Consider the following 229,303-nt stretch of genomic DNA (forward strand, 5'->3'; position numbering starts at 1 on the left):
CCTTTCCTCCTTCCTGCCTCCACCAGCACATAGTATCCACAGAGGAGCATGGGAGGGGGTAAAGTGGTATGTGTGCAGCTCTCCCTCACCACCTTCCAGGTGTAATGGGCGAGATCTACATGCAGAGGGGCCCTGTCATATGGGGATTCCTGGGGAATGCTCTTACCTTCAGTTCTCACCCAGGTAAAATTCCATTGACTTCAAAGGAAGTTTTCCATTGGTAAAGACTTTTTTCAATTGACAACATTTAGCACACTTCCCTTGTACTTTTTCCTTATTAAAAATGCAAATCAATTTCACACATTATCATCCTGAGACAAACAATTCACAAGATTCACAGAGGTCAGTCATTAGTCGAGAACTGTGTGTGCTGAGCACAGAACTAATTTGTTTTTTGTTTTTCAGACACTGCAAATGGATGTAAACAAGCTGAATATCACATTGCTTCGGATATTCCGCCAAGGAGTGGCTGCAGCTTTAGGTCTCTTACCACAGCAAGTTCATATCAACCGACTCGTTGTAAGTACAAAGAATTTTGTATAACAAAGTTACTTGGTTAATTTCAGTTTAATTAAATTAGCTTTCCTGCCTTCATGGAAAAGTCCAATAGACTCTGATTGATTGAAAAATAAATCCCCCTTTCTATAGTGTTTTTTTTTAACCATTTTATAGAGCATAATAAAAATTATATCCCTGTTATCGAATAGTTTGAAAATGTATGTAAAGGATATAATTCCCTATTAAATTCGAACATAATTCTAGAATTATTCCTGGAGTAAATTCTATAGAACTCTCTTGGTTTCATTTAAGAGTTTTAAAAGAACTGACCAAATACTTATCTTTACGGGAAATGTTGATTTTCATTAAATCTTGGAACACCGGGGACCGTTGCAAAGGTGGAAGAAAGCTAATGTTGCACCAATATTTTAAAAGGGTAAACTGGATGACCCAGGTAACTATAGGCCTATCAGCCTGACATTGATCCATGGTAAAATAATGGAATGGCTGATATGGGACTCCATTAATAATGTAAGGAGGGTAATAGATTTCATGCCAGTCAGCAAGGAAAATAAATCCTATCAAACTAACTTGATATTTTTATAAGATTACAGATTTGATTGACAAAGGTAATAGTTTTGATGTAATATACTTAGACTTCTATAAGGCATTAGATTTGATACCCCACAAAATCTTGATCAATGAACTAGAATGGAACAAAATCAACATGGCACACATTAAATGAAATAAGTTCTGGTTAAACGAGAGATCTCAGAATGTAATTACAAATGGGGAGTCATCATTGAGATGCTGTGTTTCTATGGGGTCCCACAGGGATAGGTTCTTGGCCCTATGCTATTTAACATTTTAATCAGTGACTTGGGTGAGGGGAAGAGAGACATAAAATATCACTGATAAAAGTTTGCAGATGCCACAAAGATTGAGGGAGTGGTAAATAATGAAGAGAACAGGTCACTGAAACAGAGATATCTGGATGGGTTGATAAGCTGGGCATGGGCATATAATGCATTTCAGTGTAAGGTCATATATCTAGGAGCAAAGAATGAAACCCATAGTTACAGGATGGGGAACTCTATCCTGGGAATCAGTGGCTCTCTGGAAAAGACTTGAGGATTATAGTGGACAATCAGTTTACTATGAGCTCACAGTGTCAAGCTGTTGACTAACAGGCCTAATGCAATCTCCAGATGTAAAACCACTGGAATATCAAGTAGTAGGGAGGGTATAGTACCTCTGTATTTAGCACTGGTGTGACTACTACTGCAATATTGTCGTATCAAGTTCTGATGTCCATAATCTAAGAAGGATTTTGAAAAATTGGAGAGGGTGAAGAGCCACAGGAATGATTAAAGGATTGGAAAACATGCCTTAATGTGAGCGACTCCAGGAGCTCCATATATTCAGTTTGACAAAGATAAAGTTAAGGGGTGACTTGATCACAGTCTTTAAGTACCTATATGGGCAATAGAAATTTGACAGTAGAGGGCTCTTCAGTCTAGCAGACAAAGATAAAATAATATCCAGTGGCTGGAAGTTGAAGCTAGACAAATACAGACTAGAAATAAAGTGCAAATTTTTATCAGTGAGAGTTATAAACCATTGGAACAATTTCCTATGGGTTGTGGTCCATTCTGCATCACTGGTAATTTTTAAATCAAGATTGGATGTCTGTCTAAATGATATTCTCTAGTTCAAGCAGCTATAGCACTTGACAGAGGAATTAATACAGGGAGGTCTATAGTGTGTATTGAATGGTTCCTTCTGGCCTTAAAATCTATCAATCTGTTAATCTCTAGTCAATTCTATGATACATTTCCATAAGGAAGTTTATTCTTATTTTCTTTATACTCCATCCCTTCATTCAAATATACCTGTGATTCTTGCTCAGAATATATGTTAATCTGTCTCTGTTTGTTTATCTCTGATACATTTCTAAGTCACCATCACCATAATGTCTGAGTTTTGAGGTAGTAATTTAAGTGCCTTAGTATGACATTAATATTCCTCCTTTGATATTGGGCTTTAGCAGCATGTGTTCAGGAATGGTCTTGTAGATCTTAAGAGACCATGTTAACATTGTGTTTCTAAGAAGGGAGAATAAGTCATTTAAAAATAATTTTCAAAATCTGTGTTTTTTCATTTAAAATGAGCAAAGAATATTAATATCTGATCAATGTGTAGTATGTAAAGAACTACACTATACTATACTATGTAAAGTATTTAAAAGTTAATGTTAATGGCACACAGTATGAATCTATCACTGCTGTTATTTTCCATAGGGCATTTCTGCCATTAAACATAAAAGCCTTACAATCTGTGTGTTGTTAGCATTCCATTAATGCTCCAAGTGATGGTGGCTTTTTTCAGGTGAGGTGTGGGCTGAATACAAGTGAAGAGGATTGACAGGTTCAATATAAATGTATTTGCTCGTATGATAAGACTTTATATGCCAAAAGGGATCAAAAATGCCTTCAAATAATGGCTTTGTGAGAGGCTCACACAAGCCTGTACAAAAGGAAAGATCAATAGCAATGCAATGAAGTTCTTTTCATTTTCTTTAGGCACGTCATTCAGTGCTCAATCTTCTTGTCCCCCACATTAACTAAAATGTTAAAGTTATAAGGCATTCACAGAGAAAAGTGCAATTAAAAGAGGAACTTTCCTTATGGGTCCTAAAATACTTTAGCATAACGTGTCACGTAGCAGCTTTCTTCATATGCTCTGAGGAGCCTGGGTAATTGAGCGCATGTAGCACACTGTGTTTTCCTATTGACTCTGTGGTTTCTTACTTTCTCTTTTAATTTGTGGTTTGAGGGGAGACATATTAACATTTTGCCCTTACAACTAGCCCAAACTACATTAGAAACATGAATTAATATTAGTTTGTTCAACACCCCCTATGAGGAAGATATTAATCTAGCCATTTTCTATATGGATAAAATGGGGCACAAAGAGGTTATGTGATTTGGCCAAGATCACACAGTGAGTCAGTAGCAACAAGCGTTAAAAGCGTAACTGAAATGTCCTTACTCCCATTCCTCTTGCTCTTACCACTAGACAGCAGTTCCCTCTGTAAAACACTACTTGTGAGCAAAGCCCTAAATTAAAAGATATAAAGTCCTTTCTGTAAGCAAAGGAGAGCCTATCTAACAAAGGCAAAAAAGTGGGAAACCACCTCCTCTGCAAGCTCCCCCTTTACAGAAACCCCACAGAAACCCCTCCATAGGGCTATAGGGCTCTGGCTCTGGGAAAAAGGAAAAGGAAAAAGGGGGGATCTCCGTTGGAGAGATCTCCATTGGAATCTCTTGCCCCCCAAAACCACAGTGAGTAATAATCTGTGGTAGATTACACTGGTTCCCCTTCTGCAGTCTGGAAACACCCCTGCTCCAGGGACATCTGTGGTAGTCAGCCTGGCTCCTGCAAGAGCTATAGGGTCTGGGGGCTAGTAGAAAATGGGGAAGAACACATGGCAATATGGAGGCAAGGAATCGCCAGGATTATCCTCCTTCCTCTGGTGGATCCACAAGATTTATGGGTTTGTGGGGACTGAACTTCTGTCACGTCTCTGTTTTGGGGGAATGGTGAATTCTGCTTCCAATAAGAAATCAATGGAAACTATAAAAGTTTATTCTAAGTAGGAACACAAACCTGTAGGAGAAAATGGCAGCCTCTGTGTGCTATGGTTGTTATGGGTGTCAAATGTAAACTAATCATCCTTGAAAGTGTGCCATTAAATCTGATCTCTGTGAAGTTATACTTCTGAATGTAAAAACTAGATACTTTATATATAGCAAGGCTATATTTGTTTCTTCAGAACAATGAAGGTAGTGAAGCAGGATGGGTGTACTTCCTGAAAAAAACATGATTATTTCTGTTTTAATTAATTTATCCCATCCTGTAACAATAAATTGCAAGATTTATCGAAACCCAAAAACTCAAGCAAGTTTTTCTGTGCAGTCAACACAGCTCCCAGGCAGACTTTTAGGGTCCTGTCACATTGTTGTGACATCTAATAACATGACATTGCATATGAGAATGTTGCACCTCCTTATGACATAAAGTTGTGATGTGTTGACATTGGATTGCAAAGTAACATCAAAACACCAACAGGTCATTATGCAAAGCAGTTTCGCTGAAGGACATACATCTAGAGATGGTGACCTTAAGGTGAGGATAATCTAATAGTCAGGGAGCAAGAGAGAAAAAACACAGCGCATACTATATTTTTTTATCATCCATCCTATGAAGTTTTCATTTCTTGAAATGGAGTGTGACTAGAAAAAGAGAGCATGTGAGCAGTTGCAATCCTTATACTATATTTTTCATTTTTAAAAATCTGATTAAAATTGTGGCTGGCAGAAATGATTCAGAATCAAACATTTTTATATGATTTGTTTTATCTAGGGGAAGAAGAACTGTGTTGAGCTGTTCGTGTCTCCAATAAGTAGAAAACCAGGAATTTCTGATGCGCTTCCATCCGAAGAGGTGTTGCATTCCCTTAATATCAATGTTCTGCATCAGAGTTTATCCCAGTTTGGAATTACAGAGGTTTCCCCAGAGGTAGGTTATCATGTATATAACATATTAGAGTTTGCTGTAAATTAGTCAACTCTAAATATAATTATTAAGGCCTGTGTTAGTTCTAGGCTAAGGTACTGATGCTGAGGAGAATGTATAGCTAATTAAAGTTGGCTTTATTATTATTACAAGTCAATAATAAAAATAATCCTATTAAATTATTTAAATAAAGCTTGAATGGGTCATATAATCACTAAGAAACTTTGCTCTTTTATTTCTGAGTTGGCTGGTTTGAAGTCTTCTGTGAAGAGACAAATAGAATTCGGATTTCATGATAATTCTCCACTTCAAGTTTGTCCAACCTCCTGCTTGGTCCATCCAAGGTTAAACTGTGCCTTGAATGGCTTTGGGAGCATTGTATTTGTGTATTTTATCTATTACTGACTTTGTTTTCTGGGAGAGTGAGAGATTTGAAAGTTTGCCCACTTTACATTTTTTACCTAGCCCCAAAAGAGAGAGCCATTAAAACGTCTTGCTATTTTTTATTACTACTTTTATTTTTGAAAGATAATCTATTTGAAAGCAGAACTAGCACTACCACATCCGCAATGCTCCAGACATTGCATTTGGACATACACTTGACTTAGAGTTTACCCCTTGACACAAAAGGAAATAATTATTAAAGAATAAAGGAAAGGAAATCACTGAATTCACACGCACATCAGGCAATAATCAAGTCACTTTGGATTATGTTTGGTGCTTGGAAACCCATAATACACGTAAAGCCCCTTGGACTTGTGGGAGGTCAATTTCATGAGCTATCTCAAAAGAATTAATCACAAACAGATTTTCCTGTTTTCCTGCAAATTTCCGTTTTCATGAGAGAGCAGTTTTTGGTCAAATAGACATTTTGAACAAAAAACTTTGACCAGCTCTGCCCCCCACCCCCAGTTCCATTGATTTCTATGCCAAACAAAGGATCAGGGCCCTTATGTCTAAGCCGAGGTGTGAGCCATTGCTGAGATCATAATGGCTGCTACACTTACGTACCAAATTGCTGCACTGCCATTTTTCTACCTCCTTTTAAAGTTCTCATTCAGTGTAAAGTGCTGCGAGATATTTTCTGTGTGAAAAGAGAAATATAAAAAACAAGTTATAATAAGTAAAGCTACATGTGTTTCCTACAGCAGATTAACTCTGAAAATGAAAGGTTTAAAACGCTGCAGATACTGAGGTTAAGGGACCCTGGGTTATAGTACCACAAAGTGAAGCTAAGCAGTCCTATCCTAATGTCAATCTGTTCACTACAACTCCGATCAACCACCAGGGCTGCAGCTCTAAAACCCTTTTTTTAAATGAGAATTTTCTTTAGTGCCGAAGTGTATGAATTTGACAGTTATGATAGATATGATTATCAGTTCCAAATACTTCAATTGTAAATAACACTCCAAATAGTCATGGGAAGAATGCATATATGAATAACTCCAAATGGTATTTGAATTCTCTTTCTGTCAGTCAGATACATGTAGCCAATACAAAGGTAAAGATTTCATTACATTCTCTCTAGAATTCTTCAGATTACACAAATAAGGCCCTGATCCTGCAAAAATTTGTGCACGTGCTTACTTTATATGTATAACTAGTCCCACAGATTTCAGTGCAACTACTCATATCTGTAAGTCTTTGTAGAAATCAAGGCCTAAAAGACAGTTACATTTAATCCTCACCCTCAGCCATGTCAACTAACCAATTTTTCACATATCCCTAAATCTACCCAAAGAATGGTTACAGGGCAGAGGCAATAAGGGGCTGTAACCCAAAAGTCCCACCAATTTGTGTGGTCACCAGGATTTACTTATGCTGCTTATTGACTACAGCCAGTGTCTTGGCAGCATCTTTTGAGAATGGGCCACTTTCTGTCCCATGCCTTGCATAGAGTGCTACTGGTCAGGCGCGTCTCCTCTCCTTGTCCTTGAGAATGATCCACAGGAGATGCCTTAATAGCAGCTTAGGTCCAAAAGTATGTTACTGAAAAGAATGTTTATAAGAAAACTGAGGGCTTGTCTGCACAATAATTTGCACCAGTTTAGATAAACCAGAGCAGATCTCTATGGAAACATTCTTAAATTCATTTAGAAATAGTTTATATCAATTTAGCTTAAATTGATTCCACACTGATTTAAGCTATATTGATGCAAACCATTTGTAAACAGACTTAAGAGTGTCCACCCAGGAGATTGTACCAGCTTAACTAAATTGTTGCAAGCTTGTGTGTAGACAAGCCCTATGAGAAAATCAAAGGTAAATAGTGTTACATTATATCTACTCTAAGGCCAGGGGAACTGCCACTTAGCTAGAGTAATATGTGATATTTCCAATTAATTTAATCAGCACACCCTTGCATCTTCAAGTTTCAGTCTCTGTTGTGCTGATAGGCTTTTTTTTTATTTTTCCTTACCATCTCTGCCTTTCTGCCCTCAACAAGGAGGACTATATGGGCACAGCTTTTGTCTTTAGGAGCTTAACAACCAAACTGTTTTAGATTAATTTACGGTTTATAGCCCAGTTTTATCAGTTTTCCTGGATCTTGGAACAAACAGTCCTGAGCTATTAGCACTGTCTCACAAATTATTTTCTTATCATAGACATGAAGTGACTCAGCTACAATAGTCCAGAGCCCCTGCTATCATAATTACAGAAGAGTGTTAAGTGAGGGTTTTGCGGTCCTTCCTACTCTATATTAGGATCAAGGGAATAGACTTGTTTTGTTAGGTTAAGATAGTATTTTGGTGTTTCAAAATGGCATGTCAATCAGTATTAGAGCTGTGCTGTGTAATTTTTGCCTTTTTATAGGCAATTACCTAATGTTTCAAAACGGTTAGATCTGACTTTCACAAAAACAAGATCAGGAAAAAATGTGTCTTGCATATGTGCACTATTAGACTGATGGAATAGAAAAGAATTACAGTAGGTTCAACTACTTACATAAGAAGTTCTACTATAAAAAAACAAAACCTCTCTGCTGTTCCACTAATGCATTACAAATAAAATAATTAAAGTCCATCAGCCAATTGTTCAAAAGTTAGCTATTCAACTCTTTAACTCCAGTTTATTTAGTCTTTAGATGGGGAGGTACAGGACAGCATTTATTTACTTTTGAAAGGTCAGCTCAGCTGATGCTCAGTGAGTTGCTGCTTTTTGTCCAGTTTTCCACTTGGAATGTCTGAAACACAGGAAGGTCGTCAGGTAACCTCCCCAAGGTCAAACAGTTAGTTTATAGCTAATGGGCCAATGCTGCAGCTGCTCTGTATGTGGAAATCCCAGGGCAGTCAGTGCGAGTTCAGAATGCAGGGCAGCTGCAATGTTGGGCCTTAAGCCAGCGTTAAGACCCAGGCCTATCCTGTAAAAACACAAAATGAAATAACCTCCTCACTGCACTGTGGTAGCTGAATTGTACGGAACGCTTCAAAACAAATAGTGAAAGCAGTGAAATTATTGTTTAAATACTATGGTTAAGAACAATTTCAGCAGAAATAATCAGCCAGTATGACAGCTGACCCTTGAAAAATCTTCAACTTTTTGAGTGGTTCACTGCAAAAAAGGTCATTTACAATTCATTTTCAACCTGTGGACACACACAGACCACTTAGGGCCAGGCTGTGAAACTCAAGGCTCACATTGGTGAGCAGTAACCCACCGAAGATTTGTCACTGATTTTAGTGGGAGTACTGAGTGAATTATTGCTTACCAATATGTGGAAGCAGTTTCCCCATCTGGCCTCCCAGTGCTGTGACAGGCTGGCATCTCAACAAAAGAATATACTTGTTTATGGAGGTTTTTAGTTTTAATACTGCTTTTATGCCTTCTGCTAATTATAAGGCAATAGATAGTCATTAAAAAAATAAGCACTCCCAAATTAAGCATCCTATCAAATACTTATGAATGTGTGCTGCAGTCTGTGAAGCTACATTCTGTGACTTACACACTCTGGGCACGGAATGCTTCTGTCCCTTTCTGCAGCTAGAGGAAAGCAAATCTGTGTTAAGCTGAGACGAGGAGCAGCAGTTTTCTGTTATGTTTCCCTCTATACCTGGAGTCCATGTTCCCTTCAGTGCGTACAAACTCTACATGGTCAGGACTTTCCCTGTTTGGGGAGGCCTCTGGAGTCAAAGGGGTTTGTGATGTTATGTAGCATTACTCAGTATGGCAAGGTCCCAGGAGACCTGACAGATTTCAGAGCATGAGTTACTGCTATTCTACTGCTAGCCTATCCCAATGATAACATAGCTCCAAATCATGCCCAGGAGTCCACATGGAGCAGGAGGCCTTGTTGAGTTTGCAGACCACATACCCACCACCTCTATTTTCCCTCTGTAGCGATCTGGTTATTCCAATGCCACTAAGTCAAGCTCTTGGAATATTTGATATAGAGCTCCTTGTGTCTTCACTAGGGATACGTCTATCCTTGCGGTGGTGTGTAGAGTACACACACTGCATGCACAGCTGGCATGGATATAAATAGCAATGTAGACAGTGAGGAACTGAGTGAGTAGAGAAGGGACACACCTGAGCCCCCAGGTGTATGTCTGTGTGTATGTCTACATTGCAGTTAAACACCTGTGTCTGGCCCTTGTCAGGTGACTAAGGCTGCTGGGGCTTGGGCTCAGGGGTTGTATAACTGCAGTGTACATATTCAGGCTCGGGCTCAGGCTGGAGCCCTGAAAATCTACACCACAGCTAAACAGCTGCTTAGCCTGAGCCCTGGGAGCCTGAGTCAGCTGACCCAGACCAGCTGCGCAGTGCCTCCCAGGACTAAACTGCTATTTTTAGCAATGTAATGTCCCCCTGCCTCCCCACTGCTGGTGCCTTTCCCTGCCACAGCGAAAGATCCGCCAGTGAGGAAAGGCTCTGACAAGAGGAAGGCGGCAGGGAAATGCTCCGGAAGCTCCCTGCTGCTAGAGCTGTTCCCCACTATCTTCACCCTGCTGGAGCCTTTCACGGCCACATACAGCTACTCACCACAGTGAGTGTGGATGGCGCGTGCCTTTCACTTCGGTGTGTGGCTACTCATACTCTACATGCTGCACAAGTGTAGAAAATTTGTTCCTAACTCAAGTTGGTTCAATTGAGGTAAATCCTAGGAAGACAGAGCAGTTAGTAGTTTTCACATGAGTTAGCAGGTTGAGTTAAAGACTAGGCACCCCTACTGGGCTTTTCTGTGAAATGGGACCATTGAGGCTTTGGAAATTCATGTCGAAGACCTGATTTAAATACCTTCTTCTCTCTTAACTTGACAATTTTATTCAAGAAATACAATAAACAGATGAGATTAGGGGTGTGGCTTTCCATATTAACATGTGCCATTTAATTTCTTTCAAGTCTATTTGTATGTAATAATTTTGCCCTTTGAAACACACACGTGAAGATTGCTTTTGCTGCAAGTATATACATCATATTCTGATCAATGTATTACAGTTGGACTGTAGATTCTATTAGAAACAAGTTTCAATTAGGCTTTTTTCCATTTGAAAATGTAGCCAAAATCTTATTATTTCATATTCCAACCATTTCTCAGTGCAATAAAAACAGAATAAACATTATTTGTTTTTTATTGTATATTTCCCAATAGCTCAGTAATTTTCAGCATACAGAGCTGCTTTAGAAATGTAAGGTCATCGAGAGTCCCTAAACTTAAGAGACTTCTTTAAGTATAATCAGAATTTAATATATGGATGGGTTGGTTTTGTATTTTTTTAAAGTTAGAATGCCAGGGCTTCTCAACTTCTTAATGCATCATGAGATTCTGTTTGCACCTGTTTTCACTTCTGTATAAGGTGTAGACTGTACGTAGGCTAGTGTGTAGGTGTTGTGGGAGGAGACGCAGCAGAATGAGACAGCATGAGCAATTTCCTCAGCATGCATGAGTACTACTTTCTTACCCGATGTGCCAGGTAGTTTCCGAGAAAGAACGAGTCTTGTTTACTTAGCTTAAGACCAGTCCATTGCATGTGTGGGAAGATAACTTCAACAGTTACTAAGAAGATCTTAAATCAACTTTGCGTGTGTTAAGATTTTATTGTGGCAAATACATATAGTTCAGCTGGTTTGCTTATTTTAGGTTGATATGGAACTGGAAGCAGTCAATGTAAGAACCATATACTGTAAAATGTATACTGTAACAAATCTGAAATAATGCACAATGCCTGATTAAAAACTCTTTAATCGGCACGTGCTACTGTAGAACTTCAACCTCTTTTTTCTTTTTTTTTTCTTTTTTTTAATAAAGAAAAATGTTTTGCAAGGCCAGCATGAAGCGGACAAAATCTGGAGCAAAGAAGGATTTTATGCAGTTGTTATATTTCTCAGCATCTTTGTCATTGTAGTAACATGTTTAATGGTAAGTTTGTTGCTTTTCTTTCTTTCTTTCTTTCTATTTTCATTTATCATCAGTCTGAAAGACAGAGTCCTGCATCCTTTATTCCAAAAGCTTCTTAGTAATAATAAGTAACTCTGATAGTGTCGGGAGGCCAAAGCCTGATGAGTAATAGAAATACTTATTATGTTTAGAATGGTTTATGGTCTGATATAAAATAACACTAATAGTAAGCTTCAGAAATAATGGACACTTAACCATGCATAATAACCACGCAGTAATTTAATTGAGGGCTTCTAGTAACATGATAAACCATGAGAGTGAAGCCTAAGTGAGCGGTTTACTGAGGTCACAGAAGTCCTGAATGTCACTACAGACTTATAGTGTATTTTATTTCTTATATTATGTGGTAATAAAAAACTAGACATTGACATGATATGGTTTATACACAGTAATATGGGATTTGCACCATGTAACAATATAATTACTATAAAGTACGAATTTGCCATTGAAAATATTGATATTATCACTGTTCAAAAAAGTAATTAGGGACAAGTGTGTTATTTAACGGCTCTTTTAACATGACATCTGAAATGTCATGCAGTATATGTCTGGTGGCCAGGTGTCCAATGAACATCCTTGCCACTCTACTGCAGTGAATGAAACTCAAAAAAGAAATTGAAATGGCCCTGAGTGCACATTGATACTGGAGGTATTAACACGCTGAAATCTTTTTCAATTTGCTTTTTTTTAAAGAAAACTGTCAGTTATAGCTTCAGAATCGGAATCCTTCCCCTACTGTCAGTCATCTGTTAAGGCACGAACTAGGCTCCACCATCCCAGTGTATTCTGAGTCATTATTTGCATGTCCTTAATGTTGTTAAACTCCATAAGTTTTCTGTCTCTGAGTTGTGTTTGATGGAGGGATTCTTTTGGTTTGTCCTCTTTCACGTTCCTCCAGCTGCCTAGTCACAAGCTCTGGCTTCATTCATAACATATGTCCCAAACAGTTCCATCTTCTTTTCTGGATAACTTTAGAGATAAGGGATTGTTGAACTCTGACAAATCTTGGAACTTTTGTCATAAATACATTCCACTTAATACCTAGTCCTTTTCAAACATACTTGCTTTCAAGGGCATTTAGATGTCTGTTTATACCTTTAGTGGATTTGCAGCTTTTACATCCATATGTTAAGATGGAAATAACATTTGAGATGAAGATCTATAGATTGGTCTGTAAGTTGTAGATTTTTTATGACAAAATCTTATTTAACCTGGTAAAACCTCTTTGAAGTTTGGGCCAGCAGAATTCTTATGGTTTTTTTTCCATGTGACAAATATTAATCCTCCTTCTTCCCCACATCATCATCAAAGATGTCATTGTAACTCTGGAAACAGCATATGATAACTTTTTCTCTCTCTGCTGACTAGCTGGTCACTTTATGGAAGCAGAGTAAAAAACACCTTGGACATCTATTCAGTCTTCCTTCTTTTATCTACATAATTTCTGAGTGCACAAGCATAAGTTTAACACACATAAAATGGATGCACTCGCAAATTCTGCAGGCTACTCATGCTAGCAGGTCTCTTGGGTCTTTAAGTTTTATATAAATAGTAAATATTTTGAGTGGGGTACCAAAAATAGCAATATTGGAATTATACTGTAAGTGCATATTTATCTCTAAATGCTTATTCCTGGGCGTGTCAAAAGTGCTGTTGGCCAAATCTAGAACTAGATTACTTGGAAGTGTCTCTTAAAATGTGAACTGGAAACTAATTAGACGGCTGCGCAACAGTGGTTGGTGCAAGCTAGTTGAATTGTTTATGTTTATAGAATTATTAAGGAAATTATAAATCAATGCAGCCTTTTCTTTTAATTGGGTTTTACAAATCATGATATTTAACTGCACAATTTTACACTGACAGAAGACTGTGTATTAGAAGTCTTTACATATTTTATTTTTAATTTCTCTGGAATTTAGTAATGAATTGCAATAAGAAAATAAATATCAGGCCTATATTTTATTATGTAGTGTATTGCTATATACTATAATACAGTACTACATGAGCTAAATTCAGACCAGTAAATTGTTCCTCCTAGGCCACCTATCTATTTCTATGCCCCCCATCACCAGAATATCTGAGCCCGTTGTGTCTCAGGAGGGATTCACCACCAGTGGTCCTTTGCAGTCCTGACTATGGACTAATTTCTTCTGGGAGCTCCATACATCATTTATAACCTGTTAAGCAACAGACTCATTAGGTGTTACTGTTTAACAATTCTGTTCTAAGGAGAAGAGGTCTCTCTGTGATTTTTATTTTTAATATATAGTGTAATAGCAAATTATTAACAATTGTAATAAATAATACAATACTTGACAGAGCAGGTTGAACTATTCATTTTGAATATTTCTTATGAATTCAGCCCTTTTTTGTTTGTTTCCAAATATTTTGAAAATGATCCAGTTTTCTTAAAGTGTTATCTTTATTCATAATTATGTATGAGATAGGTAATTATTAGACTACGGGATATTTGTAGATCTGGTTGACAAATAGGAAAAAATTTTATTTAAAAAAATGTGTCCCTTTTTCTTGTCAAAGGTTTTAAATTCTGAAATATGAAAGACAGGATGACTTTTTCTCACACACAAAAATTGACCCCTCTTTTTTTCTTCTGTGTTGTGAAATTCAATATTTTTGACTGGCTCTAGTTATTTATAAAATGTACTTTGTTGTTCATTATTTTTGGAGGTTGGTACTTACCAAAATCATGTGGTATTTTTTTCTGCCCCTTGGTTGAATGATAGAAACACTTTAATAGGGAGAATACTGAATAACAGAAAAAGCACTTCTCCAGTAAAAATTTTCACATGACTGATCATTTGTTCTAAAGTTTGTGCAGCTTTCAGGCTTCACAAACTTTTCAGGATTTTCACAAACACTCTGATTGCAGGAATATACACAAATAATTAATATGACCCCATAAATCATAAAAAACCATACTTGGATTTTTTATTCTTGAAAACATGAGATTAAATTTAAAAATACTGGATCAGCTCTTCTGTTCAATGCAGTGTTAGTAGAATTGCTGAGAGAATAGTAGGAGATTAACCAGGGATTTCTAGCGAATCCAAGAGTTAGTTTCTCTTTCCAGGAGTCCTCGTTCAATTTTGCTTAAGTAAACTATTGTAACCCTTTTGTCAGACAGAGCCAGCAGCAGCAAAGGGCCAGGTTCTATATCTACAGGTTCCTGTCAATGATACAACACCAAACCGGCTCGAGGCCCGACCCAGTCACCTGGGAAATCACACACTATCCCCTGGCTGCCCCCAAAAGGTGATACTTCCCCTCTTGCAAGCACAGAGTCTGAGTGTAGAAAGTAAACCTTTTAATCAAAAGAAGGAAGTAACACAGCACTGGTTTGGGAAAAGAGTGCAACCAGAATTAATGAACACAATGAGCCAAACCCATCCCACCCCACCTCAGATTGCGTGGGGCGTGTCCTTCGCCTCTCCCTTCTTGCTTTGCCCTGCCCTGCTGACTGTCGTAGTTGCACTGTCCACCTCTCGGTTGTGGGGCTCCGCCAGTCCCCTCTGCTGGTTCCTGCTGCCTGCCAGACACCGGCTTGACTGGTCCCCTCGGCTGCGTCTGCTGCTGCAGGCCCCCCGCTGCTGCTGGCTCCCACCATCTCCTGGCCTCACGGAGTCCCCTCTGCTGGCTCCCAGCCTTTTGAGGTTTCCCAGTTCCTTTAGTGATTTCAGCTCTTAGTGCGTTTCAGCTGTCAGCTTTCATTCATGGGAAAGCCTTCTACTGACACAGGAGCAATGTCCCTGCTTTTAACAAAAGACTCCAAAAGGAATCATTTTAACAGGGGAGGAGATAGTCAATCCATGCCTGAGGGTAGCCTTTTGTCAGGGCTGGAGCAATCTCAGCAGGAGACCCCTCAACTCCTTCTTCTTACAATGCTCTAGCATTCGTTCGCCACCTTTGTTGAGTTCTGTTTAGATGAGAGGGAATTTTTCATCAGAACAGACTAAACACAGTTCTCCTGCCATTTGTCCATACAATAGAACAACCCCTGCAGTTAACACTAAAGTGATTTGTAACCCAATGCCAGCCAGACTGACCATTTGCCATCCTGCTGAGCACCTAGCTGTATTCATGCAAGTACCGAGCCCCATGTAAATAAAGTGCCCCCCCTTTCAGCTGCTGAGCAAGGGAAGACCACTCAGAGCTTGCTTACACTATGTTTAGTGATTTAAGCAAAATCAAAATAATATACTTTTCTTCTGAAGTAAGAGTGTCCACGCACTCTCATGCACTGAAATAACAAAAGATGTGAGTCAAAACCAATTTTCCTGAGAGAGTTAGGCTTTCTTTTGAGGTATTCTGGGCAGAAACAGAAGGTGCAAACTTCAGCGTAGACTAGGCCTATTCATCCCTCCATGTTGACCCAAGCCACGAGGCAACAAAAAGAGGAGTTGCATTCCCACTGAGCTGTGAGTATGGACTGCTGTACGGACCTGGACTGCTGTATATGCAAAATTTAAAAATGTCCCACTGTGTCCTGGAAAGTAGCTTTTTAATTAGTGACTTTTCTTCGTATTTTTCAGTCACCCGGTATCACTGTGTTAGTATATACCATTTATCCTAGTGTGCTGAGGTGTCTGTAGAGACCTGCCTTTCTTTAGCTCTTGTGTTCTATAACAGGCTCAAACACCATGAAGACCCTGCACACTCAGTCATGAGCTGTGTCTAAGATCACTTTAAACATGGCTGTAACTAAACTGGTACATGAATAGTTTTGTTGCCTTTTGTTGTTGGGGCTAAACTATTTTTAAAATCATTTTTAAAAACCCAGAATGCTTTTTTAATATGGTTTGACATGACTTTTCCCCATCCACACTGTTCAGGCAAGCTACATTAGCTGAAACCATGTTTAAATGAAGATCAAACATGGTTCCTTAACTCATTTCACAGCCTGTTATAGATGGGAATTAAATTTACTGTTTTTTTCCTAGGCTCATACAGCAGAGTGTTGGAGAGAGGTAGGAAATGATGCTAGTCTAGATGGACCCCAAAGACCTAACTGACTGTGCCCCCTAATGGGACATCACGTTGAAAGAAAGCAATGTAAATATGTGATTTAAAATGTTGTGCCTTGAATGGCAGAGTGATATTCCCATAATCAAGTATCACGGAGTTATCTGAAAGCAGATGAGCCCACAATGATTAGGAGGAGGAAAGAGGTTTAGAATATCTCAAAGACCTGTATTAATTTTTCCAATATACCTGTTGGGCTTTGTATTGTAACCATAGCCTCATAGGAGTGGAAGGGACCTCAAGAAGTCATTAAGCTATTTTCCTCCAAACTGAAAACCAAATCTTGCTCACTTTACTCATGTGATTTATTGCCTAACTCAATTCAATGAATATAGTGTTTACATATGCTACTGAGACCTGCCTAATGAGTGAATTGCTCATTACTGGGACAATTCCCAGCTCACACTGAAATATTAATCACTGAATATTAATTGTTGAATATTACCATGAAAAATGAATGCACAAGATATATCCAGTCACACCCACCAGGCTAAGTAGTGACAGTCCCTTACACAGGGTCCTGAGTGAGAGTGGAAAAGTTCCTGGATTTGTGACAAAGGGAAGTAGAAGCAACAAACTATGTTCCTCAGTTTCTCAGGAGCTTGTGGAATCCCTGCTGGACACTGCAAGCCAGATCCTCCCAGGTCTCTTAAGGTTTGGGAGGATGAAAGAGACACTGAGTTGAGGCGCGCAAAAATATACTTATTTTGTCTGTTGATAATGGGACTCACCTTATGTTATTTATAGCACCTGGAAAAGAAATATAGTGTGGTTGTTACAGAAACATGATAGTGCCTCCCTCAGTGTTAGTTTCATGTTACAGAAACATGATAGTGCCTCCCTCAGTGTTAGTTTCACTGATTTAAAAAAAAAAAAAAAGCCAGAAGGGATCATTATGATCATCCAAAGTGGCACAACCACAGCTTGGCACAACTCTTCCAAAAGCAGTAACTCCATAGCTGCTAAAGAGATACAGTGTTAGGGTTCTTTGCAATGAGGCCCCCAAAATGGGGCCCTTGTTACCTTCATAGTCACTGCCAAGCCAGTGTATCTTTGACATGGAACTCCACTGAGGTCGGTAGAGCTGAATCCAGAATTAAAACAACATCATGAAAAGCAGTTGCTACAGAGAGCTGATACCCAAGCTTAGGAGGTAATAAGTGGATAGTGGAATCCAGGTTAGATGGAGTTTTTAGATGTTAAAGTTTTGGCTATTGTAAAAACATATGTTTTAAATTTTGAAATGGCACCAGTCCATAATCAGCTGAACATATTGTGCACATTTCTTTGGTAGAGAAGATTTAAAAAACATCTCAAGCTACAAGAAATCTACTGTCTACCTTCCCCAAGGAAGCAAACAAAACCAGTTGACATTTCTGAAACATTTAGAGCCAGAATTAATCCTGGAGTGATTTTTCTGAAGTATTATAAACTTGAAGTTCTGAAATAATAGCACAATAATGTTGAAGGTGACCCTGCTAATTATGCTATTCTGGTAACAGCTGTTTGGCCAATGAATAAACAAGTTTGCTGAGACTCTTAAAACAAATTTAGGGCATTATTTAGAGAGAGATGAGGTTGGATATATGAAATGGTATACTGCACCATTGTATTTTTGGTATTCATATTTTGTAAAACTTTTCTATAATTACTTTGTTTACCAGTATTTCTTTCCTTACAATGATTTTGTGACAACCATCTCCCATTACCTTTTATTTATCTCTTTAATAATGCAACTGCAATAACTGTTTGTATTAAAAGTAATTATTAGTTCCCTATGAGAACTTCTAAAACCTCCTACTACCTGTGCGCCAGTCATGGTTATATAATAGAAATATTTGCCCTTTTTGTTGGAAACACTTCATCCCACATGTTGTGGAATTCTTCTAGAAATCATTGCTATTATATAAATATATCCAAGGCATTTTTAATTCTTCTTTTACTTTGTTTTACAGTGGTTGGGATAAAAATTGATACTCTTTCCTTTATGTGTCTACAGGTTCTGTACAGATTAAAGGAAAAAGTTCAGTTCTCACTGCGACAAGATAAGGAGAAAAAACAGGAGATCCACCTTTCACCCATTCCCGTGCAGTCAACTCAGTCGGAGTATAAGACACCAAACAGAATGGTCCAACCTGAACAGGCTCCTAAAGTTGTAAATGTCATAGTGGACCCTCAAGGCCAATGTGTTGCTGAGATCAAACCTCCACTCTCTGCCAGTCCATCGCCTTTCAAAATGAAACCTGTGGGCCTTCAAGAAAGGTAGGATCATGCCCCAGCATATTCAATATTTACTGTCTCCTTCTAAGATTTTGAAGCATAGTTTGATATGCATCTCCTCCGTCAGTGAAGCACTAAATGGTGCCCATCCAACACAATGAGTGCCCTTGACATACATTTTAAAACACAGGAAAGTTGGAGAATACCAAGTAATAATCAACCGAAGCAACAACACTTTTTTCTCCTCACACATCATTTGATCATAAGTCACATGAACTGTTTAAGCCCTACCTCATCATACTTCCCCATCAGACAGAAATCACACCCTCAGTTGCCTCAGGATATGTCCACTCTGCACTTAAACACCTGCGGCTGGCCTCTGTCAGCTGACTCAGGTTCAGGCTATGGGGCTGTTTATTTGCAGGGCAGATGTTCAGGTGCAGGCTGGAGTCTGGGCTCTGGGACCCTTCCTCATCATGAGATCCCAAACCTTGGGTTCCAGCTCAAGCTCAAACCATCTACACCCCAGTTAAACAGCCCTGTAGCCCGAGCCCGAGTCAGCTGACATAAGCCACTTGCGGGTGATTAATTGCAATGAAGACATACCCTCAGACTCCAGTGCCCACTGAGGCTTTGCATGATGCAAAGGAAAGCTTGGAGTTGTGACCTGAGGGTAATTAATGCCTTTGAGTCTGCAAACAGGCTAAAACAATAACTCAGAAGGATGAGAACTGCCCTATCAACTCTGAAAACTCTTTACCCCAAATAGGCCACAGTGTGGGGGCAGGGCCCTGGCATAGGGACGGCAACATAGAGGTACCATGTAGAGCATGAGCAGCACCTTGGCTTTCCTTAATTTGGCCTTGCACCACTCTCTGCCATTACCTTGTTCTCTCTCTTTTTTGTCATTGATTCACTTGCTGTGTGTTATTCAAATCCCAGTTTGTGAACTATCTAGGGCAGGGACCACTTTTATGGTGTATGAGCAGGCCCTAATTCCTGTCTGGGTTCCTTAGGCATGACTGCAGTATAACTAATCAGCATCATCCAACCAGGGGGACTTGTACTGCCCTCCTAAGCAGGAATGTCAGGGGTACAACGCCCTCTCTCTTGATGTCGCTCATCAGATGGGTGACCCCACTGCCATATTTGGCAGTAAGAGGGGGAATCTGTGACTCCACCACTTGACGAGGGGATAAAGGTTGGGAATTGGTAGGGAAGAAGTGTGACTGCTGCCTGAAGGGCTCCCAGACATGTGTATGTATGTATCTATGTAAAGCAGCTAGGGAATTTTTTGACAAATTGGTTTTTTTGCCAGAAAATGCCAATTCATCAAAATCAAAACTCCTCATGAAATAGGGTTGGTTTTGACAAATCTCCAAATGGGAGAGGGAGCTTTGAAATTGGTAAATAGGACATTTTGACATTTGCAAACTAAGAAGATGCAGTTTTTTGAGTCAAAATGACTTTTTGTTTCAAACTTTTAGTAAATTTAAACTAAAAAAGGGTTCTCAAAGAAAGAAAGAAAAAGAGAAAGAAAGAAAAAGAAATTCTGAAGTTATTGCAATGTACAGTTTCCATTAATCAGAACCATTTATTTATTTATTTGGTGGATTGTCGGTTTGTGAAAATTTTCAAGATTTTGACTTCGTCAAGATCTGGGACAAGCAAAATTTTAGAATTCTCAAAAAGTCTTACTAGATGGAAAAACCTTTTCCTACCCAGCCCTAACTCGGTATCCCAGCTGGACTGCAGAGCTGTGCCTGCTTAGAATGCCAGGTCAGGATTTGGATCTCTAAATCTCTGCTTTCCTAAGAAGAAGCATATACTGTTCCCAGTTACTCAATCACTACTAATGTGTTGCTGAAATAATTCTGTGAATTTGTCCAGCTTCTTAAAATATATTTTGCTTATGAATAATACAGTGGATTCTTTGCACGTCTTTTGCTGTCTATCTCTTCAGCAAGAATCTTACTTAGTATTTTATACAATAAGGGTTTTCCCAGTAGGCTATACTGTTAACATTTGCAGATGTATTTAATGTCTCTAATAAAAAAATATGCAGCACATACTCTGGGACTGTAATACCATGATATAAGCAATTGAGAAGAAGCGCGATTACCTTCCTGATGTCATCATGAGCCCAAATCATTGGTTCTTCTGTAGCAGTGGTGGTAAAATAGGGAAGAGATAGGAAATACTTGCATGCCTTTAATTTTTGGGGGGAAAAGAATTAGGGCTTTATTTCCTGCTAACAGAATTTATCAAAATCACACCAAACCTCAGACTTCATTACCAGCCATATATCTTGAAACTATCACTGTTTATTAGGAATCCTTTGTAATCCTCTGAGCTCACTTTATAGAAAGATCAAAAACTTGTGTGACATGAGTTACTTACATCTGAACTATATGCTTTGTGCTGCAGTAATCACTCAGTGTGGCAGTCATGTTGTTGGATGATGGGAGAGTGACCTCTAGAGGAAAGAGAAAAAATTGCAACGTATCTGGGATTTCATTCCTGAGCAGGAAAAGGAAAGATTTGTTCCATTAAAAAGATGGGGCACATTTCTTCCTGCAGCTCTTTCAGTTGCCCGGCTTTGTGTTCTTGTCCTGCATCACTTTTAGCTGCAGGTTTCAAGTGTCCTTTGAGCAGTTCCTTATTCCACTGAAGTGGATCTTGAAATACTGATTCAATGGAATGTTAGCTAAAGCATTCCATTTTACTTTTTTGTTCTGGTTTTGAGGCAAGACAGCATGACAATAACATGCACTGTAACTCATTAGGTGAATTCTTTTCTCTAGTCTTAATAAAAAGATGTCTTTCCATATTTGGCACATAGTAAATGATTGCCCCATGGAAGAGATGGTGGTTAAAGATATACATGAAAGGCATAGTTAGGATAGACTGGCTATGTATAAGCTATATTTCTTGATCCATTTTAATTCTGGTTGATTAGTGATTCTTGGATAGGAAAGGTGAAGGGCCTTCTTCAAGGCCTTCTGGCATCTTGTAAATTATTGAGCAGAGGGTGCTTAAAAATTGCTATTTGCTGGCACTTTCGTTCTTCTGTCTCCTTAAGTGACAAAGACCAATTATACTGGCAACATGCCTGGTCTCATTACTGACCCAACAAGCAGGAGAACTAATGTCTGTATACAATATATGTCTCCTGTAAGGCACGGCAATAGTCCCTTGGGGCTTACACTTTCTTTTCTGTGAATATTGCATGCTGCATGATCATTTATATTTCTATATGAACTCTTAGGAGTTGGTCTTCAAATCAGTATTTTTCCAACAAAAGGGTCAAGCCTAATTTTGATCTCAGCTGGTCCAGGGTTAATCTTGATTTACACCACTGTAACCAAAATCAGAAACTGGTGCAAAGAGATCTGGTATTTTAAATTTGTAGTCTGACTAGGAAAGCTCTTCTTCTTCTCGTGTCCTTGTCACAAACTAGATGTTTTTCCAGAACCATGCACAAGCAATGGCTCTTTCTGTCACTGCAGCAAGGTCCTCCTTTGTACAGGAGTCAGCAAACGAGCAGGTCTGCACTTCCCCATACTCATATGCATCCATGCATTCAGTAAAACACTGAAAACGTTATTAGAACTATTGACAAGTTAAAACACAGAAGTGCTGAGTGTCCATTACAAAAGGAATAAAGGAGATAAGTTGCCACCCCAGCAAATCATTCATATGGTTTACCCTCCTTTAGCCATCTATTATTAGAACATAAGAATAGCCATACTGGGTCAGACCAATGGTCCATTTCATCCAGTATCCTGTCTTCCGACAGTGGTCAATGCCAGGTGCTTCAGAGGGGAAAGAACAGAATTAGGGCAATCGCTCTCCCTATAGTTCTCTGAAAACATCTGCTCAATGTGCAGTGGCAGTCAAAAAAGCTAACAGAATGTTAGGAACCCATTAGGAAAGATATAGATAATAATACAGTAAATGTCACAATGCCACTATATAAATCCATGGAACGCCCACACCTTGAATACTGCATGCAGTTCTGGTCACCCCACCTCAAAAGAGATATATTAGAATTGGAAAACAGAGAAAGGCCTCAAAAATGATTAATGGTATGGAACAGATTCCCTATGAGGAGAGGTTAAAAAGATTGGGACTTCTCAGCTTGGGAAAGAGACAACTAAGTGGGGATATGACAGAGGTCTATAAAACTATGAATGGTATGGAAAAAGTGAATAAAGAAGTGTTATTTACTCCTTCACATAACACAAGAACCCAGGGGTCACCCAATGAAATGTATAGGCAGAAGGTTTAAACACACAAAAGGAAGCACTTTTATACACGACCCCAGAGTCAACCTGTGCAATACGTTGCCAGGGGATGTTGTGAAGGCCACAACTGTAAATGAATTAAAAAACCAAATAAATAAGTTCATGGAGGATAGGTCCATCAATGGCTATTAGACAAGATGGCCAGAGATGCACCCCATGCTCTGGGAGTCCCTAGCCTCTGACTGCCAGACGCTGGGAGTGGACGACAGGTGATGGATCACTTGATATTGCCCTGTTCACCACCCCTTCCTGTGGCAGGTTTCAATTTTTATGCTCCTCCACCTCCAGGGTGAACAAGCCTTGCAGGTGTGCCTCGTTAGTGCTGAACAGGCCCAGAAAAGCTTGTTTGTCTCCTCCACCCCAGAGTGAGGACTTGCCCCTTCACATGCTGTAACTAGAGGTGGGCAAAAAAAATTGGACAAATAGTTTATTTGCTGAAAAATGCAATTTTGGTTGACTCAAATAGTTTCAGCCAGAAAATAAATTTGAGGCTAGATTCACAAAATGGCTGTCTTAGGAGGAGGAGGATCTGACCTTGTAACTTTTGGCCCCGTGGTTAGGGCACTCACCTGGGTTGTGGCAGGCCTAATATGAATCCTCGCTCTGGTGCAGGGATTTAAACTCAGGTCTCTGCCTTCCCAGGAGAATTCTCCAAGCAATGGGTTATAGGGTCTGCTGGGGTAGGCCTCACTCCATCTCTCCTATTGAAGCTGTTCCACATTGTACTTGAATAGTCATTGGGCCAGCGAGAGTGTGTGAGAATGACTCTATAGCCTGGTAAGTAGGACATTCACCTGGGAGGGGGACACCCAAATTCAAGTCCCTGCTTCAATGAACATCTAATTATTTATATAAAGTGGAACAGCTTCAACAGGAGAGATTGAGAGAGACCCCCATGCCAAAATAGCCTAAAGCCTTGGATGGGGGACATCGGGGTTCAGATGCCAGCATCAGAGTGAGGATTCAAACCTGGATGTCCTGCATCCCAGTTAAGTGTCCTCGCCACTGGGCTAAAAGTTATAAAGTGGATGGCACCACCATCTCCTCTTCCTTTGGCCATTTTGTGAATCTAGCCCTTTAAAAGTGCCTGGAAACAAAATGTTTCAGGTCAAATGACATGTTTTGTTCAAATCTAAATGTACTTTTTTGATTTGCTGAAATTTTTTTGGGGGGGAGGGGGAATTTTTGGATTCAGTTCAACCCAAATTAGTTTTTCTTTCCAATTTTTTGGAACTGCCAGTGAGTTGAAAAATTGGTAATTAACTCTAACTGTAACTTTGAGGAATCATTTCTGGGGAGCAAACACATGCTAAATTAAAGACAAGCCAGTCAGAATCCACTGCAAGGGAATCTGGAGAAGGAGGACTTCTAATGGTCTTTATATGCTGAGCCCTGCACTGTGCAAAATCTCTGATCAAAGAGCCACTGGGCTCTACAAAGAAGCCCATGCAATATCTCAGTCTGTCATCTCCAGTGAAAATCACAGCAGGCACCAGAATGGTGAGTACTATAAGAAAAAGTAAAGGAGAAGAGATAAGAGGAGGAAAAATGACATCTAAATCAAGGTCAGATAGAACCCCATATAACATAACATGTGAGTATAGTGGACTTGAGCAGAATGCTGGGCTAACTGCTGATTATGGAGGAAAAACCTTGCATGATGTTAATCTTCTGCCAAGAATCAGAGCAATACGATAAAACAGCATAACATGAGTGAGAGGCTTTGAACCATTAAGGAATTCTCATGTCTGTCATTATGATTATGACAGTCCCTGTTACTTAATAGGTGAACTGTTTTCCGCAGTTCGAACAAATACATATATTTCTATATTTGGCATAAAGTCAGTGAGGAAATCGGTGGTTACATATTTAAATGGTGATTAAAATAATAAGTGGTATGAAGAACAGGGTGGGCACTTCTATTCACCTTTTCTCATAATACAGAAACAAAGGGATACTGCGATGGAATTGAAAGGCTGCACGTTTAAAGAAAACTGCTTTTTCATACAATTTATAATTAACCCATGGAAGAACTTACTGTCAACAAGATAAAATTGTGGGCAAGAGAACAGTAAGATACAGAAGAGGACGTGTGGATAATGAGAACAACCACAGTTATATTAGAAAGGATTCTATTGGTGGGGATAAATATATAATATAAAGGATATACACCCGTGATGATTTGGGGAATCTATGTACAACTTATGAATTCTGGTTGACCTTATGAAATGTCTCTATCATTGATTGTCTCAGTGTATGTGGAGTCAGCCAGGTGCTGTCAGGGCTGTGTCACATATCCCCCACACCAGGGACAATGGAGGTCATTAAACATTGATGGTTCCCATTCAAGTGGGAACACCTTGATACAATGAGATGGCTGAGGTCTGGGAAAACTAGTTCAAGTTTCACTGGAGGGCTGGGTTTGGAGAGTGGAAAATCCCCACATGGGAGAACAAAGAAAGCAGTTGTTAACTCTGGGTCTTAAAAGCCCATGGTTCCTTGTGCTGAGATGCTCAAGGATTCTTATCCAGTCAGTTGTGTCCCTTATGGAAGAACTTGTCTGTCCTTTGGGGGGATTTGTGAGAAGACTATCAGCACTCAAGTGTTTTATCACTGCAAAAAGGGTGGGTTCTAGCCCAAGTTCAAACTGGAGCTTGGGTTCTCAGCCACATCTCCAGCTGGGTAAGCTCACCCAGGAAACAGGTAAAAGTTTTTCTGTGTGAATAGTAAGGTGGTTTGGGCTAAAACTCCGGTAAGAGCTCGCGTTAACTGTACAGTGAAAACATACCCTGAGAGGGAATTCAGGAGGACTCATTAACACACAGGAAGTTTGGGCAGGAGAGAGGAAGAGAGTTGCCAACCATTTGTAGAAGGGAGGATTGTTGACCTTTTAACTGTGTGAGCAGGTGAGGAAGAAGGAAACTGGCTGCACGAGAGAGACACACACACAGATACACGAACACACACACTAGTGATTTGGAAGAGAAGCAAGAGAGATGGATTGTGGACATCTTAGAGGAATCTGACCTAAGCCCAAAGAAAGCTCAAGAGAAGTGAAGAAACTGAGGCAGGGAAATATGTACAGGTGTTTTTATTGTTTTTATCTAGATCTGTATATTTCCTGTGCTAGCTAAAGTAAAGAGTAATTAAGTATACAAACCCTCTAGACAGCCTGTGTGTCTGTTTGCTTCACTAGCAGGTATCCCTGAAGAGATAACTGTAAACCTAGTAAACATAGAGTTCCCACAAGGCTGGAGCTCTGGGAAAGGGTGTGCTTAAGCCATTGGGAAGTCTGAGGGTCCATTTCCATGAAGAGGTAACAGATAGTGTTCCTGTGCCCAGGAAATGTGCCAGAGAGGCCCAGGGGAGAGACAGAACTGCAGCCTATTCAGACTAATGGAAACTTAAGAGCTCATGGGCCCAGGGTCTGAGTCTGAAACACAGCACTGTGGTGAGCGTCCAGCCAAGGAGAGCTCTACTAGAGCTGTGTGTGACAGCCTTCATGCTGTGTAGAGCATAAACTGGTGGGCCGAGTAAGAAACTTTCCCTGGGGACAAGTTATTCCATGACTGCCTGCAGCAGGGTTTTTTTGCACCTTCCTCTGAAATATCTGGTACTCATTGCTGTCAGAGACAGGCTACTGGACTAGACGGACCACTCATCAGATCTGCTATGGCAATTCCTGTGTTAATTTTGACAGATCTGCTCCTTTTCAGTTATTTTACATTAATACAAAAATGAAATTACCGTATCTGACCATCCTTATTCATTATCTCCCCTTTGTCAGCTGTCCTGTGAGTGATAAACATTAGCTGTACAATCTGGAACTTGTTTTACATATAGTCTTGGCAGGTGTTCTGGAACTTGAAGACCAGTCTCCTTTAAAGTAAATCAATGCATTAACGATACAGTATACCAAATTGACCATATATATTAACTAGTAACTATTGTGACCCAGTAGTTAGAAACACATAAGAGAGGCTTAAAAATGATGCTGTGGTTTGATACATTAATATATCAAAAGTCACGTAATAGAGTATCACTATTTAAGAAAGTCTCCCTTTAATAAGACAAGAAATGTTATCCAGCAGTTCTCTCTGGTCCGGTTCTGATTTGTAAATTAGAACTCAATTGGTGCTATAGATATAATTATTCTATTACATAATCTTATTATGAGTAAAGGTGTTGCTGAGATTTTCTGCCCTTAGATGAAATATTCTGTTGTGAGTAATCACTTAAAGCAATACTTTGTGGGTAGCACCTTGCAGTTGGAATATTGTAAATATGCCAATGTTGTAGTTTCTGACCTAAGTATGAGAACTTAATATATTTACAGGAAGGGACCTTGAATTTCCTGGACAAATATATTTGCTTTGCATAGTTCTGGAGGATAAATTTACTCTATTGTGTTGAGCTGAATGTGCTTTTGGCATTCTTAATTTAACTCTTAATGATGTTTCCAGGAAAATGTTGATGTAAACACAGAACTATGTGACAACCCATAAGTATTGCCTGCAGAACATGTTTGAAGAGATATAGAAATGACACCTTACCCTATCAAAAAGAATTAGAGAAGTAGCAGGGACTAGTAAAGTGAGTTTGATATGGGAACCAGAAAATCCTGAATTCCAATCCCATCTCTGCCACTGACTCAATGTGTAGCCTTGGTCAAGCCATATAAACTCTGTATTTCAATATTCCTATCTGTAGGCAAACGTACCTCACAGGAGTATCACAAAGATTAAAATATGAATGTTTTTAAAGCATAATAAAAGTGCTAAGCATTATTATTACATACATGCATAACAATGGCTCGATATGTAGTTGGCAGCCGGTAACAAGCGGAGTGCCCTAGGGGTTGGTACTGGGGCCGGTTTTGTTCAACATCTTCATTAATGATCTGGAGGATGTGGTAGATTGCACCCTCAGTAAGTTTGCAGATGACACTAAGCTGGGGGGAGTGATAGTTACACTGTAGGGTAGCGATAGGATACAGAGTGACCTAGACAAATTGGAGGATTGGGCCAAAAGAAATCTGATGAGGTTCAACAAGAACAAGTGCAGAGTCCTGCACTTAGGACAGAAGAATCCCATGCACTGCTACAGACTGGGGACTGACTGGCTAGGCAGCAGATCTGCAGAAAAGGACCTGGGGGTTACAGTGGACAAGAAGCTGGATATAAGTCAACAGTATGCCCTTATTGCCAAGAAGGCTAATATTGGGCTTGCTAGATTGGTCCAAACTCAGCTAGAGTAGATGGTGCACTTTTTCTCCCTAACTCTGGCGTTCCTCAGGCAGATGGTGCTATCCCAGATTTCATCTATCTTACCTGCAAAGTAGGAAATTTTCATAGCTGGTGACATTTATATCCAGGACCAGACAACCCAGGCAAATTAGCCCACCTAACATTCAGAACAGTTTCACTGATTGCAACTTTACATTCACTTGAAAGAAAAGAAGTATGGGTTCAGTCTAGTTGCAAGACACACATGCCTGTGCTAGAATTTATATTTGCCTTTTTATGCTTTTTTAGCCAGGAATTTTTAACATACTTTTATTGTATTGCCAGGTCTCTTATCTTTCGTTTATTCTTGTTACTCCAGTTGCTACTGGTTTTAGCTTGTACACAGGAAGCTGCAGTGCCAATCAATTTAGTTCCCAAGGTGACAGGAAACCCTATTTGGTCGGACGTTGATTGTGCTTGTCTTTACTGCTCCACCCATCACATTTTCTTCCTTTTTGGCTGAAGTTAAGACAGATTAATCATTGGCCACCATCTGGCAGACAGTTTTGGTGGTTTGTCAGTTAATTGTCCAGTTGACCTGTTAAAAAGCAATAAGCAGTATAATAAACTGAGGGAAGTATCAGTGGTAGGACTAAAACCTTTCTAGAGGCCTAGAATCATACACTGACTTTCTGATGTAATGAGTGGTATGGGTAATTATGAGTAATCTATTGTCTTGTCTATAGTAGAGAAATTTGGCTTTTTAACCACTATTTGGTTCCAGTAGCATGCTTGCAACACACCTCATACCCACAGAGGAAAGTGCTTTCCGTGGGACACAGGTGTTCACATTATCATTTGGGAAAGACTTTCTTCGAGTAAGACTAACTACATGGTGATCCTTCACCATGCAATTCTCCACTGGTGCAGCACCAGGGCTAATGGGATCACTGGCAATACAGCTCCAAATGTGCATAAAGTGCTCCCATTACAGTTCCACAGAGCACTGGTCTCTATTTAGATGTTCTATTTGCTTTACTTTTTAAACATCACTCCACTGCCTGAGGATCAAGATGACAAAGCCGTTTACCTGTACAAATAGTACTGCACACACCACAGAGCTCAGCCGTATGCTATCCAGCAATCAGTTTCTTCAGAAATGTCTTCCAGTTTGTTTTGCTTGTATTGATAGAAAGTCTCAGGTTGGGCTTCCTATGAGTGTGCTGCCAGCTGGCCTGAGGTCATTTTGTAGGCATTGGTTCCACCAGGGAAGATGCAAAGATCCAGGACTAGCTGAACTTGGGTCTACAAATGTGTGTCCAATAAGAGCCTATTCAAAATAAGCATCACTTAACACATCAAGCAATATCTTGGAAAGAGAAGACCACGAAGTCTAATATAACAAGTCCTGGAGCAATAACAGTAAATCCAGCTCAAGGCAGAATGTCACTCTGTGAGAAATTGGACCAAATCTCACCTTGCCTTTCCATGCATCCTAATATGCAACTGGGTAACATGGAGCCTCCCTGAAGTGGAGTGGTGAGGGACAAAAAGAATGAAAAGAACTCCAGCTTCATCAACTGGGAAGGCCAGAGGATTGAGGAGCATATAGCATCATAGAAGATTAGGGTTGGAAGGGACTGCAGGAGGTCATCTAGTCCCACTCTGCTCAGAGCAGGAACAACCCCAACTAAACCATCCCAGCCAGGGCTTTGTCAAGCCTCAGCTTAAAAACCTCTAAGGATAGAGATTCCACCCCTTCCCTAGGTAACCCATTCCAGTGCTTCACCACCCTCCTAGTGAAAAACGTTTTCCTAATATCCAACCTAGACCTCCCCCACTGCAACTTGAGACCATTGCTCCTTGTTCTGTCATCTGCCACCACTGAGAACAACCTAGCTCCATCCTCCCTGGAACCCCCTTTCAGGTAGTTAAAGGCTGCTATCAAATCCCCCCTCATTCTTCTCTTCTGCAGACTAAATAAGCCTAGTTCCCTCAGCTTCGCTTCATAAGTCATGTGCTCCAGCCCCCTAATCATTTTTGTTGCCCTCCCTTGAACTCTCTTCAATTTGTCCACATCCTTTCTGTAGTCGGGGCATCCAAAACTGGACACAATGCTCCAAATGTGGCCTCACCAGTGCAGAATAAAGAGAAATAATCACTTCCCTTGATCTGCTGGCAATGCTCCTACTAATGCAGCCCAATATGCTATTAGCCTTCTTGGCAATAAGGGCACACAGTTGACTCATATCCAACTTCTTGTCCACTGTAACCCACATGTCTTTTTCTGCAGAACTGCTGCCTAGCCAGTCAGTCCCCAGTCTGTAGCAGTGCATGGGATTCTTCTGTCCTAAGTGCAGGACTCTGCACTGTTCTTGTTGAACCTCATCAGATTTCTTTTGGCCCAATCCTCTAATTTGTCTAGGTCACTCTGTATCCTATCCCTTCCTTACAGTGTATCTACCAACCCGCCCCCCATCTTAGTATCATCTGCAAAAACTGAGGGTGCAATCCACTACATCCTCCAGATCATTAATGAAGATGTTGAAGAAAACAGGCCGCAGCATCCACCCCTGAGGCACTCCGCTTGTTAACAGCTGCTAACTACATATCGAGCCATTGTTCACTACCCGTTGAGCCCAATGATCTAGCCAGCTTTCTATCCACCTTATAGTCCATTCATCCAAACCATACTTTTTCAATTTGCTGATAAGAATACTGTGGGAGACCATATCAAAAGCTTTGCTAAAGTCAAGGTATATCACGTCCACTGCTTTCCCCACATGCACAGAGCCAGTCATCTCATCATAAAAGGCAATCAGGTTGGTCAGGCATGACTTGCCCTTGGTGAATCCATGCTGACTTCCTGATCACCTTCCAAGTGCCTCAAAATGGATTCCTTGAGGATCTGCTCCATGATTTTTCCAGGGACTGAAGTGAGGCTGACTGGTCTGTTTAGGGTAATCCCAAAATGTTGCCAGGATCTCTTTACTGGGACACAAGAACTATAACCAGCAACCGAGCAGGTTCAGGAGGAGGAAGAATCTGTGTTTGAGGGGGTGTCCACCTCAGGTACTCAGCTTTTTCTTGTACTATTTACTAATGGTGTCAGATTTTGTAGGCTTGTGGAAGAGTTTCCCAGATTCTTATGAATGCTACCCTTAGTGTGTTTAGAAAGGCAGATATAGCCTTGCTATAAAACAGAGGTGTCCACCATTCCTCTTGCTCTGGTATTCCATCTCATACTGCCTCCACTATTCCTCCTACCCAAACACTTCAGCAGCACAAGCGGCCTCTGCCAAGTTCTTCCTCAGTCTGTCCAGTTCAGTTCCCATTAATTCCCTGTTCTCACCATCCCATTTAGACCCAACACTTGGCTGAATGAGCCACAACTCCTGGAACAGGTGGAAGAGCCCAGCTCAGCAAGCAGAGCAGCTGGCTGAGCCATACCACGGGGGCAGAAACCAAAAGGCAGGCAAACAAAGAAAATAAAAATCAAAATGGCACAGAAACTGCTGTGTAAAAAGTTAAAAATAAGATCCCTTTATTGCGAGAAACATGTATTGGACAATGTGGACAAAGTATTTACATTATGTTGTATCTACCAGCCAATATGCTAGCCTCAGGCATCCAATGTGTGTGCTTCTCTTATCTAAGTTAAATCCCAATTAATTCTTTCATTATATTTAATGTGTGAAAAAAGTCATGGGCATAAAATGCTAGTGAAGTGAGAGAGACTATGAGAGCAGTATGAATAATTACACTGCCTCTCATCAAACAACACAAGGGTATGACATTACCCAGGGTACAATCTGGACTGATGAATAGCCATGTCCCTCCAGTTCTGTACCTGGGGTGTCTTTTACACTATTTGCTATGAGAGTTACCACTCCTGGTCTCCTCACACACAGCCTCCAGCATGTAAATGGCTCCCAATTATATTGTATGAGTGCTATAGCCAGCCACTCATGAATTACACTGCAGAGCAACATCAGCAATTCCCAGTCCCAGACTTTCCCTCGAAATGTACATCTGCTACAGCCCAGTTCTCTCCTGGACATCACAAGCTCATATAAGGTCCATCATTTTATTAAAAGAAAATGATATGCACAAATCCTGTTGTCCCAATTATCCAAATGGAGTTTCCCAAACACTTCAATCCAAGCACACTGGTTTAGATAAAACAATTAAACAAGTTTATTAACGATGTGACAGGGTGCTAGGCAACAGAAAGCTGAGACAGCCCTCTGTCACATGAGCCCTAATTAAGGGAGAATGGGAGCCAGCTGAGTAAGCTTGCACTTAGTGGGCCAATAGGGAGCAGCTGCTGGATTCCTTAGCTAGGAGCTACAAAAGGCTCACAGGACAGATGGGCAGGGAAGGAGCAGGGGGTGAGAAGCCATAGAATAGGGTGAGTGCCTCTTGGTTGGTGGCTGAGACTGTGAGTAAATAAATCACACTGGGGGGGAGCACAAAGCTGAAGTCTCCGAGTGGTTTGTGAGTGCAGAGGATCTGAGAAACAGGAGGGCCGTGTGTGAACTTGCTAAATGTCTGGGCTTGTTCAGGACCTAGAGCCAGCAAACAAGGCTGGTGGCCCAGCGATGGAAAAGACCCTGCAATGGTTTGTGAAGCAGCAGGAGCAGATGCAGCAGGTGATGCAGAACTTGCAGCAAGCCCATCAGGCAGAGAGACAGGCCTTGCTCGCCTGGCAGGCAGAACAGTGGAAAAGCCTGCAGGACTTCATAAGGGAACAGACCAGCAGCAGCAGCAGTAGCAGCAACAACACCTGCAACATATGGTGAGCCCTGCAGTGGGAAATGGCAGCCAACCTCCAGGTTTGGGACTGTGTAAAATGGGCCCTGCAGACAATGCAGATGCCTTCCTTAGTACATTCAAGCAGGTAGCGCTGGGCCCTGTTTGGGATAGGGCAACCTGAGCTTTATGGCTGGCACCATACCTGGCCAGCAAAACCAAGGTGGCCTATATGGCCTTGAGTGACAAGCAGGCCAGGGACAATAAGGCAGTAAGGGCAGCCGTCCTCGATGGGATGGGCTTGTCAGCGGAGAAATCTTCGGGTAGCCCAATGGAGGGGCAATATACGGCCCTTGAAGTTTGCCCAGAGGTTAATGGACTGGGTCACCTGCTGGCTGAGGCCTGATACCCAAACAGTAGGGGAAGTAATGGATGTGCTAGTCCTAGAACAGTTTTTACGAGGCCTCCCCGAGAACATACAGGTTTGGGTCAGGAGGCATCAGCCGAGAACGGAGAATGCAGCAGTAAAGCTGAGTAAAGGGTATGCAGAGGCAGACTTCCCCTGGAGAGAAGGTGGCTATATAAGGAACTGGAGTTGGGGAAAAGAACCCAGGGAACCTCCCTCTCCCAGGAAGGGCCCAGGGAGGAAGAAGGAGGCACCTTGAGGAACTTCCAGTAGAACTGGACAGATCATCTGCTGGCAGTGCAGGCAGCTAGGACATAAAATGGGGGACTACCTGCATATGGAATGTGACTTTGCCAAATTTTGCAGCTGGACTAATGCTGGAGGGTGGGGAAAGAGGCAGAAGTTGCCCACCATCCTGGTGAGGGTGGAGCAGAAACTGAAGAGGGGCCTAGTGAATACTGCCTCTGTCTGCTCACCTGTCCAAGGAGGGCTGATAAAGCCACACTGGATAATCCCGGATGAGAGGAGGAAACTAGAGTGCATCCATGAGAATAGGAAATACTGCCCAGAGGCCCAAGTGCCCCTTGAAATGTGGGGCATGTTTGGTTGGAAATGGGTCGGGGTAGTAGATGGGCTACCCATACCCAGTGGTCTTGGGCATGGATTGAGACTCCTTCCCTAGGGGGAAGAGAAACAGGGAACGGGGCCCTGCATAAAAAAAAAAAAAAAAGGGGGGGTGGGAGGATATAGGAAGTCCTCAGAAGGAGCAGGTGTAGCCTCTGGAGCTAAGAGACCCCAATAAGGAGAAGAACCAAGGCCCTCGGGGGGGGAGGGGCGTGAAGGAAGATCCAACACAACAGAGCTCAGGCAGAAAAAAGGGTAGGGAGGAAGGAACGGGAGAGATGGCCAGTCCAGTCCCCTTAGCGGGGCAGGGAAGGACCAGTGGACCCCCCTCCCCCAGATGCAACCCCTGAGAGAGGAGGCCCAGGCCCCACTTGATGGGTTGAAGGAACCCGAGGCCCTGGCGGTCCTGGGGAAGGTCAGGACGGATCACGGTCTCCTGCCAAAAGAAAAGGGCAAAATGAAGGGGACAATCCTGGGGGTTGTGATGGGTATGAGGATCAGTGGGTGGCAATGAAGCTGTGGGGGCATCCACCCCCTGCCCAGTGTACTTTCTGCAGGTGGAAGATGAACGAACCCCACTAGAGTAACCCTGGGGATCACCCAATGGAAGGGAAGAAACTTCCCTGATTGGATCCTCACGGTAGAGGAAGGAGGGGGCGGGGAAGGATGAACCTGGCGGCTCATAAGGGAGGAGGTGAGTGGCAGGATGCTGGGCAACAGAAAGCTGAGCCATCCCTGTCACATGACCCCTAATTAAGGGACAGTTGGAGCTGGCTGAATAAGCCTGCCCTTAATGAACCAATATGAAGCAGCAGCTGGCCTTGTTAGCCAGGGGCTACAATAGGCTCACAGGAAGGATGGGTGCCCCTCAGTTGGTGGCTGAGACTGCGAGGCCCCTGAGGCTGTTAAGCTGGACTGTTTGTACATAGAAGGTGGTGGGCAAGGAACCTGTAAATCTCACTGGTGGGACCACGAAGCTGAAGTCTGAGTGGTTCGTGGGCGTAGAGGACCTGAGCAACAGAAGCACCCTATGCGAACCTACTACAAAAAGATAGATGCTTAAGTGACTACAAGTAATGAGGTATCAAAGTCAGAATTGGTTACAAGAAAATAAAAGTAAAATGCAACGAATACCTAACTTAACAAGCTAAGTGAATTCAAAGCAAAAGTCTCTCTCATCACATGTTACAGCAGTTTTACTGGCTGAATTTCTTTCAGTCAGGATCCCTCGCCCAGTCCAAACCTGTTTCTTGTTCTTCAGGTGTTGTGGATGCCATTGGAAGAAAGAAAGGGAGGAATAATTTGGGGCACCACCTCTCTCCTCTTGTAGTTTTCTCTTCTTCGAGAATCATCTCCAGCTCAGGTGCCGGAGACAGAAAACCTATGTCATGTGGATGGGAATCCCCAAGTGGGTTTCCTCCTTCCCCCCCCCCCCCCAAGATACAGATTTTTACCCACTTCCTCTTTCCTGTCAAAAAATAGCCACTTAACCAGGTGATGGGCCATTTGATTTTGATGTCACCTGGCTGAGGTGTTGGCTAGCTTTTTGTCCCTAGGGAACTGGTTTGTAGCTGCTTCCCCCCCCCCCCCCGACCCGACTTGGAACATGTCTAGCAATACCATAGAGAGGAATCCTATAACTTTACACGTAATGTGGCCCCACATATTTTATCAGGACAATAATGATCAACCAATTATGAGTTTTCAAATGACACCTCACAAGGCATACTTTGTAGAAAATTTATCATAGTCCTTTAAAAAGGGGTGAATATAGGGGTACAGACTGTCACAGTGAGGTAATACCTTTTATTGAACCAACTTCTGGGGGTGAGAGAAATAAGTTTTCGAGCCATGCATAACTTTTCTTGAGACCTGAAGAAGAGCTCTGTGTGGCTCAAAAGCTTGTCTCGCTCGCCTACAAAAGTTAGTCCAATAAAATAAATTACCTCACCCACCTTGTCTCTCTACTATCCTGGGATGACACAGCTACAGCTACACTGCCTACATCAAACAAAACCTACATTTTTAGAAATTCAGTGGAGATACTAATTCATAGATCTCCTTGAGTAAGGGAAGAACAATTTAATGGGGGGAAAAAAAAACACAGAGTAATGCATACTTCCCACAGAAGAATCTCACAGTGCCTCCGTATTTAAGGAGTTGGTCCTCTGATAGCATCTATAAAAATTACTCTCATGGAAACTTTGTCCTTATTCTCTGGAAAATTGCTTGTTTTTTTTTTTTTTTTTTTTCTGGGATCCTCTAAAAAGGGATGGTTCTAAAGCTACTGTCTGCCTACTATAAATAACTTTTGTTAGTCCAGTTACACTAACCACCAACATCCTCTATGTACCTCTCCATTAACTGATCCCAGTCTTACAATAAACAGCAACCCCATAGACCCTTATTAGAAATTGTGTGCTAATTCTAATTGTGTCCTTACCATCTCTAGCCCAGGAGAAGACACTTTGCAAGAGACATTGTTCAAATCTGAAGTGAAGTTGTTACTTTTATTGCATTCCCTGGCATGCCAAGGATTGGAGATTTTGATAATTAACATGTCGTTTTCCATGGTAGTGCCTACTGTACCCCTGTAGATGTTCCTGAGCAAGCATAAGGGCAATTGCTTGTGATCCCCAGATATAGAATGGCTGACAAACTTGAGACTCTGGGAAAGAAAAGCAGGGAAACATGGACATGTGCAGAACATGAATAACTACTCAAATAAAACTTACTGGTTCAGGGAGCACAAAATGAGGCCTGCTTTTGGAAGACAGTACAAGTTCAGGAAAAAGGGAAGAGGTGGATGCAGGTCAATTTCCAGAATGAGAGGGAATAAGAGTGGAGGACAGACAGCACCAGTGTGAAATCGATGATCAATGAGTTAGTGGCACAAGAAAAGATGACTAGAACGCTGACTCAACAACTAGCCCTAATGCCAGAAAACCCAGGCACACCATAAATCAGGGCCATGCTACTTATTGGAATGCCTCCTAACTCTCTAGCTCCCTCTCATCTCTAGGGAGCTGTCCCAGGAACTGTGAGATAAGAACTCAGAGGGCAGTATTACTGCAACTGCCTAGTACAGCGTAAGTGTGACCACAAGGCGAAGTGTACCCATAACACTATAGTTAGTATGGGTAGCATTAAGCCCAGATTCCTTAAAGGCCACTTCTCCATTTGATAACACAATGCAGGGGTAGCATTAGCAGCAACTGTGCAGATTCTGTTTTATTTGCTGTAGTTATCTTTGCATTTCAGAATGTTTTGGCTTTTAGCTTTGTATCTTGCAGTTAATCTGTAAACATCCAGGCTAGGGTTCCTTTCTCTCTAGTCCAGTTGTAGTGAACCCTGTATCTGTGCCTTTGTGATGTAATGGTTGTGCGAGTATGAATTAAAGACATCACTCCCATCACTTGGGAGGCAGCTAATTAGTCAAAGAGAGAGCTAAGCCCACCTCCTTTAAAAGGTGATCCGACGCTATGACAATCTATTTCCCAGCTCTAGTTGTGATGGGGTCAAAATCTTGTGAGAATGGCTCATCTCATGAAATTCCAGCCTGATATGGCAGCTGATTTGTCATAATTTTGCCACGTGGAACCAAATTCAACAAAAACATTTTGTATGATTTTAATGCCATCAAAGCCAAAGCTGAACTCTAGCCCTGATTTGACCTTCAACCTGAACCAAACGTGAACACCACCTCCTCAACCAATTTGTAATTATCTCCATTTTATATAATCTGGGGAAAACTGAGAAAATGAAGTGATTAAGTGGCCAGCCCCAGATGACATAGAAGTTGCTGTCAGAGCTAGGTACAGAACCTAGGTCTCCGGGTTCTGTGCTTTAACCACTAGACCATGCTGTGTCTATGAGCAATAAAGAGAGAGGAACATTACATGTTTCTCTGAGGTTAGAGTACACTGACTGGGATCATCTCTGAGATGCTATATAATTTGTTCATATTATATAATTACACTTTCTCCCTGGGATATGGAATGTCTTTATTTGCCTTGAGCAATACGTTGTTGGGGCTTAAATAGTAATATTATTATACATTACTTAATGGTAGTTTTAATGTTATCACTATTAGCTCTTAAGATAACAGCACAACTTGACATTAGTGGCAAAACAGGAGACAAATCTGAAGCAATTTAAAATGGCCCCCAAACGTGGGGCTACCTATCAAAAGGGGAAGTATTGTATGTAATTGCCACACCCCACAATGCCATTGACTTCAAGATTTCTCAAGCCAACTTCCTCAAAGGAATGCTGTCTGGCTAATGACTGCTCCTTAGAGAGCTGTGCTGCCCTCTGGAATTGGCTCAGAGAGACCACACTGCCTCAGGAGTGGAGCTCTCTATTCCCACCACTCTGAACTGGGATCTGTGGGCGTGGAGGCTGCATCTCCTGCCTCCACTAAGACCCCACAAGCCCCTCCTGCACTTGTAGCAAATTTCACAAAGTGAATAATAAATAGTTTCCTGGGCTTTCTGTTCCTCTCCCTGGGAGTTGACAATGGGACACAACAATGTAGCCTTAGGCATGTAGGAAAAAAGAACACCAGTAGAGCTACAATATTTCACACAAGGGCTAATAAACATATGATGTTGTCATAATCTCCTCTCACTGTAGACCTATGCATCCCTACTGACTTCAGAGGATTTGTACAGCTAACTGAGAGCAGAATTTAGCCTATTGGCCACATACTGATGAACAGGACTGAAGTAAACAGTGACGGGATAAACAGAGGATTTAAAGATACTGTGAAAAAACAAAAAGCTGGGATTGAAATTATCCCCTAAATGACTCTCCAATATATGCATTTCATTTGAATTGTGCTGACAGGTTGGAACCGCACAGCATTTTCTGTTCCATTAGCAGCACTCTATTGCCATCACCTCTTTCTGCAACACTTATTGAAGTTAGCTTGCAGTGCTAGCTGAAGCATGGAGACTTACACTTTGCTGGGGCTTTGTGTGAGGGTGAGGGGCTGCTGTTAATTTTGTTTGCTTTTTGGAATTAGCTGTTTCTCCCCCTCCCAATATGTTTTTGTTCACTGAAAATTTAGAATCTCACACCTTTTGTAAGATCCCGTTCCTGCTATTTTTTTTGTCTGTAGCTTCATGTAATTGAATAATTTATTTAAGCTTTTTAATGTTGATATTTTTTACTAAAGTAACAAACGCTCTTCATTGTAATTATTCCAGTCTAAGATTTCCATAAAACTTGAAAAGAAGTTTGTACTATTTGAAACCTGGGAAGTGGGCGGCCCACTGCTAAAGGCCCCTCCCCCAGCCTAAGGGGAGGAGTCACTGAGCCTGGGACAGAACTGATTACGGGGGACAACTAATGAAGAAATCCAGGAAGAGGTGTGGGGGTCACAGATTTAAATGAAGGGAACCAGAAGGGGACACAGAGCAGAGAACCCCGGATTGTGCCCACTGCCCCCGAAAGGTGTCAAGCGAGCCAGCGGATGCTGCCCAGAGGAACTCTGCCCGGATGCGAGAGTGCACAAGGGAACAGAAGTAGTCGCAGGGCACTCCTCCTGCCAGTCTCCTCTCCCTGATCTTGTAGATGGCCATTTTGGCCAGGGCGAGGAGGAGGTTGACGAGGAGGTCCCGCAACTTTGTGGGGCCACGGATGGGGTGTGCGTAGATGAACAGGTGCGGTGGGAAGTGCAGCCAGAACCTCAGCAGGAGAGTCTGGAGGAGCTGGAAGAGGGGCTGAAGTTTGTGCTAGGCAGTTGGGGGAGTGTGCCAGGCACAGGCAGAGCGCAATAAAGCTTCAGTCTACCCCATGCCCCCTACAGGGGCCAACCAGAAGTGCAGTCCCTCAGCAAGACTTTGGAGCCCAAGTACCCAGAAAGGCCCAATTTTGAAAGTGAGACTTAGATGTTTAACGCTTAGTCATTTGCAACACTGAGTGGAGTAATTCCTAAATACATTTGCAAATCTGAGCCTTAGTCTGTAGATGGCACAGCTTTTTTTAAACAATGGCCTGGGTTTGAAGGCTTTTTATACTTCAGGAACCGCTATCTTTCAGTAATTTGTCAAAGGGTGCTAACAATTGATTTGTCTGTGTTTAGAAATCCTCTGTGTGACATCTGCAGTGATTTAAAGATATGAAGACCAAGTCAAATAAACAAGGAAGGAATGTGCTTTTTTATTATCTTAAGGTTGACAGGGTGTAGTAAGCACCTCCTTTCCAAGATGTTCCTTCCTGTCTTTTCCTTATGGCAACCCTATCAGGAAAGAACTCATTATACTGATTACTCTTCAAGCAACAATAAAATATAATATTCTCTTACTAATACTGCATGCACAGTACTAGCTTCCCACTAAAATACACAATGCTTCTGACAGTGCCTTTTTCAAGTCTGCTGGTTCTGGCTGAACTTCAGAGGGACATTAGTGCCTGACTAGATTATATTTCTTTGCCTGGGTTGGAAGGATATAGATTCTACACTACAGCTGAGCAATATGGGCATGTCCAATTATCCATTACCTAGTGCCATTTGAAGGTAGAGATTGTGCTTTAAGGTGCTGTCCTTTAGCTTAGGCATTAATGTTAAACACTGGAAGTCAAATTTGTCTCTGGTGTAACGCCAATGAAATAAAGGCTCACTTCTGCTGAGATGCCTACATGAAAGCAGGTGTTTTGTACCAAGGTCTGAATAGCTGATAAAATGTATTTGTTTACTTTAGAGCTGGTTGAAAACTGGTTTTCTATGGAAAACTGGGTTTTCAATTAAATAACATTTTTCATTAGAAGTGTCTGCTTTCCATGGAAAATTCTGACTTTTCAACAAAAAGCCAAATACTCAAAAACTGTAAAATTTCAATTCAGCAATGCTGCTGTAGTGCCTTTTGGGAGTTATACGTCAGGTGGTTCATGGTCCCATTGTCCCCTGTGGTCCCCGTACACTCAGCTGGACTACGTCTCTCTTTATGCCCTATGGCCAGGAAGTACCATGATGCACCATAGTCCTCAGCAAGACAGGAGAGAGTGGTGCATTGTGGGAGATGTAGTCTGCCTGGAGAGTGGAGCCCAAAGAAAAGGACAGGGCATAAGGCACCTGAACTACAACTCTTATGAGGCACCACAGAGGCATTTCTTAATCAAAAGCTTTTGGGTTTTGATTTTTCACCAAAAAAAAAAAAACTATGAAAAATTTAGAGGAAACTGAAATTTTCCATTTTCAGCAAAAAATTTCCACAGGGAGGAGGGCGGGCAGAAATAGTTTTGCAACCAGCTCTTGTTTATTTAAAAAAATATTTGCAATAATGAAATTGTGTATATAGCTTATCTATATAACCCACGTCTTATTACTAACCTCACCTTCCCTCCCCTTTCCCTACCTTTACCCTCCCCTTTGTTATACTCATTGCATCCTGTTTCAAATTAGATTTGTGAGCTCTTTGGGGCAGGGACTCTTTCTTTTTGTGTCGTTGTGCAATGGGTCTTCTGTCTTCAGTCTTCAGCTGACTGCTATTGCCATACAAATAATAATTAATAATTCACTTGACTGTTTGCACTTAGTATCAAACCATAACTGTATTTACCATAAATTTATTTAGTATTTACCATAAATTAGTAAATATTGACACAGCACTTTGAAACACCTCCAAATAAATAACTGAAAGAAATATTATATTGGTTTTAATACTGAATATAGAAACAAACTTTCATCTGTATTTAAACACCATATATAGGCATGAATAGCACTTAGATCTTTGAGGTACTATTAAAATTTCATTTTAGAATGAGGTTTGCGTGATAAAATGCAATTTGATTGTAGAAATAATCTGCAGGAAAAGATGGGAGGCTGCCTAAGTTTGCATTTCGAAAAGTCAGTTCCCGTAGCTGTACCATGCTGTCTTATCGAGGGCAGAACAGGAGTGAATTGGCAGTACATTAGAAAGCATGATTAAAGGAGGGAAAGCTGAAACTGCTCTCGTGTCAGATGTTTTCCTCCACAGGATATTGAGTGATTCCTGTCCTAATCTGATACTGATTGCTTAAAACTTGATCCAGAAGTACTTGTCAAAACTGTTTCCTCTGTTCGTTTTGACATGCTGAGGTTGGAGTACATTTTACAATGGTTTTGTGCTGCAATTATTGGCCTGCTGTCACTCACACCACTGGAAGCAAGATCAGGCCCTGTGGTTAGGACATAGGATGCATTTACTGAACACTCATTTAACACTTATACCTTAGGTATGAGTTAGTTTCTAAAGACTAAGTGGAAGTTGCTGGGGCGGGTGGGGAGGGTCTGCTGTGGGAGGCCTGAGAGTTTCTAGTCACTAGGAAGTTGAAGTGGGTTGGAAATCTTGCTTAGAAAGAGTCAGACTTCCCCTCTTCTGGGATCCCCCTTCTTCTTTTGTCATGGGTCACAGCCTTCTCTTGTTGCTATTTCCTGACCCCTTCCTCAAGCTGGGAGGCAGGAAGTATAAAGTATTCAGGCGAAAGATGTGAAAGAACCCGCAGTGGAACACGTGGAGCTGGGAGGAGCTTCATCTAACAGAGGAAGGAGGAATAGGAACAGCAGAATTCCTGTGAGGAGGAACAAAAGCAGAATATTCTCATCTCCAGTGCCTCAGTTCAGAACCTTCAGGACAAATACACTCCTCCAGAGGATTCCCAGGGTAATAGATTAGCTTCAGTGTTGTCTCCAACACCCCCACTCTGTACTGTAAACAGGGCCCCAGGATTAATGAGGTTATGCGTCACACAAATGGGTACATAATTCATCTCACTTGGTGTTGACTCTGGAGCATAATAACACTAAAATATCAATGTAATTAATTATTTCACTCCTACTTATGTCAGAAACATCAAGCTGATACCTGTTTGTCTTTCTTGGAAGAGCCACAGCAGAGATGTGAGTTTGTGCCTGGAAGGGGGCTTTGGGGAATGTGATTGGGGGCACAAAAAGGTAAAGACAGTCTCATGTTTTAAGCAGCATGCGTGTGTAAAAAGATGGCAAGATCAGGCAGGCAGATGGCTCTCTGACTGTATACAGCTTATTCCCCACACCACATTGCTGAGAAGAAGCCTCTCTTTGATCTCTCCATGGTCCCCTGGTCTTTATGGACTTAAAGTGGGAGTGAACCAGAGACAGAGCAACAGACCAGTACAGGCGCTGAGTAGAATATGTCTTTAGGATACAGTGATTTGTAAATCAGAAGACTCTTCCTATTAGGTCTGATGTTCAACATAGTGCACAGGATCTTGATCAAGAGGTAAATCATTCATTGAATAGCCATATTTACTTCTGTACCTTTCAAACCTACTCTTATTCCACTGTTTGTTACTACAAGTTACTGACATAAAAAACGCTGATTCTTGAAATTAGCCACTTTCTTTATAGCCTCATGAGTCAGTCAGGGCCACTTACAATGACTGACCTAAAACTGATGGAAACCAACCTGCCTGACCTCACAAATCAGGAGACCTGAGTTCTGTTCCTGTTTCTGACTGTGGTTTTTAGGTAAGCGGCATGTGGGCTCTGATTTTTGAGTGCTCCAGTGTTGGGATGCCTAACTTCAAACAATTCAGGCCTGTCTTTCAAAAATGCTGAGCACCCACAATTCCACATGCAATTCACAGCAGCTGAAACACCAGTGAAAATAAAGCCCAAAATATCTTAAGTTGGGGCCCCACAATTTAGGCAACCGAACTCAGAAATCTTTTGGAAAATGTGGGCTTTCATCTCTGTGTGCCTCAACTTCCCCTTCTATAAAAAATAAGATTAATGATGCTTTGTGAAGTGCTTTGAGAGCTAAAGATGAAAAACACTGTATACAATGAATGTTAAGCATTATTTGTATTCGTTATTAGCACAGTAGTTTTATTCATTATTTCCTCAGGTCAAACAATATCCTCTGGTGATATTGTTTGACCTCTCGTGGGAGCCTTGAATAAGAGGAGGCTTATATTAATGAGTATTGCATATTATCAAGGTGTATTTTTTTCTGACCTATGGAATACCATCTAATATGTTCTAATCTATAGCATATCTGAAAAATAAAAATCAATAGCTATGTCCTTAAAATAGAAAATGTGAACCTGTGAAAGAAATGAATCTGCATCATTTCAGGCTGGTGGTTGCCCTTCATTCTGGGCCTTCGTCACACATTTTAAGAACCAGTTACTCAACCTGAAGTCAGTGAGAGTTTTGCCATTGACTTTAGTGGAAGCAGAATGGAGCTCTTTATCCTGAAGAAAGGAAACTTTGTTAAAATGCTGGACTTGTTATGGAATGATGTGTGTTAACATTCAGAGAAATCTTTGTTAGGTTTGAAATCACATCTCACCTGAAGTGCAATTTTCACACAGTAGACAATGAGCACCACCCACAGTGGATAACACAATTTTAATCATTCGTAGATAAGGTGGCAAGATTGTCTCAAAGGCATGTAGGCTAGATGCCCATAAACATTTCAGGCTGTATCATAGAGAAGAGGCACAATACTGAGGCATCTGTGACTATTAAACATATCAAAAGTTATTCTCATGTTGACTAGAAGTGATCACTGATTGAATGATGATTTTTAATCATATTTCCGAAAACCATCAAATATGTTTCAAAAGAAAGTTGTCTTTTGGCCCTGCTGATAATAATGTATGTTATGAATGTGAGTGTGAAAGGAAACATATCTAAATAACATATTAGAAGACACTATTTTAACACTTGTCTAGGGCTGAAAGAAAATGGTGGCACATTAGACACTTTTCAGTGATTCCTTACACCTCAACAATTTGCCACTCTTTAAAAAAAAATACCATGGACTGGTTTTTCAGAAATGCTGGGTTTCCACAACTCCAGATGAAGTCAATGGGAGCAAAAAATCAGACCCTATTTTTATTTTATTTTTGCACCAAAATATGGAACTTATTTGTGAACACTATAACTTTGTTTTTTAACCCTTCCCTCCTCTTTAACTATTATGTTTTGTCATCCACTTAAACATATTTCTTCTAGCAATTTTTTAATCTTTGGGAAAACAAAATCTACATTTTCTCAGTTGTCCTTTTTTTATAAAACTGTGATGTATACTACTAAAATGGGGAAATAGTTAAAGAGTAGGTTTTTTAAAGTAATTTCTTAATCTGACACTGGAAATCAAATTCTAGGCTGACCAGTAATAATTTAAACAGAAGAATCCATGGACCTGATTCTGCTCTCTCATTTATGCAGGTTTTACAGTGCTGTAATTCAATTTAATTTAAGGTAGTTGTTTTTGATTTATGCTAATCTGAGAAGACTCAGGCACCATCTCTAATACTAGTTCTCATGCAGTCTGGAGTGGCTCACGACCATGAGTGCCACCCTCAGGGCAGACTGTCAAAAAGCAAGGCAGACACCCCAAATTGGTGGTATTTTCTATAATTAGATTTCACCTATTCTGTAACAAATGTGAGTTCCTAAAGTGCTATAACAATCCTACCACAGAGTCACAGACAGACCCTTTGAGCGCTCCAGTCTACCTTGCCACACAGGCAAGTTGGATTAGTAATAATGGTCACTTACACCAAAGATCACAAAATATTCAGGTTGCTCCCAGTCCGAAAAGACTTACCCCAGATCTGACCCCAAAGATTACACTTGTAGCCAATCCTCCAGTAAACTAACTAAGGATTTATTAACTAGGAAAAAGAAATGAGAGAGTTATTTACAGATTAAAGCAGGCAACATATGTACACAAATGAGTTACAGTCTATAGTTCCAAAAGGCAACAGAGTTGAGCAATCTGTCAGCACTGAATGTCTTTTAAGGCTAACCAAGGTTGACCCTGGGGATCTCTGCTTTTGTTTCCTAGCTTCAGGCCTGTAAGAGTCCAAACAGCAACAGAGATGAAAAATTTTCATGTCAGCTAGTTTTATTTCCCTTTTCCAGAATTCAAATTGATAGGACGAGCTTTCTTGCACGTAGCACCTTCATAGGTGTGAGAGGGACATTAACCCGGTCTTTGTGTGGTGATGTCCCACAATGGCCCATTTAGTTTTGATAATCTTTCTTGATGGGTGGGGGAACTTCTCCTCCTGCCTGGGTTCACAAGTTCAGAGCAAGCATTTTTACAGTTATAAAGCAAAACTTACATATAACCTTAAAGACTGGGATGCAGACATTACAAATGAAATAAGATTAATATATGCAGCAATGTAAAAGCATTTTATAGAGATTAACCACATCTTTACAAATCTAACACCTATCTTGAACAATACTAACATACAGGTGAGCTGGTATGGTTTCCAGCTATGAATTTGTTAGTGCTCAGCTGACTTATACAGCCTTGGCAAGAGCTGGCATCTGGTTTACCAGCATCACACTAATAATACCAGTAGTGTGAATTAACAAAAATAAAAATCAAATGTTTGTAAGCTATTGCAAGTTCTTTTTTCTCATGTCCCTGCAGGACAATAGCATTGTTGAGTGTGCACTGCTATGAATCTGCACTTAGAACTCAAACCAAGCTCCCTTTTCTGCAGTCACAGACAACAGTGCTTTTCCAGCTAATTAATGTCTTCCTTCCACCTGGACAGTTCCACAGCTACCCCTCCGCAACAGAGAAATTCAGCAAAGGGATGGGGCACTGAGATCACAAAGGAAGCAACTCCCTTGTCTGAAATTCCAAGGTCAAAGGGCAATGACTTTTGGAGGGCAGCAACCAGCCTCAGATAATTCCCAAACCATTAAAGAGAATAAAAAGCTGAGGACTGGGACTCTGGGCGTTGCATTTTTAAAGAGTGCTGAATAAACATTCGAGCATATATTTAAAGAAATTACCAAGTTTAAATAAACAATTGGGAAAACATGTTGGGTAATTGGATTTTCATAATCATGAATGGTAGATTAATTTTAGGGTACAGGTAGACCTAGAAATGACCTAGCTAATGATTTATCGCCTTTGCTAACCTGGGGTTGGATGGGGGGGTGGGGAGGCATTGAGATGGACAGGTGGAGTTTCCTTTAGGGGCTTTTCAAGCAAACATTGCATTATCATTTTTTCCCATCACAGTTACTGTTACAGTTTTTCTATAAATGTAATTTATTAAAAGATACTAACATGGGTCGACTCAGGGGCTTTACAATTATTACACCTTCTATAGAAAGGCCCTGGGTATGTACTATATACCCAGACAAGAGTAAGTTCCTGGTGTAACTTACTTCACATCCTCAATACTGAGGTGCCAGTCACACGTCCAAAGAATTAGACCCAGACTTACTTGCAGTGAACATGTACATGCTAATGTAACAAATGTTTAAATTCCACAGATTCCTCACATAATGATAATTCACATCAAGAGAAAATCTTAGGGGAATTACAAAAGGAGTGATTTTGGCCACAGAGAACCAAATCCCACTTAACTTTCTTAAGCAAAGAACTCATTTACCTCAACATTTGGCCCAGCATGTATAATAGATAAACAGAATATTAACCTTATTCCCTAGGACTGAAAGGTTCATAGTTATTCAGAAGTGGTAGAAATGAGATTTACAGAACTGTTTCACTCTAGCCAGGATTCATGTGTATTTGTATACATTATGGGTTATGTGACTCCTGAAATGGTGGGAGTGTGGTGGCAGTGTACCCCAAAAGCAGGGACTCCAGGATAAATTGTACATCACTGAGTGCATATGCCTCCCAGAATTCCCTGACATGCAGAGGGAGTTTAGCCAGTCAAAGACAGGTCACTGGACTAAGCCACTGGTCTTATCTATTATGGCAATTTCTATGGACTTGATCCAAAATCTATTGAAATCAATGGAAAGATTTCCCAGTGGTTTCAATGGGCTTTGGATCAGGCTCCATATTCCTTCTTATGCTAGCCTTCCTATTTATTGTCCTTGCACTGCCAGCCTCATTCAGTCCCTGCATTCAAGTGAGTTCAGTGACTGGTCTTCTGCTCTGCCCTTGTGTGAGGGTTCAAGATGAGGAACCCGGCGTGATCCCTATACCCTTTGCAGACCCACCCAAAGAAAGAGCACAATCTAGCCTGATGTATGGAGCAGTAAGTAAGCCCAGGTGTTTGATGTTTGTGTCGACAAGTTAATCAATATCTCTAACTTTAGCATAATGCTTATCTTACCTCATTTATTAAATGTCCTACCTCATTTCTTCAAAGTGTATTTTCAGATAACTGTTTTAATGGAATTATTATCCTTTAAAGTGATCATCTGCCTTACCGTGCTCTTTTAAAAAAGCTTCCTTGGCTCAGTTATCAACTGGCCACTTATATCTTTGCTCTATTATATAACTTTAAGTGACTTAAATGAAGGCTTAAGATAATAATTCTACACTTCATAATAAGTAATTTGGTTCTCAACGCCAATTTTCTTGAAAGAGCCCCTGAAATGGAAAAAGCTATACATTCAAAGTTATAATTAGATCAGGCACATTTCTTTTTGTTAGAAAGGAAGTAGCTCTTTCTCCGAGACTGCCAGATATAACAATGTAAAAGCCAAAGAAAATATTAACATTTTAGCTGCACTTTGTTACAAAACAATATGAATATTTTCTTTCTTTCTTTTTTTTTTTTTTTTACCAGCAAAAATCAGTAGGGCCTTTCAGAGGGTTATGATTGGACCCAACTTAGTGCATATTTTCTCACCCAAGAACAGTGCAGATAAGGTTAAGCAGGCTCATTGCACACCTCTTCTTGTACTTTTGATCTCCACATTGATTTAAGAGGTTGTTTTTGGCCTATAAAGGCCTAAATAGCCTGAAACCTGCCCATCTAAGACACTGTCTCTCTCCTCATGATATACTATCACTGCTGTGGTCAGGATAGGTGCGTAGCTGAAGCTCCTTTGTTATAAGAAAGGAGGAGTTTGGTAGAGTGTTCTGAACTCACTTCCTCCACAGGTCTACAGCAGCCTGGGTTTGTCAACCTACAGGGCATGCTGCAAGGCTGCTGAGGAAATGGATGTTGGGAAGGGCTGGGTATGGAATACGGGATTGTGTGGGGTCAGTTAATTTCAGTCTTTTCTGTTGTTGCTGTGTATTTGAGTTGATCTGGGGAGACTGACAGCTCTGTTTAGTGTATCTTTAAAATATTATCAGTGGCACCTCTTGCATTGGATGGGCTCTTTTTTATTACACGCCGTATTAATCTAAATAAATAGAATAGCTTGACTGAGTGGAGTCAAAGGCACTGCCCATTCACAGACTAGTTATTCAGCCTTCTCTGAGCCTTTTATTTGCAAGAAGAAGGTGGAGCTGGGCCTAGACAGAAACAAGGCATGTCCTCTCTCTAACCATTCACACCTCCTTTTTTACACAGCAATCACTGTGCCTCTGAGCTGGAGTAACATTAAAATGCTCATGCACAGACCTGGCAAAAAGTGTCCTTGGTACAAAACGAATAAAAGATGTTTCACACCTAGTCTCACCACAAACTGCACCATCCAGGGCTTGTGAGCAATGACCACGGACAGTATTGTATCTGCTTGTAGCTGCACCATTTCCTGTCTTGGAACCACGCATCACAAGGTATATTGGAGCACTGCAAATTGTCATCCTGTGCAAATGGCTGAATGCATGTGATCTCATTTACTGATGGTCCAGACTGTGGCAGTATCAGGAGCAGTCACAGGAGGGAGATGATCTGTCCAGTGGTTCTCAACCTTTCCAGACTACTGTACCCTTTTCAGGAGTCTGAAGCCTGAGACCCACTGCCTGGGGCTGAAACATGTAATTTAGCTTCGTGGGGCTCCCTGTGGCATAGTGCCCCGGGCAAGTGTCCTGCTTGCCACCTCCTAATGCCAGCCCTTGTACTTGCAACCCCCCAAACCCATCCTGCAAACCCCTGATCTAAATGAGCTGACGTATTCCCTGGAAGACCCCCTGGTTGAGAACCATTGATCTATGACTAGCAGTACACTATTTTGTGTGCAATGTGCCTTTTGATTGTCAACTACGTGCTTGGTTATATAGTTTAAATTTCCCTAATCAAATGTCGCTGTGGTTGTAGCTAGTAATTTATCTACATTCCACCCGTGTACTATTCCCTATGTCGGCTCTGAGGAGCAGGAGAGGCCACTGCCTTGGAGATGGTTGATTTTTGCATCTCAGTGACATATGACAGTCAGCTGCTGAGTGAAGTGCCTACCTGTCATTGCACTTCTACACTGCATTTCTGTTGCTCTATATCTGAGCCGTAGTGCTCCATTGATGGGGACTCTAGCTTAACTAAGGAGTATTGTAGCAACTGTCATCACACATATTGCTTACTTATGTATTTGTACAGCAGTATGAAGCTTATGGAAATAAATCAGTAGTAATACATTGCTTATTAAGAGGCCTTATTGATACAGTTTCACATTATGAGCAATGGGGTGTCACCATGCCAGTGGAAGTTCCAGCTGGCAAGGGAAACATTCCCATCAGAAACTGATAAGAAATGTATAAAATTATTTATAATCCTAGAGAGCAGGGAATGGGTGGAGCCATTGGTGAATGGAGAGAGGGGTGAGGCCAGCAGGTAGAAAGAACTGCCATTAAATATTAAATAACGGGGTGTGTGGGGAGTTGTTCATTGATATGGCAGAGTGGCTGTTACAAGAGCTTCCTGATATGAGGTTTTATAGTACGCGCTTATATAGGGCAATGTGAAGGAACTTATAGAACTCTACTTGCAGGAAGTGTGCGATGAGAGAGGGCAGTATATGTGGTGTAAGGAATAAGCCTGAATATTGCATTGTCACTGCTCTCTCTCTCTCTCTTTTTATAACTGAATATTGAACAGTGGCTTTGCGGAATTTAGAAATATGTAAAAGTCAGGCAGGGCACCTGGTAACACAATTCTCTAGATAGTTGGCTAGCTTATCTAATTTTTTAGTCTTCACAGTGTTCAACTCACTAGGTGATTGTTTCTCATTCTAACTGTAGCAAATGTGAAAGCTGTTAGTTACTCCTGCAAATGCGTGCTTAGTCATTATGTGCAAGCTGTTCGTTACTCCTGCAGATGCGTGGTTAGTCATTGTTTAGTCATTAGTGTGACTCAACATTCCCAAAGTTGAAGGAAGTGGTAGGTAATGAGTGATAGAATGGTTTGAAGTTATGAAAAAGACAATTCTTTTTCAGTTAGATGTTGCTGAGATAGTATGATAGAAAGGATTAGTCTCATCTCAACATGATTGATTGCCTGCAATATTCTGGACAAAGGGGTTGGAAGGACTCGGTCCAGTCTGTGTTCTTGTTCTGAGTAACTGGTAACCCCAGGAAAAACCCTGGGTGGGCTCTGAAGGACCGTTCAGCGGCCAGAGTCTTTGTTGGAGTCACAGGGTGACTTCTGGTAAGCTTATTAGCATGTGTGTAGGTTCTTTTATTTTTAATATGTTTTCTCTATAATGCTTTTAATTTAAGAATAAATGTGCTTGCTTAGAATGAGCTGGGGGTAACTTAAAACTGTAGCAATTATATTGTTTACCATCTCTGAGGAGACAAGTAAAAGCAGGCCTGCTTAGGCACTTTACTTAGCTGGGGAATTCACAGTGAAGGCAGGAAACAGTTTAGCCTGGAAATAGCTCTGCTATTTGGTTGTCTCCACCCAAGAGAGGTAATGGCTGAGGAGTTGGGAGCCTAGAGTGGATGCTCTTGCTGAACCACAGAGGGGGAATACAGGTGCTGTTGCCATGAAGAATGACTCCTGCTTTCTTCATACTTTTCAAGATCAAATCTGCCATGGAATTAAACTTTCCTTTAGCAGAAAACAAAACATTGATGAGTTTGATGTCCTTCAAGGAGACATTTTTGGTAGCTGTGCACAATCCTTTCTAAGTCTGCTGACCATTTCTTTGCCTCTGATTTACCTCATTTATTATGGTAATGTCTCTCCTCTGAGGAACTGTATTCCTATTATCTGCACATCTACTACACTTACACATCTTTGTGTCTGCTTCTGCTGATATTATAATCTCCCACTTCCTGTGTGCTATATATTAAAGACATCTTTCACGTCTGAGGAGATTGCTAAAGTTACAGGCAGTCTACGGTATATTTGATTTCCATAAGCTGTAAATGAGGTTACTTTTACATAATTTAGGTAACCATTACTTTTTACTTATCTGGAACATCCACCCTTATTGATATCACTGACTGGTTGCTTTTAGCATTTCAGAGTCATGAGAATTTAATGGATGATTCAGAGTAGGTTATGTTTTAGAATATAATTTAGAATCATTTTGGTGGTTTCATAGTTTTTCCCATCCACACTTTTCTTTCAGAGGTCCCTACTGTTTTAGTGCTTACCATCGAACTTAGTTACTGTAGTCCTGATTTGTTAAAACACTTTGAATGACAGAATTCAAAGAATCCCTAAATAACTTATTTGGTCAAAAAGTGTTGAGGGGGTGTGGTAATGGATTCAGAGGGGTTCACGTGTAGGTCATCAGCTCAGATGTAGCCAGTTGGGAGTTAACCTTGATGTCTGAGGTCAATCTAAAGTGAGTTAATGGTTTCAGACCAGTTCCAAGTGGGCAAGCTTCTATATTACAGCAAAACACCATCACAATTGGCACTAACTGGCATCCCTTTTGAAAATTTTAGACGAGAAACCATCAATTGAATGGGAATTGAAAGTAAACATCCCCTTCAGAGTTGAGGCACATTGTCAAGAGGCAAAGTGAGGTGCCATGCTTTTCACAACCAGTGCCCATGCTGTACCTGATTTGTTATTGTATTCTAATCTAGAGGTATCACTTTGCACATTTTACAAGCACTAAATTCACATTTTTGAGATATTGAATAAGTTGCCAGATGGGGATATTTCTTGTTGCTTTTTGCTTTGAATGATGTCTCTACTTGGTGGGGAGTTTTTAATTAATTTACATGATTAACATTGCATTTTAATTTGGGACATTTTTATACATAATATTTTTGTTAAACAGAGTATTCAGCCTAACACTGCTTTTTATTATAGGCCTGATCCAAAGCCCATTAAACTCAGTGGAAAGACTTCCATTGATTTCAGTGGACTTTGAACAAACTTTATATGCACAGCTAATCTTTACTGCATAACATCTTACATGTTCAGCTGACCATGCAAGTTAAGTCAGCATATTACAATATTAATATGTCAAAAGATAATATGTCAGAGGAATTTTACATTGATGACAACAGCAGATAAGTTCCCAATATTCAGTTTCTTACAAAGTAATTTTCAGCTCTACAGATACAGAATGTAACATTGGATACAGTGAGCTTCTTCAGAATAGGTTAAAAATTATCTGTTTTTGCTAAGTTGTCACTTGTTTTTCTGTTTTCCCTTATTTTCACAAATTGTAATTAAAGTTGGGCATAAGCCATGAAGTTCAGAAGTTTGGAATTCAGAAAGTTCTCCAAAGTTCAGGTGTCTTCTAACCCAGGATTTTGTTTTGGGCCTAGCTCTAGTCATGATTGGGCATGAAAATGTCAGAAATATTCATTATTTTTCAAAATCTGTAAACTTTAGTAAATAAGGTTTAGATTTTGATTATCCCCCCTCTCCCTCCATAAGGAATATTCTAATGTTTGTCTTTCCCTTAAACACACTTCTCTTCCTCCGTGCCTAAATGATTCATTTACTATTAAGTATCTGACTTGTGCAGTTAGATGTGCCCACCATGTAGACATGGTTACTTAATGCTGTTCTCTTTGTATATCCTTCCAGTCAAATGTACCACAAACACAGGCCCTGATCTTGTAAATACTTACGTGTATGATTTACAAAAAGTGAGTAGTTCCATTCAGTGGGATCACTCACATGTATGAGTGATTGAAAGATCAGGGCCAGAATTATCTGCAGTACTGGCTTCTTGGCATACCCAAAACTCCCACTAAAGCCAACACTGCATTCTGTGCACACCTAAAACTCCCAATGGCTACAATGGAAGTTTAAAGTGCGTAAGTGACTCAGGATCAGGTGCATAGTTATAAAGTTGTATAACAACTCATAAGATAGGGAGCTAAAATAAATGTTTTGTTATTTTCCAATGTAGGCGAGGATCCAATGTCTCCCTGACTTTGGACATGAGCAGTTTGGGAAATGTCGAACCTTTTGCTGCTGTGCCTACCCCAAGAGAAAAAGTAGCAATGGAATATCTACAGTCAGCTAGTCGGGTCCTGACAAGACAGCAGCTGCGAGATACAGTCGCGTGTTCTCCTTTGCTTCAAACAGAGTTCATGGTGAGCCCATTCTTCATTAGAAAAAAAGCAAAAGCAAACAAACCTTGCAAGGCAATTTTAATAGTGCTAGTCTAATAAATGCAAGAAATGTGCGTACTGACAGGGCAAATGGGAATGAGAAGATGTATACAACTCTCCTGAGTACGTCTGAGGTATAACAAAGGAATATGAACAATCTCATTTTTATTAAACATGCTAGGGCATATGGTTCCTTGTGGTTTTGTTGTTTTGAATTCTGTACATGTATGTCAATAGAACAGATGATGTTATCTTGGACCCAAAATAGTTTTCGTTATGAATGATCTCATATCAGTAAAATCTTTTTATTTCATCTTTAAAGAGACACTGTTTAAGGGGCAGGTGATCTACTTCAAAACAATCCCTTGCTTGTTTTACCAGTAGTGTGCCAGATTGTTTAAATGGAAAGAATTTTAATACCTGCAGTGGCCGTAGAGGAACCCAGAACCACCCTCTGCTCTGAGTTCCAGTCCAGGGCCCTAAAGTGAACAGTCAAGGTCTGCATCTCCATCAGCCTTAGTGTTCTCACTCCTGGACTCCTTCCTACCAGGCTTCTTCTCGCTTACCTCAGGGAGAGGGACTGCAGACTTTCTCTTTGCTGGCCCCCTACTGTTGCCAGCCTCCTGGCTTTATAGAAGCCCAGCCTGTTCCATCACAGGTCCCACCACACAGAATAAACTATACACTAAACCTAATCAGGTCCCACCACACAGCCTAAATCTCCCCATTTGCGGGTTAATTGGCTGATTGGGCCCACTTGGCCTAATTCAGCTATTTCAGGACTGGTTTGGGGAGTACACCCTATCACACAGGGCCTACGGAAACCCCTGGTCCAATTGAGAGAGCTTGGTTGTTTTGGTGGAGGAGCCTCAAATATGGGCAGAGACTCAATAGCCCAAGAAAACCCTGTATAAGGCAGATCCTAGATTTGAGCTCCTTCTATCTAGGTGGGTGGAGGAATTCTATTCCACATCTGCTTTCACTGCTGTTATCCCAGGGGGAGGAAATGAATGAATGCAGAGTGAATAAATTCTGTGTGTAAAGTATGTTTGTGGTAGGGTTGGTGTGAGTTCAGCATATAGATACAGGAGGATGAGGTCAGGGTGGGCACGTTGGGTGCGTGGGATTAAACGTGTGGCTGGGCGCAGGTGGAATACAGGTGACGTGTGAAGTCTGCAGACAATGAATTTGAATATGGGCAAGAGCAGAGTGAATGTGAATGAGTGAAATGAGTTAAATAGAAACAAGAGCAACTAAAAAAGTTTTCATAGATTTATTTTCTGGTAGCAAATGTAAGAAAACACAGAAGTGTGCACATGTATGCAAATTAATGCTAATTTGAATCTGCTTTATTTGGGTTGCACAGGTTAGCAGGTATATTATCCCCACATAATCTCTTACTTGAACTCTTGTCCTTTGTCTTCTCTTGCCTTTTATAGATTATAAGCACATAGGGTAAGTGCCATGTCTATATTTGTAAATCACTGTCTAAATTTAGAGTATTGTTTATGGTCTTGGCCCTACATACAAACACTTACTGCTGGGAGTAGTCCCACTGAGTAAACAACACAACCAGTAGTAAGTATTTACAGGGCGCAAGTGATTAATATTAACTGGGCCAGAATAGCAAGTCTCTACCCTCAAGTTGTTGGCATTTCTCTGGCTGTCTCAAATGTGGTAACTTCTGAACACTGCATCCGACCAATTCCAAAATTTCAGGAGATGTTCTAGGCATTAGTGGGCAGAATCCTATTGGTTTTGTTGAGAATTGGAAACGCCTGATTGCCACTACTCAGGTCACAGAGCCTACTTGGTGCTGTTGGCTGAGGACTCTATCTGGTGCCCCGTGCTGCCTACACAAATCTATTTGACTTGACCTGAATAAGCAATGAAGAGTTTTCAGTTCTCAGAGTGCCAGAGGTGTTAGTACCAATAGGGAAGAACTGCATCAGTCCCTGCCCCAAGCAGCTCACCCTCCAGTCCAGACCCAGTCAGAACAGTTCAGGCCTACAGAGTACACCAGAGGCTGTACGCAGGAATCTCATCACAAGGTCACTGTTAGGAGGAGTGAGTTCTCAGGAGAGATGTGAAGGAGAAGCAGGAGGTTACGTGACATTTGGGGAGCGGGAGAAACTGTTCCATGCAGAAGGGGCATGGAAGGCAGCATAAAGGTGATGGGTTGGTGAGGAGGCTGGGGATGTGGAAAGAGAGGAGAAGTAGGTGGGAGTGAAGCTGGGTATGGCCTTGCAGGTGAAGATAAGTCTGCCCTTAATGCAGGAGGCACTGGGAGGGCAGTGCAGGGATCCAAAGTGAGTGACACGAGCAGAGCATCAGAGGAGGGATGAGATTTTAGCCACTGCATTTTGGGCTGAGCAGGAACAAGGGGAGAGGCAGCGATGTCAGACAGGAGGAGACTGCAAGAGCCAAAGGGAGAGATGACCACGGCGGGGAGCAGGGCTTAGTGGTATGGGTGGGGAAGAGGCAGGGATGGAGAACAGAAAGGATTCAATGGCAGTCTGGGTATGGGGGAGTAAAAGTCAGCATGGAGGTTAGAAAGCTTGGCTGGTGGTCAGAAACAGAGCAGGGAACAGCTGGGAATCAAGGCAGCAGAAAATGCTTGTAATTCATCTTATTTTCCTTTGCTCCTGTTGGCCCAGCAGGGCAAGCAAATTCCCTCAGGCATGTAAAGCGCTTTGAGAGCCTCAGATAAGGAAGGCAGGGCACTCAGGTTCAGGGACAGAGACTGTGTTCCTGCCCCTCCCACTACTCTGCCTGTGACAGACAATTCTGCTGCCTTCTTAGCACTCACCTAAGCTTTGACCTGAAGAGTTGTGGCTTGGGGCACCGAAGCAAATTCCAGAATTTTAGAGCATGTGCTGGGCATCAGTGGGCTGAACGCTACTGTTGGTGGTGAAAATCGGAAAAGCCTGATTTGCAGCTTTGGAAGCGACGCAGCAGGCAGAGGAATCTCTCTGGCACCCCCTGCTGCTGCCTATACATATCACAGACAGCAGTTTAATATTCTGCTCTCTTTCATTGGCTGTACAGCTTCACCTACATAAGCAAAGAAGTGCGAGACCCTCTAGTAAAACTAATGATTTCACATAGAAATAATTTGAATTTTCTGAAGATCAAATTCCAGCCTCTAGAAGGAGGTTTTAAAGGAGGTTGCATGGGTCAGAGGCTTGGGCACCAGACTTGGAGGCAGGAGATTTGGGTTAATTTTTTGACTGTGCCCCTGACACTGCATGTCATTGGGTAAGTCGCTTAATTCTATGCCTTGGCTTCCTTGTTTGTAAAATGGGGATAAGGTGCTTACCCACCTCTATTAAGGGATTTGTAATCTACATGTCAAACATTTTATGTGAATGCTAAGCATTAATATGTAGGAATTTTGAGGGCGTTCTCACACAAGGCAGCTTTTAGCTACAGTGCTCTTTTCCACTGTAGCAAATTTTCAACCCCCTTGTTCTTAAACTGTTGTGCACTTTAACCTATTTTATAACCTCATAAAAATCTTTGCTTTTAATAATTCATCAGAACCGTTTCTTGGAAGTCAACCCTTCAATGTGCCGCTCTTGTGTTTATTAAAGGAAGGGTGTTGACAGGCTGGAGGTGGGAACCAGTTTTTTTTGTTTATACCTTGATGTCAACAGATAGTTGTGAAGCAACAGATGGCCTTCTAGTGATAATTTCCTGCATGACATCTTTAGAAACACCAATCTGATCTAATTTATTTCTATAGGAAATACCAATGAATTTTGTGGATCCCAAAGAAATTGCCATTCCAAGTCACGGAACTAAAAACCGCTATAAAACAATTTTGCCAAGTAAGTGTATTTAAACAATGCTTTTTAGTGTGAAATTTAGTCCCATTTTATTAATGTAACTATGCTTGTAGATTTGTAGGAAGCCTGCTTGTAATTTTTTTTTTGGGGGGTGGACATTTTATATATATTTAACTATCTTATCTGTATTCTATATATCAGAACAGCAAGGGACCAATCCTGCAAGCCTTACACATGCAGAACTGTGGCTCTGCGGAGTCTTTGGGTACTGGTGCACCTTGGTCCCTCCTGTTCTCTGCCTGTGGCACATAATAGTCTAGTCTCCTGGGGGCTGTAATACTTTGGTCTCATTTCATTTGTTGGGGTTAGTGTGTGGGTGCTGGTTGGTGTTGGTGGCTTGTGATATACAGGAGACCAGACTAGATGGTCTACTGATCCCTTCTGGCCTTTAACTCAAGAACTCCCAATGAATTCTGTCTAATAAAGTCCTGCAAGACTGGGCCCTAAATTAATAAAATAACCTTACTGCAGAACCTTTACTATCTAACACTGAGTAGTTCAGACTAAATGAACCAATGTGCCCTCAAACCTTCTTTAGTAGACATTCATTTACACTGCTTCTCTTTCTCTTGTTCCTTTTCTTCTCCTACTGATTAGTGGGATTGTTGGAATCCATCTCTTTTAGCCAGATACCTACCCTTATACTGCTACCCAAGAATTGCTATTGACATTATTGTTGTTAATTTCTTATATTGCTTCTGTGTTTTCATTGGTCTAATGATGTATTCCCCATAATAGTAAGAATTACTTCATTATAATTTGAGCTGGTCATCATTTTTTTTGGTGGAACAGTTGTCCATCTTAAATACAGTTCCACTGACATTGAAGAATTTTGTGGGAACATATTAATTTTGCTGAAATTTTTGCTGGAAGAAAAAATGATTTGTTTTGACTTTCTAATTTCATTTCAGTGATGTTGGAATATTTTATTTTTTATCTTATTTCATTTCGATTTTTTTTATTATACTACATTAATTGTATTATACTTTTAAAGTATAATGTTTTCACATTATTGAAATGAAATGTTTCTACGGTTCTGAAACAGAGTCTGTCAGAATTTCTGTTCCAGGGGAAATGTCTAAATTTCAGTTTTTTGTTATGATTCCAAATGAAAACAAAATTCAACATGTTGACATTTCCCATGGAACAGAAATTGTTTTCCGACCAGCTCTAGTGATAATGTCCTTGCAGTCATGTGTGGTCATATACTTTGCTCAGTGTAGTAATACTGAGCAAAGTATATTCTATGCATTTCATGCATTCTAAATGGTAAGAATGTTCTTTGTGAACCTAACTGCATTATAGTTTGATCACACTGTAAAGAGGATTTGCAGGCAAATTAATGAAAGAGGTTGGCCATCAAGACTATTATTCTGTCAGGGATCTGATATATTATTGGAAAAGAAACAAATTGGGTGAAATTCTGGGCCCCCTGAAGTCAGTGGCAAAACTTTCATTAACTTCAGGAGGACCAGAATTTCACCAATTATGGTCAGTGGGCCAGATACAGAGGTGATGTGTACAAGGATGTAAGTCACACACTGGTAATTGAGTCTAAGGGCTAGTCTACACTAGAAGCACTACAGTGGCGCTGCTGCACTCATACAGCAGTGCTGCTGTAGCACATCTGGTGAAGATGCTTTATGCTGATGGGAGGGAGAGCTCTCTCACTGGCAAAATTAAACCACCTCTGCGAGAAGCAGTAGCTATGTTGGTGGGAGAAGCTTTCCCACTGACATAATGTTAACCATACCAGCGCTTAGGTCAGTGTAACTTATGTCACTCTGGGGGGTGGCTTATTCACACCCCAAGCAACATAAATTATACCGACATAACATGTAATGTAGACAATCCCTAAGTTGGTGTAACTTACGTACTGAAAAGTCAGAAGACTACCCTTTGAATGTAGCCCAATTTAACCAGGATATACACTAAACTTCCATTGACTGCAGTTGGGCCATAGTTTCATCCAATGCCTCCAATCTGTTGACATGCCCTTAACAAAATAATGAGTTCTTTCTTCATATAATTACTAGTTTTAAATCTCCTGCTCTACCATTACACATGCACTCACAGAATGTAACCTGTGGATACAGTGAATTAAATTACACTGTAGTATGTTTATATTTGAATTGGGTAGCTGCAGTGTAGCCATAGTCAATGACTCTTAAGAATCAGAATGTCTTTGTATTTTTACTTTCATTGTAATTGGAAAAGGTATCATTAACTTCTGGTTGCACCATTAGTGGATGGTACATTGTGCAACAGCTAAAGTCTCAGAGAGATATTTTGTAACTGCCTTTTACAGAAATCAAGAGAAAATTAGCATAAAAGATTAGTAATGCATGAATTCAAAAGACATGCCTTGTGCTCTTCCATAGAAGATATTCTGGGGACCTAGGCACATTCTGATAAATACACACATGCCCCACTCCCAGACCCAAAGGGTTTAGAAATTATTTGAATGATTTAATAGAACAGCCTTCCCAGTTTCCTGCTCAGATGATATCAGCCTACTGTTTAGTACTCTTGTGTCAGCTTTTCCATTCCAAGCATTGGGTGCGTCTCTTGAACTAGGGCACCTGTAGTGACAAGCGATGTTTGAAATGATTCGTTTTCTCCTGAAAATGTCCATATTCTGGCTGCTCCACCCTTTGAGCTGCTGAAAAGGTTCTTATTTTCTAGGAGATAATATTGTCAAACTGTTAAGTGCCAGACTATTGGGGCAGGTTGGCGTGAATAGACATTATTTTGTCCTATTCTTTAATATAAACTGTAATGAATACCTAATGAAATTTATTTCTCAATGGAAAATAGTAATAGTAGCTGATCCAAAAATACCTTTAAGAAAAGATTTTTCTATTGAAGAATAAAATTTTCAATGCTCATAGGCAAACACTAGAATTTCTCTGTAAGATTCCTAGAAAGTGCTAAGAGTTTTACAGTGACATGGTAAAATATCCCCCAGTTTAAAGAAAAGACATTTTTTTAAACCTAAATTTAAATCAAACGAACAAAGTGTTTTGTTGTGCCAATTTATAAACAGATTCCATGACACAATTCTTTTGAAGCTGAGAATTCTCAGTCTCCCTTGAGCTTTTACACTTCTGACTTTGATTGTGTTCTATCATTATTGCTCTGATCCTGCTTCCTTTTAAAGTCAATAAGATCATGAGCAGGCTCTAAAAGATTCATTATTTTGTAGTGGGAGGAAAAAATATTTCAGCACAGATGCATCAAGACAGTTTTTTTATGTTCACCTGAATGAATAAATTAATCTGGATACAGTCAGCCATACCCTGATACTTAAGCAGTGTTCAGTTTAGGATTGCCAACCCTCCACGATTGTCCTGGAGTTTCCAGAAATGAAAGTTTAATGTTTAATTAAAGATTGTCATGTGATGAAACCTCCACGAATACGTCCAACCAAAATTATATAAATAAATGAATAAAGATCCACCACTCATACAATATTTTCAAATTCCAGCTTGTAATATTAACAAAAGAACAGCCATACTGGGTCAGACCAATGGTCTCCTTAGCCTAGTATCCTGTCTTCCGACAGTGGCCAATGCCAGGTGCTTCAGAGGGAATGAACAGAACAGGTAATCATCCAGTGACCCATCCCGTCTGCCATTCCCAGCCTCTGGCAAACAGCAAACCCTGCCTATCCTGGCTAATAGCCATTGATGGACTTATCCTTCATGAACTTATCTAGTTCTTTTTTTAACCCTGTTATAGTCTTGGCCTTCACAATATCCTCTGGCAAGGAGTTCCACAGGTTGATTGTGCATTGTGTGAAGAAATACTTCCTGTTGTTCATTTTAAACCTCCTAATAAAAACATATTAGCCAAATAATGTCAGCTACTCACAAAACTTATCAATTCCACAACCAAACAGAGGCAAAATAATTAGGGATAGATGACTCTCAAAAAGTCAGATGCTTATCCAAAGTGTTGTGAGACTTCTGAGTCTGCAGAATTAAGCTGCAAATATTATTTGAAGCAAATTTCAAACCCTTCTATTCTGGCTCCTAAAGAGCAATATCATGAAAACAGCTTTTCTCACATTTCAGTACATCTGTTGAGTAAGGTAGTCGGGACTGGGGACAATATTAATGAATGATTTATTATTAATAATCATGTGTAGCATGTTGCAAATGATAATATACCCTTGTCCCCAGAGGGCTCACAATCTAAAGGCTCCTCTAAAGAGGAGGGGGGGGAAACATACAAGCCAGGACATATATAGAGTGGGATGCATGCTTCATGTCAAAAATAGGATATTAGCACTTTGGAGAAAGTAGGAGCTTCCCACATATTACTAGGGAACATGAAAGAAGCCAATGGTAATTTTGCCTCAGTAAAGAGTAGAAGATGGGGTTCTTTGTTTAAATGCCATTTCCACCTGCAGGCATTCGTAATTATAATATTCAGCACTTTCATAGCATCTTCTGTATCTCAAAGTGTTTTACAAACCCTCTAAGATATGTCCCCTGTTCTGACACCAGATCCTGAGTCTTGTCCAAAAGATCATTGACACATGGAAAACACTGCCCATGAGTAATTTAACTACTCCCACTTGTGAATGATAACAGAGTAATGCCCACTGCTCCTTGAGCAATGTTTTCTCTTTCCACAGTGGCACAGGTAACATTTATCCATTTTATAAACAAAGTCAATAGTTGTGAGTGATTGCTAATGTATGCAACATTATGATTTTCAAATAGTGGTCACTTAGTTGATTGGAATCATAAAGAGGATCTTAATAAAATATTTAGTGATCCATTAATATCTGGGGAAATTCAGCATGAAAAAAATTAAACAGGCTGGAGGTTGAGTCTGCTTCTAAGAGCATTTTTAGGGTAGAGGTCAGGCTACATCAGGATCATAGGCATTGTGAAAGCTAAAGGAAGTGGGTGTTTTTCCAAGGCCATGTAGCCTAAGGCGTTTGTGGAAATGGCTAATAATCACTCTGTACTGAAAAGGAATGAGAGGTTTCCTGTTCTTATATTGTTACGGGAAAGGGGAAAAAATCTATACATGAACAGTTTGGGAAGGCAAACAGACATTTTTTACCAGGCTAACTAGGATTCATTTTCTCTCTGAACACACAAAAGAAGAAAGCCTTCCTGTCCACAAAAGAAGAAAGCCTTGTACTGTCACCTGAACTGCAGTGGCATACCGTGGGTCTCTGGCGCCTGGGGTCCATACTTACATTGGCGCTCCCACCCCCCACCCGACTGCAGGTCCATTTTCCACTCTCCCCCACTCTTCTCCCCCATCGGTGGCAGCAGCAACGGTGTGTCCCGCTCTCGCCCACACACCGCCATTGGTGGCAGCAGCAGCAGTAGCAGCGCCCCACGGGGGGGAGGGTCTGTGGGCCCGTTTCTGTTCTCCCCCGCTGTGGGGGTGGCGGGGGCTGCCCAGCAGCGGGAGGGAGGGAGGGTGTGACGGGCTCTGGTCTCTGTGGCTCCCTCCTGGCACCCAGTGCAGTGGTGGAGGGGCCGGGAGTATGCCCTGGCTGCCTGCAACAGGGAGCAGCTCTGAGGAGGAGGGCCTGGCCGGCAGCCTCCCCCCAGGCTGGCTGCCGGGGGCATGGCCCCCACCCCTCCCCTCAGTACGCCACTGCTGAACTGAAGGACATAAACGCAATCACATATTCTGAGAAGCATGTTTTATAAAACATGGGCCTGAACCCTGTTATGGCTCCATTCAGCGGACTCCCATTGACTTCGGTGGGAGTAAGGCATACAGCATATAACGGATCAGGATTTATATGAAGTACCACAAAGATATAGACTAGAACTCCCGATGCAATGCTGTGAGAATACTAGATTTTACCAACAGAAAAAATAACATCTATATGCTGGTTATAGCTCTCTGATAAATAGCATTTAGCACATGGTTCCCGCAATTCAACATCTTTTTTTACACCTCACTTGGACTCCACCCTCTAATCATCTCTCCAGAGACTATTTTCAACAGAGTAGATATGATAATTTCAAACAGCTGCTACTTTTATTTTATTTGTCTAAGCAATCTGCCAGAGAAAGGTTTCCTTTTTTCACCCCAGATGTGAGAGAACTCTGTTGCTGTTTGATTGTTTTGAAGGGATTATATTTTTGCAGAAAATGAGTGGATAAGGGTAAAGTAATAGCTTCCAGGCAGTTATGGTGTAGGCTCCTATGCACCCTCCTCCCTGTGTCTTTTCATGGTGAAGACTGTTGAGTAGATCTGTATAACTGAGAAACTTCTGGCCCAATTCAAACCCCCTAGGGTGAAGGGATTCCCCATGAGCACAGCTTCATGATGTGCAAGAGATTAAAAATCCCCTGTATAAAGATTTAGCATCCGGCCAGCCCTGAGCTCAACAGAACAGCTTCTGTCCCAGTGCAGCCAGGACCCTCAAAAAGGCCAAGGAGGAGGCTGGGAATAGGATTTGCCCATAAAAGAATAGGAAGTTGAAGGAAAATGTTCATATAGTTTGACTATACATTGCTCCAGATACCAGGTTTGTGTGTTGAGCTACAGTGAATGTTACTTCCATACAAAAACACAATTCATTGTGTGCAGAAGGATCAACACAAGGCCTTTGCCTGATTTAAGGCCCACTTAAGCCCTCAGAACACAGGTGCAAATGGGACTTAACATGATGTTGATTAGGCCTTTTGTTAACCCTCTGTCTAGGAGTGAATTTCACACAAAATGCATAATTTTTTATGTTTGGCAGCACCCAGATAATGTAAGATTATTTTTCTCCAACAGTCTTTGATTCACTTCTGTGATTCTCAATAGAAATCTTCTGTTTATGATTTCCATTTTTCTGTCCTCTTAGACCCAGTAAGCAGAGTGTGTTTGAAACCAAAGAATCCAGCAGACTCCTTGAGCACCTATATAAATGCCAACTACATTAGGGTAAGTAAACACACATTCTTTGTGTGCTCCTGAGACAGTATTCTGTTTTCCAGCTGAATAGTTGATTCTGTTGGGGCTCCGCTCTCCTTTAATTTCTGTTGACTTCATCTTGTATGATGTATGGATAAAGTCTCTTTCTCTCTCACTTTGGTGAGATAAGTAGTCCCATGGATGTTTATAATAACACATCCAAGAGTTATGCATTTCTTTGACCGCTTCGATAATAAAAATAAACATTTGTCAAATATTTTATTCAAAAATATCATAAAATGCGTCAAATAAGATAATATTATTATTTATTTGTTATTCTCTATTTTGTGTGGCCTAGTTACATGCCAAATTCCTCACAGCAGACAAAAGGGACCTACAATTTAGATGTGACACAGTGATGGCAGGTGATAAACTGTGTGGAAGGTTTGGGAATGAAGGACACGTTTTACAGCAATACCTCTGGATGTTTAATCATTTTAGCCATGGTGACGTAAGTCTGGAAGGGACCTCCTGTCATCAAGTCCAGTCCCCTGCTATCGCAGGCGGCCCTATTATATAATCCCATTCATAAACAAGTTCCATCTTAAAACTAGTTAGGTTGTTTGCCCCCACTACTGCTAATGGGAAGTTATTCCAGAATCTCACTCCACTGATGGCTAGAAACCTTCTGATTTCCAGCCTAAATTTATTCATGGTAGTTCATCATAATAATTCAGTGGAATGGGTTTTGTAATATATATAAATATAAGCATGCAAGATAGTAAATGGTCCTGAGTCATTGTACATTTTAGCTTAAGGAATAATGGAAGGGGAGAAAAAAATTAAATTTAATAGCTTAGTAAGTAGATGTATTAGACAGGCACACACATATATACAGAAAATATGACAATGTGGCATAAAGTCATTACTAGCATGAGTCCTGGTGGAAAGTGTCACTTCTAAGTGGCAAAACTCAAGTGATTTATGCAGGTAACCCCAAAGGAATGCTGATAAATCTCTTACCACATCCTACCATCATGTATTCTGTATCTGTTGAATATATTCCTGTAGAAGGGGTGGCCTGGTCCTCCCTGTCAGTCTTGAAGGGAAGCCATGGCCCCTCTCGACCACACAGGGGTGGGTGAGCTGTAAACAGGGGATTAGCTCTCTATAGTCTATTGCCTGGGCCCTCGGTCAGGGCAGGGCAAACAAAAGAGTCTATAGCCCATGAGGTTTCACAGGTCGTGGAGGCGGTCACCCGAGGGTTGGCATGGTACGGGGGGAGGGGAACGTGGGTTCTTACTACTCCACCACGTCCCATCCCAGGAACCTAACAGTGGCAGGGCATCCCACCACTGGGTCAGCAGGACTCCAGCCAAAACTCACTGACAAGTGCTAGGCTCGAACACAGCAAGACCGAGGTCAGCTATGTCTGGGCTTCTTCCTCCGCCCCTGTGTCTGCATACCTGTACCCCAGTCATTGTCTACCTCCTGAGGGTAAACCGTGAGGGGAAGCCCCAGCAGGCCCATCATCACCAGCTTCTGGCAGCTCCTCAGAGTCATTGGTGGCAGGCAGCTCCAACAGGTCCTCTATGCTCCAGCCAGTAGGCAGTTCTGGTGGCCCCTCAGCGGGCCCTGGGTTGGGCTCAAATCCCAGCACTGGGGGAGAGACATGTTTCTCCTCCAGCAGCTCTCTCCGGACTGAGTGGTGGGGCCCGCCCTTTATACTTTCTGTTCCTGTTTTAGCCCCGCCCCTCACCTTCTGGAGTGGTGGGTGTGGCTTCCCTAGCTCCACCATCCAGGAGTTAAGTGGCAATCCTTCCCTGTTAATCTCAGAGGGGGCCACACCCCCCTCACTACAATTATGAAGAAAGGGATTTTGGAAAGGGAATTAAGCCCAGATGGACAATTTTGGAAAGGGAATAAAGCCTGAAACTATTTTAGTTATAACTGATCCAAAAGGGCAAGGAGTCCTTTCCATTTGAGTCTGTTGTAGCTGGAGGGGTTTGAACTATCTGACCCCGCCTGAGGGCTAAGCCACAGAAGACCTGCAGAGCCCAGCTGATAGCCTGCAGCTGGCACAAGAAGCTGGAAAAAAAAAGCAGCACCATTCCTAGACACTAGGGGGTGCTCAAGGAAGTGCAGGCAAAACACCACGGAACCTAACTGTGTAAGTCTCAGAGGAAGATAAGAAATGACCTAAAATAAGTTTTCACTATCTAAAGATTTGATCATTTTAAAGTTTGACATCTTGGGACCTTCTACTGCTCCACTGGAAAGCTGGGGCAGAAGGGTGGGATGCAAAGGGCGGGGAGGAGGCAGCAGGAATGCATCATAAAAGGAGTCATTCTGCTTATTTAAAATGACCACACATAAATATATACACATTTACACACACAGTCCTCCCCCATCTTTCCTCACTTTACATCTATACTGTCAAGGCTTTGCGTCACATACATCCTTATAGTTAAGGAGAATGATTCCATTTAAAGAGCATCAATACTGCTTGTTAATCAACAAGAGGAATTAGGCCATGTGTTGAGTCATGTGAGGTATTCCTTCCCTCCAGGGGAATGAAGTACCATGGTCTTTCTATTGCTGACACTGGTAATGATTTCAGAAAAATGTAACAGTGATTAAATTAAATTTCACATGAACTTGCAATATATTATAAAGCCCCTTAGACCCTGCAGTATTCTTGACTGGCTGAACATTCTAACAAGCCTGTAATTGACAAAAAACGTTGGGGCATATCACTCAATAGAAGTATGACAATTTATACCAGCTGAGGATCTGCCCCATTGTTCTGTGTAATGGATAAGTCAGTGGATTGCTCCATTGTCCCTGCGCTTGGGAAAAAGGTTTCACTGAAGAGAGAACCAAAGTTAAAACCTCTGGCTCTGCCTCCTGAACTATCTTCATCTAGATCTTTTTATTCTTTAAAAATTAATTCCTTTTTGAGGTTACTGCAGTCTCCTCTGGCCAAGAAGGCTCAAAAGAACTCCTTCTTTAGTGCTGGGCCCAAGTTCAGTGTACAAGTTCACAAGTTTTCCTTTTCACATGACAAATATGAATACAGACATGTCTCATTTATTTCCCCAGTCCCTCCTTCTTTCCTCATAATTTTCAGTTTGTCTCAAGGTTTGCAGACTATCCCACATATAAGGTCTCAGAGGCACTTTGTATTTAACAAGTATAAATTGGAGCTTCTGAATCTATAAGGATTTATGTATTCAAAGTCTCTTTTCCCTTCCCCAATATTCATGGTACTAATCTTCATATTTCTATTCTGTTCTCTCTCATTGTGTTTTTTGTGGCCTGTTTCTAACAAACTCATCTTGTGAATACTATAGAAATACAGACAGGTAGAGCTGGCCAGAAAAGGGAATTTTCATTTCTTGGGAAATTCTGCAGTGTCAGTGTTTCGTTTTGTTCTGCATCAGAACAAAATATTTACATTGAGGAATTTTATGTGAAAATGGAACAATCCGTTTTGGCACTGAACAACTCAGGAGCTGGCTGCTTTGCTATCTGGCTATCTGCTGGCCAGGTGACCAAGCAGTCAGGGAGTTGGGCAGCCAGAGAGCCAGCCACCTAGGGAGTCAAGCAGACAGGCAGCCCAGCCACCAGGCAGGGAGCCCATAAGTTGGGCAGCTGGGGAACCAGGAAGTCCACCTGCCCACCAAACAAGATGCTGACAAGTTGGGCAGCCCAGCAGCATGCCAGGCAGGCAGGCCTGGAAACCAGGGAGCTAGGCAAGCTGGCAGGAAACCAATCAAGCAGGGAAATTTCAACAGAATCAGCACACTGCAGTGGAATATTTTGGTTACATCAAATCAGAATTTTCCAGCAGAAAACTGTTCCATCCAAAAATTGTCAACCAGCTGTACCAGGTCATGCAGGCTTTTAGTTTTAATTTATCTTGTTGTCTAGATTCCCATTTCTTTCTTTGGAACTTTCATCTAAGGTCTCTGTGCATGGCATGAATTTAAATCAAATACTTCTGTGTCCATTTTTAAACAGGGTTATGGTGGCAAGGAGAAGTCTTTCATTGCAACTCAGGGTCCCATGATTAACACCGTGAATGATTTCTGGCAGATGGTTTGGCAGGAAGACAGCCCTGTCATTGTTATGATCACAAAGCTGAAAGAGAAAAATGAGGTATGATATCAACTGGCTAAACCAAGATATTACTCCAGTGGTTATATTGTAAATGAGACTGGCTGTACATCTCATGGTATATACCATCTTTTGTAGAAAAAAACCCATAGTAGATATGATGCCAGCAGATACTAGCTCTGAAATGTTATGGTGATGGTCACTATGGAAAAACCTAAGATAGATAACTATATATATCATTATATAGCAATCTCAAGAGATATATAGAACATATCCCAGTATATTTTTGGGGTTGGGTGGCAATTATGAGAAACACTCCATTAATTTTTAGGTAGCATTTGTGAATTCTGGATCATTACCTGTTAATTTTTATTATATATAGAATATTTTCTTCTTTTGGATGCTGTAATGTCCAGGGAAGATTTCACCTCTATGTTCCAGACCCTCACTTTGGAACAAACAAAGAGGACTCCTGAAGAATCCATCCTAGGTTTTACAAAACAACCTAGCTCATGCTGAGAAATACACTTTGGGAGCATTTAGTCAGTACCAACTAAGGACACATCTTGCCCATATGCAATTATATAGTTCCTTACCTTAACAATAAGTATATGTGACCATTGCACTTAATTGTTGATGGCCAGATTAACTGCCTGTTCTACTTTCTGTGACTTTTGGATGGGCTCCCCCCTACCTATTTTTATTAGCTTTTTTTAATCTTGTACAAATTGATGCCAGGTTCTCTCCATTATAGTACAAGAACACAAATCAGCTCTCCAGGACATGGGGGGTGAAAATCACCCCTCTGCAGAGGGCCAGCACCAAGTGTGTGCATCACTTAAATCCTATTAAAGTCCTATTTTAAAAGCTTAAATGAGCCACAGGTGGTACACAGGCTTTCTGTATGGAGTGAATTTTGCACTGGGAGTGCAGGGCCTGTAATTGTGGCTGGTCTCTGATTGAGGGGTTACAGGTAGGCAGAAGGCTGATTAAACCTTCCCTCCTGCATGTACCCCCCAATCTGGCCCTTTTTCTCTGTGGGTTTGGAGTCAAGTGTACAATGTTTATAAAATATCAAATAGCTGTATAACGTAGGTCTGTGCTGTAAGTATTCCACATGTTTCCACATCAGGCCCCATTCTGATACTGTAGACCAGTGAAACCAATGTCTGGGTAACTTTCATTATTGGAATACTTTTGAAAACTCACCCCGATAACAGAATAACAAATATATGACCAAGGAAATATTAAATTTTTAAACACTTACTTCTAACACTTTGTGAGAAGAATGACTTGAAAGAAATGTCCAACATATCAGGAAACGCTGTGTTTACCTGAATTTCTCAGGCCTGCCACGCTAGTGTTTATCAGAATTGTTGTAGACTGACAGCGATAATTTCCTCCTAATAAAAGAGGGTGAGACATCTTTAGTGTTCCCAGGCTACTTGGAGAAGGTCTGTGTTTACATGAACTGTTCTGACATTCCAATGAGCAATTCTGGCAAGATATGTTAAGAAATGCCTGATTGTTAGCTGAACTGTTCTGGGATTTTACTTACTACTGAGAAGAAAACAATATATTAACTTTTTTAGTAAAATATTTACTGCCTGCAAAGAAGGCAAAATAGTTGCTGTCTAGCAAAATAGCATTTGTAATTTTTGCTCCTTTGGTCTCTGCAGCATACCCATCATTTTCAGGGTGGTTTGTTTATAAAACACACACATGTTCAAAAGCAGCATCCCCCATCTCTTTTAGCCTTCCAAGACTCAAATCTTATACGAAGGTCCCATTCCTTATCTGGCATAAACTGGTGTAATTTCACTTTACTCTATTTGAGGATTGGGGCTATAGTGTGTGAAAAAGATCCAGAATGAGGGACACAAGGAAATATCAAAGATTTCAACAATGTGACTTTCATTTCATTAGCATAACTAAAGTCTGCTGTGACTTTAATTTCATAATGCAATGTCCTGTGTGAATAATTTACAGTAATGAACACAAGGCTTTTGTGAGCTGAAGATAAGTCTGGGTCCAAATGGAATCACTTCCTTTTAATGAGGGGCATTGAGAGAGATATGAAATGGCTGAAATTCACTGTAATAACATTTTCTGTAAACTGAATGAAGATTTAAAGAAAAGTAAAATGAAATGTTGAACAAAAGATGCATTCTGACTGGATAACAGATGTTTTATTTGTACATTATTTCTGGCTTCCCTTTTGGTTTTGAAGTCTGAGGCAACTGCTGTGGGGTCTGAAGAAGTTAGGCCTGCCTACATTGCCATTAAGGGATTATGAGATAGACATACATGTAGACTGTTTGTCAGACCTACAGGATAAGGACATCTGATGCACAGGGTGCTGTGGCTGAGAGCATAAGGGTATGTCTTCACTCACGATGGCAGTCAGCGCCGCCGGATCGATTCTTCCGGATCGATTGAGTGGCAGTGGAGACCCGCTCAATCAGTCCGGAAGTTGACTCAATAAATCCACCTCTGCAAAAGATTAACACTGCCTCAGTGGGAGGGCATTTTCCATTGGTGCAGCATAGTGGGGACACCACACTAATGAGAATTTAGGAAGTTGATGGGAGATACGCAACCTATTCTACATAGTTTGCGTATTTCCTGTTGACTGCGCCAAATTTCGCCGCGAATGTAGACCGGGCTTAAGAGTGATAGAATTGCAGAATTCCAACTCAGGCTAGGTAAAGCCATGGGGTCTGACATCAGGCACTTTCTGCTCTGAGTAGTCAGAATGTATTACAATTATACAACCCCCTGTGCTAAATAACATTATGCTGAATCTGAACATTTCTGCTGTGAAAAGTCAGAGCTCAAAGCTTTCAGGAGTCTTCATTACTGCATGTAGTGGGTAATCCAGGCTATGCATGTTGTAATAAAGTTTGGGTTTTCTTTAAGAAATGTTTGCTCTGTGAATGAAACTTTCCCCCCCCCACCCACTACATAGCATGTACAGCCAACCCATGCTTCCTGAGGGCCAGTTTCTGTCAACCTTATTCATGTGACCTCACTTGCTGGGATATCTTATGGCATAAGGTGCTACTTTACGGGAGAAACAGTGGCAGAATCAGGCCCACACTTAGCAATATAGGAACAAATTTTCTGCTGTCATTAGGGTGAACATATTTCCCAAAGGGAAAATGGGACACTGTGCGGAGCTAGCCCTCCCTCCCCTGTGTAGGGCTGGCCTGTGCCTGAGCCAGCCCCCCCCCATGCCACTTGCCCAAGACCCCCCACGCACCACCCACCTGAGCCCTGCCTGCCCCGTGACCAAGCTCTGTATCCCGCCCTGCACAGGGCTGGCATCACCACTCGCCCATCCCACATGTTCCTCCGCATTCCACTTTTTTGACAAAAGTTGGCATTTGTCCCGTTTGCTCTCGCCAATTGATCACTTTTGCCAAAAAACTCAGGACAGCCGGGACAAGGCTAAAAACGGACTGTCCCAGCCAAAATGGGACTTATGGTCACCATAGCTGTCATATCTCCATTGACTTCAGTGCAATTATCCCATCAGGTAATTTGGCCCATATGCTATATATGTATTTGTTGCACCATTTATATTTATCACAATTTAAGTTAGCTTTAAAGAAGCTGCTGATATCAGACATATGTATAAAGGTTGTAAGTGGGTGGGGCAGGAAAAGGAGCAACTCTATAGAGCTGGTTTTAAAGCTCGAAATCTCCCACAATAAATGGAATGGCTGAAAATAGGGGAAATTTTCAGAAGTGCCTAGGAGAATTAGGAGCACCAGTCCCATGAAAAGTCAATAGCATTTGTGTTTTTAATAATCTTAGGCACTTTTGAAAATCGCACCCATAATTATGAGTGTGATGACTACATGGCATACTCATTCCCAGGCACATATTTAGAAAGCATTTAAATAGGTGAGCACATATAAAGAAAAATTAAAAAGAGGCTAAGGAGCCACAATACAAATGGCAAGGAACAGATACAATATCTCTAGGAAAAGTAATGGGCCCAGTAGGAGTTTTATAACTCAATTAAGGACCAGAGAAGTCCTCTCTCTCCCCAGTCACAAACACACTAGCCATATCTAATACACGAAGAGTTTTCTCAGTAAGGAAATAAGATTATAAAGTAGTTTTAATGACCCAGTGGGTGGTTTTTGAACAGGTATCAAAAACATCCGTCCTAATCAAGATGAGGACTATGAAAACTTGTGGTCCAGTTTTCTCTTGCCATGTGCATTTGTAGGCATTGGGCAATTTCCTTCTTTCATATTTGTACATTCGTGGAGTTTATGCAAGAGTGTCTGAAGACAATCTCTGCTCCCATTTGTTTTCTATATCATCCATTTGTTGCAATAAACTCCAAAATATGACCATTTCCCTGGTATCTGACTTTTTTGGAAGTGCCTAAACCATTTGATCTTAGCTCCGTTTTCAAGTCTTTTTTCTTATAGCCATGACAAGGAGTATTTTCAGAACAAACATGGAGACTATTAGAATTAAGCTATTGTACCTTACTAAATGTAGATGAGATATTAACTGAGGATTGTTTTAATGAACAATCCAATTGCATTGTCTACCCAGTACAAGCTGCCAATTACTGTGCTGGTACCGAGTCAAGAAAAATACTTATAAAGAGTTTCTGAAGTCTTTGGAGAGCAGCACACAGTGTTCTCATTTATCAAGAAGGCTCGGAAGCTGCCTGCACCATTGTTAACAGTTAAGGTACAACTGCATATTTAGACATTTCGTTTCCCATATTAGCAATGAAAACTAAACTTCCAGGGAGGGGCATGCCTTTCAAAGATCACATAGTTGATAGTGGCCATTTGTCACACGGGTTGGCTGCTGAACTTTTGAATGCTTTTTTCATATAACTTTATGTGGGTGTTTTCTTGCCATTCTTGGTATCTTCAGAGAGACAGAGGGTTTAAGGTGTACGGTAGCTCTGCAAGTCTTACAGTGCAACTGATGGCTCTTCTTTGAAACCAGTCAAATTGGTCAGTGCAATTTCAGTTACAAAAAGTGGGCCTATCACATCTCACATTATTAAGGTAATGAGCATTTCTTTTTAGAAGAAGGTTTATGCTCCAGAGCATTTCCATTCAGCTCAATCAGCTGTTGGGTTATCAGGGTCACCAGAAGTTTAAAGATATTGCCTGATGGCAATGTTAAACTGAACTATGTAATGTTAAATTGTAATGTTGTAATATTAAACTGAACTATGCTGATTTTTTTTCCAGATTTTGCAGTATATACTAGAAATTGTGTTTCATGGTAATGAATGATATTAAAGCAATGATTTTGTTTTGCTCTGCCATGAGAGCTGTTAAGTCGCTGGTATCTGAATATACATAGTTCTTTGAATCAGGAATTGCTGATGACAGTAGAAAAAGTCCCTCATGTGGATTTCTGCAGGTGTAGGACAGTTTGGTTAGGGTTTTTTCTATGTATTGGATATTAAAATGTTTTTTGTAAATTTCATGGCATCTATATTTGAAATGAGTAAGAAGTAGCAGCTATGCTGCAGGTGAACATGGTATTCCGCCTGAGAGATGGTCTGATTTGTAAGTGTTACCTCCTTCTGCATCTGCTTTTGAATAGATGCTTAGCAGGTACCCAGCTGGAAGAGTATATCACTTTACTAGTTCAGTAAGAATGTTCTATATTTATACGTTTACTCAAGCATTTTAGACAAGAGAATAACTTCTTTATCTTCATTGCAGCTCAGAAATTGAATAGATACTTCTTCTTTCTTAGGCTGCAGTTTGTCTGTGCTTAGGTGCTTTGGTGCATTAGGGCCCTAGATAGTAAATAGGGTTACAGTTCTTGTGTGGAAGTGGGTTCAAATTCTGAGTCCCTTACTCAGTTTCAGTCCTCACTCAGGCAAAAGTTCCAAATAAGGGCTTCAGGATTTCACGCTGTACCTTGATAAAAATGTACCTGCAAAAATCCAACTTGAATTTTGAATTTATCCTGTTTGTAAAATATTTGTTTTCAGTCAAACTTAGTTGCATTTTTAAACATAAAAGACTATTCAAAGTATTTGATAATAATGGATTAAAATTTTAAAGGCTAGTTTTCTAAAGCAGCCTCTGATTTTTGGACACTTCTGTTTCTGGATGCCCAACTTGAGACAGCTGGGGCCTAAGACAGATGCTTCAGCTGGATTTGTGGCTGCTCACCATATTCTAAAAATCAGACCCTAACACTTTCATCAGGATGCCTGCAACCTGTTACTCATTAATGTTTCTGACATTTACAATATGTGAATACCACCTGGATTGCTTCAATGCGTGCTTTTCAGACAGATACTGTTCTGGTAAGAATCTGATATCAGTATCATCAAGTAATCAGTACCTGGATTCACACTGATATTTCCTTTTCAGAAATGTGTGCTCTATTGGCCAGAAAAGAGAGGGATATATGGGAAAGTTGAAGTCCTCATTAATAACGTGCAAGAGTGTGAAAACTATACTGTCCGCAATCTTACATTAAAGGTAACAATCTGTGTCTGTTGTGGGGAACTGTCCTTCCAATCTGTAATATCTGTAATATTTCCTAACTGTAATTCTTGATTGTTGAATGTTAAGTGAAATTGAAAGGCAATACATTTAAAACTGAAAAAGGACATGTTTTTCCACTATTCATGATTAGCCTGTGAAACTCACTGCCACAAGGTATAATTGAGACCTACGACCTGGAGCATTTATACTGAGACTATTTTACATCTTGCTAGCAATGAAGAGCAGCCTTAAAATGGGAGAAAGTTACACTCACTTAAGTTACACTCACTTTAAGGCCCCTTTACATTGTCAGAGCAATGTAAAGGGGATTTAATTTAACTGAGGGTCAGGTCCCAGAATTTAACAGATTCAAAGAAGGATTAGATATTTATGTAGATTATGAGAGCACCCACAATTCATTAGATAAGATAAACATAAAAGCAATATAAACTTAATGCTTCAGGCTGGAGTTAGGAAGAAACTCCTCCTATGAGCAAGTTATTCCATAATTGTCCATAATAAGGTTCCTTCATCTGCTTCTGAAACATCTGGTAGTAGCCATTGTTAGAGACAGAATGCTGGACAAGATGGGCTACTAGTGCAATCCAATAAGGTAGTTCCTGTGTTCATACACCTAGGATATTGTAGTTGCAATGTAAGACCTGCTTCAGTATTCATGATAAGGTCTTATAGCAGATAGTGGACAAATTAAACTATTTCATGAATATGAATAAAATTTAAAGGCCAGATTCTCTGACTTTACACCACTCTCATTGCTGCACTCTTTATGTGCCAGTTCCTCTGTTCACATCCCACAGTGTAAATAGCATAGAGAAGGTCTGGCCAGAGTGAATTACACTCTGGCAATCCTCAGCTGACACTAAAGACCCATGGTGACTCTAGCCATCTAGTGTAAATAACAGCAGAAAAGAATCTAGGCCCAAGAATCTTTCTTTCACCATATCAAGGTATGTGATGTATCAGCTGTTGGATTCCCCACATTATCACTGGAGTTCACTTTAATAATATATGTAAATGGGCCAAATTCTGCCTTCATATAGGTACGTGTCTAACATTTCTCATATTGAGAGAAATAAAACTAATTGCAAAATTGCTCATCACAAGTGTATGTGATATCTTTACATTATTTTCAGCAAGGGAGTCAGTCCCAAAATGTGAAACACTATTGGTACACATCCTGGCCGGACCACAAAACTCCAGATAGTGCGCAGCCTCTTTTGCAGCTTATGCTGGATGTGGAAGAGGACAGGATGGCATCAGCTGGCAGAGGGCCTGTAATTGTGCACTGCAGGTAATTTACTACAGTTTTCTTAAAAGAATTACTTCAGAACTCAATGGCATGGAATTTTTATAGTAGGGCTACAGAAAAAGCCCTCGGATCACAAAGCCCCTTTCCTATTCAAATAGGGTCATTCTGGAAGCGGTTAAAAGAATGTTCCACAATGTTTTTACTAAATTCTGGTTGAACTGTTAGTTTGCACTGATATTTTTTAGAAATGTAGATGCTTTTCATTAGTGATTAGTTCCTGAACCAATCCTGATTTCTGCTAATGAATTAGGTAAGTGTTTGAAAGACAGTTCTGAGGAATAGTTTTCAGTCTATGTTTCATGTTCACTGTTCACTTTAGCTATTTGTTGTCCATTATTCATGTTGTGTGTGATTAGCCACCTGAGTCACATGTTCTGCCCCATGATTGGGTGCCTGAAACTTTTAAAATGGGAGAATAATGAATCACAAACTTCAGGTGGAAGTTTTCAGGTGAATACACATTAGTACTAAAATTCATGCTCATTTTGGAGTTCGTGAACATTTTCACAAACACATGGTAGTTGGCTGAATACTCACAAACAATAAATAGTGTTACCCCACAAATTGTAGTGAACTAAATGCTGCCCTTTTTACTCATCAGAATTCAGTCAGCTCTGTTATGTATCATTTTACTACATATACTGTAGTGAACTAAATTATACACCATTAAATAGAACTAGGCAATTTCAGATTTGTTATATTAGTTGAAAGAGGTGTTAGGAGATGAGGCAACCTAGAAACAAATTATTTCCTTGGCTTGTTTTCTCGTATACTCATAGTGATATAATGCACTTTTTGCTAGACATGAGTCAAAACCAGAACTTTTCATCTCAGACCACCTCTGCCTAGCTCCATATTTCTGGGATTTGGATAAATGGGATCCAGATTTGACAGATGGGCAAAACTGATGCCAAACCAAACCCCAAAGAGATTTTCCAAAACCATAACCACCTCAATTTTGCCCATCTCTCTTTATCAATTTTTTTGTTTTCTTAAGCAATCCACAAATCTATGTATAAGCTTCTAGATTCCCATTTGCACAGTAATGCCTTTTCATGAGGAGAGGCGCAGCGGAATCTGGTGTAATTTGGGGGTAAATAGCATCATAGCTGGATCTCAAATCACAGCGTCCTTTGTCATAATGAAACGAACATGATGCTGTAGTGACAGTGTCATGCTCCCTCTTCTAGCAACGTATTTTCCCACATTTTAATGTTCTGATTTGTGGCATAGGGATATCCTGATCTCACACAACTTTCAAATTCAGGGCTCTTTGCCTTGTATACATATGTGCTGCTCTCCTTTATTTCAGTGGCAGCACTGCATACCCACTTGAGGACAAAACATGACTCTCAACCTGGAGCAGAAAGACTATAAAAATCTTTTAAAGTTTTTAAATTATTATCAAAATTGCAAATACAGACATTTGAAAAGTAAAATGGAAAAAAAAAACTATGAAAACTGGTTGCTCTCCCATATTCTTCAACAGCATGTCCATTCCGGGCATGATGTGTAAGAAAGAATATAATCATTCGCACTCTCAAACAGCAGAGTTATTTCTGTAGTGCTGGAGGAGAAAAAGGAGTACACATGTATTTCTGACATTTAAATCAGTGCACACAACTCTGAATACACAGAGGGACCAGATCTCCTAACTAAGAAAGTTTGTTTTCTACATACAGTTTTCAGAGTAGTATTGCACTTTAAAGGTACAGAAGTTTCCTCTGTCATCTTTTTAGCTGTGTAGCCTAGTATATTCAAACAAGTTAGTGTGTATTCGCCTCTAAGTGGCCTTGGACCAAAAGTATATTTGAATTAACAGATTTCAAATACTAAGTAAGGGGGGGGGGGGTTATTGACCAAATAAGGAAAACATAGAGGCATAGGACTAAATTCTCAGCTGGCATAAATTGATTTAGTTCCATTTAAGTTATTGAAACTATGCTGATTTATGCCAGCTGAGAATCTGGCCCATAATGTGCAATGCACAATTTACACAGAAGATATCCTCTGCCCCCAGAAGAAGCAACAAATTAATATGTAAGGTGCAGGACTTCCTGAGTAACAAAACTGTCTCTACCCATCCTGATGAACCCGACACTGCCATTTTGGGTGCCGAAAAATGCTGCCTTCGCTTCCTGTGCAGCCATACGAAGTGCTTGCTCTAGGAAAGGGACAATTTCTGGATCTCCAAATCTCAAAATCAAGTTCATCCAGAACTCTTTTTCTGCTCCTAGAGAGCAAATATTGTCCCCAATAAACACTATTTTATGGTATAAAAATCTTGAAGAAGGAGCCAAAAAAACACAACAATACAGCAATACAGAACATCCTAATATACTGCCATAGGGGTGCAGTGATAGTTGACTTTTAAAAGTATATAGATAAGTAGATCACAAAATCGTCCTGATATATTGTGAGAGGGATATAGTCAAGTAAGTAACAGATTCTCTGTAACTGGAAGTTTTTAAATCAAGATTTGAGAACATCAGTAACTCAGCCAGAAGTTACGAAGTTTTGTGACCTGAGATGTGCAGGAGGTCAGACTAGATGATTCCAATGGTCCCATCTGGCCTTAAAGTCTAGGAGTGTCAGATTTAGTAGCATGGTCTGCAGTAAAGCCAAGTAAAAAGATAGGACCTACGTTTACCTGATGCTGGGGACGGAAGAGAGAGGGAGGAATTGCCTTTGTCAAATACACTGGAGAATTTATCCAAGAACAGTTAATCCATGGGAAAATATGAACTCTGTAATACTACCAAGATCTTAGATGTAAGGTGATCTGCTGTGAAAGTGCTGGGCTGTTGGTATTTTTAAATTATGCACCCCATTTTTAAAGAATTTCACAGTATTTTGAAGAAGAGATTGTGTGTGCAGTAACTTGCTTGTTTAGGCTAATGCCTCTGCCTCCCCTTCTGTATAAAATATCTCTATCCCCTTTTGGACACATTTGCCCACATGATATCAGCATTCAAAGATATAGGTTGTCAACCATGAGGATATGTCTTTGCCGTCGTCAGATCGATCTTTCTGGATCAATTGAGCAGTCAGTGAAGACCTGCTCAATCAATCAGGAAGTTGACCTAGTAAAACCACCCCCTCAAGCGGTGCAGTGCAGTGAAAACACTGCGCAGAACTTAAGTACAGCAGTCACCAGGAGTTACGCAAGCTACTCTGTGCAGCTTGCGTAACTCCCGTCGACTGCCCCCAGATTTCCAGGTAAGTATAGACCAGGCCATAGACTCACCCCAGGAAATCAGTCTTTTCTGACTGCCAGGTTTGCGTCTGACTATTCCCTCGCTTTTGGCTTAGCATCTTTATGTGTTTAATATTGCTGACTCCTTGGGTTCCTGAGTCTCAAATAAACTCATCTCTATTTCCATAACCAGGAGTCTTAGACTGGATTCTACTGCACTGCATAAATATAATCCTAATAATACTCATACTGCAAGATTTCATCCAAGACACTCAAAACACTTTACAGACACTAATAGAATTAAGCCTCACAGCACTCTTGTGAAGTACATAGGTAGTGTTATGCCCATTAAACAGATGGATAAAGTGAGGCACTAAGTAGTTAAATGATTGTCAGGAATGGGCCCTTGGAATCCCAACTCGCAGTCCAATACCAGACCATACCCTCTCAACAATATAACCTCACGTTTTCCCCTGCCATATGGCCTGTGAGGAAAAGTATCTGTGGGAAAAGTTCCTGCAGAGGGTGAAAGGAACTAAGCAGGATACTTCTCTTTTGCCTGCGCATGGCCACCTTAAAATATCCATGTAGCCCCTGAGCAGGTAGCTGTTAGGCGCTAAGGGGGTGAAGGAGGAGCCCCCCACTAAGTGGCATGCTTCCCCTAGACTGCAAACAAGGAGCAGAACATGGAGAATTGCAGAGCACTACAGGAGGCTGATAGACAGTGGCAGCATGGTTACTGGTCTTGCATACAGCCATGGCTAGTGGAGAGGACTACGAAAGCACCTCTCCAACTGAGCAAGATGCATGGAGATTGGGGCTTGGAATACAGATCTCCAGCCTCTGCTACCTTTTGGAGGCCAATTCCTCTGGTCACTCCACATCCCTCCTTGAACTGGAGCAGAGAATTACTCAGACTCCTCGAGTCCATTGGAGCTGTAGAGTTTTGCCTTACATTGCCCACTCCGTGCACTTTTGTGCAGAAGGAAAACATATGGGCCTCACAAACTAACCCACAACTATTTATCTGCTGCAGCACTGTGAGCATTCATTTCTAGCAGAAAAAGTGAGTTAGCCATGCACCTAACCACTGAGTCTCTTTTTTGCACATCGAGTATTTTCATGTCCATATATAAGATGTCAGAACTTCTTTGAAAGATGCAGGTTAGTATCTGTCAGCTCTGTTCAGCTTTGTTTTAATTTTACTTTCAGTGCTGGTATAGGAAGAACTGGATGTTTTATTGCTACTGCCATTGGTTGTCACCAGCTGAAGGAAGAAGGAGTTGTAGATGCATTAAGCATTGTCTGCCAGCTACGAGTCGATAGGTGAGTTGCAGTGGAACTGTAAGTCAGACAAAGAACAGAAAATGTGTCATTTTCAATCCTGGTTTGCCACTTTCCGATCTGATATATTTGCCTGTTAACCTCACAAAACAGAACTACTCTGCCTCTTTGCAGGATGTGTCCTGCATCCTACATTTAATCTAAAAAAAAGGTCACAGTTGGGTAGAAACATGCAAATGTCAAGACTTTCAGAGGCTGAATCTGACACATGATTCTTAAAGGTGAATTTAAATGTGAATGTTTAAATGGTTAAATTATTAACACAGCACATGGGATGATTTAAAAAATTATGAACAACTGTTTGTGAGATTTTCAGAAGCACTGAGTTGCCTAATTCTCCTCCCATTGATGCCAAGGGGAGTTTTACTATGGACCTCAATGGGAACAAAGTTAGGCCAACACAGAACGCTTCTGAAAATCCCACCTTACATCTTTTAACCAGAATACTTTGAAAAGTTCTTTCCTTTTTCTGTCAGGACCTGAATTTAGGATTCTGTGCTTCTCTTGCAAGAGTTTCCTACATCACTAACATCTAAAGCAGGAGTGTTAACCTCTGTTAAGTGCTAATGATAAGGACCACGGCTGCTTTAGGTGTTAATATTGTAATCAACTCTCAGTACTATGTGTCTTCTCCCTGAATTCAGGTCCTGGCAGAAAAGTAAAAATCAAAATAGCTTTTCAAATATTTTGGTTAAAATGAATGTGTAATTTTATGACAACATGTGTATTGTGTTAATAATTTCAGAATTTTATGGGCAGATTCTCCCATGTTCTTTGGCTATTTTATGTTGGTGCAATGTGGCCCTTAAACTGGCATAATGCTACCCAGAAGATTCCCCCCAATGTAGGAGGATCCTCTGGTGGTAGAGAGCCAGGGGCAACACAGGGGTGGGAGGGGGAGAGGGGCTTGTGAGAGCTATGGCCACCCAAAAATTTAGACTCATAGACTTTAAGATCAGAAGGGGCCAATATGATAATCTAGTCTGACCTCCTGCACAGTGCAGGCCACAGAACCTCACCCATCCACTCCTGTAATAGATGCCTAACCTATGACTGAGTTATTGAAGTCCTTAAATCATGGTTTAAAGGTACAGAGGTACAAGGTACAGAGAATCCACCAGCAAGTGGCCCATGCACCATGCTGCAGAGGAAGGTGAAAAACCCTCAGGGCCTCTGCCAATCTGCCCTGGGAGAAAATTCCTTCCCGACCCCAAATATGGCAGTCAGCTCAACCCTGAGCATGTGGGCAAGACTCACCAGCCAGACACCCAGGAAAGAATTCTCTGTAGTAATTTAGAACCCACCCCATCTAACATCCCATCACAGGCCATTGGGCTAGTAGTCAAAGACCAGTTAATTACCAAATTGGGCTGTCCCATCATATCATCCCCTCCATAAACTTATCAAGCTCAACCTTGAAGCCAGCTAGGTTTTTTGCCCCGCTGCTCGCCTTGGAAGGCTGTTCCAGAACTTCACTCCTTTGCCTTAGCTTCCCTCCGTAGCCACCACATAGCAGCCGCTGCTCTCCAGCCCCCCAGCTCTGAAGCCAGGGTGGAGAAAGCGGCAGCTGCTGACAAACAGCAGCAGTGCAGGAATAAGCCCAGGCGGGAGGCTGGTATGCCCAAGAGCAGCCCTCAGCCCATGTACCCACCCGCCGGGGTGTGCCACCCAGTGCAAGTAGAGGGTTCAGGGCTCCCGACAGCTGCCCTGACTGTCCTGTTCTGGCCTGGGCTCCTGGGCCCTGCTCCCAGTCGCTGCTCCCTGAAGGCTCTGCCAGCCCCGGAGTCAGGTCCCCCTGCCCTGGTGGTTGTTACTGGTTGTGAACAGTTGAAGGGCAGTGGGGAGGTGAGGAGTAGCTGCAGGCAGTGGGGAGGTGAGGAGAGGGCGGGGCTTCAGGGGGAGAGAGGAGGAGGCGGGTCTGGAATTTAGGAGAAGCAGGGGGCGGGGTTACAGAAAGCAGGGGGGGGGACAGCCCCCACAATTTTCTGCCCAGCCCACCTCAGCCCCCCACCAGGATGAGGCAGGCACCACTCTGGAGAGCCTATACATAGGCTCCTATGCCAACCAACTCCTAGGAGCTGACCCACAGACAGCCCAGGATTGGAAGAGTTTAAAAGTACCCAAAAGGTCACCTACACACACCCTCAGTTTCATTGAGCACCCCTTGATCACAGCCACGGAAGTGGGCCTGTGTTGTAAAATATGTCATCTTGCTGTGATAGCCATGGCACAAACACTTGAGTTGCTTGTGCCTTCAGTGGCCGCCATCACTTCGCTTTTTCTGACCTTTGCTGATTTGTGTCACAGCATTAGCGCTATTTTGAAGTAGCATCTATATTTAAATAATTATTTGAGAATTTAACAGCAATGGTTTGTCTCAACACTTGATTAAAGTCTATGGAGATTGCAGCACCAGAGACAGCTGCTTGGTATTATGCATTACCAGAGAATACCACCCTAGCTGACATGCCACTAGCTGACCTGGAAGATAGTGACTTACAGAATGATCAATGAGATCTAGGGGCATATGGACTCCCAGAAACATTACTATTTTTATTTTCTTTGAGCCTGGACCTACAAGGACTGCTAGGCTTGGCCTCTATGTAGCTTCTCCACCCAGTAGAAAAAGCTATTCAAATGTCCAGATCCTGTGGTGAGGCTGCACTCAGTGCCACTGAGAGTGGGACACTGGAGCAAAGGAGAATTAAACCACCTTGTGTAATCCTTTGATCCTGGGGTCACTCTAAATTATGTCCCCCTGCACATGCTCTAAGGGGCTGATCCACCAGCTGGAGATGTCTGAAACACAGAGGAATTCTAGTCATGCCTTCTCTTTTCCAAGGCATGTACTCTGTGCTGGGGAATGAATGGAGTGAAATAGGAGCCACGAGGGCTCCCACAAAACTCTCCATTGAAGGGAGAGTCTTCCACTAATTAATAAGCTGGTTTTAAGGTTATTTTGCATCTCCAGAGCAGTATAAAACAGCTGTCCTTGGACTGGGTATTTAGGCCAGTTTTTAATGATGAAAACTGATATTTTTATAATAAACACATTCTTTTGAAATGCCAAAAAACTTCATGCAGAGAAGAACTGGCATAAAGCCTAGAACTTGCCAAATTCACTCTGGATACAAATGTATTTTTTATTTTCTAAAAAGTTGTCATGACTTGATCCTGCAGCAGTTGCATGTCATTAAAGTCAATGGAGTTTTGCACATGTGAATTAAATTAAAGTGAATGGGAATTTTGCACTGCAGGATCTGGCTTTTCATTAGGAACCATGGAAAATATATTATAAAGCACACAGCATATGTTTGAGTTTGAAACATTATAGACTATTGGTAAGTTATTTATTTTTTGTAGACATTTAGGGTGAGATTTTTGTGTTATGCCTGAAAGAGGTGAGCATAAAATTTGCAGTCCACAGTAGAGTGGGGGTTAAAATGACTGTTATGCTTGAAGGTATTAATGGCTGCCATCTAGGGGGTCTTTGATCTAAAGACAATCATAGACCTTGTTAAAGCTAATGGATGTGATAAACACTCTTCTTTCAGATTAAATGGAAGGAGCAATTAAGCCCTGTTTACATAGTGATAGCTGGAAACAATAGAAACCACTGCCCAAAGCACAGGGCTGCATGGCAAGGCCTGAGAAAGAACTAACCCAGGGAGAAAAAGAGAGTTTTCCCTGGAATTGAAGGCAAATATGAAGGCTAAGGAATTATTTGACAAACTGTGTGTGAAAGAGGCAGAAAGCCCAGAAAGCCAGCAGATAATGAGAGAGACGGTTGTGAGCATGAGCTAGGAAGGGAGCAAAGAGACAGAGAGAGTTCCATGGGCATGGAAAAGCAGGCTTGGAAACTGCAAGCAGGAAACTGCCTGCTGTTATTTGTTTCTACTGTCATCAGGGAAACAGGACTTTGTGTTTGTTCTTTGTAAATAAACAGGATGGCACCAAAGAATATATCTAACTCAGATCATCCATTTGTCCTGCTAATGGAAAAAACGCGACAAGGCCCCAAATATCAGCTAATCACTTGGGGCAACAGGGCTTGAAACCACCTTTACACCCTCCCAGTTCTCAGATGCTGTAGAAGTCACTGTGCCTATGGGTGGTAGCACCACCAGAATCCCTGCAGCTTGGCCTGCTAAGGCTTCACCCCTTCTATCCCCACAATGCACCTCCTGCTCTTGCTCCTGACATGCCCCTTTGATGGAGATTGTGGCAGGGGCCTTGTAGGGCAGTGTGAACTGCCTTGAGTAAAGTATGCACAAAGGGGAATTCTCTCTTATCTGAATCTAATAGCTCAGCAACATAACATCCATTGCAGAGGGGAAAATCTCTTCTCTGACTGACAAACTATCTATTAGAATTTCCCCCCCTATCCATTTTTATACTGTCTTTGCCTTAGTTTTAGAAAAGGGATGGGAGCTCTTTTCTCTTTCAGTGGTTCTGTTATTGGACATAATATTTTTATTTTTATGCAGTTACACTGAATCTTAGAGATACTGGAGCAATCTCTGCTCTCAGTTAAACCAATATTAAAATAGTTATTCCAGTCTTGGTGCAGCTGTTCCAGATTTGCACCAGGGTAACTGATTACAGAGTTGGGCCTAATGCACTCATAAGTATTGCTATACCAGATCAACGTTGAAAGAGCCTACAGATCAAGATAGGGGACATCTGATGTGAACAGAACCAGAATGGCAGTGATCACATCACACAGGCATTTAAAGAATGTCTAAGTCTTGTAATTTTGTGTTTCTATATTTCTACTGGCTTTTTTCACAGATTGTAGATTTACACCAATAGACTTGACAGCTCTTATTGCAGACTCTTGCAATCCCCATGATCTTCTAGGCATTATTTGACCTAATAAATAAATAAATTACAAGATTTTTTCCAGCTATAATTCAGGATAGTCAATTATTTTTCTCTAATTACTCTTACTCTACATCTAATCTACTAAACTTGGTATCTAGTATGTACTGTAGGTAATTAGGTGAGATGCATTCAGTCCCAAAAGCCTCAGTCTAATCAAAGCCAGATCTCAGGTTCAATCCTACTCCTTTGCATTTTTCTGACAGTAAAATGGCTTCACTTGCCAGATGAAGATTCCCCTAATGTGGGGGGGATCACCAGTTAGTATAAGGATGACATAGCTGTACAACCCCCTCAACTCCCAGTGTAGGGCGCATGGCTGGAAAAGATAGTTGTGGCCAAAGCACTCTTGAATTCTGTGGTTCCTTAGCTACCAGCATGGCCACCGTTAGCTGTCAGTCATAATTAACAGCAATTCTGATGCTGCCACTCTAAGTTGTCTTTTCATGGGTTGTCTTTCGATTAATCACTTCAATTAAAAAAAAATAATCCTGCATCATAAACATTCTGGGCTGGACTTTGCCCAGCTGCACCAAGGATGTGCAGCAGGAGGGCAGGGTACAAGAAACCAGCCCTGCCCAGAGTAGCCCTGAACAAGAACAAGGCCCAGTTCCAGTCCCTGCACTCTTAGGATACTAGGGACTGTCTTCTTCAGGCACTGCCTGAGGTGCAAGAGACTCCAGAGGAGGCAGGAAGGAGGCAAAGTCACCACTTGGCTACTCCCACCTGAGCCAGCAGGTATGGCTAGGCTGGTAGAGGGAGAATGCTGCCCACCCTGAAGGGTTTAGCTATGGGTGCATCCCGTCTGGGGACCAGGGAGCTACGGGAAGAAATCTGTCTCCCTGTAGCAAATTTCCTCCTGGCGCACCTCTCCTACTGCCTCTAACTCAGACCAGTGTCTTATGGGCATGATTGAGCCCTTTATATTAAATATTATCAAGGTGCAAGAATGAAGTGGGAAATCAAGTTTATAAAACTCCCTTGGATAATAAGTTCAATAAGGCTTGCCTGTCTCAGTCTGTGTCTGTTAAAGAAGTCCCTAAAATGGCCGAGCAGTAGAGCTGGGGGAGTACAGCAAAATATTCCATTATATTCCTTTTGAATTTTTAAACAAACAGAATCACTTCAACAATATTTGTGCCTCCATTCTGTAACTATTCCAGTGAACATGCTATACTTTCATGAATACTGGCCAAAATAAAAAAAAATCCATCAAATGTTAAGCTTACATATTTTCTGAAAACAAATTTAGCTGCAGAACAAACCAATACTACTGCAGATTTGGAATTTAAAACAGCAAATTGTGATTTTTATTTTATTTTTATTGTTTTTACACTCAAATATGAAATTTAAACATACTCAGTTCTTGGCTTAGTTACATAAATCATACAATCAGAGAACTGGAACAATACCACATAACATACATAGCTCCACACACACAAACACACAAAGCAAGAGTGGCAAATATTCCCAATGAACTGTGTATAAATGATCCGCAAACCAGGAGTTATTTGCTGAAGAAATCTATGGATAGTTTTTGAATAATCAATTAAGCTGGGAATTGCAATATTTGTTTTCAAATAATTCACAAACAGAAAAATGAGTCTACTGAGCTAGATAATTATAAAAAAATCTACCACTGTAGTATTTCAGCTGCTCCCAAGTCAAAAAGAAACAACAACAGCAAACTCTCTTTCTTCTACCCCATCCTGTAGGAAAAGTTGTGTGATTAGTTGGACTGTGCTTGTGTGTGGTGTATGTGAGGCATGTGGTCATTCTCAGCTCTTGTGGGAGTGAGTTCCATAGTTCATGGTTACTAAGGAAGAGGTGATCACATAAGTACCTAAGTCAATCCCATGAAGGACTTAGAATATCGGCCAAGAAACCTTGAAATGCACTCTATAATCAGTGAGGAGACAGTGCCACGACAGAAGCCCTAGGTGGGGTGATGTACTTACGGCAATCTCTGTGGCTAAAGCAGATGGGCTGCTGCATTTTGTACCAGCTAGCGCTTTTTCATTGAATCATAGAGTTGGAAGGGACCTCAGGAGGTCATCTAGTCCAACCCCCTGCTCAAAGCAGGACTAACCTCAGCTAAATCATCCCAGCCAGGGCTTTGTCAAGCCTCAGCTTAAAAACCTCTAAAGATGGAGATTCCACCACCTCCCTAGGTAACCCATTCCAGTGCTTCACCACCCTCCTAGTGAAAAACCTTTTCCTAATGTCCAACCTAGACCTCCCCCACTGCAACTTGAGACCGTTGCTCCTTGTTCTGTCATCTGCCACCACTGAGAACAGCCTAGCTCCATCTTCCCTAGAACCCGCTTTCAGGTAGTTAAAGGCTGCTATCAAATCCCCCCTCATTCTTCTCTTCTGCAGAGTAAACAATCCTAGTTCCCTCAGCCTCTCCTCATAAGTCTTGTGCTCCAGCCCCCTAATCATTTTTGTTGCCCTCCGCTGGACTCTCTCCAACTTCTCCACATCCTTTTTGTAGTGGGGGGCCCAAAACTGGACACAATACTCCAAATGCGGCCTCACCAATGCCAAATAGAGGGGAATAATCACTTCCTGTGATCTGCTGGCAATGCTCCTACTAATGCAGCCCAATATGCTATTAGCCTTCTTGGCAACCAGGGCACACTGCTGACTCATATCCAGCTTCTTATCCACTGTTACACCCAGGTCCTTTTCTGCAGAACTGCTGCCTAGCTCGTTGGTCCCCAGGTTATGTGGTTTTATTACTAGAAATAATGGATCACAATAATCAAGCTTGGAGGTCACAAATGTGTGGCTCACAGTGGCCAACCCTGAGCCTGTTAAAGAACAGTGTCTTCTTGCCAGTTGCAGTGGGAAGTGATTATTTTTGGTCCCCATGGCTATTTGGCCATCCACTATCACTGAGGAAACCAAAAGGACCTCAAAATGGTAGACCAACAAAGAGATCTAAATAAGAGAAGGTATTTACTGAATACATTGTTTTATTATTTCTTTGCCCAGCTCAGCCTATCAGCTGCCTTTTTTTTTTTTTTTTTTTTTTTGGTTAGAAAAATCACAGATTATTTTTTAAATGTGTTAATCTGATAGTTTCTGTGGTCTAGGCAGGCTGTGTATTAAAAGAGGCCAGATCCAGCACTCCATGTGATGCAAACTGCTCACTGAACTCAACTAATTCAACGAAGGGTTGGCAAAAGTAGTTCAAAGTTCACATCACAATGCATCCTCCTTTTCCCATAAGCCACATCCTCCCTCCACATGTGTCAAGTCCAAGTAGCCAGCCAGGTTCCAGTTGCTTTTCACACCCTGAAGTTGCGATAGCCCCTACTGCTTCTGGGTCCCAGCTCTGTGAGGGGCCCGGGCCAAAGGGTTTTGGTGATGACAGAAAGAGTCTTAGTTTCATTTGCTATCCAAAAGACAACACTAGTCGTGCAGGACAGCCCCCACCCCTCCTTAGTACTGTACTCACTTTCAACATTGGATATGAGCTTAAGTATTACTGTGGGACTTCATCCCAACATCTGGCCTGAAAGCCCCAGTGCCACCAGCTGAGCTATCACACTGCTGTACTAGGCATCGGGAGCTGATCCAAATCGACTGTACTGAACACTTTTTATGGTCAAGTTAAACTAAGTTGCATTGCTGGCGCTGAAATGAGTCATTGCTGTAAAATTTCTTCTGTGTCTGCTATTTAGACAGGATGCAGTGTAGGCATTAGAAAGAGGACAGGAAGAGCTGTTCTCTGTACATGTGATCTAAGGGTCACCATAGGTTACATTTTTAGGATATGAAGAAGAATGAAATCTGTGTACACTAAGGGCCTGATTCTCACGTACTCACGCCGAGTAGTACCTTACTTCTCCAACAGCCCCAATGCAATCTATAGTGCTGCTCTGGGAGCAAGGAACTCAATATGAGTAAAGGATATCAGAATCTGCCCCAAGTAACTGAGTTTTTTATGACATATCAATCTTAGTTGTACTTAAAACATAGCATATAAAGTGCTTTTTAGGGAGCTATCTCATCATTGTGTTGGATTTGACATTTGGATTTTAACAGCTTAATTGCTGGCTATATGTTTCCCCACATTTTTTACACCTGTTATGTCAGGATTGGCTATTCATGATGTAAGAAGACAAATAACATTTGAAGAGAGCATTGTCACTCAGGCAAAACTCCCATTTGCTCAGACAAACTCACACTGAAGTCAAAACTCAAAATAGGCCTCAGGATTTGCCCCATGTGTTTTCTGTTTCTTAACAGCAGTGCAGAATGTTGGATTTTTAAGAAATATGGTTTCATCCTATTGTACTTTCTTTCCAGAGGTGGAATGGTTCAGACCAGCGAACAATATGAATTTGTGCACCATGCACTGAGTCTGTATGAAAGCAGACTTTCTGCAGAAGCTGTCCAGTGAAACCATGAAAGGGTGACCAGAATGTCAATCTCTTGAGGTAATTTGTTTCATTACCTACCAGCAACTTCTTCAAGGAGTTTACTGCAGTGGAAAGATGGGCTTTCCACTGTGAAAGGATTATGGATGGTTTGGCAAATATATAAAGATTGTCAGACCCTTAATGTATATGAATGCTTCCCAAAAATGATTTTTAAAGAAGGTACTGTACTGATGCTATACATGGATTTCACGTATGTATCTAAAAGGTGGATTTATTTATGTAATAACAGTATCTGCCATACAGAATGTATGTATGTGCTACTGCTGCAGTCAGATGGAAACTGGAACTTCTACAGAAGAAATGTTTTTCTAAGTGTATAAATGCTTTAACATTTGCCAACTATGTCTTGTGAATGGACTGTCAGCTGTTAAACTGTACCTGTTAAGTGCTATTACCTATTATGTGGTGAGCTTATTTCTTGGCCACATAAGATTCTTGCTGCTAAAGTTGTAAGTGATCTGTTATGGATTTAAGAAAAAAAAAGTCCTTTCATTTTTTGAAATTGTTCAAAAGCAGTTATATCTTTTATATGGAAATATCTGTTCTTATACTATTAGCTATTTAATGTGTATTTACAGTAGGTCCAATAAAGCAGTTACAGAGCACAACATCTGTTATTCAGTGTATATGTATGTATTTACTCTATACTGTTGATTGTACTCTATACTGTTTGAAGCTGCTTCTGCTCCTGACCTGAATCCAGTGTATTTGTAAATTGTATGAGTCATTTTACTTTTAAAAGAAACTTTGTAACATATATTAAATGGTAAGGATTTTAAATATTTGTCTGTCTTTTACTAAGAGGGGATTTTTGAATATATTGTCTACATGTTGTATCTCTTCTGTTAAGAGATGGATGCCTTTGGAAATATTAATTGTTCCAAAACTGGAGGTTATACAAAAAAATGCTGCTATGAATGTTTCCTTATATTTCTGCAAGGATTTGTTCTTCAAGAGATGTGAATCCATAACTGCTTACAGTGAGCACTAGGAGGTCTGCACCCAGGATAAAATCAGTTTTTAATGCAGTGATGTTGGCTTTGCTTCATATTGATAATAAACTACACTTGATACAAAATAGTTAGTGAAGTCTGCAGTTTTTTTGCTTGCAGTAATTAGCTATCACTATTATTATAAAACCGGAATAAGGTAAATGTGGCCCAATCTGCTCAAGTTAATTTCATGCTCGCTTCTGACAGTTTTGAGGGTCAAATCCGTGAGGCCTTTATTCAGCTTTTAGGTAAGGCAAACTCTCTCATATTAAATAGGCAAAGTGGATCAGGTGATGTTGAGGCAAAGTCAGCATCACTTGATCCCATAATGGCAGTGTGCAGGAGTAAGGACTTAGTAAGGAACTCAGAGATTTGCATTCCCACCATGTCTGGTTTTCAGAACTCATAAAGAGGAGTTGGAAGTGGTATCTAATAATGTGATTTTGCTTGATGGATTCACAACATACTATTACAGAAACTGTGTATGGTGTTTAGTAGATAGCATGGAACGTGTTTATTCAGCACAACCAAATCACCTGCAGACATGTAATGTTTCATGAACAGTCAATTACATGAAATTACAATCCCTTTTCCTTATATTTTTAGACCAGTACGCTATTCGGATGTTGAAACATCTTTTTGTTTGTGTGTGAGACTTGGTAGTTTCAAAATCTATCCCTCTTTTGCTTGGATTTTTCCAAAATAAATCAGAATCAGTAAACTCTGAAGAATCATATGAAAGGACAAACTGGTATAAAATTCCCCAAAACTATTCAATAGAAGGAAATGCTCGTCACTGACTTTTCCCCCTGTGAAGGCACATTTCCTTCCTAGCCTTCGCTTCACTTATCTGAGGTGGTGATTTTTTGTGTGCGTGTGTTGTTTTTTGGTGTTTTTTTTTTAAGAGAAGCATGGGGAGTTGTTAGATGGAAAATGGATCCTTTATTTCAAGTCCTGATTTTTACCTGCCTGGCCTTCAAGATCTCAGGTAAGTGCATCTCCTGGGTTCCCCCTCTGTTTCAATTCTCCTTCTGTCACTAACCAGGGCTCCCAACAGTCGTCAATGCTGTGAAAATAGAGCCACTTCTCAGCCCGAGTTTATACAAGAGGGATGGGGTGGGGGGAGGGCAAGGCCAACAAAGCCAGTACTGTTTAGCTTTCTCTCCAAAGGAAAATAAACTCTTTCCTTGAATGGTGTATATACATCATTTTTTAAAAAAGATCTCTGACTAGACAATCCAGTGTCTGAGCCCTGAGCCAGGCTTCTTTGTGGAGAGATTCTGATTATTTATTAATGTTTTGAGAAACTTACAAAACCAGAAGCTTCTTAGGGAACTTAGTTAGAACACGATTTTATGTCCTGCGCCATAAGAAAGGGAAAATGAAAAACAAAACCAAAGGAAATTATATATATAGTTTTTAAATGGTTTTGTTTATCTACTAGAGCCTAAAGTTTTGACTAAATAACTGACATTTTTTAAAAAATAGAAAGTTGATACTGAAATTGCATTTGAACCATTCAGTTCTGTGTTCTGTAAAGGGTACTTAGAATTGGCGGAGTTTGATTTCAGTGAATGATTTTTCTTCTGTTCATTTCAATGTTGGGTGTATCCATTAAGATGGGATAGTAAAAAAATCAATCTGATCTGCAGTGGGATGGGTACAAAATAATGATTAGAGGAGTCAATATATTTAGGAGTATAGGATACACTGAGTTCGTATCAGTTAAAGCCCCCATCCTTTGTTAAGTTAATGGAATACAGCCCTGTAGAAGCAAATAGATGCTGGGAAGGCCCCTTTTCTTTCCCCCGGAACCCTTCCAAATACTATGATTTGGTTTTTTAAAAAAACTCACAATTTCCAGTCATGTACAGTGGATTTAACTTGTGGTGAGAGAAAGGAAGACTAAGGGAGAGGGTTTTTCAGAAGTGAGCTCAAAGTCAAAAGCCCCCTCAATATCCTTTTAATTCAAGTTTGATTTCTTTTGTTTTTATGTAAAAGGTCAAGGTGAACTTTACCAAAAAGGGTTTGTTGCATTCTTGCCCTCTGCAGTGCCCAGCCCAAACAATTGTGATTTTGCAGTTTTTAAAATCATTTCTGCTGGTTCAGGTCATAAAAACTGAGATATACAGAAAGAGGAAGAGAAAAAAAGGGAGGTTTATTTGTTGATGGCTTTTTAAGTCACTGGGATTTATTTTTTTAAGGGCCATATATGATTTGTTGCACTTTTATGGGTTTTTCATCTTCCAGAAGGGTTTCTGATTATCCATGTCCAGAAACAGCAATGTCTTGTTGGAGGCAGAACAGCGTTTGTGGGCAGGTGCAGTCTGACCGATCCAAACCAGCAGTGGAGGTGGACAGAGGATGAGAAGCTGCTCCATGTTAAATCTGGCCAGTGTCTGGGCATCTCCAAGTCCTCTGCTGCATCATCCAGCAGCATCTTCATAAACTGCCCTCAGGCACCCAGCTGGACCTGCCACAACACGGAAGGGCTCCTCCAGGTGGCAAATAGCTCTCTCTTTCTCACAAAACAAGGCCAGAGGGTAATGATCAAGAGGGGTAGGAAATACCCCCATAGCTGGAGGCAATTAGATGTCGACGACAAGGGAAAACCTGCCCAAGAAAATCTGTGCCCACAGAAAGGTGAGCTTCTCTTTTCAGGAAGTGTCCTGGGAGTTATGGTAACAATCCTGTCTCTGTTGCACTCACTCAAACTTTAAGGGCTATGTATGATATTTTACTCATGGGAGGTTAATGTAAAGGATTGTTCAGAATCCAAAATCAGAGTGCCTTGAAAGGAATAGTTTTAAGACAGCCATGATAGCTGACTCTCTAACATTCAGTGTTTTTGATAGTCTGGTTGATATTTTCAGAATGGGTGTTCCCTTTTCTGTTTCATTTTTGGGCCCAAATCTTGATGTATAGTCTTAATCCACCAGGTTCTTGTGCTATTTACTTCCAAAAAAGGACAATATAATTTTGGTGCTGCTTAGTTTGTACCAATATGAAATTATCCAGATCCTTCCCATCCTCACTTTATCATAGAAATGCACATTTCAAAAATCTACCAAAAGGAACAAAGAGTCATCTGAAAAATGGGGTACATTTATTATAACTTCACTGATAACCTGAATGCTTGGTCCTAATGAACAAAAGCTTACACATTCTATTGCTTATGCAACAATATCACTATACCAATGTGGGGAATATTCCCTGTAACAAACACACAAAATTCTAAATATAATGAACTGAATCCAAATCTCTGGAAATACTAGTTGTAAGATTTTAAGATGTATACGTCTGTGTATGTGTACCTCTGTATGTGGTATGCATGTATATACAGCTATACCATAAAATGTGGTTAGAATGGGTCTGAATGTTGTTTAATAATCTAAGGTAAAAGCTCTTGCTTTGTTGTCTGTTGTTAGAGTTCACAGTAGCCCTTTTCAGTAATGTCCTGTGGTATGATTTAGCAATGCCCTAAAGTAAGTCGTAATGACCTACCTGGCTAGTTCTTTATTACAAAGACAATAAGCAGCATCACATGTGATTTATTCCATCCTTTAAAAAAAATTGCTTTAAAATATATACACAAATGCATCATATGACCATCTAAAATTTTTTAGGAAGTTTAAAACAAAATGAGTGAGTTGTTACAAAAGACTTTTTTTGTCAGTTATTGTTATTTTTTGTAATCTATTTTACATTACACATTTTGGGCCTGATTCACATCTCATTTACCAGTTTTAATAAAATTAGGCCCTAATCCTACAAACACTTAGATAAATTACTCAAAGCAGTGGGACTGAGTAATGTTTGAAGATGTAAGCTTATGGAATCAGGCCATAGTAAGGATGGAAAATAGATCAAGAGAACACCTAGTATATTGCTGTGAGTGTCTATGGAATGTGTATATGAGATGGAAGCTAAGATAGTAAAGGGAAAAGGGGATGACTGGTAGGTAATTTGATGTTCTCCCTTGAGTCCACATACCAACTTTGAAACAGTCTTTCATGAGCATCTCTTTAAAAAAATACAAGAATATTTGAAGTACTTTATATAGGACACTGAAATGCATTTTGGGGGTTCTGTTGTGCCTTCCATTTTTAAACAGATATCCTCATTGACCTCTTTGTGGAGTTCTGCTGAAAAATCACTAATACTATATGGCTCTTAGTTATCATTTTCATCCATTGACTACAAATTTCCAAGCACACCACAGGCACCAATACCACGTGTTTATAATATTATGGGACTGTAAAGGAGTGTAGACTTAAACACATAATGCTGCAACTTTCTTCATAAAAGTATGTAGCACTGAATACTATAAAAAAATCATAATGCTAATTATCCCAATCATAAAGTCTTTCTCTGGCCAAATTTTTTCAACTCGGAGGCCTAAAGTTAGGCTCCATATTTAGGCACCTAAACAAATGGGGGCTGATTTTGAGAGGTGCTGAGCACCTGCATCTTCCATTGATGACCATGGGAGTTGTGGATGATCAGCAGCTTTCATTCGTTTGTGTGTAAATATAGATTTAAAATGATAGCTTTAGAGACTCGAGTTTGAAAATGTTGGCTTTCGTCTTTATTCAGGTAAAATTACACAGTAAGGATTGAGTAATGTCTTCAGAACTGGAATAGATGCAAATTTTTCTACTCTTAGGTAATGCTCTATCTTAATATAATTACTCTTTGCTTTTATGGTACTTACAATACACCGAAGAACAGTGGGGTTTTGGCAAAGGAATGATTCAGTCTTGCAAAAAAAGAAAACCAAGCTGAATCTCCATCCAAATATCTAATCTAACCAAATTCGAGATGGAACAAGCTTTAATCCCAAGAACGTCAACTTTCTCTCTAATAGGCCTAATCCAAACACCAAATATGAACATCCTGAACTTTGGGAAAGTTTGAATTTGGATTTCAATTTCAAACCTGACTTCTTATAAGTGTTTGGATACAGAATTTTGGTTCTGCCCATTTCTAGACCACATAAGACCCTTTGTGAAGGTCAGGATCAGTTTGGATAAATATCCCATCCCTACCTAATCAGAGGTGACCTCTTACTCCAACACAGGCCCTTCCTTTGCTATCTCACAAAATCCACGATTGAGTCTCTGTGAGTATGGCAGTTGATTGCACCAAATTCCATCATCAAGGGCCCAATCTTGCAAGATGCTGTGTGCCCCATATGGTGTCGAGTATCTTAAACTTCCACTGAAGCCAGTTGGAGTTGAGGGCACTCAGCACCTTGCAAGATGGGCCCAAATCTCTAAAGTCTTCTTCTCAAGGTCAAAAACACACAGTGCATTCTAGAGCACACTGATCCATGGAAAGCTCAAAAAATAGTGACAGTTCAAGACAGCACCCAGTGTTGTTAGATCTACTAAGACTACACCATGGATTTGGGATAAAATAAGCAAAGTAGGTGTGGGAGATCAGCAGCCTGTTGGGTTCAGAATCAGAACAGTTCTAGAACAGAATTAGAACTAGGAACCAGGAGTGAGTTGGGGGACTGAAAAAGGCTCAAGAACAGAGAGAATGATCAGGAATGGGATTTCACTTTAAGGAATGGAGGCCAGGAAGCATGATCAGGGAGAAAATTGGGGGATTTGGCACGAAGGGAAAAATATTAGGAGCAGGATCTGCTTGGGTGTAGCATTAGTTGGGAATTTTTTGACAAAACATTTTTTCCACCAGAAAATGTCAGTTCATTGAAACAAAAGCTGTCCTTGGAAATGTATCAGTTAGAACGGTTTCTCAGGTCCAGGATGGAAACTCTACAGAGTGGGGTGGAGCAAACCTCCAGGATAGCCAGTAGGCCAGGGCACTCACCGGGGCTGTAGGATATGCAGGTTCAAGTCCAAGCTTTAACTGATTTAGAGCAGAGACTTGGGCCTGGGTCCTCCACATCCCATTATTGGTTATTCTGGGGCTGGTCTCTCACAATCTCTGCTGTTGGATCTGTTCAACTTTGCATAAATAAATAAATAAATATTAATAAGCTCAGAGAGAAAGAGACACTGCCCAGTGTGGGAGTCTGAGGTTCAAGTCCCTGCTTTGCTTACTCACACATCCCAAGTGAGTTCTCTAACCCCTGGGCTGTTGGTTATTCTAGCCTAAGTCTCTTCTTCTCTATGTTTTTAGTGAAACGTTTCAAAAGGCGTTGGTTTCATCCCCCTGTGGAATGAAACCAAATTTCAAAAACCTCAAAATTTTTCAGGAAATGGAGCTTGTTTTTTCCAACTAGGCCCAGTAAGGAAGAGGAAATAAATATAGCCTGGGCAGAAGTGGGAGACAGCAAAAAGAAGATCTCAAATGCTTGGCTTAAGTGTATATATGTCAGGAGATTTACTGAGTTAGACGAATTTCAAAATGCTCTGTGATTCAGTTTCTCACTAATCTATGTGGAACCAGACTAAGCTGTAACTAGGTCTCCTGAGTCTTGCACAATTTACAAATGGAAATATGGGAGACTGAGGGATTTAAAAAAAAAAAAAAAAAAAAATCACACTCTGCCTTCACAATCATCCTGTAGATAATTTTCAAGTGGCAGTATTATAGAATTACACCAAAACTTTATGTTCAGTAGATTATTTGGTAGTTACAAGATCTAGTAGCTGTTAAGTTAAAAAGGTGAAAGGTCATTACCATCACAGAAATAGCCAGAATAATTGTCTGCAGGTAATCATCTCAGGGTAAGTTCTGAGATAGCACAATATGACTTACTGAATCCAAGCAACAAAATGCAAGTTGATAATATGCCCAACAAAATTCAAAAACTCACTGCAGACCAGGAATTATTCACTAAAGTAATTTGTGAATAATCTCATATAATTAATTCCGCAAAAACTGTAGTGAGTTGTGGACAGTTGGCAAATGAGAAAAGAATGATCCTTTATCTGTTTAGTCTACAGCCTCAACTAGACAAAACAGAGAATAGAACAAATAAACAAAATGACATTGTCGACTGCTCTTGGTGTAGTCTGTCTAGGGGATCCAGATTTTCCTAATTGGGCCCCTTCAATTCAACCAGTCCATAAATTCTTAACATAAATTGAGTCTATTAGCCCTTAAACTCCAGAGTTTGCTATCACCTTGCTGGTTTCTCAGAAGCAGCCTTGCATAGGGCTAGTTGACCCTCTACTAACCCAGGCTTTTCTGCTTCCCTTTCTGTCTCTGTTCTCCCTCCTTTATACATGGGCTTGTTTTCCTTTTTGGTCACAGCTGTGGGTGCATATCTCTGTGATGGGCAGTTCTGCCAGCTGTGCGGGGGTGTGATCAGCCTGATTAGGGCAGACTCTCCTCTCCCTTCTGCCTATGCTCAGCATGGGGTTTGTTAAACCCCATTACACTGATGTACACTTTGACATTCAGCCTGTTAGTGCCAAAATTTCTTGTTTAATTTTCCCCACTCCCTTACCTTTATCCACTCCTTTTCAGCATCTGTCCCTCATCCAGACCCTCCTCTTTAAAACAGTGCCCTCCTGCACACCTCTTGTGTGCCTGTCCTCTTTTCCTATCACAAACTTTGGACTGAGTCTTAGAGGCTTACATCATGGAGAGACTAAAGCTAAAAGGACTTGATCCTGCACTCTTGAAAGTCAATGGTAAACCTCCTATTGACTTCAGTGGGGTAGGATCTGCCATAAAGTAGCCAGTGAACCAGGAGAAGCACTCAGTCTAAAAAAAAATCTAATGTTTAGGGTTCTAAAATTCTAACATTTAGGTAGGCACTCTTAGATTCTTCTTCCTCCCTCTTGGAGCCTCTTTAGTTCCAGCTATTTCTCGTCCAAATGGAGGTAAACCTCCTCCCAAGGCTCGTTTGCTTTCTAAATGTAGGTTAAACTGAAAATAGAAGTGACAGAAAACATTTTCCCATGAGCCAGACACCTTCTCCCCAAGGCTGCTAGAACAATGCTCTTCTGGTCAGTCCAAATTCCAGTGGCTCAGACTTTCACGATTGTCGACAAGCTATTTAGCATCCACCATCCAAACCAGTTTGAGCTCCTGATCGGCACAAGTAAGGCGCTAAAGGAGTTCCCCCTCTAGCCCTACTGTAGCAAACAATTTTGTTTTGCTTATGAATTAGCATATCTTAGAGCTGGTCAAAAATGATGAAACATTTTCTCTCACACACAAAAAATCAAAAGTTTTTACACAATATTTGTTGTCAAAATTTCAAAGAATTTCGACCATCTCCAATGTAGGCCTGGAATAAAGCAATATGATGGAACATGCGCTGAACATAAAACAAATGGTGTCTGACAATTGGTTTGAGTTAGAAAAGGATTTTAAAGACATTTAGAAAAATATATAATCTTTAGTATAGAATTATCAGTTTTTACATGAAAACTTGAAAAATACCCTGCACATTTTCATTCTAAAAACTACAATTTTCAACTGAAGAATACTGCATTATTTCACCTGCTTTTTTGTTTAACGTGAGTTCCTAAAATAAATAAATAAAATCAACCACTGTCCCTGCATAAGAGCATTAAGGGTACAGTATTTTCAGAACAATTACTACATATCTTGAATAGCTAAAGGGACTTTTGCTTTCATCTTAGTGCATTTTAAGACTACCAAAGATACACCATAATCACCTAAAAGTATTTTGCCTCTCAGGTCTCATTGCTTTAGTAAAGAATACTTACATTGTAAGAGTTCAGTTTTAAAGAAGCCATTATCCATCTTTATGATCATCTTAAAACCTCTGGGTCTTATCCTGAACTCCCACTGACAAATACTGTGTATATAATCATAGAATCATAGAAGAGTAGGACTGGAAAGGACCTCGAGATGTCTTCTAGTCCCCTGCATTCAAGGCAGGACTAAGTATTATCTAGACTCTCCCTGCCTGGTGTTTGTCTAACCTGCTCTTGAAAATCTCCAATGACAGAGATTCTTCAATTTATTCCAGTGCTTAATTACCCTGACAGGAAGTTTTTCCTAATGTCCAACCTAAACCGCCCCTGCTGTAATTTAAGCCCATTGCTTCTTGTCCTATCCTCAGAGTTAAAGAGAACAACTTGTCTCCTTCCTCCCTATAACAACCTTTTATGTACTTGAAAACTGTTATCTTTTCCCCACTCAGTCTTCTCTTCTCAGACTAAACAAACCCAATTTTTCCAATCTTCTCTTATAGGTCATATTTTGTAGACCTTTAATCATTTTTGTTGCTCTTCTCTGGACTTTCTCCAATTTGTCCATATCTTTCCTGAAATATGGCACCCAGAACTGGACACAATACTCCAGCTGAGGCCTCATCAGCGAGGAATAAAGCGGGAAAATTACTTCTTGTGTCTTGCTTACAACACTCCTGCTAATACATCCCAGAATGATGTTTGCTTTTTTTTTACACTGTTGACTCATAGTTGACTGCTTCCTAGGCAGTCATTTCCCATTTTGTATGTGTGCAACTGATTGCTCCTTCCTAAGTGGCATACTTTGCATTTGTTCTTATTAATTTCATCCTATTTACTTCATACCTTTTCTCCAGTTTGTCCAAATAATTTTAAATTTGAATCCTATCCACCAAAGCACTTGCAACCCCTCCCAGCTTGGTATCATCCTCAATCTTTATAAGTGCACTTTCTACGCCATTCTCTAAATCACTGATGAAGATATTGAACAGAACCAGAACCAGAACTGATCCCTGTGGATCCCCACTTGATATGCCCTTCCAACTTGACTGTGAACCACTGATAACTACTCTCTGAGAATGGTTTTCCAACCAGTTATGCATTCACCTTATAGTATAGTACAAATGGGCTGTATTTCCCTAGTTTGTTTATGAGAAGGTCAGGCGAGACAGTATCAAAAGCCTTACAAAAGATAGATATACCACTTCTCCCATTCACAAGGCTTGTTGCCCTGTCAAAGAAAGCCATTAGGTTGGTTTGTCATGATTTGTTCTTGACAAATCCATGCTGATTGTTACTTATTATCTTCTAGGTCTTTTGCAAATTGACTGCTTAATTATTTGCTTCATTCACTTTCCAGGTACTGAAGTTAAGATGACTGGTCTGTAATTCACCAGGCTGTCCTTATTCCTCTTTTTATAGATTGGCCCCGTATTTGTCAATGGCACTATATTTGCTAATGACTACATGAATGGGTGCACAATCCCATGGGTTTTTTTGTTCAAATCCTGTCTCTGTTTCTCCCACAGAATAAATAAAACTTCAGCTGTAGGCCCAAATATAAACCCATAATTCCATGCTATAGTAATAGGAACCCAAGGATAAATGTGATATTTCAGTTTTGTAAAAAGAAATAGTAACATCTTCACTGAAGTTTAGGTACTTTATTTTGGTGTGTTTTCTAACTAACAACAAGCTAAAATCCATAGAAATACAGAAAAAGAGGCATCTGAGCACAAAATGGTGCTTGCTCACATGAGGAAAGTTCTGCAAGGTATGATTAGCCAAAAAAGCATAGAGAAGCTACGGAGGAGATGAATGTGACTGATTAGGTGATGTGGCACATACTGAACATTAGTCATTGTTTTCAAGTCTACATTACATATAAGTTCTAACTAGAAAATCTATAAACACTCTGTCTCTCCTGACCAAATGCAGTTACCTGTGGAATCAGCCATAGATATCCAAACTAAGTCCGTTCTAATAGTTTAGACACTGTCTAAAATGTTAACTTAGATCTAATAGATAGCAGAATGGAAGCAAAGGATGTTACTTTGGATTTCTATTTCCCTGCACACTGTGTTCATGGAATGAAAAGATACGAGAGGATTTCATAAAATGCCTTTTTCCTGAAAAGTTGGCAGAACGAGGATTCTGACTGATAAGTCACAGAAACAGGACTGAACATATCACTCATGCACAGTGATATTGCAAAGATAAGTGAAAGTGACTTAAACAGTCCTCACAGGAAGGATCACTTTGTGTTGTTCCACGGAAAACCCTCTGACCATATTCACAGAACAAAGAGGAGATTAAGGCCCAAATTCATCACTGCAGTAGTGCTCAGCCCAGCACAGGGATCCAAGGGAGAAGCCTCTCCTAGCTGGGGGGCCACTGGAGACCTGAAACAATTTAGCACAGCTACAGTAGCCTGGTGATATCTGTGACTGTCACGGAAAAGCAATGTAAAGTCCTTGACACACCAGTTGAGAGACCATGGATAGAAACACATACAACCCCATCCGAAGGAAAGAACCTGGTGAAATTTCAGGAATGGGAGAAGGAGGACTGCAGGGACATTTAGGGCCTGAAGAACTTTCTGATGGGTTAATAATATAGAGAAATTTCTTAAGTATTTTAGCAGCACCAGTACTGAGACTATAGCTTCAGTCTGTCAGTCTTTTAAACTCTTCCCATGTGCAGTTTACTATTATATTATTAATACATAATTATTAGAAAAGAGTGAATTGGAAAAGGTTTTGCTTGGAGCAGCATCCAAAAGTGTGGATGCTTCTCTAAAGTATCTGAATTGCTTGGGATTCTGGAAATAGGCTGGAAGCAGGTGTCACATTAGATATCTGGAATGTCCTGCTTCCATGGGCATGGGAACCACCGGAAGCACTGCCTTTCTTGGGGCTACTTCAGAATTTCCAAAATCAGTAAGTGCAAGGAAATATGTGTTTAGGGTAAAGTCTGGGGGCATTCTTCTTTTTGTCTGATCCAGTTCAGCTTCCCCTACATATGCCTGGGGTACAAAAATTTGCTCAAGGATAAACCCTGTAATGCAAAGGCTCAAATGAGGAAGACATTTTTCTAAGGTAAAATCCATTTTTTAACTTTTAACAGACTACATAGAGACATCTTTAAAAAATATCATTTGTCACTTTCTGCTACTCTTCTACATTCTTACATACAACAAAAGACAGAGCCTGATTTTTAAAAACAGCATCCATTTTTGCAGGCTACCTACAATTCAGGTAGTAAGATATCTAAATCCAACATTCACTTTCCTGCAAAATCACAGACCCTTTTAAAGCATTGCTTTTCTATTTTAAATAATTGTTTCAGACCCATTTTATAAAACAACTTCCCTTATACTCTATTCATACACTGTTTCAGTTGTAATTTGACATCAGTTATTTGAAATAGTTTCTGCTTATCCCCGGTAGCCAATGTTACAAGATCTGAGCAGGTCCAAAAACCTGTGACAGACCAGCTTGTCTGGGTCTGAAGGCGTTATGATAGGATACTGAGAACTTGGCAACTAAATCAGCAATATGTCATTTGCATTGCAAACCCTCATCATATTCCCAGAACTGATGGATTTCATGGTCTTGTAAATGGCCTTACTTTGCTTAGGTGGCAAAAGAGGAATGCATACATGCAGTTTGCAATATCCAGGATAGATGTAAGCTGTGCCTTTTCATAACGTTCTCTTATGCATTGCAACTGATGATTGGAATATGTTTATATGCAGTATGTCATTCAGCCACCAGAGGTCATCTTTTAAAAAATACTCTTTGTTGCCTATTTCTGTTCCCATTGAAGTCAGTGGGAGTCTTTCCATTGATTTCAGTGAAAGCAGTGAGAACAATGCTGAACACTTTTGAAAATCCTACCCTAGAGCTCTCTGTGTGCTGTATAGATTTCTAGACAGAAGGATGCTTCCTGGTTAAAAGGAAATACCATGCTGGAACTCAAGCTGTGTGGATGTCTGCTTATTTGTGTCTACAGTGTATAGTTTTCTTTCATGGAACATGAATCCCGATATCAGGACAGTGGTGCTGCTCCTTGGGAAAAATAATATTGGGTCTGATTCTGCTTTTATTGAAATCAATGCAAAACTACCATAAATTTCAATGTAAGGTGGAACAGGTCTATTAAGCATTACTCCTGAGAATAGAATCAAGACACTGATTTATATAGTGAAAGGTAACTGCCTGGTTTCTTTGGTTAATTTTATGTTGACTATAAGGATCCTTTGGCTAGAAACCCACAGTAGTACTGACTTTGGCCTCCACAAGTACAACATGCCTATCCTGTGTGTGATTCTGTGTTCATTTTTAACTTCTTGCAGAGGTGATGGGGTGTTTTTGCGAAACACCTGGTCTTCAGTCAATTCGAACAGAGTGCCTATCAAGTTATGTCTCCTTTGTGTGGTCACAGCTACTAGCCCCCTGACTGCTGAATGCTGTCTGTGTGGCTCTAGTGTTTCAGGACCTGCCCTTTTACAGCATTGAGGCTTACCTAAAACCCAGCTGGCAACAGAATGCAAACCATTTCCTGCTGCAATCATCGCTATTTAGCTGTACGCAACTTGACTGAGGCCAAGATTTTCTAAATCCATATTTAGGCACACATATTAAGTGGCCTAATTTTCAAAAGTGCTGCAGAGCACCTGGTAACACCCATTGTCTTTACGCAACCTTTTTGCCAGCTAGTCTAGTCCTTGGTGTAAGTCAGAGAAACTCTATGTTTCTGTGGCCCCAAGGGGCCTTTCTAGCAACTGAGTTTAGCAGGAGCACAGTGATGCTCCAGCCACACACTCTCTCTCTCCCCCTTCTGGTAAAAGTTTTGTGGTGTAGAGCAATTAAATGGGCTCCAAAAACACACCAAGGGATTCTCCAGATATCCTATTAAAACAGCATTATGACTGCTTTGCACCACAGCAGGAGACCTTAGGTTAAATGCTGCCCTCCCAGTTACACCAGCAATTTCAGTGGAGTTAATTCAGCCTTACACCAGTGTAACAGAGAGCAGAATTAGACCCAGAGTATTGGCCTTACCACCTAGATTTTGTAGAACACTTGATCAACATTTCTGTGATTTAACAGAGACTTAGAAATTTTTGGTCATAGAAGAACAAAATTAGATAAAAAGGAGAAATGCATAGTATGGTTACATATGCATCTGAAAAATACCTTCTAAAGGGCTCAGAAGATAAGTGCTAAGCTAACATACTATGTTGTTCAGAGGAGGAAACACATTCCTTAAAGTGTAACTTACAAAAACATATGTCTTGTATATTTTGGTTATATTCCTGGATGTAAATAAAATCATCAGTTTATCAGTAGCATTAAATATGCAAGTTAACATATAAGAAAAGTTATATTCATTTCAGGATGAAATTTCACCAATTGATCCTTTTGGTAGAGGAGTAATCATAGGTTGGCATGCTAGGACATTATAATTATATGCTAAGTAATCATACTGGAAGTTTTCTGCTATATCTAGCCCAGTCATTAAATCTTTTTTAGAAGGCCTGTGATCTAAAATTATTCGATGGCAACCAACCCAGTGGTCCAGCAGCAAGACAAGGTTCTGTCATGCATGAGACCCTGGTTCAAGGACAGGCAAAGTACCTCAGGCTAGTAAAGGCTGGCTGTGTCACAATAGTGGTGGTGCAGTTCTCTGGGAGAAGACAGTGAGCAGTTGCAAGTGCCCAGCCAAAATGTGCTGCTCCTAGATGGAGAGTCCACCACAGATTGAACCCTGCCCTACTGACCACCAACAAAGGATGTTAAATACATACCAGTGGGGAGGAAGAGACATGAAAATGTGGAGGAAAAATGTGCAGTAAAATCTTTCCTGCACTCTAATTGAAACTTTGGCATTCTTTAAAGGATACGTGTCTAAAAACACACACCAGTGGTACGAACTTGCAAATGATTCAGCTAACTCATATAATTGTTATCAGAATCTTGAAAAGACAGCAACTGGGGTAGTCTGCTGTCTGGACAGAACTGGTATAAGACTATGCCTTGAAATGTTTTAAATGATCCTCGAATCATAGATATGGAGGGCTGGAAGGGACTGGCCTTGAGAGGGCATCAAGTCCAGCTCCCTGCACTGAGGCAGGGCCAAGTAAACCTAGACCATCCAGATAGATGTTTGTCCAGCCTGTTCTTAAAAATCTCCAGTGATGGGGATTCCACAGCATCCCTTGGTAATCTATTCCAGTGCTTAACTAACCTTATAGTTAGAAATTTTTTCTTAATATCTAAACCTAAATTTCCCTTAATGCAGATAATGTCCATTACTTCTTGTCCTTCCTTCCATGGACAAGGAGAACAATTGGTCACCATCCACTTTGAAACAGCCCTTAACGTATTTGAAGAGTGTTATCATGCCATGCTCCCCCCTCTCACCCTCCCAGTCTTCTTTACTAAAGACTAAACATGCCCAGCTTTTTAAACCTTTCCTTAGAGGTCAGGTTTTCTAAATTTTTTATAATCTTTGTTGCTATGCTCTGGACTGTCTCCAATTTGTCCACATCTCTCCTGAAGTGTGGTGCCCAAAACTGGACACAGTACTACAGCTGTGACCTCACCATTGCTGAGTAGAGCAAGACAATTACTTCCTATGTCTTATAAACAACACTTCTGTTAATACACCCCAGAATGATCTTAGCCTTTTTTGCAACTGCATCACATTGTTGACTCATATTCAATTTTTGATCCATTATTACCCCCAGATCCTTTTCAACAGTACTACCACCTAGTCAGTTGTTTCCCATTTTGTAGTTTTGCATTCCTAAGTTTCCTTCCTAAGTGAAGTACTTTGCACTTATCTTTATTGAATTTCATCTTATTGAATTCAGACCAATTTGCCAATTTGTCATGGTTGTTTTGAATTCTTTGATCTACTATTTTCAAGCAAGAATTAAAAGTGAAATGCACTCATGACACCGACTGCATTTAGACTGCATTTACACTAAAGTAATTCTATTAACTTGAATGAAGTCACTTGGCATTTACACCAATGTAAAGGACATTGGAATCTAGCCTGGAATGTTATGCAAATAATTCTTTTCTCTTATAAAACTGGAATCTTTTGATATCCAATAGAGTTAAATAAATGCAAAATTCTGTGAGTCATATTATGCCATCAGTATTAAAGCACAGACCCCCTCTTCAAAATCAATAGGGAATCCTGCTTAAAACTGATGGTTTAAATGGTCCAGTAATTTTATTTTACTATGGTTCACAAATATTCTGATCATGTAAAGGAAAGGTGTATAAAATATCTATTTGCACTGAAAATAAAAGGCTACAGAACTGACAGGTACACTTAAACTACTTACAATGTAACAGGTTCCATGGTCTTTACCATTGAAAACCGATGATAGGCAAATATGAAGCTAATTTTAGTTATTGTCCTTTATTCATCTTAGATCTCCAAGATGCAGAAACTTCAGTGCAGAACAGTAGAGGTACCTCCTCTCCCTTTAATGCTATTACATCTAGTCCCGAGAATTTCCTTAGGAGTAGCACAGAGATCTTCATCAGACCCGTTACAGAAAATTACAGTAAAAACGTCATTGAAAAACTCCATCCGAGTATGAAGTTGACTGCAGTAACTGAGAAATCCTGGATTCCAACACCTACCTATCATTACTCTAGTACCACAGAAGAGGTAAGGCAGACATATTAATTGGAATATATTGGGCCTGGTTTTCAGGCACTTCGTATCTGTGTCAAATGCATTGAGAAAATCCTTGAATATGCCAGGGGACGTATTCAGAGTAAGTGCAGTCCAATTGAGAGGGTGGAGGACATGGTGGCAAGGGGCCTGGGTGCTATTTCTGATTCTCCCATTGGCATTCTCTGTGGTCTGTGGTTCCATGTCCATTGAAAACAGAATGTTTTAGCAGAAGTGGTATTCCAACTGATTTTCATCTCTTTTGCAGGTGCAAGTAATCCTATGTGTAATGTAGGTAATTTGGCTAAATACATGGTTTGCATGTATAACCAGGTGATGTCTGAATAACTTAAATAATTGTGAGCTAGATTCTGCCTGGCACTTATGCCAGGGATGTGCAGCATGGAGAAGGTGTAAAGACCTTTTCCACTGCCACATTAAATAAGGGCCAGGCAAAACTACAATCCCGACACTCAGGGAATCACAGAGGCTGCTCTCTCCTTGCTTCACTTAGGGCCCACTCACCCAAAAAGGGAGGGCAGAGATGGGAAGGAGGTAAGTTTTGGCCACCATTATGCATAGGCCAGAGGAGATTGCCAACCATACAAGAAGTACTAAGTTGCACCTTGTAAAAGGATGTGGCAGTGGACATGCAGACTCTATAGGATGCCTCCTAGCATTCCCTCTGTGTGCATCTCTGCAAGGCACAGTCAAGCCCTGTGGGAGAAAAACTGCATCCTCAGTTATTTGCGCCTGCAATGTGTGGGTGCAAACACAGATCATCTGTAATCTGGCTGTATGCAGGCAGTCAGGTTTAAAGAACTTGCTATGCAATTTGTTATATCATTGCTATAGATACACTGATGTGCACAAACCCCTTCAATTCTACATTGTTTCTATTGCCACGGTATTTTCTGTACTAAAAAGTTGTAATAGGCAAATAAAAGTTTTTAGTCGTTACTTTAGGTGACAGCATTACTTTGGGTGAGACTGGGAAATGTGCTTTGTATCTGCCCAGTTTTGTGTGTATTCCAGTAGAACTAACTAGCATGCAGCTGTTTGGAGTGCTCTAGAACAATTTTCTGTTTATTCAATGGTCTTCACTTTAAAGCTGTAATTCACCCTAATTCAGTGGGCCTGCCCAATGACCTCAGCATCACCACTGTTAGGCTGTGCTGGGGACAGAGGAGGGACTGTGGGTACAGAAACCACAAAGTGAGGCCTCCACATCTCTGGTTTGCCATTTCTGCACCCATTCTGCATAAGCTAGTGTAGAGGGCAGTGCTGGAGGTGGACAGGGGGAGCAATGTGATCCAGGACTATGCAGATCCAGCATCCAAATACCCTGCACAAAAGGTGCAGAAAGGCTGTGGCAGCTATCCCAGTCCATAAACTGGAATAACTGCTGCGAGGAGTAACGTTGTTGCACTGCAACCCCACAGTCTGGTGCTGAGCTGAGGCAGGATTTTGCATTGCACTCATGTATAATTTGATTATTCAGGCTTCATGCAAGTGAATTAAATGTTATCCTATACAATCTGCATTCAAAGTACATCAAGCTACTTATCTTTCACACATCATTAAGGTACATGCACTGCAACTAGAATGCTAAGGGCACACTAATATCTTCACTCTGAATGGAAATATTGCACAGAATCTTCTACTGCAATAACAAGCTTACACTCTGCCTCCCCACATGGCCACAAAATACTCCCATCAAAGGTTCAGAAAAATCAGGCTACATCTTGATCGAGTGTACAGAGAGCTAGGAATTCCTAAATTCTAGTCCTGGTTTTGCCACTGATTCACATAAGTGGACTTCAGCAAGTCACGTAGGTCAAAGTTTTCAAGCCTAGATGCCTAAAGTTAAGCACTTAAATCCAGATTAAGTATTTACATGAAACTTATCTAATTTTCAGAGTTACTGAGCACCTGCAGCTCCCAGAAACATCAAGCCACTTTAAGTTAGATGCTTCAATTTAGACACACAAGTTTAACATTTTTGGCCTTGAGCTGCTGGTCTTTTAGTTTGCCTCTCTGCAAAATGGGGTTAAAACATGTATTTGTCCACTTGCCATGGGTATTTAAAGGGTTGTATAATGTTTGTACAATGCTTTGAAAATAGAAAGAGCTATGTAAGTACCTAGCATTATTGTTAGGTACACAATGCTTTCTGTGAACAGTACCAACACAGGCCAGTCTCCATGGCTTACAGAATAAAAGCCTTGACGTTGTTTGGTTGTGAGCAAACCCATTTTGTGGGGACAATGGGGGCACTTGAATCAAACAAAATATTTAGTTTAAAACAGCTTTGTGTTGCAAGTAAATCTGCAGCTTGCACTTTCAAAGTTGTGACAAAAGCTATGCAAAGCCCATTTCCTCCTGATTAAAAAAAGAGAGAGAGCACAGTTGGTGTTAAAAAAATGCCAGGAAACCTTGGGAAAGTGTCTGAAAAAGACTGGAGCCTGCTATTAGACACGCATCCGGACACTCCCAAAACTCACTTCCAGCTTTTTTTTACTTTTTTTTTTTTTTTAATTCTTGGCTGAACAGACTGATTCAGTAATTGCTAAAGGCCATGCTTATTGATTTACTAAGAGTGTGTCTGTGTGGCACCAGCTTGGAACTAATTATTTGGTATTATGCTGCTTATTCTACTAAAATATATTACCAACAGTGGCCTATCCTATTCCTTATTCCTGTGTTGGGACAGACATCTGTGGCAATCCTTACCCTTGAGCATCACTGTACTCTGCAATATACAGAAAGATTCCCTGAAGTCCACAAACCTGTACTTATTTTCCCATGAAAATACAGGAAGAGCGAAGCTTTTGAAGCCTTTTTTGATTGCAGGAGTAACAATAAATTAATTAATTAATTAAATAAAGAGGAACAGCTTCTCAATTTAAGGACAACAGAAAAAGCAGCAGCATTCTCTTATTTGAGAATCACTCAGGATGAAATTTGGCTCTCTTTTGCCCTACAACAGAATACAATTGAGTTGTTCTGGCTGGAAACAAATTCTTCAGGAGAATTCACTCCTTTTAGGTCAAATTCAACACTTGATTGAAGCTATGAAGCTTCCCCTGGTTTCCTTACAACCAGTTGGTAAAGGAACCTGCAAAATTGGGCTGATTATCTATGAACAAAAAAAGTTTGCCATGTTCCTCAAACACTGATTTTTCTTCTTTCATGCCAAATGTATATTTAATGTTTATATATTTTAAAGTACATCTTTGCTATAATTTAAGATTCTGAATGAGTTGTATTTACAGAAGGACCTACATATGATCTACACAAGTTCAAAAAAGGCAGGCGCTTCTAAACATGCACATGTTGAAATAAGGACCTATAGTGTTTTCAGATATGTTATTTTTATAGGTTTTTGAAGATTGCTATTCCCTGGAATGGTGAGAATGTTGATAATGTTTTGTCATTCTTGAAAGCACTATCTCCTCACTGTTTCTAGAAATGATCTTGTAACATCAGAAAGTCTGAGTGGCTAGTGCAGTAACCACTCAACTTGAATTGATTTTAATAAGCTACCTTGATCATTTCAGATCCACATTTATGTTGTTCTAACACACGTCTTGTGTTACCTATCACACTATTGTTTATTACTTTAAAATAGCTCTTTGGGGCAGAGACCATCATTTTGTTCAGTGCCTAGAACTTGGGTACTGGTCTATGACTCAGGTTCCTAGATGCTACCATAATACAAATAATAAATAAAAATAATACTATTATCATCACAACAGATTACAAACCACATATTTGTGGTTACAGAAAATTTTAGACATGTCACTGAAATTGCTCCAGCATGAATATTGTGCTTGGATTGCTGCTCTATTTATCGTTTATGTCCCTCATTTAAGGCCAGATTTGGCCACTCTTGTTGCATTGGGACTATGTGCAGAATAAGGCATTGATCATATACTGAGCTTTGTGTCAGTGGACCCTTCAGTCCCACTGAAATCAATGGAGTTTTGCATGGGTGTGGAAATCCACACACACAAAGCTCAGTGTGGGATCAGAGATCACAGTACTATTCAGCATGAGTAAAACTGTCAGAATATTGGCCTTTTCACACCATTGGATCTTGCTTATCAGACTGATCACTTATTTCTAACAATAGATAGAAATATCCAGCAGCAGCCGTTCCGCCAAGAGAGTTAACAAACTTAGCCATTTTTAACACATGGCGTTTTTTCATGTTAATACCCAAAAAAGAAAATGCAACAATGGTGCTGACAAACTTGCTTAATTGTTGCTCTTGAAAGTTAAAAACTCTTGTACATTATATAGTACCGAAAATGCAGAAAAGTAATATATCCCTGGGAGAAAATATCCTACCTTGCATCTCTATTCAACTCCAAATTTACCCAATCTACTTCTAGTTTATCTATCCTGACACTGAAGATGTGAAACAATTCTAGGTACATTTTCTCCCCCACTGGTTGCTGTGGCTTGAAATCTAAATGAAAGGGAATGGGAGTCAATTGGAGGAGAAGTTGTGGCTTGAACTGCTGCTGCTTCTGGGTTGTATACAATTCATTCTTTTTCTGTTGTTGTTGTTCCTTGAGAATCTGGAGACTTTCTTGCTTTCAATGGTGTGTATTTTTAGGTTCAGAGCTATTCAGGGACTGGGAGGGAGATTGTTTCAAGGACAAAAGTTGAGTGGAAAAATAAGCGGAGCTAACTTGGCCCTCTTTGAGGTACTTGTTACTCCTCCATCCATGGAGTTGTGGAGAATTTAAACAGCAGGGCATGCAGAGTGATACGCTATTTTGTGTTCTTCCAGCTAGAGATTAGACTGGTTTGAATGGGATAGAAAAGGGCCGCGAGTAGGAATGCCGGCTGGTTATTTAAGCGTGGGCGCTGCTGAAATGACAGTGGAAGGCAGAGAGAGAATGTGAACCTCCAGCTAGGAGGGGCTGAAAAACGCAGCCAGAAAATGGCCCAGTGCGGGTGATGGCTTTGCAGGGAGCCCGCTAGGCAGGGCCGGTCGCCGATGGGCCCGAAGGTTTTGCAAACAAGCTGGTTCAAGCCCACATGGGCGGAGGACAGCGTGGCTGGAGAAGCGAACGGGACGGGAGCTGGGTGGGGGGAGGCAAGTGTGAGAGGAGACGGTTTACAGAAGAGATTCCGATGCGGCTGTGGAGGGGGGAGAGAAGCCCGGGACAACCAGCATCTCCTCGGTGCAGGATCAGCGATGGCCCTGGGAAAGGAGCCCCGGGAGAAAGCAGATGAGGGAGGAAGATGGGAAGGAAGAGGGCCGGGGAGGGGGGCAGGAAAGCGAAGGGGGAGAAGCAAGAGGCGCTGAGCCTAGGAGCAGGAGCGGAGGAAAGTGAAAGTCTTGGAGCAGGGTGGGGGGGCATCAGGGGCTGGGCGCAGCCCCCCCCCCCCCTCTTCTCCTCCGCATTGGGCAGCCCTTGGAGAGGGAGACGCGAGGAAATTGCCCTTTGATTGCGGAAGCCGGCGGCCAGGGCTCAGGCAGAGTCAGCCGGGGTCAACATGGCAGCGTGGGAAGCGCTGCGGCGGGCTGCCTCTCCCTCCTCCTCCTCCTCTCGCAGCCTGCAGCCGGCCGCCCCGGCGCGCTCCCCCCCCTAGCTCCCAAGGAAACCTCCCGGAGTCTGGGGCAGCCCCGCGCCGGAGCGCGTGCAAGAAGCGTCCTGCCCAGCAGAGGGCTGCCCGGGCGCGCAGCAGCAGCCGGGGGGGAGGGGGACGGGGTGGGGGGTGAGGGGGGGCGGCTCACTCCAGGATCCATTTTTGGCGACTTCGCTTCTTTATATCCCCCCCTCCCCCTACGAGGGTCACTGCAAAATAAAAACGGGTGGCAATGCTGAGCTCGGGCGCCGGAGTCGCCTTGTGGATGGCCCTGGCCCTGGTCAAGGTGAGCAGCGAGGAGGGGGGCCAGGGAGACCCCCACGGTCCAAGATCATTTCATCTCCTCAGCGAGTCCATCCCAGAGCAGCTCACCTGCACTCCCCCCCCCCCCACCCCGGCTGCTCACCGCCTAGCCTCCCCTCTGCCCCCTGCACATCACTCCCCCCCCCCCCGTCGCCACCTTCATCCCCACCCCAGGGCAGGGGCCAGGTCTCCTTGACTCGCTTTGCAATTCTCCCCACCTGCTGTCTCTGCTCCCTCTCCAGAATGGGCGCGGGGAGCCGGTGAAATGCACCATCAACCTGACGGAGTGGAGGGTCTCCAGCCAGTCGGTCTATCTCGCATGGAGCAGTTTGGGGGAGCTGTGTAACTTCACCCTGACCTGCAGCGCTGACAACGCCTTGGACACAATTTGTCACCCCGTCCAGAAGGCTAACGCGTCCTACGAGTGTAGCTGCGATGGCTTGGAAGCAGGGACTCTGTATCAGCTCAGGATTTTCTCTCTCTCAGACACGGAAACGAGCAACATCTTCTTGCAAACAGGTATGGGCGACAGGTGCTGAAGTGCTGCAGATGTTTTTGGCGGTTTAGGGAAGGAGGTTTGGGGTGGCTCGTTTCTCCAGCCCCCCTGATTTCGAGGCTGATTTTCCTGACCTTGCTTTGATGATGGAAAATAGAAGGCAGATGATATCCCAAAGGATTGTTTCCAAAGGCACTTTAAATCTATACCGTTTGCAGCAGGTTGGATGTACAATTCCCATGCTTTAACTCCCTTCCAATTGCTGTCTAAATTCTGCGGAAAGGTAGCACTCCAGGCTTGAAAGGAGATTTTACTGTGAATAAAATCTCCGAGATCTGTTTAAATGGTTTATTTTGTACAAAAATTAGACCTCAAACCATTTCAATACAAAACAGGAGAGCTATTTAAAATAGCAGCATAAAACATGCGTTGTGCTCATCAAAGATGTTATAGATTCTAAGTTCATAGCATATTTGCTTGTATTTAAAACACAACTATCCATCATAAACTAACTGAACCTACTCCAGAATGACTGTTTTACTGTGCATAACTTTATTGGAAATGAGTTTGACCAGTTTCAGCCCATGAAAGCTGACAGATTCAAAGCTAATACCTTTTCCTAAAATAAAATTGCTTGTAATTACAGTTAAAATAAAAATGTATGTACATTTCCTACAAATACAAAGTTAATATTAATCATGGGAGTACATGGGAGGACCAGTTTTTCTCAGTAGGTTTATTGTATTGGAAACATAATTGGCTAGAAATATACTCAAATATTTTCTATCCTTATTCTGCAAATGCAATCGGTCATTGATTTCCTATGTACAAACAATTTATAGTTTTAAAACAAAGAACTGCACAGAACTATTGACTTCAGTGGAAGAAGGATTGGATCCTTTCTTACATATACTGGTGTTTTAACTTCATATATTTCTTTTTTGAAAAGCTGCTGAAATATAATATTTGACAACCTTCTGCTAGTTGCTAATACAGGACTCAGACCAGACTTCTTAAAAAAATGTAAAAAAGGCTCTATCATCTGATGCCTGCCTTTATCCTATCCTTAGCTATAGAGAGGCACTGCAATTTTTAAATATAGTCTTTGTTTATGTCCGAGATTGATAATAGTTGAATACTTAGACAGTTACAGAGGGTCACTTCTTATGTCACCATTACTGTGCATCTTCTCCAAAAAAATGTGTTAACTAATCTCAGTTAATTGGCAATCTATTAAACTCAAGGTAAAAAAGACTATTGTAGCCAAATCCAGTGTGATAGGCATAACATTCAACACCTGATAGAAATATTTTTTGTGTCACTTGGTAGAACTGAGTAATAGTTTCCACAGTAACAGTGATTTAAATCTGTATCATGCATTGCTCCAACTGTTTTTAATATTGATGAGTCAATTTAAAAATAAAAATAGCAAATCAACTGGTTATCTAAGTAGCAGGTATATATTGCAATCGTCGTTGAATGGTAAAGGTTTTTTAGATAGCCCTTGAATAGAAGGCGAGCAAAAGACAGCAATATAGACAGCAGATTATGTATTATGTAAGTGGAAAGTGTTTTGATTATGGTACATTTAATTTAGACAATGGTTTATATATATCATTTATGACAGATTTCCATCTTGCTAAACAGCCTTTGCAAGAATGTAAGAAGATGACAGAATGATTGAAACATATCTGTTTATAATATTTGTATTATCATGTGTCTGTTGGATGCAAAGTAACAAGACTGACAGAAGTTTACAGCTGAAATCTTGCAAATTAGTTTACCTTAATCTAGTTGAGGTTTGGATTGTAGAGAGGTTAGCAAGAAGGAGAGAGGTATTTTTTTATACATCTCCCTCAAAGAGATTGTGAAAATTGCCTATGGAAGCAGCTACTCAGATTGCTTTATTTGCATTATTTACTTTACAATATCACTCAGCACCTGAATGTTGTCAAGTCATTTACATAATTTGGATTATGTTTGGAAGCACACAATTATCTGCCAAATGTAACTATTTACAATGTTTTAATTAATTTCTTTGGATTTTTTTTAAGGTTTATACAAGGCAAACAGAATACATACAGAAAATTCAGTACATTTTAATATATAATAATGTAGTTTTTAAAGAGGCTTTCATTTCCACTAGGGGCAACAGTTTGTCCAGTTTTCTGGAAGACTTCCCCACTTTTTTCTCACTAACTTCTAGTGTCAGTAATTTTGTGAAATAAATTATTGAAACTGAATCTATAAAGGCATTCATTCTTGGAAACTAACCTATGAGTGTGTTTGTATGAGCAGTTCTTTTGGGCAGATCATACTGAAAGGCAAAACTCCCATTGACTTTAATAGGAGCAGAATCAGGCCCACTATGTGTTTAGATGTGTATAAAATCATCTGTGTTATATGTTACATAGACCACATACATAACTTCTTGTGAACATTCAGTCCAGTTAAAGCTTTTATAGGCTGGTTCTCATGCTGAGTTTACATTTTGCCATGAGGTTTTGCTTAATGCTGTACCTTAATGTCCAATGTTCACACTTAAGATATGAAGTGGTGGGGTAGTTAAAATAATGTTGCAGTTTAACTTTAACCCCTAAAATTAAAAAAGAATTTAATTCTATCTTTAACTTGTTCCATTCTGCTTTGGTATTTAAGGTGAGATCAGTGCATAGTACATACCATATGTGCTGCAATTCCTAAACAAAAGGTTTAAACTGACAAAAACCCTTAATTTGTGAGGGTTATTCAGACTCTTAAATTACTTCGATAGTGTAACTTAATACTTCAATGTATTAAAATAAAAACTTTATATGTTAAAAGGCAGGGCTTTTTTCTAAACAAGAAGAGTTTACCTAAATTGTCATTTAATTTGTCAATTAAAGACTATTAATTTATAGAACATTGATACAATGGTTCATTCAGGTGAAATCTGTCATAGTGATATTTACTGAAGAAATTTTAATCTGCAGATTATTAATAGAAAAAACAATATCTGAACCTCTAAAACTGGTCTTCACTCCCCAAATATGTGGCATAAATATTATATGTATATTGTTTTCATTTTGATAGGAGTGCTGTTTTTGGAGAGCAGAAAATGAGGGGGGAAATATTGTTAATTTTTCAGCACTGAGCTATAGATAAATTTTGCACTGTAAACCTAATTTTACAGAGGCGATTAGGCATCAAGTTTGTGCCTTTGGCATATTTGGCAGTTCTATAGTATTTAAAATATATATATTGATATTTTAAAATCTGTGATGACAAAATATGTGTTTAGGGGGCCTGTCTTGTAGTCCTTATTCACAGATTTTAATGAGAGTGTAAATAAGGACCACTGTATGAATAAAGGTTATGGCATTGGGTTGTATATATTTTCAGACAAAAACACTTAGGCCCTGATTCTTCATGTGCTCAACTTTTTACATCTGAGTAGTCCTGCTGAGGGATTTAAGGATCTCAATTAGAACATTAGGGCTAGATTCACAAAGTAACTGCATTGGTCTCTGCAGGCAAGTTAGGTGGAGAAATTCCTATCTTCCCCGGTTTGTGTGTTGCACTGGGGTTTAGATGTCTGGACACCTAAAGGGGAACAGCAGAAACGGTTCTGCACACTGGCAGAAACATAGGCACATATGAAACTTTTACTGCAAAAACATAGGTGTTGAGTGAGTTTAGGAACCTACAGAGTTCAGCAGTAGCTGAGTAGGGGTTTTGTGAATTCCATTGGGGCCTGATTCTAGGATTTAGGCACCTAGAGTGACAGTTAGGCATGTAAGTCCTTTTGTGAATCCAGCCCTTTTAAATCTTCTAAATTATGGTTAAATTTGTGGGAAAGTACATATTTTAAAATACAGACATCATTAATTGGTCTTTAGAATCTTGAAGATATCTTAGTGAAGCTTTTATTTGAGAATTTCCTTAGTTTTTGAGTAAATTATTTAAAAGTTGCTTTTGACTTTCATATTTTCATTCATAGAGACACTAGATTTAGCTATAATTAGATGAGGTTTAAATACATTATGCAACATGGTATTATCCTAAAATACTACACTAGTCATTTTTGCTACTGCCTTCACTCAGACTAGTTCCATTTGCAAATAAAGTCAGTCACCTGTGCTAGCAACTACTTTACAGCTAAGGATTTGAACTGAATGAGTTTAAAAGTTCTAGCACTCTAGTAATATACTAACAGAGTCCAGAAACTTTGCCAGACTACAACCCAATTTGGAGATAAAACTAAGCCCCCTTTCTTTTTCTGTAACGGGGCTTTATAAACTTCACAAATGTTGATGGACCCATCCTTGTAATTATATAAATTGTAAGATCTTTGGGACAAATTTTATTTACTGTATCTTTGTACAGCATTGAGCACAATGGGGCCCTGACATAATCAGTCCTCTAGGCATTACTATAATACAAATTTTAAATAATAATAATAATCCTCTCAAGACAGATGTATTCTTTATTCATAATCTATAGTGGGGTTGTGTGATATAAAGGTTTTATCATCATGAATTTGGGTTGCATTCCTCAGAAGAAGCAAAACATTATGCAGCTCATCCTAAAGAAATTGATAGTCTTGCCTGTTAAAGGACTATAGGATCAGGCCCATTAATGAATCTTCACTAAACCCCTGTGTGGTAGGTAAGGCCATAAAGAGTTGAGATTGGAATTTGAGAGTTCCCAGCTCTCAGTCCTGTGCTCACATCCTAGATTATAGCTTTCTCATGGATAATACATTATGTTTCCATGATTACAGTCCATCATGGCTTTGCAAATCTGCAGATGTAATCATAACTAGTCTGTTAATAAAATGTACACACCAGGGCTGTGCATGTACTGTAAGTATTCTTACTAAAATATTTCACAACTAAGATTTAAGAATTAAAACCCCAGATTTATTTATTTGTTTTTTTTATATATTCCAAGGCATTCGTTCATTATGAAGTAGTATAAAAATATCTTCATGAAAATATTTTATTTCTGTGATATATCAGGGTGGGACAGTTGCCAACAGAGAATTTTATAACAATGTAAATGGTTTTTTAAGTGTTTGTTTCCAGCCAGAGCTCTTTCAGCCCAGGCATTTCCCAATCTTATTGTTCCTTTGTTCTAACGGATGTACAAAGGACTGAGTGTTTTGTTTTCTGGGCCAGATAGATTAGATAAAGTCTGAATTTCTGAACTTCACCTTCTAAGCACGCAACTTTTTATTTTAAATACACCTTAGAAGTTAAATTCAACATCCAGCACAGTGTACATAATGCAGAAACTGCAGCATGTAAAATAATAATATGCTATTATCTTTTATATGGTTTGACGAGAGACATGATTACAGTGTTGCTTACTTTTGCAATACTAAAGAACAGTCAGCCTAATCCTAATTCTGTTGTTTCACCAAGAATGAAAAATCCTTCTCTTTATCACCTATAGTTCTTCTCCACTGATAGCCAGACTGAAGAATTTTCAGCATCTTACCTTACACCAATGGCTTTCCACCTTTCCAGACTACTGTACCTCTTTCAGGAGTCTGATTTGTCTTGTTTACCCCCAAGTTTTTCACTTAAAAACTACTTTTTTAGAAAATCAGACATAAAAATATAAAAGTGTCACAGCACACTATTACTGAAAAATTGCTTTCTGTCTCATTTTTACCATATAATTATAAAATAAATCTACTAGAATATAAATATTGTACTCACATTTAAGCGTATAGTATATAAAGCAGTATAAACAAGTGATAGTATGAAATTTTAATTTGTACTGACTTTGCTAGTGCTTTTTATGTTAACCTGTTGTAAAACTAGATAAATATCTAGATGAGTTGATGCACCCCATGGAAGACCTCTACGTATCCCCAGGGGTACATGTATCCCTGGTTGAGAATCACTGCCTTAGACAATGCTAGTATTTGTTTGACTCCTAAAGGTTGACCTGATTGGACCAATCACCTGGTACCCTGCACAGCTGGGATCTTTTTCTGGCTCTGCCGCACACTTTGTGTGTTATGCTGGGCAAGATGTGTGCACAAGGAGGCTGTATTAAGGCAGCATAGGCATCCTTCATTCAGTCACTTTCTAGCTTTTGAATGCTTAACTGTGCAACTTTAATATTTTTTGTACATAATAACATAACTGTGTTACCAAATACAAATTAGAGCTTCAGTGCATCAGTGTATAATAATTTTTTTTAGCTACAGGAAACAATAAAATAATCAGCAGTCTATAAATTTTGGCTTATATTTGCTATCATTTTTGGAACTTAAGCTTTCTCTCAAGCAGTTTTGCCCAAGATGACTAATTAATCAATTTGATATGTTCTCAAAGAATGGTCCTTTTTAAGTATATGTTCTAGAAGCTTATATACGGGTAGGGCTTTGGGGTATTTTTAAAGAAATAGGAAGATTAGTTGTATTTTCAGTGAATATGCTGTTTGGGAATGGAATAAAGAAGGATTTTTTCGAAAAAGATTTGCAGTGGAATGATGAAAAACTGGGAAATTGTTGAAGTTGATTGAGATAACCTGTAAAACTCTTTTAAAACCCAACTAAATTAATATTTTTTACTGTTATTTGTAATTACAGATCCCTTGCCACCTGCTAAATTTGAAATTAATAAGGAAAAAACTACACCCACAAGCTTGCAGGTCTGGTGGAGTCCATCCCCGGGAAAGGTGGACTGGTATGAGCTACATTTATCTGATCATAATAATAAAAAGATACAGAATGTCTCAGTACAAGGAGGTATTTCAAGAATGGAAGAGACATTTTCCAGTCTCACTCCTGGTAACAAATACAATGTTATCATCACTGCAGTTGCTGGAAATAAAAGCACCCCTGCAATTCACATCAGCGGATCTACTGGTGAGACCTGTTTTCCTGTAGTTCATCTCAATAAGGCCACTGAGCATTTTTACACACATTTTGAGGTTATGCATTTAAAAAAGGATATATATATATATATATATATATGCATTTCTCCTAGATAGCAAGATACAAATGTAATCGGTCTTCATTAATCTAACAAATTGTTCATGTTGGTTATAAATAGAAGTAAAGAATTTCTAACTAATTTTAAGAGACATTTTCTAAGTATAAAGGAATATTGTCAGGTGCAGTTTGGCCATTAATTTTGGTTTTGCTTTTGGCAAACCCTAAACACTCTCAAAATCTTTGCAAAGTTGAACAGTTTAATCTTGCTCAGATAGTGAAGAAAATCATTACCTGTAAAACATATGTTTTTTTTATTCCATCAGTGCCATCCCCTGTGCAAAACATTCAGATCAGCGTCAAGACAGACACTATCCACGTTTCATGGTTACCTGGCTCTGGGAATGTGGATCGATACAGGCTGGTATTACTGGATAAAGAAGGACCTGTTCGTGAGGTCAACCATGAGGAACGTTCACCCTCCTACACTTTTCTTGGACTTACACCAGGACACCTGTATAATCTCACTATCATAGCGGAAGCTGCAGGGCTGGAGAGCTACAACTTTAAACTGGTTAGGACAGGTATGATTTCACAAATAACTCACAGTAAAACAATGTAAGGCTGCAATACAGGGCATTTCAAAATAATAAACAGAATAGTTTGTTCTGGCCTAAACTGAACACTAAGGTTCGTAATTCTGCCCTCAATGTGCGACAGAGCTCCAGCTGACCTTAGTGAGTGTTCCATGCCTGAATCTAGGTAGCCTATAGCCCTGTTCTTTCATACCAGTGTATGGGGTTTAACTTCATGAGTTTCACTGACTTTAATGATGTGAGTTGCAGAGCTTGGGTGGTTTTCTGAAAAGTGAGAGGTAAATATTTCCATGATTTCTTCTCTCTGGGTTACAAATCCTGACTTTGAGCCTCCTCCCTGAATTCTCCTTTTGACTTCAGTGGGAATTACACACATGGCATGAGAGTAGGTTGTGACCCATAATTTAAATCTGCATGGAATAGCCTGGGACAAAACTTTCACTTCAGAAAAACTAAGGAGGAAAAGAGAGCCATCTTAACTTTTGATACATTTAAGTATAACCCTAGCTGCAAACAGAAGTAAAAGTTGTTGGTTCGCGGATCTTCTTGTGAAATGTCAAAATACAAGGAGCCAGATTTCAATCCCACCTAAACAAGTGTCAGTCAGGAATAGCTCCAGTGTTTATTGTGCTAACACCTCTCCGGCTATCAGTAGTCTTGAGCGGTGTGTCATTATCAGCCTTAATAACCAAAATGAACAATCAGTGAGACTAAGGTGACTCATATATTTGATCAGCTAGTGTTATAGTAAGCACTATTAGTAGAGACACTTATGGTATAAATAGTATTAAATATGGTTTTAAAAAATCAAACTACATGCTATGCTGCTGTAGTGGTTGGGGGGAGGGGAGGGTGGAGTTGTGTGTAGTGGAGGGGTTTTGTGGTCTGTGGGTGAAATATTTTTTTTTCTTTCTACTTATGTTTTTTAGCCCCGGCAGAAGTTTCAGATTTGATGGTGACTAGTGATGGCAGCTTGGATACATTAAAAGTTACATGGAAAAAACCTTCAGGAAACCTAGATTTCTACAATATCACTCTGTCTCATCTTGGATCCATTAAAGAAATCAAAACTTTACAGTCTCAGGTCACAGAGGCTCGGTTTGACAAGTTGACTCCAGGAAGTCTTTATCAGGTCACTGTCAGCACAATCAGTGGTGAATTATTCACTGATAAGAGGGCAAGTGGCAGGACAGGTAAGTCTTGTGCAACACTAAGAGCACTGTAATCAAAGCCATGTTGATCTATCCCATTGAATACATTGCCATGTAGAAGATCCTGTTGGAAGAGAAGAGGGTTTGGTTGCTAGGCAATATGAGGTTGCTGAGGTTTGGTTGTTGGGTTTAGCATGCAGAGGTGCTGGGTGGTGTTCGTGGCCTGTGATATACAGGAGGTCAGACTAGATTATCTAGTGGTCACTTCTGGCCTTAAACTCTATGATTCTGTGAGGTAAAAAACAGTTGGGCTGATCTTACAGTTATTCCTTGCTGGCCAGTTTGCTTACAGCAGCCTTGCACCAGTAGTCAAAGCTACAGTGCTGACCTGTCAGAAGGAAGCACTGCTATATGTACATGCTATATGCTGTACATAGAATTCGATAGTTGGTTGCGCCTGTAGCAAAACTGTTCAGCGCCTGTACATTCAATAGCTTCTGCCCAATTGTATTCTTTTGAACACAACCCAGAGGGGTATATAAAATGAGGAGGGGGCTACAGTAAATGGCAGTGTGCACATAAGATACTGTGAAATTATTTAAAACTATCAACAATGTGTAATAACATTGCCCCACTATGGTCATATATCTGAGGATAGAAAAACACTCACAAGTCAGACATATGCAAGTCTTCGGTCTCAATCTCAACAATTCTAGAGTTTGTTTATATATATTGGAACTGACTAATCAATGTGAAGATCCCAAGCATTTGATATGCTCTGGGGACAGGATGAACTGAAATTTGCTATTAAGCAAGATCCTGGCCCTAGGCATATCATTAAGTCTGAACCTTTTTGACTGCCCACAGCACTGACCAAGGCACATGGCGGTCTTGGTGATGTTGGGCCCTTTCTTTACTGTATTTTAGTAGTATAGTTATTTTTCATTAGGTCTCTCTTATCTGATTTCTCAAACTGAAAAGTCTGCCAAAGTTTCCCCCCGAGCTACACACATTCACTCTCCTATATTGTTACTAGAGTCCATCTGAGTTAAACGGTTACAAAAAACAGCAGGAAAAATAACTTAAAATGATGCAAGATACATTCTGAAGATGCATACATTTTTCTCTAACCTCTGATTTAAGGTTCAGCATTTCTGTGACGTCAGTAACTGACAGTGATAAACAATGAGTTCGTGGGAGAGAATAAATTTCTCTCTAAAATGAGTCTTACATACCTTGTCAGAAGGCACTTTGGCCCAGATTTTCAAAGGTATTTAGACATTGCTGGCTAAAATCTGGGCCTTGATGTTACTATAACTGATCAAAGCACTTCAGCAATGGCTGAGCTGTGAGCCTTTGTTTCACTGCTGTCCAGTTATGTCTCCCCAGAAAAAGCACAAAGTTACTCACCTGTTTCTGTATTTCAGTTCCCCAGAAAGTTTCAGAGCTGAAAGCTAGCAGTGGTGGTTGGCTGAAATCTCTGAGAGTGAGCTGGCTGCCCCCTTCTGGAGACTGGGAGAGATACTACATTGTGCTGTTCAACCTTTCCACTGTGCTGCTGAATGCCACACTAGAGAAAGACAGAAGGGAATATGTCATACAGGATAGAGGACTCATCCCAGGAAGACAATATGAGGTGGCAGTCATAGTGGAGAGTGGAGGCTTACAGAACACGGCTCGCTGCAAAGGCAGAACAGGTCAGCAATGTCATTATACTGTTAGCATGGAACTTCAAAACTTTCAAGTCGACTATTTCTGGTAGTTGGAAAAAAATTAAAATAAGGGGTGTGTATTATGCTGATTCAGTAGCAAAATGCTTTCACATGAACAACGTAGATAACTATTTTAACTGGAAACATTTGTGGTCATTTTCTTAATAACTGTAAATGAAAGCGCAAATACCGAAAGTATTATTATTTGTTTGTTTGCTCGCTTAATTTATTATCAGGCCAAATCCTGATTCCTCATTCAGATTTTACTCAGAAGTTCTGTCCCTCCAATGAGCTACAATTTACTATTTCTTCTCTTAAAAAAGAGATGGGACCAAATTCAGTGGTGATGTGAAAAGTGGTATAAGTTGCACATCAAATTTAAGGTGATCAGAAAAAAGAAGTAAGTGGTAAAGCAGAGTGATTTAAGCTGATTTTGCATTCAGTCAGGTCTGAGACACTAGCTCTGGATCTCATAAGTCTAAGGGCATATCAGGTTGAAGAGAGGAGTACATCCCATGTAAAGTACACTTATATTCATCCTTCAGTGGTGTAAATGATGAAAAGGTACCTAATTTTACTTAAGGATGTCTCATGGGTTTAAGTTAGGGTAGCCACTTCTCTGCCCTAATATCCACCTGCATCACAAAAGCTGTCATTTCTCTGATAAGTGGGTTAGGTACAGGAACAAAGGGCAGGTGGCTCACGATAAGAAAGCAGCTAAAGGCAATGAACAGCACTCCAGTGTTCAGCAGTCTAGCAGGTTGCATGAGAATCTGGTGAAAACAAAAAGCAGAACGCAGAAATAGCCTGGAAAATATCAGCCTCTGCATACCACTGATGGTAATAACAAAGATAGAAATTAGTTAGTGGCCCTCTTAGGAATCAAATGCATGCCCCTTGTATCAGAGACAGGTGCAGCATTATCCATCTGTCAGAACCAAGGCATGATACAAGGTTTCCAAGAGTTCAATGCTGCTTTTTTCAATTGATGCTCCTGGCGACACAGACAACGTTCCTTTAATGAGTGTGATACTGCAGTTCCTGTAGTGTGTGTCTGTGTGTGCAATGTGTGGGCTGGATTCCCTGTCAGCCTGACTAGCTAGCTAATACCACTGATTTGAACCAGAGCTGCATCAGCTGTAAGGATCCCACCTCCAGTTTATATGCTCCAGGAAGCATATACAATGGGTCAATTCTCAGTTACACCAGTGTAAATCCGGAGAAAGTACAATGACTTTTATGGAGTAACTCTGGAGTCACGCGGGAATAAGTCAAATCAGAATCTGGTTTCTGTGTCTTAACTGACACTCATTTCATATGTAATTTGTAGGATTTTCCTCTGTGCCTGAAAAATGAGTGTAATTTACACAGTGTGAGGAGCATAGCCGAGGGTGTAACAGGAAAAGCAATCAATAGGAGGGTGTAAAATAAGGCAGGGTGTGCCTGACTGAGTGCTTTTCCTGCTACACCCTCCTCTTTCATTTCTTGGTTGTATAAACTGCCCTCATTTTGCACAGCCACAGTATGCCAGATCAGTGCAGTGCATGTTATATTAATTTAGCACTCATCACCATTTTCTGACCAGTTTAACTCAGCAAGCCCAATTCTGATCTCACACCGATGTACATCCAGAGTAATTTAAGTCAAAGGAGTTCCGGTTCTGATTTCACTTTCTCTGGTGCAAAACTTGCAGTAACTCCTGAGAAGTCAATGGATTAACACTGAGAAATTCAGAGTAACAGTGACCAGGATCTGGGCCATAAGTTCAAATTCAGTTATGAATGCCCAGCACCTAGGGCCGCACAGAAGTTTTGGGGGACTTTGGGGCAAAATCTGGAGCTGAGCCCCCATCCTGCCAAGATAAATCACCACTAAGGGGAGGCTCCCAGGGAGGGGTGAGGGTTTGGAGAGTGACCCTGAACTGCGCTCACCGCACAGAGGTGGTTTGGCTCCTGTCCCAAGGACCTGGCATTGCAACCTCGCATGTGAGGTCGCAGTGTCACTCAGTTTTGGCCCAGCAGTTCTTCCATTGTGACAGAGGGGCTGCCGGGCCATATTTCAATGAATAGTATTGCAACCCTGCATGCTGGATTGCAATGCCACTCAGTTTGGGGGCCCTCTCAGACAGGGGACCCGGGGCAAATGTCTCCTTTTGGCCCACCACCCCAGGCTGCTCTGCCAGCACTCTCTTCCCCACACACATCAATTCACCAGTGCACAAATTCTGCCCTGATTTATACCACTGTAAATCTGGAGTCACTCCATTCACTTCAGTAGAATTACTCCAGCTGTACAGATGAGTAAATAGAATGTGGCCACAGACGTGTAACTTACATGATTTTGTCACATTTGCCCCATATCTGTTTTCCACTATAATTGATTTATGTCCCTGTTCATAGCCCCTGATTCAGCTGCTTAGCATTAAATGGGTGAGTAGCCTCATTGACTTAAATGGGGCTACTCACATGCTTAAAGTTACAGCTATGCTGAATCAAGGGCTATAATCATAATGTCTCACTAAAATCTGTTACCTTAACCCTCCAGTAAGAGATTTGCTGCTCTCAGACCATCACAGAGGTATTTTGTGAGATATGCTTGTCAGCCACAGGCAAAGCCATTCCCCATTGGTAATAAAATTTCTGTTACTCTCCTATTGCGGGTTTAGCTCCTGACAGCTGCTTGGTCAAGATGTGGCATGTGCATCCATTGCTAAGTCCCTTGCTTATTGCTATACTCATGTTCTTCCCTTAGCTCCACAGCCTGTTCTTCAGCTCCGGGTAAAGCACGCTAATGAATCTTCGCTTAGTGTCATGTGGGTGACCCCTGTTGCAGAATGGGACAGTTACGTGGTTTCACTGGGAGACAGGGATCTTACTGTCATAAACAAGGCTCTTGTGAAAGAAGCTAAAGAATACACTTTCAGTGATCTGGTACCCGGACGGAAATACACAGCTACGATCACCAGCATTAGTGGGGATTTAAGCAACTGGACTTCAGTAGAGGGAAGAACAGGTAACACACTATCAATCCACTTTGAATCCCAGCTCCTGTTAACCAGTAACAATGACTTGTAGCTTTCTTTGTACTGAATTATATTAAAGCCGCGTCCAGATGTCAAAATGGAGGTGACCTTCAAAACATATTTTGAATCCTGCTGCCTTTTTTATTCCAAAAAATCCATCTGTTCCTCCGGATGAGGGCTGCAGCACAAGCAAAATTTTCGATGGTTGGGTGGTGCTTTTGTAAAAACCACAAGGCACTCATTTTTTCTGTCTGTGTACAAGTTTAAATCACACCTATTTCTTTGCTATGCCCATCCGATGCATTTTTGTGAGCAACAAAGGCTTAAAATGGGCATTCCTTTAGGCATAGCACAGGAAAAAACATACTGTGAGAGCAGTTAGTCTAACTGTAGGCCCACAAGACTTGAGAATGTCCCTTTATAAAGCTTAATAAAGTTTTATCATTCTTTCCAAGGTGTAGAAGTTTTGACTTTAGCCTCCATTTATCTATTTTGTAATTTAAAAGGCTAAGATTTCATTTTCTTCTGCCTTAGGCCCCTTTTCCTTGAAAAAGATGGAGTGTCACACTGCACTAATGGTGAATCTGTGTTTGTGGGCAAATCAGGCAGGAGTAATACACATTAGGCATTAAACTATAAATTGTAATGAGCAAACCTCAAAAAGTTTGGAAGCAAAGTTTGAGCTCTGGCAAGCTGCTTAAGCTGGTCTGGTTGTATATTCTGTCTATCTCCATCACTGGCAATCACGTCATGCCATTGAAGCTTTTGGTGGCCATGTGACCATCGGTCATGTAGTGGCATTCTTTGGCACACGCACGTCGGAATTTTTGGTCATCCATTCTAATAATACCTCCATATCAAGAAAGCCACTGAAACTGCAGCAGTGCTGATGGAAAAGGTTGCTGGATTCGGCTTCAAATATCCTCGTTTCTGAACTTGTCCTGCCATTTGATATGAAGCAGCTGACAAAGAGAATGAGAATTGAAAATGTCAGTCTAGTGTTCTTCAGCCTTCCTTGGTGCCCACGTTTCGTGTCCATACAATAGAGTTGGTTTAACTGTGGTTCTATAGTTCGTCACAAGCCTGATGGGGCTGGTTCACACTGACCCCGCGATTCGGCAGCAGTCGACGGGAGTTACGCAAACTACACAGAATAGTTTGCGTAACTGACATTGACTGCTCAGCTTCCCTTCTGCGTGCTGTTCACACTGCGCTGAGCCTGTTCCCGTCGATGCAGCACTGCGCTACTTGAGGGGGTGGACTTACTCAGTCGACTTCCTAATCAATTGAGCGGATCTCACTGACCGCTCAATCGATCCTGAAAGATCGATCTGGCGGCGGCGATTTTGCCGCCATCAGTGTAAACGTAGCCTCAGATTCATGACATCCCCACAGAGGGCACTGAAGAGCCTGAAACATGGCAGCAGCTGCTGCTATACAGGCATCCACAACTTTTGAGCATCTTCCAGCACTCTCTCTGATGGCTACCCAAATATTTGACAGTTGCCACCTGCTCGATGTGCCATTTGGACAGGCTAACATTGAGCTGGTTGTAATCTGGAGTTGGAGGTTGCTTGATGGTCATCGCCAGAGACTTAGTTTTGTCTAGTATAATAATCAGACTGATGTGTGCTGCTTCTTGCATGACCAGACCGCCCACCAGCTGCAGCGATTCACCAAACTGAGCCAACACGGCAATGTTGTTAGTGTGGTCAAGGTCTCGAAGCAGAATGGTGTTCAGCTCAATGCCTCTGATAGCTAAGATAAAGTCAAGTTTATCCAGCAACCAATCAGTGCAGATGTGGAACAAGGATGGTGACAGAATCAGCCTTGCCAAACGCCCCTGGCGATAGGAAATCATGCCATGTGTCTGTCGCTGACACGAACACAGCTTTCTGTTCCATTGTAGAGCTCTCCTACCAATAACACCATCTTTCCAGGGAGGCTGAGTTGCCTCATCAGATCCCTCAAACTTGCCTGAGGCCCTGAATCAAAGGCCTGATGGAAGTCTACAAAAAGTGCTGCACACAGGTTGTTAAATTCAGCCATTTTCTCAAAAGCTGAAATGTCACTAGAAGAGCCTTTTGCACAAAAATCTGGCAGAGCCGTTGCAGAGCACAGATGGGCCTGAGAGACAAAGTTCAGATTCAAATCCAGACTTGCCCATAGTTCAAGCCTGTCTGGATTCAAGATTTTGGTTCAGACCAGTGTATAATCTGACCTAATCTAATCTGTTTTATCAATATGCCTAATGTCATCTAGTCATATTTATTATGAGCTGAACCATAGTAGTTAGGCTCTGAGGTAGATATAAAGCAAAATGTGTAGTTTGGATCTGAATTTTCCAAAGCTAAAGGTTTTAGGTTTTTAGATTATGGAAAATTGATTCTGACTGAACATTAATGTGAAAGTATTCAAAATGAGCACCTGTATTTCCTTACTTTAATCAAACTTTGTCAAACCTTAAAAAGGGATTAGATGAGTTTTGGTTAAAGTTTGGGCTAAATGTTCAGCTCCCTTTTTCTATTGTCTGGACAAGTTCACCCACCCCTATTTATATTAAAGGTAACATTTTGTTACCCCTCAGTCTATCATTAGATGTTAGAAAAGTCAGTGCTATGAAATTCTTCCAAAGTAAAAGAAATTCAAGTGAGACTAGAAGGATTACATGTTGCAGCAACTCAGAAAATTACAGTGGTGAAAGATGTTGCCTTAGCTAGGTCTTGTGCATCCATGTAATTGGTTTGCCACCGACTAGGAATGGGATGAATTTCAGTAGTCATCACAAACACAAATGACTTTTACATCATTTGTTTTTATATGAATGACATGTATAAAAAGAGGTCCCTTCCAGCCCTCCTCTCTTGAATCATTTTGGACTGACCGAGGAAAGCAACTTTAAAGCCTGGGAGACCTTTCTGTGTAGCACTTAAACCGGGAAGCCTTTATGGTTTCCCATAAACCACAACCCATCCGACAGGAAGCAAGTCTGGGAGTCCACAGTTAAGTTTATTTTTAGTCCAGTTGAGTCTGCTTTTTTGATGCACTTCCTCAGTGTGACTAAACTCTGTTTGTTTAGAAGATGTGTTTGTTTCAGTTTACTAATACCATGCCATTCTCCTATTATAGTGCCAGCTCAGGTGACTAGTCTGCATGTGACAAACCAGGGGGCAACCAACAGTTTGTTCACCAACTGGACGAGGGCACTGGGAGATGTAGAGTCGTACCAAGTGCTGCTAATTCACGAGAATGTTGTCATTAAAAATGAAAGTGTTTCCAGTGAGACCAACAGATACCACTTCCACTCTCTGAAAGCCGGAGGACTCTATTCAGTGGTTGTCACCACAGTTAGTGGAGGGATATCATCCAGACAGACAATTGCAGAAGGGAGAACAGGTAAGGAAGGGGAAGGAAATGCTCCACCATATCTGTGTAGACTCCTACAAACTGAACTCATTTGAAAGGATGGTCTCACAGTTAAGGCAATGGACTAAGGGCTTGTCTTCACTTACCTCTGAGATTCAGTGGCTGTTGACCGGAATTACACAAGCTATGCAAAAAACTTGCGTAACTCCCGTCGACTTCTCTGCTTCTCTTCTGCGCGCCATTTTCACTGCACTGCGCTGACGGGAACCTCATTCCCGTCGACGCAGCACTACGCTACTTGTGGAGGTGGTCTTAATATGTCGATTTCTGGATCAACTGCGTGGATCTTCACTGACTGCTCAGTCGATCCAGAGAAATCGATCTGATGGTGGCGAATTTGCCACCGTCAGTGAAGACATAGTCCAAGATTTGGAAGATATGGGTTCTATGCTGGGCTTTGCCACCAGCTTCCCATGTGTGGCCTTGCACAGGTCATGCCTCCATTCCCTAACCTCACAGGGTTGTTGTGAGGAAAAACTACTGTTTGTTGGTCATTAGATCCTCCAGTGATGGAAGCCATAGAATTCTGAACCTTACGTGAGCAATAAAGAGCAGCAACTGTCTCTCGAATTGAGCTATGTGGAAAAAATTGCCCCGTTGGTATAAGTTCATCTTTTTGTGAATTTGGCAAAACCCAAACATTCTATGATTTGACACAAATTTTTTTAATTAAAATAACTAGTGATATTTTCAGGTAAAATCTTGAAAAAACTAACAAGTGAGAAGACAGCACTGAATAATTGGGAAGCTGAAAAAGTTTCTTAAAGAGTCTTAATTATAGTGACCATGACTGAAAATGGGTCAGATCCTCCCCTGGTGTAAATCAGCTTAACTACAATGGACTTCAGTGGAGTTATGCCAATTTATGCCAGAAAGGATCTGGCATAATAATGTTACTTTACTCCAGAATACTCCTGATCATTACCTAAAATATCACCAGTTCTCGGAGGGTCAGACCTTGCATCGCTGAAAAGAAATAGATCAATTTTGTACCTACTTTTGGCCACTAGGTGGCAGAAAACTCTCGATAATTAGAAATAAATCTCTGCATTGGCCTCAAAATGATAGAGGGATCAGTGGTGATGAATAGCACTTTGGGAGGATAACTAGTATCCTAGGATATTAGAAGTGCCATCAGACTTTTGATCTCGCCATCTCAGACAATAACTTCACTCTGCTCAGAAACTCAAGAATTTGCTACTCACTTGGAGCGCAAGACTTTCTAATGCTAAATAATACTTCTAGCCTTTTTTTTGTTTTGTTTTGCATGGTCACATTCCATGCATTCCTGCTGCCCTTAACAATAGGAATAAGCTATTTAAAACTCCTCTCCTGCTTTTTCCTTTTGTTGCACAGTTCCTTCCAGTGTGAGCGGAGTAACGGTGAATAATTCGGGTCGGAGCGACTACCTCAGTGTTTCCTGGCTGCCAGCTCCCGGAGATGTGGATAGTTATTTGGTAACGCTCTCTCACGACAGCCAGACTGTTCAGACTCTAACCATTTCCAAAGCCCTCAGTGAATGTTCTTTCAGCAGCCTCGTTCCCGGCAGGCTCTACAATGTGATGATAACCACAAAGAGTGGGAAGTATGAAAATCATTCCTTCAGCCAGGAACGAACAGGTAAAGGGGACAGAAAGAAAGGGGCTCTGTGTGAATTCAGTCACACACCCCTCCCATGTTCAGTCCTTTGAAATGATCTGTGCTAGCAAGTAATGGCTAACCAAAACAGGAGCTGGATCAGAAGGTCAAGTCGTAAAACTACAATGCTTAAGATTTAGGGCCTGTTTTTCACACTGGCAATGTAAAGTGGCCTTAGCATAAATGAGAATCAGACCCCCGGGTCTCGCTCACATTGCAGTGAATGACAAAACCTTCAATGCAAAGAGGATCTGGCCCAAAGCCTCACTATATCATAAGAAAAAGGAGGACTGAGAATAAAAAATGTGAGTGCATAGGAAGGCCATCCTTAACTAGAATAATTTGTGCTCAGCAGCAGAGCAGTAATTTTCACCCCAAAATATGTGAAAGGATAAGGAGCTTTCACTTTTGTGAAAAGGGCGAAATCTAGTAGAAATTTGGCAGCCTTCATGGTGAGCTGAGATCAAATGACAGTTTTGACTCAGTTTTGATGCTGTAAATTGGCTCTTCTGTTGTTCCCCAGACCCTGTAAATTGGCCTTCATATACTATCCTGTGCGGTAGTAGTCCAAAAAGGCAAACAAAATGTTGAGATGCATGAATGGAAAGTGATACTGGAAATGGTATAATGCTATCATATAAAGGAGCCCCTGTCTTTATTTCTGGCCATACTATCTCAAAAAGGATATCATAGGAATAGGGGGGAGCCAGAGATGGGTGACAAAAATGATCTGAGGTATAGAAAAACTTCCATATGAAGAGAAATTTAAAATATGAGGACTGTTTATCGAGAGACGAGAAGAATAAGAGGGGACGTGATAGCGAGATACAGAATAACACCTTTTCTCTTAATAGAACAAGAAGGGGACAATCAGTGAAATTGAAAGGTAGCAAATTTAGAGCTAATAAAAGGAAATACTCTTTCATACATTGCAGGGTTAGCCCGTGAGACTCATTGCCATACGGTAGCATTAAAGCAAACAGTTTAGCAGGATTCAAAAAAGGATTGGACTCACATGTGGATAACAAGAACAGCCAGAGTTATGTTAGCAAGAATTAAAAACAAAAACATACACATTATTGAAAGAAATCAGCCCTCATGTTTCCCAGCATAAGCCAAGCCCTAACTAATGGGATTTAGGAAGAAATGTTCCCAATGGGCATGCTATTCAATATGTGCCTGTTGCAGGGGCTTTTGCACCTATCTCTGAAGTATCTGATTCTTGACCTCTGATCTAATCCAGTATGGCAATGCCTGTGCTCCATTACCTTTCTCAGGATATTCTATGTTACACATATATTGTTTCCAAATCCCTAATTCTTTGCCTGTGTTCTTTTTTTTCAGTTCCTTCAAGTGTTCAGGGACTTACTATCAGCAATTCAGCCAGAAGTGACTATTTAAAGGTGTCCTGGTTGCATGCCACTGGAGATTTTGATAATTATGAAGTGATCATCAAGAACAACAATGACTTCAACCAAACAAAAGAGGTCCCTAAGGATGAAAATGAATGTGTGTTCACTAAACTGGTCCCGGGGAGGCAGTACAGCATCACTGTTAGCACACAGAGTGGAAAATATGAGACTAGTGAAAGGGTCAATGGCAGAACAAGTGAGTAAATACCCTGGAGAACATCCTGAAAGAGTTCTGAATGGAGTGAGGGCATTTTTATTTACAATGCACGGGTAAAAATGTAATATTGTTTTACCATTTGATGCTGATAGCTTTGCTCTTCACATGGGTGTCGCTCTGAAGATCAAAGGAGGCAACTTAAACAGAGGCTGTTTAAGTCAAAGACATGTAGAAAATAAAAAAGGAAAACCATATGTCTGTATAAACTCAGAGATAAAATATAGCATAATTAAAATCAAAGTTGTACAGTTTTGCCATGTCAACCGGTTATTTATGTTTGAAAAGCAATGACAGCACATATAGAATCTCTCTCTTTTAAAAGGCTTTTTGTGTGACAGACTGGAGGTGCAGAAAGAGAGTTCTCCATGATAACATTCATTGATTTGTTAATTTATTTTTTGTATTGTGGTAGCTGCTAGAAGCCCTAGTCAGGGACCAGGGCCCCATTGTGCTAGGCTCTGTACAAACACAGAACAAAAAGATGGTTCCTGCCCCGAAGGCTTTCAATCTAAGTACAGTCCACTAGTTTGAATAACATTTTTCATCCTCAGGTTTACAGAGTTATTTCAAGCCATGTACCTTTGTAACGGTCAGAATAATGATGATCTGAGGTGTTTATCTGCTATTCTTTTCTATTGCCTTTTCAGTGCCGGAGTCAGTGAAGGAATTGACTCTTAGTAACAGAAGCACTGAAGACCTGCAAGTTACCTGGTCAAAGGCTGAGGGGGATGTTGATCAGTATGAGATTCAGCTGCTTTTCAATGATATGAAGGTCTTTCCACCCATTTTCCTTGGAAACACCATTGAGGAGTATCGGTTCACGGCTTTAACCCCAGGGCGCCTGTACAAAATTCTTGTCTTGACAATCAGTGGAGACACACAACGTGCCACTTTCATAGAAGGATTGACAGGTAAGTGACAACAGCGCTTAAAACATGATTTGGGGCATTTTCATTCCATAGATCAAAGACCTGGGAGTTCCGAAAATCCAGTCTGCCTCACAATCTGACTTGAGCTCCTTATTCTACAATGAACCCAACTTCAGTGCTGTCAGAAAAATGCAAGATCTCATTGAAAGCCACATCAATACTTCAGCTAACCTGAGTTTCCCTTAATAAACAAATGTCACAATCATCCACTAGAATATAGGTGTTGGATGGTAGTGTGATTTCTTGGAGAGGAAGGCATTGGCAGTGAAGACTCCAGGTTTCTTTTATGCCCTGCTCTGTCACTGGTTTGCTTTGTGATCTTGGTGAAATCACTTAACTTCTTAGTTAGCTCCTCAATTTACCCATCTGTAAAATGAGTATATTATTGCGTAACTACAGACAGAGATTTTTTTAAATTTAATGCATTAAATCTGTAAAGAATTTTGAGATTCTCAGTGTAATATGGTGTAATATTATCTGCAGAATATAAAGATATCTAGACAAAGCAGGTACTTCAAACAGTATTATTTCATTTTCTTTATCATTGTCCCTGGAAAGATACAGCATTCCTTTTCTGAATAAAGAGAAAGAGAGAGGTATAGTGTTGTATATTGCTAGGACACAATCCTGCAAACACTTACACACATCTGCAGCTTCGTTCACACAAGTAGCGGGATTACTCATAGGAGTAAAGTTACATATACATGTAAGTCAGTGGTGGCAGATGACAGAACAAGGAGCAATGGTTTCCAGTTGCAGTGGGGGAGTCTAGGTTGGATATTAGGGTAAAAAAATTCTCTAGAAGGGTGGTGAAGCACTAGGAAGTACCTAGAGAGGTGGTGGAATCTCCATCCTCAGAGGTTTTTAAGGTGCAGCTTGACAAAGCCCTGGCTAGGGTGATTTAGCTGGAGTTGGTCCGGCTTTGAGCAGGGGGTTGGACTAGATGACCTCCTGAGGTCCCTTCCAACCCTAATCTTCTATGATTCTGAGTATTTGCGAAATTAGGCCCCTCAGCATTACAAGAAATAGTCTCTTTTCCCTTTGTACTCATTCTGGATGTAGACTTCAGAATTCCATTTACTGAAGCTATAAAAATACCAGTAATTGAGATGTTTGGATGGAGTGGAAATTTCTGAGCCAGGGTTTCGGTCTTTCTGTTTTTTCCCCAGCTCCAAGTGCTGTCAAAAACATTCACGTTTCACCCAATGGGATGACTAACAGCCTGAAAGTGAACTGGACTCCTGGAGGTGGGGATGTTGATTCCTACACAGTGACACTATTCCATCAAAACCGTCAGCTTGATTCCCAGACCGTCTCCAAGCATGTCTACGAGCATACATTCAACAAGTTAGAAGCAGGGGAGCAGTACCGGGTCGTGGTACAGTCTAACAGCGGCACCCTGAGCAACAGTTTAACAGCTCTTGGACGAACAAGTACGTTTCTTCATGGAAAAAGGGCAAAAACCATCAGGCTTGCCCATCCGACGAGTACTGTCTTATAAAAGCATTATATTATTTGTTTATGTAGTGTCCCAAGGGGTCTGGGGAGATGCAGTTGTGTAAGGTGAGGGATCTCTATTGCAAAGAGTTTGAAGGTTTGATCCTGTAAACCTACAGGGGAGTAATTTTACTTATGTGCACAGTCACATTTGTGTCAATGGGACTTCCCATGTGAGCAACTTCACTTGGGTAAATGTTTGTGAGATTAGGCCCTCCAATCCAAATAGTCCCATGGGATCTGCCAATGCAGCCCCTTATGCCTGCCTGGGATCCCAGAGAAGGCAGCAGGACTCCACTCTGATGTAAGATGTGTGCTAGCAGAGCCTATTTCATTGCATGTTTTCTGTCACCTCGCACTTGCCTGGCTTGCCTGTTACTTTGACAGTTTTGTTGTTTCTTTGGTTTTTAATCCTTGTTTATATTTCTTTGAAAACTGTGATTATTATTCAGCTATTCCCCCACCACCACCCGCTTTTTAGTATAAAATCTGAATACATTCTCACTCTTCCTGCTCATTCGATTTTTTTTTTTTAAATAAACCTCCCCTCACCATTCCTTTCTCTGCTATGAGTCTCTGGAAACCACCTCTCCTACACCTCTTCTTATCCACTCCTTCCCCTTCTCCATCCCCACATTGGCCTTGGAGTGCTTTAGCTACATTACACACTGGAGGAAAAAGTAATGTAACCTGAGGCCAAGGGATGGGTTATAGGCTAGACTAGTCTCAGCCATGTACAATGTCTGCTATAATAAAAGGGTAAGAATATGATATCAGAGAGTAGGGAGCCTAGTCAGTACCTTGGGCCCAGATTTCATATTATCTTATATTATTTCTTATATGCGACTATATAAACAAGCAAGCACATTCTGGTAGAGTAACATTGAATAACCATGAGCTAGAGTCTGCTTTGTGAATTTATGCTCCTGAAACAGAGAAGGAGGGAGAGGTGAGGTCTTCAGGGAGTTGATTACAGTTCTCTAATTCATCCCCAAGGGTCTGTCTGCCAGCTGATGGCAGCTGGAGTATGGCACACCCCTGCACTTCCCTTCCACCCTCCAACTGCCTGGAGCTGTGGGAAGATATCGGAGAACTGGCACTCTGCCTGCTGGGTTCTCTCCCATGCTGGGGAAATTCAAAGTTGGGGAGACGCAGATTATTTCCATTCTCTTTGCACTGCTGGAGGGAAAAAAATCGGGCAGAGAAACTTCCCCCTTGCATTCCAACTTTAAATCAATCTCTCCTGGTTTCAAGGGGAGAGAAGGAGAGAAGAGAGAGAAGGCTACATCGTATTTTACAAAGCTATAAAACTGTATCATTTAATGGGCTAGCCAGCCTTCCATCACTGCCTTCCATGCTGTTTTCGCTCCCCAAACGTATTTATTTTATTTTTTAAATTAATGTATGTAATTTTATATAGTGCAGACATAATAAATAGGGATGTACACAATAGGCGACCTTTCAAATGATGAGTGCCAGAGAAGTAGCCGTGTTAGTCTGTTTTTAGCAAAACAGTGAGAGTTCTGTGGCACCTTAAAGACTAATGAATTTATTTGGGCATAAACTTTCGTGGGCAGAAACCCGATGCATGCATCCAACGAAGTGGGTTTCTGCCCACAAAAGCTTATGCCCAAATAAATTTGTTAGTCTTTCAGGTGCCACAGAACTCCTGCTGTTTTTCAAATGATGTTGGAGTGTTTTACACAAGATACGAAAAGGAGATGTGCAGCCAAAATGTCCAGAAATCAGCACCACAACTGCTCACATTCCATCGAGTCTCCTGTATTCTGTCCTTCCAGTTTCTATGTTGCTAGAATTTCAAAAAAGGCCTGTACCTCCTATGGAACAATGGATCCCTGTCAATTTGCCAGCTGCCATGTTAGCTCAGTTTAGCCAGTTTTATGAAACAGAGTTTCATAGAAATGACTTCAATTCACCACTATGGGTAGACCAAAACATCTGTGTCTTTAAAAATCATTTTAATCAAATCTGGTACTACAGATTCTAAAGTGCCTTAACCATAATCATATAGGTATTGCATGGTACTTGGTGCAGAGTTATGGTGGTTTGGGTGCCCTAATGACGCATTTCCATACATTAACATTCATACTTTTTTTTTTAAGTTTAACCTTTACTTTGAATTTCCAGGATATATAATGCTTGGTTTGGGGATAATTACAAGATCCCTGTAATACATTTTACCCTAAATTACTGATGGGTTTTCTTAATCTTAACCCCATCTGAAAGTAGTTTTTGTGTAGGAATTATAGTGTGTGTGCGTGTGTTTGCGTGTGTGTGTGCGCATACACATACATACACTACATGCATATGTATGTGCAGACATACATAAATGTATACATTTTTCACAGTTAATTATGCTAATCCACAAAAACATATTAAGTGATACAAAGTTAACCTCACATTCTCTTTCATTTTTGCTCCCAGTTCCTGCCTCCGTCCAGGGATTATTTGCAAATCATGCCTACAGCAGTCATTCCTTGTTGGTGACCTGGCAAAGTGCTGCTGGTGTGGCTGAAAGATATGACATCTTGCTCTTGACTGAGCAAGGTATCCTTCTGAGCAACAAGTCGGAGCCAGCCACTGCTAAACAGCACAAATTTGAAGATCTGGTACCAGGCAAGAAGTATAAAGTGCAAATGTTGACAGTCAGCGGCGGCCTCTTCAGTAGACGAGCAGAAACCGAAGGCCGGACAGGTAGTTAGACCATTTCAGCCTTATTGGCAATATGTGCAGTAAGATATGGTCTGAATATAATGATTCATCCAAAAAGCTCCAGTAGGAATCAGTCTTCTGGTATCAATGCATCATTTTTCTGACAGATGTTTAATGTCAAAATTTGAAAATTGCTTACAAAATAGTGAGGATTTTCCAGGTCGGAGTGCATTGTATATCGAAGAAGAGAGTTGAGGAGTGTTGCTATAATTAAGGATCTCTCAGAGTGTCCATTATATAGCCATGTTAACGCTTTCTGTTATCTAGCCTTAAATTTACTTGGCTTATAGGATCTTAGTCCCAGGTTGAATACAAATATACTGCAGGTGTCTTCGAACTTTACTCAGGCAAAACTTCATATTGATGTTAAAGGGAAGTTTTGCGTGAGTCTAGACTGGAGGAATGAGCCCATCGGGTAATATACATATTACACACATGTTGCTCCTTGGTATCTATCACTTACAAAAGGTTTCATCTTGCTTCTGAATTTCCTTGTTGTGGGTTTACATTATATGAATGTAGTTCTCAGTGGCTTAATAGGAACTTCTTCTAGTAAAAAGTAGTCATTTCACTGAGATTTAGCTTAGTGATTAGAAACTCTGACATTTTCTCCTGTATTTCTCCCTGTTTCCAGTCCCAGCAGCTGTCACAAATCTGAAGATCACAGAAAACACCCATGGACGCCTATCATTCAGCTGGACCGCCTCCCAAGGGGAATTGGACTCTTATAATATCTTTCTCTACAATCCAGACAAATCCCTCCAGGACAGAATTTCAGGGGACCAGAGCCTCCAGCACTGTTCTTTCCAGAACTTGCGGCAAGGCAGGATGTATAAAATGGTGATTGTTACCCACAGTGGAGAGCTCACAAATGAGTCATCCTTATTTGGAAGAACAGGTAGGAGCATCTGGCAGGATAATCCAGCCCCAGTGAGATCTAAGGACATCAGTGAGCTAATCTAATAGCCAAAAACTGGTACTAGACTACAGTAAAGCTGCTAAAAGTATCCAAACTGTCTTTTTACATCAAAGGCGTTATCTAAAAAGAAGATAAAATCTAAATTATGTGAAAACTGTTTTCAGATAAGAAATGAATAAGTATTGTCCTAATTTATTATCTGCAGCCCCTCCGTGGTACCGAGGTGTCTTAAACGAGGCAGGAGCCCCATTGCACTATCTAGGAATATTATCTAGACATGAAATAAAAAGACAACCCCCTGCTCCAAAGAGTTTACAACACTGCTTTATGATAAGATGCAACAAATGGGCAAAACAAATGGGGTAGAGGGAAGACAATGTACCTAACAGTGAAATAAACAAGTTTTTCACAGTCGCACTACTTGCAGCTTGGCACTTGTCTAGCCATTGCCAAGTGGCAGGGTGCTGTAGGAATTTGTAAGAACTATGTTGCTTCCCCAAAACTTTCTCTAATCTTCCGCTACCACACACACACATACCAAAATTCCTGAAATTTGTTTCTGTGTTTTTGGCCAGCTATGCTATGCATCTGGATCTTTCTTCTTCAAGTACTTGCTCATGTCCATTCCATGTCAGATGTGTGTACGCCATGTGCACTGTCGCCAAAGATTTTTCCCCTAGTGGTATCCTTAGGGCCATCTCTGGTGCCTTCTGTAGCCATGCACATGTGCACCGGTATAAAGGGCGCCATGGGCCCCGCACCCTGTCATTTCCTTCTTATCACCCATGATGATTGCCAGAACGACCCTTTCTTGCTCTGGCAAGGCTTCTTCCCAATGATTTCGGACTCTTTCTTCATTTGTAGTGCTAATAGTTTAGTGTATATAGTTCCATAAGTAGTGTTAGTGTATCTAGTTAGTGTATATAGTTCCTGTCAGTGAGGGACTTTTCACCCCAGGGACCAGGCATATCCTGGGGTGAAAATCTATGCCCACAAGTGACCTGCACGCCAGCTTCTTGAAGTGCTTGGGGGAAACTCACATAAAGGACAACTGCCAAATCTGCCAGGACTTTAGACCCCACACTAAAAAGGACCAGGACACCAGGCTGAAGGCTGCCTCCTGGAAGCCGCCCTCAGACCTGTCTCAGAACCAAGTCACTCCAATTCCACACCAAGTATATCGGCGTCGGTGTGGAGCGATCCTCCGGCACCGAGCTCTTCCTGGCACCATTATCCATCCACGGCACTGAGGAAGAAGCACAAAAAGCAGTGCACTGAGAGAAGACGCTTGCCGGCGCAGAAGAGAGACAAGTGGGGAGAAGGAGCGAGACCCATGCTAGGCCACTCTGCTAGCCCTGGATCAGCATCAGCACTGTCAACTCCACTAAGAGCATTGAGTCTGGTGCAGGACCCCCTGCCGACACCAGGAAGCCACCATGGTACCATCAGTCTGATGGTGCCATCGACTCCAGAGGCCTTTCAGGTGGCATGGGACCTTCTCTCTCTTCCAGTGCCCTCAACCCCAATGGGGCACGTGCCACCCCCCGCATCCAGGAGCAGAAATGATCATGGAGCATCAGGTGCCTTCCTGGTAGTGGGCCCCAGGCCCCATCGTGGGGCAAGCCCCACATGATTCCAGCATTCCAATCCCTGGCACACCACCAGTCCCCGGAACCCTGGCGCCATATGGAGGCGGAAGCGGGTAGCACTCCATCATGGTTGCTGAGAGATGAATCCTCTTTGGAGTCTGAAAGGGACTCCTATGTAGTGCCGAAAGCCCACCTTCAGTATCCAGCTTACACCCCACCAAGCTTTGGTGCTGGTCCTCCGGTGGGTGCCTGGCCAGCAGGTCAATCATGCCAACATTGGGTTGGCATGCTCTTGGATCTCTTGGTGGCAGCACCCTCATACTCCCACCATGTCTGACCCTGATCTCACAAGACCACAGCATATTGCTTCACCCAAATCCCGCCTCCCTGCATCTGATGGCATGGTTGCTGCATGGCTGAACCCCAAAGAGCAGGCCTGCTTGGATCAGGTTCGGTGAGTCTAGCTAGGTTGTAGAAAGCCTTCCACCACGGCTACCTACCTAGCTAAGTGGAAATGTTTCACTTGTTGGGCCTCTGAATGGAATCTCTCTCCATCCCAATCTTCTCTGTAGTCCATCTTGTACCATCTGCTCCACCTAAAGCATCAAGGTCTGGCTCTCTCATCTATTAAATCACTTGGCAGCCATCTCAGCCTTCTATCCCTCAGTGAATGGCAGATCAGTGTTCTCTCACAAGATAACGGTCAGGTTTCTCAAGGGGTGGAAAGGCTCTACCCTCAGGTTTGCACTTCAACCTTGTCCTGTCGAGGCTTACGGGGCCCTCCTCTGAGCCTTCCCAATGGCAATCACTTCAGCTAGAAGATTCTCAGAGATCAAACCCCTTACATTGGAACCCCCTTATATGGTGCTCTTCAAAGACAAGGTCCAGTTGCACGCCCATCTGGCCTTCCTACCAAGGTGGTGTTGCAGTTCCATAACAACCATGACATCTTTCTACCGATCTTCTTCCCAAAACCTCACAAGCCTGCTGAAGAATGACGGCTTCATACATTGGACATTAGGTGCGCCCTTGCCTTTTATATTGAGAGGACTAAGCCCTTCCATAAGTCCACACAGCTCTTTGTAGCAATAGTAGAAAGGATAAGAGGGCTACCTGTGTCATCCCAAAGAATCCCGTCCTGGATAACCGCTTATATTCGGGCTTGCTATGAGTGGGCAAATGTCCCTTCTCCAGCCATCATGACTACCCATTCCACAAGCCCAGGCTTCGTCAGTAGCATTCCTCAAACAGATACCAATCCAGGACATCTGCAGAGCCATGACCTGGTCATCGGTTCATACCTTTGCATCCCACTACGCTATCACCCAACAGGCCTATGACGATGCCAGTTTTGGAAGAGCAGTGTTGCTGTCAGCACATCCATGAACTCAGAGCCCACCTTCTGGGGTACTGCTTGTGAGTCACCTAGCATGGAATGAACATGAGCAAACACTTGAAAAAGAAAAAACGGTTACTAACCTTCCATAACAATTGTTCTTCGAGATGTGTTGCTCATGTCCATTCCATGACCTGCCCACCTACCCCTCTATTGGAGTTACCAGCAAGAAGGAACTGAGAGGGTGCAGGGCCGGCAGCGCCCTTTATACTGGCGCATATGCACGCAGCTCCAGAGGGCACTAGAGCTGTCCCTATGGATACCACTAAAGGAAAAATCTTTGGCAACAGTGCATGCGGCACACCCATACCTAGCATGGAATAGACATGAGCAACACATCTTGAAGAACAGCAGTTACAGAAGTTTAGTAACCGTTTTTTATATGGCCACCATCACAGTACTAGTGTAGCATTATTCTTTCCCAAAATGTTCAGCATGTAGTAACGATATACTCTCTTTCAGTTCCAGCCCCAGTTATTAATCTCAAAGGCTCCAACAGAAACATGACGGACAGTCTGTGGTTCAGCTGGGGACTGGCATCAGGAGATGTAGATAAATATGAGCTGAATCTTTATTACCCAAATGGCACACAGAAGGAAACATGGCATGGGGAAGACCTGAGAGAGTATCGTTTCCAAGGCCTGGTTCCTGGCAGAAAGTACACCCTGGTTGTAGTGACCCACAGTGGTGACCTGACCAATACAGCAAAGGCTGAGGGAAGAACAGGTAAAGAACCACAGTGGTTTTTTGCCCCCAAGTGTCAGAATTTACAGCAGTTCATTGATATGTGATGGATTTATTCTGAGATAAGATTTTTATTGCATGAATTATTAAAGGCATAGAAAAGTACAAGAAAGACCATCATAAATGGTATTACATTAATGGCGGGAAATAAATCAGAGTCTGACTGGTTTGTTCAGAGTCCTGTTTCTTTTCAATGTTTGCAGAGGCTGTAGAGAAATGAAGAAATCTAAGATAATGGCTGTTTTGTCTCACACCCCTGCAAATATTTTGAGACTTGCTTTGTTTTTCCTTTTTCCCTTTCTGTCTAGCACCCAGTCCTCCTAGTGCTGTATCATTTGCTGATGTTGCAAACACCTCCTTGTCAATCACCTGGCAGGGTCCCCCAGATTGGACAGATTATGATGACTTTGAGTTGCAGTGGTTCCCGAGAGATCCTCTTACAGTTTTCAACCCATACAGCAACAGCAGATCAAAGGGACGCATCGTGTATGGCCTTCGACCAGGGCGGCTTTATACGTTCAGTGTCAGGAGCATCAGTGGAAGCATCAGTCAGTGGAAGACACACAGTCAATCACTATCTGGAACTGTGAGAACAAGTAGGAACCCATTTTTATTGAACCCTTAGTGCTCAGCGGGAGATGATGCCAATGAGTTAAATCTTACCTATTCCAGTTAAGCATTTACTAATCTCTAATAGCTGACTCATGAATGGCTGAATGTGGATTCAAGTGAAAATCAAAATGTAACCTTGTCTGGCCCTACATCAAGTATTTAAAAATTAGAAATGAACACAAGCTGCAAAATTCAGATCCAGATCAAAACATTCAGGAAATTCTGGGCTATTTGGTTCCAGGTTTTCATTTATCATAGAATCACAGAAATGTAGGGCTGAAAGGGACCTCTTGTCCAGCCCCCCTGCACTGAGGCAGGACCAAGTAAACCTAGACCCTCTCTGACAAGTGTTTGTCTAACCTATTCTTATAAACCTCCGGTGACGGGGCATCTGTAACCTCCCTGGGAAGACTATACCAGAGCTTAACTATCCTTATGGTTAAAAAGCTTTTTCTGATATCTAACCTAAATCTCCCTTGATGCAGATTAAGCCCCATTACTTCTTGTCCTACCTCCAGTGGACATGGAGAATAATTGATCACTGTTCCCTTTATAACAGCCCTTAACACAGCTGAAGACAATTATCAGTCCTCCGCATGCCCAGTTTTTTTTTTAACCTTTCCTCATAGGTTAGGTTAGGTTAGGTTTTCTAAACCTTTTGTCATTTCTGTTGCTCTTCTCTGGATTGTCTCCAAGTTGTCCACATCTTTCCTAAAGTGTGGTGCCCAGAATTGGATTAAGTATTCCAATGCTAAGTGGAGCAGGACAGTTACCTCCTGTGTCTTACATATGACACTCCTGTTTATACACCCTAGAATGATCTTAGCTTTTTTGCAACTGCCTCACGCTGCTGACTTATATTCAATTTGTCATCCATTCTAACCACCAGATCCTTTTCAATAATACTACCAGCTGGCCATTTAGCCCCCATTTTGTAGTTGTGTATTTGATTTTTCCTTCCTAAGTGTAGTACTTTGTATTTGACTTTATTGAATTTCATCTTGTTGATTTCAGACCAATTATCCAATTTGTCAAGGTCATTTTGAATTCTAATCCTGTTCTCCAAAGGGCTTGAAACCCCTCTCAGCTTGGTGTCATCCACAAATTTTATAAGCATCCTCTACACTTTAGTGTCCAAGTTGTTAATGAAAATATTTAATAGAAAATATTGAGTAGTAAATATTGAATTTAGCCCAGCACAGAAATATGGGCCAGCTCTGAAGTTTGGATCTTTGAAGTTCAGGGTTATTTGGATTTTGACATTTGGAATGGGTCCATCAAGGTATTTTTGAACAGTCAAAAAGGAAGTGTGGTCCTGGAGGACAAGAAGAGCTTGGGTATAGTAAATTTGAAAAAGTAAAAAAGTTCCTTTCCCCTCAATTGTTATTTGTTAATGTTTGGGTCTTCCATCCATATTTATCCAAGTCCAGCTAATCTCATAGTTTGGTCAAAAATCTGCCATGGAGTGAGCAAAATAGCTAGGAACATACAGTAATTTGTACTTTGGGTCATATGTTGTACATCCTATGGTGTAACTGAAATGTATATTTTGCACAGTGAAATGCATACTTCCTAGACATGCTCTGTTGAGATGGGCATTTCATATGTTACACAGCAAACCAGATTCACACATCAGGCAAGTCACTTTTGTCCCCACACCCTCAGGAGATTGTGTCATGGTTTCTGTTTCTGATCATTCAACTGAATTACTAGTCTCGTGATAAACTGCAGATACTAACTAACTGCTAAATGGAAACTAGACAGCCTAAACTTTCATTTTATACCCTTTGTTTCTTTGCATGTTGCATCTTGAAAACCTTTTAAGGGGCAAAATAGCAAATTTTTGCCACTTGAATTCAAAGTGCTAATTAGGGAAGTAAAATGACAGAATAAAGATGTCAGCTGCTATGCTTCTTCTCCTAATCACACCAGGAGCCAGGGAAAGTGCAGAAAAAATCCTATTAGTGATAGTGCTATGTAGAGGGGAAAGGGGAATAGTAAGGACATTCATATGCACACAGCATTTAGCCCCCTTAGTTTTTTTCCACAAAAGACCTGCAAAACTGGGTTATGTTTGGAAAGGGGTTGTACCCAGAGGATGCACGAGAGGAGGCATGAAAAAGCTATGCCTTTTTTGGTGAAGATTTTGATCTGTACTATGGGTAGAGGGGCATGTACATGTGTGTTTGTGTACTTATACACACAGAATATGGGTGCAAAATCTTCACCAAAAAATTAACTATGTACTTTGTGACTTCCCTCAATGGAAATTCACAGCTGATGTAAGTGGGTGAAAATCACAGGGTCAAATTCTAGGAGGAAAATACTGCTCACTTTTTCTTTTTGTTCTTGCAAAGGTCTGTGATCAGTTTGTTCCTTTCCTTGATTTTATGCTTGAGGGAAATGTAAAGGCCTTAACATTTATCTCCGGTCTATTATGGGCATGTTTATTAAGTGGGATCTTAGTTTATACTTTGTAATTGTAAGGTGATTTTTTTTCTAAAAGAGTGCTCAAGCCAAGACTTTCAGAATTGACAGATGATTTGGGATGCCCCAGTTTTGAAATTTCTGAAGGGAGCCTAATTTTCAGAAAGTGCTGAGTGCCACCCTTTGAAAATCAGGCCACTTCAAGGTGTCAGAAATTAATACCTGTAATTATTTGTCACTTTTGAAAAACTTGACCTGTCTATATTTAGCATCTCAAAGGGTAACAGTGATTAGACCTTTCTCCAAGTACTGTCAAAATGTTTTTAGTTGGGGTTGTTTTTTGTTTGTTTTGTTTGTTTTTTTTGGTGTGTGTGGTTTGTTTTTTTTTGACATGCATCTCTGATTTTTCATCTTGAAAGTCAGAGTTTGACAATGATACCTTGATTTAATTTAATTTTTTTCTGCTGTGTTCAAAGGTGTTCCTTTAATTAGAACTTTTAAAATTATCTTATATTATTTAGTAACCTTGTATTTTTGCTCCAAGGAGCTGAGGGTTAGTTTGCTAATTCCTGAATTCCCTCTTTTGCCTTCTACAGTACTTGGTTCTTCAGCTATAATTTTATTTCTTTGGAAAACTGTGGAAAATAAGGCAAAAAGTAAAAAGAGAAGTTTATAAATAGCATGTTAAAGGTTGTGCCTTTCACTGTAGGGTGTGTGCTATATGATATGGCCATTTTGTTGTAAAAGAAGTATGTATTTCAGTTACTCGGTGTGATACATTTTTTAAATTAGATTTAGGCTCCAGTTGTACCATAGTTCTAATAATACATTGGATTCCTGTTGCACTTTTCTTCAAAAGATCTCAAAAGTATTTTTTTACAATTAATTACTGAAGAGTCACAATTCTTTGGAGGTCGATGGCATTAATTCAGTTTGCACATGGATAAAAAGAGTCAAAATGAGGGTAAGTGACTTGCCTAAAATCTTTCAGCAAGTGTGTGGCAGAGCTAGGAATCCTGATTCTGACTAAATTATTAATTTTGCATGCTAAGCGTGATGCCTAAGCCATAGAGTGAACACAAAATAATGTATGTCCTCTGTTACGTTACTCTTCAATTTTTCAACTTCTCCTCCGTCTGTAGAGCCAGACAGGATACAAAATCTTCACTGCCGCCCGCAAAACTCTACTGCCATCGCATGTTCCTGGACTCCTCCTGACTCTGACTTCGATGGATATAGCATTGAATGCAAAAAAATGGACAGTGGGGAAGTTGAATTTTCTAAAAGGATAGAGAAAGAAAGATCTTTGCAAAACATCATGATGCTAGTACCCCACAAGAGATACTTGGTGTCCATCAAAGTGCAGTCTGAAGACATGACTAGTGAGGTAGTTGAAGACAGCACCATCACTATGATAGATCGTAAGTCCTTGATATACCGAATACATAGTTACTGTGGCACAGAGGGAGAAGGTGAACAGGGATAATCAATCATCTGGTTCTGTTGGTTAGTCAGCAAACTTTTCAACCTCCAAACCTGCTTATTGTGGCACATCAGCCACCAAAATGTCTGACCGGTGACCAAAATGGGGATCACCTGTGTTTAGTTGCACGCGTTGCCAGATTACGAGGCATTTAAACGATAAAACTTGCTATAAAGGATGTTCTCTCACAGTGAGAACTACATGCAACCCACAACTCTCCCTCGAGCTTGCCTCTTTGCTGACCCCTTGCACTTTCCTCTCACAAAGAGCCACTGCCAAATCAATGTAGTGGGAAGCTACCTAGAGCCTTCCAGAAGTTGGGGCAGTGGCTCTTCTTCAGGCTTTACCCCTTCTTCTCTCAGATGATGGGCTTGCCCCAGGCAGTGGAGATCAAGGAGGAGCACTGCTCTGCAGAGTCCTCGCAGACTGCACTGCTGCTTCTCCCTTGGGCTGCAGATGGGTGGCAAATGGCGGCTCACAGTTTCTCAACAACATACACAGGAAGGGAGGCACTGCCAGCCTTCACATGTGCCCTGTGCATGGTGATGTCTCTCTCCACCGGGCGCAAGCTCTGCCACTCACAGGAATCTCCTCCCTCCCTCCCTTCCTCCCTCCTTCACCATCACTAGTCATCAGCTGCTGCTGACACTCCACTTGTGACAACCTGTGTGTCACCTCCAGTCTTGGCGGTACAGCACAAGAGAGATCCTTAAAGAGCCCCAAGGCCAAATGTTCTATGAAGTATAGTAGGGTTGAGAGGTCTGATCACCAGTCCCTTCATGGCTGCGGAGACCCAAGGAGAACTGCAGAGTCTAGTCACCAAAAAATAACCCCCGCTGTGAAGGGTATACAAATTCCACACTGGGCAACAAAGTGTTAACGAGCTAAGGTGCACTCAGCTGGCCCCACCCTGTCACACCTGTGAAAGAATGTCAGAATTGGAGGGAGGAGCTTAAAAGGGGGAAACCCGGCTCAGTTGATAACAGATTAGGGAGGAGATCTGACCTGAAGGCCTTAGAGCAGGGGTGTCAAACTCGCTGATGGTGATGGGCCAAATTCTCATAAACTGCACTTCACAGGGGCCATGCAATACCCTCTGCCAAAAAATTCGGGCCATCTTCCCCTTTTCGGCGGTGCAGCATCAGCCCTTTTCGGTGGTGGGATTTCGCCGGACTGAGTGCATTGCCGCTTTAAGGGATTTCTCTGTGTCCGGCATCAGATAAAATCAGAACTAACCTGAAGCATCACCAGAAACAGCAACAGAGCCTTTCTGAAGGCTTAACTGTTTTCCATTATTTCCCTTTTAGACATCTCTGCACTCTCAGGTTCTGATTGACCCTGGAGGCAGGACTGTCTAAATACCACAAGGGAACCAGCTTTCCCAAGAATTCTAGATTGGTTTAGCACATCGAAGATATTTGGCTAGGCTTCAAATAAGCATATGAATTATTGGTTCCTTATCCATGCTGAAACCTTTTAAATTTTGGCCACGACTATTAAACAATAGATACTGATACAGTTTATGTGGCTGTGTAGGTCATTAAAAATGTTTTGCCGCAATCTCTCTTAGAGTGCTGTATTGTTCCTTTAGGAGGCTTGCACCAGATATACTTTTTTCCCCATTCCTCTTTTTCTTTTTCTGTTTAGTTCCTGATATACAGCTTCAACATATGTATATATATAGTTATAGTTGTTATAGTTTTATAGTTCAACATATAGCTTCTTTAGAAATATGGCTGATAGAAATGCCAGTTCCCTATGGAAGCCATACTGTAAATTTGATATCACATAGTCTATCTGTAAATGCTTTGCTTAATTGATTCACTGTTGTGTATAGTTCTTTGGACATTGTTTATTAGTCCATTTGGTGTGGGAGGGGGAAATCTAGGTGTTTCAAAGTAAATGTCTGTCTTCAGGCTCAATGATTTCAAAGTACCTGGAGTGAACCCATTTCTGAAAATGCTATTTTAGCAGCTATAATTTAGGATTGCATGGATTTAATGAGACTTTAATGCAATCCTGGACAGCTTCTGCAGGAAATCTTACTGTAAGGAGCTACCTCTGTCATTATGTTTAACACGCTGTTGGTCTGTTACATCATCTGGCAGCTTCTCTGCTGGAGAGGGATATACTTTCTGACTGCAAAGAGCACATGACAGACATTGGCTCTAAATGGTTGAGTTTGGTTGTGGTTTGCACCTCACTTGCTGTTTTTATGTAATTAAAACTATATAGATGGTAATGTACTTTATTTCCCCCTCCTTTTCTCTTCTTTCCCAGGCCCTCCTCCTCCACCTCCCCATATTCGAGTGAACAAAAAGGATGCATTCATTACCAAATCTTCCATCAACTTTACTTTCAACTGCAGCTGGTTCAGTGACACCAATGGAGCAGTAAAATACTTTACTGTGGTTGTGAGAGAGGCTGATGGTAAGTTTTTGTGAATTAATAGGCTTCTTTCTGTAACCCGTATTAACACAAAGAAGGCATTTGTCCTCATCTACTGGCTGGACTTCAGAAGAGGTTTATGGATCTGCTTGTGCAGCCAAGCCAATGAGCTTGGTCCTTTAACTCAGCAGGGAGTGGCTTTTAGATCACACCAAAGCTAAGGGCAGAGTTATACTTCATGCTCTGGGATGTTACCATGCACATGTTTGGACAGTTTCCTTACAGGGAAGATGAGAGAACTCAAAGCGAATGTCTCGGAGGATAGAAGTGGAACAGATTGTCTTGCTATGCACTGATTCAATAGTGTAGTTTAGACACTAACTCGAAACAGGTAGGAGTGCATCTCAGCTTCAGTTTCTATTGCCTTCAGTATTGCCTGATAAGCTGTTATTAGAAAACAAAGGTAGCATGCAGTCTGAATACAATGATTCAGATGCTGTCTATTTCATGAGGCAAATTGCTCTTATGTACACCGTGTAAATTGAAGCAAAAAATGTCCCTATTCAGTGCATATATATTTCCTTCCTTGTGCTGTCCTGTAGAGAGGAAGGGTGGCCTGGCGGTTAAAGCCCTGAACTAGGACTCAGGAGATATGAGTTTAGTTCTTGGCATTGCCACAATTTCCCTTTGTGACCTTGTATAAATCGCTGAATCTTTCTGTGCCTCAGTTCCCATGTAAAAATAATCCTTTTTTTCCCCTCCCACCCTGTCATTTTTGTCTATTCAGACTGTAAGCTCTTTGGGGCAAGGATTGTTTCTCACTAGATGTCGGGACACTGCCTAGCACAGCTGGCCCTCTTAGCCACTATCCTACATCATAAAAAACCCAGGGTTCATTTTTGGGGACTACAATCGTTTCCCATTTGCAACTTTTCTCTGAATCCACTGGCTCCTTTTTAAAAATTTTTTAAACCCACTGGGGAAGGAAGCAGGTGGCAGGAGGGTCCGGAATTGTGTAGCAGAGGTGATTTGCACAACTTTCTCTGGGCATCAGAACCTCCTTGTACACACGGTTCTAGAATGGGATCTAGAAGAGTTAGATCAAACTGCTCGGAGTTATCTAGCTCGGCAAGCCAACATCGAACCAAAAGTGTCCACACAAGCAGACAGGCAATACAGGAGTTTGTAGAGGTCTTTGCAAAGAAGGTGGCTTTCACGTGGCTTGACAATTTTGAAGATAGTATAGCCCAGTCTTTATCAGACTGTAAGATAACCACAGCACCGGTTTGCTTTGAAGCATGTAATTTCCTATCTGTAGGAATTTGCTGTTTGCTGTACAAATCTGCTGTATTCTTCTTCTTCTCCTGGGGAGTGCATTACCTCACCAGACCAGCTGTAGTTTGTAAAGATAATAGAGCTACTAATGACCACTGCAGTTAAGGTTAATAATAACAGTTCATATATAGTGTGTTTCTTCCCTAGACCTCCAAGTGCTTTACAAAGGAAGGTAATTTGGCAGATGGGAAAATGGAGGCTCAGAGGAAGTGACTTGCCTATGGTCCAAAGGCAGTTTAGGGTCAGGGCTGGCAATAGATCCCAGGTAACCTAATTCCCAGTCCGAGGCCCTATTCACTAGACTACGCAGCCTCGCAGACAATGTACAGAAGAAGTTTGTCAAGTGTTAAATAAGCCTATTGATGCCCTGCGCCTTCGATATCCTACTGCACTGATAGCACAAGAGCTGTGGCCTTTGCTATTAATTTTTTTCCATCATTTTTTTTTTCTAGGCAGCGAAGAGCTGAAGCCGGATCAGCAGCACCCGTTACCTTCCTACTTGGAATATAAGCACAACCATTCCATACGCATCTATCAGACAAACTATTTTGCAAGCAAATGTGCTGAAAACCTTGACAGCAACTATAAGAGCTTTAACATTAAACTTGGAGCTGAGATGGAAAGTCTGGGAGGAAAATGTGATCCAAATCAGCAGAAATTCTGTGACGGGCCACTAAAGCCTAGGACTGCCTACAGGTTAGATTTATTGTGGCAATTGTGCTATGTGAGATGTGCTGTATTATTAGGCACTGTGGTATCTAGATGCCTGATGCACTTGAGCTGCTATAGATTAATAACCTGTGTTACCGGGTGTTCGCTGTGTTGTACTGGGCGATTTATAAAAGCTTTGTCCCTGCCCCGTCTCATAGCTAATGTATAAACAGTTCCTTCACCAGCCTGCGAATGCTACAATTCATCATGTGCAAAACTCCATGCAGTGAAAAGGCCTCTTTATCTCTTTTACTTCGATGGGGAACTTTCCTACAGTTGCTAATTTCTCCGTGGAGAGACTTAAGAGTCAGATCTGCAGCTGAGTCAGGAAAGCATTTGGTACAGCTAAAGGAGGGGAGGGGAGATGCAAAGGGGGCTTTGTTTTCCTCTAATTCTGTAGCCAGGTTGCACTGGGCCAATCTGCTGGTGCAGATTAAAGCAACCCAACGGCTATTCCACCCTGTGCCAGCTTCCAAAAGACTCAGGAAGCTCTTATAGCTGCTGAGGCTCACCAGGGCAAAGGGATGCTTCAGCCATTGTCAGGCGTGGTATGGGAACTGCTAGAGCAAATGTTCCCCTCCTGTTGAGTCCTCTACACTGGCATGAATCTCCAAAGGCTGAATCCAATTACTGTAAGGCCACTTTGCACCAAGGGAGCAGCAGAAAGCAGCCGCAGTGTGACCCAAGATCTAGGCCTTAGATTTCAGCCAGAACCTTAGAATATTTCAGATTGAAGTAATATCCCCGTATGATTATGATTTGTATTTCAGATAAACTAGATACCATGTATGTTTATTTAGAAGCTACTGCTTCGCACTCAATTAAATTACTTTCCCCTGCAGCATTAAATCAAGCTTAGCTACTAAATGTGGACTATTAAAAACTTCATGGGCAGTTGTGCAATTTAAGTGAAAGCAGCTTTCAAGTGGGTTCTAGCTGGGTTCAGTGGAAATTATGCCCACTTATCCCCACTGAGCATGACGCCTACTGTGAGTAAAGATTTCCACTTCTTAACATCTTTGATTCTAAATTCTGTCAGCTGGTCAGCAGGAACTCCACCATAGCTTAGCAAAGCCACAATGAGAGCTGAGTGAATAGATCCACAAACTAGTCACAAACACTCGTTGTGGCTTTTTACCTGCTTGGACTTCATTTGAGTCCCTTTTGCTTTCTGTGAATGCTCTTAGAAACAAGATTGCGGAAAGGAAAATTCATGGACTTGAACAGTGAATTTCAATTGAATTTTGCAGAATTTTCAATTTTGTTCATTGTGAGAGTCTGTATCAGAAACCTGCTTAAGAACTATGTTCCTCCCGTCAAAGAACGGAAGCGTACTATGTGTCTAATCAAATCAATATGTTCATGTGAAAGATTTGTTGATAGATTGTCAGTGACAAAGTTTTGACAATCAGGAACTGTTCATTAGACAACTTGTGAAAATAGCAAAAACCTAAATCCAACAAAGATGCTGCCCAATGTGGTTAGTTTGCCCATGGCTACTTTCATGATCCCCAATAGCCTAAGGTAATAAAGCCCCAATCCTGAAAACACGCACATAAGTAGTCCATTTACAGGACTGATATGAGGAGAGATGGAAGTAGGTCTGGAACAAGATTATTCACATGCAAAGCTGTGTGCATAATCCGAAGCATGCAGTGTAATCCAAATCAAAGACGTCGTATGATAGTACTGAGGGCAGTTATCATATCCATAGGTCAGCTAATCAGCAATTTTTTTGGTGAACAAAGAACACACTAAAATATAGTAGCCTTCCTGCTGATCACATAGTTAGACGGAAATGTTTTTTCCTCAAGTTTACTACGTCATAAGTGTCATCTAGCATCTAGTCCTTTCTTCATTTTCCCCACATACTGTTGAGTAAAAGGTACTAAAAAATGGAATGAAGTGCTGAGGTACTAAAAATATTGGCTTTAAAACTCTCACTAAAGCAGAAGCTGAAGAACAAAAGGTATAACAATAACAGTAGTTAAAAGACACAGGAAATGTACTTAATAAATGTTGTCTATTTTGTGATTTTGCTATGTCTGTGTTAACCTTTAGTTTGCTCCTATTGTATACCAACTCCGAAACAGATCTAATAAACCCTTCTGTTTTTCCAGGATCAGTATACGAGCATTCACCCAGCTCTTTAGTGAAGATGTGAGAGAATTCACTGAGCCACTTTTCTCAGATACCTTTTTCTCTTTACCAATCACTACTGAGTCAGGTTAGTTTCTCCTTTATTCTCTACTAACTGTACCAGCTACTTGGCTATCACACCCCTTGGTGTTGGAGTGGGTAGGAGAGAGCAGCAAGGACCTTATTGCTGAACTGAATTGCTTTGAGACTCAGCTCTCCTCTGGTTAATATTTGGTATTTAGCACTGAGGGTTAAAACAGTAGCTGTGATGCTTCCCCTTACATCCATGATTTCCTTCAGAAATACAAAACTTCCTACCAATTATAGGCATTCACTTTAAAAGGGAGCAAGAGAGAGGGAGAGCAAGGACTGTGCAGCACCCTTTGGGATAGAAATAATACGTAGGACTAGATTCTCCGCTCTGCTTTCTCCCACTCAAGCTGCTCAAAGTGGACAGAAATGGCCAGTGGAAATTTCCCTTTGTGCAGGGGAGCTCTCCTCTGGTGTAGAGATGGCATAACCACCTCCTGCACCGGCTATCCCGTGTGTCCATGGTGTAGGGGAGATGTCAGAGGAGACCGGCAGATCTATGTTGATCCGTCACGGTGTAAGGTCACCTAGGGACTTTATGTAAGTGGTATAAATTAGAGCTGCTCCTCAGCGACTCTGACTTATGCCATGGCCAGGCAGCACAGGATCAGGGAGCCATAACCAGCTCCCTATTGTCCCCCCTCTCAGATATAGCCTGTAGGCAGTGAGCCTGAAGGTTAGGGATTGTCACTGTATAACACAATGCCCAATGGAGCTGGGGTCCCTCACTGAGGGTCTCTAGTTACTGCTACAATACAAACAATAAATAATAACACAGCACTTTGCATATAAGGATCTCAATACATTTTCCAAACACTGATTAAGCCTCAAAACCCCCTTGAATCCAGGCAACAGTTACTTTCTGGATGTGCAAATGAAATGGTTTTGTCACCCAGTGTAAATGGTCTCGAAATGGGACTGAAGCAGTGGATTACCCTAGACTCATTCTGAAAACTCCAGTGAACTACTGTAGCTTGAGGAGGAGACCTGAACTCCTGGAAAATCTGTCTGTTTCTTTTACTCCCTGAGTCTATGGAAGGAGAGAACTTCTTTTTCTTCTACCTGTTTCTTGCTCCCCCTGATGTATGCTACAAGGTCTGGAAAAACTAAGGAAATAATATCAAAGCCCAGTCCTCCAAACATACATGCAGTTGAAGTTCATTTGCATTTATTTCAGTATCTTTAGCTGATAACATTTTCATTGTATATATCTAATTTCTTTGCTCTGTGTATGTGTGTGTGTCTATCTATCTTAGAGCCCATGTTTGGAGTTGTAGAAGGCGTGAGTGCTGGTTTGTTTCTCATTGTGATGCTGGTGGCTGTCACTGCTTTATTTGTCTACAGGCAAAAAGTTAAGTAAGTAGAAGCCCCCTTTTTTATTTTTGTTGCAAAAGGTCAGATTAAATTAGGCATGATTTTCCATCTGAGACACAGAGAAGGAGGTGTTGTAAAACTGGATGAAAATGTTAAATTGTACTGAGAAAAGCAAAAACCTCCATCATTTGTAGAATTTGAATATTGAACAAGGAGCCCTATATTGTCCTTGATTAAGAAACAGAATTTCCACTGATATTAATAGGAGGTGCATGATCAAGGGTACAATGTGACCTTTGGTTCTAGTGGAGCTGGTCAACAAATTTTCACTGGAACAGTTTTCTGTCGGAAAATGTGGTTTCATTGAAATTGAAACCTTTCATGAGAACTTGTTGATTTCAATGAAATTTTTTATGAGAAAACTTTGAAACAATTCATTCTGACCCTCTTGTTTTGGAAATATTGAAACATTTTCTTTCAATAATGTCAAAAGGTTTAGTTTTGATTTTATTGTTCCATTTCATTTTGCACTGACTTTTATTCTATTATATTAATTTTATATCAACTATATATATTATTTTAATTTAAATGTATATAAATATTAACTATAATATTTTAACATTATAGAAATAAAAGTTGTACCTTATTGAAACAAAATATTTAATGGTATTGAAATGAAATGTTTTGATATTTCTGAGTCAAAATTTTTTGGAATTTCTATTCTATAGGAAATTTTTAAAATGCAACCTTTCACTTGGCATTGGAATGGAATTTTTCTTTGAAATATTGGAAATTCTTTTCTAACCAGTTCTAGTTCTTAGTCTGTATGGAATTATTCGTTAGCAGTTTCTTTTAGACACATAAGTCCAAATTCAATGCAGATGTCTAGATGCTGACCATGAAAACACTTGTGCATAAAACCTGCATTTATATGTGCATACAGGCTAGTGCACTTCTACATATTTGTATGCATACACAGCTACCATTATGCATGAGTAAAATGCAGGTTTTGCATTCACAGTAGGTGTACACATTTTCTCCTGGCTGCTACTTAGGCACCTGCATTTGAAAATATGTCCCTTATTCTCTAATTTATTTTTGCTTTAAGTAGTTTGACTGTAAATCATATGAAGTGCATGTTTTCTGTGTTGCACATCTTGGTTGCCTACTTCTTGAATGTCGGAAAACCTCAACTGTATTGTGATTTCTTGTTATGAGTTCTGTTCAGTGAGTCAGTGAACGTTGGTATATTTTTCTGTCATATACAGTAGATAAACGTTTGTTTCATTTACAAGAGAGGTTTCTGAGGGAACAAATGGTGATCAGAGACAGAGAAACTGTGTGTGGGTTAGTGGAACATAGGAATGTAGGACTGGAAGGGATGTCCTGAGTCATTGAGTCCAGACCCTAGCTATTGCAGGCAGCCCCATCACATAATCCCATTCATAAATTTATCAAGCTCCATCTTAAAGCTAGTTTGGTTGTTTGCCCCCACAACTCCTATGGGGAGGCTGTTCCAGAATCTCACTCCTCTGATGGTTAGAAACCTTCTTCTGATTTCCAGCCTGAATTTGTTCCTGGCCAGTAAACACCAGGAAGAGAGAAGAGCTATTTAAGCTAAAGAACAATGTTGGCACAATGGTATAAAGTGGCCAGGAATAGTGGAATGAACACTGAGTGAATTTGAAAAACTCCCAAAATCTAGTCATGGTCCTGCCACTGACTCCTGCTTCACAAGTCCCAAAGTGGCCTGATTTTCAGAGGTGCTGCATGAGCACTCACAACAGTTGAAACCAGTGAGAGCTTCAGGCACTCTGCACTTCTGAAAAGCCCACCAATAACCTGTTTCCCCATCTACATATGGAGCTAGTGATAATACCTACCTCACAGGGATGTTGGTTAGGTCTTATCCTGCCATAGGATACCCACTAGGACTGGCTGGAAATCAAGAATCCCTGGTCACCAGCAATTTTGAGGATTTGAAATTTGTTTTCACTCCGTGTTGGAACAAAACCACAACCTTTCTAAATTTTTCAAGGCGGAGGGGAAAAAAACAGTGAGAGAGATTCAGACCAGAGACATGAACTGTGTCTTCTGCATATCAGATGAGCACCCTGGCCTCCAAGCTGTTGGTTATTCTGGAGTGAGCGCGTCTCTCTCTCACTGACAGTTCCATCCTGGACCTAAGAAACCTTTCCGACAAAACTCATACATTTCCATGAGAAGTTTCAGCTTTCACAAATCGGCATGTTGGTTAAAATATTCCTGACCAGCTCTAGTACCCACTTTAATGATAGTTTGGTCTTGTGCCGTATGGTAAAGCATCCCATTAATGTTGTGCTCAGTTTTTTCTGTATATAATATAAAAACTATTATCCTACTGCGGCAAACTAAGACGCAGGAAAATTGTGCAACTGCAAAGATCCATGTTAGAGTAGCAAATGAAACATCCATCGCTTTTTATTCCTTTTCTTTATTTCCTGCTACAAGATACTTTTATTGCCCAACTCACATCGGCGTCTGACCATAGCACTAAAATCAAAGTAAGAATAGCTTCTTTTCTATTGCAGTAACGGGCATGAACGACCGACAGCAAGGCTGAGCATTCGCAGGGACAGACCGTTGTCCGTCCATCTGAACTTGGGGCAGAAAGGGTAAACTCAAAGTTTGTTTCTAAAAGAAAACGGCTTTAATATGGCATCATAGATGAAAGTCTCTCCAATCACTCACTAACAAGCTGTTTCTTTTTCTTTTGAAATTATTTCTAGGAGCCGGAGAACTTCCAGGTAAAAGCAAATATTTCTTCATTTAAAACATCTCCTTGGTAATGAATTAAATGAATTCATGTCCTTGTTCCCTCCCGTGTTAACTGAGTGTTTTTGTTTTTGTCTTTTTTTCTTCTCTCGAATGTTTTAGTCCAATAAAAGTAAATCAGTTTGAAGTGCACTTCACCAAACTCCAAGCAGACTCCAACTACCTTCTGTCCAAGGAGTATGAGGTATGAATCCACTCCTGTCAAACCATTTCTTTATTGAACGAACTGGTTGGATGCTAACTCTGGCTCACTAACCCTTCAGCCCCAGAGACATGCATTCACTAGTCTCCTTCACACAAGTGAAAATGAGTTTGACAGTCTCACCTGAGTCCCTGTTTGTCCTGCTGCCAAAACCACAACTTAATTTGGCACAGATTGATCCCGTTGGGCAGCATCTGCTCAACAGGGGCCCAGCACTGGACCAGCAGGATGTCCTGAAGGTCGGGCTTGAGATGTGTGAGTGGAGCGGTGTGACAAATCTTGAATAGTGCCACTGTGCCTGGCTCAAGCCAATGCCCCCATTTTCTATAACTTCAGTCTAATAAAAACCATTCCCTTTCCTTGACCGTGGAGTGCTGATGTGCTATATGTTCCGTGTTTTAGCTTCCTTTGAGTATTTTCATCTCACATTCATTTTGGCATTTTACAGGACTTAAAAGATGTGGGGCGAAACCAATCATGTGACATAGCACTTTTGCCAGAGAACAGAGGGAAAAATCGATACAATAATATATTGCCCTGTAAGTTTTATGTTTCGGTATGTAATATTACATCACACCAGCTATTTTTCACTTCTTTTCACCAGGAAGAATAACATGGGCATGTAGCTTATCCCTTTCCTTAGCGGAGATAAAATAGCATATGCCAATTCAAGTCTTGGTGCTTCGATGCTGACGGTATATGGCTGCAAGTGCCATTAAAACAGAAATTTTATGACATTTCACTTCACGCCAGAGGTGTAATGACTAGCGTTCATTCTGTTTATAAAAGGTTTCAGCTGTTACAGTCTTTCAGCTGTTCTGTCAGGGGTGATACAAGGTGTAGTAGGAATAATAACAGAAACCTTTGCATGTGTGTTTTGTGTGATCAGCACCAGAAAGCAGCAGGGCTACTTTCTCCCGGGTCATTCAGATATCATCAATGCAACATTTTCTAGCGGCCACAAATGGCTTATTGACATCGATAGGTGACAGTCTCTTCCTTCAGAGTTAATAATGAACCTGCAGTAGCACAGTGCCCCCAGCATGGCACGAGGTGATAATACTGAAGGAGTCCTCTTTCTTGTAAGACGAAGATCCTTAGAACATGTGGCGCATGAGAATGGGAATAGCCCTGACATCCTAGGGAATGCCTATTAGAGGTAATTTGCTCAGCCCCCTTCAATGGGCTATGGTAGCAGTCAGGTTGATTTCCAGTCCTAACATGCCATGTAGTATTGCCATGTGCTGTTAGTTGCCATGTTTTATCCAGAGGTGGCTGCATTTCAGTAGTGGGTGAAGGGATCCCTCTGGAGGTATGTCTAACTGCAGCTGGGAGAGTGCTTCCCAGCTCAGATAGACTGACATATGCTAACCCTGGTCAAGTTGATGCACTAAAAATAGCAGTGTAGATTGGGGTAGCCCGGGCAATGGCTGAGTCTACCCATCCAAGTACACGCCCAATGGGTCTGGGTTGGTATTGTAGCTACCCTTGACTACACTGCAGTATTTTTAGCATGCTAGCGCCAGCCGAGTTGCACTTGTCTGTCTGCCCGGGCTGGGAAGTACCCACCCAACTGCAGTGTAGAAGTACCCAACGTGTGTATGGTGCTATGGTACTTTATGTCTCAGTCTGCCCTGGACAGGCAGCACTGCAGCCAGGGACTCAGGAGGAACATTGTCATGCCCAGTCATCCAGCATTCTCCCAGGGAGGTGGGGACACGGCTATTCTGTCAAGGGGAAGAGTGTGCGCTATCTTCCATGCACAGCAGGCTCTGCCATCGGGGGCAAAGAGGGAAACAACCTAACCCCCTACTGCTTTCAAGTAGCTAGCATCCCCAAGAGCACTGGCAGGGAAGAGGCTTGTGTTCTGCAATGGAATTGTGCTCAGCTGTGGAAAAATGGGGGGGCTGGAGTCTCTCTGGGCTAAATCCATAAAGGTACGTAGGCATTGCAGTGCCTAACCTCCAGGTGCCCTGTCATCTAGAAGAATCCTCTGTCCTGAGTTAAATATATAGGCGCTCCCTCAATACACAAGGAGAGTTGGGCACCTCAGACAGGGATCCTCTGAAACCATCAGTGAAATGCAAAACGAAGAAGACAGGACATAGGGCCCAGATTCACAAAGGCACTTTGGTACCTAACTCCCACTGATCTGGGCCTCTGCTTACTTGACATGCCAGAGGGAGGCACCTCCCTCCACTCAGGATTCTCCGCTATGAACCCTCTCCTGACGCTAGGCACGTAAGCCCAGGCCCTAGCAGATGAAACCCAGACCATTCTCCTGAAAGACAAGAGAGGCCCACCCTGTTGCAGCCAATAGCCCTGAGGTTATAGCACTCACTTGGAATGCGGGAGACCTGTTTTCAAATGTCCACTCTCCCTGATTTGAAACCAGGACTTGAACCCACAAATTCCATGCCCAAGGTGAGTCCCTCGCCCCCAGGGTATTGTGGGATGGATCTCTCTCTCAGTCTCCCCAGCTGGAGCTTTTCCCTTGGTATAAATAATTGGAGAAGAGACTTAAACTTGGATATCCCGCATCCCAGGTGAATATCCGAGTCACTAGGCTGGGAGGGAGACACACACACTCTCTCTTGTGTGGTGCCTGGTCCTGCAGGTGTGCTCAAAAATCTATGGTGAGATAGATAGGTGGGGGAACACCTAGTTTGAGAATTCTGCTTTGGAGCTTCAGCTCGAGCAACAGTTCTGAGCCGTTCGCTAGCTGTGGGGCGGTATCAGGTCTTCAGTGGCTTTGCACATGCCCACCATCAGAAACCAGGACACTTACAGGGGTAGGCAGCTGAACAGTAGTTTTGAGCACGTCAGCGGTACCTACATTTTGGACTGCGATGGCCTAAAGAGGCAGTTAAGTGCTCATGGCCCTTTGTGGTTCTAGCCCCTTGCGCACAATCTAGCTCAATGTGCTTTGGAACCCCCCCTGGAGAAAGCTGTTGTACAAATGTGGATGGTTATCATTTGCGAACAAGCGTTGAGGTTCTGTCCATGAAAGTGCATTTGGTATTTTTACAGGGCCCCATTTCCATGTACATGAAAGAGCCTAACAATCAAGACCTAGTTATAAACCTCTTCCAATACATTTCTTCCCAGATGATACGTCGAGAGTGAAGCTTTCCAATGTAGATGATGACCCTTGCTCAGATTATATTAACGCAAGCTACATACCAGTAAGTGTCTCAATGGTGTTATTTGCACTCTTTTTCTCTCCAATGGAAATTTCATTTTCATATAAAACTTAATATATAGCTAGTGGGGTAAAGTCAGGCCGAATGGCTACCAAAGGGTATCTCAGGGCAGGTATGTGAGCCCTAGAATGTTAAACGCTCTTTTCCCTGCAGGCAGGGGCAAGCTTACTGCAGGTCAATTAGAGGCACCTGGGCCCAATTAAAGGCTACTCCAGGGCTACTAAAACCCTGCTTCTGCTAGAGAAGGGGCGGGAGGGGAAAGGGGCCACCACCACCACCAGGTTTGTGGCAGTAGGGAGAGAGACTTCCCCAAATTAGGAGATAGTGCTTCTTCCCAGACAGGGAGCAGCAAAGGAAAAACCCAGGCACCAGCTTTGGGGGGAAGGGCTGATACCCACAAGGTGACACCATCACATCTACAGCCCCACCGAAGGGGCCAGAGAAAGGTACTTCCCTGGGGTCTGGGAGGTATAGACTGACCGGCTCATCCACCACCCTGTGGGGTGGAGGGATATTCCACAGGTCCAAACCAAGGCCCGCCCCAAGCATGCTAACAGAGGTGCTGAGGAGAAAAGCAAAGGCCTCGTCCAGGGTGGGGCAGATTTACCCCAGGCCCTCCCGCCAGAGGTGACAGTCATTGTCCAGCAAGACTGAGGGGGGTGCTTTGCCACACGAAGGTTCCTAGGGCACCCTTTCCATATGTTCTCTGATTTTAACTAAAAGTCGGAGAACTGGTTTTGTGCGTGTGCTGAAAAGCCATGTCTGATTGCCATACAGTTGACTGTGACTGATTCAGTTCGTTCTTAAGACCACTTCCCTGGATTGCTATAGTCCTATAAGATTGCAGTTATAATTGGCCAAGGACATTTTTTTCAATTGGCCAAGGACATTTTTTCCTACAACGTCTGCAATAAGCACAGCTATCACTGCGCAAGTCTTACGTATGGACTTGTGTTTCATCCGGCAAGTGTTTGCACTTTGTATTATGGTGAAATTGGCTGAGATTACAATTGTGTCCTTTGCCAAGGAATGATGATTGATAATAGCAGAGCCCTAACAATCCAGATTTCAACGCAGATCTCAGTTAATTAATGGAAAACAGCCAAGCGAAATGAAAACCTGATGGTTCAAAATGCCTAGGGCAGTCCTGAACACAATAGAGAGATGAAAAATCTCTGACTAATGCAAAGGGGGCTAATAAATACCTTCCAGCAATATTTAAATACACTGGCACATTCTCTTCCTCCTCCCTGCTCCCACCAGCCTTCTGCTTCCAGAGTTTAGGGAGTCCTTCAGCTTTCAATCTGTAGGTGCAGCGAAGGTGGTGATGCCACAACAGTGGTGGTTTGTTTGCAGTTGGTATAAGGTCTGTTTCTCCAGCATTATAGAGACTAACTGGAGTTTCCTGGATTCGCAGGGCAATAATTTTCGCAGGGAATACATTGCGACTCAGGGCCCTTTGCCTGGCACCAAAGATGATTTCTGGAAGATGGCCTGGGAACAGAACGTTCACAATATTGTCATGGTAACCCAGTGTGTCGAAAAGGGCCGAGTGAGTAGAGAGTTTTCTTGCGTATTCATTACTATTTTTAAATTTTGTATTTATTATTTGTATGACACGAACACCCACAGACACTGGCTGAGATCAAGGACTCATTATGCTAGGCACTGACACATAGTAAAAGACGATGCCTGCCTCTAGGAGCTTAGAACCAGGCTTTTGAAGATATTTAGGCACCTAAACCCCTTTGATTGCAGGAGTCAGGTGCCTGCATGCCTTTAAATATCTGGCCCTTACAGTCTAAATAGACAAGACAGAAAAAGGGTAGGTGGAGAAACAGAGGCACAAAGAGGTGAAGTGACAGATCTACGGTCACTTAGCATGTCAGTGGGAGAGCTTAGATTCCACTGAACCAAGGGATGCATGCCTGGCACTTAAGGGGCAAATGTAGCAATTACCCAAAGACTTTGCAATCTATAAGGGGCTGAATCTGCAACTGTAAACAGAGTGAGTGGCGTCAGTGTGACTACTTGCGTAAGGGCTTCTCAACACAAGCGGGTAGACAAAATATTGCAAGGGATGACACTGTACAAAGGGTAAGGATATGGGAAGACAAAGGTGGAAATCAACAAAGATCACGAGAAAAGCTCCATGCATTACATGTGCTTCATGTAACTTCCTGGTCTATTTTATAAGACTTGTATATTAAAATTAATAAACTTATCTGGGCCTTACATTGACTTATTTTGTTGTCCACCTCATAAAACTTACGGTGCTATAATCAGAATATGAGCCACCATAAAAACATTATCTATGTATGGTGCAGAGGCAGGTGACTAACCTGTGGAAAGTGTAAGTATTCTTTCCTTGCCTGAGACCCCCCCTGTAGACACACACAGGTAATGGCTACATCCAAGTTCATTGCATTTGTATTTTTTGAAACTTCTAGTTATGTAAGTGAAAAGCCAGAGCAACCTCCTTGCATTCCTAATCACTCTTTAAACCAGACATTGAACTTGGGGGAGGCATGGGAAATAGTAGTCCAAGTTCCATCTTCTTGAGTTGTCAATATAAAAGTTTACTCACAGCTGATCTTAATATGATCATCCCTCCTCTTTTCATGTGCTTTGATCAGCAGTAAAATAGGTAATAATGTTGACATTTAAATTGCAAACATTAGGCTTTAGAATGAATATACCCTTGACATGAATAAGACAATGCATGCCTCTCTGAGAGCTGTTGTTTCAGGCTGTCTTCGGACTCAGACAGACATCACTGAATTGGTTCATACTCTGATCACATGTATGAGGTTATCTTTAGCAACTAAAAGAGCTAGAGATTTAATTTTTTTAAAATTAAAGTTCAGATTTTAGCATACAAGTTGTTAGCCTCCAGAAAAAGTACTGGTTCACAAAATCAGCCCAGATCAACCTCTGCTTTAAACATAGTCTAAAGAGGGCAAGCAATCATAACTATATGTAGGAGCCCTTTTTGCTGTTGACGCCTTGGCATAGCAAAGTACTTAAGCAATGCCTCACTACTCAGTTGGACCACTTGCATTCTTAGGTAAGCATGTGCTTAAGTCCTTTACAGACTACATGTGCATATGGATTATTTTAGCTGCCCTAATTGTCCATCTACTGATGCTTCTTGCCTTTCTGAAAGAGGGAGACCATTAGGAACCCTCTGCAAAAATTCAGCAGAGAAGAAGTAGTTTAAATATGAGAGGTTGGCTCCAGCTGTTGTTGTTATTGAAACACTCTTTTCTTTGTCCATACAGGTGAAGTGTGATCATTACTGGCCCCTTGACCAGGATTCCTTGTATTATGGAGACCTGATAGTTGAGATGCTGTCTGAGTCAGTACTCCCGGAATGGACAATAAGGGAGTTTAAAATTTGTAGTGTACGTTCATTTATTTTATTTTTTAAAAAACTTCTTAGGATAACTTAGAATGGTTAAACCTCACCCTCTCCAGGGACCTAATCCCTAGTGGCAGCTGTAAGAGAACGTGATGTTCACCACAAAGACGTGGTGTGTTAGAACTCTTCATTGTTCTGATTATCCCACATTTCTGTGATCTGACAGGAAGAGCAGCTTGACTCAAAGAGGCTCATTCGTCACTTTCATTACACAGTATGGCCAGACCATGGAGTTCCCGAGACCACTCAGTCCCTGATCCAGTTTGTAAGAACTGTAAGGGATTACATCAACAGGACTCCAGACACTGGACCAACCATTGTACACTGCAGGTATAAATGAAAGCAGGATGTGATTGGTTCAGGAGTTTTATACAAAATATTTAAAAGATCTCTAAAGTTGGTGTCTGTCAGGAGGTAACTTTTGTTTAAATTTCTATGGAACAGCCACAGGCTTTACTAGACAAATGATGGGCGAGGTGCTCCGGAGCAGCGTTTGACACACATGCCCTCATCCTGGGTGATGCTGGGTACCCAACTAGTGGCAGTGAGTAACGGTTCTCAAGAGGTCCCGCCTCCAGGTAGGGCGACTGGAGAACTGTCCCTCGCACACCTGCTATTCCAGGGGGATCCTCAGCTGCCTGCTTGTGGGAGATTTTTGTCTCCTTTGCACTGCTGGATCTGGCCCAAAGTCTCAATTTAAAAGGTGTAATAAGAAAAAGGGAGGCATAATTAGGGATGAATCTGAGCTGCAGATGTAGGTCCTGATCTTCTTAGATGTTTAAGGCCAGAAGGGACAGTCATGGCCATCTAGTCTGACCTCCTGCGTAACACAGGCCAAAGAACCTCCCCCCAAAATTTAAAGCGTTGTGGGTCAACTACAAAATTTGGGTCCATATCCAGGGTCATAGTCTGAACCTGCAGGTTCATCTCTAGAAAGAAAAGAGCTTTAAAAGCTCCTTACAAACAGATCGGGATATATGGAACTATCAGCCTATGATATGATCCATAGGAATGGGAGCTATCACAACGAGCTCTTCCATGACTCCAAATGAAAAATCTACCTCTGCTGTAAACTATTTCCATCTGAAATCCTAGAGCTACCACTTGAATAGTGCAGTTAACCCAAATACCATGATGAATCTATAGCAATGCAAATCCGGACCTTGCCTGTGTGAAACGTAAAGATGGCGAGAGCTTTTTGACCCAGTGGGTTTGTATTTTCTATCTCTTTTCAGTGCTGGTGTTGGTAGGACAGGCACATTCATTGCACTGGATCGAATCCTTCAGCAGCTAGATTCTAAGGACTCAGTGGATATTTACGGAGCCGTGCATGATCTAAGGCTTCACAGGGTTCACATGGTTCAGACAGAGGTAAGTTTTGGATATGGCACATAACGGCACATCTTCATCATTAATGTAATCATAATAGTTTGAACATAGAGTGTTTCATCCGAGGATCTCAAAGCATTTCGCAAATGTTCATAAATTAGGCCTTGTGGCTCCACTGTAAGATAGTTTAGAGGTTCTGTATCACTTGGAATCTGATCTAATTCCTGCTGAAGCAAATGGGATTTTTTCCATTGCCTTCCATGGAGCTGAATCAGGCCTTGCATATCAAGTTTTATATGCATGATAGAAATAACTTCAACAGACTTCTAGGGACCACTTCACCCACCACCGAACTGCAGTCATCCCTAGGAATGTAATGCAGTAGACCTTTAACAGCATATTGCACGGGAGTTAGAGTTACATAAATATTAGTGCGGAGAGGAATATAAACACTTAAGAACATTGGGGATGGGCACTAAGATGAATAGATAGGCAGACATAAAGGGAGAAAACAGTGGAGGATGGAGATAATTATTCATCTGTTTATTATTTTGAAACTGTAGCACTCTGACCTTGCAGCTGTGTGGCGTCCTTGTACTTACTGTGCTCATGTGATCATCTTTCCTTGTACTATTGGGAAGGAAGATCAATCATTTCCTAACACACTATGCAGAAGGGACTGCATTTATTCTCTTAGCACAGGATAAGCAAGTCTTTTTATGCTTTTAAAAGTGCAGGAAAATCACTTTAAGAGAATGGTGGCTAAACACTTAGGGACTAATTTAATAACAGAGAGTAATGGAGGCAGCTTGTACTTTGTCTCTGTGGAACGTGTAAATAGAGGAATCGGAGTGGGTTTGCTGGGCCTGCAGCCTGATACCAGTGTAGCTATTTGTTGCAATTTGGAGGCTAAGTTTGTTGATGTCTGCAAAAGCCACACATGGGCATAAGGATACTACTATCTTAATACTATCTTAATCACAGAAGCACTCTAGTCACGACAAAGTCAGAATTTCCCAGACTGGGTTGTGGATCCTCAGTGTTAGCCTGACATAAAGTCCCAGTCAGATGCCATACCCAGTTAAAATATCTGACAGTCATATGGAGAACTCAGACACTATGCTTTGGAAACAATCCACCACCATCTTATCCTGAACCCTTGTAGTTCTGGCTCAAGTCTGACGTGAGCCCCTGGAGTAGACAGCCTCAATACAGCAGACAGTGAGAACCCACAAGCACCAGCCCAGAGGTAAAATCATAGCAAAAATGAAAACTGGATTTTGAGTCCAGATGAATATGCTGAGCCCTTCCCTTCCCCGTCTAGGGAGTGTATCCAGCACAGAAATAAGTTCTAACACACCTTTTAAAAATGATTTTCTCTTGTTGGTGCTTCTCCCTGTATTGAAGGTACCCCACAATTCTGGGGTGGAGGTAACTACTACAAAGGATGTGTTTGGCAAACTATTTTGGGGAGGTGCTGGAGTTCTAGGCTCTGCTAAACCTGAGGTATCGGGCATGAACCGAATTCATGACTCATGGTTTAATTAGAAGAACTTCCGAAATCCACTTCTGTATTTATGTAAAAAAGAAGTTTTTATTTTCACCTGTTAATTTGGAAACACTTAGAATGGGGAGGGTGGGCAGATGGAAGTAGCCACACTGTTAGTTGTATTAAAGTGGCACCTCAGAGCCCCAGGCATGGAGCAGGGTCCTGTTGTGCTATGCTTCGTATGGACACAGAATGATGAAAAGACAGTCCCTGCCTTAGATTGTAAACTCTAGCAGACAGACAACAGGTAGAGCTGGGCAGGGGAACACAAGGAAACAATGAAATAGTATTGGTGAGAAGGATCAGCAGCAGTCTCAACAGAACAGCTGCCTAGCTGCCAATGAGTCACTGCCCCTTTTCTCTCCCAGCATGAGCCCTTAGCAGTATCTGCTAAATGACGATGCTGTGCCCTGGCCAAATTTCCATTGCACAGGTGGGTGGGGTGCAGAATTCTGTTCCATGGAGAAAGCAGCCTTACATGCATGACAGCCGGTTTCTTAATTTTCCCAGAGAGAGGACAGTGGAGAAAAAAGAGCAGAGCAACAATTAAACTTGTTATGGAAAGGAAGAGAAATTGTTTGTTTTCACTGGAAAAATGATAAATCTAAGCCAAAGTAAAATTAAAAGGCAGAGCATTATTATGAGGAGGTGTTCGCTAAAGTAGCCTATTCTATAGGTACTATAGTAGGTTTGTCACGTATTGCTGGTGTTCCTGTGGACATTGCCCTGAGAGAATGGCAAGGCGTGGAGAATTAGCAGTTTGTGCATAAGTAAAAGCAACTTGGGTGAATAACAAAGCATATCATTTAGGTCTCGTCAACACACAGCAAGAACAGCATTTTAGCCCCTTTCTAGTAAGCTATTCAAACACTGTCCTTAGAAAGGGAACAACACAGTTCATTTGGCCTGAATAAACAGAGGATAACCATACTGGAAAACCAGGGCGGTCCCAGTCAATATCATAGTCTAATAAACCAGTTTATAGCACATTTAAGCCCTGTCAGCATTGGCAAGGAAAAGAACATTGACTCTTTCTGGGAAGAAAAATCCATATTTAAATATAATTTGTTAGAAAACGGCTCCACAGGCCTTCGTTGTCCAGAATAAACAGCGTCTAACTGCACTTCCCTGGCCAGCATGGACGTAGCCCTTAACACATCCTACTCTTGTTATCAGTAAGGTAGAAAAACGTACTTGACTAGGGAATACTTCATTATGTTATGGGGCTTAATGTTTTGCAGGGATAGCAACAGAAAACTGGAAAGCTGCTATGAAAATTTGAGCTGTGCAGGACCTGGAATTTCCATTTCACAGGAATTTCTGCTATTTTAAAATTTGTTTAGTTTTGATTCAGAATGAAAGTAAATAATCTTGAAATTTCCCATGAAACAAAAATTTTGAAAAATAGTCAAGTTTTTCAGATCAATTGAAACATTTCATTTTAATTTTTTCATGATTTTAATAGTATAAAATAAAAGATATTTCAAAACAAAAAGTAATGTTGAGATGAAAAACTGAAACATTCCATTCCAAACATGTTGAAACAGAACACTCTGACATTTTTTAAACATTTTTATTTTTAATTTCTTTTCCAAAAGAAATTTTGTTGATATTGATATGGCCCCATGGGACGTTTCAACTTTGACAAAATACTGTTTTCCAATGGAAAGAATGTTTTATTGGAGAATTTTCCAAGGCCGCTCAAATAAAAATCTTGTGAAAAAGATCACATTCCCATAACAACATGGTTTTTTATCTCCCTTGGAACAAAGATGTTTCAAAACACTTCATATTTTACCATTAAATGGCATCTGAGTGTAAGATCTCTTACTCCTTTGCAGATTTCACTCATTTCTGACACTTCTCTCCCTCGTTTCCAGTGTCAATATGTCTATTTACATCAGTGTGTGAGAGACGTGTTAAGAGCAAGAAAGCTACGCAGTGAACAAGAAAATCCCTTGTTTCCAATATATGAAAATGTGAATCCAGAGTATCACAGAGGTAGGGACCAAGTTACTGAATTGTAAAGCATTTCAGATGTAATTATGTATTCACAATGTCAAAGCCGGGGCAAATTGCATCATCTTTTGCGTGGGTTATTATAACCTCCTGTCAGACTTTTTCTCTTCTCACCTCTTCCCCCTTCCACTATACAAAATGCTGCCGTAGTTGTCTTCCTCCCTTGTTACTCTGGCCATTCTCCTCTCCATTAAATCCCAGCTTGTTCTCCTCACCTACATCTCTGCTTTTATCTCCTCCTGACACCACACACTCACACCTTATACACCTCCCAGTATCATCACCTTACTACACCCTTTGTCTCTCTTTCACATTCTTGCTATCTCACACGCTATTCATTTGTCCCCTATGCTGGGAACATCTGCTAAACCTCTCCCCCCTCATTAAAACTCTCAGAAACATTTGCTTCCACTTTCACTTCACCAATTGTCTCTTCCTGGTTTCCCTTGCATATTTTTACCTCACATTTGTCTGGTCCACATTATGTTATACGCTTGTTGGGAGAGGGAAAATGTTGCAACAAAAGTCATTTTTAACAGTAATAAGTGGTGCTTGCTTTCCATTGTTGATGACTTGTCTTCAAAGCCTGTCTCCTTTCCCAACTGGAAAAGAATTTGGTGGTCTGACTCCCACCTCCATATGTGAGGCCAACGACTGAAATAACAGGAGTGGTACAACTCATGACTGACGTGTGGTGGCAGAGCTGTGAGTGGGAACTTGCTCATTGCCTACCTCTTGTCAGACCGATCTCTAGACAGTGCAGGTGCTCCATCACTTCTCCAAGCACCATATTCGTCTGTTAAAGATGAAAATAAAACAGACACGGAATTTTTCTAATCTCAGTTTTCCTTGCTTTCAGATGCTGTTTATTCGAGGCACTAAGAACGTAACAGACATCTGCTTTTGTGATGAGATCTGTTAAGTGCGGGTGCGTGTGAGTGTGTGTGTGTTTGTGTGTGAGTGCATGCGTGTTTCATGCACTAGAGAGGTGCCAGACATTTCTATTGATGCTGTGTATAATTTATTTGGCTGATAATTTTTTTACAGATATATAATTTAAGTGTAATAGATATTATTGTATATAATTGTTATGTAAATATGTATTTTTTCTATAATGTTAATATTAAGCTTCAGATAATACTATTTTTCCATACTAAAGTTTTTACAAACTTTTCTGCGTAAACTATTTTAAACTGTGTGTCAAAAAGAACTGAAGAGTTTGAGATAGGTTATGTATAGGCACTTAATAGACAAGGAAAATCCATTAAGGATAGCCAGCCTTTTTAGCTGGCTCAGTGTTCATGAGATGAACTAAGATCCATGTTAGGTAAAATATGGTAGTCCTAACTAGAAATATAGTACTAATCTAAACTTTAAACTGATTGCTTGTCAGCTGATCAGAATGGATGAAATCCACAATGCCAGGGCACTGCAATGTACCATTTACCGAAAACTCATTAACATCCAAATAAAACAGCATCCACTTCACTATGAGCTACTGTTTCAGTGTAATCTGACTGTTAGTGGGAAAATATTAACATATGTTGCCTTGAAGGTTAATATAAAGCTTCTTTTACTCTAATAGGAGGTCAGATTTTGATTTCTTTACAGTGTTGTGATAAAGATCAGACATTGACCGACGTGATTATGTATTCTTAAATGAATGCGTAGAGCAGTCAAAGGCAGTAAATAAACTACACATGCTTTCCTCAGGGAAGTAAGTGTCTGCATGTCAGTCAGGGTGAAGGCATGTATAGTTTATTTACTGTCTGTGACTGCTGTATGCATATATAGCCCACTCCAGGCTATGCAGTCTATACTCTCCCAGCCAGAGCTGCAGGACAGCTCCAGGGGTGGGAAGAAAACAGTGCCCAGCCCACAGAATTAAAATAAAATCATGTATTAAGGAACCTTGCCCCAGGTTCCAGGAAGACAGAAGGCCAAAGGCCTCTTTTTTTGTTCACTATTGCATGCTGGGTTTGTCTCTCCCTGCTGCAGAAACACCCATGAAAAGTGGCAATGGAGGAGGAAAACTCTAAGGCTGCCTTTGTAGCATTTCCTCAATTTTTTCCACTGAATGGGGGGTGGGTGGCTTTGGCCAACATAGAACAAGCAGAGATGTCTACTCACAAACACTGCAGATCACCCAAATTCCCCTAGATAGACACGACCATCCCTACAGCTCCTGTTCCTCTACATTAGTCCTGGAGTCCCCCTACTCCATACCAGACACGCTTCCTGCAGCTGCTCCAGAAGCCTCCCTTTATATAAGGCGTCACAGCTGCTCAAAAACTTTAGGCTGCTGTAACTGTTTGGACAATTTTGTGACAATGCTGTTGATTCCCTTTTCTATGGGTCCCTTGCCCCACATGTGACGCCCAAGCCCCTCAGAGCGTCCTTCATGGGATCTGAGGACGGGAACAAGGTCGTGGAGTCAGCTGGCTCCACTTCTGCACAGAGAGAGCAAAAGCTATGGGTGAGGGCTCTCGGACCCTCTGACCCCTTTATGCCTCTCACTGGCTGAACTCTGGCCTGGCAAGGCAAAGACAAACAAACATGACAGTTTTATGTATTTAACACACATGCAGACACACGCACCCTGAACTAATACAGTTTAGCAGCGGCAATGGCTGACCTGGTATGTAAAGTTTATCCATAAAGTCACCCCAGCCTTCTTTGTGTGTGCTGGAGTCAATCCTCATCTGCTTTTTGCAGCGGTGACTGAAGTATGAGGTTAGTTACCAACAATACAATTGCACTTTGCAGCAATATCAAATGTACTCTATAAATTATTCCCCATTACGGTGTCATGTTTTCTACTGCGGCAATGAAACCTGTTCAATAATATATGGTCAGAGGACACGAGTCAGTGACTGTAAATTGGCTATATGTATAGGTCAAGACTACAAATCATAGTCCTCTTTTTTAGTTTAAAAGTTGTTTTTCAGTTCCTTCCTCAGGGGCTTTAACGTGCACAAAGCATCAGCCAAAACATGATGTCCTAGCCAATGTCTACGTTCAGCTTTTTTTTTATGCTAACGGTGGCCGTAGTTCATGAACTTTTTCCTCCCCATTATTTAATAAAATGATGTGCAGCCCTAGCCTGTCTCATATAGTGCTCTTGAACCGCTTTACATTTATTCCTCGATGAGATGTGCAATTGTATACGCACACAGTATGACTGGCTCTGTATTCTAGCGAATGTAAATGTATTCATAGGTAGCCAGTATAATTATACTGAGAACAACTAAATGTCAGAATTTCTGTAATATTTTGATGCAAGATACAGATTAGTATAATTCATTTTATTTACTAGACCCTGAAGTAGAATACAAGACTGATAGGGCGCTGTTCAAGCAAAAAGGATGGACTATAAGGAGCTGCTGTACTTAAGCAAGATAGCTGTTAAGGCAAATAATCCTCAGGTGAAGCTTTTTATATACTGTATGTTTTAAAATGACATGTGTAAGCCCCCTTCTTGAAGTTTCCCACTAGTAAATGTGAAAAGCAATACGCAATGGTGTTAATCCATGAGCTAGGATTTGCACACTTGTAAACACACTCCTTCCCTCATGGGCGCAGGCCAATTAAAGTCAATGGGACTATTTATATGAGCACTGTCACTCACCTACATCAGCATTTGCAGGGCTGGCCCCCCTGCCCCCCCCAGTTAATACTTTTTTTTAGTTGAAAAGTATTTAATAAAAGGTGTGATTAAGTATTATAGTCTGTGCAATACCAGTGCAAGGCCTCCTACCTACTTTAGCCAAAACGTTCACATAACTTAGCTAGAGATTTAGAAGGGGGGGGGGGGGGGGGTTGTTATAAATAGGTCACTGATAAAAATAGACACACACTGTGAAGATGTCATGAAAGTGCAACTTTATAAACTTTCTCTGCTGCTATAGTTATTAGCGAGCACGTTTGAGCCACGTAAACAGCCTGCCAAAAAAAAAGTAGTCTTTCTGCCATGACACATACGGTGTTGCCCTTCAAGTGGAATACCCCTAAAGACCTAAAAGCATCTTTGTGTCCAGATTACATAGTAGGTCATGGAGTTGAGGCTGTGCCTTGGAATGCAAAGGTTGGAACAGCAAAGTGAGAACAAGGCCAATGCAACGTTAACACTACGCCTACACTGGGAGGTAATGTCCTGCACCGCTATCATCTGAGAAAATGCGGGGAGGAGGGGCTGAGAACATTGTCCAAGAGCCATAGATTGTAGCTCCTCAGCTGTAATACTGAGGTGTGGCCTGCATGGCCTTGTATGCACTGCACTATTCATAACTAGCTTGGCTCTTAATTACTTACCATTATTTGTATTTCTTTCAATGCTTCAGTGACAGTCAATTGTGTGAATAGGTTGAAACATAAGATGACAGCCATTTTATTGATAGCCCTCTGCCCAGCCTCAGATTTCTGAGTTCAGCATGCTGGGCCCCGTAGTCCCTGGAGGGTTCCTCTCTGAATTAAAGATGAGGTTGCACTAGCAGGCTCCCTGGGGCATGATGTTGACCTATGACCATCCCCTTTCTAGCTGGTGTAGTGAAACTCTTGTGGCAGCCCGATGCCCACAGTAAAGCAGCTTATTACTTGTGATTGAGCAGATCAATGAATTAGATAAGATTGGGCTTCGTGACAAACTGTAGCAGAAAAGCCCTATGACTAATGTGGAACTTTGGTATACAGCATCAGTAATGCTGGGTGAATAATTTGCAGGTTGGCTTTTTTTTGTTTGAAAGCTAAAGCCATATAGTAAGACAAATCAAGTAGCTGATTGTATCATGTTCTCAAATGGCACACTATTTCACATTGCTAAACTTTTTTTTTTTTTTTTTTTGGTATATGGATAGCCATGACTTCCGTGACTGAGTAAAGTTTCAAAAAAATATCTGCAGAAAATATTCCACTTTTCATATGCTATATAATTATTCATGTGTTGCTAACGCACTGGGTGAACACACTACTATGCTACTATTGTTTATTTATGTATTTGTTATGTATATTTTTATATTTTTAACTCCAGTATACAAAGCAAATATATTTGAGTGTATTTTACATATCATTCATGAATAAAACAGTTGTTCATTTAAAATCATGTCCTCGTCTTCCATTCGACTGCTTCTGCATTATGGATTTGTGTTGTCCTGCTGTTCAGGGAAAAGGTCATAAGTGAGTTTGCTTTTTTTAAATAAGATAGTCTGCAGAGAATAGTAAATTCATTGCCCATTGCCTTAAATTTTTTCTGCTCGACAGTGTGCTAGCTGCAGAAGTGCAGACACCATATGCTAATAAGTTGTTGATTTTTCCTCCCAAATACTTTTCTCTTGTCCTTTAGTTAAACAAAACGCTCTCTCTTAGCCAATGTTCGTTTTTTCAGCTTGTGTACCGCAGGAACTTGAGCTCCTGCTCTTTCATAGCTAGGTCACCCGGCACCAGTACCAATTAGGACAGATCCTCAGCTGATGTAAATGGGCATCATGCCATTGCCTGCAGTGGAGCAACATCAGTTTATTTGAACCAGAATTTGAACCATGCTATTTAACGAATAGCTTTTTCTCCTTTAAAGACCTTATTCTGCTTGCAGGCCTAATATTAGTCATTAAGTCAAGCCTGTATTGTCCTGTATTAGCAAGTGGCGCTGAAGAACAGGTACTTCTGTTTATTTGAAGGGAATAGCAACATTAACCTACCCTTTGATATTCACCCATGCCTCTAAAACTACGTCTACATTCGGATCTGGGTGTGCGATTCCCTGCTTCTGTAGGCAGACTTGTATTCGCGCTCACTGAGCTAGTTTATTGAAAATAGCAGTGACGCCACAATCACATGGGCAGCGGCTTCATGGGCCAACTGCCCCACATACAAATCCACCTAGATCCCGTGGGTACGCAGTCATTGGCCTCTGCTGACTGTGCTACTGCAGCGAAACGTCTATTTTTAACAGTGAATGGTAGTACGAGCCTCACTACGTGAGATGGGAGTTGCAACCCCAGGTCCATGTTAGAGGTAGCCATCAGTGATGTGTAGTGAGGACTAAGGGTCAGCTAGAACTTCTACGCGTGCTATAACGTCACACTATTCTGAACCCCACACAGAGCCAAAACAGTAGCACTTAGGCACCTGTAAAAGGCAATACGTTCCATTGCTTGGGAAAAGGCACTAATGTAGCAAAAAAAGGAATCAATATTAACCTAGATACAAGTTGGATAAAGAAACAGCGAGACACTATTATTTTGTTTCTGTACTTTAAAAATGTAGACCAAAAATGTAGGTTTCAGAGGGCATGAAAACTACAATTAAAACATTACAAAAAACAAACAGAAAACCAATGCAAGCCACCAAGCAAGACCAGATTAGGTTTTATAGAGGTAGGGCAGAGCACTTTCTATCCCAGGCTTCAGACCTGGCTGCTTTGTAGATGGTCAATTTTTCATCCCTTTGCTATGCTATGCATCCTCTGTCTGGGTTATTCATTTTGTTTGCCTGATCATTGTCTTCTGTGTTAGCTGGTATCCCAAACTTTCTTGCTCTTCTTCGGGGTAATGCCAGTATGTCAGCAGGCATCATAGTGAAGCTATTCTAAATGTGTAACTAATGAAGCCTTTATAGAATGCCCTCATTTAAAGTACTTATACCTAATTTAACTCATGGGGAAAAAACCTGCAGTTCCAGTTGAGAGAATGAATGACATCTCCCCCATCCCCCATGGCCCCATGGTTAGAACGCTCAGCAATGATATACGAGACCGGGTTCAAATCCTAACGCTGTCTGAGGTGGAGCAGGGACTTGAATTCAGGTTTTTTCAATAGAAGTCCCCTACTGAATAGAACTAATGTGCATGTACTTATTTTTTATTTGTAGCATGGTAATGCTTCCAGGCTCCAAAAGAGACTGGGGCCCATTATGCTAGCTAATGTACAAACAGCTAGTGAGAGACGGTCCCTGCCCTGAAGAGCTTACAATCTAAATAGGCAACACAGACATAGAGTGGGGGAAAGGGATAGAACATACAATGATATAATAAATACATGAGGGCAACTGGAGGAAGAAGAGGGGGGCGGGGAAACTGTCCCCCTCTGCAAAGAATGAGACTAGCAGATTTTAAAAATACAAGTAGAATAAAAGAGCAATGATCTCACACTAATTTGCATGTATTTGCTAATCAAAATGGTGATTGTGAAGCAGGTGAAGAATTACAAGGTATTGCATACAAGTGACACTAGGTTATGGAAAGAATGAATACGCAGACGTCTTGTGAACGGCAAGACGGAACACACACCTGAGAGGCTAAAAACATTGGGGAAAGGACTGGGGAAGCCAAAGGGGGATGTGAAGCCACCCAGGCCCCTCAACCCCCAAATTCACCAAGCCGTACTTTGGGAATCTGACCCAAGATATTTTAAATTGCATTTTAGAAACTATTTTTGGAGGGGACTCGATGGCTCAGAGGATTAAAAATGAGTGATAGCCTATTACACCCCTAGATCACCAGTTCAAATCCACTGGCATGCACATCCCAGGGAGGAACTTGGCTCACAGGTTTATATCCACATAAGTACACAGCAAACAACCATATTTCCCTTACCTACACCTACTCATTTTTTCTCCTTCTCTATTACTTAACTGTACAATTAAATTATGCAACTGAGGAAAGTGTTTGGAAAACAGATGGTATGCAAGATGCTATACAAAGTAATGTTGTATTTTAAAGTTTTATTGCAGGCACACACTACAATCTGGTGGTATATGGCCCTGGAATTAGCAGCTTATTAAAGGCTACGTGTGTGGTGGTTGTCTGCTAGAGAAAATTAATAGCCCTTTAGCCTCCAACTTGATATTCATAATTGAATAATCAATCATACATTTCACAGAGTACTGTTGCAAATCTAGTACTGACAGCACAGAAAAGGTGGTATCCCAACGTTACTGGCCAGGGTCCAAGCTTGAAGTCAATGCCGACATCCAAGGCACAGCAGATGTCATGACAAAGAGGGAAATTGGTTCTTAAAGCAAGCGGCCACTGAGCCACGTTCTAGTCTGGAAAGCAAAGGAAAGGTCCATATTATTTGTCCTCAGTTGCTGAAGTGGGAGAAGCTACAGTACAGATATTAAGGTGAGACAGTAAATTCATGAGCCCCTTCCTTCCATCCTCCAGGGACTTCTAAATTCGGTGGCTGAATTAATTAGGAATAAATTCATAAATATATATTGTCAATACTCTTATTATTCATTTTAATCTGTGTATAGGGAAGGCTTATGGATCTTTAAATTCTGCTGTCATATTGTATATAAAACAGCCCTTCCCACTCTATGCTTTTCTTGAGTCTGATTTTCTTTACATGCATGAGCACTGGAGAAGCTCCACTAGCAAGAGCAATGGCAGATGACCCAGTGTAAACAAGTTGCCCATACCCATCAGCATTAAAACACTTTGTCAGCTAGACCTAAACACACCATGAAACTTAAAATGCTGGTGAGCCAGCCAGGCTTCCACCATTGATGGAACTGCGCCAGTGGTAGCACTGGTGGGACATTAAAGAAAAGTCTATCACATTCACACCCTAGGAAACGGACCCATTGCTGACAATTCATGTCCTCCAGAATCAGTGTTGAGAATACAGATGGGCCAAAGCTCTTTTCAGCACCATTGTAGTCCACCAATTTCCACAAGTCTCAGAAACACTGTCTGAAATGGCGCTGTAAACAGTTCTGTATCTTCTCTACACCAATAGTTAAAAAAATGTTAGCGAGTTAGGTGGGACCCGTTATGGACAACCGTTATCACCAGCCGGTCAATTTCCTAGCAAATATGGAGCTAAGCTGACTTCATTCTCAGAGAGGCTAATGGACAGAATGCAGAGAGAGTTTAAACAGTTAAGCTAACTAACAGCAGATGTTTAGAAAGGGGATAACAGACAAATGTGTGAGTCATACACAGTGCATATAACGAACAAAATTAGTCAAAAAAGCAAAAAAAGCAAAGGCAATATTAGAATGAATTGTAAGAAGGAAATAAAACAAAAGTAAGAGAAGCATGCTGTCTTCATTCCCAAAGAGACAGCGAGTGCCCACACTGGCTGGTGTTCTGAACACCGCTGTTTCAAAGTCAAAGCCACTTACGTATCTAACATGCTGTGTTAAACGGAGCTGTGCTCTAAGGTGAAATTGGTAAGATGGGGTGTACTGCTCCTCTGGGAACAGCGGATCTGTGAATACTGTGGGTGTCCAGTAGAGCGGGCTGGACACTCCAGAGAGACAGGGGTTAGTGTGTGCCAATTGCTTCAACCTGAGAGATCTAGAAAGCAATGCTCATGTTGCCTGGTGGAGATGGGGAGCTGACTCACAGACAAGATTTCCTCATGCTAAAAGGCAGGTGGTAGCAAGGTGCTTCACAACCCTGCGTACCCAAGGGAAATGTCTTGCTGTAGTAACAGGACCTCTTTACGTACAGATTATCTTTTTTTAAAGCGGGCCAAATTATCAGAACTTCTTTGACACGCAGTAATTAATATTACCAATGCCAACGTTTGACTCTGTCTGTGAGAACACTGCAAGCCAGTGAAGCACAAAGCTTGTACAGAATTTAAAAAGGATCAATGTTAAAATAGAATTTTTTTTGCACGTTTTAAAAAAAATCACTAATCTGATGTTGGATTTTTTTTCTGAGACATCCCCTTGATCAGCCACCTTGATAACTAACCTAGCAAATGTAACCTAAGAGGAGTATTAATCAGACAAATACGGGAGATAGAGGAACAATATAATGAGGAACGCAACTTGGTGCAGAATATCCGAGATGATTAAAAAGCTAATTATTGAGACTGACAGGGCTCAGTGCAGATGAATGCAGAATAACGATGAGCATAGTAAATCTTTGCCACCGGGTGTGTGTGTGTCATCGGTATGATTAAGAAAGAAACAACAAAGTCAAAGGGAAAAGTATGTACATCAGTATGACTGAAGACAGGAAGGAAATGAGACAAATTCTCAATCCACATCCAGGGGTGCTGGAACAATTTTTATAGTTGGGGCGCTGAGAGCCATTGAACCAAACTGTAAACCCTGCATATGATGGAAACCACTTCAAGCAAGGGGATGCAGCAGCACTCCCTGCACTCCTAGTTCCAGCACCTATGTCCATATCATTAAGAGACAGAGGTAAAGTTGCAGCCAGCTTCCACTAATATATAATATATATATTCCACATATAAGTTTGGCATGGGCTCTAAACCATCACATTTACTCTGAAGGTAAAAAGACAGAGAGAGAGAAACTTTCTTAAAACTTTGCAAGAATAAGCCATTTTTTGAGTAATTGGTTATTCAGTATAACCCTGATCGGAAATTTTGACTTTTGTCTAACTTTTTCTTTGTTTCGGTTTTGCTCAAAAATGGCTTGTTACTGCTCAAATTTCCCATAGAGTGAAAATGCCTTGAAAACTCCTGCACCTACTGTACTTAAAGAAAATAGGTTCTAATCAAGCAAAGTTATTAATGATTTCTTTTTGTGGATAGTTTTGGGTTCAACTGATTTCAATGGGAGCTCTAGGCCCAGTTCTGAAGGCATGGATATCAGTTGGGAGTTTCCTACCGTTGAAGTCAATTGGAGCAGGAGCAGTCATTATGGATGAAATTCACTGCTGTGCAAAGGGCCAGGACAAAGTCTACACATGGCTTATTTCCACTTTATTCTCTGTTTTAAAAGTATACGTGAGGCTTAAGTAGGATGCAAGCCTTGTGCTAGCCTTCTGCACATGGTGAATTCACACGTATATAAGTATGGTGTGCTCTAGTGGCTTGTTGCAGATTAGAAACAAATTCAGGCATTTCTACAGGTGACAGTTAATGGAGATCTGCCTTTGGTTCAGAGCTTTTGGTTTTGCTAGAAGACCAAGATTCCAGGCCTGACTCTGCTGGTGTATAATTTGATTATGGAGAGTTAAGATTGCTTCCATGGTCCCGTTACATGGCTGATGTTGATTCCTTCTCATATTCCAAATAAAAAGAAGAGAAAAATCCAAATGCTTTCAAATTTGTAAATGTTAAGCCACATTGTCAACTGTAAGGTGTTCTGAGCTCTTGGATTAAATTGAGTAAAACACCCAGGGAAATGAAAAGAAAAATAAATGCCACACAGCCATGTGTAATCTCTATATAGAAACACAAAACACTTTGGAAAAAGAAACATTATGCCCTTGATCTTGTAACTGGATCCCCACAAGCCGTGGAACCCCACCAAAGTCATGGGACTCTCTCTGCACGGCCACAGACATCCACCTGCACAGATGCAACTGCAGTATCAGCGCCTGTTAATGACACGTATTGAACAGCCTCCAATGTATATACGTCAATTTATCATATAGTGATAACCATGCACACCTTTCCTAACCAAACTCCTGATGCAACACTATTCTAAAAACAGAGCCTAAAACTAACCTGTAAATTGATAGCTCTGTTAACCACCATCTCCCATTTAACAGTCACTTGAAAGAAACTCAAATGAAAATTAACATACAACCCCACCCAGAGTTAAGGTGTTAAGAAAATATGCAGCTATCTTCCCCAAAGTGGGTGATTTCAGCCCTAAATACCAGTTCTACATCAAAACTATGTACAATTAGTTGTGTGCCATAACCACTCTGCTGGCTACTATTACATGTGGCTCTTCTTTTAGCATCTTTGCTTTTCAAGAAGCTTCCTCCCACTGCGGGTGCATTTGCTGTATCCTTCCTCCTCCACTTCTAATTTATTAGCCTATATTTTTCAAGATACAAAAGGCATTTTATTTCCGGCTCATATTTCTAACCTACTGTGGTCCCCTTTGTATTGTCTCTCACTTTGGTGTTCATAACACCTCCAGGTTCAGTATAATTTAAAAATTCAATTAATTGGCTCTTTATGTCGCCTTTCATATAATAAATAAAGCTGCTGAGGCACTTCATCGCACACCTGTATGCAGCTGAATATATTGCCATTTATTATTGCTTTGTGTTGACAGTTCTTTAGCCAGTTCTCCATCTTTCATTGCTCATAACCAACCTGATCTGAATTAATTTTTCAAATGAGATTTTGAGCCACTGTTGTATTACTTCATATATATTCCCATTATTCTCTAGGTTGATTGTAAAAAAGGAATAGAGTTTTTTGGACAATATTTGTTCTTAATAAATCCATGCTATTTACTGGTTGTGATTCTTTTATCCTCTAGGTGTTTTCAGATGAATTATGAATGGTCCATCATTTTAATAAGGATTGAAGCTAGATTTCCTAGATCTTGAGGGATTGCTTTAATGTTGGTACTATATTTTCCTTTTTCCTTTTCTCTGACACCAATTTTTAATGACTTTTCAAAACCAATGGTCAGTTGCTCAATATATTTAATAGCAAAATCTTTGCATTCTGGGATGCATATCATCTGGATTTCCTGACTGGTGTCTATTCAATGGTCTTCTCTGCTTCTTAAAAAACAGCTTTGTTGACAAGGTCTTCATTAATTCCTGATTGCCCAGGCCTGTTACTTAAATAGAATGATTTAAAGGATCAGTTCAGTAGCTCAGTCATTTTAATGTCATTCAGGATTTCACCTTCATTTATTAATGGGCCTACTTCTTTTCTGGCATTTCTTTTCTCCCTGATCTAAAAGTCCCCTGCTCCTTAATCCTTTGGGCTAGCAATGAGTCTACCTTTTTGCTGTCCTGATTCCCCCAAGTCTTAACTGCATTTTCATTTAGTTCCCTCCTTCTCCTCGATTTCTAGTATGGGGTTCTCTTTTACCCTAAAGCCTTGGATTGCTCTCTACTGAAGCCACATTCCTATCAAACGAAGCCTAGTTTTTCAAAACAAATTTTACGAGGTTCCAGCCTACATCGGCTATTTCTTAGCCTGACTTTGGTTAACTGATTTTAGGCTTTTCCTGTCATGCTAGGGATATAGGGTTCAAAGGGGTTACATCAACTGCAGTCTCTCTCCAGAAAATGAGCAGTGTCAGTTTGTTCCATTGTCATGGCAACACTTCAGTTCATTAATGCTACTTTTTTTTACCCTTATTCACTCTTAGCTTCACAGTATCCGCTTCCTTTGTTGTTATTCAACTGGAAGTAACTGTCAGATATTTTGGAATTAGGAGAAAGCACATGCTCTATTCCCTTCCAGGATCATTTAACAAGCACAGTCCATTTTGAACTTGAAGTTGCTCCCCAGTTTTAAGTCTTCTCTCATCAAAGCAGACATACCAGTCCTCAGTGATTCCAAAATCTTCCTCTCTCTACCTTTGATACAGTCTTTGTTTGGTCTCGACTATCAGTTTTTCCTTTTTCACTCAAAGTTGTCACTGAAACATCTCTAAGATCATTTACTTCAATTCCACCTTCTGGTCTTTTATCAGAGGACTCAGTAATCTGCCACTGTTCTATCAAATCTCTCTTTGGTACGTAATGTAAACTGTACTGCTCCTAAGGCATGCAGCAACAAAAATTACTTATGAAATTCACAATGGCACCAATGAGCTTGCCTTATCTGGCAAATACTATCCTGAAAAATCAAAGAAAGTTATAGCTATGCGTTAAAACAGTTAATCTTCAAAACTCAGCTTGCAGCCCCACAAACTGCCTGCAGAAGTGCCCAGACTTTGTATATTAGCATCTTGTCAAAAGCAAGGTTGCATATAAATTTATATATATATACGCATTTTAAAAACACTCAATGTATAATATTTGCTTATTCCCTGAGAGAGGACTAGAAGTTGCTTCTTATTTGAGCCCGCCAGCAGTAAGAACACACAGACTGGATTTGTCCTCAGGTTAAATACAAAGACAAGGATACTTCCCTGGTCCTGAACAGCCCTGCTTTGGCAATCTTGGATTTTGAGGACAAAAGGATGGTATTAACTTCCTTTGAGAACTGGTCCTCCTGAGGTACTCTTCAAACCATAAGAATTCTGGCCATTTAAACTGCTTTGCCTAGAAAACGGCAGTCACTGTCAATCGGCAAAAAGCTAGTATGTGACACTGAAACAGCTCGTGAGAATTGATTTCTTATACTATTTCTAGAGACCAACAAATGAAACTCAAATAAATCCTGGATGAGCCAGAAAGCTATGAAAGAGCTTGGCATATAGTTTATACTGCTGTATGCCATTACATTAAAGACTCTTCCTCAACAAAGCACCCTTTCTATAACCAGAACCAGAGAAGATTCCAGTAGTCTTAGCCTTCTTGTCTTTCTGGGAAATTTAGGATGATCAATCTATGCATTACAGACTATTTGGAAATGAGCTGTGCATTTTTAAAATGTTTATTTCACATACAGTTATACAGTACGATGAGTCATTCTATTTACTTTTCTCATTAGCTTTTTAAATCTACAAGATGTGTATGTAATAAATAGAAAGTGGTTTCCTGGAATATGAGATTCCAAACCTCCATTAGAATGATAAAAAAAAGCCTGTGAATTAAACACTGCACATGTAGGCAATTGCTTTTGTATCAGAACATCAGTTCATATGGCACATCCTCTATCCTCTCCCAGTTGTAAACATCCCGTCTGAGCCATTCAGCAAGTTTGTGATCTTCCAAGAGAGTTTGACTGCACAATCATTCTTTCCAAGGTTTTCTTGCTCACGTTTTTCATGCTTTCCATTGTACAGTGATAGTTAGTTTCACATATCATCTTAACACTTTCTTTCAATGACAAACAAAGGGAACATTTTTGTTTTAAGTGTAATAGAGGCTGGGGCAGCTGTTCCAGGCTGACGAAAGAGACTGTTGATTTTCATAGAAATTGAAAATGGAAGCAAACCTATCCTATATTTTAGATGACTTCAACAATGAGGCTTCCATCTCTTCACTTGGGGAACTATTCCATAGTCTAATAGGTTACTTATTATAAACCCCTTTCTGATGCTTTTTGCACCATTCGAGATAATTCCTACTATTCCACCTTGGTCCTCCAAATATTTGTAGACAGTTAGGTTAAGGTTTGCAAAAATTGATATCTGATATTCCGAGATCTTTATTTGCAACACTGACAAAAGACCCTTTAGCAATCCACTTCTTTTATAAGCATGTAGTCTTCACTATCCCAGCATCTATATCATTCCTTCATTTGTATAAATTTAAAATATATCCATGACACTTGTGTCATGGATAGGAATTACATCTCTTGCTGCCAAGGACTTGCACTTCTTGAAGTTTATTTAATCCCTACAACGAACTGTCCATTTGCTAGGGATTTAAATACTCTTAACCTAGTTTTCTCTTTGGCACCTCCCTGATTAAACTTCCCTTTTGCTCTGTCAGCTGGACTCTGGAGGACAAGCAAGCCATATAGATCCTTCGTTGTACCACACACAAAGCCTCGTTTGATATGCCTAACAGTTGTAGGTGTACTTATATGCAATTGGAAAGATAACTTCGGTATGTCTGGACCTGGGGTAAAGGATGACAATAGGATAAAAGAGGTGAGCACAGCTTTAAAAATTCCTTTATACTTCCACAACGTTAGAAACTAAGAAAATCCAGTTGCTTCATCTTTACGGTGTCTAATTCTCACCAAAACAATTAACCAGCTCTCTTAAGATCCAAGGTAAGAGTATGCAAATGACTGTTTTGCTGTAATGCGTGGCTATCGAATTTCAGTTGTTTAGGGCCCAGCTCGCAGTCCTTTGGAAGGGGCTACAGCTCAGACCTTTGGTGTATGCTACTTTTTTTTTTTTCCCCTGCTGGTGAGCTTTAGTGGAATCCTCCCTCACCAGAGATTAAACTCAAGAGACCAGAATGTTGTCTAAACAGGAACATTTTATTGGTAGCCCTGTAACAATCCAAGGCTGCACAGCTCTCACTAACCACTGCTTAAGTAGCTCAAACTCCTGCTCAATCCCCCCCTGGCTAACCAGAGCTGTGTACTGCTGACCTTTTAGCAGAGGCCCAGGCTTAGAGACAAACTGTGGAAACACAGCTCTCAAATTCCAACCAATTTTGCCCAGAACACACCCTTCACTCAACTCAAAATAGGCTATATTTATATTAGAAAGTGCGTGTGGTTACTTTTGAATACTACACAGACAGAACCTGAAGTGCCTCTCCTGCTCAATTAGTTGAGTTAAGCTTCTTAACGCAGCAGTTCATTTTTCTAATCCACCGCTGAATGCTTATTGACTTATTACAAGTGCAAAACACAATGTCAGGGAAGGTGGCCTCAAACAAACAAACAATCTTCAAATCATGTCATATGTGATTTATAAAAATAAGCATAAGAAGCTAATGGATTTGAATACGACACACACAAAATATCAAACTGCACCACATGAGAGAGAATGCACATTCTTTAATAAAGCAGTGCATTGGAGAGCAGGATGAAGCAGAGTCCTTCCAAGTAGGCAATATAAACGTTTAATAAAATGGAGAACTCAGACTAGTCTGCTCCGCTTTAAATTAGATGCTTTCTTAGGAGGAGATCTCTGGAGAATATGCAACAGGAACTGGAAAATATACTAAGCCAATAGGGAATCAATAAAACAACCTTACAGTAGGAAATCCCAAGAGCCACTCATCAAGTGTAGGGATTAGTTGGGAATTTCTACATCACCAAAGCAAAGGCAATGATAGAAAAATTAATTTTTTCCTCAACTATTTCTTTGCTTTCCAACTGAATTCTTTGTGTTTACTCATGTTGCAAGTGCTCTGCAAAACGAAAGGTGATTTAATATCATCCTTATAACTGTGATTTACTTCCAGTGGAATCCACAAATCACAGTATTAGTACGTTTATAGCTGTGATGTCCGAACAAACTAAGTTTGACTATACAAACTCAATTCGATTCTTACCTTTACTCAGGGAATCAGCCACACAGTTCAGTCATAAAAGCTTTTACAGCAAAGATAGGATTTATTTAATCTGGATTTATGAGACCCAAGCTGCTGTCTCAAACTCTGGGTGAATCTGTGTCACACTCACCACATTTTTCTAGCTCCTTTGAAAAAACAAAGATATTTTAATCTGCACTGAATAAAGGTTATACAGACTGCCTGTAGTGAGTCATGTGCAGGGAGTATCAATGGAAACATAGAAAGTGGGCTTGCCACCATTTCACTCAAATGGCAAAATTGCCCAAAGACAGCAATTTTCTCTGATTTGCAGTGTGACAATAAAAACCATGGAATGGTTCAGTTTGTTGCTAAGGTAGTTTGTTGCTAAGGCAACAGGATTGCAGCACATGAAACAGAGGTCTTGGAATCTAGATACTGTTGCTAAATAAAAAGAGATATTCTCTGCTAAATAGCAGATTCGTCTTTTCAAAAGATACCAAACTTCCATAGGCAGTTTGAAAAAAAATCCCACCCTCCATTCATTGTGGCAATTTTTTTCCTTTCAGACACAGACAGTACCTAAAGGAGCATGATAATAAAAGATGTACTTCCCAGGGAATGATCCTTTGAGCAGAGAATTACGTATATACCATTTATATGGCATTTTTCATTCCTAGCTTTCAAAGTGCTTTATCAAGAAGTGTAACAATATCCCTATTTTACAGATGGGGAAATTGAGACACAAAAAGATTAAGTGACATTCCAGAGGCATATACCAGGAGAGTGGCAGAGCTAGGAACAGTCTCCAGGCAGCCCTGTGTCCCATCCCATGCTGTCACATTATGATAATTTCCAAAATAAAAAGCTATTAAAGCATTTGAATATTTGATTCTTATCTGCACAATAACCACTGAAAGGATAATCGACACTGGAAATCACTTTATCACCCAACCTTATGACAACAGAACACTTCCTAGGATTTAAAGTCGTTTGTTTTTTTCTCATGGAAACATTTCTGCTAATAATGGTCAAAAAAGCCAGGAAGCAATACATTAGATATCTGTATCTAAATCAACCCTAAGAATGGCAGAGGGGTTAAAAAATAAAAAGCGGGTTTAGAGTTACAGACTTGCTAATTAAAAGGTTAAAATAAGTTATTTTATCATATGATATGCATCAGAAACATACTGAAAAGCGGGCTCTCATTAATACGACTTGTGACAAAAGTAGAGAAGTAAAAAAGTAGAGAAAGCTTTGCATTGAATTAGAATGTGCCTTGTAAGTTTATTCTCTAACTTGACCAGGATAAATATCACCCAGGTTTATGATACTTAAAGTTGGAAATGGCAAGGTAAGATATAGAAAGTAGATACTGAGTTACTCAGTTGCCAGTACATCTTGTTTTTGATATTGAAAAGCATCCTTTTGTCGAGACTGTTAGCACTACTCATAGCGATGGAGCGATTGTGACAATGGTAGTTTAGTTACATGCATGAACAAAGTGATGTAAAGGGACTCCATGGCTCAAAGAGCTTTCTAATTTAAGTATGTGATTAGAAGAGTTATGCAGCATCTTAATGGGATCTCTACTACAAAACACATTTGTGTAAAAGCACTTCGGTTTATGTCACCACTTTATGAAGCTGATAACGCTAATAGGATAACTCACAGAATGCTATAGAACTGCAAAAGACTAAATGCTATTGAGTCAACAGGATTATTTCCAGCATTGTTTTTCTCTTTCAAATAAAAATATTTCTTTTCTAACTACAAGAGAAAAATTCCTCAGGGATCTTAGTATTTTGCAAGATAAACAACTCAGAATGAAGAAAGAGTTTTGTCTAGACCTAAGTTAAAGTGTCAATTTCAAAATTAAACTCTCCAATATAGGGAAGACAAAAAATCAGTGGAACATGTTATTTTAGAGCTTTAAATTAAAAAAAAAAAAACGAAGTTAAACAAAGATAAAAAACAAAACCACCATTCTTTAATATTTCAGAAATACATTCTATAATAAAGTAAATCATATTTAAAATATTTAATACCAAATAACAATACAACAGATTGTTTTGCAAAGGTGAAATTAACCACATTTTGAGTTTTCTGATATTGTCTCTCAGTACGACTAAGACCTGGATAAATTAGCCATTGTTCAAGTTTAGTCTAATACAGTGCAGCATATTTGGTGCAGTTTAGAATCTTTTGGTGGAATATTCTTGTTTATTGTGATAGCGGAAGAAGCAATTAGTTGACATTTCATAAAGCTGTCCCCCAAGAATAATCCTCAGGCATCAGCCATATCAAAGCCTGACGAGAGTCTGGTAACAAGCACATCTGGGTGCACTAGAGACGTGCAGGTGTGTCAGGTTTGACACTTTGGACTTTCCTACAACTTTTTCCTTTTCCTTCAGCGACTTTTCCATTTACGAGTGTTTCCTCTTTTTTATTGCCTCTGCTTTAACGGCCAAGCTCTTTGCACAGATTGTCAAGATCACAATTAGAACGCCTACCAGGAAAGTAACCAGAGGCCAGAGAAAGCAGTGCAAGAGGACCGTCTCATCGTGGGTACGCCTAAGCAGCACATCATCTGGTCTGTAAAGGAGGGAGGAAAGAGAGGAGGAATACATTATATATATATATATATATATCAAATGGGCATGAATTCATCCATCAATGGAAGGCATTTGACATGGAAACAATAATGCCATTTTATTTGTAATTGCGTTAGAAAATGATTAAGTGGATCATTCCATTTCATCCATCACTTTAATTTGCAAATATATCATCAAAATTCATGGCATGCTGCCTGGGTGTTTTGTTTGAAGTGTTTTGCAGAGAAAAACCCATTCAGATAAAAATGATCTGTGAGTTTAGGTTATCATATAAGGCAGTGAAAGATCGTGCAACGTAACAATGTCGGAGCATGATTTACCAAAAGCAGTAAAATGATCATTTAATACAGTGCAGCAGTACTCTAATATATAGGTGTCAAACAATCAAAAATGGGGTAATTACTTGAAAATGTAATTTAAAAGTTCTAATTCATTAACCCTTGGCTTTGACCACACTGGGCATGAAGGTGTGGAGAGAATTATAATGCTTGAAACGAAGCATTGATAACTGTCAAATATAACATAGGCTGAGCCTGTGCCAGTACCATCCTTTTCTCCATGGTTCTGCTACTTGTCTGCACAGCTTAAGTACATCTGTGGGCTGCCACCAATTGCTGGAACCAAGGAAAACTCCAAATACAGACACAGCCCCCGTCTCATTCCTAAACTGCCACAAGCGCTTAGTACAGGATTTCTTTGCAGCAGCAAAGGTCAATTACACTGAGTAGCGCCAAGCTGTGGTTTGCTAATGAAAACAAAACAACATCCAATGGAAACATGCCTAAACACCCTGGGAAGTCAAGGGGACTTAGGCACTTTTGAAGATTTTACCCTAGGCCGAGGCCACCAAGTCCATTTCTTCAGTGACCAGTTCATTTTTGGAATTCAGGGTCTGTAGCGGTTTGTTAAATTCCAATGAGGGAATCTCAAAACATTTGGAAATTCAGTTTGGATAAAGTGCCTGAAATATCAGCTGTTTATCTGAACCTCTCAAGTCTGAACATCTTATGGACAAGGTCTCTCATTTCTGGCTCTTTCTGCTCCCACGGTAATGATGTTAATAACATTAAATAAGCCTCATGATATATGGACATGTCTGCTACTTTTGCAGTCAGAGCCAGAAGGTGCAGAAACACACATACAAAAGAAAAATAACTATCAGAGGGGAACCAAACTTTTGCAAACCTCAGAAAAGGGTTTGTGTTGTTCTTGGTTCTGGCTTTCTCTAGACTTCTCAAACAGAAGCCCTCTGCACCAGTGCCACCTGATGCTTCTTTTCACATAAACTGCTCTGCTTAAAATGCTTCACCAATAACTTGCATGCTGCTATTATTAAGCCCTGTGAGTGGAGCATGATTCTCTGCTCACTGGTTTCAATCAGAAGCTCCCTCAATAACATCAGTGGAATTATAGAGATGTAAACGTGGTGGAAGTGAGAGGACAGCCTGACCCAGTGATTACAACACTAATCACCAGCTGCTGATCTTCTGATTTCCAGTTGTACTGTCACTTTCTGATTATTATAAGACTAAGCAAACATTGTTCATCAGGGTCAGGAGAGTCAGAAAGAAACTATTTTGCCTCTTCCCCACATCCATCGCTGTAGAATTCATTAAATATATTACGGCTTTTTCTTTTCTTTCTTGAAACATCCCAGCTGCCAGTAAAGACAGAATTCCGGGCTAAATGATCGATGGTCTATGTTGATATGGCAACCCCTACAGTCTATGGACATTCCACTGAAATCCCTGGGAGATGGTTAGTTCATTGAATGTTAGCCCTTTGGATTTTAAGTTTCTGAAGGTAGGACCGTGTCACTATACATGTGCACAGTGCTTAGCACAATGGGACCCTGATTCTGCCTGTGGGTGCTAGCGCAATACAAAAAATAACAAGCAGCACAAGAATTTAGCATATTCAGGAGCACAGTAAGTGAAGTGCATTCTCCTGGGATGTTCCTGGAGCATACTGAGGTACTAAATTAGTTAATATAACTATTAAACCCCCTCACCCCCAATATTTGAATGATGGCACACAAATTAAAAGATTTTCTCAGAAAACACAATACTGTTTTCACCACACTTTGCACCGAATTGCTTGACTAACAAACTGGAATTTGACAATGAATTAAGTTTGAAATGAGTTAACAAAGAGCATCCCCACTCTTGGTTCTCAGCTTGCATGAGAAGTAAAGACTAAGTTGTTTTTTTTAAAAAGTGGGTACTAATCAAAGAATAAAATAAATAAAACAGTGCACAAGCAAACTTGAACACTGGATTCAATCAGGGCAATGAAGATGTAATTAGAGAGAGTCAGACTGCCTTTCAATTGTGTCCTAACAGAGAATTTTGAAAGCATCTGTACAAATTACAGGACTGGTGAATTGTAGCATTCATTACAGATAGAAATTCAAGTCTGATACTTGATCATTTAAAAGTTTTCCAGACAGGAAATGAGCCAAAGACTTGCTAAGCATTTTCTTCAATATCAAATATCTGTGCAAGGCCTCAGATGTTGGAGTGTTTAGTAGAGGTCTTATATTTTAAATGTATATTATTTTTACTGTATAACTTTGTGTATATGACATGTTAACCTATTTACTACAGGTACACTGACATGCCAGGCCTAAGTACACGCTACAGCTGCCCGAAGTGATTTTTAGAAGGTTCTAAAATACAAAACATAATGAGCACCATTAAAGGGCTCACAAATTATTTAAACGGATATTATCAAATTCTTATACATGAGTTGATCATTTTATATATGATAAAGAGCAAAATTAACAATGAGAGAATTTTAAATCATGAGCCCTCTCTTAAAATTCAGATGCAAAGCAATGAGCTGGACTCAGGTGAGCAACTCCAGCCAGGTCAATTAACATGCAAAAACATAGTCATGAAGCTAGAAAAAAGGGCTAACAAAATAGTGTAGGGAATGTTTCTCTAAAAACGAGATGTGAGGTTGGCTGGGGAACAATTGTTGTGGGTGTGGTCACAAGAGGGAAGATTAAAATAACCTAAAAGATAAAACTAAGGGACCTCGAAGAGCAAGAGAGAATGACACAAAATTGTCTCTCTGGGTACTCTACAATGCAGAGTGAAGATGTGACCGTAGCACGGGTAGGCATACCGAGGCTGGCTTTTATCTAGCTAGTACGGGTAACAATAGCTGTGTAGATGTGGTGACACAGGCTACAGCATGGGCTAACAATCTGAGTACAAGTCCTCCGGGGTCCCTGGGTATGTATTTGGGTTGCTAGCTTGTGGTGAAGCATATACCACCACATCTACAGGGCTGTTGGTACCCAGGCTCGCTAAATGAAAACTAACACAGGTATGCCTACCTGTGCTGCAACCTCACCTGCACTTTGCAGTATAGACACAGCCTCTGACATGCTGCCGGGAAAAGCGCTCCAGGGACAGTAAAACACCCTGCAGAAATAAGACCTTAACTTATTGTCCTGTAACAACACATGTAACAACAGCTTTTGTGGTACACCATCAGATATGCTCTGCTTGCCACGCCATTTCTTTCTGATTTCCCCTTCTCAAAAAGCTCTTGTTTTACTATAACCCTCGTTTCAGGCTGCTTGGAGATTCCACTCAGGCAATCTCAAAGGGGTAGGCCACCTTCAACCTTTATGAAGAGGCAGTGAAGGAAGAATGGCTGATTCCCATGTAATGCTCCTAGGGATTCTTGGCCAAAAGGTGCCCAAGGCTACAGCGTCTTCTCCCATAAGGCGTCGCTCTGTCAGGCTGCAGTCCTAGCATGTGGGAAATGCCACAGAGAATACTTTAAAGGGCACAAGGTGACAATGCAGGCTCACAGAGAGATACAGGTGTGCTGACACTCATATGTTCTGACACTGGCAGAGGGAGAGAGGGGAATGAAAGAGAAACGCCCTTTTTCTTTCTTTCTTTCTTTCCAGGATAAGACTAAGAGGAAGACAAAGGAAGGCTTTTAAAAGGAACAGCAGCTTATAGAGCCAAGCAGAGCAATAAATCTCAACCACAGCATAAAAAACTAAACAAAGAGCAACTGACAGAGGCACTCTGCCAATAGCTGTGAGCTGCAAATGGGAAACACCTTGTATGACATTCCAGGGTGGGACAATCCAGACCGGACAATCCAGACCAGTATGTCACCCTTGCCTTGCAACCCAGGGTGCCTCACAATGCCTTGCTGTTGTAGCTCCCAAGAGGGCTGCTCAAGCATGCAGGTCACACCCTGAGTGTCTGTGTAAAGCCACAGCCTTGGTCCAGCAGCTCTGACCCCCAGCAGCCTGTCAGCAAACACCATCCACACTCTGGCTTCCAGCCGCCTCGGTTACTATTTACAGCATGACCCCAACACACCCCCAGTCCCAAATTTTTCCCCAAAAATGTGTACTCTGCACTGTCCAGCCCTCTCCTGGACAGTCCAGATATATTAGGTCAGTTGCCCTTCTAAGCGGATCAATATATAACAGTGTGTTACCCTAAATGGAGTTACCCACACAGTTCACAACACTGGATTAGTTTTGATTAAAGAATAAAAAGTTTATTTAACTATAAGGAGATAGGTTTTAAGTGAGTACAAGCACAAGGCATTAAAATCAGAAATGGTTACAAGAGAAATAAGGATAAAATGCTTCTTAATACTAAAACTTAACTAATTAGACTTGATTCAAGGTGAAGTTCCTTACCACGGGTTTCCACTAATATTGCTGATCAAACTCTCAGGCCAACATCTGTTCCCAAAGTCCAGCGGCTGTTTCTCCTGTCTTCTTAGGTGAAGAGGAGAGAGAGGAAGAGATACCTTGAGGTGTTTTTGCCCCTCACTTTCATAGTTCAGTCACCCTTTGAAATACATTTTCCTGAAGGTTACCCCTAGATAAAGTTCATTCCTGCTGTGAGGTCAGAGTCAAGGAGTCTGGTGGCAAAAGAGGTTCCATGCTGTTGTTTGCTAAGATACAAATATGTTTGTTCCTGTCCCACTTCCTTATCAAAGAACAACCACTTGACAGGTGATTGCTCATCTGCTCTGATGACACCTGGCTAAAGGCGTCAGCTTGTCAATCTTTGAGAAACAGGTTTCCCCCTCCCCAGATTTGTCTGGTGAACACACTTCAGCCATGATTTCAGCTTATGTTCATAACTTTACATATAATATTGTTACACGCATTTCACCATGATATTACTAATCAGCAAGTTATTAGTTTTCAAATGATACCTCACAAGGAATGTTTTGTACAAAGATTATTACAATGGTTAGGAGGGTATGAACACAGGGGTGCATTCCATCACAGCTTGAAAGTCATCAACGAGATACAGCTGGGGCCACTAAATACTACAAAATCAGGGACTAAGGAGAGGAATGGACACATTGACCAGAAAACCAAGTGAATCCAGAACAACTGAGCAGGAAGCTGATGAGCAGCAGGAAGACCCTGACAAAGGAAACCGGTAATGAACAGAGTATTCACAACCACCAAAGGAGCAGATTGGGATCAGGATGCTGGAACCTGGTGTTGGATATGCTCCAGCTGGAGAAAAGAGAATGCAACTGCAGAGAGAGGGAAATTTGCCAAGTGCAAGAAGGAGCATACAGTATGAGAGAATTAGTTTCTGTGTAAGGAGAAAGGGTGTTGGCATGAGCTGGGAAATCGAGAGAGCCTGTGTTGCCAGCATCCAATGACTCAGTGAGTGGAGATGGGAAACCAAACATCAATTCTCTATATAAGAGGGATTATAAATTGGTCCCCAAATATAGGAATGGGGATGGAGATGTTTTCCTGAAGGTCTTTGGAAGGGGTGTATCTTAATGATCTCAGGAAAAGAGCAACAAGAATGATGCTGAATTTGCAAGTAAGCAAGAGCACCTCAAAACGTGGCTGTATAGGAATGGAGTTTCCACTACCCAGGCAATGTTGCAACTAATGGGAACAGAACGATTTTTACGAACTGTGCACCGTAAACTTGAAAACTTGGATTAGTGATCCCCACCCTGAATACACGGAGCCAAGTGACCAAGCTCACTGATTACGAAGGGCCAAACGGGGATAGGCTTCCTCACATCAAGTAAAACCTTGCTCCACTAAAATGGGGCTGCCTGGAGCAAGGTACTACTCAAGCTATCGCAACCCGGCCCTATGAAACTGGCTGGCTAAGATTTAACTTGAAGATTGAGTCATGCTTTTAGGAGCTCTAGTACGACAGTAACTTTTGTTAACAAATTGCATTTTTAGGTAAAACATAATAATTGAAGCCAAGAAATAGGATGTTTTAAAAAAAAAAAAAAAAAAAAAAAAGGAAAAAAAAAAAGGGAAAAATCTACAATGTTCAGAAAGAAAATCTGAATCAATCAGAATTCATCAGACAAATTAATCCAGGATCAAAATGTCATTAGTGATTAGTTCTGAGGTTTATCCAAGAAGGTAGAATTTCACCTCTTCTGTGCTTTTTGTTATCCTTGTGCCACAGAATCAGCCTGGGATAAGAGTAATCTTGAAGAAAGGCTATTTAATTATCACATAGAGCTGCTCCGGTTATCATACCTCTGTCACTCATCGAATAAATGTGCTGCGTGTACAAAGGATTTGGGGGCTGAGGGTTGGTTTAATAAATTTGTAATACAAATACAGACTGTTTGAGGAAAGTAAAATGCTTACAATCCCTGGGGCCTCTTATAGGAGGTTCTATAATCAACATCAAAAGATAAGTAATAAACCCTACTTGGTGAAAACATTTGTAATGCCGTTCCTGACTTTACAATCCTTGCATGGCTTGTGGGATATAGTCTATTTGCTACAGAGCTTTATTACAGTGAGTTCTATTGGCAGCACTCGTGTATCAATTATTAGCATTGAACACTCTCAGCATTGCATCAATTCACTGTAGTGTTCAGTAAGAGTCAATTCAACTCTTTTATGTGAGCATACAATCCTAAATGTTGGCTCTCAGGCACGTGGAGTGGGAAAGTGGAGATATTCTGATGGGAAAGCATTGACAGCACAGTGATGTGCATGAATGTGTACATGTATGTAAGTACACACACATGCATGCGCTTGTCCAGCTACACAAATACACAAAAAAGATGTCATAGGGAGGGGAAAAAATGTTCAAAGTGCCCCTCCACTGACACTGATAATTTGATTCTTTAAACTATTCATTTTCTTATGCAATTTTTTTCTGTGCTCTAGTACAGTAATAGGGAAGGAAGGATGGTCAGTCAGGGCAGTAGTCTGGGACACAAGTGACCTAAATTTGATTCCTTGCTCAGCCACAGACTTCCTGTGTGACCTTGGGAAAGCGACTTAGCCTTTCTGTGCCTCAGCTCCCCATCTGTCAAATGGGGACAGTAATGCTTACTTACCTCACTAGGGTCCCAGAGAGGAGATGGGCATTGCTAGGATACAAGCAACTATCCATTGAAACATCATGAAAAAATGTATGCACATACAATGGAGTCGGTCCTGGGCTACATAGACACAGATATAAACAACATGGTTTTAGAAAAGGTAGATTGTGCCAGACCAACCTGATCTCCTTCTTTGAGAAGATAATGGAGTTCTTAGGGTATGTCTACACTGTGAAGTGAAGTTGATTTAATTTCAGTCGACTTTCCCCCGCCGAACTTACAAAGTCGGAGGCACGTGATCACACCACACGCATTGCGTTGGGGATTTGCGTCCCCACCAGCCGCGCTTGCATCAATCATCAGAGCAGTGCCCCGTGGGTAGCTATCCCACAGTGCAACTACCCACAGTGCCTTTCGGGAAGGTTGTCTTTCTCCCATGATGCAACGTGCTCCCTGCCCCCTCCGCCATCCAAAACAAAGAGATGAACGTTTTTTCATGCCATTTTTCCAAACCCATCTCTACTGTGTGCATGCCATGGCCGGAGAGGCATGGAGCCCGCTCAGGTCTGCACTATCATTGTGAGCATCACAAACACCTCCCAACTTATCCTGCAGCATTTTCAAGGCTGAGACAGGAGCTGCAGGACGGAAAATAGCGATGTTACTGAAGCTGTCCTGCTACAAGCCATAGAGAGAAAAAAATCCCATTTGCTGCAGGCTGTCACACAATATCTTCAGTCTGTGGAGTGCTGGTTCTGGTCCCGGGAAACAAGCACAGACTGGTTGGGACCGCATTGTTACGAAGGTGTGGGATGATAAGCAGTGGCTGCAGAACTTTCATATGTGAAAGGCCACTTTCACTGAACTTTGCTCAGAGCTTTCCCTAGCCCTGAAGCACGTGACCACTCGCTTGAGACCAGCTCTGACAGTGGAAAAGTGAGTGGCCATCGCTCTGTGGAAGCTAGCAATCCCAGACTGCTACTGGTCAGTTGGGAATCAATTCAGAGTTGGTAAATCCACCGTGGGAGCAGCTGTGATGCAAGTGTGCCAGACCATTAATAGACTTCTGCTAAGAAGAGTAGGGACTTTGGGAAATGTGCAGGACATAGTGGATGGGTTTGCCGCAATGGGGTTCCCAAACTGTGGCAGGGCGATTGATGGGACGCACATCCCTATCTTAGCCCCGGATCACCTTGCAACAGAGTACATAAACCAGAAGGGATACTTCTCAATGGTGTTGCAGGCCCTTGTGAATCACAGGGGACGTTTCACAGACATCAGTGTGACATCAATGATGTCTGGCGTGGAGCGGAGCACATACTGCACCCTGCTCAACCTCCTCCTAGAGCGCTTGGGGGTGGCAGCTGATATGAAACAGCTTGTTGTTTGAGCTTTTTGGAGGGACTGCAGAAAGTCTCTCCTGCTGCTGCTCTTCCTGGAGCTCTACCAGATGCCTCAGCATGTCAGACTGATCCTTCATAATACGCAACATCGCATGCAGCTTTTCATAAAAGCAGCATGTCTTTGATGACAAGCCAGAATGACTCCCTAGTTTTCTGTTATGCCTGCCGCAGCTCTTTGATTTTAACGCAGCACTGCTGCACATCCCTGTTGTGGCCCTTTTCTACCATACAATGCGATATCTTCTCGTATATTTCTAAATTTCTTTTGCTGGCTCGGAGCTGAACTAGAACAGGCTCTTCGCCCCACAGGCTGATGAGATCCAAGATCTCAGATTGACTCCATGCTGGAGCGTGCAGTTGCTATGAGCAGTTCAGCCACAAAGCTCTCTCCACATCGACCAAACAGGAAATGGGAATTCAAAATTTCCCAGAGTTTCAGGGGAAGGGCTGTTTCCTGTGCATGGTGCAGCACAGTGCAAATGTCCAGAGCGGTCACAACAGAGCATTATGGGATATTTCCCGGAGGCCAATAACGTTGATTTACGTTGTGCTCTGCCTACACTGATGCTCATTTGACCCATAGAATTCGACTTCAGCACGACGCCACTTGCAGAGGTGATTTTATTAAGTCGAATTTTACCGCGATTTAGGTCGGCGGAACTGACATGCCAGTGGAGATGCATACTTTATGTGGTCGATGTAAGCCACATTAAGTCGACCTACATTGTCAATGTAGACAAGGCCTTAGAAAAAGGGAATGCAGTAAGATCTAATTTACCTAGATTTCAGTAAGGCATTTGATATGGTTCCACATGGGGAATTATTAGTTAAATTGGAAAAGATGGGAATTAATATGAAAATTGAAAGGTGGATAAGGAACTGGTTAAAGGGGAGACTACAGTGGGTCATACTGAAAGGTGAACTGTCAAGTTGGAGGGAGTTTACCAGTGGAGTTCCTTAGGGATCAGTCTTGGGACCAATCTTTTTTAATCATTTTATTACTGACCTTGGCACAAAAAGTGGGAGTGTGCTAATAAAGTCTGCGGATGACACAAAGTTGGGAGGTAGTGCCAATACAGAGAAGGACCGGGATATCATACAAGAAGATCTGGATGACCTTGTAAACTGGAGTAATAGAAATAGGATGAAATTTAATAGTGGAAAGGGCAAGGTCACACATTTAGGGACTAATAACAAAAAATTCTGCTATAAACTGGGGACGCATCAATTGGAAGTGACAGAGGGAAAGAAGGATCCAGGAGTACTGGTTGATCACAGGATGACTATGAGCCATCAATGTGATGCGGCCATGAAAAACGCTAATGCAGCCCTAAGATGCATCAGGCAAGGTATTTCCAGTAGAGATAGGGAGGTGTTAGTACCATTATACAAGGCGCTGGAATACTGTGTGCAGTTCTGGTCTCCCAAGTTTAAGAAAGATTAATTCAAACTGGAACAGGTGCAGAGAAGGGCTACTAGGATGATCTGATTAACGGAAAACCTGCGAGACTTAAAGAGCTTGGGTTGTTTAGCCTAATCAAAAGAAGGTTAAGGGGAGATATGATTGCTCTCTATAAATACATGAGAGGGATAAATATCAGGGAGGGAGAGGAGTTATTTAAGTTCAGCGCCAATGTGGACACAAGAACAAATAGATATAAACTGGCCACCAGGCAGTTTAGACTTGAAATTAGACAAAGGTTTCTAACCATCAGAGGAGTGAAGTTGTGGAATGGCCTTCTAAGGGGAGTGGTGGGGGCAAAAAACCTACCTAGCTTTAAGAATGAGCTTGATAAGTTAATGGTGGGGATGGTATGAAGGGACAGCCCAATTTGGCAATTTACTGATCTTCAACTACTAGCAGTAAATATGCCCAATGAACTATAATGGGATGTTAGATAGGGTGGGTTCTGAGTTACTACAGAGAATTCTTTCTGGGTGTGTGGCTGGTGTGTCTTGCCCACATGCTCAGGGTTTAGCTGACTGCCATATATGGAATCAAGAAAGAATTTTCCCCCAGTGCAGATTGGCAGAGACCCTAGAGGTTTTTCATCTTCCTCTTCAGCATGGGGCATAGGTCACTTGCTGGTGGATTTTCTGTACTTTGAAGTCTTTAAGCCATGATTTGAGGATTTCAGTAACTCAGTCATAGGCTAGGGGTCTATTACAGGAGTGGGTGAGTGAGGTTCTGTGGCCTGCGCTGTGCAGGAGGTCAGACTAGATGATTATAAAGGTCCCTTCTGATCTTAAAGTCTATGGGTCTGTATCAGACGGTAGATCACACACAGACAAATATAAAGCCTTGTTTACTAATTGAAGCACATTCCTATATATGTTTGTGTACAACCACGTTGTAGTTGAGATGAACAAGGCTCAAAAATTCAGAGGGCTGTTGTGATATTAGCTGTCCAACAGAATGTGCATTTTAGTGACAAACAAATAAGGCAGCTACACAGAAACCCTTCCTATGGGTTAATGGGAAGCCAGGATGCCAAGAAGTTCTCATTAAATCCACTGCTTGAAATTCCCTTCGAGTTCAATAATTTTCCCCAAGAGAGCAGAAAAATGAGCCTAGAAAGGTGTAAAGGAGCCACACAACTAGGGGAAGAGAACAGAGGAGAGAACAGAAGGGCTTGTAGAGTTGGGCAGAGAAAATACCAATTTTTGAAAAGGCTCCAGAGGCGACCCTGGCAATTACGGGCTGGTAAGCCTAACTTTAGTACCAGGCAAATTGGTTGAAAGGATAGTAAAGAGCAGAATGACCAGACACATAGATGAACATGATATGTTGGGAAGAGTTAACATGTCTTTTGTAAAGGGAAGTCATGCCTCACCAATCTATTAGAATTCTTTGAGGGGGTCAATCAATATGTGGGCCAGGGTGATCCAGTTGATACATGGATTTTCAGGAAGCTTTTGTCAAGGTCCCTCACCAAAGGCTCTTAAGCAAAATAATCAGTCATGGGATAAGAGGGAAGGTCCATTCATGGATCAGTAACTGGTTAAAAGATCGGAAACAAATGGTAGGAAGAAATGGTCAGTTTTCATGGAGGAGGTAATAGCGGGATCCCCCAAAGTTCTGTATTGGACCTGTGCTGTTCAAGATATTCATCAATGATCTGGAAAAAGGGATAAGCAGTGAGATGGCAAACTCTGCATATGATACTAAATTACACAAGGCAGTTAAGTCCAAAGCAGTCTGCAAAGGGTTACAAAGGGATCTCACATCTGGGTGACTGGTCAAGAAAATAGCAGACGAAATTCAATGTTGATAAATGCAAATAATGCACATTGGAAAACATAATCCTAAATATACATACAAAATGATGGCATCGAATTTAGCTGTTAGCTCTCAAGAAAGATCTTAGAGCCATGGTGGATAGCTCTCTGAAAACATCTGCTCAATGCACAGCAGCAGTCAAAAAAGCTAATAGAATGGTAGGAACCATTAGGAAAAGGATAGATAATAAGACAGAAAATATCATAATGCCACTACATAAATTCATGGTACACCCACACCTTGAATATTGTGTGCAGTTCTGGCCACCCCCTCTCAAAAAAGATATATTAGAATTGGAAAAAAGTACAGAGAAAGGCAACAAAAATGATTAGGGGTATGGAGCAGCTTCCACATGAGCAGATTAAAGAGACTGGGACCATTCATTTTAGAAAAGAGACAAATAAGGAAGGATATGATAGAGGTCTATAAAATGATGAATGGTACGGGGAAAGTGAATAAGGAAATGATACTTACCCCTTCATATAATACAGGAACCAGGGGACACCCAATGAAATTAATAGGTAGCAGGTTTAAAATACACATAAGGAAGTACTTCTTCAAACAACGCATAATCAACCTGCAGAACTCATTGTCAGGGGATCTTGTGAAGGCCAAAATTAGAACTGGGCTAAAAAAAGAATTAGATAAATTCATGGAGGATAGGTGCATCAATGTCAATTAGCCAAGATGGCGAGGGACACAACTCCATGCTCTCGGTGTCCCTAAACTTCTGATTGCCAGAAGCTGGGACAGCATAATAGGGAATGGATCACTCCATTTGAAACATCTAGCACCAGCCACTGTCAGAAGACAGGATTCCGGGCTAGATGGACCATTAGTCTGACTCAGTATGGCCATTCTAATATTCCTTTTGTTCTTAAACAAGAAGGGGTAGCAGTGGGTGCAAAAAGACATACTTAAGGTGTGAATGACAATAATGGGAAGAGAAGGAAGAGCGCTATGCTTACACGGTGCTGGGAGGTTGAGGGAGCACAGAGAAAGACCAAACAGGTTGGAGGAAATTAGATGCTTGTTAATTTTGATTGTGTCATGCTATTTAGTTTGCAGCCCACATACAGAGCTCATTCTCTTGTTTGCTGGATGGTCTCTTCCTTCACTGATTCCCCCTCAGCAAGAGAATGATAAAAAATTGCCCCTCCTACTTCCAGATATTTAAATATTTAGGTAGGATAGTAAAATTACCCACATAGTACAGATATTTCAGTTGCTCATATAGCCCCAGACACTATTCTATTATTTCCTTGTGTGGGACTGTTCTTCTGGCTATCCTAGCAAGATTAAATCGTGATCAGTGTCACTCATCCATATCAGTTTGCTACTTTCACCAGTTGTCTACCTTGGCTCAGTAGGTACCAAATTCTGAAAGGTCCAGGTTACCATCCGGACCAGGCACAAGGACTGGTCATTGCAAAACATTTTGACAGGTGACAGACACCCTTCAGGACTTGTTAATAGCAGTAAAAATAATAGAGATCATTGGTTTATTGTGGTTGGCTTTTTTATTTGTTTGAAATGGAAAAGTACATCATGGTCAGTGAACATCATACGTTGTTAATGAAGCAAATTGTGAGAGGGGAGCATCTTATAAATTCCTAAGCACCTATTCTCAGATGTATAAACAATCTTCTTCTTTCATCTGTCATTATTTTGGTACGATCACCCCCACCCCAGCATTGCTACCAGTCTTGCAATGTGCAAGACAATGCTTATTTTTGTGCAGCAGTCCGACTTCTTGCAATATTGGCTTGCTGAACAAGAAAAAAAAAATCTCTGAATTTATTTTCAGGTATTGCAATGTAATGCTACTGTGTGCTGCTGCTGCTACAATACTTGATGATGTTCCACCATGTCACGCAGATCTGTATCTGTGTGCACACACACTAGCAACATTTAAAAAGATGATCTACATAGGATTTAAAAAGAAAAATCCACAAGATGGGCTTGTGTCTTTTTTTCCATCTTTAGGCTGTATAAAGAAAACCAGATCTTTTAAAAGGGGTGTGTCAGGCAAATAAAGGTGTCAAGTCTTATCAAGTTTCCATGGGAAGACCTCTGGTAGGGTCTGCAAGTTCTCACACCTTACTTGAAAGGGTAGGGGTATGGAATCTAACAAACAAATTTGAAGTGCTTTCTATATCACCTAACACCACAAATATCTGTGCATTTACACATGTTATGCAGATACAACATATAACAGCTCTTCCACACATGGGAAAAAACATGAACAAAAATTGTGCACACTCCCATTTTAAAAGCAACAACTAAGTTGTTTTTTTATTAATTCTTCATGTGTTTTTTCTGCTTCCCAACCTATTTAATTTACATAAAACCTTGAAAATAATATACCCAACCAAGCATTCCCCCTCTCTACATATCTGACCTTTCAAAACTCATTCCTTTCTCTAAACAAAAAGATGATGCGGTCAGGTCAGAAAACGCTGTCTTAGTGTGTTTATTTGCACTCTGAACATCTCTAAACTACTTTTGTGAACGTCTCTGCCGTGTGATCAGTAAGAGGAAAAATGTTTAACATCAAAACACCAAAATGCAACCCTGCTATTTGCCAATAAAATTTAGCTCACGAATATAAAATACAGCCATCCTAAGAAACAGCACCCGTGCGCTGAATAATCTTGAAAGTAATGAAGGCCAGTGCAGTGAGCTTGCACAATACAATGGTGTTTGTGCCATAGCACTCTACCTTCAGTGCAGGCTCCAGTCTGTAGTCAGCCTTCAGCTCTGAGAATCAGCTGGAAGGCCTTTGATATTGACCAGCAGCAGTTACCCTCTGGAGGAAGTGAGAGATAAACTTGGCCATGTAGACAACAATGTCACTCTGTACATTCTAACTGCATCTGTTATCTGGTAAGAAGTGTGATGGGAATCACAGGCACTGTTGGAATCAAACTAAACGGTGCCAAGATCCAATCCAACCAATAGGTGCACCCATAAAAAAATGTAATACCACCCCGGGTCACTATTCTGCCAATACAATCTCTTGCTCTCTTTGACATCATCTCCCCTGAAAGAGATTCAACTTTTCTGAGACCCCCACCTCCTCTCCCAGACCATGAATTAAATCCACAGGTCCTGCCTTCATCCATCCATTCATCCTTCTTCTTGCTGTTTACATCCTTCATATATTTATGGAATTAGGTCCCCCTCTTCCCTTAGGCCCTGGGTCCTGCAAACACTTATGCACATGCTTAACTTGACTACTGTGAATAACCCATCAATGCCAATGGTAGCAAACACCTGGGTTAATCACTGCCAGGATCAGGGCCTTAACCACACTATTCAGATTTAGGGTTGGGTGGTCTTTGTTTATTTGGTTTGGTTTTTTAAATCTTTTCTTATGCCAATCCCTGCAGATACATAATCATTTTTGTTGCTTTTCCCTGAATTCCCTCCGATCTGGCTGCACATCTCTGGTAATAAAACGGTGCAGTTTTGCAGATGCAGTCTCACCAAGGATGTATAATATTTAGTCCTGGTCACATCATGACCAGAAAGATATAGACAAACAGGAAAAGAGAAGAACAACAAAAATCAATTCATGTACCAGGGAAAGGAAAATATACGAGGAGGTCAGAGAGCTATTTGTCCCCTGATACATGTATAAGTTCAATTATTGCTAATGGGAATTACACCGACCCCCAGAAAGAAAAATAGTTCCCTAAGTAGGGTTGCCTGAAGCCACAACTTTCCATTTTTTAAGTATGAATGAATGAAAAGTGATAGTTTTGTGAATATACATTGATCTAAGGCAAAGCATTGCCCATTTCCTCCATGAACACAATTCCTCACCATGAAAAATAGTAGAATTCCTTCCTCTTTGGGGAAGAAACACAAATTTGTTACAAGCAAGGAATTTATCAGGTTTTGGTAGCAAAACAGAGTCAGCTTTTTGCAATGTAACAAAACTTTACTTTGGGCAACTGCCTTTTCATGTCACAAAAAAAACTCAACAGCAAAAAACTAAAAATACTTTATTCGCCAGCAATGAGAATTCTCTCACACATTTTTTACCATTAAAATAGAACGTCTTCAAATAGTTTGCTTCAAACAAGACCAATGAAGAGCACAGGATGGAAAGGATGTGTAAATGTTTCAAGATATGCAAAGGTAGATAGTGACTTACCTTAGATGCTTGTTAAAATAACACGTGAATGGCTGTGAACCAACTTCCACTTTCCAGTATTCCTGCCAGTGTGTGACAATTTCAGAATTCTTCTGGTTTTCTCTTTCACAGGGAGGGATGTATGAACACTGTCAAAACAGGTTCCAAAACTGAATTATTTCTGTTCTCAACAATACAAGACATCATTCTCTTTGGATTTTCTTCACCAAATTCACACATACTGATGAAATACACACATACTGATAATGTACGCAAGCCTTCAAATAGGACGGAACAAAATGTTAGCTGACCATCACTTGATCATTAATTTCTCAATATTTATATTGGACATGAATGTTTTAATGGACAGTAACAAAAGAAAGATTTACTATGTGCTTTACTACTACTTTCTCTCTCTCCCACACCCCTCCATTCTTCCAATGTTGTATATTGAAATGAAAAGAGACTAAAAGAAGAGGATTAATTTTCAAGGAGTTTCTAGCTAGCTGTACTCATGTGATATACTTTGAAAACTAGAAATTACTGCAAACATTTATGATGTGCACCATCACATGTTCCATTTAACAGTAAGAATAAATACTACTACTACTACTAACAACAACAACGTGGCTACTATAGCAAATTCTCAGCAACAGATCTCAAAATGCTATACAAAAGACCAGTATTATCACAGGTTTACAGAAACAAGGTTTTCAGGAAACAGGAGGTTAAAATCCCAATTCAGCAAAACATTTAAGCAAGTGCTCAAATCACACTAAAGTCAACGGTATTTAAGCATACGTTGAAGTGCTTTGCTGCACTGGGGCTCAAATGCCTGATTTAAAGTCTACTGAAGTCAATAGGAGTCTTTCCACTGACTTCAGTGGGCTTTGGATCAGGCCTTAAGTGACTTGTTGCAAGTCACAGAGGAGCAGAACCCAAGTGTCCCACTTCCCATCCAGCTATAAGAGAGAAAATTTACCCTTTTGTTTGTGATACGCAATAGGTGAAGGTAGCACTACAAACAGTTACATTGTTTCATTAACATAAGTAATAATGGAACCATTTGTATTTACTTCCCCCTCCTGTAACTGTGTCTGCTTACGCATGCACATAGCACAGCGTGGACTGGGAGATGCAGTCATAGGGCATATGACTAGGAAGAACCACGTGATGGACAGAAAGCCAGAAAAGGGCCTTCCACTCTCTTAGGAAGGAGTAGCAGACAGGAGCCAGAGACTCAGGGAAGACCCAGTGCAGGTCTCTCCATAGTAACATGAAACGACAACTAATAGGAAAGGGTGTGTCCTCCCTTTGAAGATAAAGACAGCTGTGAGGAAAGGGTCTTGATTAGATGCTGGTGGGAGTTTTTCTACCATCCCATCTGGTGAGCTCATGCCTCCACTCCAACACTGAACTACTTCAAGCTGTCCAGTGTTGGAAGCCTATCTCCATTATATCAGGGTATGTCTATACTGATGGCGGTAAAGTCGCCACCGCCAGGTTGATCTTTCTGGATCGACTGAGCGGTCAGTATAGACCCGCTCAATCGATCAGGAAGTCGACTGAATAAAACCACCCCCTCAAGTAGCGCAGCACTGCGTTGACAGGAACGCTGTTCCCATCGAAGTGGTACAGTGAAAATGGCACACAGAAGGGAAGCACAGCAGTTGACAGGAGTTGCGCAAGCTACTCTGCATAGTTTGCGTAACTCCCGTCAACTGCCGCCGAATCTCCAGGTAAGTGTAACTGTGAATTTTTTGCAGGTTAAAAACAAGTTCTTAGGAATTCATGAGTCTGATCCAGTAAAACTTGGTTATTTCTGACAGCATCCACAACCATTGTTAATAACTCCCATATTCTAACCCGGAACAAAGTGTGAATTCTCCCTCATTTGTTTTAAGTTAAATCTTTGCTTTTTTATAACCAAGCATCCCCATTTTCACAGCAACACATTTAGTGTTGTTGCCATGCAGAGCTCTTTACATCCTTGTGCTGATAAGAGAATCCTACTCAAAGATGCTTTTCCAGGTTTGTATTTTTAGAAATCAGTAGCAACACAATTACTATTGTTCTGCAGATACCAAATGCTGAAACAGAAAACAGAATACAGGATTTTTTGTTGCTGTTTGTTAAAACCAGTTCTCTGGGCCCACAACATTTCTTGATTCAATAATACAGTTTGGGAGTTTGTTCGGCGATGGTCTTTAGGACGACAACATTCACCAGGGGTCTTTTTGCTTGGGGGAAGGGTCAGGGCTTGTTAGCTGGACTGCAGGATGTTCCATTTATGAGGGTTATCGGGCGTGAGGTTTCTGCACCTTTATGCCAAGCTGCATTTACTCTGGTTGAAGCTACGAGACTCTCTTTGGGCCAGGAACTAACATAGCCCCCTGCCCTGTGAGTGAGGAGGATTCTGCTTGGGCTGCCTGCTAAGTTATACTCATTTTTTGCAGTCATGTCTTTTGCCTGCTGCCGTGTTTGAGCTCTGCTGAAGATGTTTGGAGATCACTCCTTTTACAGCTGGACCATCCCTGTCATCTTCTGGAGCTGCTGCTGCAGTTTCTGTGGGATGAAATTTACAGGCACATCACAGCGCTTGACAGGAAAAGTGAGCCACAAGGATGTCCTGGGGAAAGATTCCACATCCTGTGCATGAGATCCCTCATTCCTCAGTCTGGCTGAGTGGACACGGCTCACCTGTACAATACCACCACTATAATTCCAAGCTGAAGATGATAATTGCCAGGGTGCAGAATGAGGTAGCAATGGGTATTATTTTTATGACTATCATGTGCACCTCAGTTCACCTAGTTGGTATTATCCTGTCTGACTTCAAGGCGTTAAATCAAAGGAGGATGTCACAAGGGAAACAAACGGGTAACAAAACAATGGCAAAGATAAAGTAAAACATCCAGGGAACACCAGGGGTCCTTGAGGAAACAATGGGGAATACCCCAGCCAGGCTCCAGTCATACTCGTCCCATTTCTGAAGCCAGGATCAAAGGGATACTAGATCCCAGGCCTAAAAAAATAAAGAGGGTTGAGTGAGTTGCTGGGAGCTGCCCAAGGGGCATCAGCGAGAGCTGACAGGAATGCAAGGAGACAGAGAGAGACCACGCTGCAGCAGGGCAGGCTGTGTCTTCAGAGCCACAGAGGACAGTAACTGGGCTGAGGGGGCTTACCAAATCTGAAGATATAGGTAAGGGGAAATATACGGCTGGCATTTTTGTTTTAACCTTTCGTTGTGTGTGAGAGACATGCCTTTTGGTGAATGTATAAATAGTGCTTTGTTCTGAATAAATTGGTGTTGAGTCACTTTCATCAACTGTTACGGGGTCCCAGAGGAATAGGTCTACAAGGTTCCAAACCTGGTTTAGGCTGCAGCCTCCCACCTTACCAACTGTGTTAACCCGACATCCCCAGACCCAGTCTAGGCGTGGTAAAACCATAGGGTTCCACCCAGCGAGGGATGAAGGTAGAGAAATCTGTTTGCAAAGGGGTGCATTTGAGCGGGAGTATAAAAGAGGTCAGACGCGTGGGTCACCCTGTAACCGTGACAGTCAGTAAAATATTTGTAGCCCTGCTGCCGGATCCTCAGAGAAACTGCAGCCATCTTTGTATTATAGAATTCAAGAACTGGGGAGAAATCAGTTGAGAAGCTTCCCTCCTAGTGCCTGCCGTGGCTCACCCACTTTGAAAGTAGACCCATCCAATCAAATTGTAAGCAATTCATCCTGCGTTTTTATCAGCCTCTGTTTCACTTGTGACACAAGGCTTGTGCCCACCTGTGTCAACCACAGGCCCTGCCACAAAATCAGTTCTGGCTACGCCTTTGGTGCCTGCTAGTGTTTAGAATAGCATTAGTGAGAAATGTTTGTCCTACCTAGCAACTCTTGGTGCATTACTAATTATCTGAAGGGCCAACAGGCCCCAATCAAAAACGGGCATCACTGTGCTAGATAAAGTTCAAATGCATTGTAGGAGACAGCCTGTGCCCAAAAAAAGTAACAGACAAGCCGAACAAAGGTGGTAAGGAAATTAGAGGCATGGCGAAGTAAAGTGATTTGCCCAAGGTCACACAGCACATCAGTGGCAGAGCTGACAATGGAACTCATGTCTGCTTAGTCCTGTCCACTAGACCACACTGCTTCTCAGCTTCCAGTGGAAGTGGAGTGCTCAGGACCTCACATTCAAAACAGCCCAGAAAAATGGGCCTGCTGCTCTCATTGAAGACAATGGCAACTCTTTCCAGCTTCAAGGGGAGCAGGACTGGGCCCATCATTTATGCAAAAATGGTTTTTATTTGAAGTTTTTTAAATGTCAAACAAAAGATGCCCAATAAGAGAAGGAAGTCTCCTGCATTGCAGCATTCCTGCATTACATCATTTCCTCTAAGCTTTGATTGGATGTCTGCATGAGCCATTATTTGATCACAGTTACTGCTACTCTTTTCAGAAGAAAGCATTGTGTTTTAAATAGCTGGGGTCATGATGATAATTGTGTTTCAGTGAAGACTAGCCAGAGAACATTTCCTTCCCTTCTTAATTACCTTGCTAGGATATTCCATTTTATAATAGCACTGGAATATTACAGACAGCGAATTGTGGCCATTACTGCATGTCTCCTGAGACAAAAGGCTCACCATCACTGAGTAGTTTATAACATGTGCTGTAATGGTTCGACAGTACTATGCAGCTTCGTAAGTACTTCTGTACCTTCCCAGCAGTATTGCTTAACTGGAAATCAAGCTGTTTTGTGGCGTCAGTCAGCAGCATGGAGCATGGGCTGGATGCTACTCACTTGAATGTCCAGGATGGAGAGTGCAACAAAAGTGAAGGAGAAGATCTTGCCAGAAGCCAAGAGGTTTGCAGTGAATGTGGGGAAGGACTGCAGCAACCTGGTTCTGCACTTCAATCCACGCTTCAACAGCCATGGGATGTGAACGTCCTAGTGTGCAACTCCATGGAAGATGGGATGTGGGGTACAGAGGAGAGGGAGACCGACTTCCCCTTCCAGCAGGGTGACAAGATTGAGATCTGTATCTCCTTTGGCACAACAGAGCTGACAGTGACACTGGCTGGTGACAAGGAGATCACATTCCCCAATCGGCTGGGCCTGGAGAACATTGAGTATCTGTCTGTGGAAGGGGACTTTCCCATCAAAGCCATTAAGTTTAGCTAACTGCTAGTCCTATTCCCTCTGCCTCTCTGCTCAATGGAATAAACCTAAACTTGATCTTCAACAAAACAAAAAAAAAAATGTATTGCTCATCAGAAAGGAAGGGAACACTGCAAGGTGCAGCCAAGGCATGGCTATAATGACCCAATAAGCCTTCCCCAAATAGAATATTTTTCAGTGCTTCGGTAACTTGTAACCAGAAAAAAAGAGATTCAGTGTAAATTCTTTAGTTTCTACTAATATTAGCATGTGTTTAAACTAAAATCAAGGACCCTGATGATCCCATCAATTGCTAACAGCCTCCACATAAACCAGTGGAAGTTGTGTGTGCCACCAAAAGAATTATCAGGCCTTTATGTTTTGGGTCCGAAAACTATCATTATGCTTTGATCCCCACACATCCTCTGAAAGCATGGATGGCATTGAGATAAAGGTCAGTCCTGATCTGCAGCTTTTACTCACTTGAGTACCCCAGTGGGTTGATTAATTTGGAATGATCAACATGCTTTGCTGTTAGAGAACTGCCCATAGAGAGAACCGCAAAATTCCTTCTCCCCCACCACGTACTGCATGAAATCAAACATACTTTTAGTCAGAAAGCAGTAAGGTGTATCATAAGGTATGCCTTATGATAATTTGTGGCTTGTGTAATATTATTATTATTACACAAGCAGTGATGCCCATTTTTGGTGGAAGTTTTCCACCCCATCTTCCTTAACTTAAGTCCTATCTGAGTTGTGATGGAGTTGAAGGGTAAATGTTACACTATGAAATGAGTATGAAAATAATGAAGTGGAAAGTTTTTTGGAAGTTCACTTTGTGCACGACTCCATAATTACATGCCCTACAATGTATTATAGCACCTATAAAACTATGCACTGCAAATATGGTCTCAGTTACACAGCATCAGCTAATGAAATTCCTCCCTTGTTCCATACTTTTGTTTGGATAGATGACTCAGGATCCAATTCAATAAAAGTGTAAAGGAACAGCTATAAAAGCATGGAGTACATAGAGGTATACTAATGCTCCTAACTGGCACATGACTATAGATACGCTCCCATTTGAGCCTCTCTTCAACAGTCTTAATAAAATGATGGTTCTCTGAACTGGTATTTTGATCAGTGAATTTTGATCAGCCCAAGGTCATGTGGGAGGCCCAAATGCAGGTTCAGATGCTGGTGTGGGTCTCATGCATCCTAGGATATGGACTCTGGGAGCAACTTACTCCATCCCTGAAAAGAGCTAATACTCACTAGGCACTCTGCTATGATGAAACAAGGAGCAGAATTGAAAGGCTCAGACGGGAGTTCTCTCCAGCCTGAAGGACAATGGTGACAATGCAAGACAGCAAGGAGTGAAGGGTGAATGAATATAGAGTGTGAAGTGAACCAGTGTGGTGGAAGGGAAATGAGACTCCCCAGATCTACACAATGAGACACTGGTCTCTGTCTCTAGTAGCGTTAGCCCAAATCTCATTTAGAAACCATGAACAATTCTGCTTCCTTGGGTGTCTGCATTATGAAACAAGCTAAGCGAATGGCCACATACTAGTTTTTCCACAGGACCCCTGCCTCATTCAGTACAGGATGGCCAGTGGTTGCAGAATGAATCAGGGTTATGCAGTAAAGGGGGATGTTGTCTGTAGGATCCCTGCCTCATGTGCTGCAGAAGTTGGAAGGTGTGAGGTGAGGGAGGGAGGGGACAGCAAGAAGAGAAAGGGTATTCACCTGGGTAAGACACCTCAAGGCCACCCAAGAGAATGGGGTCTACCCCAGCCTCACCACAGCGTTCTTGTGTGATGCTGGGCAAGTCAATACACCAACATGTTTATAGTTGGTCACTAATTGTGTATTCCTAATTTTCTGGGTGCCTAACTTGACACCCCTAAGCTCTGGTTTACGTAAGTGCCAATCATTCATAACAGCAACTGAACTCAGTGGGAGCTGGGACTGCTCTATGCCTCCAGCTGTAAGGCAGAGGTTGAGATGAATGAGCTCACGCCTGGGAAGCAGGAGTCCCTGGCTTTGCCACCAATTCACTGCGTAGACTTAGGCAAGTCACTTTGCTTTTCTCTTCAGTCCCCCTGTCTAGAAGCTAGGTTCCCAACTCCTGGCCCAGGGACCAAAAGTGGCCTGGAGGATCTTTCGAAGTGGCCCACCGCTCCCCTCCCACTGGCTGCAGAAGGGAGCTGCTGCCTAAGGACCCAGGCCAAGTGCGTTGCTGCAGGACTACAAGACCAGTGCAGATTCCTTGCTGCACCCAAAGGCATAGGAGATGAGCGCTCCCCTCCCCCTGGCTGTAGCAGGGAGCACAGCAATGTGTCCTGCCTGGGTCTCTAGGCGCTGGGGTCCCTGCTGGAGCCAGAGGGAGGGGAGCACTGATCTCCCTTCCCCCTGGCTGCAGAAAGAAGCCACGGCCTAGGGACCCACGGGGCTACAGGACACATGCAGTTTTTCTGCTGCAGCCAGGGGAATGGGAGATCAGCAAGGAGGCAGGCTCCTCACTGAAGTCCCTCCTTCTGTCTGGCTGCAGTGAAGGGACGGGGCTGCTGGCGGTGAGGCCAGGACACACCATGCTGGAGGAGGGGCAGGACTCTAAAAATCAGTGCCTTCCGGTTTGGCCTGCACTTAACAGGCCACCCACTGTGACTTAGCTGCCAGGCCAAGTGCTTCAGTGTGTAGTGACAATCACTGATCTACACTAGTGCTTCGTCTGAGAGTCTGTGACATACTGCGAGTAATTTGTAGGTGTAAAGTAGTGAATGTAAAAATGAGCACAGTAGCATCAAAATGTCACTTTAAATATGTAGTGATTTGTAGTCCTTCATAGTGTGTACGTCAATACATTTTGTATGAGCTGACAGACTGGTGGCCCTCCAGGGTTGTAAAAATGATATTTGTGGCCTGCAAGCCAAAAGGGTTGGGAACCACTGCTAGATAGTGGGCAAGTATTAATTTGTTTAAATATACTCTAGGTACTTGTACAATCTATATAAAAACACAACACACAAATAGAACTAATGTCCCAAGAATTAAACGGATTCCAAATCCCCACAGAAATCTGTTTTACATACCTCTATCACCTGCGCTGTGTATCTGAGCACCTCACAATCCTGAATGTATTTAACCTCTCTGCACCTCTATGAGATAGGGAAGTGTGGTTATCCCATTTCACAGATGGGGAATAGAGACACAGAAACTAAGCATCTCACACAAGGTCAGACAGGGGAATCTGTTACAGAGCAAGGAATTGAACTCACATCTCCAAACTCCCTGGCCAGCACGCTGACCACTGGACCATCCTTACGCTACATAGTCAAGGCAGACGGAGAGGATGAACAGAGAGGTGAAGTGACTTGCCCATTGTCACACAGCAGCTCAGGGTAGTCCTACACCACAGGTGGAAGCAAGTTTCCTAGGCCAGGTAAACAGACTCGCACAAGCGGAGTTTGAGCTAGCACGCTACAAACAGCAGTGTGGATGTTGTAGTTCAGGCTCTCAAGATGACCCTGGGCCCCGAGTCTGAGCTCACGGGGCTAGCCCAAGTCTCCACTCGAGCTGCAACGTCCATGCTGCTATTTTTAGCATGCTAACTCAAGCCCCACTAGCATGAGTCTGTCTACCCGGACTACAAGGCTCACTCCCAGCCCCAGCATAGACATATCTTCAGTGTTCAAGACAGAAGTGCAGGGGAAGTTTTGGACGGTCAGGGGATATGGGAGATTGTGACAGAATGCTTGCAAAGACTGGGATGATAGGCTACTTATATGCCGGACAGGGCTGTGCCGATGTCCGTATAGTGCTTTGAACATGTAACGCTATTAAGTAAGCTGAAACATCAAGCCTAGTTGTATCCAGTTGGGCATGCAATCACCGAGACACCTAAAATTAATGCAAAAATAACGGGAGTTCTGTGGCACTTTAAAGACTAACAAATTTAATTTTAGCAGGTCTTTAAAGTGCCACAGAACACTCGTCGTTTTTGCTGTACACAGACTAACACAGCTACCCCTCTGGAACTCTAAAATGAATGGAGACTATTGCAAGGTTTGACCTTAATCTCACTGTGCCTCAGTTACTCATCTGTAAAAACCCTACGTACTTCACAAGAATCTGGAGAAGACAAATTCATTAATGTCTCTTGAGGTTCAGCTACTGTGGTGATAACGCACTATCAAAAAGGCCAGGAGGAAATTAATAATTAGGTATCCCATGCAGAATTTGGATGTGTCCATTAAGTATGACATAGGGCCACACACTGCATAATGAATATAAAGGAAAACAAAAACAAAGCAGCTGCTTCATTCTCTGAGCATGGTCCATCCTGTCCGCTGACTGAGGCAGGGGCCCTGTGTGAAACAAACAGTGCATGATCACGTAATTACAGACTCCACCATAATGCATACACAGACAGGAGCCCAGTTAGGGTTGCACAGGCAACCTTCATTCTAGCATTTCCTAATTTTGGAGTGCTTGACCTTTGCAACCTTAATGTTTTCAATGCAGTTTTTTGTATGTGATATGATACATACTATGTCCTAGATAGTGGTGTGATTTGGTATAGCCCGATATTTAAGTGGTGCAGCATACTCCATCCCCCCTCCCCCCCACGCCTGGTATATGAGTCATAGCTAAAGCTAACCCTTCACCCTTTTGGAACATTGTACACCAGGAAAGAATAACTAGCAAGCCATCCTTTGAGCTCTCTTGAGCAGTTCTGTCCAGCCATTATTTGGGCAAGGCATGCTACTTACTTCTTTCCTTCTTCCCAGCCACTCACGGCACCCCCATCTTCATGGCCTGGAAGAATCTAGCCAATTATACACACACACACACACACGCACACTATATTTTTATATATAGCTATAGATACACACATGTATTCATTCCCATAGGTCTTTTCTAAAATAAGCATAAATCAGACAAGTTATTTTTTGCACCATGCTCAGTTGCAGGCATGAAGAGAAAATAACTGATTCTAAACAAACAAGTGAGGCAGATGGCATCTCTTTAGCTTCTAGCTGATATATTCCATGGTAAATTTACACAGGTAAATATATATTTTGGCACTCTGTTCTATATGTATTAGCAATAAATTCAGTGTTTGGGATTATTAGCAGAATAATAGGTATTGGAAACTGGCTTCATGGTTAATCCATTCTGCTTGGTTAATGGTATAGAACGGTACTTGATATTGTTTGTATTTGTACTTTACATGAAAGGTCTCCAATTCCCCAAACTGTTAATCTTTGGTATGAAGATGGTTGCTGCTACCGGTGCAACTAAAGAAAGTTTACAATAATTTATTTTAATTAATTTAATCTACAAAATGCACCATCCACATATCAGGCAAACTGCAAACAAACGTTTAAATTGCTGTAATCCTACACAGTATTTTACATTCATATTTTTGGATTTACTCTGACCTAGCTGCCTAATCTTTTAAGAATCAAAATGAATCTAGGATTGTGCAATTGTATGATTATTCCTCTGCGATACAACTTTTACTTTATTACATACTAGTGGAAGAAAATTTCAGGAGATATCTGTTCAAAACATACAGTTTTTGCTAGCATGGCAGCATAAATAACTGCAGTTATGAATCTAAATCAGAATGTTAAACAATATAATTTAGAAAATACTTTTACAGTTACACCCCAATAATGTTTTTGGAAGAGCTAGGTTGCAACTAATTCAGTTTTGTTGTGTAGGACATTTGTAATGAGACCAACGCATACATTTTTCACACATAAGGTAAAGACAACTTAGTGAATAATTAAAACAGGGTATGGGAAATAAATGGCCTTTTAATAAGCTTTAAGACCATTAAAAACAAGTTGTTCAGATTTTTCCTATGTTTAATAAGAGTGTACTCAGTCGATTAACATACTGGGTGTCTAATGACATTAATGTAAGGAGACATATACTGCTGAAAGCCGCAACACTGATAAAAACACATGGGGTTAACAAAGCTGTCTGGTTGTTCATTCATAAATATACCCTTGACTAAAATCATTAAACCTAACCAGATTTATAATCTGTTAATATGGCTATTCTATATTAATGTAAAATTTGGAAGCTTTTAAAAGCCTAGGAGACTTGATGACACAAATATAAGGAACACTATTGCACCAAGGCAAAGACATTAAACTTAATAAAAAAAAACTGCTAAGGACACAAACCATATATGTCATTACTTTTAAAGTAAACTATTATGCCAAACAAAATCTCAAGTTTTTGTTTGTTTGTTTTGGTTTTTGACATAGCTTTCTAAAAGTAGGTAATATACTCGAAGAGCATTTCCTTCTGTGCCTTAAGTTTAGTTTAATAAAATTACTAGAGGATTTACTTATGTCAACAAATATATTCTCTCTACTCAGTCTCAGCTAATAAATTAGATTCAATCATCAGAGGTCTACAATAAGAGAGTAAGGAAGCCAAATTTATAATAAAATTATTAAAGAAAACTGATGACAATATTAGTCAAAAACATGTAACAGCAATATGTATATTTATTTGTTTCTTCAAGTTTCTAAACTACACTTCTAGGTGCCAATACAATGTTCTGCCTGCCCAGATCCATAAATTAAAAATCACCAACTCCCTTCTTAACAGCCTTGGAGAGCAGAGGAAAAAGAGGGTCTTACAGAAGGTTAACAAATCTGTGCATTGGCAGACTAAGTGGGGGAAGAAGTGAAGGAAATGAATACCCTGTAGGCAGCTTCCTATCATTTATAATGAGCTGCAGTTGGAATGCCTCTGCTGATCTCACCTGTGGCTGTAATATGAAAACAGCCTCTGATTGTTGGGGCTTTGGATCAAGCCTTTTTTCCCTTTTGGGGACTGCCTATATCAGGGGTGGGCAAACTACGGCCCACGGACTGCATACGGCCCATCTGAGCTTTTCATCAGGCCCTCCAGCTCAACCAGTGGTCTGTGAGCTCCATTCAGGTGGTCCGTGGAAAGACTGCGGAAAAAGCTGTGTGGCTGGGCGGCGGCCACTCCCTCCTCCCAGCCTCGGCCCTCACCCCCTCCCCCACTATGTGGGCCCAGTGGCGTCCTGACTGGAGCCGCTCCCGGAGCATTAATTGCCCACCATACAATTTCTATACCTAGATGTGGCCCTCATGCCAAAAAGTTTGCCCATATAATTGGCAATATCCAAAAAGCATCTCAAGGGGCCTGGAAAATGCTGCCTCTGTGAACACTTGAGCAAAGTCAGTGCTCTGCAGTATAATACAACTGAGCGGCTCTTCCTCAGACCTTCTTTTGCTAAGTATGTTACTGACAGCTAGAGCTGGGTGAAATTTTTCAACCTAAACTTGGGGGTGGGGAATGAAAATGCAAATTTGGTGGCATTCACACATTTCACAAATTCATGTTGATTTTGCGGCATTGTTTTGGAGGGGCGGCCCTACAACAATAAAAATTTCATTTCAAAATGAAATGTTTTTCGTTTTATGATTCCAAAATATTTTTGTCTAGAAATTGTTTAGTTTTTTAAACATTAAAAACATTAAATATTGTTGAAAAGCTAAACAGAACATTTTGTTCAACCCAAACTAATTTTTTTTCAAATTTATGATTCACCACAAATTTTGGAGGAAAAAAAACTGTTTTCAGTTTGGCTGGAAACTAATATTTTTATTTTTCAGAATTGCCAGTGAACCAAAAAAAAAAAAAAAATCCGATATTCACACAGCTCTACTGACCACTGTCACTGCTGAAAAGGGCACCCTAGTAAAGCAGGGTGATTGGAACAGCTGGAGTCCAGGTTGTACATCTTTGTTCCTTGCCAAATGACTCTCAGCAATGTCTACTCTAAACAAAACGTGTCAGTCTATAAACCAGCCTGGTGGGGCTGTAAGAAGCTTATGGTTTAACATCTCATTCCATGATATAGCCCATAGTTTCTCAACCTGTGGTATGCATACCCCTGGGGGTACATGAGACACAGGCAGGGGGTACCCGAGGAAAAATAGAGTGAAGGGGAGGCGGGCGGCAGCTGCCAACTTCTGGGGAAGCCACTTCCCGCCCTGGCGGCAGCAGCCCCCCAGCTTCTGGAGAAGCCAGGCGGCAGCAGCCCACTACCCACCCAGTCACAGCTCCCAGCTGGGAGGCGGGCAGCAGCTGCCACAGTCCTGGGAAGCCGGGCTGCAGTCACCCGCTTCCTTGCCGGTCCCAGCTGGGAGGCAGGCGGCAGTCACTGGCTTTTGGGGGAGGCGGGCATCAGCCCCCCGATTCCTTCCTGGTTCCAGCTCCCAGGTGGGAGCCCAATGGCAGCCTCCTGCATCGTGTGAGCTGGGCTCGCAGCTGGGTGGCAGCCACCCGCATCCCAGCTCCAAGCCGAGGGACAGCCTTGAAGATGGGCCAGCACCTGCCCACATCCCTGGGTCCCAGCCGGCTTGAGCCTCCTCTGCCCCAGCTCGGATTGGGTGGCAGTCACCCAGCTGGCAGCCAGGCAGCAGCTGCCTCCAACTTGCCCACATCCCTGGCTCAAAGCCCAGTGCTCAGAAAACTTGTCAATTTCACTGCTCTATGACAACCTCAGATTTTATCAGTTGCTCTCTTTTCCTGTCTCTCTCTCACTCCTTCCTCCTCTCAAATCTATGGCAAAAAATTTGGCACAGCACTTTATAGTCCCCAGCATTGGCCTTCTAGCTTTGGCAGTCCCAGGTACATACTTGAGCTGCGCACCCCTGGTGTAAAGGTGGTAACCCTACCCACACTGGATCTGACATATACTCAGCCCTTCTTCCAGCATATGGCTCACATTAGTCTGTAGATATAAAATCCCATGGAAAATTGCGTGTTGGGGTACTTACTAAAATTTTCAGAAGTTAGGGGGTACTTGCTTCTTAAAAGGTTGAGAAACACTGATATAGTCTATATAGGGTGTCAATGGGAACGTTAGCATTGATTTCAATGGATACAGAATCAAGCCCATAGCAATGACCCACTTACTTTGCCTACTCCTTCATCCATTTCCTATTAGATTTTACTGCCCTGCTTTCCCTGGTATTAGGACTGACTGCTGCTCCCTTCCCATCTTTCTCCTTTAATATTTCATAGCCTTTAAAAAAAAAAAAAAACCCACATTTTTAATGAATGTCAAATTTCCAGAACTCTGATTGGCTGGAAGCAATTTTGTTCAGTATAATGTATATTCACAAAAGGGAGAACCAGCACAAAAGAGTAAACTAGGATCACAGTAGATGTGGTACTTCATTGCTGTACTTCAGTGGATGCAGCGTTTGAGAGATATTGCCTTCCTCCAAGTTACTTCACTCCATCATTGTCTTAGGATGATTAAAAAATACTCAGGTCTTTTATCTTGAAAGCTCTGAATGACCATTAACTAACCTTCACAACACTCCTGTGAGCCAATTATTATTGTTCCCATTATTAAATAGAGAAAGACCAAGAAGATACGTGACTTTCCAAGGCTACCCAACAAGTCAGTATTTCTCAAGCTCTGCACCCACTGACGTAGTTCACCATTGTACCATACGGACTGTGATCATCTTTTGTGCTGAGCCATATCAAAAGTTATACTGAAGCCCTTATACATTTTCTGCACTTTAATTTCTCATTCTTTTCACAAATTAATTCTCTCAGATTTTCAGGCACATTCTCCCTTTTGTGAATATACATTACACTAAACAAAATTTCTTCCAGTCAATCAGAGTGCTGGAAAGTTGACTTATTCATGAGAAAGTAATTTTTAAAGGCTACAAAAAATTAAAAGGTCACTGCCAAAGTTCAAAAGCACATTTCAAACAAATTTCCATCCCCATTTTACCTAAACAGTATCTCAACATCTTAGTTTACTAAATCTAAAAGAATGAACTATGAAACGTCAATTAAGTTTTTATTCAAATCAGTGTCACTTTGAAGTTTTCTGTGCTGCAATATTTAGAATGCAAACAGTGCAGAGGAATGCTGGCTTAAAAACCATTTTCCAGTGTCCTAACTAAGACCATAGGTTCCTTGAGATATAGATCCTAATTATTCAGTTCTGTAAAGTACCTTGCACTATTGTAAAAAACGAGCAACAACAATAGATAAGGGGGGTGCTAGGCATAACAAAAGCTCAATTTTATAATAATTTTTGTTCAAATTTGACTTAAGAGCCCAAGTTGTTTATGAACATACAAGCAAAAATTGCCTAAAAACCATTTGCCACTAAAAAAGTATTAGATGTGCAGGAAAACTGTGTTTTTGTTAATTTCCTATTTTCTGATTAGCTGCACTGATCCAGCAGTGCTGACACCTACCATGCCACCTACCATCCTGGAATCCATCCAGAAGAAGAAAGAATCCAAGCAGTTGCCTTCGAAATTTTAAATCTTCCTTCCTCAAAACACACACCTGCTTCAATAGCAATGTCAGGAAAACACACACTTTTGCCAAATTATGGTGCGTAACCACTTCAGAATGAATATTGTGGCTTCAGTGAGTTTTCCCAGCCGATGCAGAGACCATTATTGCAGAACAAACTTGAATTCTATTAATGTTCACTTAACTCAAATTGTAAGTTTGTATCCCTAAATGGAGCTCCCAGAATACTGCCAGTGCAGTACAAGTGTAGTAAAGCTGGCAGGTCTTTAGTCTCCGGAATCTTCTCTGTATAATTTCTTGTATCTTTCATTCAGGTTAGTTCAGCAAAGCTTCTGTCAGCAACTTATTTAGTACTGAGAAAATGAGATACTTACCATAAAGGAATTTTTGGTATGCTACATTACTTTCCCTTTAGTCCATCAATGGTGTTTCCAGAAATTTCAAATCTGTTGCAGCTTTCCTTGTCTGAAAAATTCTTGAACACACTAAGTAGATTTCCTCTGTGGAATGTGTCAGACATTCTAATCTCTTGACCATGGTTTAAGAAGAGTAGTCCAGCATGATTTCTTGTCTCTGCTCCAAGAGATACCATGAGACAAACAGGCTCACTGCCAAAAGCATCACAGCTTGCACATATTACAAAACTCTGAATTAAGCCACATTACGAAGTGAAACATGAAACGAATATCAACAGAGTTCCCAAATTTCATGCTCATGGGTGTGACATTTTCCAGATTTTCTTCAAGATTCCTCAGGTCTCCCTTGATATACAGCGGAATCCGGTATCCAAAACTCTTTTGTTAGCGCTGAAGTGAAACTTCTTTTTTGTAACTGACACAGAACAGACTTTCAAGGAGTGGAGTAGGCACACTTCATTCACTCTCTCCCTTGTGTACTTGCCTTGACATCTCGTTAACTCTTCATGCGCCACCTTCGTTTCTCTTCTAGGTGTTCTACATTTTTAATTTAACTTCCAGGATTCCATACTCAGTGTTGCTTACCCATTTCTATATGCCTGTAGGTTTATCCCCCTTGATCACATTTGGCACCCACAATGGCATTCTTACACACAACAATGGGTTGGAGACTTGCTGCTTTGACACACAGCTATGAATCACACCACATAGTGGCCTGCGAACATCTAAATCAGGAATTTTCAAGTCTGAGCCAAATGTAAGAGACAGACTCTTTAAAGCAAAAGCATAAAGATGAGGTTTGCTTTTGTAGCGCTTAAATATAAAAAGGGGATAGTAATTCTCATAGCATAAATACCTTCACTTGCTTATATTAACTGTGTGTCCACTTAGAGAGAAGTGTTCAACAACTCTGCTATCCAAGGCTGCACTTGCAGCAAACTTGGAGGGCAGGGATCATGTTTTACAAACACAGCCATAGAAACAGGCCTCAGATCCAGGGAGAAAGTGGTTTTGTTTGGTTGGTTTAAAGAAGGGGGTGCAAAGGCGGAATCTTCCAAATTGCAAACCCTGCATATGATGGAAACCACTTCAAGTCAGCGCCTTGAAGACTGCGGCCTGCCACAGCATTTTTCTGGTTTCTTTGCTACTTGTTGAAGCCGGGCATTTGACTGCTTTTCCTGCCGGCTCTCCCTCAGTGGAGTCACATCGCTGGATCCGTGAGGTTACATTCGTTTCCCGGGAAGGCGGATTTCATGGCAGGGGTCACCAGGGAGCAGCCGGGTTGGAAGGAAGAAGCTGGGATGTAAGGCTCACTCCCTGTAGTAAGAGCGAAGGAAAGGCACACGCCGCTGACTGATCAGGGCACGGCTCGCGTGCGAGTCTGTTGTGATCCGTCTCCCCGCTCAGCCCGCCTCTCTCCGAGCAGCGGGGCCCCGCGGGCAGGTCGCCGTCCGTTGGCACTGGGGTTACCCCCCGGGCGGGCGGCGGTCCTGGGGCATCGGGTGTCAGGCTCAGGAGACCCGGGCTTGTTTTCTCCGCAGCCCCGCCTGGATTCCGCGGCTGCAGGTCCCACCATTGGCTCTTCGCCGGCGGGCATTAAGAGACAGTCCCTTTCCCCGGGGAGGGGGACCGGCCCCCATCGCTCCCACCGCGCCGGCAGCGGGGCAGAGCAGCCGCCAGAGACGAGGCTCTCCGCCAAAGAAGTTAACCCTGGAGCGGAAACTTCGCCGTGCTGCGGGAGGGAGGCGGGCGCGAAGCGGGGCGGGGAGGAGAGGCGAGGCGAGGCGCCGCAGGCTGCACTGCCTCGCTCGCCTAGTTACTGAGCAACAGGCGGCCCAGCCGGAGCAAACCGGGGCCGGGAAGGAAGGCGCGAGAGGCTGATCTGGTTTAGCTATTCAGAGCCACAGTCAGGAGCCCCCCCGCCCCGCACTCAGAGGGGCCCCGATCCCCGCGATTCTGAGACAAACCGCGAAGCACGGCCGGGCTTCTCCGCTTGAATTCCGCCCTTCCCGGGGCCCCTGGGCCTCCCCCTGCCCCGCCCTTGCTCTTCCCGGCCCCAGTTTACCTTCGGGTTGGTGAGGAGCTGGTGCTCGTCCTGGTGCAGCAGCGCCCTGGCGTTGGACTCCGAGTTGTTGACGTAGATCTGGAGGCAGGGGTACAGCGAGGTGCCCTTGCAATCGGCGCCGCAGGTGAAGGTGCATTCGAACCGCTCCCCGATCTGCTGCACCGACAGCACCGTGCAGTTGGCCGCTTTGCCTTGCAAATCCTGCAACGCGGGGCTGAGCCAGCAGAAGCCCAGGATGAAGAGCGACACGATGCCGGAGACGATCAGGAACAAGCCGAGCCGGATGCTTTTGTCTTCGGCTTCGGTGTACTCGTAAGAGACCCTGATCTTCGCCATCTCGCCCCCTCTAGGCCGCCGGGCGGCAAGCGCTGCCCCAGGGCGGACCCGCCTGGCAGCACGAGCCGGGGGAGAGGGTGCGAGAGCAAGACGAAGGGGGCGATAGGAGACAAACTTCCTCCACTCCAGCTGCAAAGCTCCTCGCCGGCGGGGGTCCAGGGCTCTGCCGCTGCTGAGGCGAGACGCCGCCGTGCAACTCTTCACTTCCACACACACACACCTTGGGCAAGGCTGGCGGAGGGTGCCAGTCACCAGTGCAAGCCCCCTCCTCTTCCCCCCGAGCAAGAGGTGTTTCCCGTTCGCCGGGGCTCCCGGCCTCTCCCTCCGCCGAGGATCGGAGCTGGCTGGGAGCCGGACAACATATGCCGGGGGCTAAGCGGCTTAGCAGCAGCGAGCTCGCCGCTCCCCCGGCCCCTCATGGCTGGGAGGGAGACTTGCCCGCTAAGCCCTGACTCCGCTGATCCGCGGCAGCCGGCGGATCTAGTCCTCCCGCCCCCCAAAGCAATCTCCTCTGGGGACAGTCTGGCCCAGGATTATCTGCGCCGGAGATGTGTCCCGGAAAGAGCCTGATTACTGCTCCGGATTAATGCCTGGGAAGGGAGATCCTGAGCTGGGGGGTGGAGGAGGAAACGCCAGCCCCCCCCCCCCCCCGGGGGGAGGGGATCTGAGACGGCTCGGCAGCGCCGCGCGGCTCGCAGGCACCCGAGGAGGGGGCGGCGCGGCGGGAGCTGACGCAGACACTTTTCTTTCAGGACTTCTCTGGGCCGGGCTGCAGGGCTGGCTCCGGCGCGCGCGGAGCCCCGCCATCCCCACGTGTGCTGAGCCCTACGCCCCGGGGCTGCTTGCTTCACAGCCAGGGCTGCGGCGGCGGCGCGCGCCCCACCCCGTGGATTTGCTGGGGCTCCCTGCTGAGGTGCCGGGCGCGCAGCGAGCCAGGGGCCCTGCCCCGCCGTTCCCAGCTGCGAACAGGGGGCGCTGGGACCCTCGACGGTTGCAGCCTAGCCGGGGGGGGGGGAGAAGTAATCGGTTGCACGGCGCCGCGGCTGCAGTTTGCCCTGAGCCTCCAGCTCAGTCCACCTTGGACAAGTCACTCCTGCTGCCGCCTCGTCTGTGCATGGCCAGGCACCCTGCAGGCCCCAGCGCTTTGGGCCAGACTTGTTTTCCTGGCTCCGAGCTTTCCAGCACGCAGCCCCACTATTGCCAGCTAATCGCTGCTTTGCATTCCCAACATCTTCCCCTGGCACAAGGAGGTCTGCCCCCACAGCTCGCCAGCAACACGACGCCATAAAGCAAACCGATAAACAGCCTGAGCCTCCTTCCCCCCTCTACCACTCCCACAGTGCATATTTGGAAAAAGCCCTTCGACTTTTCGCAAAGTAGTTTGGGGGAGGGGGCAGTGCTGGGGTTCAGGAGCACCCCCTGGCTTGAAGAGGTTTCCATCATATACAGAGTTTACAGTTTGGTTTAATGGCTCTCAGCACCCCCTACCCATGCGCAGGCATGCGCGCGCGCGCACACACACACACACACACACACACACTATCCGCCTTGTTCCAGGCCCCAACCTGAAAAGAGACCGCTAGCATGCAGCGCAGCTCTCAATAATAGGGTTAAGTGCATAGCGCTTATGGAGAAGAACTTCCTGCTCACTCCTTGCTGGATTGTTAGGCAGAGCCAGTCCAGCCCGCTGCCCTGTTCTTACACAGGTTAAGAAGGAGTAGGAGAAATACACACACAATTGGGGCTGTGTCCACTGTCCTTAACCTTACCTACACTTAACCTGGAGAGCACTTCCACTAAGCCGGGTTTTTCTCCCCCCTCTCAAACAGCCACATGATCGGTGGCTTGATTTTTTAACAACCCCCACGGAGCTGCGAAAATTAAAAGCTTTTCCTGGGAGCCCAATTCCAGGAACAATAAAACTACAATTTAGAAAATTTTTGAATGTATAAATGTAGTCATGCTGTCCACCTCCTGTCGCACACAGCAACTCCACTGCAGAGCAGATTGCCTGATGTAACTGTTAGAAGTAGCAGTTACTGTTTCCCAGTAACCACACTTCTGCTTTACTCCTATTTGTGAGATTAATTATGTCCTCTGCAGCAGAAAGGGATTGTAAAAGCAGTCTTATTCAATTAAGTTTAAAAAAAATAGATGTTGCTTAGTCAATGTGAAGTCATCAGGAGAAACATTTCTATTTGCAAGTCTGTTCTAGTCCAGCATGTACTGTACAGGAAAGCCTAGCAACCGGAGTTAAACATATGTTGCACCCTGCCAAAAAAAAGTGGCAGTCCAGAAGCCTGGTAAGTCAAGGACAACCATGAAATAAACCCATTAGCAGCAAGGCCCACCAAACAAAGACTGGGAAAACCAAGTCCTGCTACAGAGTGTTTTAGCAACAGGATGCATATGACTGGCTATAAACAGAAGTGGGATTAAAAAAGCAATTTATTTTTGCATGTCAAACTCTCACCTATTGATTCCTACAGTATTGCCAGCAAAACAGCAAACATTCACCCTCTAAACAACATTCTCTGTGTCAAGCTGTCTGGAGTTGCTCACAAATGTGAGTGCAAACCTCAGGGCAGACTTTCAAGAAGCAGGGCACAAACCCCAAATTAATTGTTTATTTTATACTTAGATTTCACCAACCAAGTATCCAGTGTGAACTCCTCAAGCTCTAAAACAGCCTTAACATGGAGTTATAGACAGTCCCCTTGGGCACTCTAGTCTATCTTGCCATCCAGGCAAGCCTGCCTTTGTGCTAGAAGGTCCCTTACACCAAACATCACAACAATATTTAGGTTACTCCCAGTCTCAAATGACCAGTCATTTACTCCAGGTCAGGGCACGCTAGATCTAACCAAAGACAATGCTTGTAGCCAACCCTATAACAAACAAACTAAAGGTTTATTAACTAGGAAAAATAAATGGGAGTTATTTACAAGGTAAAAACAGATAAACATACACATACATGAGTTAGTCTTCGGTTTTAAAATGTAACAGAAGCTGCTGTAATGGGGAAGCTCTGTATGACTCTAATCCAAGCTAAAGCAAGGGATCCCTTGCTTATGCTTAGAAGCCTTGCCCTCTCCCTGAAATCCAGTCAGCAAAGGGATAACAATTTATTCAGGACAGGGATTTTTATTCCGTTGGCCCAGTCATACTGTGATGGGACCAGGGTTTGTGCACATCCCCTTTTTGTGAGTGTGTGGTGAGCAATCAACCAAGTCTGTTGTCCACTGATGTTCCACAATGGTTCATCTGGTGGCTACAGAGCTTCTTTTGTTGGGCAGACACCTCTTGTGGTAAACTAGTATTTCACACTTGGTAATGCTTCTCTCCTGACTGTGAGGGTTTCCAGTTTCATAGCAAACACTTTCATAATTACAGAGCAAAACACTTAAATATTACCTTATAACGTGATACAGATACTGCAAGTGAGATTAATGCATGCAGCAAGTCACACACACACTCCAAACACGTCTATAAATCTAATACCTATTTTATCAATGCTAACACATAGATAAGCCAGGGTGGTTTCCAGCTATGCCTTTGTCAGCATTCAGTGAGGCCTAGGAGCTTTGGCAAAAGCTGGCACCTGGTCTGCCAGTGTCACACACTGTTCCTTCCTTGCTCAGTATCTTAAGTGACTGCTTGGTAAATTGTTTTCTGGGTGGTTATGGGTGCATGCAGACCATCAAAAAGAATAGTTATGGGGTACATATGCAAATTTCATTCTAAGTGCAGTCAGATCTAGTGTTTCTGATTAATGTTGCTTTGTGGTATGTTATGGTCACACACAAAAGCAGCCTGCCCTAGATGGGTCCAACCCCACTGAAGATCCAGCTCTGCTTATACAGTCTGCTTATAGAGTCAGTGATGCTGTG

The 229,303-nt window shown here is 41.5% G+C and overlaps 3 protein-coding genes, 1 long non-coding RNA gene and 1 pseudogene across 11 annotated transcripts; 3 read left to right on the forward strand and 2 right to left on the reverse strand.

The window, feature by feature from the left end:
- The first annotated feature begins 411 nt into the window (after positions 1-411).
- On the forward strand, positions 412-91,868 carry PTPRR (protein tyrosine phosphatase receptor type R). Of its 2 annotated transcripts, XM_067564027.1 has the most exons (12): positions 412-519; positions 4,924-5,079; positions 11,324-11,434; positions 18,513-18,775; positions 54,035-54,221; positions 57,985-58,069; positions 64,926-65,005; positions 68,999-69,136; positions 75,478-75,588; positions 76,749-76,906; positions 81,333-81,446; positions 90,663-91,868. In XM_067564027.1, the coding sequence occupies exons 1-12, from the start codon at positions 415-417 to the stop codon at positions 90,754-90,756; spliced, it is 1,602 nt and encodes a 533-aa protein (XP_067420128.1). In that variant the 5' UTR covers positions 412-414; the 3' UTR covers positions 90,757-91,868. The 2 variants fall into 2 exon arrangements, with proteins under 2 accessions (XP_067420128.1, XP_067420127.1); XM_067564026.1 differs by lacking the exon at positions 11,324-11,434 and having other exon boundaries at positions 415-519.
- On the reverse strand, positions 68,459-69,760 carry LOC137163751 (uncharacterized). The gene is made up of 2 exons (XR_010922833.1): positions 69,691-69,760; positions 68,459-69,118 (listed from the first exon to the last, which is right to left on the reverse strand). It is a non-coding gene; the product is annotated as an uncharacterized lncRNA (long non-coding RNA).
- Positions 91,869-94,302: 2,434 nt separating the features above from the next.
- Positions 94,303-173,073, forward strand: PTPRB (protein tyrosine phosphatase receptor type B). Of its 4 annotated transcripts, none has more exons than XM_067564029.1 (33): positions 94,303-94,431; positions 107,890-108,131; positions 114,290-114,566; positions 121,130-121,408; positions 121,801-122,058; positions 123,000-123,263; positions 124,649-124,918; positions 127,685-127,945; positions 131,085-131,351; positions 132,738-133,001; positions 134,364-134,627; positions 135,296-135,559; positions 136,747-137,010; positions 139,520-139,789; positions 140,442-140,705; positions 144,174-144,437; positions 144,764-145,051; positions 148,637-148,915; positions 151,258-151,407; positions 153,153-153,396; positions 155,532-155,638; positions 156,897-156,996; positions 159,525-159,608; positions 159,723-159,740; positions 159,871-159,952; positions 160,419-160,509; positions 163,079-163,155; positions 164,591-164,725; positions 166,455-166,577; positions 166,761-166,924; positions 167,830-167,965; positions 171,314-171,473; positions 172,351-173,073. In XM_067564029.1, the coding sequence occupies exons 1-33, from the start codon at positions 94,335-94,337 to the stop codon at positions 172,371-172,373; spliced, it is 6,330 nt and encodes a 2,109-aa protein (XP_067420130.1). In that variant the 5' UTR covers positions 94,303-94,334; the 3' UTR covers positions 172,374-173,073. The 4 variants fall into 4 exon arrangements, 2 of the variants coding, with proteins under 2 accessions (XP_067420130.1, XP_067420131.1); XM_067564030.1 differs by having other exon boundaries at positions 171,353-171,473; XR_010922834.1 differs by lacking the exons at positions 166,761-166,924; positions 172,351-173,073 and having other exon boundaries at positions 171,353-171,364.
- A 17,190-nt stretch (positions 173,074-190,263) lies between these two features.
- Positions 190,264-226,051, reverse strand: KCNMB4 (potassium calcium-activated channel subfamily M regulatory beta subunit 4). 4 transcript variants are annotated; one of them, XM_067563935.1, is made up of 4 exons: positions 225,078-226,051; positions 207,094-207,221; positions 195,595-195,672; positions 190,760-190,890 (listed from the first exon to the last, which is right to left on the reverse strand). In XM_067563935.1, coding segments are annotated over exons 1-4 (543 nt in total). In that variant the 5' UTR covers positions 225,414-226,051; the 3' UTR covers positions 190,760-190,889. The 4 variants fall into 4 exon arrangements, with proteins under 4 accessions (XP_067420033.1, XP_067420036.1, XP_067420034.1 ...); XM_067563933.1 differs by having other exon boundaries at positions 195,595-195,675; XM_067563934.1 differs by having other exon boundaries at positions 190,798-190,890; positions 195,562-195,672.
- Positions 211,849-212,256, forward strand: LOC137163624 (16 kDa beta-galactoside-binding lectin pseudogene; annotated as a pseudogene).
- Positions 226,052-229,303: the final 3,252 nt, after the last annotated feature.

The sequence above is a fragment of the Emydura macquarii genome, unplaced genomic scaffold, assembly GCF_026122565.2.
Source record: "Emydura macquarii macquarii isolate MOO-44397 ecotype Brisbane River unplaced genomic scaffold, CSIRO-AGI_Emac_v2 contig_2636, whole genome shotgun sequence".
Lineage (NCBI taxonomy): Eukaryota > Metazoa > Chordata > Testudines > Chelidae > Emydura > Emydura macquarii.

What these genes read in the sequence shown, in the direction of transcription:
- KCNMB4 (XM_067563932.1), bottom strand. Translation starts at nt 225,413, where the DNA reads ATGGCGAAGATCAGGGTCTCTTACGAGTACACCGAAGCCGAAGACAAA. An exon ending in AGCTCCTCACCAACCCGAAG is followed by an intron (nt 207,222 to 225,077) that starts GTAAACTGGGGC and finishes CTGTTTTGACAG; the next exon opens with TGTTCATACATCCCTCCCTG. An exon ending in TATTTTAACAAGCATCTAAG is followed by an intron (nt 190,891 to 207,093) that starts GTAAGTCACTAT and finishes CCTCCTTTACAG; the next exon opens with ACCAGATGATGTGCTGCTTA.
- PTPRR (XM_067564027.1), top strand. Translation starts at nt 415, where the DNA reads ATGGATGTAAACAAGCTGAATATCACATTGCTTCGGATATTCCGCCAA. An exon ending in TGCTTCAAACAGAGTTCATG is followed by an intron (nt 54,222 to 57,984) that starts GTGAGCCCATTC and finishes TTATTTCTATAG; the next exon opens with GAAATACCAATGAATTTTGT. An exon ending in TGCCAGCTACGAGTCGATAG is followed by an intron (nt 81,447 to 90,662) that starts GTGAGTTGCAGT and finishes CTTTCTTTCCAG; the next exon opens with AGGTGGAATGGTTCAGACCA.
- PTPRB (XM_067564029.1), top strand. Translation starts at nt 94,335, where the DNA reads ATGATCAAGAGGGGTAGGAAATACCCCCATAGCTGGAGGCAATTAGAT. An exon ending in CTTTAAACTGGTTAGGACAG is followed by an intron (nt 122,059 to 122,999) that starts GTATGATTTCAC and finishes TATGTTTTTTAG; the next exon opens with CCCCGGCAGAAGTTTCAGAT. An exon ending in AGAAACCGAAGGCCGGACAG is followed by an intron (nt 139,790 to 140,441) that starts GTAGTTAGACCA and finishes CCCTGTTTCCAG; the next exon opens with TCCCAGCAGCTGTCACAAAT.